The sequence below is a fragment of the Perca fluviatilis genome, chromosome 20 (genome assembly GCF_010015445.1).
Source record: "Perca fluviatilis chromosome 20, GENO_Pfluv_1.0, whole genome shotgun sequence".
NCBI lineage: Eukaryota > Metazoa > Chordata > Actinopteri > Perciformes > Percidae > Perca > Perca fluviatilis.
In genome coordinates, this window is record NC_053131.1 from 28,468,414 (window position 1) to 28,699,640 (window position 231,227).

General features: G+C 40.7%; 7 protein-coding genes across 12 annotated transcripts; 4 read left to right on the plus strand and 3 right to left on the minus strand.

Moving 5' to 3' along the window:
• Window positions 1–1,864: 1,864 nt before the first annotated feature.
• On the minus strand, window positions 1,865–13,727 carry supt7l (SPT7 like, STAGA complex subunit gamma). Of its 2 annotated transcripts, none has more exons than XM_039785478.1 (5): window positions 13,599–13,727; window positions 10,536–11,019; window positions 9,444–9,768; window positions 7,547–7,784; window positions 1,865–3,680 (listed from the first exon to the last, which is right to left on the minus strand). In XM_039785478.1, the coding sequence occupies exons 1-5, from the start codon at window positions 13,630–13,632 to the stop codon at window positions 3,385–3,387; spliced, it is 1,377 nt and encodes a 458-aa protein (XP_039641412.1). In that variant the 5' UTR covers window positions 13,633–13,727; the 3' UTR covers window positions 1,865–3,384. The 2 variants fall into 2 exon arrangements, with proteins under 2 accessions (XP_039641412.1, XP_039641413.1); XM_039785479.1 differs by lacking the exon at window positions 13,599–13,727 and adding an exon at window positions 12,678–12,886.
• LOC120548973 (solute carrier family 4 member 1 adaptor protein) lies at window positions 12,966–21,945 on the plus strand. 2 transcript variants are annotated; one of them, XM_039785475.1, is made up of 14 exons: window positions 12,966–13,840; window positions 15,453–15,663; window positions 15,846–15,974; window positions 16,073–16,133; window positions 16,263–16,402; window positions 16,530–16,690; window positions 17,987–18,056; window positions 18,167–18,356; window positions 18,576–18,672; window positions 18,763–19,012; window positions 19,219–19,323; window positions 19,443–19,528; window positions 19,650–19,719; window positions 20,954–21,945. In XM_039785475.1, exons 1-14 carry the CDS (start codon window positions 12,995–12,997, stop codon window positions 21,001–21,003), a joined length of 2,466 nt encoding a protein of 821 aa, XP_039641409.1. In that variant the 5' UTR covers window positions 12,966–12,994; the 3' UTR covers window positions 21,004–21,945. The 2 variants fall into 2 exon arrangements, with proteins under 2 accessions (XP_039641409.1, XP_039641411.1); XM_039785477.1 differs by having other exon boundaries at window positions 12,972–13,090.
• Window positions 21,946–22,640: 695 nt separating this feature from the next.
• On the minus strand, window positions 22,641–42,663 carry si:dkey-16j16.4. The gene is made up of 5 exons (XM_039785480.1): window positions 42,078–42,663; window positions 34,065–34,146; window positions 32,636–33,150; window positions 27,679–27,732; window positions 22,641–23,932 (listed from the first exon to the last, which is right to left on the minus strand). Exons 1-5 carry the CDS (start codon window positions 42,144–42,146, stop codon window positions 23,807–23,809), a joined length of 846 nt encoding a protein of 281 aa, XP_039641414.1. The 5' UTR covers window positions 42,147–42,663; the 3' UTR covers window positions 22,641–23,806.
• Window positions 42,664–64,256: 21,593 nt separating this feature from the next.
• On the plus strand, window positions 64,257–66,564 carry mrpl33 (mitochondrial ribosomal protein L33). Its single transcript, XM_039785272.1, has 4 exons — window positions 64,257–64,396; window positions 65,232–65,250; window positions 65,389–65,495; window positions 66,033–66,564. Exons 1-4 carry the CDS (start codon window positions 64,375–64,377, stop codon window positions 66,080–66,082), a joined length of 198 nt encoding a protein of 65 aa, XP_039641206.1. The 5' UTR covers window positions 64,257–64,374; the 3' UTR covers window positions 66,083–66,564.
• Window positions 66,149–110,955, minus strand: rbks (ribokinase). 3 transcript variants are annotated; one of them, XM_039785271.1, is made up of 9 exons: window positions 110,858–110,955; window positions 108,275–108,336; window positions 100,708–100,840; window positions 99,639–99,702; window positions 99,170–99,232; window positions 97,601–97,765; window positions 91,999–92,090; window positions 78,722–78,913; window positions 66,149–66,992 (listed from the first exon to the last, which is right to left on the minus strand). In XM_039785271.1, the coding sequence occupies exons 2-9, from the start codon at window positions 108,331–108,333 to the stop codon at window positions 66,819–66,821; spliced, it is 942 nt and encodes a 313-aa protein (XP_039641205.1). In that variant the 5' UTR covers window positions 108,334–108,336; window positions 110,858–110,955; the 3' UTR covers window positions 66,149–66,818. The 3 variants fall into 3 exon arrangements, with proteins under 3 accessions (XP_039641205.1, XP_039641204.1, XP_039641203.1); XM_039785270.1 differs by having other exon boundaries at window positions 110,818–110,879; XM_039785269.1 differs by lacking the exon at window positions 110,858–110,955 and adding an exon at window positions 108,415–108,681.
• A 128-nt stretch (window positions 110,956–111,083) lies between these two features.
• Window positions 111,084–198,336, plus strand: babam2 (BRISC and BRCA1 A complex member 2). 2 transcript variants are annotated; one of them, XM_039785267.1, is made up of 12 exons: window positions 111,084–111,200; window positions 111,900–112,055; window positions 113,286–113,362; window positions 116,912–117,006; window positions 134,471–134,665; window positions 136,000–136,074; window positions 169,086–169,195; window positions 185,248–185,347; window positions 194,430–194,500; window positions 194,616–194,698; window positions 194,850–195,003; window positions 197,159–198,336. In XM_039785267.1, exons 2-12 carry the CDS (start codon window positions 111,919–111,921, stop codon window positions 197,220–197,222), a joined length of 1,161 nt encoding a protein of 386 aa, XP_039641201.1. In that variant the 5' UTR covers window positions 111,084–111,200; window positions 111,900–111,918; the 3' UTR covers window positions 197,223–198,336. The 2 variants fall into 2 exon arrangements, with proteins under 2 accessions (XP_039641201.1, XP_039641202.1); XM_039785268.1 differs by lacking the exon at window positions 111,084–111,200 and adding an exon at window positions 111,269–111,286.
• A 20,085-nt stretch (window positions 198,337–218,421) lies between these two features.
• On the plus strand, window positions 218,422–227,317 carry fosl2 (FOS like 2, AP-1 transcription factor subunit). Its single transcript, XM_039785273.1, has 4 exons — window positions 218,422–219,354; window positions 222,185–222,439; window positions 222,854–222,961; window positions 224,500–227,317. The coding sequence occupies exons 1-4, from the start codon at window positions 219,226–219,228 to the stop codon at window positions 225,088–225,090; spliced, it is 1,083 nt and encodes a 360-aa protein (XP_039641207.1). The 5' UTR covers window positions 218,422–219,225; the 3' UTR covers window positions 225,091–227,317.
• Window positions 227,318–231,227: the final 3,910 nt, after the last annotated feature.

Consider the following 231,227-nt stretch of genomic DNA (forward strand, 5'->3'; position numbering starts at 1 on the left):
GCTATGACTTCATCAAGTTTTTTTTTCCAATTTACTATACTATGACTTTTTTATGACTTTTTTCGACATACTATACTATGACTTTTGATGACTTTTTCGACATACTACACTATGACTTTTCATGACTTTTTTTAGACATGATTTCTTTTTTAACTTGAATTATTTATTTGTTCCATTCTTTCATTTCAGAGTACAATAAGACATTGAACTGCATGAATTTCAATAAAAACTTGGAAAAATTGGGGTGTTATAAAACTTTTGACCAGTAGTGTACTTTGGCTTTTTATCACTTTTTCGACATTCTATACTATGAGTTTTAATTAGTTTTTGGACATACTATACTATTACTTTTTCATGACTTTTTTGATATACTATACTATGACTTTTTAATGGCTTTTTCAACATACTATACTCTGACTTTTATATCACTTTTTTTACATTTTATACTATGACTTTTCATGACTTTTTTTCGACATACTATACTTTTTCTTTTTCATTACTTTTTTCGACATACTATACTATGGTTTGTTTTTTCTTTACTATAATTTTCATTTCATTTACTTTTCTTTTTTTTTTTTTTTTTTCGACATACTATACTTTTTCTTTTTCATTACTTTTTTCGACATACTATACTATGACTTTTCATGACTTTTTTAGACATAATATACCATGAAAAGTTTCGACATACTATACTATGACTTTTTTATGATTTTTTTTTATACATACTATACTATGAAAATTTTCGACACACTATATTATGACTTTTTAATGACTTTTTTCGACATACTGCACTATGATTTTGTATCCCTTTTTTTCGACATACTATGGTTTGTTTTGCTATACTATACTATGAATTTCATAGACATGTACCATACTATTACTTTTTTCAACAATGACTTTTTTATCATACCATGCTATGCCTTTTTTATTACTTTTTTCGACATGCTATACTATGATTTCTAATCACTTATTTCAACATGCTATACTATGACTTTATAATTTTTTTTCCAACATACTATACTATAAATTTTTTCAACATACTATAGAATGACTTTTTAATGACTAGAAAACCAGCTCAACACTGCTTGCTGCTTTGACTTTGGCATCTGTTAAATGCTACTTGCTTCTTTGACTGTTTGATTGGGTTGCTTCCTTGGGGCAGCTGTTGCTCAGGTGGTAGAGCAGTCACCTACCAATCAAACGTTGCTGGTTCAATCCCGGCCAATGTCGAAGTGTCCTCGGGGCTCCAGATGCTGCTCCATTGGTGTGTGTATGTGTATGTTTATGTGATAAGCAAGTGGCACCTTATATGGCAGCCTAGGCCACAGTACGTGAATGATGCCTGTATTATGTAAAACGATTGGAATAGTTGTTAAGACTAGACACTACTAGAACTACAACCTTAAGTTAGCCGAGAAAGGGTTTGAACCCGCGAATTGCCGCTTGCGGCTATATTTTATGACTTTTAGATAGATATACTATACCACAACAATTGTCGACATACTAAATATACTATGACTTTTCTATCACTTTTATCGACAATTTTGGACTACGGTATCACTTTTTTTTAACATACTACAATATGACTTTTTAATTGCTTTTTTTTCACATACTATGCTTTGACTGTTTTTTTTACTTTATTTGATGGCACAGTGGCTCAGTTGTACAAGCAAATTGGCACTGCAGATTTTCTTTGAAATACTATATTGTGACTTTGTTATGACAATTTTCAACATACTATACTGACGTTTTCATGACTTTTTTTTTTACATATTATTTTTGTTATTGAATATATATTAATCCAAATTAAAGCCGGCAATTCAGTTTAGCATCAGCTTTTACAAAAACTTTCATCCAATATTGGTATTATTCAGCTTCTTTAATTAGAACCATTTCCACTTTCACCAGCTAGCAACTGCTTTTCCAAAAAAACTTAAAATATTCCACTTTTTTTTTGATACATTATTGGTATTATTCAACATTTCAATGAAATTCATACTAAAACCAAACCAAACCATTCCCACTTTTCCAACTATTCTCACTACTTCACCTTCTTCTTACGCAAATATGCCAGCAATCCAGTTTTGCTTTAGCAATTTAGCTTTTCAGAATTCACAAGTATTTTCTGCAGTACATGCATTTTGTTGTTGTTGATGCTGTCTTTCTATTGCAACTGTGGAGTTTGTGGCAGCTGTGGCAGAATGTCAGCATACAATAATTCCGGACTCCTAGAAGATCCAGGTGACATTGCTTACAGTTATTAGCATCGACAAAGGGAGCCTTTTTAATCAGAAAAGTGGAATACTGATTTTGTTTTCCAGCTGCTCCAAATTCCCACATGGGTCACACGGCACCACAAATATGGAAGTAAATCTGTTTCATCCATAAATCAACCATCAATGCAGCTAATTAAATATCAATGCGTGACCCAATCTGCACTACCCATATGCAGAGACTATTACCTGTCTAACTGTGAAAATGAAAGAGCCCCACACAAAAGAAAATCGAATTTGAAAAGTATTCAAACAGGCCTGCTGCAGAATTATGTGTGCCGTAATTAATTTGCCATTAAGACTGGATTGATGTTGCCTTCATGATGCAGAGAACCACGCCATAATTGCCTCTGGTGTTGCACTAACAGCTTTGCCTCATTACTGAAACAGATGCTAATTTAGCAGAGCGGCTTCAGGTTCACAGGTGTGTGTGTGTGTGTGTGTGTCTCCGAGTGGATCGTTCCGCAGTATTGGGCTACATGTAAAGTGTACTGCAAAAGGGAAATGAGGAGTTGAAAATACATCATAATATGCAACAGCATGTTCATGAGGGGGGGAAACAAACATATTTTCCTTTTTGGTGGAGCATCTTTTAATCGTAATGAATGGCACAGGCAGTAATTGGTACGTGAGGAGAAAGAGACTTAATAGCTTGGGAAAACAAACCTTTCTGCTGAATTATTAAGCTGTTTAGCTTAATTATTTGTTTTGGACAACTTGGCTTTCCTGTTCTTCTATTCATTAGGCTAATTGTAACCCTCCTATATTTTCTGAAACCCACTCAATAACTCAAACAAAACTGATACTTCAGAAGATGAAGATTTGACAATAAACCCCATTACAAATTCAATGGCAACATCTTCAACTATTTGGAGTGAAACTATACATGCATACTCATACAAATAAACAATTTTTTTTTTTTTTTTTTACATCTGTTCAGTTTGTTCATGACATTACTGTCTCAGTCAGTTTATGCAGTGCTATGCAGCTGCAGATGAGTCCTACGGCGTACAAGTGGTGTGTTTCACTTCATTTCGTTGCAGGATACCAAACGTGGAAGACTTGCTGGTGAGTCCACATCTCAGAGCTTATTGCATCCACAAATACTGCCTTACATCTTCTTCGCCCGTTTCTTAGGTCGTTGGTTGAAGACGGGCGAGGTGCTCATCAAGGAGTCGGGAGAATGTGAAGCGTAGCTGGCGTCTGACGCCGCGCCTCCGGGAGACGGCGCCATGGCTCCTCCTGACTCGCTCATGGTGGACATGGGCCCCCCCTCCTCGAACACATCTCCACCCAAGACACCGTGGTGATGGTGGTGGTGATGGCCGGCACCCTGGCCCTCCTCGCCATCCTGTGGCTCCATTTTCACCTGTGGCCACAGTGGGGAGTTGTTGGCTCCGCCCCCACCTTCAGAGAGAGGAGAACCAATTTAGCAAACGTGATCTTCCACCAGGAAACAAATACACTGCCAATACACTGCCTTAAAAGTCTTGGGGTTTTATTATTTCTATTTGTTTCTTCTCTTCCCTGTTGTGTGATGTGTTCCCCCTGTTCCCCCTTGGTGTTTCTATTGAATGTTAATATGGGGGGAAAAAGAAAAAAATGTAGTACGATAAAGAATGTAATGCTTTTTGCACTTTGACACTAAGAAAAGTACTACAATAAAGTAATAAAAACCAAAAAAAGACTAACCTGAATTTAAAGCACGTAGTTGCCCCCAGTGTGGGGGTAATGGTGCTACCTGTATCATTGTGTGGGTGGTGATGGCGCAGTGGATGCGACACGTGCCTTTGGTGTGGGAGATCTGGGTTCAGTTCCCACTGTCATACATCAACCAATGTGTCCCTGAGCAAGACACTTAACCCCTAGTTGCTCCAGAGGCGTGCAACCTCTGACATATGTAGCAACTGTAAGTCGCTTTGGATAAAAGCGTCAGCTAAATGACATGCTAAATGACATGCCATGTAATGTAAATTGTGTGATTCTTAAAATTACAGCCATATTCCCATAAACCCTGTTGCTTCTTTCTTCAAAGAATATACATATAATAATATTGGTATGTGTTTAGAAGATGGGGAAAGATAAACGCAAAGACGACTGGGATATCAACAACGGTGCGTTATGATCAAATGAGTCAGTCAAGGCGATGCAGTTACAAAAGTCAAAATGGAAGCTCTGTTTAACGCGCAAGGCAAAAAGAATTTCTCTCTTGAGGTATAAATCAATCCAGCAGATATCCCGGAAAAATCAGATCCAGTGTCAGACAGTGGCAGTTATACCTCAAAATGAATTTGGTGATAACTGTCTTAACTTTAAGGTGTCAATTCTTTGGAGGAGATCAAATGTCTCACATTTACAGTAAGAGATCTAATACACGCCACATAGACTAAGAGGAAGAACAAAACTGCTCCAACATCAAATAAATATAAGCATAAATCTCTGCTTCGAGAGGTTTAGCCAGAAACAAGCTTATGACTGTAAACAAAAACATGTATCTAGCATGTTTTAAAGTGCTCATATTATGCTCATTTTCAGGTTCATAATAGTATTTAGAGGTTATATCTGAATAGATTTACGTGGTGGTTTAATTTTCAAAAAACACTTTTTTGTTGTACTACACATTGCTGCAGCTCCTCTTTTCACCCTGTGTGTTGAGCTCTCCGTTTTAGCTACAGAGTGAGGCATCACACTTCTGTTCCATCTTTGTTGGGAGTCGCACATGCGCAGTAGCTAGGTAAGGACTACTAGCCAGTCAGAAGCAGAGTATGAGGGCGTGCCACGCTAGCAGCTAGGCGAGCATTATAACGTGTTACAAAGTGACGCACGTGTGTCGCTGAAGTAAAGGCTGGACTACAATAGAGCGGTTTGGAGCAGTTTGTGAACAGTGTTTTCTGTTGGAGATGGTAAGTCCCTTTGGGGTGGACTTTGGGCTTTTTTACTCTGTAAACCTATAACATGCACAAAAAAGATACCGTATATAACAATAAAGGAAAGGCAAAACAACAAAAAGCATAATATGAGCACTTTAAATGCCACTAAAGACTCATTTTCATACAGTAAGTAAGTTTTTTGTTACCAACTGTAGTGTCACACTACTACAGCAGAACCTGTTTAATGATTCATGGTTAATAAACCACCTGATCCAACATACTGATGGTGGCAGCAAGGGTTATGTCTGCTTGCATGTTCTGATTGAGTTTTTTTGATGGTGGGGACAGGCCCAGTCATCTTCTCCTTTTCAGTAACACCCATCTAGGAAACCATTTCCACTGCAAACCTTGGGCTCACTGCGACCACCGCTATCTATCGCAATGAATGGAACAACATAAATACGCCGAGCGCACAGGAGACACTCATATTCAGCGGTGAAACAAGGTCCACCTTCCCTCTGTCGCTCTATACGTCCTAATGACGTACAATAGAGTTGTTAAAAGAAATCCAACACGGAACAATTAAAACATGGTCCTTGTGTCAACTAGAAATCCAGCTTCAGACTCATGTTTACGGTTAGAAAAATAGCTAACTGCAGAGTATCTGCATCTATCAACATGATATAGGTAACGTTTAATAAGGACCTAGTCCTTATCATGTGATAGTTCCAGTGCCGCTGGAGATTCAGCTGGATGTGCCTCACCTTCTGCTTTCTTTGTGTTGGCATTCTTAACTCCGGGTAACATCCTCCGAGCTAGAACCCACAATCAAATTAGATGGATCTTTTTTTTTTTTTTTTTTTAAGTAAAATTCTCATCACACACTCGACAGCCATTTTAAATCCAGAGCTCGCCTCCCTACGTGCACATGCTCCACCAAAACAAGTTCGTTCCTGAGGCCATTTTGCAGTGGCACTGTTGCTGCGTCCGGCGCTTAGCGCCGCCCATGACGATTGTGATTGGTTTAAAGACTTGCCAATAAACCAGAGCACGTTTTTCTCCTATTCGGGAATGTTGTGGACTAGCCAGACCCTCCTCCACAGCGCTGTGGAGGAAGGTGTGGCAATGCAAAACTAATAAGGCCCAAATACATTCAACAAATAGTCATATTATTGTGATATAAGCAAGCTTATCACAAGCAGTTAGTGACGGCCAAATGAAGCCTCATGAAGCTTCGGTAACCATTTTCTTTATTTTCTGAGCCCACTAGATGGCGCTCTTGGTTTTAACCCTTGTGTTGTCTGCTGAAAATGAATGTTTTTATGCTTTTTGTCACGTTTTTAACGCCTTTTTTTATTAAGGGTCAATAAACCTAATTTATATGACATTATACCTAATTTGAGTTTTTTTTTTAAAGCAGAAATCATGAGGTTTTTTGACTACTAGTTAAGATCAGAGGATGTTGAATGAATCACAGACTGGTTCATGTCAAAGTTTAGTCAGGACACTGGTACGAAACCGTTTTAAACATTTCTTTCAAATGCTTTAAAATGGAATTAAACAGTGTGCTTTCAGCCCTTTGGTAAACGGAGAAAATAAAAGTTAACAATAATAAAAACAACAGAATAAAAGGCAAACAGAAGTAAAACACTCCAACAACAGAAACCATCCAGGAGGTACAGCACACATTAAAAAGGGCCAAGGTAGGTTCAATCCCCAGACCGGCAGGATAAACAATCTGGGTGGGGAAAGTGAAAGAGTAGCGCTTGCCCTCCCTCATTACCACCAGTGAGGTGCCCTTGAGCAAGGCCCTTAACCCCAACTGCACCAGTGGAGCAGCTCAGAATGTGGTTGTACTGGGCAGCTTGTACCTGTGTGAATGTGATCAGGTCGTTGTTGCAAATTAGAATTTGTTCTCAATCGACTTACCTGGATAAATAAAGGTTAAATAAAAAATGTCCTTTCGCGATATGTATATTGTGCCAGTTAATATTGCGAGGACGATAAAAAGAAAAAAACAATATATTGTGCAGTCGAGCCGCCACTGCGAAGGCGCGGCCACCGCGGTTTTGGTTTTGAGCCTAAATTTCGGCACAGCCAGAAGACCAGAAGATCTCAGTGATCTCACCAAGGGAGGGGGACACACAATTATTCAGAAATATAAAGTGGGGCCAGTCCTTGTAGTGCTTTGAAAGTGATTAAAAGAAATTGTAAATGAATTCTGAACTATAGGTTCCCAATGCTGATTGGCCAGCACTGGTGTATTGTGGGCCCTACATCTAGTATTATATCTAGTAAATCAAACAAGGAAGGTTTAATCTAGAGCCTGTACACTTCTATTCCCTCTGTAGAAAATGTATAGATGAATGCAGAGTAAACATTTGAACGGAATACTGGTCTCACCTGAGGTGTGGGGAGAATGGTCACCCTCCAGGCCTGAAGCCAGCCTCTCAGCGTGGGTCCCGAGGACCCCCATGGGCAGAGCTTGGTCCCCAGAGGCCAGGTCGGCCTCAGGCTCCTCGCTAACAGGGAAAGAGATGTCACTCATGGGCTCCTCCTTGATCCTCGGGGGCTTAGAGTCCTCCAGAGCCTTATCTGGGTTCACCAGTCGTTCATATTCCTCCGACAGATCTTTACTCACCTGGAGAGAAGAAATGTAGGATCTGAGCCTTGATGATCTAGTATTTTTGATTCAATTCATCAATATGAAATGCCCATAATCCAGCACAATGTGAAAACAATATTCAGTGATTTGCCAAAGCTAATCACAGACACAAAAGGATCTGCTCTACTTTCTGCTCTCTACAAAGCTCAGTTGTATTTCTTTAGAAGTCATGTTGGCACTGAAGACAGTGAATCTCTCAGTTTGCTTTCTGTTTCATTTCCAAGCAGCTTGCACACAAGGTGCCATACTGCCCATTGTTCTCACTCGTACCAAGTTCTTCATGCTTTCTGAGATGATTCAGCATTGTTGTGGTGAAGCCCTGGCAGCTTACACTGACATTTCCAAACATTCTTTTCAGCACTCTGCCAAATTGGATTATTTTCATTATCTTTTAAAAAGGTCCCATGGCATGAAAATTTCACTTTATGGAGGTTTTTTTAACATTAATATGCGTTCCCCCAGCCTGCCTATGCTCCCCCAGTGGTTAGAAATGGTGATAGGTGTAAACCGAGCCCTGGGTATCCTGCTCTGCCTTTGAGAAAATGAAAGCTCAGATGGGCCGATCTGGAATCTTCTCCTTATGAGGTCATAAGGGGAAAGGTTACCTCCCCTTTCTCTGCTTTGCCCGCCCAGAAAATTTGGCCCACCCATGAGAGAGAGACATCATGGCTTTCAAACGAGCAAAATGGCAGTTGGTCAAGGCCACACCCCCACCCTCCAACATGCCCCCCCTCTCTCCTCCTCAATAGCTACAGACACAGAAATTGCACATCCTAAGGAAAGCTCATTGTGGGACTGGTTCTAGTTGCTGTAATTCTGCACCAATTTCGGGAAAGAGACTTCAGATACAGTATTAGGAGACCACTAAGGTCTATATGAAAGCATCCAAAGAGCACCATGTCATGGGACCTTTAATTTGCACACTAGTTTTCCAATTTACTGCAAAATGTCAGAATATAGTGGGAAAATGCCCATAATCAAATCATTGTTTTCCAGAGTCTATGGTGACATCTTTTTTAGTGGAGGCTAAAAAGCAGAGATGGGGCATCCCCACTTTAAAATACTGTCGGAAACCCTGTCTTCAAATGTCTTGTTACGTGCAAGCTAAAGTCCAAAATCCAGAAACATTCAATTTACAATGATACAAAATAACTGAGAAAAGTAGCAAATCCTCATATTGGAGAAGCTGGAACTAGAGAATGTTTGATGTTTAGCTTGATAACAATTCATTTATTATTAAACTAAAAATAAAAAAATATACTTTACAAAAAATGATCAAGCAAGTGGGCAATATGGATAAAATCCTTTATCATGGTAGGGTCATTTTATGTCATGCTATCTATATTTACTGACATATGATACACAGCATTTTCTGCAAGATCAAATGAGAAACTGAATAACAAACAGGCAGGAATGACAGTAAATTAAAAACCACACATAAAGGTACTTAATCACATACATGCAAAAATCCTTTACAAAAAATCCATTGCTTTAAAACTAATTAATATAGATACCCTGGTATAAAAAAAATCTATGCCAAAATCATGGATGGTTGACAAATTTTGTATTGTCTTAGAGTGTAGATTGTCAAATAGCACAACCCTACAAACAGTTATGACCCATTCCCAAACTCACCTGCAGCATGTAGCTGTGATAGTCCTTGATCCGCACTTGCCAGAAGCGCTGCAGGGCCAGCACGCTGCCAATGCCCACCTCATGGAACACTTGCTCTACCACGTCTGGAAAGGGACTTGCTCCAAGCCGAGCCTCCCGGTCCACCGCCACCCGCAGCATGCGCGACAGGCGCAGGTAATGCTCATGGACCAGGTCGGTCAGGGTCTCCAGCACGCTCTCCTGGGCCGACTCAAAGCCAGCGTGGGCCAAGATGGTGGCCACTGACTGATAGAGGAGTGGCCTGCAGGAGGGCCAACTCAGCTCTGTGACAGGCTCGCCTTTACCCCTAAGAATGGAAAGAACCAGAAGAGATCAGAAGAGATGAAAGGAGACAAATGATGACTGGTTGATAAAATGTCTGAGATTATATCTGTGAAATGCTGAGTAATGCTGTATGTAAACAAGTTATAAGATCTAAACTTTGAGTGACTTTTGAGCCTACAATTTAGATGCTTTATGGAACATATTTAAAGGTCCCATGGCATGAAAATGTCACTTTATGAGGTTTTTTAATATTAATATGAGTTCCCCCAGCCTGCCTATGTTCCCCCAGTGGCTAGAAATGGCGATAGGTGTAAAACGAGCCCTGGGTATCCTGCTCTGCCTTTGAGAAAATGAAAGCTCAGATGGGCCGATCTGGAATCTTCTCCTTATGAGGTCATAAGGAGCAAGGTTACCTCCCCTTTCTCTGCTTTGCCCGCCCAGAGAATTTGGCCCACCCATGAGAGAGAGACATCATGGCTTTCAAACGAGCAAAGTGGCAGTTGGTCAAGGCCACACCCCCACCCTCCACCTTGCCCCCCCTCTCTCCTCCTCAGTAGCTACAGACACAGAAATGGCACATACTAAGGAAAGCTCATTGTGGGACTGTAGTGTCTAGTGGCTGTAATTCTGCACCAAGGCTGAATTTCAGGAAAGAGACTTCAGATACAGTATTAGGGGACCACTAAGGCCTATACAAAAGCATCCAAAGAGCACCATGTCATGGGACCTTTAAATCACAAAGACAGGAGTGCAGCATCTTGGCCCAGCCACATAGTCAGATTAACTTACTTATAGAAGTCACTTTCAGGGTCACTGTGGCGGAGCACGAAGGGCTGCCGCGGGGCTTTGCTGTCCACAGGTAGCAAGTCATCTGGCATGACAGGTGGGGTGGGAGGACGCAGGGGCAGGTTGGTATCCGCCTCCTCCAGCTTGCTGCCACCCTCCGAAGACGCTGAGCTCTGACCCTGAGCTTGGGCCGTTGACAAGAGGCCACGGAGGCGGCGGGCATGCTGACACAGCTGCACTGTGTGGATGGTGAGGCTGCAGGGCTCTGAGGGGATGTCCAACATTGTGGTGGGCCGCGGCCGCTGGGCCGAGGGCTGGTGCAGGGGAGGGTCCTGCATCTCTACCGAGCGAAACTCACGCTGGAGCAGGTCAAAGGAGCTGCGACTGGGAGGAGCCCCCGCAGGCCCGGGGATCTCACCCCAGTAACGCATCATGATGAGGGATGAAAGCCGGAAGGACACAAGCCGGATTGAAACTCTTATTGAATCTGAAAATTGGAAAAGGAGGGAGAGGAAAGTTGGAGAGACCGTCACAATTGAGGATGAAGTGGGTATACACCATCAGATAAAATAGATAGCATTGATTCAGATTTTTTGACACCACCTTGACAGTGGCGATTTTAGACCCTTTTTAGGGGGGCTCAAGACCCCCTAAATTTCAACTCAGCCCCCCTAAAAATTATAATAATTAAAAAAAATTATTTAATAAATTTTAGTGCTTCAAGTTAGAGTTTGTGAACTTGTCTGTTAGTGACAGAGGACAAACAATTACAGGTTCAAAGAAACAGGTTTAATATCCTGTGTCGCTGTCGCCAATGCTATGCACCTGTAACCCAGTCAAGGAGTTTTATTTTCCATTTATTTATTGTTTACACCTCATTATCATTTCATTTGATTCTAGTAGTCCATAAATGGACTTTCGTAGTTTTTTTCATGTTTAATATTTTGCATGTATCTTATACTGTTGTAATAATAAATACATATATTCATTGTTATCCAGTGAAATGACTTATTTAGCAGGGGGAGTTAACACTTTTGCAAAGCACTGTATCCGTGTCACATTCTCATTAGGGGCTGAGCCCCCCTAAAGGTCGGATCCTAGAATCTCCCCTGCACCTTGAATTAACCTAAATCAGTTTAGAACGGTTTGGCTTAGAGCCGGGCAATATATCGATATTATATCGATATCGTGACATGAGAGTAGATATCGTCTTAGATTTTGGATATCGTAATATGGCATAAGTGGTGTCTTTTCCTGGTTTTAAAGGCTGCATTACAGTAAAGTGATGTCATTTCCTCAACTTAGCAGACTGTTCTAGCTGTTCTATTATTTGCCTTTACCCACCCAATATCGTGATATTTGATTGTCTCCATATCGCCCAGCCCTAGTTTGGCTTCTCAAAATAGTTTAAAAGGTGACGTTTTTGCTGATACAGCTAAACTATAAGTGCCAAGGGAAGATATCGGCAAATATTAGTCAATAGTTGCGAAATGTATTGCGCAGTAGCCTAACGTCACTTGTCTAATGATTATTTCGGCATACATCTGACCAATCGCTAACACGTAAAAAAAAGAAGAAGAAAAAAGAGCAATTATTATGGGTTCGCGCTGGGGTATATGTGTAGTTTAGTGTCCCAAATTATTTTACAAAAACTGAGTGTCCCAAATGATGAGGGTCTTATTTGAGACCGGTTGCCCGAACCCTAACACCTGTTAAACAGGTGGTTTAGCAGGTTCATAATTAAGGACATTGTATGGGGAATTTGGGACACTAAACTGCACGTATAGCAAAAACATTTGGAATAACGCAGGTAAAGTTAATTAAATTTGAATGGTAAAAAAAAACTATTGCATTTAGCCGCGTAAACTAAAGTCTTTAAAGATTCAACAGGTATGACTGTTCGCCAAATAGCAAGTCAACACAGAATGCCAGGTGTCTGGCTGGAGTTTGGCTCAGCATCCAGCGCCGTGGAGATAGGTCTGGCAATGGGAGAGTTATTGGTACAGCATGGGGAGAGAACCAACAACTTATTCATGGGGAGCAAACGACTAAGCTAGTCAGCCAGCTACGTAGCACGCATGTTTAGCTAGTTAAATGATATATACGTTAAAATCAATAACAACAACAACAACAACAACAACTCACATTACACAGGGACGGATGAAACGTATGTTGGTTAATGGCCCTTTTATCTTTGAAGGAAGTTGCACAGGAACCAACGTTAAGCCTTTTCGTCCTTGTTGCAAAAGAAACTCGGGTGAACAACTGAACGGGATGTTTAGTTCCGCAACAAACCATTTATTTTGACTGGCGCAACCATGACACATTCCATTATAATGCCGTGCGGTCGTGTTTGAAATTATTTTCCAACCTCTTTTCTTTGGATCGTATCATTTATTAGCGAATTTATAGAGGCTTAGCTAGATAACCCGTGCGAAATTCACAGTTGCACCCAAATAAACATGGCTGCGCCCCCGCCGACGGACGCGAGTGTGAAAAATACGGAGGAGCAAATTACCTCTGCGATGGAAACGGACGAGTGCTCTGCCGCAGAACATGTAAGAGAGCCGGAAAAGAAAGCATTACACAAAACTGAACCAGAAACAAAGGACACTTTTAAAAAACCTGCTCTTTTCGCTGCGCCTTCCCTCGCCAGCAAACGCGGTAACGTCGCTGCTCCGTCCAAACCAACAACAGCAGCCGAGACAAAACATGTCAAAGAACATGACGAAGCTGAAGTTGTAGACACTGACGTTACTAGTGAGCATTCTTCTGGTCATGTAAACGGGAAAAACCCCACCGAAAAAGGCACAGAAGAGGACAAGAAAGGCGGTAAAGACAACAATGTGGCTCCTGTCAAAACCAAGCCAGAAGCTTTGGCTAAACCCAGGGTGCTTCCTGCTAAATGCCCCCCCGCTGGTAAATTCCCCCCTATCCCATATACAGAACCGCCCTGGGGTGGCGTGGCTTCAGACATCCCCTATGCTCTGGAAATCCTTAAAAACGGCACCATAGTGGACACTGTGCCTCTCACGCAGAAAAGTTACTTCGTGGTCGGACGTTTACCTGTGTGTGACGTCTCTTTGGAGCATCCCTCCATCTCCAGGTACCATGCGATAATTCAGTACCGCAGACAGGCTGGAGACGGGGAGTCCGTCGGAGAGGAGAGAGGCTTTTACGTCCACGATCTGGGCAGCACACACGGCACTGTGGTGAACAAGAACAAGATTCCGCCCAAGACCTACATCAGGCTCCGTGTGGGACACGTCTTAAAGTTTGGTGGGAGCACAAGGCTTTTTATCCTGCAGGTAAATCCTGAATGTGGACCCCCTTTATACCATCAGTTAAAGGTCCCATGGCATGAAAATTTCACTTTGAGTTTTTTTAACATTAATATGAGTTCCCCCAGCCTGCCTATGGTCCCCCAGTGGCTAGAAATGGCGATAGGTGTAAACCGAGCCCTGGGTATCCTGCTCTGCCTTTGAGAAAATGAAAGCTCAGATGGGCCAATCTGGAATCTTCTCCTTATGAGGTCATAAGGAGCAAGGTTACCTCCCCTCTCTCTGCTTTGCCCGCCCAGAGAATTTGGCCCACCCGTGTGAGAGAGAGACATCATGGCTTTCAAACGAGCAAAGTGGCAGTTGGTCAAGGTCACACCCCCCCCCCCCCCCCCCTCTCTCCTCCTCAATAGATACAGACACAGAAATGGCACATCCTAAGGAAAGCTCATTGTGGGACTGGTTCTAGTTGCTGTAATTCTGCACCAATTTCGGGAAAGAGACTTCCGAAATTGCCCAGACCATTGTTATCATTTATAACACTAATATTGCAATCTTCCCACTCTGCTTTAGCTTCTTACAAAACCTCAAACAGTCCGAAGAGGCAACTGTTCAAAGCCTTCAAAAACCATGTTAAATCTATTTTTCAAAACAGGAAGCTCACAGTCAAATCAGATGGATCCATACTGTATATTCTACTCATTAAAGGGACTCCCAAAACAAGATTTCTTCATCCGTGCCATACGTAGTGCTGAAAGATTAGGCTAGTTGAAAAACTGATGTCAATAAGATGACTCCAAAATTAATTTGTATTATTTATGAATCATTTGTCAAGTAAAAACGCTAAACATTTGTGTGTTCCAGCTTCGCAAAAATGAAGTGCTGCTTGGCTCTCATTTATATTTTAAATTGAATATCTTTTAAGATTTTGGCATCTGACATCACTCAGCCATTATGCACGTAAGTGAGAAGCCTCAGCAGGAAAGTTTCTCAAAACTAACGTTTTGTGTGCACTTGTGGTTAGCAGAAAAATAAACATAAAACAGCAATTTAGCAATTCTGATGAATTTCTGACGAGCACTATTTTGATAATAATTTAAGTCCTTTATCAAGCAATTTGGCATTGACAGTTTTGAAGTGCATTTTGTACTGTTGAGTGTTTTATAAACCAGTGTTGTGCTGTAATGCAGTCATCGTTGTAGACCACTCCTCATCTCGGCTAGAGGCTGCCATAGCCACTGCTAGCATAACGCTCAATGGTGTTTTAAGCCCCCAACGTCGACTTCCAAGGCAGCGCTGCCACCGTAGACTACAAGGCCCCTAACCCTAACCCTTGCCTAATCCTAGTGCCTTCCAGGCAGCGCTGCCTGGAAGATGACGTTGGGGGCTTAAAACACCAAAAACCTAGCATAACACACACAAATCTCTGACTGAACTCGTGGTGGTGAGTTGCATTGTGGGTAATGTAGGCGGCAGGTTTTGCCAAGGAAAAAGACTGGGTGAAATAAAATAGACAATATCTCTGGTTCTGCTGCATTTTTATTTTATTTTTTTTAAACTGCCCTTTCGTGAGTCTGACTGTGTTTAAAGAAGTGCAATGATAAATTGGTGGCGTACTCTTCCCCTTTCCTCCTTTGTACAGGGTCCAGAGTTTGATGAGGAAGAGGAGTCTGAGCTAACAGTGACAGAGCTGCGGGAGAAATCCCGAAAACACATGGCAGAGCTGGAGAGGAGGATGATGGGAGACGGTTCTGATGGTGATGATGATGAGGAGGAGGAGAAGGAGAAGAACAAAGACAACAAGGGCCAGAGCAAACTGTCAAATGAGGACTCAGGCTGTTCATGGGGAATGGGTGAGCTTTTCTGCTAGTTGTAGGATTATAGGATTATGCTCCAGTATGTTACGTGTCATCTGTGATGCCATCCTGAGTGAGTTGGTGTCAACTTTCTCTTTAAGTAAAGTAACTAAAGAAGCATGTTAACCCCTTTTGTTCTCTTCTTTCATTTCATCGGTCTCTATGAATCCACCCTGCAGCTGACGAGGCTGTCCCAGAGGAAGACGAGAATGAGGAGAACCCTTTTTCAACAGAGTTCCACGAGGACCAGGAAGCTGCCTACCTGAAAGACCCAAAGAAGGCCTTGCAGGGCTTCTACGACAGAGAAGGTGAAAATACTGTGTGTTAATTCGCACACGTCTGCTTCTTCTGTTTTTCTAGTTCTTGTATTTCTTGACTTCAACTTTTGGCATCCTTTTTATTTTAGGAGAGGAGCTGGAGTTTGAGTACGAAGCCCAAAGCCACGGCACCTGGCTTTGCAGAATAAAGTGAGTGACGTGAAACCCCCGATTCAGGATTTGTAAAACAATTTGTTTCAAAACAATGTTTCCTTGTCGTCGAGTGTGTGTGTGTGTGTGTGTGTAGAGTCACACAGTTCATGGTGCTGCTTCTGTCAGGCTTCCGGTGGACGATGCCCTGGGCCGGCAGCTGGTTGCCGAGGTGACCCACACAGGGAAGAAGAAAGACGCAGCGGTCCAGTGCTGCCTGGAGGCGTGTCGGATGCTGGAAGCCAGAGGGCTGCTCCGCCAGGAAGCAGGTGTGAACTCAGCTCCAGCGGGAATGTCTGAAAGTAGAATTGGGAACAAACCACACGGAGAGGTTATATGGCTTGTCGTCAGGAAGATTGCGGTAATAGTTTCCCCTGTTCAACATCTTATTTCTAGTGTCCCGCAAGCGCAAGAAGAAGAACTGGGAAGACGAGGACTTCTACGACAGCGATGACGACACCTTCCTGGATCGAACCGGCACTGTGGAGAAAAAGAGGCAGGAACGAATGAAAAAGGCGAAAAAGGTTGAGGAGCGGCCTGAGACCTATGAATCATTGGTAAAAATCTGCTGCTGTTTATACACGTGACACATGACACTGTACATCTTTAATCATCACCTTATAATATTCACTATTGCCTTATTTACTAGCTTTGAGCTAAATGCTCACATCAGCATGTTGCGAGCTCACATGGACAATGCTGACATGCTGGTGTGGTATAATATACAGTATATAATGTTGACCATTCTCACCATCTTAGTTTAGCACGTTAGCATGCTAACATTTGCATATTGGCACTAAAGTGGACAAGTTAAAATTTTCGACCTGGCGATGGAGTTAATGACAAATGTAAAAGGATCACCAAAGTTATTACAATTCATCCTTAGGGAGGACAAGAATGTCTGTACCAAATGTCATGACAATTCATTCAATGTCTATAATACACATTTCACTAAAAAAACCACATGGTGGCGCCAGAGGAGACATCAGGGGATCACCAAAGTCAGAAGAATTCATCCTGTGGGCACTTTGTTTCGTTTTTTTTTTTCTTTTCATTATTATTTATTTACATGTATAAAACAATTAATATATAGTTGATATATAATTTGCAAGGGAACGTGAAGGAGAATTGCCTAAAAACCCTCAAGGGCTTGAAAAGTGGCATTTTGCCGGCAGCATATTACAGTAAGTAATTGTGTCTGTCTATTATACAAAATTTGTATTCATCAGTAATTTTAAACGCATATAAAGAACACTGATTCATACAATACAATCACGTGTACACAAACACCATCATTAACAGACTAAGAGCCACATATATAAAAAAAAAATAGATATATTGAAACTGTGGATAGCTGTTGCAAATAGATATTTGTGGCAAAGTTTATAGTATTCCATCCAATAAATGTAGCCATGTTTCAGTCTAGACCGACATGGTGACTTACCGACAAACTGACATTGCCGTCTACAGAGCCACACCACTGGCACGGCTAAAAAGCCTGCTGCTAAAACTGCCATCTGCTAGTCGTTCACTTCAAGTAGCAAATACCAAAAAATACCACACTGCCCTCTGTTTTTTTTCTTGTTGCAGTATGTCTACCCTATAAGACCTCATACCTTATAAACCACACAAGGCGCATGAGTCTCCTCTTTATCAAAATCATGTTAATACATGTATAAATGCAGGTGCTCTCTGTAGGGTTAGGGGAGCTGCGCTTTTTACCATAAATAACAGAAAAATTGATTTCGCTTTGGAAACAACTCTATTCTCTAACGTGTAAACTGCACTTGTGCTGTAATGCTAAGTATACTGTGTGTTTCCGCAGTAACATTCATGTATTTGATGTCATGTAGGTGGCCAAACTGGCAGAGGTGGAGAAGGAGCTGGCAGAGACCCAGAAAAAGCTCAACGGTGGTAGGGGAGGTGAGTCAGGATTGTCTGCATGTTCACTGTTTTGTGTAGATGGATGCCACAATACCTCCTAGATGCCTGTTCTTCTTGCGTTATTCCATGTTTCATCCCCCCCCCGTTAGACTCCTCCGGCTCTTCCACCGAGGACCCCCTGGACGCCTTCATGACTGCAGTGCAAAGCGAGGCAGTGATGGACGCCGTGGAGCGCAGGAAGCTGCACGTGCACGTGGCCGACTTGCGCAAAGATGCTCAGAGGCTCCGCAAACTGGTCGAACTCACGCGGCCCGCCCAGATGCCCTCACTGCTGCCGAGGTTAGACGCAGTTACTACATTCGATGCGTCATACTGCTGAGAATTCTATTTTAAGCAAATACTCAAAACCCTGAAATATCGGCACATAAGTACATTAAGTACGGGAATGTGTTTTATAGCTTCTTTGAGACATTCTCTGGAGTTAACTGTGACGCAATTTATGGAACTGTCTTTTATTCCAATACATATTAGGTCTTTATATATTTGATGTGTGTGTAGTGGTAGCTCAGAGCCAGAGAAGCCTAAAAAGACATTACCTCTGTTTGGAGCCATGAAGGGAGGAAGCAAATTCAAACTGAAGACTGGTACTATTGGGGTAGGTGTTGTTTTAAGTCTAATCATCGGACTCTTTCACACTGCATTTTGTGTGTGTCTTTTGCTCAGCCTGTGTTCTTCTCTCCTGTAGAAGTTGCCTCTGAAGCGCCCCACCCTGCCCGCAGAGCTTTTCAACATGAAAGAACTTCCGCCCAGTGGAGAAGAGGAGGAGGAAGAGGAGGAAGACGGGGGAGAGAAAAATGAGGACCATGATGGTCAAGAGTCTGAGGCTACCGAGATTACAGATGTTGACTCTGAAGAGTCCAGTGCATCCACGTCTCAAGACAGGACCCCTTCAGGGCAGCCAAGACGGCAACAAGCACGGTCCCAAGAGCCTGAAGGTAAAAAGTCATGAGAACTGGAGGAAGTTTTTTTTTGAAGTAGACATTAACAAAGATGATAATTAACAAAGATGATGATGAAATATCTAGCAAAGCGGAATCTATGCAGCTTTATAAATGGAATGTTAATTTGTTCAAAACTTGTAGATCAGTGTGTATCCTAATTACCACACGTTATATTTTTTGATTGTCTGACTTGATATTAGAGCAAGGCCAGGAACAGAGGGGAGACGAGGAGTCTGCTGAAGCAGAGGAGCAGGGTCAGCAGCGCAGCAGCAGCAGCAGCAAGGCTGTGGCCCCATCGAGTACAGGTGGCTACTGTGTTGTATTGTTTCCATATTAGTCTGTGCTCTCTCTCTCTAACATTGGTCATTGTGTGTCAGCGGTATCGATGCACCATTGCTAATGTACTATACTTACATCTCCATAGAGTCCAAAGAAGCAGGCGACAGAGAGCCAGCAGCAGAGCCCAGCCCCAGAAAGAATGTGAAGAAGAAAGTGATGGGCCCCAGCAAAGTACACACACACACACACACACACACACACACACACGCACACGAATAAAACGAACACATTGAATTCTGTCACACAGAAAAGTGTGACGTAAATTGAATTTCCTCATGATTTGTCTCCACAGCCACCAAGGCAGCCCTCAGGACCGTATCCAGAGGACGACCCTGATTATTGTGTCTGGGTGCCTCCTACAGGTAAACCATCTGACTATTTGCACTAGACTCCAAGACTTATTGGACCAATTCACATGTCCTTAGGTCAAAGTCCATCTTATTTAGCAAGCAGCATTGCCAGACCTATCTCCGAAGCACTGTGTCAGCGCTGCAGTATGGTTTTGCTACAGCGCCTATCTATTCCAGGATATGGGGAAAAGCACTCTGGCTTGTTTGTATTATTTGTTTTTATTTTAAACCAATCACAGCCGTCCTGGGTGGCGCTAAGCTCCGATAGTGGAGATGGTGAAATGGGAGGGACATTGCGCGCACGATACGCTTCGGATGACAGGATTTATCCCAGCGACGTACATCTGTTGAGCCATACTAGTGTAACCATAACTCTATTGCTCTTTGTTCTGATAAGTAGATAGAAGTTCTTTGTCTAAATCTTTAGCCTTTTGGCCTGAATGAGTTTTCAAACCTGGTAAAAAGAAGCAATATCTGGATTTCAGATATGAAAAAAGTAGGCACCAAGGATAACTTGAAACAGCACCATTCTCATACTTTCACAATGGAGACACGGGCTTCTGTGTCGGAAAGTCGACAAACACAAGACACTGACAGCTTGTAAGTTCCTGGCCTACTGAGCACAGGAATGAAGGGGTGACATTTTTAAAGGTCCCATGGCATGAAAATTTCACTTTGAGTTTTTTAACATTAATATGCATTCCCCCAGCCTGCCTATGGTCCCCCAGTGGCTAGAAATGGCGATAGGTGTAAACCGAGCCCTGGGTATCCTGCTCTGCCTTTGAGAAAATGAAAGCTCAGATGGGCCGATCTGGAATCTTCTCCTTATGAGGTCATAAGGAGCAAGGTTACCTCCCCTTTCTCTACTTTGCCCGCCCAGAGAATGTGGCCCACCCACGAGAGGGAGACCTTAACATTTTCATCGTTTGTTAAGGAATGCAGATCAAAGTCACCTAAAAAATGATAAGATAAGTTTGAATCAGATAAAAATGGAAACAGCTGCCAAACTGAGCTTGGAATCGGGGTCAGAACTAATTGCGCTACGTCATTTTAGGATTGTGATTATTTGATGGTTTCATACAAGTCAGCAGTTAGGGAGCTGTACTTTACTGGTCCATTGGAGGAATTTGTTCTCAGGGGGCATCTCAAGCATTTTCTTTCTTTCTTTGAACATGTAATACAACAAGTATTGGTACGTAAATGTGAATCCTTTTGATGCTAAATCTAGCTTTTTCTCCACTCATAGGTCAGTCTGGAGATGGCCGTACGCACCTAAACGATAAGTACGGCTACTGAGGGAAGAGCACGCTCTTGTGTCTCCACTCCACCAGCTTTTATACTGCAGATAATACCTGCAACACAAAGCCTCCAGTCTCCTTAGCTCTGACCATTAACCCCCTCTACCCATCCCAGTCCCTGTGTGTGTGGTGCAGCTTAGAAAAGACAGAAACATGGCAGCCTGTAACAGACTGCCATGCTTGCAGAGGGACAATACTGCTGCACCTTTCATTATCTTTTGGGGATATTTGCACTCTGACTGCCATAAACAAAAAGCACGCCATTTCAATTCACATTAAACTGGCAAGCTTGGGGAGCAGACACTGGGCAGTCAGCCCGCTGGCACTTTTCACCCATGACAATAATAGGATGGGTAGCACTTGAATTGTGTCCTTTTTATTTGAATTCTATATCATCCAAGCAGAAAATGGAAAGGGACAGAGCAGGAGCAGTAACTGATCTGAATTCAGCTTTCTGCGCTTTGGCTGCTCCTCTTGCATTTAAATCCACCTGACATCCAATCTGTATCCCTCCCCTATTTGGCTTCAGTCGATCGCTGGCATAACCCAAAGTGTGTAGCAGGGAGGGAGAAAGAGGGAGAGCGTTGAAGCAGCTTTTCTGACCATCTGGACACTTGGATGGCTTACTGGATGAAACGCAAGATGATAATGACTCAAGCTAATGGGAGTGTGTGTCGGTGTCTACACACACACACACACACACACACACACACAGCCCAACCTTCTCAAAGTTCTCTTTTTAACAAGATTGTCTTTATGAGTGAGTCAGCTATTGGTGTGTTTGCCTAGAGCAGGATTCCTCGCTCTGTGAAATCCCACTCAGTGCTGTTCTGTTGGTTTACTGCCATACTCTCCACCCTCTTTTCTGTCATTTCTTCTCAAAACACAAAGTAAACTGTATTTTGTTATATAAATGTAAAATAAAATTGTCTGTACATAACCGGTGAGTTCTTTTTACACACTTCACATTCACCCTATTGTACCCACTCTCCTAAATTTTCCAGCCATCCGTCCTCTCCAGTCTACACTTCTGGGGCCTTCTTTGACGTCAGACTCTCTTTCTCTCTTTCAAGCTGCTTTACACACACAAAGAGAGTTTCTCAGGGTATGATCTGGCACAAAGAGGCCTGTGGTGTTGGCTGTAGATCTTTGCTGTGACCTACTAATCACGGATGGAAAGCCTTCTTCCCTGCCCTAAACTCATGAGAGGGGTCCTCTGTCGCTCCACCTGGCAGATCCTTCTCATACACACTGCAGATGATGTTCCAATGATAAAACGCAAGAAATTAATAATTGAATAATGTGCAGTGGTTCTACAGGCTGAATTCAGAGTATAGTGTTGAAAGGGCCTTACAGTATAGCCAGTCACTTCAGTAAAGGGCTAGTTACATGAATAAATGCATGGTATGTAAAAAAAAAAAAAAAAACTTAAAAGGTTGTAGGGGTAACCATGAGCCAACAATGGCTTCAGTGCTTCTTGGCAAAGAAAGGTATTTGGATGATTGGGGATGGAGAGTGCTGTCTAACACATCAGTCATATTATTTGTCGCTTTGTTGTTATTTGTCCACTCAGTAATTGAGGTTTTCCCTTTGTCACAATATGTATTGTATATTGATCCAAAAAAGGGTCCTAAACAAGAGGCCACAGGGCATTTATTGATTCATTTTGTGCAACAATGGACGAAAACATGTCACAATGTTACATTCACTTCGGCGGAATCTTAGTTACAGTGGTGACGTGTTAAATCAATTGATCAGCTCATTTCTGGAACTACCTCAAGTTTCATTCAATACAACAGGAATGTGATTTCAAGGCATTAAGAGATATTTAGAAAACACCGGGATGTCTTTGATGTACCAGTGGTCCTCTTCTACCTAGAAAGTAATGAGGTACAATATTGGATAAACATGGCACACTACAAGTAGGCTATGCATAACACAGCACCAATTACATTTGCCAAAATGTGCAGCAAACTATTCTCATACTTCCTTATTTCCACATACCTCTCTTTCTGCAACAACAGTGGAATCCATGCAAGGAAAGAGGATACAAGTACTTAACTCTGACCTGGACTAAAAGTGACAAATTCATGAAGAAACGTACATCGTCAACAGTTGACGATTATACTACATACATGTCGTACATGTTTGTTATAGCTTGTCACGACCTGCATATTCAAAAACACATCCAAAGAAGTAGTATTTTTAAGACGGACGAAGGTGACCACTGTCTATAATTATCTCAATAACAAGATATCAGGTGACTCACCTCGCCATGTTTACTATATAAAGTTACCAAGAACCTTACAAGATGTCCAGTCATCACATCAAAAGGAAGAAACCTTGGAATCATTCGATTGTCTTACATGCATTATTTCCCTTGAATATTGATCCAACCCAGAACTAAATTCAGGTTTCGAAACGGTTGGCCTTGTCCCTTTGTACCACCTCTGGTCCACAGTCCATGTTTGTTTCTTGATCGTTCTTCCTCCAATCACAGGATCTTTTCAGACAGCTTTACGTATGCAATACCTGAAATATCCTTAGAAATGTTGCGTTTAAGCCACTTTAATCCCAAAATGTTCCTGGGGATTTCATGTGGCGAACAACGACCAAAGTGACATGACGTGTTACAGGGCAGGATTACCTGAGTGTGCAATAGTTTGAGCGAACAAACGTCTTTCTAGTGGTCCGTTCCATGAACAGTCACTCCTTGGTCTCAATTCAGAAGCCACGAAAAAAGCAGCCGTCTGGGAATGAAGAGAGCGGGGGGAGGACTATCTGGCAGTGGATGGATTTCCTTATGAGCAGGGAGGATCCTCGGACGGTGTCAGGGGGCTGCAGGGGGGCACTGTACTCAAGGAGCGGAAGGCAAAGATGGAGGGATCGTAGGTGTACCTGGGTGGAGGACGGCTGCCTGTCAGATTCTGAGGACAGAGAGAGACGTCATGGTGAGAAACAGACCTGTCAGAAGAAGGTGTTTGGAAATGGCGTGGATTGCCTGCTGTACTTTAGTTATAGTATTGTCGGTCAGTTACAGTGTGTCATTTCATTTCAATAGTGATATTTGTGTTTCTTTTTGCAGCGTAAATGTGTGGCTGTGTCATAAGACTGTGAGAAAAGTGACTGAAAAAACCATGACTGCAGCTTATTAGAACATTTTCACACAGACTTTTTTTTTTTCATTCACCCTGCAGGTTCAGTGAAATGAATGCTTTTCCACTCACTGAGCCATCCCCACCCCCCCAAGCAGAACCTTGCTTTTTGTGGCTCTATAAGTCCTCTGTCTAAATTTAGCCCTGGTCTTTTTCCTCCCTACAGGAAACGACAGGAAATGACTTTGTTGGATTTGGCAGTGAGGCAGCACTTTCTCTAGAGCCTGCTGAAGAGGGGGGGGTGGGGGGGGGGGTGTGTGGACTGAGAAAGATTAGGACCTTGAGACAGATTCACTGTAATTAGGAGCTGTGGAAAGTCTATGGAAAGACTTGAGTGGGTTTGTGTTCATACAGATAGCTGTATATTCTTATTGTCAACCAAACACCTCTCTGATAGCTGGGACAGATGCATCCCTGTAACTGATTCCATTCAGATGCTGAGAAAGTGCCCACTGATACTGGAAAATACCCCGTGACAACAATGCGTGTGAAATTACCCCATTAACAGTGCATGTGAGGCTACAGGTGTTGCTATGACTTCAGCCAACATCTTAAGGGATTCAGTATTGACAACTGAGCCACAGTAACGCGGCAACAATTCCCAATGCCACTTAGAGCTGTTTTACCAACCAATGTTTATATAAACAGGCCAAAAGAGAGAGGTGGAAAAACAAATCGTAGCCCAAGAACAAGTTACAGTAAACTTGATAGATGTGAACTGTATTAAGATGTTCACCATATGGTAGAGTCCATCCAACTGTGTGTGTGTGTGTGTGTGTGTGTGTGTGTGTGTGTGTGTGTGTGTGTGTGTGTGTGTGTGTGTGTGTGTGTGTGTGGGTGTGGGTGTCAGGATGGCTCCCTTTCCACGTTAGCAATCCCCACAGAGTTGTCCTGTGGTCACATCTGCAGTATGACGGACATTTAGGGCCCAGCTGGGTCAAACATAGGCCCTAAATGTACAAGGCCCTCTTTTTGTGCGGACATCAAAAGCAGCAGCTTAAAAGCGGAGTTAAAACACCAGCAATATATCTCACTTGGCCCTGGAGCTGATCTTGTTTGACAAAAATGCCTTTCTTGAGTTTTTGTATTGTTAGAAGTTTGCCCTGTTGATCATTAATTTAGGCCCTGCTGCCCATTTGAGATGTTTCAACACTGTGTTACCAGCCCTCAGTTAAGTTCAGTTTATTACATGGAAGGGAGTACTGCATGGGCACTGACTCAGGGGCCCAAGGGGTCAAGGGGGGGGGGGCCTGAACTAGAGCCTTGTGTGAGGTGACGGTTATTAAAAAATGTTGTTAGAAAGTCAAAGGGCTAAAGAAGGGATGCCCTGATCATCCTGATCATGTTGCTCCTGATCCAAATAAGAGTCCTTTAAAATTATATATCTGATACAGAGTCTGATCCAATATGTATTTGTGTATAACAACAGAGGTTTGCTAGAATATTTCACAAGTGCCCTATGGTATTTTGGATATTTGAGGCGAGGAGGGTCAGTGTGAATAGGCTGTGCCAGAAAGCTTTGGTAAGGAGTTTGGCAGCCTCTCGTAATTTCCACCGTGAACAAAATATGTCTGCTCGGTGAATCTTTGGCTAAGCTAACCGACTACTGTAGCTTCATATTTAAGAGTTGTATTAATCTTCTCATCCAACTCTCTGCAAGAAAGCAAAACAGTGTATTTCCCAAAATGTCAGACTGTTCCTTAAACATCTGTTTGTCCTAACGCTAAGACCAAAAATTCCTTTACATCACATCCAAGCCATGTAGTTTACCTCAATCAAAAAAATCAAAGGGGGTATGCAGCCCATTTTCCTTCAGTTTAGTTTTCCCCTCCACTCTCTGCACCATTTCCCTCACCTCAATCAATCTTCGTCTTCCTCTCTGCCCATTTGTTACGGCGGCTGAAATCAGACGCCATCACTCTTGCCTGGCTGCAGCCTGGGAAGCTCTCATCACCCCACTCGCCTATTCACCTCCAACCCCTAGAGAGGGAAGGCCTCAGCAGCAGCAGCAGTGGCCGCCAAAGCTGTGTTTTCCTAATGCTTCCACATGAACCCCCCCCCCCTTAAAACACACACACAACCACGACCATCGACCTCCTCGACTCCTGTAACTACTCCCATGCTTGAATCCAGTCTCAAAGCCGGGGCCCCATCCAGATCCAGTGTCTCTTCTGGATCCTGGCCAGGAAACCCAGGGTTGACAGATAAAAGAGGGAACGAGAGGTAAACAGAGGTAGGTGAAAGAAAACAGCGTAGAGAAAAGATAGAGACGGGGTCGATCACTGTGCACAGTTGCACAAAGGGTAGAAAGCGTCAACGTAAGCCTCCAAATGGCTCATCAATCCAAAGACTCACTGTGTACTCGCGTCAAGAAAAATCTATGAACTGGAACGTACCCAAAGCCCACAGACGTCACTGACGGGGGAAACAACACTACCAACTACACCAGCGACAACGGAGGATAATGAGCAATATCTCTATGTATCGGTGGAGCTAAACAGATAGCAGCCGGCCAGGCTATAAATGGAAAATGACTTCATCCCTGGAAATACACCACAAAGGAACCGACAACACTCCACCTCCTCTTCCTCCTCCTCAGTTCCATCTCTCAACGACACGCATTTGTTCTTCCTTAAACGCTCTCAAAGATCAGTTTTAACATTTTGTACTGCTCATCCATACCTCAATATGGAGGATTAGAGCAACCCTAGATGATGTTACAGTTGGTGTATGTGTACATAAACAAGTGTGATAAGGTTCCTTCGACACTAGCCCACACAACGTGATAATAACGTCACTTTTCTCACCACACTGTGCATCCTTCTGGAGTACCCTGCTCTGTGCCAAGATGCCCAGGCTTGTTCCAGTCGACTCTCCGACATGCTTCCCTTAACCCACTACAAACAAAATCAACCCATACACAGTTGCAGTGCCTCAGTTGGGGGATGATTATTGGAGGCTGTGTTTTGGAAAACCACTTTACAGAAAGATCAGTCGGGACACAATCTTGGGAAAATACCTTTGTGTTTACGAAGCTATTTAGGCGAGTAAACGTGCACTTCTAAGACCACTAATGGGATAAGTGGAAAGCTCAGATATTAAAGGTTGTTGAGATCAAGAGATCAAACAAAAAAAGAGCAAATTTTTCTTGTTTGTGTCTTTGTCTTAGGTATCACTGCAGTAAACAGCTTTTTTAGCTGGGTGCTGTTTGCAAAAGGATCCTGACAGTGCTATCAGATTTTCAGACGTCTCAGGCGTTGCTCTGTTGCTAGCAGGGCATGGGAACAAACGCTGTTGCCAGATGCTGTCCCAGTATGCAGTTGGATGGACATCAAGGTGCTGGCGACAAGACAGGCCGGGCTGTTCACGGGGGCTGAGCAACCTCGCAACCTCATCACTGCTGTAATGGACACCTTGATCTGGATTGCCAATTATGGGTCTGCATAAAAGGAAAAGCTCTGTGTGTGTGCGTGTGCGTGTGTGTGTGTGGAAACTAAGTTGAATAAAAATGAACTCACCCGAATCTTTATAGTGCGTGTTTTCCCTCCACAGTTCTTTTTCAGCAGCATTTTCTGTGGAGGACAAGAATGCACAATGACAGCCATGGAAGAGCATACAGTTCTCAACAAAAAACAAACATTAGCAGCAGCTTTTATGTACACCCATGACAATCCCAAAACTTTGTAAAACCTGCACACTTTGTACAATTCAATAAACCTTTTTTTACTGTGAACCCAAAAATGTAACCTGTTGTAAAAGTACAACTGCCTGAATAAAGTTGCGCTAGGTTTAAGTGCATGTGAATGTTGATTTAATCAAGCACACTACTACATTATTTGAACAGTACTCTTTACAATAAAACAGCATGATTTGAACTGTGTATTGGCTGTCAGTTAACAATGAGCATGAGGATGATCAAGTAAAGGCCCAGACATACAGAAAAAGCAGTGGGGCTGATCAGTCTCCCCAAATTGGTCAAAAAAGTGCCTCGGAATACACCAAAGCGACAGCAGGCGGCGCTAATCTGTATTGTTGCCCAAAAATGAAAACCGGCAACTGATTGGACGAACAAGTCACGTGGGTCTTGTTTCTCTGGAAATTCAAAGACAGATTGTCATGGCGGCTTGTTCAGAATACGATCTCATATTGTACAAAAATAGTTCACCGAAATGTGTTTCAGAAAACATTGTAAGCGAGAAGTAGGCCGTGCAGTTGCTGAATCTGTCTTCATTTCAGATCAACAAAGGTCAGTTTAAAAGATTTTCGATAGATTTTGAGAGACTCTAGTCACGCTCATTCCGCTCCCCGTTTCCGGGTTAGCACTCTACCAATCAGATGGGTCATTTGAGTCCGACTGCCGGCAGTGCCCGCCCCGCCGATTATACATGTCAAATCGGCCAAAATGAAGGACGACGGCCCCTCGGACGGACGACGGCACGGAACGCACCGAACAGACTCGAGTCACTGACCTCGCCAGACTGTCCAACGGCCGATTATAGGCTCTGTGTGACTGGGCCTTGAGCGAGGCAAATCCAGCTGTCTCACTAAACTAAAGAGTGGGTCGATGACGCTTATGCAATATCCTGTCTCCCACTCCCCTCCATGTCCACGCAGCTCCACTATTCTCAAAAAAATTATCTGTGGGGGTGGAGGGACCACACAATCATCGAATTGTCTTGAGTAGGTGAGGTAGATTCTAAGGGGGAAGGGAGCACAGGAAAGAATGGAAACACAAGACTCCTGCTGTTGTGATGTAGGAGAGAGCTGGTGTGCACTTGCCCTCATGCTCACCTCCTGCCAGCTCTTTTACTTAACTTTTTTATCAATGGGATTACAGTCCATGTGGGTGCAAGCTGCTTGAACAATTATATTAATAATTTCCCATCCCTCTCAAATAGAGGTGCAAAGGATCACAAAACTCACGGATCGGATACATTTTCGGATCAGCACAAAAAAGGGGGGCATTTAAATGATTATTAAAAATGTAATAACAATAACTTTTAAATATAATTACTTCTTTCACCAGTAATTTGCTGTTAAAAGACAAAAACAGATGAGAAAGGGATATTTTACAATAACTTTGAATGCACCAGGAGGTTTACCAGTTTACGAGTAAACGCAACATTCAGTCCCGTCTGTTTTGTTTTTCAGCAGTGACCGGTGCTAGTTTGTGTCTTTTAGCTCACAGCATTAATGGCAGACTGTTGTACGTCCCGCTGTTGGAATCCTCTACAGTGAAATACAGTCACACTACACCGTTTAGCTGTCAGCATTTAACCGTGTTTAATCCAGTTACTACTGTAGCTAATGGTAGGCTAACGTTACCTGCTGCCAAGTGTAACGTGTTATTAGTGTTAACTAGCGTGACATGCAGCAATGCTTATGTTACCTTAACGTCTGTTTCGGAGCATCAGAGAGCGGGGCAGACATTTAGGTGGCACCGTAATGAGGCACCGAAGTCCGCGTTACTATTCCGTCCGGTAGATACCGGGCACCGGTGCCATATTAGCACCGGATTTTAACATGAACGTGAACAGAAAATTGCGTTGCCTGTATCTTTTAACGGCAAATGCGCGTGTGTGGAAAGCGGTCGCACAACAGCTAAAATGTTGCGCACGAACGTAGTGTTTAAACTTTAACCAAATAAAATATTGACTTCTAAATGAGATTTTCCAGTGTTGTAAGTTTTGATTTGGTTTTATAAAAAAACACAAATATTGAACAGCTGATTGCCAAAGGGGGCAACCAGAGGCCACGAAACAGTTGCCAATTGACTCAATATGGTCGCCAAGGGCAACCGTTACTGTCGAGCCCTGTGCCACACAAACTTGTTGTTTCATCAGGCTAACACACAGGCACTGCCCAACTGGACGTAAATTAGCATGCATGATGGATTAACAGAGACTAAAAGGAAACAAGCTGCTGACCCTTTAATGCTGCCTTTAAGGAAATTATTAGATAAATAAATGTATCATAAAGTCATTCATTTCCTATGGAGATTCGCAGACCGCATGCAAATGGGTCTGAACCAATGCGAATGAGCGCGGTGCAAAAAACAATCGTGTCCGTTGGTCATCCGGATGCGTCCACTGGGGGCGCATTGCGTATTACGGAGCTGATTTCAAGTGCCAGTGTGAAGGCGCCGTAAGGCTCAAGCTAATGTTGGTCACACCGGGGCCAGGTAGCCTTGCTTGCCAATCACTGGCCTTAGGTAGTCCTGGATATGTAGTGTCCAAAGAATTAGGGAACCACATTTGGACTTTGACATCGTTTCAACATTCTCCCAATAAAATAGCTAACAGTTAAATCTGAAAATGATTAATCTCCTTGTTAGTTAGCACATGGAGACATTATGTAACAAATACGATTCCCCCAATGTTTTCATCAATCCTCTTCACTAATTCATATACAGTATAACAAAACGCTCCTCATATGAGGTTCCAAAAGTAAATAATAAAACTAATAGAAGTCTGTGGTCTAAAATGTTATTTTATGTTTGACAATCCATCCTAGATAGCAGTTGGGTACTCCCCCTCTACCTTACAGACATATAACACATAATTCCCCTTTGTTTTGGCACCTTTAAATTGCTTTTTCCAAGGAACCAGCTCAGTCAGCTTTCTTTCTTAGGTTTAAACTCCAGAACAGCATATGTGAAAGAAATTACATGGTGACGGTGTAGAAGTTGAGGAAGACTTGACTGGAAGTTGTCCAGCTAAAGGGTTAATGGGAGACTGGAGCTGCTTCTGCTAGCTACCTCTGTAGGCCCCCTATTGTATTCCCTGCACCACCTCCCATTCCACTTGACTGAGTGTGCACACACTCTCACACATACAGACACACACTGATACAGCAACAAACCCAGACAGGAGGATGCACACATGCAGACAGGCAGAATGATAGACACGTACCCCAGACCCACAAACACACGCGTGCACATACACACACACACACACACACACACACACACACACACACTTCCTCTTCTTTTCTCTTCACCCGTCTTATTGCTGCCCGCTGTCTCTCATCATCTGTTCTTTCCCTCTAAAAACCCAGTGGACATATGGACCCCTGAAACCTGCAGTTTCTATCTCTGAAAACACACACACCCTTTCCCATCCACGGTGTGGGCCAACAAGTCTATTGGATTTTAATGATTAGTGGACCAGCTTCTCCATGACTCATTAGTGGCTGTCGTTTTTCTGTTGTGTATTTAATCCTCTCCTTCTGCCTCCACCCCTTCATCGTTTCCCCTCGCTTGCCAGCCTTTGTGAGAAACGAGGGCGGACATCTGCCATCCGTGCCTCCCTCTCCTTCATCCCTCTCCAGCCAGACCACCGTGGTGGCGCTCGTCCGGCTATGGAAAGGGAAGACTTTGTTTGCTCGTGCAAGCGTACACATTTGTGTGGCCATGTGTGTGTAGCGTAGTATTAGTGATACATCATTGTATTTTTGGACCAAATCCTCAGCCTGTTCTCAAATCACAGTTTGAGTTGTTCACAAGAGGGGGGGGTAGTGTAAGGCTCATCTGCTGTTTGGTACTTTTCACATTTTCAGTGGAATACACATATAGCTACAGTGGCAATTTAAATATCAAATTAGTGATGGGCAATATATTGATAAATGTATCAATATTGTGATATAAGACTAGATATCCTCTTAGATTTCCTTTTTTTTCCTTTATTACAAGTTTTGTCTTTTCCTGGTTAGAAACACAAAGTGCCGTAATTATCTGAACTTACCAGACTGTTCTAGGTCTTCTATTATTTGCTTTTACCCACTTACTAATTATATCCACATTACTAAGGATTATTTCTCAAAAATCTCATTTTGTAAGTATTTTGTAAAAGAACCAATGGTGAACACTACAATATTGGCGCAATATTGATAGAGGTAGTTGGTCAAAAACAATGTGTGTGAATTGTATTGCTAAGAAAGTGAAATGTATTTTTAGATATGAATAGCATCCTGTGAGTGCTTTGAAGTACAAGAAAATGAATCTGGCTAAACCATACCACCTTGTTGGGTAATGTATAATAATGTGTAACAGATGAAAATATATAGTGAGCATTGAGTACTTGAGTACTTGATTCTTTAAATATAATTTTGGTATAAATATGTAATTATTCAAATATCTATTTATATAGGAGTTTAACTTTTACAATTTAACTATTAATATGTTAACAATATATTATGTAATAATGTTTTAAGCCAAGCTACCAGCCCCAACCCACTGCATTGTTCATTATACCCCTGGTCTAAAGAGTTGGATGGAACAAACCACTTAGTGATGATTTTTGCTTGGACCCTTCGCAATAGTGCGGACTATAATAGTTTAAAAGTTCTCAGCATAGATCATGGAAATCTGCCAACTATGTTGTAAGATATCTTACAAAGTCAACATTTTGGGCAAAGGTTGGTGCTAGTAAAAAAAAAAAAGTCATGAAGTATCTGACTATAGCTTGGACTACTAACCTGTTGCATTTTCTCCAGATCCAGACTGGGCCTCCCCGGCTCCCCGCCATAACTGTGCCGATATTTTCTATAAGGTGCTGACTGGTCAAAGTGGGTCAAAATGATGGGCCGTGCCACTGGCTGCACCACCTGCAGCTGAAAGCGCAGGGGGGGTGGCTTGAGGCTACGTGGTGGACTGGAGCTGAAGAGTACAGGGCTGGGGGAGGCAGCCAGGCAAGCACTCGGCTCAACCAGGGGCCTGGCAGAAGCAGCCGGTGACCCGCAGCCACAGAGGTCCCGCACCTCCTCATCACTGGAGGCGCTGCTGTGGTGATCACTGTGGCGCTGGGGAAACGCAGACACCCACTTCCTGTTGTCGCCGCAGCTGATTCGCTCCAGCTCTTCCTCTGAAGAGTGGCGATCTAGATTAGCATCTAAAAGGAGGCGAAGGCGTCGTAACCGGGCTGGAGAGAGGGGACCCTGGTTGTGCTGCTGACTGGTCGCCAAGGGTGTGAGGGCACAATTTCTCCGCCTCTCTAGAGGAATAGATAAACAGGAAATGTCAAAGGAGAAGGTGGAGAGATGGTTGCAATAGAATGCAGATGCTCTATAATGCCATATTATCGGTTGACTTGGAACACCTTATTATGTGTGAATCAATAAGTGATCTCTTATCTCTTTTTACTAGTGCTGTCAAACGATTAAAATATTTAATCGTGATTAATCGCAATAATATCATAGTTAACTCGCACATTTTTATTTATTCTAAATGTCCCTCGATTTCTTTTTGTCCCATTATTTTTCTCATTTTAATGCTCTTATCAACAAGGAAACGTGGATCGGCTTGCTTTGTGCTTTTGTCGCCTGGCTTTGACGAGGGGGCGGAGAATTCGCATCAGCTGTGTTCTTGGCCATCAAGTGGTATTTCATGTGGTATTTCATATTTCATGATAGCTCAGTTCACAACGAAAAAACACACAGATCACTTTGGTCTTGTCAATGGAACCATTTGGCAACTTTTTAAAAGTAAACTTTCCATTCAGAATCTTATTGGCATCCATTTCGGCGTCTCGCGCTCGCCATTCAATCAAAACGTAACGTTAGCCTACTACTCTTTGGCCGGCTCGCAAGCTCAAACGAGTGTGTGCGGCGTGCCTGTTGTTTTGTTTCCGGTCTAGCCAGATCCGGTGTGGTGTTGTAGTTTTTCTAACGTTACTAGTTGTTGCAACAGCATGTGAAAAAACTACAAAGTTTGCTAGGCCAAAAAGAACGTTAATCTCGCGATAAAACAATGTATGCCGTTAAAATGGGTTTGCGTTAACACCATTAATAACGCATTTAACTGACAGCACTACTTTTTACCCTCTGTAACTATACTCTATCTTTATTGTTTTCCTTTTTTTAAAGTAAAAAAAAAAAAAAAAAGATTTGGTTGGCAGAGGGCACTTACCTCTGTCAATCTGAGCAAGTTCCTGGTTCTCCCCCTCTGAATCATCACTTTCCCCTCCCTCTCCACTGCCATGGTACGAAATCTGGAAAATAGGATTGAAGTTATACTGTAAGTCAAATATGCCATATGGTAACACCTCAAAAACCAAACCGTTACATTGGTAAAAGAACATTCCAAAAATGTCCATATTTTCCAATATGGACATATTTTCCAAAATAATTAAAGAGCAAAACCTTAAGCATTACAATGATAAGACGAACCAAATCCTAATTTGGAGTTCGACCTTTGGAGTCATTTTGCAATTTTTTGCAATCTTTGTTGGCCACAAAAACAGACCACTTACCAGCAACACAGACACAACATATACAGTAATGGGCTTCCAAAGAAAACAAAAACATGGTCTGCATTTTTGTCAGAAATTTTCTTAATCCAATTGTTGTGTGGTAATTTCTACAGTTGCACCACATACGGTATAAATGCTTTATATGTCACAAAAGTTGATTTACGGTCCAAGTTAAATTCAGGCTACTTTCTTTTTCACACAACCTGAACCAGTATGTCTCTTTAAAATCAATTCCATGTCTACACAAGAAGCAACAATACAGATACCCTGCAGACTGCAACTCTATGAGTTAAGTAATGCGCCTCACACTCAGTAATTACCACTCCGAGGCCTCGCTGAGCAGCTGCCATCTGCGCTTGTGCGCGTGTATGCTTACACACATACATCCACACAAACATACAGTGTCCTCCCTTCTACTCTCCACACACACACACACACACACACACACACACACACACACACACACACACACACACTCTCTTTCTTTCTTTCTGAAAGAGGGAAAACGGAGAAAGGAGCCAGGGCCTTAGAGCCCAATAAGGGAAGACAATATTCAATTCATGTTAAGTGTGTATAATGTCAGACTGTTCACTGTGTATTTTAGTGAAATCAAAATAAAAAAGGATAGCCTACATCACATAAGTGTTTCTTACTTCTTTACATTTAAATGCCACCTGTCACATTACTGTGTATTAAAAATGTAAAAAAAAAAAAAATTCCTATCATCACTAACTCTACTGTAGCTCAGATGTGTGGTTTCCTTAATTTACTACTTTTTTTACGATTTGGAACTAGACATGACATGGCATGATTTCTCACATCAAAATAGATACCAAAAAAACTAAACAAAAGAAATGGTAAAACATTGCAAATAGTCATCCCATACAGTCTGATGGCCCAGCATAATACTGAATACTAAATTTCAAGGTATCAAATAGCAGATTAAGGATATAAATGTAGCCCAATGTTTCATTGTAAGAGCACAGTGTTGTTAAATATATTTGGATCAGGCCTGAGTGTAGCCTTCTTGCTTTTTAAATGGTACACGAGCTGTGGGACAGATTCTAAGTGGACAGTTACAGCGCCAGTGTACAAGACAAAAAAAAACTTGGCTCTCGAGGAGTCTAGATGCTAGCATCACTTCATGAACTCTGTAGGAAAATTACACTGAGGAATAACTGTGGGAAGGAAATTTATTTTGGCTAAGTGGCTGGCTCAGGGTTTCAGCTACACAGTACACTCCAGTGAATTATTGTTGGGCAGCATCCATGAAACAGCTGAAATCCTATTAAAAGTTACTGCTGCAGGATACTAAGAATGAAGTGACGGTGGTGGTTCATAAACGTTTCGTCTTACATCATTTTATTCACAAGAGAAATGAGTTTGGTCTGAGACATTCAATTCAGTGTTTACACTCAGTGAGATCATCAAAATGAATTGAACTGATGATCAGAATGACTCATTTTCCCTACTTATTTTACCTTTTAAAGCTACAGAGTAAGTACCCTAAGGATTCTGACGTTTCTCCACAGAGCAATCATTGTCTGTGCAACTAGATGCAAACATAAGATGACAGTAACGATTTGGCCTTTCTTCCCCCTTAGTCTCAGAGGTTGTTGATGAATCAGATTACAACAAAAATGTAGCATTTGTGTAGCTCACCTGTACAAGACTTTTGAATGTGTTTCAGTCTCTGTCACAAAAGCACAGATACACTATTATCACTGTAACACTAATCACTGCTTAAAAAACTAGCGCAACCTGAGAAATCACTATTTTTTGCAAAGCAGGTCAGTGTCAAGTAACCATAAAACATTAAACTATGCAAATCTTGCCTGGGAGTGGAACGCAAAGTACAATACGTATAATAAGTATTTGAATGTTTCACTCCCAATACTGTTTTTGACCATCAGTAAAGCATGGGTTTCCTATGCAGGGGAAACTGGAGAGGTCATACATTTGATTTCTCACAGTTATCTGATATCAGAATGTAACTGTTCTTACAAATGGCAGGATCCGTGCAGAGTGAGTGTGTGAGAGAGAGAGCAAAAACTTGCATGTGTTTTTCAGTAAACCACATCTGATATGGTTATTGCGTTGGCATAGAGCTAGCTACAACAAATACTAGACTCGGCTTAACTGACGTTTAGTTTATGGTTGGACCGGATGACAGTGCTTTCCCAGAAGAAAAGGAATGTCACCATTAAACTCTACTGTAGCACTATCATCCCAGCTCCAAAATATGGTGTTTTTAAAATAACGCATTATGCGATTATTGAAAAGTAAATAAGCAGCTCCAATGATGCACAATAGTTGTAGTCAGCTAACGATTATTTTCATAGTCGATTAATCTGTTGATTATTTTCTCGATTATTCGATTAGTTGTTTGGTCTATAAAATGTCAGAAAATAGTGAAAATGTGGATCAGTGTTTCCCAAAAGCCCAAGATGACGTCCTCAAATGTCTTGTTTTGTCCACAACTCAAAGATATTCAGTTTACTGTCACAGAGGAGAGAAGAAACTAGAAAATATTCACATTTAAGAAGCTGGAATCAAAGAATTTTTACTTTTGTCTTAAAAAATTACTCAAACCGACTAATCGATTATCAAAATAGTTGGCTATTAATTTAAGAGTTGACAACTAATCGATTAATCTTTGCAGCTCTAGTCAGCATCTTATCATCACAAATGAAACAAGAGTAGTTTGGATTAGCATCTGGAGGTAAAAGTGCTTGATGCATTTGATGACAATGTCCTTTATAGGACAAACAAATGTGTTCTATTTCCGTTTCTTGTACTAGTACCTCTGTAATAGCTTTAAAAAAAACTTTAAACTGCGATTCGGCTACATCATTCAAATCTTATCTTCAAGTCAATCATTGGTGTTGTTTTTCATCATCTTGTCTAACTACTAAATGTAGCTCCACTGCTACTTGCAAGACAAGTGTTCAAATTGTGTTTGAGGTGAGGATTTGGACTGCTAGCAGCCATGAGAGCAACATGGGCCTGCATGACAAGCATCCTCAAGCTCTTTCCATCTTTTTCTCCACAAGGTTTGCAGTACGGAAGAAATCCATGTAGTCTGAGACCTGACCAAAGTTTTTATGATCTTTGAAGTTGATATGATTATCAATGATGCAATGCAATACACAGTTCAATCGTTAACATATTTGCATATCTCTGCCTGCATTAAAGCATATCAACTGTGGTATGATTTGCTGTGCACAGATTTCTCAAAATAACTCATAAATGTGTAGAAAGTGATGTCAGTTCTTATAATTTGGCAGGTTAATTTAATTTAAAAATTGCAAGAAGTGCAACATCAAGATTGCAAAAATACATAAATATTCAGTTCTGAGGAAAGAATGCACAGCCTCAAAATTTACAAACTGCAAAGTCAAATTTTGATGAAAATTTTTTTTTATCTCTATGAAAGTCTTACACCAGTGTCTATTACGGCAAGTAATTGCAGACTACTTGATCTGATTCAGAGCTTAGGCACATAAGCAAAGTGAGACTGCAAGAATGAAGCATAAAAAACTGCTTTTGTGCATACATGCAAAGACAGACAAAGAGTTGTGTGTTTGTGTGTCAAGAACAGTTGAATGAAATCCTTGTCAGTCCCTTGCATCGCTGAGCAGCTTGCTAAGCTGGATCAATGGCAATGTCACAGCGTACACACACCACCAAGTTCACACACACACACACATACACGCACACACGCACACACACGCTTTGTACTGTCCTTCCACAGTGACATGGACACTGTCACACTCCATTCCCCCTCTCATGAAAACACACTACAGAGGGTCAGACATGGTTGATTTTTTTCCCTCACACTCTAGTGGATCTTCCCCATTGTGTAGTATGAGTAGTCTTGATTAGTGGAAGCTGCTAGGATAGGTACTGTAACAAGGCCTAAGGGACAAAAACTGGCTAGCCTAATTTCCTGAAATGTTCAATCAGCCCTCGATCACCCAATAAGCACTGCAGCAGACTTCAAACTCAAACATGATCTGAGTAGGGGCTCAGACTTGAATGGCTATAACGGTTTGTGTATTTGTGCGGACCTTCACGGTCCGGGAGTCAAGGTCTCCAGAGCACGCAGCCACACGCAGAATAGTAACCTGTAGATTGATGCACGTAATGCGGAGGCAAATTTCACAAGTGCAAGCTCCACCTGGAAACTTTTAGCCGTTAGGGATGCACCGATCCGATACTGATATCGGGGCCATACTAAATCAAACAGCTGGATTGTGACAGTGGGGCCGGTCTATCGATGTGCTGCTCCGTTTCACAGTTGATCCACCGTTTACAATCCCATGTGTGCATCCAGGGGAATGCAAGTTGCAAAATGTTTATTTACCGGATACATTGTTTTATATCGTTATGATTCTGTTACAGTGAAAATGAATAGCGGTGGAAAATGCATCTTTTATCGCTGCAAATGGTACTGAACAATCTTGTTATATTTATAAATATATGTCGGACAGTTTCTTACTGTTTGTAACTTATGTATATTATGTTGCCAAAACTGCATGCAGTTTTCCTGAATGGTAATTCAAGTGTCTAGTGAATTCCTAGGTTATATTAGCCCACTGTGACTAGAATACTTTCACTTTCATGTTAGTTTGTAGCTTGTGTGTTGTAGCCAAGCTGTAGCCTAAGCTATCAGGAGATCTGCAGCTATTGAATGAATGCTTTTGCATGTATTAAGTGAGCTGTTGTAATAGCTACAATGTATTGTTTACCTTTCAGAACCACACAAACACTAAAATGCAGTAAATTGTTCAGCAGCTTCAGACTTAATTATTTACATCAAGTTTTGGAGGAACATAGGGTGTTCATTCTAACAGATGAACACTTCACGGTTGTAACTGAGAGCTGCCAACCTGTAATCATTGAGCCTCTGCAACAATATGTATATTTGTTCAATTTTGTTTAACAAAGTTAGGAAAGCAATGTTTCAGTCAAGCCCAATGTTGCCTTAAAGGAATGACCCCAGTCACTTCCACACAGTGAGGCATATAGTTTATTAATTAAACTCTGGTATAGGATTGGTACTCTGTATCACCCAATACCCAAAGCCCAGAAATCGATATAGGTATTGGGACTGAAAAAGTTGGATCGGTGCAAACCGATACGCCTTTAGCAACATTTGCTGAGGTTAGCACAACAAGCTGATTGGTGTGCGAGTCAGTCATACAAGCTACAACAGCAACGGAGAGAGAGAGTTGTGTATAAAATATAACGGTATGTGGCCGCTTCACGCAGATGTGCTGATCACCGGAAAAGGCAAACCGTATTTTCAATTTCATAGCATAGCAGACGCTTTTCAGTTTTATACCCTAATGTGACCTAGCTTTTTGGAGAAGTTTTTCTTCAGTGTGCATACAGTAGAATACAGAAATGTGCCTTATTTTTATAATGAAAATAGAATACCAAAGTTGCTAGTGGGCAAAATGTCCCCCCAGCAAGAGGATCTTTAACAATCTTTAACACTTGCACTACGGTCTATGAATTCTATGCAACTTCTGTGTACCGTTACACTCCCAGTAACTTGTTAAAAAGATGACAGTATTTAAAACAATAATGGTGCTACAACAAATCCTCAAACTAAATCCACCAGAATCCGAATTTCGCATTATTATAGTAATCTTTAAAATCTTCAAAACAATGGATGTCAATATTTATCCATAATGAAAACACAGACTTAAACAGGGTTTACACCTGCCCCATCAATGGCAGACTGTTTCCTCAGGGCAGACACTTAAAGTAGTATGCAACCCAACTTTGGTTTGCTAACATTCACAAGACCAGCGAACCTGCAAATAACCAAACAGATGAAAAACCTTACCTTTAATGATTTGTTTATTTGAGCCTTTTAACCACATGACAACACTGATGATTAAAAAGGGACGCACCCCAGATGCCTTTACTCGCCATGAGGAGTACTATTCCGCCAGTAAAAAGCTTAGATCTCCCAGCTTAGACTTTCTGAGTTAATTTTAGTGATGTTGCCGTGCTCTCAGATCTCAGTAATTCACTTGGTGAGTACACTATTATAGTTACAGATTAAAATGAAGGCCACAGTTACATAAATAAGACCCTAGTTGTGTTATGCGCCGTAATGATCCTTTAAATTTCCTTGTTCAAAGGTGATTTGCTGGTTGATGCTGGCTGACTCTTTTACAATCCATAAGGCCTAACCTGTGTGGATTCAGGTTTTGGAGCCTTCCTTTCTTACTAGTTTTAAAACTGGAACACTGGCTACATACAAAGAAAGTCAACTGGCAAAATAAAAAAATCATATACGTGTCATTTTTTTGTGTTTTTCTTTGATTTAACAATCGTTATTGTTTCCAGTTGGAATTCCTTGTAAATAGTCGGAGTATCAGTTTATAAGATACGAGGCTCAGCTTAAAGAAATCTTGTGCCTCGGGCTAGGATGTAAGCAAGCAACAGGCCTAGTCACTACTCACAATTCCCTTTTACCAGCACACTAACCATTTTTAGCAAAAAGAACCTTGTCACTGAGCAGAGCAACAAACACAAACAAGAGTAGACAACAGGGACGGCACACTTTCCCCTCTGTCCTCAGCCAACCCTTTGAACAGGGGCCACTTTGGCACAAAATGGCTGCCATGCGACTATACAGTCGGTTGACGCACAATATTGTTGTGGATGTAGCAAGTTAGTGACCCATGCAGGATACAATTCAACCCTCTACTCACCAAAAAGAGGCATTATGCAAACGGGGCAGTAACAATTGCTGAGCACTTACATGGATTCTGCTGTGGAAAATTGGAGGGTAAAGATGTAGATGTCGGGACAATTATAGCCCACAACGAAAAGGATTTTTTTTTTCTCAAATGTTTCTTTTTACTAGTCTTTGTATACATTTGAGTAGGCATCTGTTGCTATCCCCTTGTCCACCACACACACACACACAGCTATTTCCACCTGGAAACTATAGCCTCTCTATCTGTAGATGAAGAACCTGGACTAGTTTCACAGGTATTGAATGTGACACTTCAACAGATTATTCTCTTTTAAAGAAGTCTGTTAAATGGGTGATCTGGAGTGATTTACTTTCTCAAGTGTCAAACAGCCATACTACAATGTATATGAGTCAATGATCTGTGAGTGGGAGAGTTTGTTGACATGCCACATGTTTGCTTATGCGTTTGTGTAGCAGTGTGGATCTCCGGTTTCTTCTTGTAAACATCTGGCTTGGTCGTGTAAGCCGTGAAGAGTAAGTTACTTCTAACATTGTAATGAATAGGTTGAGGTGCTTAGAAGCAGAAAATACCTCCAAACAACACATGGGAACACACAGGGTGGCAATTTCCACAGAGAAGCTGTGTAGTCAGTTGTCTAGTCTCATGGTATGACTGTGTGTGTGTGTGTGTGTGTGTGTGTGTGTGTGAAAAAGAAAGAGAAAGGGAAAGACCTCAAGCAAGGTTGCTCGCTGAGCTCAATATGTCTAAATGAACAAGTCTCAAGACAAAAGTAAAGCCACGCTTTTCACAAATAAGCTTATTTCTTTCATTTTAGCTGCAACGTTACTGTACCGCGCGGTATGTACCGACAACTACAGCCTGTGAATAAAAAAAAAAAAAGTTACATTAACAGTATTCCCATAGTATTACGTTACTCTGTCAACTTACCTTCAGTTGGAAAGGATGTATCTCATTGAGTGAATGTCTTCTTAGCTTCTTCGTCAGCGTCTTTAGCATTTTTTCCCCGAGTAGCTTATGGCTTATTCCTCGTTATTACGTTTTATTACTGTTACTGTGACGGTTACTACAACTTCATTAACTCAAACATGAGCGACTGTACACATTTAAAAGAAGGCACACGGGACTACCACTTGACTGCAAACTGCCAACCACAAAAAAACAACAACAGCGTGAGCAGTTGCAGTACACACTAGCTTCAAGTTAGCTCGTGTCGAAAAAAAGAATACACCGAAATTCGTTAAACTGCGTAACGTTAGATGTGGCTTGTTTTCAAAGGCTGTACGTAGCAAACTTGTTATTTTCAGGTTCATTAGTGTCTCCCGTTGTTTTGGAAAGTATTTTTTCTTTTCCTCAGGCGGTTTTGAAAGATGCCTCACTCGCCGTAGCCCCGGCTTACTTCCGGAGCTTAATTCAAAGATGTTTGGAAAAATTAAAAATAATAACTTGTTGGCATTCAGACACGCACACACGCACACTCACTCACACACATACACACAACCAAATGCACACCAGCTGCACGAACACGGAGTACTCCTCCAGCTTGAGCGTATTGCCCTCTGATTGGCTGTACTGCTGAGTGATGTCATATTTTCTCTTGAGGAGGAGGGCTGAGAGTTAAAGCCACATTATCGTCTGTTTATTTTCTCCTTATTTCAGGATAATAATTTAAATGCAATAAATATAAGTCAGATTTCAGCAGACAAATATGTGTAATTTGATAAGCCAGCCAATTCTTTTGATCAATTATTATTAATAATAAATGTAGGCCTACTTAAAGTATCAAAAGTCTTCAATGCAGGGAAATGCCCGTGTATGTGTGTAAGTAGCGTTTTAATTTTTGATTTGGTTGAGGTGGAGCAAATGTTTTATTATATAAATGAAATATATGTATATACTAATGGTGCGTTTAATCAATGCATCCCATTTTATAAAGTTATCATAAGTTTTGTATGTAAAATCCTAATTCCTAACTGTAGCTGTCAAATCAACTGTGGAGACAAAATGACAATATGTCCCACTATCAGTTTGCATACTCAAGTAAAGTACAAGCACCTTATATTTGCTCATGGTTACTTCCCACCACTTCATTATGAGCGTGTGATATAAACTGAACATAAACAGTTAAGTCCAAATTACTGGACAGATCTTGCCTTTCAGAAGGACATTTCATTTTAAAAACAAATTGTGTAGATTTTCACAATTATCTTGCATCAAAGACCGCCTACATTATTCCAAAGACTAAACATAAAGATGACTGTTATCACCCAAGGTTTCATTCTTTTTTTTTAAATCTATAAAACTATAAAACATTGTGGGGGTCAGTGAGGAAATTTTTTATCATGTGTGTATATTGTGGGACCTGTGACATAACATCATGTGGTGTTCTGGCCATTCCAGTGGCTTCCAACAACCAGACCAGACCCCATCATGAAACCAGAGAGACAGAGTGAGATGTGAAGGGAGAGCATGTCAGGTATAATTGGTGTAAGTGGAGCATCCAGTTTCAATGATGTCATTCTTTGCAACCACTCTAAGATGTTGATGCACGTGTGCATGTGATGCTTGCATGTCCTTGCATGCATGTGCACTTTAGCTGCATTTGTTATCTCTGTTATTGTTGTTGTTGTTGTTGTTGTTTTTTGGTAAAAATGATGTTATGCTGAAACAAATTGGAAGCATTTTTTATAATTTAACATATTTGGCACATAACTGGAACTTTTTCTTTAGATGAAAGTGTTATTCATTGAATGACATTTTTGACACTCACTTCTGTAATGTTTCTACCGTACCTTGGCATTTTGATTTTCTGCAAGTGTCTCTTTTTTCGTTGTCTGTTCAACCATGGCTATCGCTGCTCATGCTACCATACCCAGCAATTATTGTGTCTATTCCAAAACTTGCAGTTGTAAATGTAAAATGAATCTGTTAGATTCATTATAGCAGTTTTGGGTATAGCTTGTTTTTCCAATGCTCATCTCCCTGCTGCTGTTAAACATACAGACCGAATGCTATGCCTTTAAAAGCTTCTGGCTCCCTTGTTTACGTGTGAGAGGCTTTCTCACTTAACGCCTCTGGTCAATGACCTGGTTAACTTTCCAAGGAACCTGTGGCTTGGCTCCAGGACAAGCTCAATGCAAATCCAATTTGCTGCTGAATATAGAAACAATGCCCAAGTCCTGTGTAACATGTGTAGGTGTTTCTAATAAAAAATAAACTATAGAAAATCATGACAAAAGAAAAAGTACATTATAGTTATGATCACATGTAGTCCTTGTCAAATTATTTAAGAGGCTGCTCGACTCATTTTATAGGTTCTTGTGTTGACTTTTTGGCCACACGAGGGCAGCATTTGTGTTCTTGTCGAGGCAAGGAGTAAATGGATTACGTCAAAGAAAAGATCCTAGATTGAGTCAGAAATCCTTTAAACGGCATTGTGTGGGTATGGTGGAGGTGGATGGTGTAGTTGAAGTTCCTGTTACTAATATTACCTCTGGACTTTGGATTATGGTCATCCAGAAGTAAACACTTATGGTTTGTTCTTTTGAAAATCACCTTTTCACCCTGCTGCCTTCTGGGAAGTGATACAGGTCCATGAAGGCCCGCACATCCAGACTTATGAACAGCTTTTACCCATGCATGTGACATAAAAGAACTGAACACTAATAAATAATGGTGCAATAGCAGTCTTTCTGCAAATACAAATGTGCAATGTCTGACTTTTTTATTACTATTATTGTATTTACTATATTTATTGTTTTTATTCTGTGTCTTTTGCCTTTATAAGGGTACTGTCATTTTATTTGTGTACCCCTGAGGGTGAGTTGTGGAAAAATTTCGTTGGACTGCTGCTGTCCAATGATAATAAAATGTATTCTATTCTATTCTAAAATACTCCATGATTTAAAAAAAAAAATAAACATAAACACACTGAGACACATCTTTTAAGCTTTTTGTGTTCTCAAAATCTCACTTTCACTCAAAATGCGTAATTCTTTCAATATCTCTCTGATTAATGGAGATCTTTTGAATTAAATTAAAGCCATATTGAAAAATGGCCAGTTTATGTCAGAGTCAGATTAAAACAAATTGCTGTGACTCCCCCCTTGGGAGCCCCAGATTTGACATGTTCCTCCTCGTGAATAAGCAGCCCCTATTTTACTGTCATTCATTTTATGGTTATTTGACTGAACGCATTTATTTCAAAATATGCAGCATATTAGTGTTAATCACCCATATCCAACACACCACTGTTGTATTGGGGGAGTTAGAATGTGTTGAGTGGCTGACTGCTCGTAAATGTTACTAGTTTGTTTTTATACAGTAATTATTTGTAGATTATTCACTGGAAATTGCATCATGTTTCCAGTGCCAGCCACAGCAAAGGCGGCTCCAGTGTAAGCAGCAGTCTTGTTTGCTCTCTGCTGGCAGCTCGCTGATACTGCACAGATCATGGGGATTTTAGGTTGAGCAGGTTCTACGTGTAAGTAAGACATGTTGGTAGAGAGTAGGGGTGTGAGAGGTGTTTCTTCATTCTTCTGTAACGGTTAAGACAAAAGTACACCATTTGTTAAATCCTAACATTGCATTACAGGGTGGTGCAATCATTTCCTGTCAAAGGTCAGAAGAAAAAGTCAGAAATGTTTCTCTCTTCCTCAATCGAGATTGAGTCATTTAACCGTACATTGCTGTCTCAGTAATTCCACTGTATGTAAGAGACAGTGTTGTAGTCGTGACCACCTGAACCGAGACCAAGTCATTTCCAAGACCAGAGTGTATCGAGACCGAGACAACACCAAGACCAAGGCAGGGCGGGACTGAGTCAGACCCAAGACCAGACCAAACAACTGAAACGCATAGTACACAACTAGCTAACATTTGTAGCTAGTATTCGCTAAATCACTTTGGGAAATTCCATTGATAACGTTTGCTGGCTAGCTTCGTCAGCATCACTTACACTTAGCTTACCGTTCTTTAAAGGTGCAGTAAGTAAGACTTATAAAACTAACTTTCTGTCATATTTGCTGAAACTGACCCTTTGTTCAAGTAGAGCTACATGAAGCAGGTAATAATAATAATTAAAAAAAACGGCTCCTCTGGCACCACCTACAGCCTGTAGTGCGATTTGCAAAAATCCACCGTTCCCTGTTCAGATGCACCAATCAGGGCCAGGGGGGGGTGTCTAACTGCGTGTCAATCTCTGCTCGTGCACATGCATTTCATAGCGCCCTCCCCTCCCCCGCTCTATCGTGCACAGCTCTCCCTTGTGGGGGGAGGGGCTTGGGAGACCGTTTGGGGCTTTAGCGGAAAGGGGGGAGGGACTGAGAAGTTGTCGATGTTCAAATTTTTTCTTATTATCTTCGCAATCCTACCTATGGCATCTTTAAGCTTCCCTACTAAGTGCAGATAAAAAATGTAGGTGGTCCCAGCTGTGTCGGTTAGCGTTACATTGCAGAATTTACCCACTGCCGTGTGTTTTCTTTTAGATGTTGTTTTGCAAATAAACTCTTTAAAAAATAGAATAAATAAAATGTAATGAATAAAATGTTATTACCAACGATTTGGCTGACATCTCCCAGACAGTCAGAGCTTCGTCTCCTGTCACCTGCATTCACTTTGGGTCAGTGCATGTTAAGGGAGGGGGGGGGGGGGTTAACAGTAACACATTTCAAACTAGAAAGTTATTGGTTGCATTTGAAGCAGTTTAAGTTTTACATCCAATCACAGAAATGATGTTAACACATAAATCAGATAATACACAAGCAATTTAGTGATATCCCTCAAGTTGTAGTCTTGAACGGTGTTGAAATAAAATCCAGAGTCCTCTTTATCCAAGAACGTGCCAAGACCGAGTAAAAATGTGGTCCATTCCGAGACGAGACCGAGACCTTCGAAAAGTGGTCTTGAGACCCGGTCTCGAGCACTACAACACTGGTGGGAGAGATTTATGCTGCGTTCCAGACACAATTTTTAGCCCGTAAGTTACGACTTCAAGTCATGACTCACGACTTGGTAGCATTCTAGCGTTAGCTAGCAGCTACCTAACGTTGACATTAGCTAGCGCTAGCTGATACTAGCGATTTCTAGTCGCCGACATATTTTGGGCTTCATTTAATAAACACAACCTGTAGTAGTACACAATCGTATGTGTATTATTTTGATTACAATGTGCGGAATTACATTACGTTGCCTATTTATGTCTATTTATTTATATTTCTCACAGTTAATCATCGGCGTCTGTAGAGCATCAACAGGGAACGCCATTGTTGTTTATGTGCGTGTGACGTCAAAAACTGTAACTGGGAGTACAACGATCTGGTACGAGTTCACGGGTAGTAAGTTACGGGTTTGACTGCCGTTTGACTGCAGCATTATTACAGTATTATTACAGTATAAGGTTTGAATGGATAGGAGAGGAGAGGAGAGGAGAGGAGAGGAGAGGAGAGGAGAGGAGAGGAGAGGAGAGGAGAGGAGGACTTGGGTGATACATTCTGACCAGAATCAGGACCAGAGGCCACCTATAGGTGATGCTGTGACACAAGTATTCAGCCACTTTGACTCGGTCTTGTCCTGGTTACCAAATATGGCACAACCCTAAGTCCAAAAAAACAGCGTTTGATTCCTCTGCATTGATGATTGCACAATCGGAAGAATGCGGGGGCAAGAAGCATTGTGAGCATGCACCAGTGATGTCAACATTTTTCCCTCTCCCTCGTCAGTTGTTTAACAATGCTGAAATAGCTCATGACAAATCAGCCGGCTGACCTCTGAGCGTCATCACGTCTTTTTTTAGCAGTGTATACTGCAAACCTCGGCCCACTTGGCCTTGGAAGTCCTTGTCTTTCTCTTTCCTGCTGCCCGCGTCGCCCACACTCTCCCCTGGATAGCGGCGCACGGCCATAGCCTCTCTTCTCGCCTCCACTTCCCTCCACTCTTCCCTCACCCACTGACCCACTGGCGGAAAGCGTGGGGGCCATCTGTGGTGGAAAGGTTACTTTTAGTCTCCCAGGCTGCTATTTTTCTATTCACTGTTTTTATAAAACACAAAGCGCAGGCTTACTTACGCAATGCTTGTCTCAATCCCTGGCTCCCTCTCCCTTTGCTTCACAGGTATTGTTTACACAACAGTGCACTTGGTCCGTGGCAACACTCCCTTCCAGGAAGAATGACGGTCACATTTAGACACAAGATACATTTTTTATCCCCCAGCTGAATGAAGCAATAAATGGTTTAAAATTGCAATCAGTCCACTTCGGATGCAGATTCACATTTGAAGTATGTGTGTGGACTCTAGCTGCTCATATCAAGAATGGAAGTCAATCAAATGAGCACCTTTTATCAATTTGGATATTTTTAACCACAATTCATGCAGATCACATGTAAACCAGTAATTTCCCTATCTTATCCCACAAAAAGTGACTGCATTTCTTACAGCATGACGATAAACGTTCAATAATTGTGCTGTATTGTTCATTGCATGTGCAACAATACTAGCGGATGTCAACTTTACTGTAATCTTTGGTTACACTTTAATTGAAGGTATCTACATAAGAGTGACATGACACTGTCATGAACGTGTCATAAACATTATAAACAAGTCATAAACGATTATGACGTAACGCTTCTTTTGGTAAGTGTCATTCGGTTTTTGTCACGACAAGTTATGGTTAGGTTTGGGTTCAAACGCAACGCCTGGGATGGGCGCGGCGAGGGGCACGGGCACAAGGGGACCACGGGTGTGAGTAAAACACTTAAAGACCTCATTAAAAAATAAAAAAAAGTTTGGTTATATAAAAGCTGTTTAAAAGAATGTCAGATATTAAAAGCAGGTTAAAAGAACCACTGGACAGTACGGACAGGAGGAGAATACAACTTTAAATATAAGGTCACCTCCACATCTGCTCAGGCCTTTCTCCTGGAGAGAGAACAAAATAAATTTTTTTTAAAAATATAAAATTATGAAAATAAATGCCCTGTCGTCACAATATAAAACAATCTCTCCCAATATTAACGGAATATTTTTAACATTAAAAAAAAATGACTAAAAACATTTAAAAGGTTTAAAAGAAAAGGGTTAGGGTTCATGTGTCATGACAGTGTCATGTGTTCATGACAGTGTCATGTCACTCTTATGTAGATACCTTCAAGTAAAGTGTTACCTAATCTTTAAAGGGCACATACGCCCATTTTCAGAATTCATGTTATTCCTATGGTCTAAGACAGTCCAAAAATATCAGTAAACATGAACATCTCTGTCCCGAATCCAACACCTAGAGTGTTAAAACTCAAATTTGGGGATGTCATCAAGTGTGTAACTGCTCTACGGACATTGAATTGGGAAAGATGAGAACACCCAGGGGAATTTTGTGAGTATATGGGTTCCTTTTCAGAACTGAGAACACCACAATAGAATAAAGCTCATCCAGGTATAAATATAAAACATGTAACAAGTATAATATTACAGTAATTGAATGTTCCTTGGCCACTGAAATAACATATTGGTATTCTTAATTTAGGTGGGGTTCACCTTTACAATAATATATAAAGGATATTCAGACTGGTGTAAAAAATCCATCTTAGCTACAATTGCCACCAAATCTATTGTTCCCTATTTAATACAGTTAGGGTAAGAGTTTACCTATTGGAGTTAAGTTTAGTTTAAATTGTTGACTTCCACTCTCCAGCTAGTTTTTTAATGAGTCAACATTGTTATCCCTAGAGACATTCTGCTTGCATGCCCAGTGAAAATGTTGATTATATCTGCTTTAAATAGCTTACATTTGGAGGATCTTCGTGGCAAAATATAGCAAAGGGTCCATCAAGTTCCATCAATATACACACAAAATACTATATAATCTGCCTGAGGAAATGCATATAAATATCCTTGAGATATTTGAAAGATGGCTACTCTGTCAAACAAATCTATGTTTCTGTTTTGGGATAACACAAAATTCTGATATTTGAAAACAACAACATATGATATTGACTACTTCTAATAATATGTTAACACATAGCATATGTCATATCAAGAAGCAGTACCATGTTGTGTGCTGACCCCAAACAGACTCACAGATGTCATAAATAATGATAAAGAAAGGCGACACGTGTGTTTCCACAGTGAAATATCCCTTTATACCACATGTGTCAAACTCAAGGCCCGCGGGTCAAATCCGGCCCCTCGCTGATTTTGATCCGCCCCGCATATCAATTTAGGTTCACAATAAATTTCGGCCCACCTGGTTTTTCTCACTTTTGCCCCCCGTTTTTTAAGTTGTGTTTGTTGCTTTTTTCAGCCTTTTTTCTATGATGGCTAAGGAACTTTTTTGCTGACATTTTTAGGGCTTTATGTCGACCAAACTGTAAGGGAGAAGACTTTATAAGACACGCAATAATACAGTCAAAGATATTTGACTTGTTCAAAATTAAAGCATGTCAATAAACTCTAAATGTCTGTCCCTTAACGTGATTCTTATTTCACAATGTGGCCCTTAGTGAAACTGAGTTTGACACTACTGCTTATGCAGTAACAAAGTGGGTTGCAGGAATGACAAAATGCATGGAGGTAGCATATGAAGACATGAGGTAATGATTTTTGACACATAATGACTGCCGATTTTTGATGACTATAGAGGGGGAAAAAAGAGAAATTATCTAAGTCGCAGGTTTAACATGTGACATACTCTGTTGCTAAAGATAGCTTATTTGACCACACTTTGGTCTTGTGCCCTAAACCATGTTGACCTTTACACATGACATCACAGAAGAAGAAAATATGTTTATTTGGCTTTAAATATACATGTGCAACCTTTTCCATAAGATGTGAGCCCCAACATGCTGGCCTTTACAGTAAAGTACACATTTTCCTATGCAGCATGTTTCTATTTGAGTATTGTTCCAGTCATGTTCATTCTTGTGGAACAAAGTGTGGCGTATCTTTGAATGGAACATGCAGCATTATATCTACAGGAACACGGCCTTGATTTATGTCCAGCAGTCGGTTTCACAATTATTGTGAAATTGCTGCCTGATTACATCAACACAGTGGATGATTGAGTGTGTGTGTGTGTGTGTGTGTGTGTGTGTGTGTGTGTGTGTGTGTGTGTGTGTGTGTGTGTGTGTGTGTGTGTGTGTGTGTGTGTGTGTGTGTGTGTGTGTGTGTTGATCTGTATCCACCACCAGGTCATGATGACCTGAAAGAGTGCAATTGATTTTTTTGATTGCTGGTAGAACTTATTTTGTGAAAAAGCTTGGTCACTTAAAGTACAATTGTAGAATATTATTTTCTCTATGATGAATTACGTATGTGCTGTAGATTTGCAATGACCAAAAGGGAAAATAACAAAGAAAAAAATGAAATGAATTAATTCAGTGCGAGATTTAAAAACACATGATTTAACTGAATTAAACTAAACCACCTTTTTATTTCATTCATTAGCAGTAAGGCTTTTAGAATGTAACTAAGTACATTTACTCAAGTATTTTACTTTGCTGATGCTTATTTCATTCTCAACTTTATACTACTCCACTACATTTCAGAGGGAAATGTTGTACCTTTTACTCCATTACATGTATCTGACAGCTGTAAGTTTGCAGATTGAGATTTTACATGAAAACACATGATTTATGAAATATGATGTACAGTAGGCCTGTATAAAGTTTTAACGTGTTTTTGCTCCTTCCTGACCAGCTACAACATTAAAATCCTGCTGACATTTTTATGCATCAATAGCAATATTATACTAATACAATATTATAACACTGGCAGGAGCCATTCTGTTGCATAATGATCATTCTACTTTTTACACAGGTACATTTTGCTGTTAATTCTTCTGGGAGTGCTTCTTCAACCACTGATACTTTAAGTAGCCTACATTTTGCTGATAATACTGCTGTACTTTTACTGAAGTCAGATTTCAAAAGGACCTTTTTTAACTTATAGTAAAATATATTTATACTGATTTTGCTTACTTGAGTAAAGAATCTGTATACTTTTTATTTATTTTTTTCACCACTGCTGACAGTATCATATTTGGCTCACTGAAGCATTATGCTGCAAAATATTTAAACCCAATACTTTTCTTATGGCTGCACCATTCCATCAAATGGAAATACTGTTGCACCAAAATTCAGTCATATTTGGTGTCTTGGGAAACTTTGGGATCTAAGAATCTGTTCTGGGTTTGTAAAACGTTTGGCTGCACAACATAAGCGATTGTAACCACTGGCCAACCAGTGGGCCACTTAAAGGGGTTAAAGCAAAGATGGAGGATTGTGTGTAGTAGATTCAGTTCTTAATCATTTTCTATATATACAGGGGCATCTGCAATAGTACTGTATAGCTTCTCACCTGAACTAAGAGTTGTGACCACAACAATCCTTACACTTTCTCTCAGTGTGCATTATGATTGATTTAAGGCTCTTATTGATTTAAAGGTGCTGTAGGTAGGATTGGGAAGATCCAGGACTTAGTCAAAGAATTTGAACATTGACAACTTCTCAGTCCCTGCCCCCCTTTCTGCTAAAGCCCAAATGTTCTCCTAAGCCCCTCCCCCCACAAGGGAGAATTAATGCGTGTGCTTGAGCAGTGATTGGCACGCAGTTAGACACCCCCCCTGGTCATTATTGGTGCATCTGAACAGGGAGTGGTGGATTTTTGGCAAATCGCACTACAGGCTGTAGGTGGAGCCAGAGAAGCTGGATTTTTTTTTAAATTGCCTGCTTCATGTAGTTCTACTGGAACATAGGGTCAGTTTCAGCAAATATGACAGAAAGTTAGTTTTATAAGTCTTACCTACTGCATCTTTAAGGCTCTTTGTGGCCTTGCTTCTTGCCATATTTCTGACCTTTTAATCCCACATTAGCCTGTTCCTATAGTTTATAATCCTCGGGCAAAGATCTTACAACTGGAGGGGACTGAGCCTTTGGCCTATGGCTCCCTGAGTCAAGTTTAAATTTCAACTTGAATTGTCTCTTTATTTCTTTCATATGAAATCACTGGAATTAATTCCCCCTATTTGACTGTGGTCCAGTTAATGTCTTTTGTCGCCTTTACGTCCTCCATTTGATTTTCTGATTATAATTGGATTAATTTACTGCCTTGTGTGAAGCACTATGTCATGGGGTTTTGAAGAGCCCTAAAGAAAAATAAAGAATATTTTTATTAAAACAATAATCCTTCAACAACCCAGTTATTAATGATTAAACTGTGAAGAACAACAGAGGGCAGCAGAGGGTCTTGGTGCAATCACTGAGTTCCTGATAGCAGTCCTTACCAGCCAAATGCATCTCTCTATAACACAGGAAAGAGAGCTGATTTAATGAGAGCAGTAGGAGACACAGCATGCTACAGCGGCCCTCGTCACTGGCTTGGTATGGAAGCACTGCACTTAGATGGAGGATGAAGCCTGACCGACCAAGGCCAAGATTAACAGAGGCAGGGGGCCTCTGGGTGCTACTTCCTCCCTTCCCTCTCTTGGCAGTGGCATAATTGCTGAGGTTGCCTAGCGACCGGAAGCATGGAAACAGAAGGTGTCACTTGTTACCTCAAAGCTGGATTTAGCCAAATTATAAAATAGCCACCGATGGACCACAAGGGGGATCGAGTTGCTAAAGATAGGCGGCAGAAGGCAGGAGGAGAGGGAGGAATCAGGGAATACATAGAGGTCACGATGAGGGCCATTATTGTTTCACTTGCCACTTTGAAATGACCATAAAAATGCAAATGTAAATTAGAAAATGACATTATTAAGAGATCACCTATATGTAAAACAATCTAATTTGATAGCAATAATTAACATAATGCCGCTGTACTAAGTGGTAGTCCTACTGTATCTTCACACCAAAATGATACAACTTGCATAAGGTAGCATGTTTTTTGATTAATTAGCTACATATATAAATATGTAAATAATATATGTATATATGTATATAATATACATTTTAAATAAAAATGATATGGCTTCAATTAATATATAGATATAACTTCACTCATTTTTAAAGACTCATTTGCACCCTATAGGCTACACTGCTTGCTATGACCAAGTGACCACTGTCATAAGACCCTTTCTAGAGTTACAAATGCCAGTGACAGAAGAGTTTTATTCAAAGTGTTTTGCATCACACTGCCTCTTCACCACACCTCTTGTGTTTCTGTTCCAGCTAGCTTGCTGGGATCAATTGCAGGTGGGAGTGAGGTGCTATAGTTACAATATGTAGGAAGAGATCAGCTCTATCAGTGTTGATGCCATTTGTACACACATAACGCAGTTCCCCTCGCTCTGCGGAGCATCTTTCAACTCATTGTTCAACTCATGGTTTTACAGCACGCCAACTTTACATATTTTTTTTCTTTTTCAAAACAAAAATTTTCCCCAGGAGACTTGTCTCCTTGTAGCCTGGTCCTACCATGCTCTGGTACATTTCATTTGTACAGAGAGTCTGGCCACTCTCCATTGACAAGTGTTAACTTCCTTGAAGGCAGGTACTGGTTGAAGTTTAAAACTACTGGATCTGCCCAGAGCCACTCTGGATGTGCCGTAACCAATCGCTACCGTTTGGTCGTGCTCGCCTTAGCCAACTCAAGTCCCTGTGCCGTTTATAAATTACAAGTAAACGGCGCGTCACGGAGCAAACAGAACTACGTCACGTTCTGTGTCGCGTACATAATTATATCTAAACTTAAAAACGTATCGTTGCCTAAACCTAACCAAACTGCGATCAATGCACACAGTTAACGACGTGTTCTGAACCACTGCCGTTACGTTTCGGTATGAGAATGGAAAACACTTCTGTGGGTCGTATTTCCTGTCATCGCTAGGGGCGCTACTTTCTGAAATGCTCCTATGGGTCGTATTAGAGGGCAGGAATAAACAACCTATGGTAACATTTGGTTTGGAGGACTTGTTGGTACTTTGTTACAGCTTAGCTTAACCTATGTTCATAGCCTTGAGGTTAGAAAAAAGGAAGGTCCACTTTATGAATTTTGTTTTTTCTTTTTAGCTTGAACTGATGAAAACCTTATGAAAAATTGTTATAGTAGCCTGAGGCTAGCAAGCACAAAGGTGAGACGGTATTTTTCTACATTTACCCAACGCTAACATGCTAACTAGCAACTGATCCTGTAAGCTCACTGCTCGGTGCAAAGTGAAGATAATCTTGATAATTAGCTTGAGTCACGTACGTTTTATTTTTATAGCCCAAAATGTATCTCAGAGTCTTTTACACCCTCAATCTTGTACTGTACAATCACAGTATGATAATATTAAGTTAATTGAGTACATAATATAATATAACATTAAAAAACATAATATAAATATCAAGTGTAATAACTGAGTCATATCATTTTCAGACAAAATATAAAAAAAAGGCTGGATGAGAGAAATGCTATAGTTTTTATTCAGCTCATCATTTAAATAACTGTTTTGAGTACTGGCGACATTTGCATTGCGTTATAATGTGCATGTTAATGATACCATTGGCTGGACACCCCAGCCGTGGCACCGATTAGATTCTTGATTGATTGATTTGAAAATCATTGGTTCTCAGAATCATTTCCCGGCAAGATGTCATTCAAGGCCTATCATTCTAATTCCTCATATTTTTCTTTTCGACCAATCCTTTCGTTTGTCGGCCTTCCGCTTGCTTCCGCTCTTCCTGTCGTTATCACACCATTATTAGCCTCTCAACTCCTCCTCCCCACCCCTTCTTCTTCTCTCTGCATTTTCTCGCTCATCCACATCTCCCTCCAATAAACCCATCCTACAATCTGTACCATCACTCACTCTCTCCTTTCTTGTTCCCCATTGATCCCCATTATTGACTTTTCTGTATCAATCACCTTCTCTCATGCCTCCACTCCCTGTTGTTCCAACGTCCCCCCTCCCTACCATTTACCTTCCTCTCTGCCTCCATCTCTGGTGTGCATAGAGCGGATGGCGGCGGCCCACTCAGTCCTCTCAGGGAGCAGAAGGTTTGTCCACTCCCACTCAGGCTTTGCGTCATGGAACACGGAGATAGAGACAGAGGAGAGAGAACAGATGGGAGGAGGACACACTGGCTGCCTGTTTTATAACATTACTCCTAACAACACTGTGGTCATCAGTATGACTATGTAAAGAAGCAGCCTATTGTAGACTCATCAAGCCTAAATATAGGAATGAGCTGAATATAGAAGAGCAGGAACTGACAGTTTTGGTTTGAAAAGGAAAATTTGTCCCACACTTTGGGAAAATGTTCAGAGTTTTATGCATTATTCTGAAAAGATTTGTATTCGGGGTGAAATGGTGCTTTATTAGAATTCTAGCCTTTTTAGAGAAAACACTAACAACACTTGAGCGTGTGGCTTATTTATTAAATATTATTATTAATATTATTATTAACAGTTACGTGAATTAAGTTATTTATTTCGTATAGACTGTATACAACTTCACAGACCATAAGCTCACCTTCACCCCGTTGCTTATGTGTAAATTCAATCTGAGCGCTTCACTATGACAAGATTGGTGTATCCATAGCGACCTGATGCACATCAGTGTGTGACATCATAACTGACACAATCACTCCCATTTACGCAAGTGGAAAGAAAATTAAAATGCAGACCATTCTGCTATTATTGTTTTGGCCTGTATCTCCTTTAAACAAGCATTGCATATGATTCTGGTTGCAAATGAGGATAACAAAAACACCCTATAAATGCCACAGAGAAAATCGTTAAGAAAGCGCGTTCAAATGCAAATGCCGTTTACTGGATTTACACAAGAACAAAACAAAAATTGTATTTGTGGCGCAGTGTTAACAAGAGATTAGATCTCCTCATTGTAAGCCGAACACAAACAGTAAAATCTGGGTCACGCTAAAAGACAGGATCCACCCTGGGAGAGAATTCCCAATGATCTTGGACAGCTGGATTAAGATATACAGACAGAGACAAGTTCCAGAGAGAGCAGAGACCAGTGTGTGATGTAATCAAGCAGCATTTTCTGGAACAGCATCACTGATAATGAATTAGAGACAGAATGTGAGGACACGCTGACAGTACCCAGGGTGGTTTTGTGGGTAAGTGAGAATGTATTTTGGTTCATTGTTGCAATGTAAGTAAGGCCGTGGGTGTAAAAGCATAATGACACGATCTAAAAGTCGACAAAATCAACCACCTACAACTGTTGCAGATCCACATCTTGATTTCAGCGTCATGAGAGCTGCTAAATTGACTGACTGAGATCCTGAGCATTAAATGTGTAATTATAATCAACTGTGGCTTTTACCCTCTATACAAATACAAGTGGACTTTCTGTTACAGGAAATACAATACAATCCATCCATGATGCATGCAATCTTGAAAATCTAACAACACCAGTTCGTACAGAAAGTTGAAAAAAAATTTTTTTTTAAAGCAGTTTATTCTTTTTATTCAGAAAGAAACAGAGAGGAAAGAGGAGCGAGACGGGAATACATGCAGCAAAAAGCCCAGAGCTGGACTTGAACCCCGGCCGTTGTGGTACGCACCCTACTATATGTTCTGTCCTGGTTTAAATCTGGAACCAATTTTTTTTTTTTTTTTTTAAACCTCAAAACCAGGCCTGTTAGTTCAGATGGTTAGAACCTGGTGCTAATAATGCCAAGGTCATGGGTTCAATTCCCCTAACTGGCCAGAGAAGTGAATTTAAACTGCTCATATTATGCTTTTTGGCTTTTTCTCTTACCTTTATTGTGTTATATATCTTTTTTGTGCATGTTATAGGTTTACAAAGTGAAAAAGCCCAAAGTCCACCCCAAAGGGACTTACCATCTCCAACAGAAAACACAAACACAAACTGCTCCAAACAGCTCTATTGTAGTCCAGCCTTTACTTCCGTGACAAACGTGCATCACTTTGTAACACACGTTATAATGCTCGCCTAGCTGCTAGCGTGGCACGCCCTCATACTCTGCTTCTGACTGGTTAGTAGTCCTTATCTAGCTACTGCGCATGTGCGACTCCCAACAAAGATGGAACAGAAGTGAGATGCCTCACTCTGTAGCTAAAACAGAGAGCTCAACACACAGGGTGAAAAGAGGAGCTGCAGCAATGTGCAGTACAACAAAAATACAGTGTTTTTTGAAAATTAAACCATGTAAACCTATTCAGGTACAACCTCTAAATACAATGATGAACCTGAAGATGAGCATAATATGAGCACTTTAACAAATGATTGTGTTTGCATCTGGAGTGTCAGATTCTGCAAAGTTTGACATAATAGAAAGTTATATTGCTCTGCAGACACAAATATAATGAAGAATGTCGGCCTTAATTCCACTAACTCTAACAAAGCGGAAAGCGGGGGGACCAGTGTCTACCATTTAAGCTAATTACCTTTCACAGCAGCTAACTGGCTCGCAAAACAGTCTGCCTTTTTGACAAAGGTTAGCTCTATTTAGCAACTATACCATGGCACTTCTAAATTGCAAAACAATCTTCTTCTTTCTTTATGACCACATGGCCTAATGGACAAGGCATCTGACTTCACATCAGATGACTGGATTCGAGTCCCTTAGTGGTTGAAGCTCATGCATGATTCTTAGGAAACATAATACATGCATGTTTAATGCCAAGTTGGGCACAATACTTAATGCTACAATGGTGTTTAAGCTTTAATACCAAACTTGAAACAATATGGAGTATTTTGCTCTGCAGAAAAAAATATTTTGGAGAAGGTGGGTATTAATTCCAATAACTTTCACATGTGATTTCTGCAGTCCACCATTTAAGCTAATTCCCCTCCACCAATGCCAAGCAAGGAGGTGGTCACACCTGATTGACCATCCAAAACTGGTCCTATTCTGTACGTTCTGTCCTGGGATAAAAATCATCAAAAGTAGGCCAGTTATCTCAGATGGTTTGGATGTGGCGCTAATAATGCGCCAAACATTACACCAAGGTCCAGGGTTCAATCCCCATACCGGCTAGAGATGCCAATTTAAAGACCTCATATTTTGCTGTTTGCTAATGTGTCAGCATCTGGAGTTCAAGTTTCAGGTAATGATGCAAAGTTGGAGATGGAAAAAAGGCATCTGACTTTATCAGGTCAGTAGCTTGAGGGATCAAGTCCCTTTGTGGTTGAAAGCTCCACCGTGATTCAAAGATACTTTGGAAGCTTTTTTGCTGCCAAGTTGAGCACAATAAAAAACAAGACTCACTGCTGCAATGTTGTAATTTTGAAGCATTAACATGTAATTTTTGGATGTTGGTACAAAGTTTGAGATAAAGTATTTTGCTCTGCAAGAAGAAACATTACGGAGAATGTAGGCATATAAATTCCACTAACTTTCAAATGAAAAACAAACAATATGTCTGCAGTTGCCTGCTGCTACTCAAATGTGGAGCGCATGCTCTATAATTTGAGCTATTTCCCCCTTCACCGTCTAACTGGGAGCTGGTCACACCTGACTGAGCATCCAAAATAGGTCCAGCGTGCATTCTGTCCCGCCTTAACTCTGTAAAAAAAAAACAATTGTTTCAGAAATTCTCCAAAGCAGGCCGGCATAGCTCAGCTTTTTAAGCGTGGAGCTAAGAACACCAAGGATGTGGCTTTTATTTCTGTGGCATGCAATGAATGCTGCTCTGTGAGGGTTGTTTAGTCTTTAAGCTTTGCTTAGATTGTTTTGGTTGCATTTTGTTAGTCTCAAAGCAAAAATAACCTTCTTAGATTTCATCATTACATGTATGTGCACCCACTGTGTATATAGCAAGGATAATGTCTGAACACCACTGTACGACAAGTGATCAGAATCAGAATCAGAAAGGGCTTTATTGCCAAGTACGTTTTTTGCACATACAAGGAATTTGTCATGGTGTTGTTGGTGCTCACAACATGTCACACATTCTCAAATATAAGAAGGATAAACGAATATAAACAATATAAGTATAAACATATACACACAGTATGTATTTATAACAATAAAAAAATTTTGTAGGTGGGGTATTCCTCCCTTACTTTATAGGTCTAACCAGATTTGTTACAGAAAGATACAGACTTGGTGAAGTGAAGGGATAAAAACACTATGAAATCACCTTTTGTTATTTTTTCCCATCATTTATATAATATTTAATAGGGCATCGTGCTGACGCAAGCTGGGGAGTTGTGAACCACTGTGTGGTGCCTCTGACTCTGTGTCTGTGAGTCATCGTGTCACCTACTGCGACGGGGCTGTTAGGTCAAAAGAAGAGCAAACCGTTGTTGTGACAACTAATAATATGCGAGTTGAGGCTTGTTTGGAGGAGGTTGTCTGTGTCTTTGTGTGTGCCTGTGTACATGCAGGTGTTTCGTGGAGCTGTGCGCACATACATGCTTAAAAATATCAATAATCAATAATAATCAGCCATGTAAATCCACATTAGGAAACATGATGCAGCCAGTGCTTTGGTTGTTGATTCAATTAGACTTCATTCAATTAAGCAAATGCATCAATGCCACATTGTACAGTGAAGAGTTTTAAAGTGCCCATATTATGAAAAAATCACTTTTTCTGGGATTTGGGGTGTTCTTTTGTGTCTCTGGTGCTTCCACACACATACAAAAAATCCATCCATGCTGTTTTGAGTGAGATACGGTTTCTGAATGTGTCCTGCCTTCAGTCTCCTAGTGAGCTGTTCAAAATCGGCTCGGACTGTGAGCTGGCTAACCACAACCGTTAGCTCGTAGCTAACGGTTAGCATGCTAACGCTAGCATGCTACATCATTCTCAATAGCAAAGCACTGCTACAACACACACAAGTTCACCATAATCTACAAAAGAACTACTTACATGTGCGCCCTCATTTAGAAGTCTCCCAGCTAATCCTGCCTTGTAACTGACCAAAGTTGGAGAAACAGGCTTTCTTTTACTGTCTCTAGAGTTAGCTAGCTGACATGCTCTACATCTGAGCTACTGTGCATGTGCGAGTGCAATCAAAGATAGTAGTGAAGAAGAAGATGAAAAGAGGTCTCACTCTGTAGCTAAAACAGAAACCAGGTGAAAAGAGGATCTACAGCAGTGAGAGAGAGCTGTGCAGTACAACAACAATATGGTGTTTTTAGAAAATTAAACCATGTAAACCTATTCTGGTACAACCTTAAAATACAGTTATGAACCTGAAAATGAGCATAATATGGGCGCTTTAAGATTTTGCCTTTTTTTCATGTTTTCATGTTTTTTCATGTAGTTACGTGGCTTAACACCCCAAAGTATTGATTATCTTAAAGGGGAATTTCTATATGTTCAACCTGGACCCTATTTTCCAATGTTTTTGTGTCTGAATAGTCTCGCATTGCCAGACCTATCTCCACAGCACTGCAGAGTCAGGTATGGCCACACCACACATACCAACATGGTCTCAAGGCAGTTCATGAAATGGTCACGCTTTTTTTAATTTATTGATTCGTGTACCGGACACGTGATCAATACATTTTCGGGAAATGGTCACGCTTTTACGCTTTTTTCAATTTATGTCCGGTACACGGGACATAACGGGGAAAGGACACGTCACACGCCGGGACACGACCCGCGGTCTCTGGGTGCTCAGCACGGAATGAGAAGCACGTATACGGAGGTTGGGTTTAGGAAAAGAAGAACAGGGGAAAGGACACGCCACAAGCTGACACGACACACGGTCTCTGTGGGACACGCAACAACAGCGGGACGGTTGTGTTTAGGGAAAGAAGAACGGGGAAAGGAAATGTCAACCGTCAACAACGGGAAAATAAAAAGTCCTGTATTGTTTGACCCATCCACCACCCCGACCAACCTGCCTACGCATATTTTCGGCTTTTCACACTACTCCCTACCGTAGTCGTGTTGTGATCACGAAATATGCTTTCCTTTTAAATACATTACATTAAAATGCTCACCACACAAAAAAACGACATTGTGTCCTGTTCAAGAATCAATAGATTAAATAACATGACCATTCATGAACTGCCGTGAGACTGGGTTGTGGATACCTGGTTAAATTGCTAAATTTGCTCTTACCGGTGTATGGCTGTGTGTATTTTGTCCATAGCAAGTCCCCGTCAATAACGTCCCCTACAACCAATCAGAGCAACGTAATGTCCCCTACAACCAATCAGAGCAACGTAACGCGACCTACAACCAATCAGAGAAATGAAACATGGCCTACAACCAATCAGAGCAGTGAGCAACACATGCAAGTTGGAGCAGTGCTTGGTTCGTTTAGAAGCATAAAAAAAATGTTAGCCAGGTAGCCAGGAACTATCACAAATTACAGCTAAACAGTACTACACAAACATGTGTTTACTTCAAAACATCTATTGCGCTCACAGTTCTGGCCTTGCTCACTCTCAAAACTCGTTCTGCACTTACACATCTGTCCTTGCAAGCTTTTTAATCTTAACTTATAAATTAGTTACCTCTGAAATTTGATTTTAATTTTCTACTTCAATTGTTTTCTTGACAATAAACTGCCACATCTCAAAACTGACTAGATACTGAACTATACCTGTTCACTCACTGTAAAACCGCTTTGAATTAGAACCTGAGCTCAAGTTTCTAAAATAGAATTGAGCACATAAGTGATACAGAAGCTGGAAAATAATAGGTTGTAAATAAATAGAAAGAGCATATGAGATTGAAGAGTATAAGTGCGATTAAGTGGGAGAAGGAAAGAGTAGCTAACGTCCGGAGTGGCTGTGGAGAGAGCTGAGTGGGTGGGGTGGTGGAGGAGGAGAGCTGAAGCTGGAGCTAGTGGTCTCAGCCTCCTTCTCAGAATTATCCCTTAGTGACGCAAGCTCCTCCACTCACATCCTGACAGCTGCTCCCTGCCTGGTTACAGCGCTTCTCGGCCTGTCCAATAACATCCATATCCACTTCCGCTTCAATGCATGGCTTTCCCCCACTGGGTTTACCAATGCAGCTCCATTTGGGCTCATTAGTACATGTTCACTTACCTTTGTTGTTATCTTTTAATCTATGCACTAGTGGGACCTCAGTGTCGCATACTCACTGGATCTCCTTTCTTTTCTTTTTTTTTTTTAAAGAGAGGCTGTGAAGGAAAATAAGCCATTATTCTTACTCCGATTGTCTCAGGAATTGTTCTTCCTGAGTGATGATGACATACAGACAGATGGGCTGTATGACCTACTCTAAAAGTATATAAATAAAAGACTGGTGGAAAATAACGATGACTCTGTAAAATCAGGTATGAAATTGGGCCTTACAATGATAATACTGACCAAAGAATATAACAACAACGAATTCAAATAGAGCTAGAATACAGACTGAAGCATGGCAGTACCACTGGAGACAATGAGGTCATGTTCTCGCAAATATTCCTGGGAAATTACCACAACTGTATTTGGTCATACTACATTACCAGATACTCATTTGCTCTCATGGCAACAGCCAATGTCTAACTGCAAAAGAACAAGAAACATACTGAAAGAACTCAGTGCTTCTTTGCTGTAAAGAGACAGATTGTTTGTTTAGACACTGGTAGGATAAAAATGGAGACACTCCAACTGGCTGTATACAAGACAGAAAAAAAAACCATCCTCCTCCACTCTCAAATCATCATAATAGTCTTTTTTTATTCTCTCAGCTCAGACCTTTAGTAGCAGTACCTTTAATGTTGAAACACACACATCCTGCAAATGACCAGAAGCAATGAGCAAGCAGACATTGAATATGTGCTGCACTCATTCTTTTGAGATAATCAGATTGCATAGACCTGTTCCAGTCCCCTTTAAATGCACGAATGTACAATATTCAATTCATCTTAAATCTACTGTGACTATGTTAAATGTACATCCAGATGAGTGTGAAACTCTGTTAGAAAGGCAGACGATACACAACTTTGCCTGTTTGGCTACAGTTTAACACATAATATTGTGATGTGGAAGACCTATTTCATGGACTTGGACAATCTTAAATCTCAGACTGATATTGCACTATTCCTTCCCTCTCTTCAATTTGATATTGTAGGCTATAGTTTTTCTAAATTTGTAAATTAAATTCTATTGTAGTGTTATGCTGTATACTTAACAGTATTTTACAGTAAAATAAATTATTAATAATAATTAAATAAATAATAATAATCCGTAGACCGGCTTTGGTTGTATTTCTATGGCTCTGCGTTACTCCTTTAAGGGGACCCGGAAGTGCTTGTTAAACCGGACGTATAGACTTCCCAATGTGACTTACCTTTGCAAATACTTATGCTGTAATTCTGTCTTCTTAGAGGTTTAAAGTCTACAAAATGTTTCTTACCACCGCAAATTGTGAGTATTTTAACATAGCTATGTATTTATTGTTATAGAGTCGCGTTCATATCTATGCCGGGCTGTCTCAAACGTAGCTAGCAAGTAACCAGTCAGTTTGCTAACGTTAGCTGTTAGCTCTCCGTGTTGTTGTCAACATTAGCTAGCTATCTAACGTGACATTAACTGTCTATAACTTTGCCTCTACTTGCTTGTGTTTAACTGTTTTGCGTGGCGCTGTCAACGTGAAGTGTTTTGAGTTTTAAACGTAGTCACGCTCCGCTTTTATTCTTATTCTTTTATAAAGAACAACACACATTAATTAACATTTCTGTAAATGTGCCAGTGTTAGCCAGCCGGCTAATTTTCAACTGTAGTCCTTTTACCAGATGATTTTAGACCAGAGCAACATATATCTTCAGTGTTGTTGAATGCAGACGATGAAACTGATTTTTTAAACTGGAAACAGCAAGACATTGGTACATGTTAAACTATACAGACAGAAGTCAACAAGACACCATACAGACTAGCTAGCTAGAGCAACAAATAAGCTTTCTCAATAAGCCATGCAGAGCTACAGGAAGCAACAAGTTACACATCAACAGTATCCCATGCAAGCGTCTGTGATTGTAACGTTAGCTATATAGCTAACGTTATATATTAACGGTTAACTTGATTTAGTGGCTAGCCAATTTACCCTTTCACGTAACGTTAGGTGAATGCATTCATACACAATATTTGTCTAGTTGTATGTGTGTTTGTATGTTGTTTGTAACTGCAAATGCTCTCAATAAATTAATTGAAAAAAATCTGCCTGATTTTAATACACCCTCTGCTCTTTTTTTCTCTCTCTCAGTGGCCAAGGCAAAATCAAAGTAAGTGTAAGAATTATTAACGCTGAGGTTTAGCTGTATCATTTGTCCCAGGATAGCCCCAGCAAGAAAATACCAAAATGCCCTGTACTTGCAGAAATGCAGTCACTGTGTAGTTCGCTGAAGTTGTTTTTCTGTCAGGACCATCTTGGTGCAGATGATGAGCGCTGCAGGGACAGGCTACTTCTTCAACACGAAGAGGAACCGTCTCCGAGACAAACTGGTGCTGCGCAAACATGATCCATTTGGTAAGATATGCATAACCGGTTGTTTACGCTCTGCATGTGTAACATACACACTGCAACCCTTTTATTAAGCATTAGCCCATGCTGGAAAAATAAAGGAACAAACAAAGGCTGCACATTAATCATATTTTATTGAAATAGCAATACGGACTAGTGCAATATACAAATTGCAAGGGGGGGGCGCAATACAGTATTTGTTGAAGGCAAAATATGTGCCCAACCATTCTGCATGAAGTATTGTGGTGCTGCAGAGACGTCCCAGTCTACAAATTGTGTCATACAGACTAAAGAATTATTTTTTTTTGTTACAGATCCTCACAAAAATCACACTAATCAATTTAATTTCAATATTTTTCAATGAAAATGAGAATAATGATAAAGGATCAATATCAGTCAAAAATAATCACAGTGAGATATTTTCCTCCTTTCGTGCAGCCCCAGCGGCTACCCATTCTCCATAATAATACGTAGTCTTAGCATTGTTTTTATGTCGTCCAGACCCTGACACTTTTATTCAAAATCTGCTTTCTGTCTTTGCAGTGAACAAGCATGTCCTATTCTTTGAGAAGAGGAAGATCAAATCAATTTAACAATACAGCACCGCACAAATATATGGACAACATTAAACCTGCTCGGTTTAAACTGACTATTTTTTTTTATTGTCATGGATTATACAAGGTTGTTTTCGTCAGTCAACATTTCCGTTTGGCTGGCTGACATGTTGTCAGAGGATTTCTTCTGGGATCTGTCAAAATGCCTCTACTCTCCCCACTGCACCAGTTCAGCAGGATGCAAACCCACGGCTGAGCATCAACAAAGTTTTGTATACTACCAACATTTTAAACAAGACACTACGACTGGTGTAAAAGAGATGTTATTCATTGGGCTGTACGGTATCATTGATTTGGACTCAGTCAAGTGTTTTGCAACTTTATAAATAAACCCGGTACATGTAATGAAACCATTTGTGAAAAAATTATCTATTTGGGCTAATTAAATGTAAGTCAATTATGTGCAGTACAAGCTAAGTGTTAAGATGTTTGTCAATTATTAAACTGGTTCAAGTGATTGAGATTGTCTGCAAGTAGATGTGTCATCACATAGGCACTGTTCAAATGAATGTTATATTGACGGTCAAATTGAAATCAGGAACAGCTTTATATTAAAAGAACATTGGTTAAATCGTTATCACTAGTTTCATAACATTGTTCGTTCTTGGATTTCTCAAAAGCTGCTCATTTCATGTGACAGCCGTGTCCACAGGTCTATAAGACTATTCCAGCCTCGGTCCGTTAATACTGGCGTCTACTTGTCGATTTGCTGCTCTCAGAACAATTCAGCTGGCAGGTCCTTTTTGAAGGGGTAAGACGTCTGCGTGCCAACAGCCTGCACACTCACTCCTGCTACCTGATTGGCTCTGCGGGCCATCTCCTCCAGAGGCATTGTGGGATAATGAGCCATGTAAAATGCCAGTGCTCCAATAAAGCTGTCTCCAGCACCCTGGGAATAAACAATATTACAAGAATGCTTTATTAAATTCCACCTGTGGCTCAAACCGTTCCACTGTGTAATTCTACAGCTGTGCTATGCTCAGCAGAATTATTCAATCTTGAGTAGGCTGCAATGTGAGGAGCAATACGACAAACAGTGAATCCATTTAAAAAATAAGATTCAAAAATATGAAGCTTTACCGTTTTAAAATGTCCCATACTGTATTGAAGAGTATAGAAACACTAGGTAAATATAGAAAGGTGGGAAGGTATATTTTTCAATTCATAAAACAGTCAACAGTAGGGGGTGCTATGGCATTTGTTAGCTGTTGTTTTTTTCAAGTCTTGTGTTGCTGCCTGAAGTTTCCACTACTTTTAAATGAGTTACTGAATCGTTACCTTATGTAAAAGTGTGTCTCAGTAGCTCTTTCAGAGAAACATCTGTATTATAGGCATTAGTCCTATCATATACTCACATACGCCTCGTAATGCCAGCAGACTGTCTGTTGATGTATAAATTTGTAAATAATGTCATGATGAATCTTAAATGCATAATGATTGTTGCAAGGCATCCTTAAATATTTAGAAAAGCACACCGTATTTTTCACCAAAGTACAAGGAAAGAACAAACGTTAAGTGCATTATCTTTTGGATTTATGATAAAAGGTACCTACGACATTCTGTATAATTCCCCAAATTGTTGCTAACAAGCCAATTAACCATTGCATTTTATTTTATTCTGAAACAACTTTATAATCTTTTAATCTTATACTATATTTATAAACTGAAACAAACTCAGCACAATCCCCACTGGGTTTACTGGTTGCTTTTCCAAATTCAGCTGAATTGCACATGGCTGCTTTAATCACGTGTCAGTGACTTCACCATAACTGCCAACAGCTCTGGTTTTGGCTATCTGTTTTAACACATAAACCATCCATTTTCCCTCATCTATTGATAGAGATGGAATGTGCCGTCCACGCCCTGGAGGGGGCTCGCTGATGGGAAAAAGCCCAGTGGAATGTGGCGACACGCTCATGTTTAACCGCAAATTCCCCCCCCCAACGCCGGTTCTCACAAGCCTGCCCCATTACTCATCACAGCAGCACTCAAAAGAGTTCATTGCACTCTCTCTTTGCGGCACCTCTGTAAACCTCCTCCCCCCCCCCCTCACCCTCACCCTCCAACCTCAAAGTAACTCTTTTGTCAGGGATAAGGTTGTCGGTTGTGCTGGGATGATTCAGTGACGTGGCACGAAACAAAGACCTTAGCACTGATCCCGGCCTGGCAGGGGGGTGCATGCCCTGTGATCAGGGCACAAGGAAACAAACGGGGTCCATAGCAGCCGGGGCAACTGGAGGGCACGGCCCAGACAAGTTTTTTTTTGTTTGTTTTTTTACAAGCACCTAAACTGGTTTCATTTAAGGCAGTCTTTGTTCAACCAGATGATAGATACGAGAAATGTAGGAAGAAAAAAAAAAAGTGTTCTGATTTGACATTTGAAGGCCATTAGCGCACCCCACCCCCCACCCCCCCACTGCACGCCACTGGTGTGACTCCTGGAGAGATGCTGGAAAGAGTGAGATCAGAGCTGAAACATTTCACAGGCCTGGTGGATTTCCATGTTTAAAGCCATGGTATGTTTATGTCTCCTGTCTGGTAGCTGGGCTGGGCCACAGTACAGGCCAGCATTTGGAAATAAGGCTTTGGTAAAGCAGTCCCACTGGTTTGCCTCTGGCCCGTCTCCCAGATCACACGCTGCGGTTGAAACGATGATACCACTTTTGAGTGCGGGTTGATGCTTGGGAACCGATGACCAACGGGAGCACAGTTTCAGTGAAGTGGCCACTTTTAACAAATAGATTACGTAATAGAAAATAAAACATTTCGGTCCTTGTATTTATGACCATACATCATTATTTTTGCCTTCATGCCTCTTCTGATATTTCTTTTAATCACCTGTTTTGAATCACCTGTTGCCACTCAAGTAATCCACAACCAAATCCCTGCCAGAACAACCACCTTTGTCTAGTCACACTTTCAGGGTGGGGCTGAAACAGGTTTCTGAAAGCTAATACTGCTATTAAGGGCTAAACTTGCTAATAGTCCATATTTGTTTTGCTGACAGTTGACAAATCTCATCTTAAAAAAAAGAATAAAATATTAAGCTCTTAATTGTATTCTCTTCAGGGTGGGACATTATTTATATTTAGACAATATTAGAATTTTATACAAATGACATTCCTTTTGGAGGAGATCACCAAAAGAAATCAGTGCCTGAATTGGGCCCGTACAACGGAGGCAAAATAAGTTCGTAAAGTTATACTGGATACCTAATGTTGAAATATAAATGCCACCGTGTTTGTAGCATTAAAATATTTTACTTTGAAAACCATCTATCTGAATGTATGTTGCCTGAATTTCCTGAAGCGTTTTCAAGTTGTGAAATTTCCAAAGCTCTTCATAAACTCAGATTTTTCAGAATATTTGAGCATCCAGTATAAAAAAAATTGTAAAAAAGAATTGGTCTGATGTAAAAATTCAAGTGAAAAGCAAGTTGCTTAAGTCGGATTGGTGAAAGTTGTAGCAAAATGTAAATGAAAAATTCTAACGTGTAAGATGTTGAAGTTGTCAAAAGTGAAATTACTTTCTGGAAATTTTTTAAGAGAGGAACTCAAATAACATTTAGGTAGATACAATATTTTAATATTTCACTGAATTTATATAATGAGGTATTTATTATATATTTTTACTTTTTATTACTAAGTGGGGCAGTGGTGGCCTAAAGGTTAGAGAAGCGAGCTTGTGACCGGGAGGTCGTCGGTTCAATCGCCAGACCGACAGGATAAAATCTGGGTGGGGAAAGTAAAAAAAAAAAAAAGAGTGCTTGTCCCTCTCTCATCACCACCACTGAGGTGCCGTAACCCCAACCACTCCAGTGGAGCTGCTCAGTGGCCAGCAAGATCAGACTGTGGTTGTACTGGGCAGCTTTCCAGGTATGAATGTGGAACTGTGTGAATGTGATCAGGGCGTTCCTGCAAAAGAGAGGCTTCCTGTCAGTGAACCTTCCCTGAATAAATAAAGGTTTAAAAAAAAAAAAGTACCGCCACTTTCAAATGAATGTATCATGTATGAATGATGCAATTATTCCGTCCATTTCCTGCTCAAAGAAGCTGCGAGAAGAGGCAATAAAAAGTGTAGCTGTCTAATATGTGGTCTGGTTCAGTTGAAAGGGGGCTGGAAAAGTGTCCTCAAAAAGAAAATTGTAATTTGTGCACATGAATTAGTGTTTTCCTATTACAAATTAAAAATATGTACTATTGAATGAATAATTATTGGGTATGACGCATACTCCAAAAAGTAGCATACGCTTTTAGTGTATAATGCCTCAAATTCTGGTTACTTGCTGGCCAACGCAACACTGACATTATCGTCTTCTACGTCGAGGTAAACTTGTTAATTAGTACGATTACTTTTATATACACATACAGATTTTTTTTTTACTTCTATATGACTTCCTGTGTCATTAAGTGAGCCAATCCACATCTAAAGAAGTACTTACGAAACAAGACTTCACTGTTCCAAATCTAAACTTGAGGTCACTTGACTGTTACTGGCCACCCTCCAACCTTTCACAGTCTTACTAATGTCTCCTCCGCTGAGACTGGCATGTGATGCTGCTGGATCTATTGAATGAAGCTCAACAAGGCTGACAAGTGCTACCCCCTTCAGCCCCGCCACCGCTGCCCTCGACACAGTTTGGTGAAGGTTAGATCTGGAGGCCTGTCAATCAAGTGACACAAGCACTCGCCGCGGATGAGCAGTGATGTTCTTACTGGTCGACTCTGTCCGCCGCGGCTTGACCTCTGTGCCGTTCCTCTGCCTGTTCTCCTCTGGTACTCAGACTGAAGTTAGAAATTAGGATGGCAGATTTGTCTGCGAGAAGCTCACCTAATTAAAGGTCCCATGACATGGTGCTCTTTGGATGCTTTTATATAGACCTTAGTGGTCCCCTAATACTGTATCTGAAGTCTCTTTCCCAAAATTCAGCTTTGGTGCAGAACTACAGCCACTAGAGACAGTCCCACAATGAGCTTTCCTTAGGATGTGCCATTTCTGTGTCTGAAGCTATTGAGGAGGAGAGTGGGAAGGGCAAGGTGGAGGGTGGGGGTGTGGCCCTGACCAACTGCCACTTTTCTCATTTGAAAGCCATGATGTCTCTCTCTCTCTCTCATGGGTGGGCCAAATTCTCTGGGCGGGCAAAGCAGAGAAAGGGGAGGTAGCCTTGCTTGTTATGACCTCATAACAAGCAAATTCCAAAACGGCTCATCTGAGCTTTCATTTTCTCAAAGGCAGAGCAGGATACCCAGGGCTCGGTTTACACCTATCACCATTTCTAGCCACTGGGGGACCATAGACAGGCTGGGGGAACTCAAATTAATGTTAAAAAACCTCATAAAGTGAAACTTTCATGCCATGGGACCTTTAAAGTATGATTTTTGGAAGTTCTCTGCAGTTCGATGTCTTTGTGTGTCACTGCAATAAAATCATGCCATCAACAGAGACCGTGAACTTTGTTGCTTTGTGTGAATTTAACTACTTCAGAAAATGTCTCTGGAACTTTTATAGTTTTGGTTTTTCTAAAGAGCCAAAAATAAACTCTAAATGGGCTATTTTATACCAGGCTGTAAACATGTCTAATTCTGCGGTAACGTTGGGCATTTTAACATGGGGGTCTATGGGGGTTAGTCTCGCATTGCCAGACCTTCCACAGTGCTGCGGAGGAGGGTCTGGCTAGTCCACACAGCATTTCTTTAAACCAATCACAATTGTCATGGGCGGCCCCAAGTGCCGGACGGAGCCCTGGTGCCACTGCAAAATAACCTCAGGAAGGAACTTGTTTGTTCACGTGTACATTTAAAAGTTGTTTAAGTCGTGCAACAGAAAACTCCGATTGGACAGATAGTCTAGCTAGCTGTCTGGATTTACCCTGCAGAGATCTGAGGAGCAGTTAACCATAGTCCTCAGAAATCCACCGGAGTTTAAAATGCCAACGCAAAGAAAGAGGAAGATAAAGGACATCTGGCGGAATTTCCGGCGGCACCGGAGCAATCCCGGAAATGGAACCTTCGTGGATATGGACTAATGGGGATTGACTCACTTTTGGAGCCAGCCTCAAATCACCATTCGAAGAACTGCAGTTGTTTGGCTCTTCGGCATTAGCTTAATTTTTGGTTGGCGCTTGGTTAGCATGAGCCAGTGACAAAACTATAGCCACTGAAAGCTTTCTATTTGCTGTTATCTGGCAGAGATGGGGACTCGAGTCTGAGACTCGGACTCGAGTCGCACTTAAGTCGACTTAACAGCTGACTTCAGACTTGACTTGCGACTCGACCCAAAAGACTTCAGACTTGACTCTGACTCAAGCTTCGAGACTCGTCATCAATCTGTTTTCATGCGATTTTTGCTTTTTAAATCTAAATTCATTCATGTATTTCTATTTTCTTTTATTGGTGCATATACGTTGGGGAAACGTATGACGAGCTGCATGTCCCCTGCCCTTTGCCATAATGTGCATCTTAACGCATGCGCTATGCCTTATGTGCGCGCAATCACATAAATGCATTGATGATGGCGACACCAAGTCCTCCTGGAGTTGTGCCTTTTGTCATTAGTTTTCCTTTCAATAACTTTGTAAACAGTGGCAGTAAGCCAACAGCTACATGCAAGGTGTGTGGCACCGGATCAACGTTGAACTTCATCAGGCATCTCAAAACGCACCCAGATAGGTCAGTCACTTGCTAATGTGAAAGAGACGTTACATTTAGCATATATCGTCACAGGTAACAAGCTAACCATCGCAAATCGTTGTGCTAATGCTGGGAACAGGCAAATTGTATCTTTATAGTTGTATCCATATGACGTGACAGACTTAGATTAATATTTCATCAGGTTGTTGTTGTTAAATAGCAATACGGAAAGTATCAGTTCTCACATGTTTGCACCATGGTTGGTGTATTAACTTTCAATAGAGATGTTTCCCTCACACTTCCAACACTGAAAAATGTAATGCATGATGAGGTTGGGCTTTACAGCCAGTTAGTAACACAGACAAACATCTATTCTTTGGTGCAGATACCAAAATGTTAAAAAAATACAGTTATGAAATTGAAACGGAGTTCTTAATTTGTGTTTCTTCAGATTGTATTGCAGTAGACCACATGAAGTTATCCTACAACTGATTATGATACTGTACTGTATGGATGGGAGCTACAGGACATGCTTTGAATTCATAAGATTTAGGGACAGATCAGATGGCCAGAGACTTGAGACTTGAGACTTGACTTGGACCCGTGGCAAAAGACTTGAGACTTGACTTAAACTTGCCCCTCAAAGACTTGAGACTTGACTTGGACTTTCAAAAAATGACTTGTGAAACATCTCTGTTATCTGGTAGGCTTTCACTAAAAAAAAAAAATAAAAAAAACATGGGAAGTGACCTTCTTGTTATGCTTCTGACAGCAGCTTTAGTGGTGTGGGCTTTGAATAAATAGAAGAAGAACTGAATAGCTAACACAAGCAGCATTAACCTCCATGGCTGTACAGACAAACAAAAGAGCGCATGCAGAAACTCAAAAGTCCGTCAACAGAACATTTCAGGGACAAAGGCAACAGTATCGCCCACACGCTTTGATTGACAAGTGATCTTTGTAAAGTGCAGTGCAGAAACACCACAGCAATGAGCGCTAAGCACCAAAGACAGACAAAAACAAAACAAAAGGCAGAACCCATCGAAAAATGCCGATCTCAGAATGGGCTCCGCAAGGAAATGTCTTTCATGTTATGAGTCTGCTGCGCCCGCTGAACCTTTCCAGCCTCCAGAACCTGTGAACTGTATTTCTCACCCAGAGGCCTCCTGCGATCTTGACTCCCATGTGCCATTAACTCCTGAAGCCTACAACCTTTGTCAATGAAAGGCACCCAGGGGAGAGCAAAAGACCAACTAAGGGGCAGCGATGACTCACAGCGGCTTCCACCTATGGAAGCTTCCAGTAAGACTTGCAAACAGACGACTGGTCTGAAGTACAGATTGAAGAAGATTCAGAGATCAAAAACACATTTAATTAGACCAATTAGGGCTCTTGCATCTTCGATCCATCCGCAGTGCTTTGTCCATGTCCTCTTTCACCCTTTTGTGTATAACAGTGATCAACATGACTGCACTGGCAGAGGACTGGGCCTAACAGCAGCTGCCGTAGCACGTGCGGACCATTACAACATGGTGATGTGGCAGTTTTTTTTCCATCGCGTCATGCTGACCTCCAATTTGCGGGGTCGAGGAATGCAATGCTCAGGAGGTATTCCCTTACCTTTGGCTTCCAGGAAGGAATCATGCAAATGGTCCTTACATGTCTCCAGTCATATGAGAAGACTGGGAATAATTTGACAGTCAAGACCCACCGTACAGCTGTAATGTCTGGTTTAGACAGCTCTGTCTACCTTTCGCCCTACACAGTGGACCTCCCGGAGCAGTGGAAACCAAGGCCACCCAAGTCCTGCTTGGGCTAAAATGTGCTAGCTGTGTGTGTGTGTGTGTGTGTGTGTGTGTGTGTGTGTGTGTGTGTGTGTGTGTGTGTGTGTGTGTGTGTGTGTGTGTGTGTGTGTGTGTGTGTGTGTTATAGCCTCATCTAACTGTCCACAAAAAAAAAAGCCAAAGCTCTGATCTCAGCAAGGGAAGCCTGTACTCAATTTAAGACAAAAGGGAGACAAATGGATAAAGGGGGAGGGATGGGGGGAGACCCACAGCAGATGAGTGGATTTACTTTGTTATTCATCTAGACTAATGACCCCGACTCTGCCCATAATTGCTCGTGCCATGTAAAATGTGTTATTCAGACAGCTGTGGGAGGAGCAGATGATGAAATAGTTAAAGTGGTTAATGATTTAGCAGCCATATTGGCACACCATTAACCAAGCTAGATCAGTCAAAGACACATTTTCCCATCTGGGAAACAAAGTGCCGAAATGCATCCAAATAAGAACGGTAGATGGCAGAAAGCTAGATTTGCGTTTGTTCCGATCAGCGGGGTCACGCCACCCGCGGCGCCCAGCTGAACAGTAGCCTAGCTAAAATAGTGAGAAACCGCGAGTGACTCACTGTGTTCATATTGAAGAATCGCAGCCTAGAATGCGGCCTCAGTTCACAGTCCGATACTAGTCAAACTGGAGAGCAAGAAAAAAAAAAAAAAATGCCCAGTGATGACAAGTCTGGAGCCAATCTTTCAAAAACATTGCTGTCACCACTGCTCGAGAAAACACAATCAAAGCAATAATAACAGGAGCAGTAATCATAACTGAAGAGGCCTGTGTTACCAGAACAGGCTCAAAGAAGTGAATAATGATCTTGATAATAACCTGGTTTTTTTTCTGTTTTTTTCTCTCCAGTAAAAAAAAAAAAGAAAAAAAGAAAGGGCTTTACTGGAAGAGGGATTATAATGTCCAAAAGAGTTAAACACCACAGAATTTATGGGCTCATCAAAGAACAGAAGAGGTGGGGTGAGAGAGTGTGTATGTGTGTGCGCGCGGGGGGACATGCAGCAGGCCCGACCACAGCTTTCTGCTGACTGATGCAAGCCCAAGAGGTGAGTCATGGGAGAGGAAGGGGGGAGGATAGGGGTGGTGGGTAAGTTCCTCCTGGGGGCTACTGGGAAGTGGGGAGATTGAAGATGGTGAATAAGGGTAGTTTATGGGTGTCTGCTTTGAAATGTGGGGGCACGGAGGAGGTCAAGCCCTTTATTCCTCGTGGTGTCTTCCCGTCGAACAAGAAGCAACTTTTTGGTTTTTCTAGGTCAACATTTAAAATAAAAACTTTTTGGTCAACGGTTTTGGTCATCTTTTTCGACACTTTTGTCGCTTTTCCCTCGATTTTTACCCCGTTTTTTTCCACCTTTATCCAAATTTTTTGGGCACTTTTTCTGATGTTTTTGACGATTTTTTTCAATGTTCTTTTAGCATTTTTTTTAAATGCCACAAAATTGAATACAACACCCACATTGAATTAAAGTAGTGAACTGATAATTTACCAGTTGTATGGAACCATCCACGTTGTAGTTTTTTTACTATTTTGGTTGAAAGAAACCCAAATTTGTGATATAGAAACTTTTTGAAAATGTGTCAAATTTGACCCGAGGACAACAGGAGGGTTATTCTTCAAATGCCAAAGTGACCTGGAATTTAAAAAAGGAAAAAAAGGAGATGCGGCTGTTTAGCTCAGCTGTAGTTCCTCTCGCATTAGGGCTGCAACTAACGGTTATTTTCATCATCAGTGAATCTGGCGATTATTCTCTCGATTAATCGATTAGTTGTCCGGTCTATAAAATGTCAGAAAATGGTGAACAATGTGGATCAGTGTGTCCGAAAGACCACGATGACATCCTCAAATGTCTTGTTTTGTACACAACTCAGAGATGGGGAGCAAAGAAATCAGCAAATATTCACATTTAGAAAGCTGGAATAAGAGAATTTTTACCCCCCCAGAAATAACTCGGACCGATTAATCCATTATTGAAATAGTTCGGCGATTCATTTTAAAGTTGACAACTAATTGATAATTTGATTATTCAGCTACACACACACACACTCACTTACTCACTTTTTTTCTGACTTTTACTATGTGATGTGGGTTTCATGTAAAATTGCATGCTTTGTAATTGTTATTGTTTTTTTCACAATGATTCATGATCAACAGCATTTGGAAATTATAGTAATATAAAAGTCCCTAGGGGAACTGTTCAGTAAAAGAATCCATTACACTAACAATTAAAAGGCTTTAACCAACCCTGGTAGGCACAAAAAGTTGATTAACACCTCTGTGCGATGACGTATTTGGTTGGTAGAGCACAGGCCCCACAGAAAACCTCAGAGACAGGAAACGCAAACATGTTGCCGAGGCTTCTGTGACGAAAACAAGCCACAGAGGCCGGTGTGAAATGAGTCACGCTACACTGGCCTCTTTTAAAAGACTAGAATTGTCCTTTAAGGAGGGGAAACTGCCGGTGGTCACCGTTCCACTTGAGCAACACACAGATCTCAGAGTACCAGGAGCTCATTTGACTATGATGAATGGGAAGATAAACGTTCTGCGTGACAATCTGCTTGTTATGGAGGTAATGGGGAATCTGCAGATTTTCTGTGAACAATAACATGTTCCTCTGTTATTGCTGAAAAGACCAATTTTAAAACATATTCCTTCCAGTGAGGAGTGGGCTGCTTTACATAACTTTCCATTAAAAACATATCTAGCTATCACCTTCTCCTCAGTCATAACCTACTCTGGAAATGATAAATACATGTGGACACTGTTTAAATAGTCAAACTTATTCTTTAAAATGATTATCACTTGAAGGAAATAATTTAGTAATTAACATTAATAATTACCTATTTAAAAATTATATATAATATATTTAAAAATAAATATTTAAAAAAAATATTTTTAACAGACGTTAAATAGTTTAAATAGTTTTTTAATAGTTTTAATAGTTTTTAATAGTTTAAGCTTCTGATATGATGACAATGATTTCTCTGGTTCATGTCTTCAGGCTTTGGGATGTTGGTGGGACAAAAACAAGCAAAAGACAAAGGCATCCCAGTGATGGGCATTTTCACTGGTTTCTGACATTTTATAGACTAAACAAATAATTGAAAACATAGTTAAGAAATGAACTGGTGATTAAAATAAGACTCAAGAGTCTACAGTCACAGCTCTGTGAGGCTGTACCATGGTGATTGGAGCTAAATGCTAACGTCAGCATGCTAACATGCTCCCAATGACAATGCTAGCATGCTGATTTGCTGATAAACATTGTCAGGCCTACAAAAAAAAAGTGTGAGGTTGCCTCTTTAGAGCCATGCTGCTAGTGGAGCGTTCTGTGGTTCAAGCTTCTCTGAAATGTGATTTGATATTTTCACTGTAATATATATGATTTTTTCACTTTTTTATATATATAATTTCACTATAAATTGAATATGTTGTGTGAGATTTTTCAATATATATATATATATATATATATATATATATATATTCAGTAAAGGCCAAAAGTTTGGACACACCTTCTCATTCAAATGCGTTTCCTTTTATTTTCATGACTATTTACATTGTAGATTCTCACTGAAGGCATCAACACTTTGAATGAACACATATGGAATTATGTACTTAACAAAAAAGTGTGAAATAACTGAAAACATGTCTTATATTTTAGATTCTTCAAAGTAGCCACCCTTTGCTTTTTTATTAATAAGGGAAAAAATTCCACTAATTAACCCTGAAAAGGCACACCTGTGAAGGTAAAACCATTTCAGGTGACTACCTCATGAAGCTCATTGAGAGAACACCAAGGGTTTGCAGAGTTATCAAAAAAGCAAAGGGTGGCTACTTTGAAGAATCTAAAATATAAGACATGTTTTCAGTTATTTCACACTTTTTTGTTAAGTACATAATTCCATATGTGTTCATTCATAGTTTTGATGCTTTTAGTGATAATCTACAATGTAAATAGTCATGAAAATAAAGGAAATGCATTGAATGAGAAGGTGTGTCCAAACTTTTGGCCTGTACTGTATATATATTTTCATTCTGGTAATTCTTTTTATAATTCAAGCCCAAAAAATGCCAAAAGATTGTGAAAAAAAAAGAAAAAAAGTGGAAAGAGAATCCTATATATATATATGCATCATGCTTACCGTAGTGTCCACTGTTGTGACTGCAGCAGTTTGAACATGTTTATGTGATGCGGGCTCCTGTGCCTTGAGAACCACACACCCTTGGGGTCCCAAAGTGATGATGACTGCCCCACAGCCTCTCTTCAGCAGCTCCTGACCGGCCCACTGTGCTTCCTCCACACCAGTCACTGAGGAACCAGTCAGCAGCTCGGCCTGTAAGGAGACCAGAGGGGCAGAGGTGACCCACTGCACACGTACTGTATAATCACATAAAGAACACACTCTTCATTTAAGCATTCATCTCACTTAGCATGATGATGATGGGACACAAATTTTTTTCTTTTCTTCTCTAGTTCAGGGAGCTACTGTACGTTAATGAGAGGTTAGGAATTAAAATGAAAGATAAGGCAAAACCAGCACTTGTGTGGGATACTGGGAGGATGCATTATGGAAATTCCCTAAGGCACCCTGTACCAACGAGTGTGTGTAACATGCTGAAGGCAAAGCAATGCCTTGAAATCTTCCCCTAAAAAAAATCAAAACTAAAAGCTTGTTTTGCCTCTTTAAAAGACACACCGAAAAACTGGAAGGGGTCTAGACCTCCTTGTCACGCTAGATGGCTGAGAGATTAAGACTTAAAATTGGTCAAAATAAAATACACTCTGCAGGGAAGAAAGTCCAAGTGTTATGATGTATGGGGGTCCTTTTTATGTTATTTTGATAACTTGAAGGATATAAAAGACTGGGATGACCAATCTTAAAAAATAGGTTACACCTCTGGTTTAGTACGGTCTTCTCTATCTGTGACAGGATGATGGCTTTAGGTGTAGCTCCTTTTTTATTTTAATTTAATTTTTTTTCCTTTTCTTTTTTGGATAATGTGTACTGTGTAATGTTTGTCGATTTGTTTAATGCTTTGTAACCACAAGAGGATGTTGTGGGTTGGGTGGGGATCTGTTTTTGTTGTGTAACGTCTGTTAAAAATACCAATAAAAAGAACCTAAAGAAATAAAAGAAAGACACACCGAAGTGCATCGCAACCATTTACTATGTCCAAGGATCCCTAATTAGTGTAACTGAGCGTTTCTTATATTGTCTAGACTCAGGTTTGACTCTAAAATAAAGACACGGGCTTCCAATGCCGGAACTGCACGTCTCACTTTATTTAACGCCAAAACAGTCAACCCCCAGGAAATACACCGCTTTTTCCACTTCCGTTTTTTCCCGTCAAAATAAAAGCTCTGCGTTTACTGTAACTTCCTCTTAAGCTTCAACTGAGAGGTTACACAATAAAATACCCTACTTGTATATTACAAGTCTTTTGCTTACTCGCTTTAGTGTACTGTTTTGTATTAACGGTTCTGTGATGAGTCAGCTCTTGATCTCACAATGACTGTGGTCAGACAGACTCATAAAAAAAAAAATAAAAACACATTCAGTCTGTTAAAAGATTTGCTAGATCCGTCAGCAGTCTGCGGGCCAAATATTTTCAAAGAGTCGAGTCTCTGACTATGCTGGCTCATCTGGCTCCGAAATGACTAAACAGTGACGAAGCAGGACTCTCCAGCTGATGTTTCTGCAGCTGATGTTTGAGGAACTTCAAGGAAACTCTGAACCACAGCAGTTCTCTCCAGAGTAAGTGGCACCCTTGATAAAGATGAGTCCCACATTATTACCTTTTTTTTCTTCTGGTGATTAAAGGCAATTGCACGGCAAGTTTATTTGCAAGCATAGCTGAGGCTTTGGAGAACATTCTGAGAGAAAGTTATGTGACGTACAATTTATGTGACACCGTTCCTTGTCAGATTATTCATGCCATTTTTTTTTTTTATAGACTGACTGAAATGACTGGCTCAGACCGGCTTGGCCTGCAATCCACCCCACCCTCAGCCTCAAATAAAGGTGTAGTTGTTTTTACTACTTAATGTATTCAGGCCTGTAGCCAGCCTAATGGAAAGGGGAGGGGGGGGGGGGGTGGACCTTTTTGCAGTTTTTCCCTTCATTTTGTATTTAATTATGGGGTTTAAATACTTCATTTTGGTGACGTTTTATGACCTAATTTGTGCAGGATTAGCTTGTCTGCTGGTATCTTAACGAGCACGATGCACCGAAAATATTTACTACAATGTTGTCAAATTACTTGCCAAGATCATGTACCACCTTTTTCAGTCCAAATGCACGCACGCATGCACGCACGCACGCACACACACCTCACAGATTTTGCTATGAGTACAAATACTTAGCTCCTGTACTTAAGTAGAATTTTCACGTATGTGTACTTGACTTCGTTATTTATATTTCCGGATACTTTTACTTTTACTCCACTACATTTCCCCTAAGCATCTTAGTTACTACAAAATAAAATCAGAAGAAATTTGTTACACTGGAAGAAAGCAGGTTTGGCGAATCATTGCTCCTAAAAATCTCTTAAAAGATAATGCACGCTCCATTCCAGTTGGTGACCTAACACCTGTTTGTCAAGTGGCAAAAAAACAAACCATAGGCCAAAACCACAGAAGAAGAGGAGGAAGCATAATGACTAATAGTGTCATGGAAACACCTGGCGCAGGCTCTGCCGCCATGGTAACAGACGATGACAACCCCGATGACAGTGGTGATTAGGGTTAGGTACCCGAAACACGGTGCCAATCGGGCACCGGTTCCGACGTAAACTGTAGTAACGAGACCGAGTAAGAATGAAAACTTTGGTGCCTGACTTTTTTTTTTTTCAGAAGCATCGCTGCACGGGACGCTACGTTACCGTTAGCTAGTAGCTGGATTAAACACAATGGTTAAAATGCTGACAGTTTACGTTCAACAGTGTAAAGTGTGACTGTATTTCCCTGTAGAGGATTCCAGCACCGGGACGTAACCGTCTGACTGCAGCTACCGTTGTATTTCGGTTCAGGCACCGTTTTAAAAGTATCGTTTTAGCACCGGTATCGGAAAAAGCCCAATTTACCCAACCCTAGTGGTGATGAAGATAACGTTACACACCTTTGGCCATAAAGTTCATAAACAAAGTTTTTATTAAGTACATTTATTTTCAGAAAATGACTTTTGATACTTAAGTACAGTAAATATCAGATACTTTAAGACTTTTACTCAAGTAATATTCTAAAAGGAGACTTTAACTTCCAAAGTCATTTTCTGGTAAGATACTTGTACTTTTACTCAAATATTGCTTTCAAGTACTTTATACAAGACTGGCTATGAGTGCATAAAGTTAGTTGCGTGGATTGTTGATACATTAGACGTTAGATTGTTACATGTTGCGTGCCAGTTAACACATTTACAGAAGTTTTCGAATTAGCCCGGCTCCGCCCTCCTGCGTACTTCCGCTCAATTTTCATTTTCCTTCAGTACTCCGTCTGGGTTTGTGGTATATTTTTGGTTTTTCGCCGGCCAAATATTTGGCGGTCCAATCAGCGAACAGAGGGAGTGGCTGAGAACGATGACGTTGAGGTCGTGCGCTAGAGTTGCGGCGGAGAAAGATGCGAGCGAAGCCATTCGGTCCATTATTGGCTGTCGTTATTTTAAATGACAATTGCAACATAATTGCTACTTTATGACCACTGCCATGCATTTCACATAGTGGGAAAAAAAGGAAAATTAAAAGCACTTTCTTTCCTTCTGATTACTGTCACAATGCTACAGTATATGAAGATGAGATGAATACAGTGAAATTACAAGTGATTTAAATATTTAAGGTTTTGGTGTCTTTAGTAGAAACCAACTTTGTGGTTTATACAGAACAAAAAAAAGTTTGATTGATTGATGCAGTGTAGTATGTTGGCTATCATCATTTTGTGTTGGGTGAATGCAGGGTTTACTGCAGTAGGACTCCGTCGTTTATATTTAAAATAATATTCAATTTAAAGATTGGAGATGTCATTCTTAGTCTACATCATTTTGCATGAATGCATTTTTTTTCTCATTATAATTTGTGTAATTATGAGGAAATTACCACTGCAGGATAATTTACTGTTTGACATAATTATCTGATAACAATTTTGTGAGGTATTGCTCAAATTGTTTAGATGTTTTATTCTGTGTGTGTGTGTGTGTGATGTGAGATTTTATGAGCAAAATTCCAGTATATCATTTTTGTGATAGGAGTCCGGCAAAATTGAATATCTTTTGTGAAATGTGAGCCAAAGAAATAGAAATATACTGTAATGTATTGCTTTTCCTATTTGCGTTTTCTCTCCCCTCTTATTTTTTTTTTCTTTTTAAGATTATTTTTTGGGAATTTTTAGGTAGCAAAGGGCCACAGGTCGAAATCGAACCTGGGCCCGCTGCGTCGAGGAGCATACCTCCACATATGGGTACCCGCTCCACCAACATAGCTATCCTGGTGCCCAGTTTTCTCTCCCCTCTTAACCCTACACACACACACTCAATCGAAGACAGAACAGCTAGTTTTTCTCCTGGTGAATTTTGTGTTTTTCTGTTCTTTTGTTTTGTCTCCAAAACGTGTTGTTGCAAACTTGCGTGGACATTGAATGCATCCTGATGTTTTCTTGTTGCTCACTTGTCTTCTCTGTTAAGTCTTTTGCATAAATTGTTTAGCACTGTATCACTAATAAAACAATTTAAAATAGATTATACTAACACATGATATCAATAGCTGTGCAGTTTTGATGAGGAAAACATATTTCTTCATACATTTGTCCGCAAAACCACGTGTGGGGGAATTTTTTTTTTAATTTGATTAGTGTTCCTCGTGAACTTGAAAAAGAATTAAACACGATGTGGAATACATTTCATGGTGGACTTCCCCTTTAATTTGCTGCAGCAATTACAGGTCTAAAATCCCTGTGCTCTATAAATACTAGCAGCATGAAAACATACAAGGACAACTAACAACAAAAATATCACAACAAGACATTTCTTGTTTTCTGTATGCTGCGATCATGCTTCTATGAAAGTGAGTGTGAGGTCTTTCAGGTCTGTGGATGCGGAACCATTGAGGCGCGTGAGGTCCTCCGGTGGACATCAAAGACTATCCCTCTCCCTATAAAGCACTTCTGCGTAGAATGTGGGCTGTGGATCAAAGAGGGCCTGCACTTTGTCATCCTTAAGCCCCACCACCCTTCAGCTTGAGCATAGTACAGTGAGACCACACACACACACACACACACACCTGTACAGAATGTGTGCCAGCTATAACCCTGCACGGTTCACACTAGCGTTGAATAAGGGTCTGAGGATCTGATCCCCCCTGCTTTTATGTTCTGTCAAAGTGAACAATGACCTTGGACAGTTCAAAAATAAACCACAGAGTGTATCGGTGCTTTTAGAGCCCGCAGCCACCCCGGTTTTGTCGGATGCCAGCAGAGAAAAAAGAGCCGTTTTGTTAGTCATCAGCTACCCACCAGGGCAGGGAATCAATCTACCTCCCTCTGTGTACAAGAATATGAGAAAGTTGAATTATGGCTCTCTCGCTGGCTCTGTATTTGTGTGTGTGTGTGTATGTGTGTGTGTGTGTGTGTGTGTGTGCGCTTATCTCTAAGAGACTAACACACATACACATACAAACACACACACACTGCACGAAGCATATGCTGTATGGAGCTCTTGACAAGAGTGTATATGTTTAGGCATATTACCAAAGGCCAGGTGGAATTATTGTGCTGTCATTACAGTCATTTTCTACTGTATATTTATAGTTGTGAGTTTTTTTCCCTTTTGCTTTCCACAGTGTTTAAATTTAAAACTGAAGTTTAAATAGAAAAACATTCTTACATTAAAGTATCTCTTACTGATGACAAATGTGTAATTCTCCTTCCTGTAAATGAGTAACTTCATTTTATAATGGTATATATATTATATTGGTATATTGTGTCTAATTAGTTGGCTCCTGCATCAGTTTGTCTTGACCAAAGCCTTTTACATTGCTATATTTTCTTTAAATACAGTGATTATACATTTTAATAATTAGATCTTTATAAGCCTTATACCATAAATTGTTTGAGTAGGAAAGGGGGCAGGGTAATACAGTTTTTCTTATGGTACATGAACGGCAGTTAAAACATTTACAGTCCTTGGAGGGACAGGACACTCTCCTGGCTGAATCATCAGTACAAAAACAATGTGAAATTCTATTTAAATATTAGTAGATTAAAAGGTCCAATGTGTAGGAATTTCTCCAATCTAGCATTGAGATCGTATAGTCGCAATCGTATAGTCAGTTAATGCAACACAGATTTTGATAATGAACAACTAAACACGTTACACACTGGAGCTTTCATAGGTGTGATTGGCATAGGAGAAAAAAGCAGGAAAATATACGGCGCACCCATGATGCAGCGACAGCACCCCCCCCCCCCAACCTATCCTTTTAGGAAGGCTATATACTGTTTGTTTTTCTTTGAGATGTTTTCATTTAACTTTGTGGTCATTTAGAAGGCTTACTGAATGAATCTGCCAGACTGTTAACCTGCATACTCAGCATGTGTTCTTTATGAGATGTGTAATAGTACTGTTCAGGCATGAAAATGGGTCAGGGGTGAAAAAGGTGAGAAGGATATTACCCTTCTGGGGGGGTCCGGGGGCATGCTCCCTCGGAAGAAAATTTTAAATATTCCAGATTTTAAAGCATCAATCTGATGCATTTTGAGATGCATTTTTTGCCAACCAAAAGTGTAATATTTCAATATGCACTCATTAAAGTTAATTTTAATAATATCATAATCCTACAATAAATTATTGTGAAAACTAAACTTTACTACTTTTGCCAGGTCATCGTCAAATAACTAATAGTGGCTAAGACCATACTATTTGAGAATATACAGATTTTTGTTGGTTTCTCCAAATACCTGAGGAAAAATGTCATTAGCACCACATAATAAAATTAACTGTTTTAGTTGAAAAGGAAGCTACAGAAATTGTGGCCAAGGTATTGTATATATACAATTTCACATGATCACATGTTTTACTGTAGTTTTTTTTTAACTATTTGTCTTAGTCATTGTCACGTTTAACCCTTGTGTTGTTTTGCCTTGTCCTTCTGGGTAAAAATTGAAAATTCACTTTTTTTTAGCTTTTTCTGGCCCGTTTGTCGCTTTTTGCAAAAACAAATTCTTAAGGTTTTTGTCAAAAAAGCTTTCAAAGCTTTCTTTATTCACCAAATTTATGACATTATACCTATTTTTTTAGGTAAAAAAGCAGAAATTATTAATTATTTTGACAGTTAAGATCAGAGGATGTTGAGTGGATCACAGACTGGTGTATGTTAAAGTTTAGTCAGGATACTGTTTTAAAACCATTTAATATTTTTTTTTCAAATGCTATAAAATTGAATAAAACAAACCAAAATTAAATGAAAGTTATCATTAATTTTACCTGCATATAACGTTGTATGGAACCCATAAAACATATCCATGATAATTTTCTGCAATTTGGTTGAAACCCATATGTTTTATATAAAAAACCTTTTCAAAAGGGTCAAATTTGACCCGAGGACAACACAAGGGTTAAAAGTCCATATACATTGAGGATGCTTGAACATGTAGCTATTTACCACTTCAAAAAAAATAATGTTGGAACGTGAGGACGCTGACGTGAATATCGCCGCTTCACAATCCGCGAAATTGATATTTTGTTGTGTTTTCTAGTAAATTAAGTACCGTAAGTTTTAGATTAGGTGTTGGTCATTCTCAACACCTTTCTATCCCCTGCTGTGACTTATCAATTCTGGACTCTGTGCTGCGGCCAGCCTGTGTAGCGTAGCTACGTTACTGACCGTCGATCAACTGTTAGCTTCAGCTGGCTAACGTTAGCTGTCAACCTCCCGACAAACTGTTCCTGCAAACTAGTGATCTAGCGAGGATTATCCCTTCAGACCACAGTGGACTTCAGTGGACTCTCCATCCAAACTCCCAACTGGACCTTCGTCAGCCACGACTGCCGGACTCTTTCAAGTACATGTACTCCCTGTCTCCGCCGATCACTTGGTAGCTTTGAGACACCTGGTCAGCTGTCAGTTTACACCAGCTAGCTTCTGTTAGCTTCCACCGACGGCTCGCCATAGACAGTATATGGCCATAGACAGTAATATGGCTCGCCCAGCACATCTGTGTTCGCTGCGTAGAGCTCTTTGAAATTACGATTCCTACGCAAAGACCCGCCCTTCAATCACTACTATTGGCCAGGCGTGTAACCTGATTTGTTCAGGTCTTTGCAGATTTGCATGATTTACGAGAGTCTCATTTTCAGGTCGGAAAAGCCGGATTTCCGGATTTATCCGGAAGAATCACACCCCTGAGCTTTAAAAAAGTTCCACAGCTCAACAGCTCAAAACTCAACACAACAACAAAACATCCAATAACATGGCATACTGTATAACCATAGTTAAAAAAATAATTATATATACAGTAATTAACTACATATACAGTAACTGCTTTGTTAAAGTACAAATGTGAAAATACTTTATAATACTATATCTTGGCTACATGATTAAAAACAAGACCAACAGTTATTCAACTCACTCGACCTCCTGAGACAAGCCAATACTTTCAGCAGCTGTTTCAATCATGCGTGTGATCATTTGTCCAGCAACATCCGGCTCTCCTGTTACACCTGTAACAACTCAATGGATGGACACAGAGTCAAATATCATAGTAACGGGTGCCTGGTAAGCTCACCTGGTAGAGCACGCGCCCATATATAGAGGTTTACTCCTCGACGCAGTAGCCGCAGGTTCAACTCCAACGTCTACCTGCTGCATGTCATTCCCCTTCTCTCTCCCCTTTCAAGTCTAAGCTGTCCTATCCAAATAGGGCCTAAAATGCCCCCCCCCCAAAAAAAAAAAAATGTATATATATGTTTTTTATATATATATATATATATATATATATATATATATATATATATATATATATATATCATAGTAACATATGTACAGTACTAGTCTAATAACATCAGGCTACTCCAGTACAGTAGCAATACTAATTGTAAGTAACTATTTACTGAGTTTTGGAGCTTTAAACTTTTAATCAATGATGAATGCTCCTTAAAAGAGTTGTTTAACATAAAAAGTACCATTGTCCTCTTTTCCTTTTTGCATCGCATTACATCTAAAAGTGCCTGTTGACTGTTAGTCAAGATACTGTATGCACATAAAAACAAATCTTAATTCAACTTTACCTGTCCCTGAGTGGGATCATTTAGTGCCCTTTCCACCCCTGCATACTGCCTCATATATAACATGACTGTACCTCCATGACCTGACCAAAAAAAAAAGATAAGACATGTTGCGCTTTCGTCAACTCTCCCTTTCATGTCCCCACACCTGGCTACAGCTTCTCTCCGCGCTGCATCACCACATCCAATAGAGACTTCAAGACAAACTCACATCCACTTTATCCCCGAGGGGGTGGCTGACTCAGCCAAAGAGCACATCTGCCTTGTTGTTTTTACTACGATTCCCATCTAACCCTGCCCCCCGACACTCATCTGTCATCACCTGACAGTCGAGACACGAGGTGCCATGACACTAGTTTCTACCGTAAAAGGATGGAGAGATACTGATTTCCCTCTTCATACCAGAGGGGTTTACATGTATTGCTGAAGGCTACAGTGGGGTTATTGATGTGTGCTGGCAGGGGTCATGACCCAGGAGACACAGTTGAATCACTGTGAAAAAGTGTGTGTGTGTGTGTGTGTGTGTGTGTGTGTGGGCGCTCACAACATCTCAAACCTCTGATCTTTTCCTTTCACAGAGAATATGAGAAGAAATATTTCAACCTACCTGACTCAGGTCTGCACTTCCAAAGTTACTGTTTAACCGGTTGGTTTAACAAGTGTTGACACATTCAAACAGCAGCTTGGGTTGATTTTACCAATCATAACTTAATCAGGGTTTCTGCAGATTTTACCAAGTCAAATTTAAGACCTTTTTAAGACCTTTATGACTGGAATTTAAGACCACAACATAAAAGTACAACGAAATAAAGAGTCACAAAAGTATATGCCAAGTAAATAAGTGTATTAAAATTGAATGAAAGCGACACAGAGTAATAATAATCCATACAACTACAACACCACAGAATAAAAAAAAAACTAAACAGTTCAATGTGCATTAGAAATAGCGTTACTTGGACGTAGGAAAATAAAGACCTTTTTATTTAATTATTTAAGACCTAAAACACAATACTTTACTGTGAATTTAAGACTTTTTAAGGCCTAAAATTTAGATTTAAGACCCTGTGGAAACCCTGTTAATTGACCATTCGCTAAGATGAAGGCTGTGTCTTTTTTTCTAACCAAAATTACCAGCGCAAAGTTCAAGGAGTGGAATAAACCAAGGGGGTAAGCCAGCCTCCACAAAGCGTTGTCACTGCGCGATGTGAGTTGCGCATGCTCAGATTTAAACGGTTTACTGCATAACGTGTCTTACTGAAATTTGTGAAATCCATAAAATAATAAACGTTTCTCTTTACATACAATAACAGAAGATGGTAATCATTTCAAAAACGTTTTAGCTATCTATGATTGTTTGATTGCTAACATTAGCTCAAAACGCCATTCAAGTGACAGCCTTTGTTGTGTTTGATTGCTAACTTGTAGCCAGCGGCAGCAGTCATTTCAAAAACGTTTTAGCTATGATTGTTTGATTGCTAACGTTAGCTCATAGACTGTGCGCAACTCACATCTGCACTCGTCGCAAAGTGACGCACGCGCGACTCAAATCTGCGTTTGACTCACATCGGGCAGTGACAACGTACCTCCTATGGCGCCATTTTGTTGCTAACAAGCCATCACCTGCCGTTACCATCATTGACTGCCATTCATTTTGGCGACACTTTGACAGTGAATAACTTTACATCTGAAGTGTTTAAAGACTCTATTTGTCCATTGTTTATTTCTAAAGAAACACGACAATGTATAAAAGGCTCCATTACCTTGTACCTCACATTATGGCTCCGTAGCAGACGGTTTTGTAAAAATAGGCTAACGATTGTGTCATAACCACACGACTTACTGTTGCATAGTAGAGGAATTACCGTATAGTACAGAAGAAGCTCGCAGGCAGTTTCGACTTACATTAGCTGTTTAAGTTTAATTACTAATGTTAACTAGCATTTTAGTTAGCAATAATTAGCCTGTGCCTATGTTATCTACTAACATATATCTACGCTCTCAGTCTGCAAGATTGGGAATGATTGAGATTTCTCTTGGCACAGCTACCAGAAGACTTACAGCTTTCAGACAGGTTGCTCAGGTCACATCTACGTCGTCAAGCTCAGTTGGAGCCTGCGCAGTAACGCTCAGCCCTCACCGGAAAAGTGCTTCTAATATCCTTCACTGGTCTCTGTGGAAATGTACGGCGTCACGTTGTCCATTTATTTAGCTGTCTATGGAATAAACAGTGTGTTCCGCTCTGTTGTAAGCTGCAAAAGTTAGAATGTCTGGCTAACTAGCTAACTACCTACAGTAGTAACCACGTTTTACTTCCAAGGCCAAGCAGGAGCTAAGTACATTAGTTTGTATACAGGTTATATAAAAGCCACCATGCATGACCAGCACATCCACTGTGTAGTATGAACACGCTCTATACGGAGCCCCACAGCGGGCTCCGGAAGTAAAAATATGCAATGTCTCCATTGACAATTGGAGTATAAGCCATAAAATCGTAACTGTCGATGGAAGACTTAAAACCAGCTACGACATGACTAAGCGTTTGTATATGCTCATATAGATGCCAAAAGTTCATGGGGCACCAACCTTGGCACCAAAATGTCTTTTATTCGCGATGTCTTGGATTGTTCAGGATTGTGGGTAATGAAGTTATTACCCACAATCCTGAACAATCCGACAATCCCATAGTAATGCCTCTGATTGGTGGAACTCATGGTGGTGAGGTGGGGGAGCGGTCGGTACCCGATCTGTGCTGCCTGCACGATCCGACATGCGCATGCGCAAGATGTTAATCCTGTTTTACAAGGATTTACGACACTGCACGAATCACGATCTGTTCCACGCTTCTGCCGTTAGCCTCCACTGGGAAGCTAACGCTAGTTTAGCTAACAGCTAATTCGGCTAACCGCTAGCTGACAGCTTGATTCAGTCTAAAATAACGTTAACTCAAACTAAACACTGGGAAAAGCAGGCTACAGTTGACGTAACAGCTGTTATATATTTTAACGGTTATTTTTAGCTTTTATTTTGAGAGTCTTTTAAAGTTATTACTTGCTGTCTCAGCTAGCGGTTAGCCGAATTAGCTGTTAGCTAAACAAACGTTAGCTTCCTTTATTCAGTGGTGCGCGGTGGTTTATGGGATGAGTAGTTCCTTCGCTCGATAATGAAAATATTTACACAGTCTTGTACCTTTGATTTTTGGGGGATTTTCGGTTCGTTTTTTCACTCGAAATGATATGTTGTATGCTTATGAGTCATGTCGTAGCTGGTTAGACTAAGGCATGGTCTAAAACTCTTTATATACGGATTCTTCCAGATGTCAATGGGAGAAATGAATGGGAAATTTACTTCAGGAACCCAGGGTCTCTCGGAGGAGGGGCTCTATTACCCCACTGGTTGAAAGCCACTCTTGAATGTTATCAAAGTTTAAACTAACATTAGCTGCTCTCTCCTGCTTTTTATTGGATTTGGGAAGTAAATCCAGCCCACCTAAGCCAAGATAGTGTTAAGTTTACCAAACACATCTCTTTCTTCATTTCCATGTTTTCTACATAAATTTGACTGACTTTTTGCCTGGGATATTCAGCTTAGCCTCAGTCTTTTAACATGATACATAGCCATTAATTACATATTCAAGACTCCCTTTTACAGAGATTTTGTTTTAAAAAAATTGGTCAGCTGGAATCATTAAAAGTCAGCCAGAGACGGAATTTTCAAGCAACTCACGGAGCTAATGTTAGCTTAATTACCTAGCTAGCTATACTTATTAAACCAGATAGTCACATTTCAGCTAGCTTAAAATGCAAAGCCTGCTTTTGTTTACCTCTGTGTGAAATTGGGAACCCATTTCCTTACAAAAATGACTATGAATTTTGAATTTTGATAGTAAATCTACCACAGATATCACTGTAAACTGCACGTGTGCGGTGCGAGAACAGAAAGCTGGTCAATTCAGTAACCACGATTTTGCTGTGTAGGACTGGTCTCAGTTTCCTCTCCACTTGTTATGTGAGTGTATGGATGTGTGAGAAGGCAGAGTTATTGTGTGAGGAAGCCTAAATGCTGCTGTGATAAATACCGTGAAGTGTGTGTGTGTGTGTGTGTGTGTGTGTGTGTGTGTGTGTGTGTGTGTGTGTGTGTGTGAGATTCATCACCTCAGACTCATTACAGCAAAACACATCTGAGGCTCTGTAGAAATCTTTATCCAAGTCAGGAATGGCAGGCGCTGGGTTGAATATTGTCTTCACTGTAACAAAAAAACAGGCATATTATTGACCACAGTGTTAAACGTTATAATCTATAGGTCACTCAGGATAGCATGCAATTATTTGACGGGTTAAAAAAAAACATTGTTCCCAGTTAAAGGGATACATGGACACATTTTACAATTGTGTGATGTTTCTTTTCCATTTGCTAAGCTTCACTGTCAAGGTCTGACATTACCTTAATTAAACTTTCAATGGGAACAAAGGCTAGCGGGCTACCAGCGGGAATTGCTCTCGCAGGCAAAGCTCAAGTGGATAAGCTTCTATAAAAAGGCACCTTTTGAACGATTAAATTAGCATTCCCTGGAAAAGAACACCGGAGAAAAAAAGAAAACGCTGGTGGAAACAGCCTCACATCCTGCAGCTTTTTGTGGGGCGCTGGAACCCCTGCAGTTATAGGATAGTGTGTGTGTGTGTGTGTGTGTGTGTGTGTCAACATGACGCTTATAACCCTTTATAGTATGTGTGTCTATGTGTGGGTGAGACGAGTTGTGACCCTTTCTCTATGTTCAGGAGCACAAGAGAGGGTGAGAGCCAGAGAGAGAGCAAGAGTGTTTGTCAGAAGTAATCCTCTGTACGTGTTGCACATCACTGTCTTATGCATATTCATGAGCACAGAGCATTAATGCATCTAATACCATGATTTCTGTGTATGTGTGAGGATAAGCCCAGCTTGACGAAGCGATTAATTCTGATATCTCTGTGTACAAAATAAAGCTTCATGCAAGTGTGTGTGCGTGTGTGTGTGTGTGTGTGTGTGTGTGTGTTTGTGAGTGAAATATATGTTCAGCGTTGGTGACATCAAAGTCTGTTGTGCAAAAGTGTGTGCCTAGTTGCTGAGTGTGTGTGTATGTGTGTGTTTGCGTGGGCACATAAGAGAGCAGCTGCGTGGGTTTGTGCAGGGCTTTGGCCACCTGGCGCTTTGAGGTGGATGCTGGGCTGCTCGCTAGAAAAAGTGGAAATAACGTCTCTCTCTCTCTCTCTCTTTCAACACACTCATACAGTATACTGTATGTATACCCACATGAGCCAAGGCCATGTCACCAAAACCTGATACAAGACTCTTTCTGAGTCCTCTTCTTCTCTCTCTCTCACTCTCTGTCAACCGAATTGCACCTCGGTTTCCATCACTTTGGTTTCCAAGACGAGTGCGAGATCTCTGAATTGTGATGCCTCAGTTTTGCATAAAAGGAGGGATCTCTGTCTCCCCCTTCGCCTGTTGTCAGCACTCTTTCACTACAAATGGATTCTTAAAGAATAAGGCTAGCGTTATTCTAGTTTTTTTTTGTTAACGGTTAACAAAAGCCATGACAAGAGCCAAGATGTTAGTCCGTCTCACAAAGTTTTCCAACTTCCCTACCCTGTCTGCGCCACTCAGTTCCACACCCATTGGTTCCTACTGAAGACGTAAATCTTTTAAGGAAATAATCACAAACCTTTTTGTGACCTTTTCTGAATTTGTATTCAGTATGTAAGCGATGCACAGTACAACTTTATAACAACACACATAAAACATCCTTGAGGTGCTCAGATTCATCAAATTTGGAACATTTAGAGTTCTGTGGCAATTGAGAAGACTCAATCTGCTGATGAGGACTGTGTGATACACTCCAGAACAGCTACAGAATAGACCCGGAAGTGAGATTTTTGAGGGTTTTGTCAATCTCAAATATAGAGTTTCATTTAATTTTAAGGTTCAACAAATTCCTCTACCAGCTAGGCACTGTTGTTTTTAGGAAGTTGCATTTATTTGGTACTATTTTCAGCTGCTTATTAACACATTTGGTGCTCAACTCTTCAGCAGCAAGGCGGTGTATGTGGGATTGACTCAAAATGAACTGCAGTGCGAGTGTTCATGGCAATGAAGGAACGAGTCACCCAGTGCAACAGTGTGGCTCCTTGATGTGTTTTTAATAGTTTTTGGACAACAATGGTGCTCTATGGCCCTTGTTAGTAGGTTTTGGTCTTTTCCTGGGATCTTTTGATATGAGAATGGATGATTAGCTCAGCTTCAGAGGCTATATCGTTTGGAAGTTCAATTTAGTGAAGACCCCTTTTAAGCTATCTTTTCTCCTTGGGCTGTCTAAGAGTGCCTAAAAGATGTTTCTTTTCTGTGATCATTTTGTTCTCCTTTGCACAGCTGTACTGTGGACTGAAAATGAAAAAAAATCCTGATTAATGCATCCATATATTTACACTATTATAAATATCTCGCCCTGCTTTTTACAACTCACTCCCTCTCTTCCTATCAGAAGAGGAATCTGCTGTTTTTCCAACATCCCCTCGTCACATTTTTCCAATTTTCTTCCAAATCTCGTGCACATCGAACATATGATACAAATTAAGCACAACAATGGGACGTGCCGACTATGGAAGCCTGACGGTGCTACTAATGGGAATAACTGTCATAGGAGTACTTTGGCTGCATTAACAGACAACCATCAGTCAGTTAGTGAAGCACGAACCACATACTGTATGCCATGTAAACAGGATAAATAAAGTAACAATCATGTAAAAGGCACACTCATGCTGTACTCAGACTATTGTTAATAATCATATTATTTGAAGCCGGGGACAGAACTGACAGAACAATGCTGTCTTCCACTATCTGCTCCCTTATTTGCCATCTGTGGCGCGATCGCAGTGTTTGCGTCAAGCGTGTCACTTCGATTCTGATGTCAAATGCATAGGCCTGATGCTCATGAAGTATACATACAATGAGACAGCTGAGGATGGAAGCCTATCAGTATGCACGCAGGAGCAGCTTGTGTGAAATCCCTAATACAGTAATGCATGAAGGGATTTGCCTCTCTGATGCAACGAGCTGCTACTGTGGACGTCACATTAACTGGTGTGTCCATCTCAGGTTGCTTTGTTTTGCTCTCCAGGTGTTAGTCCAACTACACAAACCACTCCAGCACACGCACACGCACACGCACACACACACACTCACACACACACACACACACACACACACACACACACACACACACACACACACACACACACACACACAGACACACACACACAGCTGCTGAGACAGATGTGGTAATCCTGGGATGTGTGCATACTGAGTCACGTCTGGCAGGAGAATGTGTGCGTGCGTGTGTGTGTGTGTGTGTCATGACTCTGGGCTTTTTTGCACAGAGGTTCAAAGTCTGGTTGCACATGTGCTGGAAGAGCAGCCAGAAGAGTTCAGAAAGTACAGAAATACAGCAGTTTGTTGCTGTGGTTGATTTAAGATGAAAGGTGGATGACAAACAAGGGCAGAGGGAAAACAGGGTAAGAAAGCGATCCCTCACACACTCTTACATGCATGCACACACACACACACACACACACACAAAACAAATGAGTCATCAGTGAGTATGTGAAAGGGCTTTAAGAGGCTCTAATTGCATCTGGTGTGAAATATAAAAGCGGCTTCTTGCTCGAACAAGGAAGAGGGGGAGGAAGACGGAAGAGTCAAACTATACAACTCCTACTATTTCCTCAGTTCTTAGGATTTCATTTTAATTCCATTACCTTCTCAATATTAAATGGTAGATGGCAATAAAGTATGCGTACACATATGTATAGCTCTTAAAGAATTACACACAAGCAGAACAAACTCTTCTTGTTAGGTTAAGTGTTTCTGAGAACTGGCATGCACAGTACGTGTGGCTCGATGGTGACATTTGCGTAATTTGAGCGCCGCTTCACCCCCGCGGTATTAAATCCTCGCCGCCAAACCCATTAACACCCATTCTCTCCAGAGAACTCCATTTGCGCAGAGCTCTGGTGCGGCGGCATCGAGGTAGCATCTTTGCCAAGCGTCTTCGTTCGCCTTGCCACATGCAGAGCCTAACCCCATGGTACGGCAGACACGGTGAGGAGGAGGGGAGGGCGGGGGAGGGGCTCTGGGTAAGAGGGTGGCGCTCGGCGAGGCCATCTGGGTGTCCCATCTGCAACACGGTTATGGCTGCGACTCTTTCGTTCTGGCAGCCTGCAGCGAGCGATTACCAGCGACAGGCCCTGATGACAGGGGCGAGAGGCTCCCCAGACGTCGCGAATGACGCGGAGGCCTGCTAATAATAGGACGCTGTTGAAGATGATGAGCTCAGTAACCTGGTTATCACCAATAAGGTGGAGGGAGGAAGGGGACAGAGGGAGGTGGCAGTCTAAAAAAAAAAAAAGGTTTTGTTTATGCAGGACAACATGTATCCTGTTGTGTGTACAGCTATAGAATGTGAGCAGCAGGCCTTCGTCAAACATAAATTACATTTATCCACTTCTTGCACTTCACTTGATACAGCGATACGAGTCCGCGGAAATGTGGAATACGAACAGAACATGCACATGACTGATTCAGACAGATCCTCTCGCGCTCTACTGTATTATTCTGTGGTTTGAGAAGTTTCAATGGACATTTTGATACTTTCTTGGACACAGTTTCTTCCTCTGTCACTACTAGGATCCATTCTAACACCATGCATACACATCGACCACAGCCCTCATTCTCATTTAGGAGCCAACATTTTATAGTCCCTATCAAGCCAACACGGGGTGAGTGTTTCGAAAGAAAGACTTGGTTGGCGTATTACTTTAAGGTAGAATGTGATCTAAATGTAAACAAAAACTAAATTTAATGATGCTCTTTAGGGTTTGTTTAAAAGATAAAGAAGAAGCAATTATGATCAGTTGAAAAAAAAAATTTAAATCTAAAAATTACCTGTAACTTCTATGGTCAAACAAAGGAGTAAGTGAGCCTTGAGAGACCATGGTTATCACAGTTGGTGAAAAATAAACACAGTTAACCCTTGTGTTGTCCTCGGGTCAAATTTGACCCATTTTCAAAGATTTTGAGAACAGAAATATGGGTTTCTTTCAACCAAATTGCCCAAATATAACAACGGTGGTGTGGATGTACCAACATTTTAACAAATTAATAATTACTTCCATTGAATTTTGGGTGTGTTGGTGTTATTACATTTTTATAGCATTTGAAAAAATGATTTAAATGGTTTCAAAACAGTATCCTGAAACTAAACTTTGAAATTCTGTGAGCCCCTCAACATCCTCAGATCTTTACTATTAGTCCAAATAATTCATAATTTCTGCTTTTTTTTTTAAACTAAAACATTTTGGTATAATGTCATATAAATTAGGTTTATTGACCATGAATTTTTAAAAAGTGTCGGAAAAAGCGACAACTTTTTAAAAAGTGACAACTTTTTAAAAAGCGTCAGAAGCATCGAAAAAGGGTGTTACAATTTTTTTTGACCCAGAAGGACAAGTTCTTGGTCGACAGGAAGACAACACAAGGGTTAATATAATGCAAAAGTAACCCCTGTTCTGTATTATATAAGAGTGACATTATTATACTTTTTCAAACTCATACATCTATACTTTTTAAGAATACATAATTTTCTCTCTGACTTCAGAGGAACCTGCACATGTGCTGTGGACACACCATCATCACATACTGTACAGTACTCTAACACTGACTGACCTTTGTTCTCCTGAGCCATGCGTAGTGCCTGCAAGGATGTCTGCGGGCTGACCTCCAGCTGGCACACCAGAACTTTTGCATGACTGATGGCTGGAAGAGCTTTCTGCAGCTCCTCACTGCCCAGCAGCATGTTGGCACCAGCCACGATCACGATGGCATTCTCACCTGGACACCAAAAGAGACGTGTAAGGATACAACAGCCACTGTATGATGACTTTGAGAATCCATGAAACCTCTCTAGTCCATGAATAGGGATGCATTGGGGATATGTGATGTAAGAAACTGTGGTGACTCACTGTACATTATATGTTTTCCCATTTTTTACATGTATACACTATGTCAGAAGGGCAATCTACCAAATGGCATTTGGCGTGAAAATGTACAGTGTCAAACAGGGCGTCAATAGTGTAGTTCCATCAAAATTGTCATGCCTTATTAACCCTTTAATAGGGGTGGGGGGAAAAATCGATACAGCATAGTATCGTGATATTTTTCATGGCAATACTGTATCGATACACAGACGCCAAGTATCGATCTTTTATGATATATGTCTTGGTCAGTTTGTCTGCTTGACAATCACATTTTGCACCAATACAATTGAAGTGAGATGAACAAACAAAGAAATTTATCTTTTTAGATAAAACAGATGTTGACAAAATTGTCCTTTCGGGACATCATTTGAAACTGGGAAAAATCTGAAGTTGGAAAAAAGGTAATACATTGCAATATATTGCAGAATATTGCAATATGTTTAAAATCGCAATAATATCGTATCGTGACATAAGTATCGGGATGATATCGTATCATGAGGCCTCTGGTGATTCCCACCCCTACCCTTTAAGCATATACTCAATTTGTCATCACATTGTAACCTTCAAAATACTTTAAATAAGCCCAAGTTTAAACACAGAAACCCTAATGTTTTGATATGCATTGGTCTGTTTTTTTCATCTTGAGCATTTCTTTTCATCACTTTAGGAAATAGCTGAACACATTTGAATGAATTGACCTTTTCACACTGATGCAAAATGACATGTGCACATTGTTTTATGGGTGACACTTTCTGAATTGCAATCTCGCAATTAACCCCTTTCAGTCAGACCTCTTTCTTCTTCCAAAAACACTTCACTGTAAATGACGTCTGCGGATGTACTTCTTGACTATGTTAAATGGTAAAAAAAGGGATTCAAATCCAAGAGGGCATCCACATATCATGGGAGTTCACCTGACTGTTTTTGCTACACGACAGTAATTGTTCTCCATGTGGATTCTCAGCATGGCGTGTGTGTGTTTGTGTGTGTGTGTGTGTGTGTGTGTGTATCCGGTGACTATGGTCACTTGAACAGTGGTGAGTCGATGGCTGAACTAAATGCATGGGCATACAGTGTGTGTGTGTGTGTGTGTGTGTGTGTGTGTGTGTGTGTGTGTGTGTGTGTGCTTGTGTGTAGAAGTGAGAAAGAGTGTGCCGATAGCACACATGCAATTTTGGTTGTGCATGTATGAGGCCATTTCTACAACTCAAAGCTTGTTGAACAGAGCAGGGTGCTGGCTTGTGGCAAAAGCGTTTACCTGCATCGTTGACAATGATGGAGGCAGCTCCTGTGGCTGCGTCAGAGGTCTGCCCTACAAAGTCTGAGACAGAGGGGAATGCGAAAGGTGCAAAACACAAGGTTGAAAGCATTTCTTTCATCAAACACTTCTCTGAAAAACCCAAAATGTCACCATAGTAACCACTACTAATTGCTTACAACGCATTTGGCCCAATTTTATGGCTAAAAAGAGACAGCCCACAAACATCTGGAGTCTGATATGCGCACTGAGCCCATCTTTTAAAAAGCAACTTGTATCCAAGTGGTTTAACAACCATTGGCCATACCAATAGAGAAACCTTCCAGTATATCAAAAAGCCTTGAGTAACTAAAAATAAATGACAAGAAGGATTGCTCTAAATGTGAACTTTTTGACATGCAACATGAAAATGGCAACCAATATGGCATGTACAGTAATGCAAAAAAATTTAATGCAAAAAAAACGGTACCTGTGTGTACACCGTGGTCCTTGAAATTCCGAATGTAATTGTCTCCAAAGAAGTCTTTACCAACCTAGAAAAGATTGAAGGCAAAACGATTACAACAAAGAGAGTGTCAGCGGGGTCAGACTTGGTTAGCGGCAACTTTTGAAAAGTGGTATACTCAAACCTCAGTTGGGTTGGATTTTCGTGTGCCCTGCCAGCATACTGGCATGGTGCCGCCGCCGAAAATGTGCAAAAACGAACACACAAAGTCAACAAACGCACACGCGCAAACACACGGCCAGCTGCGCCAAGCCTTGAAGACACGTTAACCCCGCCTTCACGCCTCTTCATGCCCACCTCGCTTTCGTTTTCTTTCCCTCCTTCCCCTCTTTCCCTGAACCGCATAGGGATGTCCACATCTGTAGCTACTTTGGGTTGTAGAAGGGGTCCCCACCTTGCCCCGAGGCGCCTACTTCGAACCCACGCTTTCCAAAAAAACGTGCCAAAACTCGGGCACTTCTAGCTGCCTTGGATAATGGGTTGGGCTGGTATTGGCTGCTTGGCCCCATTCTCTGTGAAGAGCGGCCTTTCGTCTTGGATGTTTTTGACAAGCCCGGATGTCTATTTTTGGGTTCTCCCCATGCCCGGAGAGCTCCTCCCGCACTGGGTTGTTATCGATCGGGCCTCTTTGTTCTGACAGAGGTGGCGCTTCGGTGCTTTAGTGCTCAGGTTGAAAGGCCACGCTGAGCTTACTGATTGGAGACTCTGGGTTGTATGGTATGGGAATAGGCTTGTTTGAAGCCACGCAAGCGTGGGTGGGCGTATGCATGCGGCATAGTATTGATCAAGAGAAAATGAGGCATGGAGAGTTGATGCGGTGAAATGACTTAACTGTGAACGAAGCTATAAGGTTTTTTCGGAGTTGTTAACTAGTTGGTGGATTATGGTAGCTGATTATTTGTCCTGAGTAAGACGTAGATGAGCCAAACATTGGACAAGCAAAAGAACTTGATCATGCTAGGATCAAAACTGACACTGTGAACAGACTCTACAGCGCAGCAGCGTATGCAAACGGGTTTTTTGAGTGTCATACCTTGCAGACCATAGCGGTTTTGGCCCCCAGTCTTGCAGCCTGTATGCACTGGTTGGCCCCTTTCCCTCCAAAGCCAATGAAGAACTTGTGACCATGGATGGTTTCCCCGGCTTTGGGTAGCCTTGGCGCCTGGCTGAGAGAAAAAATAAGGAAATGAGCACAATTTTATGGAGTACACATTCAAAATAACCTCACTGGATTTGGAGGATGAAAAGTTAGGAATCAGAAATGGTTTATTGCAAAGTATGTTTGTACATACAATGAATATACAAGGAATTTGAATTGGTAATGATTTGGTGCATAACAATGAACACAGTGCAAAAGAATAAAGACATAATATAAAATAAAAAATATGAAAATTTACAAAGGAGTCCCCTCCTTAACAAAATGTTCTGCTTTGCTTCTTCCACCTCAAAAGTTTTTAAATGCTCCATCAAACTTTGAAAAAAACTCAGTTTTATTTGGCACTGTGAGTTCTTCTGTGAGTTGAAACCAAGGAGTAAGGGAAGATGTCAAAATGTGAAGATAACCCTACAGGGCTGAATCTTTTCCTGGTAAAGCTATGTATTTATCACTGGAAAATATGCAAAAACACACAAAAAATTGGTTTCTGGGTAGTCTTGCGGTTATATCTTTTGGTCTTGCAATCATTACACACACACACACACAAACACACACACACACACACATGCACACACACACACACACACACCAGTTTCCATACTTAAACACAACAGCAGTAATAAAACACAGACAGAACATGGAGTTTGCAATTGCCTCATCGCTCTAAAAAGCACTATTTAACCAAGACATTTAGTCAGATATGCCTATGCAAGTGCCTTCACATTTATAAATGATGCAACCAGTAAAACCCATAGATGTCTCAACTTGACACTGTCCGCACCAGTAATGCCTGACTCACCAGGGTTGGGTAAAGTCCTGCCCATCCCCTCAAGTTTGATATGCCACAGGTGGGTGCCCTCAGGAGGAGCTGTCTGTTCCCTGATTCCTCCAATCACGGGAGTCAGAGTGGGTGGTGAGTAACATGGGGGAGAGACAACAGACAGCTCCATACTGTACGTCAGGATGCTGTGGTCTGGCCCCGGGCCCGCACTGCCCAGGGCCAAAGGGTTTGCGGATGGCAAAATGTTGTCATAAACTTGTTTTTCACCCTGTTGTTGCTCTTTTTTTATGTGTGTGTGTGTGTGTGTTTGTGGCAGGTGTGCTATTACAGTAAGCTCACTCAATCCCAGGATTTCCAGTAACTGAGACGCTGGTGGCAAACACTGGAGGTTGCTATAAATGCTGCTGTTTTTGCACCGGCGTGTGAAAACACTAAAATGCCCAAAGCTATAACAGGATGTAGGGTCAGTGAGACTAAAATGTGGTGAGAAGGATATGGAACAAAGGTTGAACACATGTAAATACACACACACACACACACACACACACACACACACACACACACACACACACACACACACACACACACACACACACACACACACACACACACACACACAATTCTACTTTTAATATTCATAATACGCTGGAATATGCTACTGATGCAAGTTTAATACATTTTATTACTTTCCTTTGTTATTATCTTTGTTACAGCTCTGTGACTCTTGGTGAAAAAAGTAGTGCCTTCACATGGACTCCAATCTACACATTTGGGAGAGAATCTTTTATAATGGTAACGAACTACTTCCATGTAATTAATAAAGTGATCTTGCTCAATGCATGTCTATCATAAAGAAAAAAAAAAGAGTTTGATCCCACTGTCATATCTTTATGGTAAATATGACTACCGCCAGTAGCCGGTTAGCTTAGCACAAAGACTGGAAACTGCTAGCCTGGCCCTGTCCAAAAGTAACAAAGCCATGCAGCACATCTTAAAGCTCACTGATTAACACATTATATATTTGATCAAACTCCAGGAAGAGTGGACAAGAAATGGTTTGACAAATAACCATATTTGTGCTAAGCTAAGCTAACTGGCTGCTGGCGGTGGTTTCTACTTTAGCGTACACATATGAGAGTGGTATTGATCTTCTCAACAAACTCTTGGAAGGAAAGCAAATGAACAAATTTCCTAGAATGTACCATTGGGCTCTGTACCATTTGATTAGTTGGTGTTTGGCCTCCCTGAAATCACTGGGCTATGTTGGTCATTGTTACATATACAACTTCTATGTCTCCTATCTTACATTTGAGGGACGACTTTTGGTGGACATTTAAACAAATGTTTGAGTATAGGGTCAGATCTGAAATATGCCAGTGTTGCTTGGAATATTTCTGTACGCTAAAAATGAAGCTAGAGCCCAGAGACAGTTAAGCCTGAGCTGAGCTAAGACTGGAAACAACAGCTAGCCTGGCCTACCAACACCTCTTAGCAATTACCAAAATACATCCTGTTCGTTTAATGCATAAACAAACAGAAATGTGAAAAAACTATGCTATAATCTAATTGTGGCTGTAGTTTAACACTAGACAATGCATACATCTTCTCATACAACGATCAGCAAGACAGCAACTAAGCGTATTACCTAAAATGTCAAACAATTTCTTTTTATGACGTTTTTTTAGAATTTAAACCTACAGTAGTAGCCTACTGAATACTTCACGGAGCACATGCGAATATTTTCTGTTAGGATTGTCCTCTTAATGACAAACTTCTTAAGTTGTTTGGCTGAAGAAGATGATGACAACCATTTGTGGTGGATAGTTCTACTTAATGTAGTAGTTTATTCTAGTTCCCCTGCTTGTCTTTACTTCTTTCTTTGGTGGAGTGCATGATGCTGGTAAACTGACTGACAGGAAGGTCTTTTCGTCAGGTGTAGATGCTGAAAGGAGAAGCATCTGTGTCCATCATACCCAGGTCACTAACACGTTTTTATGGATCCCACGCAACTTCTAGGCAAGTCCCGCGCTACGAAGCAGCCCGGTTGGTTGGGGTTAGGCATTGACCTTGAGTAGTTTAAGGTTAGGATAGTCGACTGGTCAGGGGATAGGACCTGAACAAATCGGGTTACGTTACCTTGCGTAAGCATGGACACCTGGCCAATAGTGGCGTGTGAATGGTATTGAGGGGCTGGTCTCGCCTAGAAGTTGCGTGGGTTCCATAATAACGCATCACTACGCAATGTTCTGCCTTCCTATTTTATAAAAGTTCCCAGGAAACTGATATGTTATGTTTCATATTTGATCTTTACATTGTGATAAATAATAAACACAATCTTTGTAGAAAAAAACATAGCATTTGGCTGACAGCCACCTAAAGCCGGATTACTGACAGGTAAGATAAACAGATTTCCAAATTCTTAAATAAACCCACCCACGCCTCTCCATGCCCAGAGATACACTTGGCTATTGTTGTCTGTGGTGAGTGCACCAAACAAACAGGGCAGTTATGTGCTAAAGTGCAACCTCAGTGCGTTTTCTCCCATGGAACCAAAAGGCCAAAGCAGGTGTTCAGTGACGTGAAGTGTTTGCTTTGAGGCTGGCGCTCATTTCCCTCTCCTCTGTCTCTATTAAACAATTCCTCAGCTGTTGGTGAGCAACAGGGGGAAGTAGACTTGGACAAAAACAAATTGAAATGCTGTTTTCCAAAGTTTGAGAGCTTGTATTTCCAGTTCCAAACCCAACCTCCACAGTGAACTTACCACTTGCAAAATAAGATACACGGAGCTCAAGCTTTTGCTTGTATTAATCAAAATGTCAAGTAATTACTGAATGATGAGTACTACTATATGGTTGTACTAAACATAGAAGCCATTTTAAATGAAGCGTGGTAACCTTCAGCTTATGTTGTGTCTCAGAAAAGAAGCTTTTCAAGCCTATGAGAGGAGACATTTTGGTTCTCATCTTGTTTAATTTCCCTTGTCCACAAAGGTCCCTTTAGTGGAAGTTTCAGTACATCAGGACAAGGTGAAGGGACTTAACAATAAACTGGTTGGGAAAAGACAGCATACTTTACATGGACACGGTAAGCTGCTTTGCTAACAAGAGGTGCAGTGTTGAAGTAGGACGTGGGCGTTTATTTTTGTGTGGTCAGACCATTTGTTTTTATTCAGTCCGTGGTCAGAAACGGCCTATAACTGTGGATATAATAAGCCACTTATCAACCTATTCTGTGTCTGAAATGGTTGTTGCATTTTTTTCACATTTACATAAAAGGTCAGCAGGCAGATATTTAACACAGCGTATGGTATATAGAACAATTCTACTGCATAATAAATATAAAGCAATGGAGAAAATTTGAAAAATGAGTTAAAACTTTGAGTAACTTTTTTCAAACACATGTTAACAGTGTGTGTCCACGGAGTTAAAAACAAAATGCACAAGGAAGGGGTGAAGTGGGTGAGAATTACGAATCAGTAGATTTTTGCTTTAAAATTATTAAACGATTAGTCAGTTATCAAAATTGTCGATTTTCTGCCAATCGACTTACCGACTAATTCCCTAATTGTCAGTAATCACAATAAAAACATTAGATCAAGGTGTGTTTACTATGCTTTGGGAGAAACAATCCTGTGGCATATCGTGGATCTGCTCTATAATTTAGGGAAACTCATATTTCACTGAGCAGGTGATAAGTGTGTCCACTCAGTAAACTGAGGCAGTAGGGGGCACTGTATGGCTTTGACAATGGGTTAAAAGCCTGAGAGGCTCTGCTGCTCCTCCTCTTTGTGCACCGCAGACAGTAGACATCCAACATAACCTTTTACTACCAAACAAAAATCTGTAAAAAAAGGAGCATAGTATATCTACAGCCTGACTTATACATTTATAACAAAACACCATCGAGTTCTGTGTTACACTTGTGTTTGTATGGCAAGCAGAAGCGGAGAGAAACAGTACACTCAGAGTGTAATGCGTGTGTGTGTGTGTGTGTGTGTGTGTGTACGTGCGTGCGTGTGCCTCCTCTGTCTGTCAGTCAATTGTACTGCCACCCAAACACTGGCTGTTCAAGACAACTGGATTTCTAACTTCAAAGCCATGCATATCACTTTGAAGGGCTGCAAGTATTCCAACTACCCTCCCCTATCCACATTCTGACCCCCATCCAAAAAGCCCCAACTCCACACCCACACACGCACACACACCCACACACATACATACACTCACTTAAAAAACAGGCCATTTCCCGTTAGCTTATTAGGGTCTTAATTGACAACGCCTGCCCTTCAAAGCACAAAGTCACTAGTTGAATTGCTAATGAGCAACAAAATAAATACTTGCCCCCAAAAAAAGCAGTAGGAGAAGGCATATGTTTTTGATAAGTTGGAACTTTTGAGTGACAATGAAAATGTGACAACTTGAATTGGAGTGTGCAACTCGCTAGAATGCCATGAAACTTTTCTCCCAAAGGCACATATTGTGGTTGTTTATTTACAGTAGATCTCCACTCGCTGGCAGCCAGGTGACAGTTACTTTCCCTGGGTTTCACATAAAAATATATTTATGTATAATACATGCTGTATGATAAAACTGTCCCGTAAGCACAAACTACACGCTTCTTTGCGCTGACAAGAAGACATTTCGGTGGCTGGAGCCCATGAAGACTTGACATTATACTGTGTTTACTTTATGCCATCTTTTGGGATTGTGTCATTCCTCACAAAAGGTTATGGTAAATGAGAGTGACAAATTGTTTTCAACTAACCCATTGTGCTGGAGTTGATGACTAATGATTTGTGGGAATGGATCCTACTTGGCTCAACCAATCTCACCACGTATGAGGATGATGCAACACTTGACGTTTTAGTAAGCAGTAATTATACCAGATCATCTGCACTCTTTGATTCTTTTGAACCAGAATCTGATTTACCTTGGGATAGTTACACCTGCATCAACTGCCAATGAGTTGATTAACCTTTGTGTTGTCTTCCTGTCGACCATGCACCCCCGCTCTGTTTTGTCTGTTTATGTAGTAAAATTATCACCCAATTCTGTGTTACGGCTACTTCATTCCAACTTATTACCTCTAGTTTTACACTTGTTTTTTGGAATTCATGGTCAATAAACTTCATTTGTATGAAATCTTACCTTATTTCTGAGTTAAAAAAGCTGAAATTTTGAATAGTTACCATAAGAGGAATGTATGTTGATGGGTTATCACAGACTGTCAAAGTTTTGTTTATACTGTTTTGAAAGAATTTTATTATTTTTTAAATGTTATTTTTGGGCAATGTGGTTGAACGAATCCCATATTTCTGAAATAGAAACTTTGAAAACGGGTCAAGTTTGACCTGAGGACAACTTGAGGGTTAATGATCTGGTGTTTGTACAGTATTAACCTGGTAGAACAGTGCATCATTTTTAATATCTTAAACAGCAGCTGATGTGTTTGAAAAAATCTGAAGAATGTTCGATTCTTCTGGCAGAAAATGTTTTAGAAGAAAGATGGCCAGATGCCTCCCTATTGAACCAGAAGTCTGCTCACTATTTGGCCTAAAAGCTGTTGGACCCCGCACTCTTAGACCACATTGTGGCCGATGAAAAGGCAGCCAGCGGCATTATCTAAGTTTAGACCACTTCCTCTATTCTTATGTAGACAGGACTGTGCAGTCCATTTCAAGCCATGGTGGAAAATACCCTTCAGCCCTTATGCCATATTTCCCACATGCTTTCATGTCAAAATAAAATCCCTGAAGGAAAATGGTGGTCGTGGTGGTTAATAATAATAAAGGGAAACGTGTTGAGCAAAGACTATTCACCAGTTGCTAAGCTAAGTTACTGTTGCTATGCCTGTCGAGTTTTCGAGCGAGACATAATGCAGTTTCCATTCATTAGCAGCAGATTTACCTTTTGAAATTCGTCCTAATTTTTTTTAAACAATGGGTCCTAGATTGCAGCCAGAGGTACACAAAGGTAGGCTGCTCATTTCTAGCCACAAGTGTCAATTTTGCCGTCTGAAATGACAACTGTCGCCGGCAGACCTTCTCAGCTGACGCTAGATAGCTACTTAAGCTAACATTAGCTCCATGAGTTGGTTACAAATTATTAGAGTCAGAATTGTGTAAGACTGTGTCATATTCATCTTAGGACCCCTTTGGAGGAGTCCTGAACCCCCAAATTAAGAAACACTGGGTTAAAAGGCAGATGAACAACCATACATGTTTTTGATATACTGGTCCCAATGCTATAACATAAGTGTTTCAACTTTTTTAGAGATTGGTATATAAGCAGATAATTAGACATTTCAAACTTATGTGATCATGTATCTTAAATGTATATGTATGTCATGTATATTAAAAAGTAACATTTTCAAAAAGTATATGAATCAAATCAGTGCTGGGACCCCTATCTAGCAAAGCCACATGGGTTCTGACCCTGAAATAAATGTCCTAATATGATCATGAAAATGTGCCCAATGTCCTGCTTCCTGTTGGGCCCACCTGAGGAAGCAGAGGAGTTTCCTGAACCCATATTTAGCTCGAGATTTTGTACATAGTCTTCTCATGAAATATAAGATGGACTTACAGTCATCTGAGGAAGCAAAAATACTTGTTTCACCAACTAACAGCGATTTAGTAGACAAATAAGGGCTAAATGGACTCACCTCACCAAGTCAGTCATACAGGAGCCAACCACCATCACATCAAAAGCCTCTTCAGTCATGATCTGATTAAGACACACATTTGTGTTATTTCTACAACACTCATTTCTGGACATGATATTTCTTAAAGCTTCTTCATTTACATTTACGTGTTGATGATTTTGGAGATTCATAAATTTCTCGACATTCGTCCAGGCTTTCCGTCAAAACAAGGACACAATCTGAAGCACGGCGGACTCCTTGGGGGCATATCAGGCAAAATATGTAAACTAGTTTCCCACCAGCCTCCAAACAAAAATCACTTGATATTATTTATCTCCCGCATTAGCATAAACTCGACTGAAACGAGAAAGAAGGTAAAAATAGAGCATTCATCTCTGGCAGAGTTGGACAGGTTCCAATCTTATTGGGGGTGGAGGGGGTGGGGGTATTTCAATGCTACGCCACGTGAATGCACCGCAGCCCAGCAAAGTCTATAATTAATTCAATCCTTGGCTTGTATCAGAGCTAATGCTAGTGTGCTAATCTCTTCAAATCTCTGCCTAGGCAGTGGAAGACTTGGAAAGCCTGGCCGCTGGCTGCAGGATGGCTCAATTCTCTCTCCCACATCTCGCAGCATATTGTCTTCCCTCGACATGCATAAAAAGCTAGCATAGAACCACGTCTCCACTGCAGGAGAATATTATGAGCTCTGCATTGTCTAACCATTTGAAACAGCAAGGAACCCTCTGAAAATGATCCCCCTGTTGTTGAATCTGAGGCCAAATTATCAGAGAGTAGCTGACCAACCTGAATAAGTGTTAGACACATCTTAATGCATATGAATGGACGAATTAAGAGACGATTTAAGAGCTGACACTCACATTTTTGGACATCAACTGATCAAAGCATGCTCCCAAAAGACTACAGTCATGTGTTTGAAACAATTTAGTCTGAATGCCAATCAAAGCTGCACACGGTGGGTTAAACAATTTAGACTGAGCAATAAGAAAAATCCCAAAGTAGGCTTACTGTTGTTGTAAGATTGCATATTTTGCCTGTCTGGTTGGAGAGTCAATACTTAACTGGATAATGATTGTTATAACAATGATACGACCATTTATGTTTAAAAAATTGTTTTTCTTAGAAGTTTAAATAATGGATATAATCACAAAAATACTTGTTTTTATCTCACTCCACCCCCGTCTTAGCACCGTTAGTAAAGTTGTGGTTTTTATTCACAGTATCATATTTTCCTAACCATTTAAGAATACTCGAAAAACAACTGTAGCAGGACGCTGGACAACCCCTCATGCCATTGAATGAATTACTGTAGCCTACATCAGGAAAGGTTGGATGATAACCAACTATATATTTTACTGTTGCTGTTTCCGATACTTATTTTGTCTTAAGTATTGTCATTTATTCTAAATCATCCCCATGAAGGTGGAATTTCCCATATGGGAATCAGCCCTAATGCCCTTATTGGGAAACAACACTGATCTGGCTGCACGTACTGATATAATTCCTATGCATTTACTCATTTTTCATTGTTATTTTCTAAGTTAGATTTGTTCTATTTGTACACAACCAACACGTTCCAGTTGTCATTTCACATGACACCTTGAATGATTCAGCAGTCTGTGAGTTTTTTATTGATTTTTATGTGCTATGATAAATACAAGAACATATGTTTTATCATTTTGCAGGATTAAGGTAGTCATACACATACAATTCAATGGGATGTGAATGCAAAAAGATTTATTTTGGATAAATCAATAAACATTTCTGTATAAATACAAGGAAAAAAAAAAAAAAAAAAAAAAAAAATTTGATGATCTTATGTAATAAAAGTACACTAAAAAAAAGTAGTATTTCCTCACAATATGTACTTAAGTTTTAAAGTGTGTGCGTACTAAAATAAAAAAAGAATTCATATGAATAAATTGCATGGATTTACCTGTAGCCTATTCCAATTTTAGTCGTACTGCATAAACTAATGATGTGTAAGCAGCGACCATAGTATTGGCTTACTACTGTACCGTCCCCACTAACACAGAACGTTTAGGGAACGTTGGGGAACGTTAGTTTCTGGTTCCCTAAAGGTTAGTTCGAACCAAACCAAAAACCAACGTTTAGGGATACGTTCCCTAAACGTTAAGGGAACCAACCAACTGAAACGTTCTCCTGTGGTTGCACTGTAGCTACCTCCACACAACGTTCCCGTTTGGTTGTTTTTGGTTGTTCTGAGTGCGATTTTGAAAATGTTTATTTATAACAGCTCCATTTATAAATGTATATTTATATGCAAAGCATACGTATGCTTTGCATATAAATCCTGCAAGTAACGTATAGCTGTCAATAAACGTCACACTATCACTAAATGGGAACTTTAACTTTAAAGCAAGAATGGGTGTAGCCAAATCTTTCCAACTCTGGGAAAAAAAGCAAAACCGTGGAATAAATCGCCAAAAAGAGAATATTTCCCAGTTTAATTAGACGAACGCTTATGCCAAACAAAGTGTGTTGAGCCAAACTGTTGTTGATAAATGCAACACAATAATTACCTTGCATTCAAATAATGTTCTTGCAGAGTGGACAACTCACCCACAACAGACGAAGTGACGGCCAAAGTACATAATGACAGCTGCCTAACGCTATAGCTATTGCCAGACCTATGTTGTCACTAAATCAGCGCATATGTTTACTTTTGCATTTAAAATTGTTAAGGTATAATTATGTCAAATGAAAAGTCCTTCGCAAGTTATATATATAACAACAGAATGTGGCTCAGGGAGTGAAAACTCTAATTGTGTCAACAGGCATTATTATAGACGGCTAGTATGTGCGGAGCTATCAAACGGACCCAAAATAACATACCGGAAATCTGGAGAGCACGAAATAAACATTGGCGTTAATGCTTAAATTATCTGACTTCCAGCTATTTCAGGTACTCTAACCCACACCGCATGCTGTATTTAAAATGGACAATAATGAACAGAGTATTTTTCGACTGGACTAGTTGTTCAAATTGCGGTAATGTGACGCTCCATTCTGTGTTAAGCTAACATTGGCTAACGATACCAAGTTTACGAGCATTTAACGTTACAGTACAGTCTGACATAAAATGTGGCGTACAGACTAATTCCCCACGAACTACCGAATGTAACAGTTAACGCCAACCAAAGTGTACGACACCAGCGTAGTACTACATTGTGTATTTCCAATGCAATGTGGCCAGCGTACAGTTTATAGTGATGGAGAGGGGAGGGACAGGGCCAAGTAACGTTAGTGTTATCGCTAACGTTACATTTGTATCCCCCACCTCATGGCCCTATAGCTAAATGGTTCAATCATAACCTTAAACTTTCAGGAATATTGAGGTGGATAAACATACGTTGTCAGCCTGCGTATTCTTCTAGTTTAAACATATTTTCACCGAATAACTTGCGCACAGAAAGCTAACACTTTAGAACAGAAAATTCAAACGTTCATACAAACGCACCAGGAAATGAAAGCTAAAAAAAAATGTCCTTTGAGTCTTGAGTACAAATCATAGGGACAAATAAATATATATATTTTTTTGTAAAATGCTGTTTTGATTAATGACGTTAAATAAGTTAAGTGAATTGTTGCTGTATCTCCACAGAGTCCTCCGAGTGGATAAAATGAACAACATGTCCCCCGAGGTTGCACTGCATCGGATCTCCCCCGAGTTGCGGCCGATGCTGTGCAGCGTTGTGCGGGACGGCCGTGTAGGACTGGACTCCACCAACTGTCTCCGTGTCACAGACCTCAAAACGGGGTAAGGAGCAGTACAACCACACCTTTCTAAAAAACTAAACTAAAACTAGCGAACACACTAAACTAAAATGAAATTGGAAAGTAAAATTTAAAACAAATGCAGTCTATGCATCATTTACATATATTTTTTTTTTATACCACCACTGCTTGGTGCTAAAGGTGGACATTTTTTCAAATTCACCCACATGGTGGCTTTAATGGCAAGTTACCATTAATTGCATTTGTACAGTTGGATTTATAAAATTTTTAACATTTAATCCCAAAAAAATATGTTCTCACTGTAACTGCCAAACACCTCAGCAGTACACCTTCATTTATGTATTCATGATTTCACAATTCCCCCCCAAAAACACACTAATGTAACCCTCACAAGGTGCATGAATGTTAAGTGAGAGAAAAAATGGGCATAACCTAAATCCTTTTAAAATGTCAGTCAAGATCTTGCTCTCGGGTTTGTACAACAGTGACCTGTTTTATGTCTTATTGGATAAGACAAAGTCATGCCAATTAAAGCGGAAATCTGGCAGTCTGATGCAGGGACGTTGAAATTAATCATTGTATCGATGCATCGCGATGCGGTCCTCAACGGTTCTGCAGTGACAGACCATAATCGATTGTTTTCTAATGATGTCATTTGTTGATTTTTCTGGTCGCTGCTTTTTTTGTTTTTGCCTTTTGTCTGCTGTGTTCAGATCCGCTACATCCGGGAAGTGTCTTTTTTTTTTAAGAGCAGATACAATTAAAAGGGGAGTTCATATATATCTGACTGCTGGAATTTGTTGATGAAAAATCATGTATAGCAATATGACGCATCGTGTTGCATCGGGATATCGATTCCAATCGTTGACAGGACAATCATAATCGAATCGTGAGACCAGGGAAGATTCACGCCTCCAGTCTGATGTCAACCATGTCAAAACGCTCATTAAATCATTTAAAAACGTATTGGACAAAGTACAGAATACAGGGTTAGGTCTGTGCTAAAATGACTGAAATCTTATTATGTTAGTCAACAGGCCTTCAAGGGACAGAAGTGTAGAAAGGATCTGACATAAAAAGAAAGTAGTGTGATTTGGCGCTGCAAAGAACACAATGTTACGTTTGCGACATTACAGTCAGAAATATGATGTGGTGTAATTAATGGTAAACCTTGCTGATGCTTACTGTTACGTGTTCTCAGACTCTTAGATTGATTATGTCTTTTGTTGTTTTCATTAACTCCCATGTTCAGATGTACATCGCTGACCCCTGGTCCCTGCTGTGATCGCTTCAAACTTCACATCCCCTATGCTGGAGAAACCCTGAAATGTAAGTAAATCAGTCCTTCTCCTATTTGCCTTTTTTAAACTAATGCAAACAGTGTAGTCTCTGATGTTGGTTGAATAGCCACATATATTTGTTGAGTCTTGCGTTGACAAGTTGTTGTTATTGTTGGCTTTGGAAAGAATAATTTTGGGAGAGAAACTGTTAGCAAACATTGCCTTATTAGCTCACAAAGTAGTAGAAGTAGAACTAGGGGTCAGTTAAAGCATGATTTATGCTTCTGCTTTAAATCTACAGCATGGCTACGTACGTACGTAGGTACGTGGAGACACGGACTCTACAACGTAGCCTGACGTGCACCTCTCGAACAATTTACGCGGCGTACGCCGCTCAGCCGTGGCTTGGTAGCGTTGCTCATTTCCTGGGTCTGCTTCTCCGTAAACAACATGAAATCAAGGAGAGGGTTAACTTTTCCTGCTACAGCTTTCCGACCGTGGTCAGAAAGCACAGGGGAGACACTTTGTTTCTCCCACTATGACTCTGGAGTCGGTACTTGCGCCGAAGCTAATCACGTCACTCTCTCACTCGCTCTACCACACACTACCCACACGCACACACACACATGCCGGCCCTGCTGAGATCGACGCAAACAGCAACGCACACGTATAAACTTCAGGCCACTTATGTATGCTATGGCGAAAGCTCTACGTGGTGCTCAGCAGCACCATAAATCAGTTCAAGGCTCTTCACTGTCTTAAAATCAGGCTTGTTAGTCTTTATCAATACATTCCTAGATTGCTTTACATTAAACAAATTAAGGAACATTCATTTTGATTCATTTTTTTCGTCCATTTGTTTGTTGTTTGTACTGACAAATGTAAGGGCTGACAGCATTTCAATTAGCAGGTTTTTCACTGTGCTCTGTTTTTAATTGATTCAATGGGCCTGCACTTTAAAAAAAGAAACAGCAGTGCTGAATTAATTTGATTACGGATAACAACATTTCAATCCAACCTTGATTAGTTTTGAGAGATCCACTTCTGTCTCAGAGTAGGCTGGTTTATAGATGACAGGCGGTTTCAGGTTAACACCAGCTGAAGTCACCAACACCAGTGGCTGAATGAAATCAACCTATTCAAAACCTGTATTCAGGACACTTTTACATTTAAAAGTCTTTTTAAATAACCAGAACTATGCACAGAGTCTAAATGAAGACTGGGAATATTCTGACAAGAGTTTTTGAGACTAGAAAGACGGATGCCAATAAGAACACCACGTCAACATTCTGTATCACTTTAATAAAATGCACAATTAACCTGGAGTGCCTGGAGTGTCCGTGTGTTTACATCGCATGCCACATTTGGCAACGTCCCAGGTTGGACTCCAGCCTTAAAAAGAAAGCATCGTTAACTAAGTGGCACCATAGCAAGGTTTTGTAATTGCAGACCAAAAGCACCCACAGGAATCCTTCAAGTACAACAATAATATGAATGTTTTTGTGATTCTGGTGATGCACCGGTAAACACGCTGTTGTTGGTGCTGCTGAACTTTTACTGGAAGGGTCTCTCGCTTACGAATCAAATCCCCACATCACAGACTATCCCTTATCAGCATGCGTCCTAAAGTGCCCAATGGGCAACATCACTAAATGTTTTTACGTGATTATAATCATCAATAACCATGTCATTATGAAAAGCCAAATTCATCGAGTATGTGTGTGAAGTTTCATTTGACTGTTTATAACGTTTGCTGCAAATATGGCACTGCTTGGGGGAAAACCCCATGTCTGTCAAGGGGAAGTATGCTTTGCTTATTTTGCAAAAATTGCTAAAAATCTGTCCAGACAGAAATGATTGTGACCTATGTCAAGATGTTGTAGCTAGACTCGAGGAATGTGTAGGTGTGAGGCTTAAGAATATGCAACAAAAAGTACTTCCATGTTGAATTGGGGTTTTATATTGTGATAGAGCCATGTCATCTAATTGTCTTTTCCCTTAAAGTGATATAATCTACGGTATAGCTGTCATAATTTAGGAAGAAGTCTTGAAACCTGACAAAAACAGGTCTCTGGCATGGCATGCAACACCTCTGCAGCTGTTGTGCTAGTTGTTCTAATTTCCTGTGCTTTGGCCTCAGCAATGATCTTTGTTAAATCAAGATCTACTGATAGCGTGCAAACACATGGCAAACTCTGGCCCAGAGCTAAGCACTATTAATGCAAGACCAGCCTCCTTCCACTTGTGGCTGGTACTGCTAAACAACAATCTGTGGCCTTTTGTAGTTGTAGAACATTACGCCCTTATGACCTCAATAAAATGTCTGGCTGAAATAGAAGACTTTGAGAAGGCACGTTATGCAGCGACTAGACTACACTTTTCATTGCTGTCTCCGGCTGTATGAAGAAAGCGATATATAAAGGCCTATGTGACCTGTAAAGGTTGCTTTTCCAAGACCTCCATTTCCCTCTGGAACCATGCCAGTGCATCTCTGACAGACTGCCAGTGGTTTGTAACAGATTTACAGCACATCCTCTCCTCTCCTTGTTTGACTCTCCTCCACTGGAAAAATATTTCCACATGTGTACTTTTGTCTCCTCTTGCTGTCGCTGGAACGGCATAAAAAAAAGCAGAACAGAACAGTCTTGCAGCACACAAATAGAATTGTGTAACATGATATCCGAACATTGTGAACCAGCACAAGCAAAGTGATCATGTGATCATATTATCTTATTTTTTTACTCTAAATGCATTATGCATCTCTTAATTATAGTATTAATATTATAGGATTTTAGCACCGCTTAATGTAGTGCTATATTAAAAGTACCGATTTGCAATTTTCTTTACAAGAACGAGGTGTTTGGCATGATTTGAATGGCTTTAATAGTAAATGTTAAGTTTGCTTATTACTGTAGCTACTTAACCCTTGTGTTGACCCGTTTTCAATTTTTGTTTTATATCAGAAAATATGGGACGTAGAAATAAGCGCTGAAAATGTAAAGAAGAAAAATTTTACAATTTAAAACGTTGGAAAAAGCAAAAACAAACTGTGAAAAAAAGGCTTCAAAAACGTCTAAAAAAAAGGTTTCAAGGTTGACGGGAAGACCGCACAAGGGTTAAATAAAAGACCCCAGAGCTCTAATGCACCTTATGCGGATGATAAGGCTGCTACTGAAAAAAAAACAACTGCTGCCTTAACAAGCTATTACATGTCAGAGTCAGATTCAAGACTGGCCAGGATAAGATCATGTCAAAATGTTCCCACTGCAGTTTTACCTTGTTTCAGCAGTGTTCAAAAATCTGCTCTCCACATTTTGAATAAAGCAGAATAAGGCAGATTTTCACAATAATATTAAGAAAATTACACATCTTTCACTTATTAAAAGAAAGGAACATTGCAGCGCTCAGTTAGAAACAGCACAACATGGTAAGATGGAGTTTCTTTTTGCAGAGAGAGTGCAAATATGCTCATATGACATGAAAGTTAGGTTGATCCCTTGATACGTTGGTTATAATAGTACACGTAGAAATGCAAGCAAGTGAATTCACGTTGTCACAATTGGTAATCAGGTAATCCGTTTTGCTTATTCTCTCCCAGGGGATATCATATTCAATGCACAGTATCCAGAATTGCCACCAGATTTTATTTTTGGAGAAGATGCCGAATTTCTCCCTGAACCCTCAGAACTACCAGTGAGTATCTGCACTTGTGTGACAATCGTTACTTGCAAGTTTTTCTGGAAGACTTTTAAAATGCTAATTTGTTTTGCATTCAAAATGTGGTTTACTTTGTAGTGAATATATAATTTATTTTATTACTCTGTTTCACGAGAAAACAAATGTACCACATGCTTTTATTCTTTTCCACTTGTTAAAGCCAGATCTTTTCGTTCATTCGCCGCATGGGTCTCCTATGTGTTCCTAAGTGTCGGACAGATGCATCACTTTGCTGGTCACAACTTCACTGATCCCAGTAGCCAGAGGAAGTTAAAGCAGGGAGTTGTAAAAGCGAACTAGCCACCGTGGGTGTACAGATAGCTTGAAATGTTGCAATAATTGGCAGATGTTTCATTATGCCCTAAACTCTGTTTTGACTTACTTGTTATCTGCAAATCAGATTGTCTCTGTCAAGCCATGATTCACGAGCATGCTAGCCTAAACATGTTAATGGGCTGTAGTAGTTTGTGCAGAACATGTATGTTGAACTACCCTGTCATAAAGACAGTATAGATTAACCAGCATGATTGACTTTAACAAAAGTTGATTAAACAGATTATGAGGTTCATGATAATGCTAGGCTTTCATGAAGTGTACCTGCAGGGGAAATTCATGGCATTTGTTTCATCTTAGTTTGTATAATTATAAATTTTAAACATTAACATCTTTCCCTTAAAGTTTGTTTTCAAAGAACTTGTTTGCAATGTGGTGTTGGGATTAAAGCATACCGTCTATAGATAAAAGTATCAAGACTTTGTAAGTAATTGTATATATGAGAACTGGTTTTCAAGGACTGATTGCATCAGCACTGTCTAGTTTCAAATAGGGTGTGGTTGTAATGTTTGAAGAGTAATGCAAGCAGCTGCACCACCAAAAGTGGTTACAACATGACCATCAATTCCAGATAATCTGTATGAATGTTTTAAGCACACTTAATAGTCAGTCCCAAACAATCATTTTAATGGTCAGATCCTGCAATTTCTTTTTCAGAGGTAGAAAGGAATACTCTGGAAATATGTTCTGGTCATTAGACGAATTGGTTACTTTACATAGTGCGCAACTTTTTGATATTAACGAACGTCCGTTCCATTCAAGCCATTGCCAAATGAGTTGCTTCAAAGCTAATTAAAACAATCAGCTCCACACAACTCTCTCTGGATTTCCCAGTGTGGCTATGCTCAGAAGATTGTGGCGTCCGGCGACTTTCCTGCGCAGAAGATCGAGTGACGATAATGACCTCTTCTGAAGAGTCCATGTTTTTTTAATCCTCCGTGTCCTCCTTGGCTACTAGCAACTGCATGTCGCACTGTCGTGTCGTGTGCAATCACGGAAGGCTGTATCATGTCGACGCGCCGACAGTGTTGTTGTCATTACTTAGAATTCCTCATGGGGATGACAGAAACTACGCACTATAGCTTTAAATTATCACAGTGGATTTTAACTGGTTTTTGGTCTGTGTGAAACGCTTTTTAGGCCAATAAGTAACATCAACACACCAGGAAGGAATAACATACTTCCAGCACAGTCAAAGAAAATATTGGTCTTGGCACAAAACCTCTCATTTATTTTTGTATGCCCTTCCTTGTTAGTCACTGGGGTTCTTCTCAAGACTTTATACTCATTTTTTTTTTAAGATTTTTTTTTTTTGCCATTTTAGGCCTTTATTTGCATAGGACAGCTTCGACTTGAAAGGGGAGAGAGAGGGGGAAAGACATGCAGCAAAGGGCCGCAGCTTGGAGTTGAACCCACAGTCGCTGCCCGAGTAAACCTCTATATATGGGCTCTACCAGTTGAGCTAACCAGGCGCCCGACTTTATACTTTTTTAAGGTAAAGTAGGAACAACAAAATATACATTTCTGTCTCCCAGACATGGAAATCTGTCTCAGAAGCTGAAATGCTGAGTGATTAAAAAAAAAAAAAAACGGTTTAATGCTCCATGCACGGAAAGTCAGATGTGGTACACATCCACCACCCTAACGTCCACACCCCTACTTTCTGCTTCATCACATATAGGGCACCCAACTACCTGTATTGGTACTGTATGTTGGCATTTAACGTGAATCATGGGGTGCAGAATCGTTCAATATGGACTTAATTTCTAGGGATGATCTAGACCTTTCGTGTAGGACCAGTATCAGGCCATTCAGATTTTTTCTAAAGAAAATTTACATTATTTTAATTCTAAATCAGTTAAAAAATGTACGTTGTACAACGTTAACTTGGGAATGAATGTTTATTGGCTGTCATCGTCTCAGTACAGTGTTGACTAGTGAGATTATTAGGCCTTGATGGCGATCTGCAGTCTACTGAGTACTTCCTCTTGTTGGTAAGTGACTACCATGCAGTCATCCAGTGCTGTTTTAGAAGCGGCCTAGCACGGAGAAGCTAAATTTCCCTGCTTGTGTCAGAGTCTGGGAGAAGAGAGGGGAGTATTGCTCACCGTCTCACAATTCCAGCTGTGCACATAAGGGGAAGTACCTCTGCTGAGCCAGTGCTTGGCAGCCCAGTGCATGTTTATTTTCCTCACTTATATTCTTGCTGTGTTTTGCTTTCATAATCCTCCTTCATCTGTCTCTCTGCCTGAGATCCCCCTCTCCTACTCACTCCTTTTTCTTGTACATTTTCAGTAAGTACAACCCTTAATTTCCCCCCATTTTATGACAAATGGACCAGGTGTATTTATGATGACTTGTACAACATGTAAACATCTGACCTATATAGTTAAATAAAATGGCCACATACTGCTGATTAATGACAAGTAAAATATTATTGTGTGCTACAGTTAATAATTTACTGTAAAGAGATCAAATCCATTGGAAGTCCACTTCACTTTTGGCACTCACAAGCAATATGTTTCTAGCCGTAACCAGTGGAGGTAAACATTAGGCTAATTTTAGGTCCTCTGTCAATGGCTGGTTGAATTCTTGATGTCTCAGCAACCCAGTGCTCTTGTTTACAGCCGGCCAAGGGTATCATTAGCTTCTCTGTTTAGCCTTGTGTTTTCCCCTGTTGTCAACCTGTCTTGTATGGGTTAGTTATCCATGTTTTTGTTTAGACAGAGAAATGCATTGCAGTTGAAAAAAAATGCAGGACTAAAACATGCTCATGATACATCCACGATCAACCCCGCATATGTGAAATCTTGTTCCTGAAAAAGTTTTGACTTTCAGCTAATTAGACTCCCACTGAACCAGGGGTTTGAGCCAGAACGTGCCATTGCAACAATGTCCCCCTTAAAACATAAAATATCCCGTCACCACAACCTCCCTCAGCCCAACTGTCCAGCATCAAATCAAGGGCAGACTCAAGCTGTTTGCAGCTTCTCATATTTAGATTTGTATAAGCTGCATCAACATTTTTTTTTTTTTTTTGTGAGTTAGCCAAGCTACAAAATTAAACCGTTTGTTACCTGGTAAACACGAATAGCAAGGCAGTGTCAGTCTGAGGATGTAATCAAGAGGAATTGCTACTATGAGGAGGTCTCTGACTCATAGGAAAATGTCACAGTCTTACTGTCATGTCCATCCACCATTTAACACTTTGTTTATTTTGTTTTCTCAGTTTAGCTAAATGTATGTATGTATGCCATATTTTATATTGCCAATAGGAAAGAATCATAAATGTGCAATAGGTGTGTGTGTGTGTGTGTGTGTGTGTGTGTGTGTGTGTGTGTGTGTGTGTGTGTGTGTGTGTGTGTGTGTGTGTGTGTGTGTGTTGCCACTCTTTATACTGTTGATACTTTAGTGAATAATGACGGCATGTTTTCTGCTGTTCCAAAGATTAACAGAGTGATGAGTCTGTTTGTCAGTAAACAGTCTTGCGTTAGCTGCCTCGGGGTGGGGGGAGCAATGACCCCTAGTCAAGCACTAACGGGCCTTTTTTACCTCCTCACAAAACTTCTACCTTAAACACTGCTGAACCACCTGCAGGCCACCTTTCAAAAAGGTGTAGTCACTCAAACATGAAATACTACAGCAACAATAATGAATTATCCTCAAACCTTAATGATTATTAAGAAAAGTCCTTTCAACACTTAAACCACAATGCATGAGGGATGAAAGAGACTTGAATACCCGAGCTGGATGATGAGAGGCCCTCAAATAAACCTTTTATAGCAGAACAGTTCCACGAGCCATGGAATATGAGCAAAGTCTGCCACAAATGTATTGAGGTTCACCTCATTGTTGCTAGGGCGCAAGGGTTCACTGGCAAGTGCAAATGTAGGCTAAATGGCATCCAGATTGTGGCTAATTGGCCACCAGGGCAGTTCCCCACCTCAGAGTGCTTTGATACACATACTGTAAGTTTTTTTTTTTTTTTTTAACTGGTCAGTCATGTTAACTCTCACACTAGCTTTATTAATCTTATGCTGTAAGGGCTGTGGAAAGTCATCTGCTGGTCTAATTGGTTTATTTTGGGCAGAGAGGAGCCATTGTTCCTTTTAACATGGAAATAAATTTTAAATTGAGTAGTGACTGCCTTCCTAACTGTAATCATTACTTAACCACTCTGACACATTTATAGCTGTCTAACCTAAAGGTTTAATTGATTCCAGTCGGTAGTTAAAAGGTGGCCTATAAGAGATTACTTAACTGTGGTGAAAATGTAGATACTGTAAAGTTTTAAATAGTATAGAACATGCAATGTTGATTTTACCATGGGAATGAAATGAATGTTGTTGGACTGGCCTAGTCAAGCCTTAGTACAGGGTAGTGTGGAATACAGTACATGTACTGTAAATGTAAAACTCAGTTGCCTGTTGAAACACACTGCTAAAACTATTGCAGTCTAACAGCCCTTTAAGGCTGGTTTAAGCCTCAAACTATCAACCTCATCTAAATGTAAAAGTGTTTGAATGGCCACACTTAAAAGTGCGTCAAAAAACCTGTACATGAAGATGTCATGTAATTTCCCCTACGCGTAGGTTGCGATGTAGGATGTAATGTCATGGCTTTGACATGGTTGTAGATAGAAGAGAGGGATCATAGTATGATGTTTGGTCTAATGTAGGACTTAACATGGTAATAAAACATGTCAGAATAATTAACTTCTCCATCTACAAACACTGTGCATCCGTGTTTCTGTTGGCTGACTTTGTTCTGTACATCGGCACCATGGAGATCCCACTGGAACAGAAAACGTATACCCCAGTTACATCCTCGAAAGATATTGGGAGGGGGTTTCAGATGCTGTTTGGCAATTTGACAAGCACTTTATTTAAAGCATACTGTTTATAGCTCATCGAATATAGGATCCATTAGTCTGATATTGGTATATGCAATTATTGTCTCCAATTTAGAGACCCGCAACCACATGGACACTCCACCTCTACATGTCCCTGTGGGATATATGTAGTCTGCTAATGTGTGCCTTAAAATATATTCACATTTTAGAGAATGTAATTCATATTTTCCTTAGGAATGTTAATTTGTCTGTTTTAATCTCATTCTTTGAATCCTATAAGGTTTGTTTTGTTTTATTTGGATCCCCATTAGCTTCAGCATAAGCTAAAAGCTATTCTTCCTGGGGTCCTACAATCTATCATGTGACAATACAATTTATGACTTCACATTACACACCATACGCACAAAGACATTACTTCACATTACACAACATTTGAAAATACAAATCATATTTTACAGTTAACGCAATTAATCACACACAAAAAATAAAATAAATAAATAATATAAAAAAATAAAATTAAAAGAAATGATGCTACTCCAAATAGATCTATTTTAAAAATAAGATTTAACGAAAAGCCCTATAACAGAATCTCTCTAAATTGATATTAAATATTGAAATATCTTGGAAAGTAATATTTCTTAAGTGATTTTTTTTAAAACCATACTGAGTGTTTTGTTTTTTGATAGTATTTGGGAGAGAGTTACATTCACACATTACTCTGTACCTAACTGAACGTTGAATTGATTTGGTTTTCACTTTAGATCAAATAAAACTACCTCCTACTGCATGCCTTGTTGGATAATGATGTGTATCAGTACTAAAAGATAGTTTTGTATATAAAGTAAAAGGTGTTTTGTTTGTTGTAACCTTATGTAAAAAAAAAAATGTTAGTGAATACACAAATCTATTTTTAACTTTAAACCATGAGAGGCTTTCATGCATTTCATCAACATTTGATATAAATCCACATGAGAGAGCCACACGTGCCGCTTCTTCTGAATCACTTGTGTTTTTTTTATATTAATTGTTGAAGTGCTGGACCAAACCACAGAGCAGTAATCAAGGTGATAAAAAAACAAAACATGAAGTACTTGTTTAACGGTCTGTGGTGTAAAGTTACAGACAAAGTGTTGCCCATTTTAGTTACCAGTTTCTGAACATGTCTATCCCAACACAATCTATTATCATTCATCACTCCCAAAAGTTTAGCCTCTTCTCTTTGCTCTACAGAATTTTGCTCTATGCTGAGTTCAAGTTTCGGTTTGGAACATAAAGAAAAATGAGTTCCAATCGCTAAACAGGTAGTTTGAGATACATTGAAAATCAATTTGTTACTCCTTATCCAGTCCACCACTGACTGTAGCTCTCTCTGTAGTTTTGTATTTAAATCACCAATATCAGTTCATGCTAAATATATAGTGGAATCATCAGCAAACATTGAAATGCTTGCTTTATCTAAAACAGATGGAAGATCATTGGTAAAGATTGTGTAGATGAGCGGCCCAAGACAACTTCCTTGAGGCACGCCATGTAAACTAATTGTCTTCTGTCTGTCAAATAACTTTTCATCCATAATAATGCGCTTTGTGAAAAACCATAATATTCCAGTTTTTTTAACAGTAAGTTGTGGTCAATTATATCAAATGCTGCAGTGAAATCAAGCATTACAACACCTATTATTTTCCTCTCCTCCATATCCTTGAACCAATCATCAACCATCTGAGTCAGGGCAGTGGCTGTTGAGTTTTCCTCTATATGCATGCTGAAAATTTGTAATTAAATCATTATTTAAGGTCTTAACCATTTCATTGTTTAAATAATGAGTAATTGCTTTACTTAACCAAACTATCTGGGGAAATAAAATAAAAAATCCATTTCAAGACTGTTTCCATTGTGGCTTATCAGTGACAACACACCCTATTCCAGTAAGTGTTACAGGCTAATTGTGATCAAGGCTTTATGATACTGGGTGGAGAGGAGTTTGGAAAGACATGTGTTCACCAAACTGACAGGAATACAACAGAGTAGGTCTACCCACGAGTTGCTGGGAAAAATAACCAGAGAAGAGGAAATGACAGAGGCAGGAAAGGAGGGAGGGAAGGTGGAGAGCAATACTATTTAAGTCTCTTACGTAGAAGATGCACTGTTGCATAACATTTTCCCCCCCAATTCAGTAAATGATGACTTTTAAAGTTAGTATTAGTATTTTTTATATGCAATATTAAATGCATTAACACTTGTCTGGCCACTATTCAACGCCGTAACTAATAAGGAGTAGAAGGGGAGACATTTGGTATTAATACTTAATACATACTTAATTGGTGACACTAACCTTGAAGCAGTGGTGATTGTATAGATCTTCCCGGGTGCGGAGTTGAAGATGTGTGTGAAGTAGAGCTGTCAGTCTTCCTCTATAATACCATTCGAATTTCATTTGTTATTTTTTATATTCAAATAATATTTGAATATTTAATGCTCATATGGAGCCTGTTATAAATATGTACTACACTATTCAGGCTTATGCATTGTCAATGCCACTACAAGCATGTGGTTGTTGTTACACTTTCTGTCCAATAGAGGGACTACCAACATCAGCCTGGCCTTGAAGGGGATCTACGTCATGGCGCATTGCATTTCTAGCACGCCGCTCTCTGTTTACGTTATTTTCCACCACGAGCACACAGCGACAAACACAAATCAACAGAGAACTCTGTAATAAAACATTATCTAACACGTGTATTGGAGCGGCTCTGTTGTAAAGGCTAACTGTGCTCGGTTAGGACAATGACATAATGTTAGAAAGCACAGCCAAAATGATTTGTCATAAACTAAGTAACAGTAGTGTTAGCCACGATGCTAACCGCATTGATAACTAAGCCAAACGGTGCTGCCACTACTATTTTAGTGAGATAAAAAGCAACACGTTTCTTGCAGATTGTCACGTTACTGAGAATACAGCTATTATATGGTAATGTATAAAGTCGAAGCTAACTCTTGACAGCTGTAGGGCAGCTAACATAAACGTTAGCTGTCTCCATGAAGCTCCCAGCTACGCTCTTATAACTCCTCACGCAGTTAGGAAACCAGAACGAGCTAACTATTGATAACATAAGCATTTTGGCTCGGTGGATGTCGATTTTAAAGTCATGTTAAAACTATTTCCCATCCTTCTTCCGATTTCCCCTGTACTAACCTTACTCGGTAAGTAACGTTAGCTCAAAATGCCATGTGTTTCTCACTATTGTAACTTATTGTTCATCAGACGTGACATGAGAAGAGGGAGATTAGCTAACGTTAGCCAACCTGTTTACAAAAACACATTTGAATAGTAATTTCAGCATTCGAACAGTATTGATTTTTTTACTATTCGAATTCTATTCGACTTTCGGAATTTGTTCCAACAGCCCTAGTGTGAAGCATCCATGTTTCAACATAAAATACACTTAGTACATTTTTATTAAATTCCTTTTAAAGTCTTCCTTACTTAGATTATATGAGTCTGGACGGACATGGATGTAAACTGCAAATTGCATTTTTTGTGCATGCATTGTTTTGGTCCGGTGCAACACCGGCAGCGCCGCCGCTAGTTAGCTTAGCATAGTGAATGGAATCCTATGTTGCCAGTTAGCATGTTGTGAGTAAAAGCGAGCCAACAAAAAAACAACCTAATCACTTGCACTGAGACAAAAAATGCGTTGGCCCACCTATCTACAGCCAGGGGAGACCGTGATAAGCCCTATTTCAACAAACGGTGGCGTATTCCTTTAAAGTGAAACTCTAGATTTCAGTTAACAGACTCTGTACTTCTCACTTCTTCTGCACTATGTAGCCTTTTACAGATGCAGCCATCTAAATGTTCCCCTCCAAGCCAGAAGCCAGCCGGCTGTCAGCCGGTTGCCTCGCAATCTCTGTACAGTACATTATTGCTTATCATACTTCATCGATACAGACTTCTATGTAACATATAGGCCAAAGAGCATGAAATACATGTTCTACTGTGAGATAGGAGTAAGTATGTGGCACATAAGAACAGTTATCACTAGTTGCACCTTTGTTTTTACTCACCTAATACTACTATTTGTCTGCCCCTCTGGCCCCTTCTTTGTGTGCAGTGTATCATTTGTCTGGTCTAGACTTGTCCAGTGATGCGTGCAGGCACTAAACATTTGGGGAGTTCCCCAGTGTTTTGCATCTTTCTAAGTCTGCGTGTGCATGCGCCCAAGACCTGGGGTTAGCCTCGATGGCCTCTCTAGATACAACATCATGTTTCCACTTATCCTTCTTGCAGTACTTTGCTGTGTGGTACAGATGCAGGCTCTGTCTAGTTAAACTGGAAATTCCAGGTTTTTGGTCTCTTTTGCATTGTGTGGATTTATTGTTATTTGGCTCTGTTCCCCCAACCGGGCTTGTTGCATTTGGGTAAATTAACTGAGCAAGTTGTAGGTTTAGCTTCACAGGCAAATATGAACACATTTCCAGTAATGGAAAGAAATAGCTTCTGCTGGTTGGTTCAGCATATCTGTCCACTTTACCCAGGCTTGAATAGTAATGATACATGTTGCTGTTTATAGTCTTAATGACAATCCAGTGGTCCCTCAATTTATTAAACCACATCCACTTTGACAATTAGGCTATTCTAGTGTACACATGCATATTTACTAAATATGTGCAAACATGTATTTTAGTGTGTTATACTTCTGCAGGGCAGAAGGAACACAAGACATATTGTCTGAAAAGCCCATACTAATTTACAGTATGTTAGTCTTGGTTGGTAAAAGAGGTGATTTTGAATGTGATCAACTCAACAAGTGTACCACTGTTATTTCCCCCCTTTAATTTAGTGGAGACTTTTTACAGTACACACAATTTCCACAGTATTGACTGGATGTCTTGTAAAATCTGGTATGTAGAAGTTAACTGTAATGTAATTGTCAATAAATACCATGAACCGACCAAAATCAACAATAATTTGATCCCACTAACGAGTACTAAAACTATTAAAAGCACATCAATGAGTTACTGTCGAATTGGGTGACATGCTCCTTTATAAGCATTGCCACTTTTTACAACTATAAATGTGTATTAATCCGCCACTGAAAATAGTCCCCAACAAATGCTCTATTTAATCCTGTTTGAGTAACTTTTGCTAAAAGCTGCAGTGCTTAGCTGTCTAAGGAAATGATTTAGCCTTTTTGAAAAAAATGTAACTATATATGTGATCCATTTTTAAATATGTATATCTTAAGAAGGAGCCAATGAGCTGAGGGCTGAGTGCCATAGATAGGGTAGGGAAGTTGGAAAGTATTGTGAGAAGGAAAACACATTGTTGGTTTTGGTCTTTTGATTTGATTTGTTTATGATTATAAAATAAAGAATAACCAGCCTTATTAAGTTAGTCAGTCTAATTGGCCTGTCATTGGTCCTGCTCTCTTAGATGAAATGTTGTTGTATGTAGTCACAGTAACAATTATTTATTTTTCCACCTTTTAAAAAAAACAATTAGACTCCTTAGAGAAGTTATGACAATGATTTCAGACAATGAGACATTGTTTGTAATTTAGATATCAGGACAACTCCCACTAGAAAAATGGAGTGTAAAGCCAATCTAAGCACGAGTCTGTCTAGAAAAAGGAAACATTTCCAACTTCACTTTATCCCTTGGTAATCCTGAATGCCAAGCATTGGTGCACGCTTCCTATCTGCTGCTCCAGCTCGTCCCCTGTTACTGTTCTAACAATGGACCTCAGACGGCACATAAAGCAGGATTATATCAACCTGGGCATAGTGTACCAACTGTTGCTCCTGCTTCCTTCCCGCTTTAGAGAATAATGCATTCCAGCTTTTATTAGAGTTTATTATTGGCATGGCTCACTGACAGGTCTGGGAATGCTTTTAGTAGGCAGGCTATTGTTTGCTTACCAGAGATGGCTGGTGGAAAAGAGTTTGGCAATTCCTAAACACCAGCTGATGGATGGGAAAACAAGAGGCATATGTGTAGGGCTGGGTACCGAATTCAATACTTTTTAGGCACCGACCGAATTGCCTTTAAAGTATCGAGTATCAAAAAGTGCCTCGTCATTCATAACCCAATTTCAATACCTAAGGAGTAAATCTCATCACCGTCAGTGAGCCAATGAGCATGCAGCATGCTTCTACAAAGATCTAATAATGCTGGTGATTGGCTGTCAAACGTTACATGTTTGTAGAGGCAGGAAGGAAAAACTCTGTTACGCACAGAGACGGGGCTCTTATAGTAGAAGCTGAAAAATAAATAAAAAGATTTGTGCCATAATGTGTAATGTTGTAATTTTTTTTTTTTTATAAAATTGGTATCGGGAAAAGTATCGTTTAGGAGCCGGTATCGAAGTCATGGTATTGATATCACTACCGGTATCGAAACTTTTGGAACGATACCCAGTCCTATATATGTGCCAAGACAAAGATGGGACCATAGTATCAGCCCTCAGAGGGGATTGGTACTGGCCTAAAGCAGTTACTGAATCACAATAAAAGTAGTCAGAAAAGTACTATTTCTGTCATCAAGTTGTACTGTGTTGGACATAAACTGCACAGATCACAGTAAAAAAAAATGAAAAAAATATAAACACTGGGCTGAGATTGCCAAGTGTCTTAAACACATGACAAGAGCAATTTAGCATGATCTTAGACTTGGCACTCTCCGGGGGCGAAACAGGGTGTGAGCCCACACTTGAATTAAAGACTAACAGAGATTAATTTAATACTTGGGAGTTTTTTAATGCCTCACACTTTCAAGTCTACAGCGATTTATTGGATCAGGTTGCCAGCATCTATAAAAATCACATTTAAGACGTAAAAACAAATATCTTCTCTTGGCCTATATAATTATCTTGCATTTTCAGATGCCAGTCCCTCTCTCATTGGCCTAAGATAAATATTGGATCGGAGATGGTACAGACGGATGGCACAGGAAGACATAATTCTGTCAACTTGGGTCTATTCAGTGTGAAGATGCCCAATTTAGGTGTACATTTTGTTCTTAAAGGAAAACACTGTTTCTGTTAAGTTCTCCCCTTATCCTCAACATATTTACAATACTTTAGACTCACTTGAATTGTAGCTTAATGGAATTGCTGCTTTGAGACATATGTTGAAATGTCTATTTGTTTGATGCACTAAGTCACACATTTAAATAGAGCAGTTTTATTTGTATTCAAACAATACTACATGGTTTGTTGCTTTTAGCCATACTAGTGGCATGGCTCTAGGGCTGCTAGTCAGTCAGTCGCTCCACTACATTGTTTCCAACTGAAATAAATCCCAAAAAGGATATGTTCTCATTTTTGTGGTGATCCACTGACTTTACTCCCGGGCCACCGGCAGGTCGACATTTTTGGTTCAGAGTGAATTGTTCTGTCAGCTATTGGATGGATTGCCATGCAATGTGTATTCCATTGATGCTCCCCACAGAATGAATGTTGTTGTAAGTGAAACTGTGAAATTTGCTACAGATATTCAAGTTCCCTTAAGGATACATTCTAATGAATTTGGTGATCCTCTGGCTTTTAATCTAGTGTCATCATAAGCTCAAAATTTTCATTTGTCCAATTCTTTTTGAGCCAATTCGGAAGTGCCTTAAACCTTCATTCTTTTTAATGGCCAGCAGGGTGCGACTCTACTGAGTCTACTACTGAGCAAAAAAAGTTGAATTGTATAGAAGAGTGAGACACCCTATCATTTTAATAATGAGTTTATGGTCTCCATTTCAAATTTCAAGTTTTGATCAATACAGAATGATGTTCATTTTGTAAATCATGGTCCCATTTTAAGTAAAATAGACGATAAAGCAGCTTTTGCTTTAGGCTACCTTTTGATTGACAAGTCGCTACCATGGAGGAATAAGAATTTTAGCATGCTGATGTTAGCATTTAGCTCAAAGCATCGCTGTGACTAAGTGCAGCCTCACAGACCCCTATCATGGCTGTAGACTCTTAGTCCTAATTTGAAGTTCTTTGAAACTCATTAGGCCTAGTAAGCTGATTTTCCATTCTTTGCATTATTTAAAAACTGTTAAAAATATTATTATAGTATCACTTGCCCATTCAATTGACTACACATTGTATGCTTCTTTGTGAGCTACTTTCATTTTCTTAATTTTGCTTCAACTTTAATGTTTTCAAGCTCAAAACAGTGAACTGCCAATGCTGCTGTCTAATTAGAAAAGGTGTAATTTGAGAAAATTAATCAATAGGCAGAAAGAACATGTATTTTCTATTGAAAGGCATAGTGATCTATAATATTTTTGTCTACCAACTGTGCTATTTGACTGTGTTTTTAACATTGGCTTGGACACGCTGTGTCATGAATACCCAAAATGCTAAATGATAATGGTAATCCAATATATTTTTAATATGCAGTTTTTAACATTGATATTGAATCAAATCCTTATATCTTAAGGTAATACGATTATACGTTGCTTCCCTTACAGATATGTGCTCTTTTCAAAAAAGGAAAGTATCAGTGATTTATGTATTAGAGGTGACAGGTTTTTATCATAAGCCAAGTTTAGGCTTAATCATTTGACACAGGTTTAACCAGTGTGTTGTGTCAAAATAATTGGATTATATGGTCCAGATTGAACCAGTGGCTATTGTTGACGGCCCCCTGCGGATAAAGCCCTAAGAAAGATGTTCCTTCCATACAGAGCGTTCTAGAAGGCATGCAGATGATTTATTTATTTTTTTTCAGTTCATTTCATCAAATGATAAATCTCAGTTCTCAAATAGCCTAGAATGCGACTATTGCATCTTTTGTTTTTATGTCTCAGATCTGTACATTTTCCGCAGGGCTTATCCTATTCATGAAAAATAACACATAGATTTGTAATGGCACACACAGCCTTCAGCAGAGCGTATAAAATCAATTCTGCGGAGAGTCTGTACAGACTTACATGTCTACATACAAACACACACACATTGCAACACAAGGACATTGCTTTTTGGCTCAGTGCTTTTCACTCTCTCTCTCCATCTATGTTCGACCGATGCTTTGCAGCAACATTCAAGTGCTACCTTGTTAACCCAAAGTCAGAACATTCAGTACAATACAAGTCGAACCAGTGCAGTGTCCTATTATCGGCCATAATTGATAGGGATGGCAACCTTGACTGAGGTTTGTCCGTCATTTCATCAGTCCACCACTTTGGTCCAGGCTGAAATATACTTAATGACAACTATTGGGTGGAATGCCATTACATTTTTGCATTACAGTAAGGTTACAAGAGGTTGACTCCTACTGGAATTGCTATAGAATTCTGTACACTTATTCAAAGTCCCCAGCAGCAGCTAGCATGGCTGTCTTAGACTTATAAATACTATATATATTAACAGGGAATAATAGTCTTTATTTATACTGAGAGAAGTCAACCTAGCTCTCGTTCAGCAACACCCTGCTTCACCCTGTAGTCGCCCGATACAAGCTCATCTCCTCTGTCATTGGCCAGTGAATAGCTCTGGAGCAGCTGAGGTTAACTACTGAGCGTGACGAAACCTTAACTGTAATTTCTGAGGGAGTGATTCTCCTACATTTTTGTCTAAACACAAGGCAACATTTCTTGTTCCTGCTTTTTCTGAACAAAAATTGTCTTTGGAAAAACAAATCTCTGTCTCAGGTATGTGCATCACACACAACTGTATCATTTAAACAGTAATAAAGTTGCAGCTTTCCTCACATATTTAGTTACAAAAGGTAGTTTTTGTTTACTGTGTCATTATTACCTACCAGTGAAACTCTTAGTTTCTAGCCTGTTAGCATTGGCCTTGGCCTACTTGCCTGAGCTCAACAGCTTCTTTTTTTTTTTTTTCCTTCCTCCTCTCCCACTTCTGATCTCTCCTCCCTGCCTCTCCTCCTCCTCAGTGGAGTTTCACTGATATTCTGTGTCACAATCCTGACACAGCACTTCCTCAGTTTCAGCTCGCTCCTGCCCCGGAGCGCTGACTGCCTCTTTTGGACAATGCCCATCCTTGTTTGCATCGCCCCCTCGTTTCGGGAATCCCGGCATTGCTGGTAACCACTGGTGGATCAGGACGATGAGGTCACTGTCTTTGTTTAGCCCCCTCACTACCACTACCACCACCACCACCACCACCACCACCGCTATTGGTGAATTGAGTCTGGGTTGCTCTAAAACAATGGAAGCTTTCTCTATTGGGTTGATATGGGCTGCCAGACAGACTGGCAGACAGGCAGGGAAACAAGCTAATGCAAGTCAAAGACATCCCACTTTTGACTTGACACCTTCATTTAATGGATATTAATGGTTACAGTATTTCCAGCGTCTATTAATCCTCCCTCCCACACAGTACATGGCTCTTAATTCCGATTTGCTCATCATTTAGCTTGACCTGTATTTAATTGGCTTGAGTGCTGAAGCAAGGCAGGTAAAAAAAGATGAACTGTAGTTAAACATTTACTTTGGCATTACAGTTATGTCATCAGGTTGCACAGTTTAAATCTGCAAGCAGTATTTCACTTTCAGAATGAGTTGGGAAAGGTATCACTTTCACTTTTCAGAACTCAAGGGCTCCAGAGATCTACGTCATGCCTCATGACCTACTACTTACTACCTTTTTTTTAAATCTCAAATATTGCCGCCATCATCTTCATCCTCTTCACAATAAATTTACCAGGGGAGAAAACATTCAATCTTACCTTTCTCTTAAATGACGCTTATCAAATCATGTCAATGTGAAAAGGTAGCGATTGTTTAAAAACTAGATTTGACAAGTGCCCTTGCCTTTAGGCAGCATAAATCTCTTTAAATTAACAAGCACGGTCAGTCCAAACAGTGCAGTGAGCTCATTTAGCCAGTTAGGTTGTTTTGTTTGCTTTGGTTTTGATTTGCGTGCTGTACTTCTCCATTATAAAGCTTTCACAGCATTCATTCCCAAGAGCACACAGCCATTTGTTTTTATTAGACCTGACATGTTTCCTGCAATTTATTTTTGCACAGTGATGTTAGCAATAATTATACGCATTTTATTCTTCACGCATCAATGGACAGGTTCCCCTGAAGAGGGGAGAAACTTCTGTTTGGTACAATTAGCCTGGTAGAGAGTCATGTTTGGTTGATTCTACTTACTCATTTGTGACAGGTGGTTACATATGGTTGTAGTTTTGTTCTGTAAATCTGCGTATTGCTTTCTGGCCTCAGTCGGTCGGTCGAGTGCTGTTGGTGAGTGTTGAAATGGAGATTGGTGGGAGGGAATGTCTGTGCGCACCCTGGACCATTTAGACATTCAAGATACACTAAATAATGAGCTCAAACATTTGGAGCTTTGCTATTTGCTTATCATTGCACCATATTCAAATTATGTGAATAAATTGTCTGAGTGTGATATCCTCGTGCAAAAAAAACTGCACCCTTATCAAAGATCTATAGCTATCAATCAATATGGCAACAGAGGTGAGACAAGTTGCTGATGGAAGAACGTGCTCGGTGGGTTTACATATCAATGTGAATCTCTGTGGAAACAGGACATCCTTTAGCACAACCCTTTCCTTCTGATATGGTAATGGGAAGTACCGCTTGTCAGGATCAGACTATTACTGTGACTTGTGTTCTTCCAGGCACAATCCTTTTTCCTCTACCATGGTCTTCCCAGCTATCCCTACTGCTGCTATAGCACATGTTCTACCCACTATACTACTGCTAATGATTAATTCCCAACCGTTCCCAATGTTGTCTCAAGTGTCATTCAGAATCTTAATGAGTTGTTCAAATGGATCAGCTCTTTAGAAGTTGTCATCTAGCCCAATGTATGCATTGAATTCAGACTGCTTGTTTGAGCGCCGTGTACCTTTCTTGAATACTGGAAACAAATTAGTCCATGGCCAATACAATTGTTAGCCATCCACAACATCACAAATGTTCACTTCGACTAGAGTGTTTTATCAGGATGTTACTATTAGATGACATTGAAATCTTAAAATCTTTGCTCCGTTTGTGCTCAAAGAAAAGCGTCCTGTTTGTTGTTGATGCCATATTGCAATCTCTATGTGTGCCTAAATTCAGTTTAGAGGGTTTCTTACCAAATCTACCACAACATTAAAAGGAGTATATGCCAAATAAGGCTGCTAATTTCATTAATTCCATTCGCTTATCGTTGTTATAATAATGGTGTATTGATTTGACATTCTAACATGTTGTTAACATGTTAAAAAAAAAGAAAAAGATGTATATCTGTCCTTATGCCTCTTCTCTTGTGTATTTTTCAGCACTTGGTCCAGTGGGATGCTGGGGACCCAGAATGTTTGCTCCAGCTGGTGAAGGAGCTTATCCAGCAGTACCATCGCTACCAATGCCAGCGGCTGCGTGAAAGCTCCAGGCTGCTCTTTGAGTACGACAGTCTGCTGGAGGATCCCAACTACGGCCGCAACATGGAGATTTACGCCGGACGCAAGAACAGCTGGGTAGGCCACTGATGACGTTTTGTTTTTGCGATGTCCTACATTTTACAAAACCAAAGGACAGTTTTACTGTGCAAACACTGTTCACATGTCATTCATATAGCTTGGTCAAGAACATAAATACTTGTGATTGTTAAAGGTTGAGATAATGGAATGCAATTTTGAGCGAGGTTTTACTTTTCCATATTCCCCTATGCCACTATTAAATAAAATAAACACTAATTTGAACACAAATATGTTGACATAAAATGCACTTTGCTAATAAACCGTGAACCTAATGAGAGCGATTATTAACCAAGGAAATGGCCTGGCTAACGTTAATTCTTTTCTGCTTAATGTCACAGTTGGGTCAGGTAAAATGTTTTAATTAATTAGGAGCTTTAAAAAAAAAAAAACACCATTACGACAGTGTCTCATATTTTAGAAAGTTCACTAAGAGGTGATTCAATAGTGGAATGCACATGGCACATGCCATATAACTGCATTTTCATTTCCTGTCTCCCTCCACACGGTCAATTGTCCAATTTAAGGCAAAAATGGCACACACAAAAACTCCTGAAAAATAAAGTTTGCAGAGTGAAGCTGCCCATTTCAGCCACATCATGGCTTGTACTAAACAGATAAGGGGCAAAGTTTTGCAAACTGTAGCTGATTAGGTTGGTGCTAACCGATGACCCAAAAGTGTGGTGTTTTGAGGCAGTAACCAGAAGGTGGTCTGAGAAGGTGGAAGTTTTTCTGCAGTCAGTAATCATATCTTTGGTTTTAGAAATGTTTATCCCAGAAAGTGATCCATCACACCACTGTACAAGATCACTGACCACAGGCCTATGTGATAACTTCCATGAAGCAGACTGAAGAATTCCCCTGTCCTGGTACTGTCTTCTACAGTCGTTGGTGTAGACGATATACAGTAGTAGGGACAGGACGCAACCCTGTAGGGGACTGTCCCAAGAAGTCTACAAGTAAAGAGTAGGCATTGTGTATCGAAAAGTGTGCAAGTAGTTGTAACTTTTCTAACTTTTGACTATAATTTAGTCAATAATTATATTTAATATATATAATGTATTAAGCCATAGTTTTTTAACATTTTCAATTTAGAAGTTTGGTTAAATTCAAAAAGGCCAAATAACATCCCCAAAATAACCTAAAGTATCAAGCTATTAATACCCAACATTATGTTTTTTTGGTAATGATTCTATCTGCAGACTGTACATTTTTATGTTTCAGATGTTTAAATGCTTCATTTTGTTTACACCAAAACTCATAATTTATTTTAGTGTATGATCTGTCTTATGTACAGTTTGTAAAGTTCTGTACCTCTGTTTATGGTTCTCCAGACGGGGGAGTTTTCAGCCCGTTTCCTCCTCAAACTCCCTGTGGACTTCAGCAACATCCCCATCTATCTCCTTAAGGTAATTAACTACCGTACCCCTTACACATTTGGACTTGCAATCAAGGTACACACCTACTTTACATCACTGTATGTGCACGCGTACACTTTGCAGACCTGCCGACAGTGCTGCAGACTTATTAGCCTCAGTGTAGATTTTGTCGACATGAGCTTCCTTTAGGTGTAATATCGGCGTTCTTTTGTTTACATTCTGTGCTTATGCATTTCATTTGTTTACATTGTATGTGTGTCCATATGTATGTTTTATGTGGGCAACAATAATAGCAGGGTTTATTTAAATGAACTGCAATGTAAGTGTGTGTGTATATGTGTGTATGTGTATGTGTTTGTGTGTGTGTGTGTGTGTGTGTGTGTGTGTGTGTGTGTGTGTGCCTGCCTGCGTGCGTGCGTGCGTGCGTGTGCGTTCATGTGTGTGAGTGTGTGCATGTGTTTAAGTGTGTGTATGCGTGTATGCAGACTCCGGTCTTGGGGGCTGTGAGTTGACTAATCAGCAAGCCGTCACTCTCGATCTGCTCTGAGCCGCGTGGTGTCTGGAGGCAGCTTAGCCCAAACACACTTTCTCTCTCTCTCTCTTTCTCTCTCTCTCTCTCTCTCTCTCTCATCAGTGATTGCCTTTACCCCTCTCTCACTCTCTCTAGTTCTCTTTTCACTCTCTGTCGCTCCCCCAATCTACGACTGCCTGCATGCTGGAGGCTCTGGCTCTCTGGCCTTTTCCAGCCTGGCCTCTGTTTGTGAAGGGAAATGATGGTAAACATAAGGGAAACAGCAACCATCATCAGCCTCACATCAGCCTCTGTCCCCATGTTTCTCAGACTTGGAGCACCGAGGCTCGTCTCTCTCTGCAGGCTTTGAGTGGACTCATCCAGTGTCCAAGTTATATTTCACAACCGCCTTGCTGATCATGATAGCATTTTCTTTATTTATTTTTTTACCTGTGTCTTGAGGCAGGGAAGTTTCTAAACTCAGCCCTGGGGGGGGGAAGCTCTATTGGTGTCATTTTTCAAACAAGCATGCTGTCACTTGCTGGACGTTTCAATGCAAAGGCTTTCAAAAACCCGGCAGACACACTGACACCCCTAACCAGTGGGTGGTGGTAGCAGTGTAGCCATTGACACAATGTTGTTAAAGAAGAACTCTGTAGTATTTAGTGATTTTATTAGAAACAAAGTCTTGGCTATGGATGTATATTTCTGTCACCCTAATCACATCATACACGCACACGCACACACACAAACTCACAGTATTATGCTGTATTTGGCAGCTTGGGTATACATAGTATCACCATGGGAGACTTGAAGACTAAGTATCGACTCACAGAGAGAAGTAATGAACATCAGCCCACACCTTGTCCTCCTACGCATTACAGAGGAATGGGATTATGCGGCTTATAGGCTGGACTCTAAGAACACAAATGTACTGTACGGCAAACCGATGACCTGAATTTAAGTTTGACAGTTGTCATGCCATTAGTCAGTGAGAATGCCGTCTGAAGTCAATTCTTTATGTGCATTGCGCATTTATGCACTGCATGTAATTCCATACTGTTGTAGAACAGTTGAAGTGCAATTAATCCATTCCTACAGTACTTTCTGACTGAGCAGACAGCTATACCCTATATATTCACTGTAAAGGACCATTTCAAGCACAAGTGTATTAAATTACACATGGAATCTTGTGTATAAATGCTGCGCATGTGCCTTGCCTTCACAGTTATCCTCGGCCTCTGGAGTCAATGTTGCAACCGACCAAGGACGAATCTATCTGAGTGGATTTACTTGATCGTCTTTGGGCTCTTTGCTGAAGTTGAAGTAGCGTCATTCTTATTCATTTTAAGGGACCACTGTGACGCAGTGCGGGTGCCGATGCAAAGAAACACAGGGTCGTACGGCAAGAAAGTTTAACCTGGCTCAATTTTTACTTTTATACTTTTGCTTTAATCCGCTCCATGGACTGGGTGTGTAACGTTATGCCGGCTACACGCTGGCTGCATGGCGTGAGCGTGTCAGCTGCGTGGCGTGTCCGTTCATATTTCGGCTCCCATGTTAACAGGTTAGAGCTTACACACTGCCTGTGTGACACGCACGTCTCAGGCCCAGCTCGAGCCGCGCCGAAAACGCGTGCCTGCTAGAAATGGAACCGACGCCTATTTTTCACATGACACGCGAGCATGTTGGAAGCGTTTCCAGGCAAAATAGAATAGGAAAAGATGTTTATATGTCATTTTGACATGAATACATATTAATAAATGACATGTTGATGTTTGAAAGTCTCTAGGTTTTGATATAAATGCAGATATAAATGTGATTTAAAAAAAAAAAAAGAAAATCGATTTTCACACAAAATATTGTGTAGTCAATACTGCCGACGTTGTCTTTGCTGTTATCAAATCAGTATATATGTATGTTTAACATTTCATTTTATCAATGGGAAACATACATGTGTCCAGACAAGGCACGTTTCTGGTGTGTAAAGACATAGAAAACTCCACGCAGCTGACACGCAACAGAAACGCCACGCTCACGCCACGCTCACGCCACGCTCACGCCACGCTCACGCCACGCAGGCAGTGTGTAGCCGGCCTTAGACTGGATGCTTTCTGCTGAGATGATGAAGCATTGAAGTTGTGCTACTGTGCTAAGCTAGTTCAGTTTTAAAACAGAGTTTTCAGTTTGTTTCAACTTGAAATGATCCCCAACTTTGTACATTTTCTGCCATTTTCTCTGACCTTTCTCTACTCTTCGCCCTATGCGTCCACGCACATGTCTGACAGTAATTATCAACCTTGCGAAACACATTAGGCTGTATATAGTTCATATGGATTGAAGGAAGTCATCGATGATGTTTAGTGATCGGACGTTTCCGCCCCAAACCACTGTGCGGTGGTTTGATGTCTTATAAGCGTTCAGTCATAGATCTGTTAACTTCCTTGATCATATTTTATCATCCCATGCTAGCAGCCCTGTGCATTATTTTAACACTGGGCTGTTTTCGTTCTGAATGCCCACTAAGTCCTCAAAATGAGTTATAACCTATTCAATAGCAGGCATTTCTTGACAAAAGAGTCAACACACAAAATCAGAAAGGTGATGCTTTTCAGACACAATATGAGCCATCAGCCAGGTACTGTAGGTAGAGTTCAGACTGTTGACCCTGATTTGAATTAACCTCCTCATCAAATCCGTGGATGTCCTTGCTTGAGGAGGGAAGGTTTGGCACTGAAGCAGAAATTTGTTCAGACATAGGCTACTCTGCACTGCTAGTGAATGCCGAGATGTCGCTGGTGGGCGCAGAGCTGTGGAGGACGACTGTTACCTGGAGCAAAGCATCCGCGTGGTCTGAGCTCACCACAGTGGACATGTTTACCTTCCTGCATTCACTGCCCAGCCTCGGGGAGAGGGGAGGAATGCAAGTTTTTTTTTTATTTTTTTTTTAAAAGGGGGCAGCCCGTCATAGTCAAAATGAAAGAGTGGGAAGGACACTGAGAGCGGAGACGAAAGGAAGATAGTGAAATGCGCACAGATGGATGTCGGCAGTTTTCTTCCCATTTAAAGGGCATGTGGTCCTCTTGGGCAGTTTTAGTGTCTCATCTTTTGATTGTACCTTGACCTCTGGGTTGTCACCCGTTTGAAATTGATTTTACTCATACCTTCTCATTCAGCATTGGCCTCTGACCTCCCACTGAAAAGGATATTTGTTCACATTGCTCGGGTCTTTTAACATAGTTGGTAGTTGCAGTACGACGTGTCTCATTTGTTATGGTCTACTTATGCTATTGACATGTTATGTGTCTACATTCTGGAAGGTTATAAGAGGTAAAGGAAACCTATTCAAATTTCCGACCTAGATTTTCCATGGCAGAAAAGTTGCTACACACCACGAATTCTACCATACATTTGTATCTTGCTTAATGCTACTCCAGGATTTACCTTTTTTGGTGGAGAACAGCAACAAAATATTCTAATTAGAGATGTGACCTTTTCGTTAGAAGATGTCCCTTTTGCATGTCACCAGGCCGTCTGTCTGTCTGTCCTTGCTCGGTAGAGTACGTATACAGTACGCTGCCTCTAAATGTCCACACCGATCAGCATGAAGTGATGCCACATTCGTGACTGAGCCCTCTGCTCTCGCTTCACTTGAGCTTTGTTTCCCCCACAAGCACTGGCCCATGTCACCAGCTCCAAAGCAACTGCTGTGTGTGTGTGTGTGTGTGTGTGTGTGGGTGTGTTGGGGTGTGTGTGTGTGTGGGCGGGGAGGGTGGGTTGCTCGCTCAAGCAGCTGTCATTGATCCAATAGGATGTTTCAAGTGACCCGAGTCTTTGCGAACTCACTGATAACTGCTATGGCATGTAGCATTGTGTGAGATAATGATATATAAAACTATTTGTGTAAAGATTCCCAAATAGTAGATTCAAAACCTGAAAAATGAACAAAATTGTATGACCTGCAAACAGAGCATCTAACTAACTAAATAAATTATACAATATTAGACAGAAATCTTCTGTCTTGTCAATATACAGTGCCTTGCAAAGTATTCGCCTTTTTGAACTTTTCGACCTTTTGCCACATTTCAGGCCTCAAACATAAAGATATAAAACTGTAATTTTTGTGAAGAATCAACAACAAGTGGGACACAATCATGAAGTGGAACGAAATTTATTGGATATTTCAAACCTTTTAAACAAATAAAAACTGAAATATTGGGCCAAAATTATTCAGCCCCCTAAGTTAATACTTTGTAGCGCCACCTTTTGCTGCGATTACAGCTGTAAGTCGCTTGGGGGTATGTCTCTATCAGTTTTGCACATCAGACTGACATTTTGCCCATTCCTCCTTGCAAAACGCTCGAGCTCAGTGAGGTTGGATGGAGAGCGTTTGTAACAGCAGTTTTCAGTTTTCACAGATTCTCGATTGGATTCAGGCTGATTTGACTTGGCCATTCTAACACCTGGATATGTTTATTTGTGAACCATCATTGTAGATTTTGCTTTATGTTTTGGATATTGTCTTGTTGGAAGACAAATCTCGTCCCAGTCTCAGGTCTTTTGCAGACTCCATCAGGTTTTCTTCCAGAATGGTCTGTATTTGGCTCCATCCATCTTCCCATCAATTTTAACCATCTTCCCTGTCCCTGCTGAAGAAAGCAGGCCCAAACCATGATGCTGCCACCACCATGTTTGACAGTGGGGATGGTGTGTTCAGGTGATGAGCTGTGTTGCTTTACGCCAAACATAACGTTTTGCATTGTTGCCAAAAGTTCGATTTTGGTTTCATCTGACCACACACCTTCTTCCACATGTTTGGTGTGTCTCCCAGGTGGCTTTTGGCAAACTTTAAACTACATTTTATGGATATCTTTAAGAAATGGCTTTCTTCTTGCCACTCTTCCATAAAGGCCAGATTTGTGCAGTATACGACTGATTGTTGTCCTATGGACAGAGTCTCCCAGCTCAGCTGTAGATCTCTGCAGTTCATCCAGAGGTGATCATGGGCCTCTTGGCTGATCTCTGATCAGTCTTCTCATTGTATGAGCTGAAAGTTTAGAGGGATGGCGGGTCTTAGATTTGTAGTGGTCTGATACTCCTTCCATTTCAATATTATCGCTTGCACAGTGCTCCTTGGGATGTTTAAAGCTTGGGAAATCTTTTTGTATCCAAATCCAGCTTTAAACTTCTCCAACAGTATCTCGGACCTGCCTGGTGTGTTCCTTGTTCTTCATGATGCTCTCTGGCTTTACACGGACCTCTGAGACTATCACAGAGCAGGTGCATTTATCACGGAGACTTGATTACACACAGCTGGATTGTATTTATCATCATTAGTCATTTAGGTCAACATTGGATCATTCAGAGATCTCACTGAACTTCTGGAGAGAGTTTGCTGCACTGAAAGTAAAGGGGCTGAAAAATTTTGCAGCCCCACTTTTTCAGTTTTTATTTGTTAAAAAGTTTGAAATAGCCAATGAATTTCGTTCCACTTCATAATGGGACCCACTTGTTGTTGATTCTTCACAAAAATTACAGTTTTATATCTTTATGTTTGAGGCCTGAAATGTGGCAAAGGTCAGAACGTTCAAGGGCGAATACTTTCAGGCGTATATCCTTATAAATGTACAGTTTTTTGTGATTTTTATTTATTATTAACGGCTCCTGATGGCCCCGCTGTTCCTCCCAGCCGCCGGGTCTAATTGCTGTTGTTTTAGAATTTAGACTGTAAGCACTTGCATTTTTTAACCTTTTCTTTTTTATTTTTATACCAAGCCTCTCCAGTGCCCAGCAACAAGTATCCCACTGCCCCAGGTCAATTTTGCTTCCTTCAAAACTGACCTGAGGGAGGTTTGCATTGAGCCCTGGACATTCCTGTATCCTGGTTTTGTCTGTACAAGCTGTGCATGCTTCAACAAGAGCCCTTACATCTAATTATTTGTACTCTAATTATTTTTGGGCCTGCATCCTCGCCCCATCCCCCCCCTCCACACACACAAACACACACACTTTAACCTTCGGAGCTCTACAGGCAGCAGCTGACAAGGGAGGGTCAGAGTGAAGCAGAGCCTTGGGCTCTCGTTCTGTCTTTTCATTTGGGGTGCCAGCGTCACTGACTCGATTCATTTCTATGTTTCCTTTTTATTACCTGTCTTGTTTTTTTATTATTTCGTCCAAATATCAACTCTTGAATTAAGCTGAGATATTGCATTCCCAAACACATGTTTTGATGAATAACACATTTTAAATAAAAACTCCACTCTCAAATCATGGTTAAATTGTAAAAAATGAACATCCACATACTGTCACTTCCATTTTGGGTTGTCTTTGCAAGTAAAGATTGTGATTATATTAGATTTTATTCAAAGTAAAGTGTTGGCCATGTGGGTCCTGATTTTTCTCATTTCAGTAATATTTCCTGCTCCTACTACATACACAGCTACAATTGAGCTTCGGTAAACACTTCACAGCTTCGGTAAACACTTCACAGAGGGGGAGAAAACATGAAAATGTCCTCCTAATGATTAAAGCATGTTCCTCTGGGCTGTGTTTAACAACGGCACTGTCTTCCACCCCCACCCCCGTGGGCACAGAGGAGGAGCTGAGGACAGATTGAGGGTACTACTCAGGGTTGGCAAAGCGCAGGGCAAGCACATCGCAATCTCACAGTATATCTATATGCAGAGGACTCTTGGCATAAGAGTCCTCACCATTGTCAAGGCGCATGACGACAAGCGGACTGTTTTCTTGTGCGTAATAATTCAACCCTGCTTACTCGCTGGACTTTTATCAGAGTGCTTCATTTTAAAATGCCTAAATGTGAATGTGAGGAGGTTTTAGTGACGATACCACTGCTGTACCTTACCTAGAGCTGAGCGATTTGAGGAAAAAAATGTATTAGCAATTTCTTTGATCAATATTACAATTGCAATTTAATTTGTATTTGTATTTTCTATAAATGTAACTAAAGTCCTGCATTCATGTTATATTGTGTTCTATTTGTGTTTGCTAAACAAAACCAGTTTTTACCAAGCATTATTACAAAATGATCTTGTTTTTGCAAGAATTGAATCAGATGAAGTAATGCAGTTGCTTGTTGTTGAGGTCCTCCCAGGGTTCTTTCAAAAAAAAAAAATAAGTCAGGGATATGTCAACTTCTTTGTACACATCAATCAATAATATTCAAGTATTATTATGACATTCAGATAGATTACCAATAACAGCTACATAGTTAGTGAATCATGGTAATAATGACTGCTGGTAAGTCACGTCTGACCATGTTTGATATCCGACTGTTGACCTGAAGATGGTGTGGACGGCTCTGCTAACGTTAACTTCAATGACTGACGGGATGAACTGCATCACAGTCCCCAAAATTGCAGCTCTTGAGATTTAGAAACTGCACTGAAATAGCAAATTTGATATAGAAACAGCACCCATGTTGTTGACATTACTAAATTGCTCGAGGGCATGCAGCAATACTCAAACCTCTTCTCTTTACTCTGTGTTTTTCTCTGCATAATTTTGTCTGCAGGCTATATGGTTTTCTCTGCAAAACCCTGTAGTTTAAGAGTTTTTTTCTTTTCTTTTAGCGTTAAATGGTTTATGAGGGTATCAAACAGTAAGCATCACCACAGCATGAGGTCAGCTTTTGATTAATTCAGGGGGCTGATTAAGTAGGCGTTGTTTATTCTAATCAATAGATTGTACCCTCCCACTCTTCACCTCTATGTATTCCTTTATTTGCCGATATGTGTCTCAAAGTGCAGTTTTAAAATAGATCAAGAATGTTAACAGCAGTCAGTCATGGCCAAGTAATCTGATTGAGTAAAGCTGATTTACAGCAAATGATAGAAACCGTTATTTGAGCAGTAATCCCCGGTTTTTGCAGTTGAACTGTGATGTTGATGTTTGTCATCCAGCTCTAACTGGGTTTATAGAAACACTATTAGTTTATTACACGGCTGGGATAAAGGCTGACCCCTTCCGCTATCTCCGCTATCTTTTCTGCAAGGGCACCATCACTGCATCCAAGTCTCTGTGCCACACAGGACATTGTCACTATTTTGAAGAAATAAAAAAATACAAACAAGCCAGAGAGTTTTTTCCCCTTGTCCCAGAATAGATAAGCGTCGAAGCCAGACCATACTCCAGTGGTGACACAGAAATTACAAGTTACCTTCCAATAACATAACTTGATTGATTTTCTGCCAAAATAAATACTGCAGGTTAAGTATTTTCATGAAAATAAAGTTACTGTAATAGTATCAATTGTAGATGAAACATAGCTGGCAATGCATTACGTCCAATTTAGTGGGCCGATTATAAAATCATAATTTCCTCCCAGCAGACAATCAATACTATACTATGAATTTCACAACTGTATTACTCTTTAGTTGTTACTTGATGTTAAAACATATTTTTTTTTTACTTGCAAGGGTCTCTTACTATAGAAGGATTGGCAGGATTTCCCTGAGCTGCTCAGCATGTGTCTGTCTGTCGGCCATCTTGGATTTGTGAAATTTGTGTGGCACTTACAGCACCTGGCCAGTGGGTAGCAGTGTTTGGAATGATGAGCATTCTGATGTGGAATTAAACCATCAAAACCCATGCATATGCACGGAAATGATGTTTGAATAGCTGTCCACTGCAGTGACCATTATGTGTGAAATGGTTAAAAACACTTTCACACTAAACAAAGTGGCCTACACCACTGAATTACCACTGATCACGGAGCACCTTTTTGGGTATTCCAGGCTGGCATTGTTTGTGTGTTTGTCCCATTTTTCATTTTTTTTCTTCTATTTTCTTGAGGACATGGTGGCTACCACAGCTTTTCAAGCGCTAAACCAAAAACCTGGTAAGGTAACCTTTGCAGCAGCTGCGGTTACCTTACCTTTCCGGTTGCCACATAATTGTCACTCCTTTCTCAACCGCTCATGAGGCTTTTGTTGTTGTGGTTTTCTGTCCAGCTTACGTCCTCCACTTCGTGGCAGTTGAGCTTTTGGAGAAGTCGTGGCTGAAGATAGCCCACTGCGTCACATGATGAGTCTTTCACAATTCTCTGCACAGACCTGGAAAACAATCCTGTGGTCACTACACACACACACACACACACACACACACACACGCAGACACACACATTAACACACAGCAGTGCCAATCAATAAAGATTCATTAAGGCTATGATTAAAATGGCCCTTAGTCGCTAATACAGCTGGCCACGCTGTCCGAACTATCCATTGTGTCATTTGCTGTGTCATGACCAGAATAGGGAATTCAATGGCACTTGTGTCTGCTGTCTTATTCTTCTGTGGGACTGACCTGCTGGTTGTGGGTTTTACCACATAGCTTCACATCAGGTTAAAAGAGTTGTTGTCACCCAGTTGAGTGAATTAAATAGAATTAGCTGTTGCTGGATTATGCAGTCTAAAAAGACTGTTACCAACTTGGAAACACATGACCAAAGAAAAAAAAAAAAGAAATCTAACGGTCACCTTCCATCCATTACCTTTTTGTCTTTCTAGTCTCGGCATGTCTGGTAGTTTGAGAGAAAGCTCGGGCCTGTGCGTGACTGTTGCGCATTTTGTGCCAAAGCAAGTGGTTGTAATTTGTGGCCTTGCCGTGCCCTTGCACGGTAAACACTGACTAAGAGCTCAGGAATCTTAAGAGCTATAAAATAATTGCAGGTTACTCCCATAATGCCTAGAGTGTTCTGCTCGTTGCCACAGCTCTGCCTCTTCTGTCTCATCCTTTTCTTTTTGCATAGCCTCTACTGGTGCTATGCAAAAAAAGAGTAGTGATTTCCTGCTGTATCTGTACTTGTTCATTATACAGGTAGTAGTTAATTAATGACGCAAAGAATTAACCTATTCTATTAATCTATTAAATGTAGTCCCTGAGGTGTGATTAAGGTTTAACAAATGTTTACTGTTCTGCTATAGCAGTTTGGGATGCTAAAAAAGAGTTTCGTTTTTGATTTTTTTTTGTGCAAAAAGTTAAACTCATAATTATATGGTTAACTGCAGTAATTGAGAATTTACGTTTTTTAATTGTAATATGACAATATAAATGTCTACATAAATCCATTTTTGATAGTTATGATACAGTAAAGCTTGTCAGTCTTCCTTGAGTCCTCTAACTTGTGGTGTGGTGTGAAACCAAGACCACTTTTGCCAGAGAAAGTATGCTCCCTGCACAAGGGAAAAACTCTCTTTGAAATGTACATACTGTCTGTTTTAATAGCTAATTACAAATTAGCATTTACTATTTCCAGTGCTGAAAATGCAAAGCTAATATTCAGCTATGTTTTGAATAAATTCCGGGTAAACCAAAGCATATCAAGATGTATTCATTTTGGTTTTATAGTGCTATTTGAAAGTCATGTTGCTGAGTGATGGCATATCTGTATAGCACTGAGACATGGCATTTAGTAGGAAAGCAAGTTGCCCAAAAGACATCGTCAAGTAATTGCCAGTTTGGGCTTCACTAATGCAGTGTACCACTGAAATCTGAAAAGGCCAGCCAATGCTTCCACGCAGATAAACAATTATGTGGCTTTTAAATGGTGGATGTATTATAGCTTGGTATGCTCTTGAATATGAATTTAAATGTCAGGCGTAACAGCTCTCAAATAGAAAAGGGAAAGAGTAAAAGTGTTAAAATATAGATTTTTCTACTCAAGATAATAATTTATCTTTGTATCTTTATGTTATAACTACATAACAATATTGAGATTATTGATCATGTTTAGTTCATGTATATTTCCAATGGCTTGTTTCCAATCAGTAACATTATCAAATGATACCAAATATGGGTAATATCTGCTCTTTGATGGCTTTAAGTCCAAACTGATGGCAGGAAATGGACACCCCTCTCCTGAGTTTGCTGGCGCAGCAAACTGAAACTCCTCTGTTGCAAGAGGTTGAATGCGGTTGCAAAAGAGGATACAGTGGGTTGTGGGTTATTATCTAACGTAAGCATTACATTAGTTCTTGCATTGATTTCACAGTGAGAAGACATGGTCCTCTCTTATTTAGGCTAATTTGTAAAAAAAAAAAAAAAAACACTATCCATTGGGAATTCATAGTTAAAGTTATGTCTTCATGAATTAAAACCCTGTTTTTGATATGGCAATGTAATAAATCCATTCAACTCGCATGGAGTGGCTTTAACTGTAAAGCAGTGCCAGGAAATGTAATTTATTTGTTGCTGAGGTTCGAACAGTGACCAGATGCACAAGTTGCTCCTCTGTTGTATTTATATTATATATTAACATTAAACCACACTCTCAACCAGGACTCAAATCTTAAGGGCTCTAACTTTAAAGTTTAATGTAAATTCTTTCAAAATGTATGTGGGTCTCGGTTTGTTTATGTAAAAGGGACAGTGCATATTAATTATCATTGACATTTGAAAAACATAATTGTAACCGGGTTAGCCAAGCAGCTAATGGTTAACAATAGTCCATACAAAATTAAGAAGAGTAACTTTTAACACAGTCTTGCGTCATTAGGTAAGTACATAATTTAGGCATCTTACCAATTCCCCATTCAGTAGTTTAACACAATTTATGAGCTAAAAATTATGCTCCATTGACACCAAGGTGAGTTCAAAAATTCCAACAAAATGTGTCTTTATGAGCAAGGTCTTAGCTGATTTGTTCCATCTTATAAAAGTGGACAAGAACAAGTTCACCTTGAAGTACCCACAATCTTAAGTGGGCCAGCCATGATTAGATATTGAGACTGAATGTACCTGCGGTTTATTGATTGAAGTCTGTAATTGTTAGTAATTGGGCCTCCTTGTAGAAGGTCCAGAACTTTCTATTTGATTTGGCTTGTTCACAAGCTTTATGGATTTGAGAACCCTGCTGTGATTACTGCCAGGTGGTTTAACATCTGGTACTCCACAGCTTTTAGTCTTCTGAGAAAATGTCGCACAAAGTTAAAGGGAGTCTGGATGAAGTTGCTCCTGTTAACAGTAATATGCTTTCATCTCACTCATGGTTCAGACTGTCACGAAGAAGTACAGCACAGTCATATGGAGCCATAACACTGAAATCAAAGAACACCTGTGTACTAGCGTGTAAGCGCATAATGTGTTTAATCATTGGTGCATGTGACTGATCTCTGAGGCATCCCTCAAAAGCACCTGTTGTAGTGAAAGCATTTGATTCAAATTGCAGCTGCGAATGTAAGGCTTCCTCTACAACGGCAAACTCGGAAAAGTATTTATATTAGTGAGTGAGTTAGGGAATAAAATATTTCAGTGCGTGATTGTATAATATTTGTATTTCTTTACAGTTTGGGACTGAGCTTTCCATCCTCAAAGCAAAATCCATCGTTTTTCATGTTCCTCTGTACTCTTAAGATTCCAGGGACCCCACTTAAAGTGATGGTTCGGAGTAATTTCACCCTAGGGTCCTTTGCACCATGACCTCGAGCCAAACACCCCCCCCAGAAGCTTTTTTCACCTGGGTCGAACATTGGGAGAGTTAGGGTAAGAGTGTTTATCAGCTGAATAGCTTAGCTGACAAGGACCACGTTTGTATCTCGGTAATTACCCCTAATTAACGATGCCCGAATGATGCCCCAAATGTCTACAAGTAGTACAAATAGTTTATGCTCTCATAAAACGATGGATTGGAAAGTTTGTAAGTACACCAGAAGTTTATGTAAATAACACTTGCCTGCTGGCTTCTGCTCTCTGCTGTTGTTGCTGCTGTAAGACGAGTGCTTAGGGACGTCTACAAATTACAACACCGAAAAGAGATGCAACAAAAATAGTTATTAATTTAACTTTTTTTTTAAAGTAAGTGCTGTAGTATAACTAGCAGGAGACAAGTAATAATTGAGGTAAGTTTGGAGACATTACCTTATTTAATCATTGAATTAATAAATATTTTTGTTGTAACTCTTTTCGGTGTAGTAATTTGTAGACGGCCCTAAGCACTCCTCTGCAGGTAGCAGCAGCAGCAACAGAGAGCTGAAGAGAGCAGGCAAGTGTTCATAAACTTCTGGTGTACTTACAAACTTTCCAATCCATCGTTTTATGAGAGCATAACCTATTTGTAATACTTGTAGACATTTGGTATCATTTCGGGCATTATTAGTGGGGTCATTTACAAGATACAAACGTGGGTCCATTAGCCCCTGCGCTAAGCTATTCAGCTGATAACGCTACTCTACGCTGACTCTCCCAGTGTTAGACCCAGGTGAAAAAAGCTTCTGGGGGGGTGTTTGGCTCGAGGTCATGGTGCAAAGGACCCTAGGGTGAATTACTCCGAACCATCACTTTAATTGTGTCACCCAAAAGCAGATCCCTGTCTCAACTGACATTTATGATGTGCAAGAGGGATATGTGACCTTCAAAACTGCATGCACAACTGTCGTTATTAGACAAATTGAAATGCCCTAAAATGGTGTGTTTTTTTTTCCCTCCTTCCACCACCTCTCCTTTCTGATATTTCATGCCATGCTGACAACATTTTTATTAACTAGTCAGATTAATTCATTGAGATTAAGGCCCCGTTTACACGAAGGGAAGACGCAGATATTTTCCTGCGGTTTGGCCTCTCATTTACACAAAAACCCTGTTTTTATCACAGAAAATGATTATTTCTAAAAACTCCGGCCAAAGTGGAGATTTTGGAAAACTTCGTTTGCACGTTTGCATGTAAACTGAGACAAACGGAGGTTTAGGCAGCCGAGAGAGAGAAAGAGTACGTGATTAGTTGCTGTTGTTGCTATTGTCGGGATTCTGATTGGCTAACGTGGGCTTGAGCTTCTTGTTACACTGCCACCTACAGGTCTGGCATGCTCTTGACAGCATTGACGGCATATATACACGGGTACATATAAACGAACACTTTTCTGAAAACTGAGAGGTTGAAATGTCCGTTTATGAAAATAGCCGCCCACGTGTAAACGTAGCATAAAAGTCAATGAATTAATCAGTCTTTGGGAATGCACCTGATGCAGGAGCAGGAGATTTGCAGCCGCAGGTGCCTGTCAGGAAGCACTGCTTCTGGTTCTTTATTCTATGAGGAATGAAGGCATCATTTTGATGATTTGGTGTCATCCATTTGACCAAACACTGCCAGTGCTATAAAGAGTTATATTCAGAAAATGAGTAAGAAACACTAGGTTGTATTAAACCATATATGAAATATGAGCCTAGCATTTTATGGGGCCAAGGTAACGTGATTTAACAATGCGGCCCCATTTCCCAGACAGTAATTCCAACGCTAGTTAGCTGGTTACAGCGGGCTGTGGTTCAGCCAGCGCGGGGTCTACAGTCCCTCTGCCTCATTCCCCACCAGGATGAGAGTGGGTACCGGAAGATAACAAGCTGAGCCAAGCTGATGAGAAGCTCCCGGCGAAGAGCTCTTCCTGGCTGGATCTCACTTCCCTTATTTGATAGCTCCTCGGTCCTCAGCTTTGAAGTTGTTCTGGCCCTCCTTCGTGATGGCCATCCTAAAGCTCTTATTCCTGCCCCGAGGAGCAAGGACCAAGCATAGAGGATGGATCTCCGAGGAGCCGTGACCGAGGATACACGAGAGCAGACTTCCCGGAAGCCGTGCAGCTGAAAGCGGTTGCTAACTCCGCCCATACAGCTGACGAATTCACGTGACGCTTCAGAGGAAGGGACATCCCATCCCTCTAAAAACACATTTCCACGTTTCCCTATCCTCGCATGATTTCCTCGCGTCTCCCCTGTGCTTCCTCAGTGGGACGGACTAAGACACAAGACAGGGAGGCAAGTGGAGGAGCCGGGGATGCAATTTAAGAACCTGGGATGCTCCCCCCTGTGACCAAGAGGAGTGACCAAGAGGCCACTTTAACAAGCTAACTAGTAGCTAGCTGGCTGGCTGGCTAATTCCACTGTGCTTCCATGCTACACTGGTTACAGAAAATTAGCTGAAAAAAGTTGTCACTCATCTGGTGATTTGCTTTCCTACACTGTGACGAGAGTGTGTAAATGACATTTTACTCACTTAGCTAGTTAGTTAGTTAGCTAGCTAGCTTGTCAGGGGGCTCAGTTCTCAGCACCAACCACGGTGCGGAGGACATTATTTGTTTATTTTGTAATGTGTAGGTATGTAGATCTTTTCAAAGACATGTTTATGTTGAAATAAATATACCTACACAAGTAGGTATGTATCCCCTTGTATGTTTGCCCTTTTATGGACATAATGTGCAAAAATAGATATTCCAATAGTTCGAACCTCTGTAATTTTTTTTTTAGAAGGAATATTCAAAATCCATTTTTGGCTGGTTTTGATAGCACTATGTGTATTGGAATGATGAGATGAAGATGAAAAATGAGACGAGCCTTCTTTGTTTGCCCTCTTGACTTTAGCCATTTGCTTACTTTCCTCACTTCAGTTTTTCTTCTTGTTCACTGAATCGCTTAAGCCGAACAGCCAATCAGACCGATTCCTTTCATTGACGGGCTCAACTGCCTCTAGACCGTTAGCTCCAGCCGTGCGGGGGGACATAGCAAAAACTAGTCCGACAGACGCTCAATGGCGGCCCGACATCGGCCTGGTGTGTCAGGGCCTTTAAATGATATGGGAGTTCAGTGTGTAGGGTTTGCCTTGGAACTGGGCCTAACAAAACATTAAAAAGATTAAAAAAAGTGGATTGTAGTAAATGTCAGACAAAAGTCGAAATAAGGAGTTGTTTCAGCCCTGCTCTTGTGTTACTGTTCTCTAATGGCATGCAGTAAACCACACTGTACTAGTTAAGTTAACCATATTGATCTTACCGGAGTTATGTACAAACATGAAAGCTGAGAGTGTGATGTAATTATAAATTACAGCACAGTATGATTCCAGCAACTACACCTGGAATAGGTATGACTGTACATGTAGACAGCTGGAGATAACCTTCGTCTAAATCCTAAAAATAGAAAACCCATGGAAATCAGAAAGTACTTCATCCTTGCTCTAGTAAATATCAATTTGTGGTTAGTGATGCCCACACCCTGAACCACCCAGAGAGCCAAATGGGAATATTTGAACTCGACCTTTGGGTTATGACATAACCATTACTGTTAAACTCAACTGAGAAGGTGCCTACGTCAATATTTAAAGGCAATACAACTATGTTACGATGTATATGGTTTGCCATCTATTTATTTTAAATTGTAAAGGACATCATACAATAGTAAACATAAATGTTACCATTTCACGTATTGAACCAGAGTTAACTTGAAGCTATTTTACAAGCGCCACCTTGGTAGGTCATATTGAAAACATATACACAATGAGTTCGAACACTAAACAGGACAGGATACATAATGCTGAAATGCAGCAGTATATCATTTATGCAATATCAATAAGAAGTGTGAAGACTGTGTGGGCATGAGCAGGCTGTGCTTGATACACATCTCCCTCACGCTCCTGTTGCACCTACCAGGGCAGGGCAGCTCATGCCGGGTTTTTTTTATGAGTAAGTACTCCTTTTGTTTGTCCTCAAACATGCATGCAAGGATGCAGCACATGTAAACAAAACCAACAGCAGCATGTTTCAGCCTTTACTGGAACGCCCTGATAGCACACGCAGACGGAAAAGAGCCATATTTGACACTGCTCCTTATTTTTTTTTTTTTTAAACCTTTGGCCTTCAAATCTACTTGAGCAGTCCGGAGCTCACACTAATACCAAACGCACATTCATGAACGTGTCAGTCCTGTATGCTTCAGTGGAGGTGAATGATCGGTAGACGTGACTTTCAGGGTTCATACGTTTTGAAAAAAACTGTAAAAGTTATGGAATTTGAAAAATGCAAATTCCAGGCCTGAAAAGGTTTTGAAAACATAAAAAGACCCAGAAAGTTTTGGAAAAGTCATGAAATTTTTTTTAACACAGCATAATAATATGTCATTAATGTATTTTCACGTCATCTTAACCACAACGTGCGATATGAATCCCACTACGAACCACATAAATTCTCATTCATTTTATAGTTACTGAGGGTAAACTTTAACACAGATTTTTATTCTTTTAGCACAGTACGTAGTGTCTGCGGATGTCACATCATTTTCAGCACCGCTGCACCCACATTTCAACCTGAGCAGAAGTCTAATAAAGATGAATCGCTGAAAGCCCTTCTGTATTTGTACAGATAGATCATGTGTCACGTGGAGTTTATTAATGCTATAGAAGATTGCATTGTTTGCATTCAGGACCACACGGAGTGAAAAAGGTCAGACGGGTTTGGTTCTTTGTCTGGATACAGATGGAAATTGCTTCGCGTGTCGTACTTCCTCACCTCCGTCAGTGCACTCCTATCCACTGACCCATCACTTGCGGCAACAACTCTGGCGCTGCATTGACAGACGGGTTGTCAGAAAGGTCGTGGCCCCGAGGTGGAAGAGTCAGGCATTCTCCTCGCATTACTTGTTGTGACACATGACTAGTGGCACCAGAACCCTTGCCGCGCGATGAGGTGGTTTGCAACAACCGAAAACGCGAGCTCCTTGACCTTTTGTTGCTCTCACTTTTCTCCTTGCTTTATGACAGCTCCTATCTTCGCACCTTCTCCTTCATGTTTTTATTTTTTCCCCTTTTCCCATTTTAATTTGCTTTGGTACAGCGCTGCCATACTGGGCTAGTAATCCTCATCAGAGGTGAGAATTTATCAGAGACGACTTGCGTGCACTCACATCCCATTGATGATGACACACATTCGGCCCATTCATCATATCATAACTAGGTGTGGGACCGTACGCAGTGACTAATGCCGCAGAATGCCTCTGACGCTGGTGAATTAATAATTGTTTGCATACGATAAACATATTTCTCACTGTAACTGAGTCATCTCTTGCCTCATGATGTCATGGCAAACATGCAATCAGGGAACATATTTACTCAGTGTTTCTCATGTGAATGGTGATGACACTGTTTGACAGTGTTTTTATTTTTTAATTAGTTGTTTTGTTCATTTAGTGCATAATGGTAAACACATGCATTTTATTCAGGAAGTGTTGCATTTTTTGCTCCTTAATTTCGACCAGTACAGACTTTTATTTACGAAGCTGTTCCATTTCTGCCTGCCTATGAAAAAAGCCCACCCCCCCTTTTTGCTGATGTTCTTTACATCCCCATGAGTACTTTTATATCAGGAAATGATGAAATGTCACGTGCTTTTTTTTAGAAGACATGTAACATGTAATGTTTCTGTCACCTCCTTTTTGAAGTGTGGAGGTAAATGGCAAAAGATTATTAAAATAGATAGATAGAAAGATAGCACCTCCGAGGGAGGGGGGGGGGAGGGCAATGAGCTCTAATCCACTCCCAAATGCTCCAATGACCCCAGTATGACTCCCTGATACCAAAGGTCACGCCCGCCTCCTGTCTCCCTCGGCAAATCTGCGATCCACAAACACCCACCGCAACCCCCTTTACCCACCCACACTGCGTCTCCAAACGAAGATTCCCACCCACCTGCTTGTACCCCCAGCTGAGCATCAGAGGTTTCCAGCATTACAGTCTCAGGAGAACATTCCCCCCCCTCCCCTCCTCCTTCTCTTCTTCCTCCGTCCCCCCCACACTTCTCCATGCCTCCATGGAATTACTTCTATCTGGCCTACTTTCCGCCCTCGCTCTAAATTAAGTTGTACACTATCTATATGTTTTTTTTTATTTCTTTCTGCAACACCTCCAAATGTTCTTCTTCCTAATCCTTTGTTTATTTTTCTGACTTCAACCCTGATCGTATTCAGCTTTCATATAACTCTCAATTCCTCGTCCTTCTGTACGCCTTATACTGCCTTCTGTAGGCTTTTTATTAACACGTTGGTGGCTTCAGGGTGAAATTGGGTCCTTATACGTTGCCTGTCTGTGCTCATTCGTCTTGGCCTTTGCTTACCCTTGGCATCCCAGTGACTTGAAAAAGCCCCACAATAACGAAGAATCTGACGTTTTCTGCCCAAGTTTTTCTTCTCCGTCTTCTTTTTTTATTTCTCCAAAGCAATGTACAAAAAGCTTAAATGAAAGTGTCATAGCTAATGTTCTCAAAGTAGCAGAATCTGAAAAAAACAAGCTAACCAGATTAATTATATTCTCAAATAGATGGAGTAAAACATTGCATTTTTCATCCATCCCAGCGCTCTACAGTGCGGTCCTTTTGCTGAAATGCGAGTGACAAGTACAGTGTGTGAATGTGACTTTTTTTTTTTTGGATGCACATGTCTGACACCAAGGTTGGAATAATATTAGCAGCTAAGCTCTGAAGCTAACAAATCTGTTGTTGAAACTTTTGCTCTTTCTTATGAGCAAAGGTCAATGTGCAAAATATTCAGTTTGCAGCTTCTCATTTTTAGCCAGTGCTGACCGTTGCTTTTGCAGGATAAAACTAATTAACGCTAATTTCGTGCAAAACTTGATGACAGGCCAAAACAAAAGTTTGCTGCTGTTGGGTTTATGTGCTGCAAGCTAGTGTCTGTTCTCAACCAAAGATTTTTATAAAGTTAAAGTCTCACTCTGTTCCACCACTGTAATCGCAGGTGGAGCAGTGTTTTTTTTGTAGTTCCCACAACACCAACAGAGTGAACGTCTTCAAGAGTCAGTCAGGAGTCCTAGGAATGCTCAACCAACTTTTGGCACACTGCTAATTTGATAAATATCTTTTTCTGTGTATACTGAGCATCTTTGGCACACTTTTTTTTTTTTTTCAGGATAAATTAAGTTCTCTCATTTTCCGATTTTAGCTGCATGTTGTGTATGTGAATAAGGCTGCCACTCAAACTGTCTTCTCAGCAATCCCTTTCGAAAGCTGAACACTAAACATAAATACATTCAATAAGGGATTTCAATTGATTCAGATTAAATGAGCAGATTCAGTACAGGGTTAAGATTGGATACAATGCTATCAGACCCCAACTCCTAATTTCAAAGCCTCAAATGAATTAGCAGGCTACATGCTGTTTGAAAAGGGATTGGGAAAGCACACTGTCTATCTGTCCCTTTTTACATCCTAAATACATTCCATATTTCAAAAATATTTAGTTATCTCTTTGTTAAATCAGTTTGCCCCTTTTTCATGTGCATACCGTATTATTAACGTTAAAAAGAGATGCATTAATATTATTTCTTAAAATAAATAAGTAAAATAAATGTAAGAGCCTTGCAATATTATATTAAAAATATGTTGTATGCTGTTCCAAAGGTTGGAACTGAACTGGGGAAAAAGGTGTTTAAGTTTGCTGCTCCCTCTGCCTGGAACAAGTTCCAGAAATCCATGAAACTTATTGAGCTGGTGTCATTGGTCGCTTTTAAGAGGATGTTGATTGACTTGGAGGCAGCCACGTCTGGCTGTAGATGCTTTGCTGGTTGTGTTTAAGATTGTATTTGACTTTGAGGGATTTGCTGTTTCAGTTGTTTTATGTTTTTAGTGTTTTAGTGTATTTTGTGTTTGTACGTATGTGTTGTTGTACTGCTGCCTGTCTTGGCCAGGACACTCTTGGAAAAAGAGATTTTTAACCTCAATGAGTCGTTTCCTGGTTAAATAAAGGTAAAAAAAAAAGAACGTTTCCAAGCTAAACAAAAACAATATCCTTCTCTTCTCACATAGCGTGGACCGATTGCAGAGTGTGTGCTTGAAATGCATGTCAAATATAGTATTTCTTTATATTGTGTGGTTTGCGCTGAGACAGATCCTCATGCTAAATCTTTTTTGTCATAAGCAAAATCATTTCTAATTTCACTAAATGTCTTAATTTCATGGTTATTTAGGCCCAACGTCCCATTGGTCCCAAATAGGGGTAAGGGGCTGCAGTGGTTCAAATGACCGAATTAGTCTCATTAACAGTGCAGTGGGACAAAAACACCCTGCAACACTGTCAGTGAAGCAAGATTAATGCAATTACAATTGTCAGCCCCAGAAAATGCCACAATAACCGAACCAGTGTTAGGCCCTCTGCTAAAAGTCTAGTCTCTTCAGCTTAAAGTTTGCACTGAGTGGTAGCATTGTTTTTATATCACATCTCCAAAGTCCGATTCACTGTGCAATTGAGCCCCTTTCTAAATTTGAGATTTAAGATGTTACACATAATGCTGTCACCAAAAGGTCAAGAAGTCAGAGGGTGCTTGACTTATCGGTCACCCTGTATTGTGTCATAAGTATGAACATACTACATGCATTTATTCATTTCTTGCACTTATCCACATGCATCCAAACACACATACTTGAGTCATCCTTGTGGCTTGCAGCCCTAGCATCACACACATGATATTTGCACAGACAGTACAGCAAAGACCAGATCATTGCAGTGACATGCTCTTAGTGACACCATCAGTGACACTTGGCCACAGTCACACATATGACTCGTGTTTCAGTGAAATAATGATCAGCTTGCTTAAGTGTCTCAGTGTGGAACATCTATTGGTCATCTGCCAGTTATTGTCACAAAAAAGGCTCCTGAAAAGGTGGAATATTTGAAAATGGCATTTGTAGATCACCTTTAGTGTTTTCAAACATATAGAGTATGTGGCATTATTGCATTAGGTTGTTGAATGGATGTCCCATTTGATTCTAAGCATTTTCTGTCACCACAGATTACTCATATTAACTGTACTGTTGGCCCAGCTGGTTGTAATAACCTATATCTCACCCCTGGTTATGACTCAGTAATACGTGCCTCGTTCAATCTCATTTCCAAGCAGTGGATGCTAAGTGTGTGTGGGTTTTTGGGGTGGAGACGCCACTGGTTAAGTATATTGCAACACACTGCACTTGTGACTTGTTTTCAGTTGTTACAGCTTCTTTTATTACTGGATTAGAGTGTTTCTTTTTTTAAATGCCATGGTAAAGTGTGATCTTTCAATAAAGTCAGTAACTTAGAAAGCGTCATTAGTGTTGGGAAGTTGCAGCCACTCTTTTTGCATCAAAGTTAGTGTTTTACATCATAAACTATTATTTTCTTAATTACCATTACTAACTAAAATTATTGTTAATTTGGAGGAACCTCTGCATTATTTCCACTTGTGTTTTGGGTTTCCACTTCAATATGCTTTAATGTTTAAAAACCACATTTTTCTCATACTTTCTGTCAAAATATACCTGTAGGCACCCTCTGTCTGAAACAGTTGAGCACCTGTCTGTTTAAGCCCCCATCCCCAAAAACCTTTCTGCTCCGATTGGTCAGCGTTTATGGGGTCTCCTGCATCCGCGTCTTCGGCATCTTTGCACCATCAGTGCAGCCGAGGAATGACTGTAACGGCACTGTAGCTGCCCTTTCTACCTACCTATGGTATAGTTGTAACATCACAACTGTACAGAAGTCCTGGCGGCTCATTTGAAGGAACAGTTTCTGAATACGGGCTGTGTGCATTTCTCTCTGGATTAAGCGTTTTGAGATTTTCACAGTATTTATATAGCACCTCGACCTGCTTTACAACCATGACCATGGCAATGTCACTATTTACAATATGGGACCTTAAAGAGTGAAAACTAAATTTTATAAATATGAACCACTCACCACTTTATTGTCCATGGCCTAAATCGGAATTAAGAAGATTACATTATAGAACTAAGTTTTATTCTATGATGTGTTTAACACTACAGACAGTTATGGCTGCATTCACTAACCAATTAACTTGGGAACATTTTGGATAGATTATCATTTATTGCCACACCCGTCATTCTAAAAGACTTTAGAAAGAGGTGTGCTCTTGTGTTTGCAAGCACACCCCATGCACAAAGCTTTTGTGAATGTGGCAACAGGCCAGTGTTTAGGTGTGTTTGGGTCTACTACTCTACCAACATGGTTCCAGGTGAAGCACGTGTGCTTTGTTATCTTTCGCTTATTGTCCTCATGACAAAATAAAGCCCTTGCACGAGATACAACTATTTGGTGACACAAAGTTGCCTGGTTAATCATCTAAACATTTACGCCCGCCAAACCCAACTCGGAAAACATAAGCTAAGAGTTTTTTGGAATGGAGAGTTCGAGAAAAAGAGGGAGAGATGCAATAGGTCAGATATTTCAGAAGAGGACATTAGGTCCTCTTGGACATGCATGCCGATTGGTTTGTGGTGACTTGTGCTTGTGCTTGCATGTTCTGTATTTTGAGGTGGAGGGAGCATGGTCGTCATGGCCCCTGGAGTACGTCACATCTCTGCTCATCCCCTCCCCACTAACAGCAGCACCACCACATCATTAGGGACAATATCCTCAACTCTCTTTCTCAATCAGAACATTTCATGTCATGCAATGAGACGTTTTGGCAGATGCCACCTTGACCCTGTGCTTTCCCGCCCTCAGGGTGTGATGGCGTAAGTCTGTCAAACTTATGAAAAGGCTGGCACAAACGCATAATTCAGTATATCAGACATTCATTCACTATATTCTGTTGTAGGACTTAATATTTAACATGCTGTACTAGTCAATGTTTTGTTTTTTTTCTGCTCTGTTCAAGGCTGTTGACATTGAACATAGAAGATACGTTCTGTGCTGCTATGTGATGATTGTCACATAGCAGAATGTCTTACAGGGCATTGAAATGTATTTTTTGGGCGAATTGTAGCAATGTCATGCAAAGTGAAACGTTTAAGACAAAGTCTCTACTGTACAAGCGTACCACAATTTGAACAGATTTTGACAGTTTGATTAATCAGGGTAAAAAAAAAAAAAAAAACATGGTTACAAAACCATGGTTACAAAACTATTTGCACAAATATATGCATCGCTTATACAGATCGCTTCCTAAACAGTTCACAATCAGCAGATAGATTTTTTTTTTAATCATAATTCCTGTGGATGGGCCTTTTGCTTTCAAACCACACCAGAGCCCACTTGGAAGTGGACCCAGACCCTTATTTTCAATCAGTCTCTGTCCGGCTGTTTAATTGACAACTTTCACACCAGCCTAAATGAACTGTATTAACTTAGACAAACGCACCAGGGTTTGTTTTAACAGAACCAAACAGATTGAGTGTGAAAGCACCCTTAGTTAGACTTGATCAACAAGTACAGAACCAGAGTTGCTCAAAATGCCCTACCTAAATTGAAGCCGCTGCCTAGTACTTATTGTGTGTCCAGCATATGTACAGGGGCACTCAGAGCGTCTCGCCTGCAAGCTGGACATGTCTTTGCACAACAACCGTGCTGTCAGTCAAGTCGCCCCATTACGTTGGGCATGACATTTAAAGTTGGGCGAAGAAGGCGGACAAAGTGCCCTTACCTCCTCCGTACTAGCCCTGCAGTAGAGCCCCTGTGTAGGGTTTGCAGATGAGTGTGTTTGTGTATGGTTGTGACTTTGGCCAGACTTGGTATGGCTAAGGACAGCTGTCACATCTCCAACCTGTCACATGCGACACAGAGGAGATGCCAGAGGCCGGGGCATCAGGAGACCAAGGGACGGACACAAGGAAAGGGGTCTGTGCGTTTGTTTGTGTGTGCGTGCATGCTCATGTACCAATGTGTCTGAATAAGTAAGGAGGATGGAAGACGTGGTGGCCACGTGAAAGGGTTTGACTCGGAGGCACCCGAGTGACCTTGATGTCCATGCACACTTGTGCACACTCTTCACCCGCTTTCCTAAATTCAGTCCTTAAGCAGTTGAGTCACATTCCCCAGGGGCATGTAGTAAATAGTGCTTCAATGTCCAACCACCACCCCTGCAGGACCCCTCCTTGTCTTGGAGTCCTCTGACCAAGGCCCTTTCAGTGCTCATTACTTACCAATGAAGAAGTCTCTTCATTAAGGTCCTGCGTGTAGCCTGTGGAGCCAAACTTTTTTAATGTTCTTTTTCTACTAACTCTTTACATAAGCTAGCAGCAGTTGCCCTCAAGTGTATTTGTTTAAAAGGGCTTAAGATGTGTGTATGTGTGCACAGAAACATTAAGGGCTTATATTTTATTACAGAGGGAAGCTCTTCTGTTTCAATTTAAATAATGGTTTCAAGGCACGCGGTAAAAGGTCACCGTTTGTTCTCATTAGGCTATCTTTTCACAATTTCCTGTATAGATCTGCAAAGCTTTGGGAGAAGGACAACATGAGAGAGTTTTTTTAAATGCCTCTAAATTACAACCGCACTGCAAGGACACCACTTCAGCACACTGTGTATTCCATAACCCAAACCAGCTGTCAAGTAAAGCATTTGTATTGCCCCTCTACACTTACGTTTACTTTTAACATGCCACTTAAGAAGCATGACAACTTTTCTTCTCCAGATTGGCATCATGACATTTGAGCAGTTCAAGAGCTTCAGGGACAAACATCTTTGTTTCGCTCTCAGTGAAAAAAGCTACAATATTTAGAAATGTATTTAAAAGAAAAAGAAAATGTCTCTCTATTTCTTTAGACTCTATTGAAACACTGAACTGTTTTATCACCACAGTTTAGTCAGTTATCTCACTGACTCACATTTCCATAATTGTAATGACTGCATTTGTCAGTTGGTCGGTCCACAGCTTCCATTGGATGGATTGCCGTGAAATATTGTGCGGGTATTCATGGTCCGCAGAGGAAGAAGCTTGGTGATCCCCTGACTTTTCCTCTTGCACCACCATCAGGTTGACTTTTCTGCTTTTGAATGAAATTTAACTATTTAATGGTTTTTCATGAAATTTGGTTCACACATTCATGCCCACTCAGGATGAATTTTAATAACTTCGGTGATCACTTTGGTGATGTTACCTCTTGAGCATTCATCAGGTAAAAATTTGAAGGTGTCCAGTATTTTGATTTATGAAATACCTGAAAAACTAATACCCATCAGCTGCACTTTGTGTTTAGTTTGTAATTAGCCATTGTTAGCATACTAACACGTTACATTAAGATGGTGAACATGATAAACATTTAAGATGGTGAACTAGGGATGCTAATTCAGATTTTTTTCAATTCAGATAGCAGACCCTTGTTAACCAATAGTTAACCGTGATACACCAAGCAGTCTGCAGTCCGGGAGGCTCGGACATTTCCCCGTTCAGCGTCTGCGGACAGCTGTTGACTCGTACCTGTCATGCAGCCACGATGTCGCATGCATTGTCGTGGACACATGGAGACACGAATAAATCCAGAGGTATTAAACTAGGCACGATGAACATGCATAAAGAACGGCGTGTAGACCAGCGGGATTATACTCCCATATTACCCCTGCACTGTGCATGCTCATATTTTCTCCCGAGTTCCTGTAGCTGTAATAATGGTTATGGCTAATGGTTGTAATTCACCATGTGTTCTATTAATAATTCAATTTCAATTCAATTTTATTTATAGTATCAAATCATAACACGAGTATCTCGAGACACTTTACAGATAGAGTAGGTCTAGACCACACTCTATAATTTACAAAGCCCCAACAATTACAGTAATTCCCTCAAGAGCAAGCAGTGCGACAGTGGTGAGGAAAAACTCCCTCTTGGGAAGAAACCTCGGACAAACCCAGGCTCTTGGTAACCGGTGTCTGACGGTGCCGGTTGGGGATGCAATACAGCCATGGTATTATCTTATGATAGATGATGGTATTATCTTATGATAGATCTGAGGGATGTATGGATGTATGTATGCTGTAAAGCCTGTTACGTGGATGTAACGTCATTAGCGTTTCCCAAACTGCCGGGGCTATCTGCTAGCATGGATGTATTAAGAGAACGGTTACACTATACATAGCTATATGCCTAGATAACGTTACTACAGACATAGTGATTACATCCCCTTGGTTCTCTGTTCACGAAACTGCAGGCTAACCTTAGTAGCTAGCACTAGCTAGTGGCTAGCTAGTAGCACAATATAATGATTACATCTCCTTGGTTCTCTAAATACATCCATCATTTATTTAGATAAGCATGTAAACGATCAGGAACAACGATAACACAATGTTTAACGTTGGTGTATATTTTAGAAAATGAAATGGCGAGTTCATAAGTTCGCCACGTATACCATGGATGTATAGAGAGCCAAAGTCACGCCCTTCTATTTCCGGTCCATGGGACCTATCTTTCGAAAAAATACGAACAGGAGTCAATGGAGAGAAAATAATTAATTTTTGGTCCGGTTTGAATTGAGCCACGGATTACAAATATGATGTTCGTCAATTTAAAAGATTTTTTCAGCCGGAGAAAGTCTCAGTTAGGCGTAGGTTTTTCAAAGTACCACTTAGTTTAGTGTGAAACCGCTCAGTGAACTACAGTACAGGCCAAAAGTTTGGACACACCTTCTCATTCAAATGCGTTTCCTTTTATTTTCATGACTATTTACATTGTAGATTCTCACTCAAGGCATCAAAACTATGAATGAACACATATGGAATTATGTACTTAACAAAAAAGTGTGAAATAACTGAAAACATGTCTTATACTTTAGATTCTTCAAAGTAGCCACTCTTTGCTTTTTTATTAATAAGGGAAGAAATTCCACTAATTAACCCTGCCAAAGCAGGGAGCAGAGGAATCTAAAATATAAGACATGTTTTCAGTTATTTCACACTTTTTTGTTAAGTACATAATTCCATATGTGTTCATTCATAGTTTTGATGCCTTCAGTGAGAATCTACAATGTAAATAGTCATGAAAATAAAGAAACGCATTGAATGAGGTGTGTCCAAACTTTTGGCCTGTACTGTACATCTGCACTACACCTCTGCTCATTTGAGTAACGTTACGAGACATCATCCATGCGACTTTGAAGTGTGTAGTCTTTCTAATTACGTATTTGTCTTATACTTCAACAGTTTAACAATAAACTGAGACCTTCTTGACTTGCAAAAATATCTATTAAACTGTAATTCATGGCTCAATTCAAACGGGATAAAAAAATAATTTGTCTTTCCCCATTTTCTACCGTTCATATTTTTTCCGAGTTAGGGTCCCAATGGCGGTCCGCCGGAAGGGGAGGGACTCCGCCTCTCTATTAAGAGAACGAACTATACTTGTAAGAGACACGAGAGAGAAGCTCATGAACAAGCATGTTGCTACCGGTTGCTACGACAACACAAACTAACTGTTGCTGGTGCGCATGTCCATCGTGACGTCATGGGCCAGTCAACGCGGAAGATCTGAGCTCCATGATTGCTTTATGCGCTTTTGAGCACTCTCATTGGAATGAACGGGGCTTCCTGCCGAACGCTGTATCCAGTTCTCTTAATACATCCATGCACATAGCTGGCTGTTGTGAGCGCCATTCATTCACGCCTTCATCTCCTCCCGACTGGACTACTGCAACTCACTTCTCCCTCGGCATCAGCTCTACCAACATCAACCGACTCCAACTGGTCCAGAACTCAGCTGCCCGCCTCATTACCTGCTCCAAATCCTGGCACCACATCACTCCAGTCCTAAAACACTCCACTGGCTTCCCATTTCCCACCAATCACCCAAAATCCTGGCCTCACCTATAAAGCCCTCCACCATCTGGCCCCTCATACCTCACTGCCTCCCCTCACCAACCCTCACGGTCCCTCAGATCCACCTCAGCCGTCTCCTCTCCATCCAAAGTCACCTCGGCTGTTTTGGGGACAGAGCCTTCTCCAGAGCAGCTCCCAGGCCTGGACCCCTCCCAAGAGATCCCACCTCGAGTCCCTCACCATCTTCCAGTCCCCCTCAAGACCCATCTCTTCACCCAGCCTACCCATTCCACCTGCCCATCTCCCTTTTCTCTGTTCTTGTTTTGTTCTACTTGTTTTGTTTTGCTTTGTTTGTTGTTTTTTTCTACCCGCCCTGTAACGACTTTGAGTATGAGCTATAACAATTATTTATATTAATTCAGCCAGTCGTGAGAGCCACAGACTTCTTAGAAAAAAGAGCTTACTTTTGCTCTAGCACGTTTACTAGCATATATCCTATCTTTTATCATGCAACAAACCTTTCCTAATTACTTTTTACATTTAGTAATACTGTTTTTAACTATTTAACTGATAACTGCATTATTTGATCATTGTCGGTTAATGGTTAAATGCAAACATTTTAACATCCTTATAGTAAACATTGTTATCTTAGTATGCTGATGTAAGGATTTAGCTCAAAGCAGTATAGCTGTATTATGTCTACTGTAAGTACAGCCTCAAGGGGGGGAGTGTGGCTGAAGACTTCTGTTTACGTGATATTTCATTTTAGGCTCATACACTGGAAGAAATGACTTGTGGTCAAACCTGGCTGACAGCCATGTATGTCACGAGTGTTACTTCCCAGTTTTACATAAAAGTGAGGTTGTGAAATAATCCTGTAAAGTTTCATGTATAGTTGTACTTAACTTAAAAAAATAATTAAAAAAAGTTTGTATCTACATAGCTTCAGGTTCATTGCGCAGCACATTCATTTAGAATGGCAATAGCTAAAAGTTAAAGGGTCTGCCTTTTAATTTTTGTTTGTTTGTTTGTTTCACTGATGCAATATGACTTGTGACAGCTCTTCGCTGTCTGCTGGGACGAGATGAGTCTGAATCATTCAACAAAAAAAAGGCTCTCCCTACAACGGCGCCCTTAGTCCGACCGAATCGAGGGATGGTCCGCTGCAGCTCACACAGAGCTGCCCTATGTTCTTCTTCTGGCCTCTCGTCTTCCTGTTGGTTCTCATCTGTCTGTTTACTCTGTCCCAGTCCAAAGGAAGCATCCTTTAAATCACCTTTAAAGATGAGAACGGGACTTGACAGCTACAAACTGGAGCAAAACAATCTTTTCCCAAACCCCACGCCCACCCCGGCCCCACATCTCCATGCCTGTTCCTATGTGTCCTGTATCGTCAGCGGCAGAAGCCGCGAGCGCTGCTCTGAGACAGAGAGCAGTTCTTGTTTACTGATGCACACTATATTGATGTGAGCTGATTCCATCAGGCAACACTTTTGGTTGCCACACACCCCGCTGTCTTTCACCGCCTCCCTTCTACTCTTTATGTCTTACCCCCTAATGTATCTGCCACGACAAGGCAGCCTTTGCTGTGACTGTTGATATCTGCGTGTGCTACAGTAGAAATGTACTGTGGATTCAAGATCTGCTCATTAATGACCCTTATATTTGTATTCCATGTTACAGTACATTGATTTTACGTTGATTTGTATTGTTTTGTTTTAATAATTAGTTTTTTCTTTCATTAAATTAAGTGGTTCAAAATCATTAGATTACGTGCAGAGAAATTAATTCCACTCTACTTGGAGGGAAAATGTTCAGTGAAGGAATATATTTTTCCGCCCACTCAGCCATGTTTTTCTCCAACCGATGGTCAGTTTGGTTTTGTGATCAGCAGAGTGTGTGTAATTAGTTAATAAGCCTGATCACATTTGAGGCTGCCATGCTGCAAACTGGTTGCACTGTGCCTCTGTCCATCATGTATGGTGGTTAGATTTCCTCTCACTACGGCGGGCAGCGATTATAACAAATGGATGAGTTCAAACCATCTGTAAGACATTTGATTAACGCTGCCGATCCTCTGTCTGGAGAGAGAGCCCAGAATGGTACTTGATGTGGAATTGCACTAATGACATTGCCTGAGAAGTAGCCATGCTCTAGGAAAAACATCACACAATGAGAAATTAGAACCTTGGAGAGACAGACGAGGTTTGTAGCGAGCAGCTCCGGGTGGCCTCTGCATCTATCTCACACATGATTTGATTGGTGCTCCCAGTCATCAGCTCAGCCGCAGCTGTTGAAGCTAATGTGGCGAGAAACAAAACAGATGTTTCTTCTGGTGTCTTTCCTCTTACCCTCTTCATCTCCTTCAATATTTTGGGACTCGCACACTTGTTGTGTACACAGAAGTATATGATCCCCGGTTGTGGTTTAAATCAAGATTTTTTGGGGGGGGAGGCATTTCCGCCTTTAAAGGTGCCCTGCCACACGTATTTCATTACTTTGTGGTAATGTCTGAAGTTCTACCATGGACTCTGTAACATTTCTTGTGGGAAAAAAATGCCTTGGTTACCTTGTTTCAAGCCATTCTATCGTGGTATAGAAAGCCTGCAGGAAGACTCAGCTCGATTTCTGCCAGTTCTCATTAATATTCAACGAGCTAAGCTGCTTGACTCTGATTGGCTAACAGCTAGCCAATGAGAGCCTGGCTATCAGCATCCTTTACCCAGTGCAACTGGTCGAGCTCATGAATAGTAATGAGCTCAGGCAACACCACGTCAGACTGACCAGCTTTTGTAATTGGCCTGATTTCTCCACTTATTTCTGTTCAGTGGCTAGAGCTGACAGAGGAGGGAGCAGTTCATTTTCACATTCACGACACAACACAAACACATATGGACCTAACATATTTAAAAAAATGCAAGTAATAACGGTTTTGTGTGGCAGGGCACCTTTTAATGGATAGGACAGCTAGACATGAAAGGGGAAGAGAGAGCGGAAAGACTGGAGCTACCCCAGATGGAAATTGTCACAGGTCGGACTCGAACCCTGGACCTTCTGCGTCGAGGCATACACCTCTATATATGTGCGCCTGCTCCACCAACTGAGCTAACCTGGCCACATACATAACTTTTTAAGAACTCATATTGATTCTCCAACTGCTACAGCAAAACAAAAAAGTACTGCAATATAGATAGCTTATTTTATGGACAAGTGGCTGCCTGGAAACTTGGAACCAAATCTAGAAATCTAAAAGAATCCGTATGCTTCAAACAATGTGCTCCCCCAAAGTTGTCCCCCCACACCAATTATGGAAATGGGCCAGCTAACTCCAACAATTTTTGTACCTTTTCAAAAGTTGACAATCATGTCATTAACCAGATGTAGGAAGTTGAAAAAGTACGCAGGAAATCCTCTCTTTTTAGGATTTTTTTTTTTGTGTATACAAACGAGTGCCAACACTATAAATGCTTTCAAGGAGATACTGTCCATAAGTAAGGACCATGAGTTCCCAATTAAATTATTCCATCTCATCTTTCTCTATGATGTCAGGCTTTGTTAGTCCGCCTTAGTGTTGCTTTTTTGAACGGGTACATCTTGGCCAAAAGCGAGAAGCGAGTGGTGCACGACTGAAGCATTCTGTCCGTTCAATCCACATCGTCTCTGACTTTTGTTCGACCGTCTATGTCCTCAGAACCAGCTGTCTGTCAGCTGCAGGGCCTGAGGAGGTAAGGGGACAGTGATCGCTAAACTTCAACAGGCTCATATCAGGCTCTTTAGGCTCCACAGGAAGAAATCAGCATTGTTTATTTATTGATTCAGTGATTGATTCCCCCCATTATAGCGATCGGGGGAATCTGCCTATAGTGAAACCAGAAAGCGTATAGGGGGCTTGATCAATGACTACAAATGGTTAATGATTTGACAACATGTAAACAGCTGTCTGTTGAGATTATGCTGTACTTAGCACCAGAGAAAGATAAAAAAAAAAGACTTCATTCTTCATGGAAAAAAAACGTGTGAGACAGAGGAGTGACCGATGTCAAAAACTTTCCAAAAAAAACGCTTTCTATGCCGATTGACCTTTAAACATGTCGACATCCTACAAACTGGTTCTTTTCATGGATACAACAGCCATGTCTACGTGAATGAGTCCCAGCTTCAGTTCAATGGTGTTTTTCCTATGGATAGTGGTTTAACTGAATAAGATTACTGACCTGGCTTTGTCTTTCTCAGGACACAGCGTTGGACCCTGGAGAGGATGTTGCCCTTCTCTCAGTGAGTTTTGAGGATGCTGAGGCTACCCAAGTCTTCCCAAAACTCTTCTTATCCCCCAGCATTGAACAGTAAGCACATCACATAAATAGATATGTTTTATGTTGTTCCTTTATGAGTTAATTCAGTAAAATGTATGTTTTGATGGAGATAGTGATTTGTGTATGCAATCTGTGACACCACAACAGCAGGACGGCAAATTGAAACAAATTGGTGCCCAAAGATCCTTAAAGTTAAACAATGAGTGTGAATCAACTGAAAATTTACCCTCATGTAAACAGAGATTATTAACATTTATTCAATATAAATAATAAATGAAATGATGTTTGATGTTGTAGGGCCCTATCTTGCACCCAGCGCAGCGCAGCGCAGCGCAAAGCCCGACGCAAGTGTCTTTGCTAGTTTACGACCGACGCAGTTGTCAATTTCCCGTCCAGCGCCCACATCGTCTAAATAGCAAATGCACCTGCGCCCATCTTTGCGCCCGTGGGCGTGCTGGTCTTACAGGAAGGTGTGTTCAGGTGCATTCTTGGCGTATTGCTATCTTGAGGCAGCGGGAAGTGGTCGCGCCATTGACCAACAAAAACCTGGTCTAAAGTCAATAATGCAGCATTTCATTGTTATTTTAACAGCAAATTAGTTTAGTTAGTTACTTCTATTAGCCCCAGGGAGGGGCATAGAAGGTCAGCAAAAGGAGATGTGGTCCCACTCGCTCTGCTTCCGATTTCGAGGATGCAAGAAGTAGTTGACGGATAAGTGTGAGTGTGCTGTGAATGTAGCGACATATTATGTCATTGTGAATAATCCCACATCCCATTGTCCGGACTCATCAGTCGGTTCCTCAAAAACAACAAGGGAACAAAAAACGAGATGGATGACACACAGTGTCTGAGCTAGGTTTGACTGGATGTCTGCAGACATCTGGGGTGTTAACAGTACAGAGTGTGTGTGTGTGTGTGTGTGTGTGTGTGTGTGTGTGTGTGTGTGTGTGTGTGTGTGTGTGTGTGTGTGTACACATGCTTGTGTGGAATCCTTAATGTGAGTCTGGGCACTGCTGTGTGAGTGGGCACTTCAGCAGTGTGCATATTCTCTTTGTTCAAATTCATTTTTTTTCTTGCTGATTTTGTGTGTGTGTGTGTGTGCATTTGTCAGTTTACATTTGGGTGTGTTTTTTTTAATGCATGCATGCTTGTGGGTTTTTATATCCCAAATGTGTGTGTCTTCTTTTTATGTGTTTGTGCGTACACACCAGTATTTGAATATGCTTTGCTCTCAACACAAAGTCTCTGTAGGTGTGGATTCAAATAAGTGTGTGTGTGTGTGTGTGTGTGTGTGTGTGTGTGTGTGTGTGTGTGTGTGTGTGTGTGTGTGTGTGTGTGTGTGTGTGTGTGTGAGAGAGAGCCAGGTATGGGCCCACTCTGACCTCAGGGCCCCACGGTCTGGGCTTTCGTGCTCGGAATAATCTCAGGCTGATGTTTATTTACAAGCACACGCCCCGTCGCACCAGGTTAGGAGACCTCTGCTCCACCCCCCACCACCACCACCACTTCTCCACCTCTCTCTCTCTCTCTCTCTCTCTCGTCCTCCTGTCTCACCATGTTTCTATTTCATCCTCATCTTCCATGCTCCTCTGTGGCTCCTCTGTTTTGTCCTTCTCTCCGGTTGTTTTTATTTTTACAATAATCAAATCCTTCCTCCCCTCTTCTGTCTCCTGCCATTTGTGCGCATTATCTCTCTCTCATTTACCGTGTATATCCACTTATCTCTCAGTCTCCAGCATAATCGCTAAAGCAGCTACATGCACACACACACACACAGACACTTCTCCTTTTCAGTATGTAAAAATTAAATGTGACAGGACCTTATCCCCATGCAGCAACTGCAACAAAATACCATAATTACACCACATAAAACAAAGGTCACCTGCGTGTCCTACATAATCCTAATTGTTTCCTGTGTTGTGTATGTGTAAAACCATACCTAAGCAATATATGAGATGGGCTGCTATATCGGCTTTAAAGGTGCACTTCTACTAACCTTGGTTGTAGCACAACCTCCAAGATGTTTCATCTATGTTTTTACTGTAGTATTAGGCAAAGATCAAAGCTTTCGGTATGAATATAATATTCATATATTTGCTCTCTTTGGCTAACATGTACTGGGCATTGTTGGTCCTATTTATTGGCCGTGTTTTAACAAGGAATGGGCTGTTTCGATGGACACCTTTCTGCATAGAAAAACCACTTGGTTGAAGATGCTTTCTCCAAGAGCCCTGTTATGGCATTGAAATTGCAAAATACTTCAGGGTTTAGATACGTGTGTTCATTCCATATATCTGCATGTTTTATGATGGAGCTGTGTGTGTGTGTGTGTGTGTTTGTGAGGGAGACTGACCTTATCACAGTTCCAGACCAGACTGAAGCTGTTGCAGTGGTGTTACAGTAGAGGCTCTCCTCGTCTGCCAGTTGCGTGAGGAGAACAGACAGAAGGAGGCTAAAGGCAGTAGAGTGGAGAGCAGGAAGTGGGGAAGCTGCAGCGCAGGGGATGGAGAGGGGCGGTTGCTGGGGGGGGTGGGGGGTGCCTAGATGGAGAAGAGGCTATAAAACAAACCCTCTAAGAAACAGCTCAAAATGCAGGCAGAGCCAAGTTCTCATTTACAACCCCTCTTCTCCTGCTTAATGTTGCCTCTTTGTCTTTTGATTTTTGCACATATGCATATCAAGGCAGTGTATGAATATGCTCTGCTACATGCTTTTGTGCACCTTTTTGCCAGCTGTGTGGGAGTGCGTTAATTCATGACCCAAGGCGAAAATGTATGTCTCCTTCACTGTTGTTTGAAGACAAATGATTGCATGTGTGTGCGAGTTTGTGCATGCGCGCATTGGTATTGTATTCGTTGTGGATGCTACTTAATTTAGCATGCAGATGTGTGCGAGCCAGCCTTTTGCTGTACGTGTGTCCGTGTCCTTACTGACCCTTGTTAGTGTTTGGTTTGTGTTTGGCTGCCCATTGTCTCTGCATCGGCTGCAGTGAAGAGAAAAACTCATTTGTTGCAGTGTTCTCTGTTTTCCTAGCAAGCATTTGATAGACAGCGACATTCAGGAGCTTCCGCATTAACCCATCTACCGCAAATGTTCACAATATCATATATATGCCAGAATGAAATTCACATCAAAACAGCTTCGGAAATTGTTTAAATCAGTTCTCAGTTCATGAAATTTTGAATGTAGCAGCTGCCTGACAGCTACAGAAATTGGCTCAGCTTTGGTTTTGGCACCCCTGGATTTCAGTGTTGGTACAGGCTGTCATATCAGCTACATCTATTCAGTGTCAAAATGTTCTGAGGTTCTTTACTGTATGTCTGCAATTTTTCTGTCAATCCCGCTTTTTATCAATCATCCTGTCATTCCTTTGTCTATGCATTCATCCTCCTGCGTCCACACATCTATTGTTCCTTTCCTCGCTCCCTTATCCCCTATACTGCTGTTTTGTCTATGTACAGTTCGTTTTTAACCCTTCACTCCTTAATGTTAGAATTTCTGTCCTGGTTGATTTGGTGGCAACCATGGTTACCGACCGTGGTAACAGCAAGTGCAGATTAATACTATAGCAAACACTTGTTGAGCAGCTACTTTGTCAGAAATGCAGCTGTTATATACGTTTACAGTGCCAAACAAAAGCTTTTATTTTAACCAGCAGTGCTGTCTACAGGCCACGCAAAGGCTCACTTTTCCCTCGCATTATAACTGCGACCCGGAAGCATATTTTTTGGCTTCAGGTCTTAATTTTATTAGTCTTTTGTGCGTAACTACGGTCGTTGTGTAGTGACCTACACCTAAAAATGGGCCTGAATGCATCCTATGTAGACATACACAGAAGACTAAGTCCACAATCAGAGAGTGTTTGCAAAATGCTAGGCACACCGCACTGCCTTTCTTGTTAAAAACGCCCCGTTTAGACTAGTTGCGTTTTTTTTTTTATTGTTGCTAGGCAATAATGCCCAGCCAACCATTATTTTGCTGTGGAGTTAAGTGACGTTGGGTGTTTTTTACGCTCTTAAGTTGAAGTTTTTTTCTTTTAGTTACCTTGCATAGCAGGATTCTCGCAATAGATCACATATCGTACTAAAATCCATCTAGTCAGGCTTCAAGTAAATGCGTTTGTGTCCGAACCACCCATCAGCGTCCTGTGAGGAGCTACTGGCAGCTACAGGCGTGGTTTAGGTGGGTGTGACGGTCTGACTGTTTATTCCAAGGGGGTAAGCCAGCCTCCACAACGCGTACCTCCTATGGAGCCATTTTGTTGCTAACAAGCCATCACCCCCCTGTTAGCATCCCATTGACTGCCATTCATTTTGACGTCACTTTGACAGCGAATGACTTTACATCTGAAGCGTTTAAAGACTATATTTGTCCATTGTTTATTTCAAAGAAACACGACAATGTATAAAAGGCTCCATTACCTTGTATCTCACGTTATGGCTCCTTAGCGACTTTCTGTCGCATAGTAGAGGAATTACCGTGTAGTACAGGAGAAGCTCGCAGGCAGTTTCGACTTACATTAGCTGTTTAAGTTTAATTACTAATGTTAACTAGCATTTTAGTAAGCACTAATTAGCCTGTGCCCATGTTATCTCCTTACATATACCTACACTCTCCGTCTCTGTAAGATTGGGAATGATGAAGTGTCTGCCCGTTCCCGAACAGTTTTGCTCCGGCAAGAAAAAGCAAGGCGCAAAACGCTTCACTCTCGAACCACTTCTGGACAAAACGTTTTGTCAATAATAACTCTGGAATAGCTTGCCCCTCCCAATAAGAGAGTGTCCTACATTCAACACCTTTAAAACTCCCTTAAAACAGTGGCTCCTAGAAAACTAGAGATGCACTCACTTTTAACTGTCACACATTTCATCACCCATACACTTTCACCGTTAAATTGAATGCAGTATAGAGGTGGACGAATAATGTCTTTGTCATCATGTATTTTTGTTTTGTCAATGTATATGTCACCATTATGTGTACTTTTTAATTTATAGTGAATGAGCGCTGTATGACTGCTGGCTGTCTCTATGTTAGTCCTCTGTCACCTGCCTAGGGACTGCTAGTTATTTTTACTAATTCTGGCATATTTAGATGGTGTTTTTATACAACAATGTTCATAAATATGCATGGTCCCTATCAAATAATCCAATGAAATACATTTTTTTTTAAATAAACGCAAAAGCAGCGAGCAAAACGCTTCACTCTCATTGAAAACAATTGCAAAAAGCTGCCCCAGGCTGCTAAAACTCGCTCTCTCTGATCAGGGCCTAAATATGCCGCTTTTCCTACACCTCCTGTGTAGATATAGTGTTAAATGACCATTGTTTTGTTTTGTAGACGCATTTTTGATGAAGGACCGCAGTCGGCGGTAACCACGGTGACAAACACATTATGTTTCCTTGTTTAAATCACTTGTCATTATATGAAATGGTGAATCCAGCTGTGAACAACCACAGACATCATTTCAGCTTTGTTTGGGCACCGCTGTATGTCGGTGTCGGTACAGGCCGTGATATCAATCTATTCAGTGACAAAATGTCCCGGGGTTCTTTCTGTCTGCAATTTCTCCGTGCACCTGTCTTTCCATCATCATATCATTTTATCAATTGTTCTTTTGTTTGTTTATTCAGCCTCCATTCTTCCATCCCTTGCTCCCTCATCCTTCGCCGCTGTCCTGTCTATCTCATTTATTTTTTTTAAATTCACTTCACTTCTAGTTTTTAACTCTTGTCTCCTCGGTCGTATTTCTTCCCCCTCAACACACACACACACACTCCGATGTTTCTCATGTCTGCCGCCTGTCTCTTTTCTCTCCATCTTTCTCCATTTTTCTATCACTCTCTCTCCTCTGCTGATCCCTCTGGCTGATCCTCAAAGGGAACCGAGAGAGTGAGTGGGACTTAAAAGAGAGAGAAGAGCTGTGCTCTACCCAGCGAGGTCGTCCCTCGCTCGACTGAAACGCAGCGAGGAAGAAAAAGAAAACAACACACGGGAGAAGAGAGCTTTTCCCTCACTCTCCTTTTCTCTTTTTCCTCCACCTCTCTACTCTTCTCTTTCATCACTCCTGAGTTGTTTGATATCTCACTGTTACTCTCCGTCAGCAGGGGCTCGGATCTAAGGGCTCTGAACGCAAACTCGTAAGCCCCCTGAGCTACAGTGTTATACCTCTATTTCTATTCCCTCTTCCTCTCTCTTTCTTGCTCTCTCTGTTACTTCTTCTTTCCTTGTCTTCAACAGACCATCGCTGTAATGTTTCCTGCCTTACAGAGCGTCAGTGAGGGGAAAAAAAGATGTTGAAATACCCCGACAGACACCCACATTTTTACCAATAATGAACCATGTACGTAGTCTGTTGCATTGGTTCTCCCCCTCTTTGACTGTATCAAAATCTTTTTATGTATAAATTATTCATTATGAGAAGTCAAATCTTATCTCAGTTATTCTGTAGGATTACAGATTCACCTGCTTAAGATTCAGTGTTCATTTGTTATATAATGTTATATGGGCCGCTTGGAAGAAAATATACTGTGATAGGCATGGCGTTACGCTGTGTAGCTCCTATGGTTTTCCCTCCCTACTCGTTGAAACTAGCTGTTAAGTGTTAAATAGATTTCGACATTTAGAGAATGTAAAAATGTTAGCTTTGGAGGAGGTAGAATTTGTTGTCAAGCCAAATTATTTCTTGAACAACTAGTGTTGCAGTAGAGGTTGTGCTGATCAGACCACACAAATAAGGGATTCTAGTATGCCAGCGAAACAGAACAGTTATGAGACAGGGCAGTAGTAAGGTCACTAGAATCAAGTGGGTTGGGAGTGTGTTGGCTTGGATTTATATACCAAAGAGACAAGTTCAATTAGTCATATGAATAGCTAGCTATCGGGTTGGGCAGAGATTTTCAGAAGATGCAGATCAAACGTATCCATCAATCTCACACAAGGCATCAAACTATTTCTGCAGAACTAACTATATATTATCCTTCTGTGGCTTTGGGCAACACTTGTTTTTCTTCCTTTTTCATCATTTCACTGAACTGTACAGTACATGGAAGCAGCATTCTCCAAATGGCATGATAATTGGTGACTGTCTGTCTTAAAACCTTTTTTTTTATTGGCAGGGGGGGGTTATGAGGAAACAAGCTGTGATCACCACAATGACATTATGACCTTTTAGGTTAATATGGCGAACATACAGTAGTTGCTTATTTTAACATCCAGCACGTACGGAGCCACATTAGCATTCATTTAGAGTTGTGTTTGCATCTACCCGATGAATGCAAGTCCAATATTCACTCTACTGTTTTTTTTCGTTCACCTAATATCTGTCTCTCTAGCTGCTTCACTATGTTCACCAGCTACTCTCAGTGCATTCTGTTTGGTGCTGGGCAGGTAGCGTACATTGATTTTTGTAAGCTCTTTTTTGCTGTAAAGGGCTGCCTGCTATGGCTGAACCAAAACCGCAACAAAAACGGCCGGAAAAAACGCGTAAGTAGCGCAAGGAAGAACTCCACATATTCTGTAGGTTTGTCACCACTAGTGACCCCTTTCACATACAAGCAGTCATGTCATCTTTTTTGTAAGATAAAAACTGTTTTATTTGTCGGGACTACTCTGAGTTATACATTGGCGTTACAGAGTGACACGTCTTTCACCTCATAAACAATCTTTGTTTGAGTACAGCCATCGGCTCGCAGAGAGCACACAAACCCCACAACAGACGGGTTTTGTTTTGGCCTGCCATCAACTTACGTTTGTCATTTTAACCGCTAAAATCAACCGTCTGCACTGGCTGAAAATGAGAACCTGCTAGCTGAACGTTTTGTACACTGATCTTTGTTAATGAGAAAGAGAGAGGACAGATGACGGATTCGTTTTCTGTCGGAGTTTAGCAAATTTTGCCAACCCGGGTGTCCGAACAGAGTCCGTCACTGATGCAATCAAATAACCTTTCACATTCAGACCCTATATTTTCACTCTAATATGCAGTGAAATGCTGGCAGTGGACAGAAGTGCAGAATACAGTAAAGAAAGGATTGGATTTTGATCAGCTTTCTTTTTGCTGACTTCAGTCCATTGTGATATGCCCAGAACGCCCCCAATAATGATTCTTTTCTTTCTTTAAGATTATTTTTTGGGGCATTTTTAGGCCTTTATTTTCACAGGACAGATGAAGACATGAAAGGGGAGAGAGTTTGGGAAGTGACACGCAGCAAAGGGCCGCAGGTCGGAGTCGAAACCGCGGCCGCTGCGTCAAGGAGTAAACCTCTATATATGTGCGCCCGCTCTACCAACTGAGCTAACCCGGCCACCCAATAATGATTCTTAGGGTCGGCTTGGGACATCTCTACTTTTCTTTCCTTTTTTTAAAATCTGTTGTTGTCGTTGGTAGCGCTGCAGAAATAAAATGCTCATTAGCATGGCTTACTGAATTCTTATCTGTGATAGTGAACAATTTGAATGAGTAATGAGATTCATTGCATTCAGATGTCATTGCGGCTTGCATCAGAGAATTTCAGTAATTCACAATAAATGTGGCTCCAACCATTATCAATAACCACACACCCTTTAACCTTTGCCACTTTTTAAATGGTCTCCTCCAACCATTTTGTTAACAGACTCGTCGCTCTTTTCATCCTCACTTTTACTTCTCGTTTCCCTGATTGTACTGTGCCCATGAGATGAGTTGGATACATCTCTCCTTCCCCCAGAAAACCTGCTGCATGGCATAAAAGAATCGAGTGGGCACCGTCTCTGCCCCCAAACCAGATTTAGGAGCCCAGAAAAATCAACACAGAGAGACAGTTTTAGGCTGCAGTGCACTAATGTTTGTGTATCTGCATTTGCCTGTAGGTGCCTGTAGGTGCGTGTGTGTGTGTGTGTGTGTGTGTGTGTGTGTGTGTGTGTGTGTGTGTGTGTGTGTGTGTGTGTGTGTGTGTGTGTGTGTGTGTGTGTGTGTGTGTGGTAATGCGGCTGCTGCTTGCCTGCCGCCTGCTGGGTGTGTGCGTGCCGTGCGTGCTTGCCTGTGTGGGTGTACGGTTTGTGTGTGTCCCTTCTCCAGGGTCTGTAGAGGTGTTTTAGAGCCTTTGAAATTCTTTGCATTTCGATCAGATATTTTTCAAGGTTTTGTGAACGTCTTGTCACAGTCTGAAACTGTCAGTCTCATAAAATAAATTATCCACTTACCCAGCAAACCCACTCAACAGTCTAAGATATCAGGGCAGACTCAGTCTCCTTCTCAGCAGCTCAAAGCCACACTTCGTCATTGTGTTTTTCTGTAGGTTTGTGTAAAAGTGACACTGCTGTTATTTGAAGTATGTTCTCCTCAATATGTAGACCATCTTAAATCCCCAGTGGTTAGTATACAGTATGTGTTTATGCTAAATATCTTCACTGAAGTCAAAACATTAGATCTGACCAGTTTTCTCCATTTACAAGCTTATGAAAATGGACTTTCGATGGAAAGTTTACAAATTGGTTTGATAATTAAGTGACTGTTAATGATAAATGTGTTATACTAGACATCTAAAGGCTGACATACAGTAGATATTAAAGAGAAAGGAAAGAAGGAAAGCAAATGGTGAAAAGTCATGTAAACATATCCATTAGTATGCAATACAGAAATAATACAGACTTTATAGCACATTTTCTGTTTCATTTCATTAGATTTAGATTAGTTTCATTAGAATAGTCTGTTTGTGAGAAACCCCTTAAAAACAGGTTTTGAAATAGTACCTTTTTCTTAGTAACAAAGAAATATTCATGACAGTTTTCAGGGTATTCTTTATTAAGAGTTAATCACTGTCTAAAATGCCTTAATTGACAGTTTCACACCTGTCATCAGGTTCTTATTCAGATGTTGCAAGATTGGGGTTAGTGCATGCACGTTAAGGACATTACCTTTTCCCAATTTAGCCCTGCCTACTTCCAAACAGTGAGAAAAAACAAAGAGAAAAACACAAATGAAATGAAATGTCAAAGCATTTTGGTGGTGACTGCAGTGACTGTGTAGGAACTACAGTTTGGAGTCCCCCTGATAACAATATATTTTGATCATTTACATTTCTGCTTCACCAGAAGTCAAGACGTCAGATGTGATGAAAAATTAACCTCTAACAATTTGCAGTAGATGTGGCACGATGAGCTTAATTCGCTGATGGCCTTTCCTGTAGCCGGCACAGTCTCTCAAACTGCATAAACCACCTGACCTCACTTGTAGCTAGAGCTGGGCAATATATCGATATTATATCGATATCGTGATATGAGACTAGATATTGTCTTAGATTTTGGATATCGTAATATGGAATAAGTATTATCTTTTCCTGGTTTTAAAGGCTGCATTACAGTAAAGTTGTCATTTTCTGAACTTACCAGACTGTTCTAGCTGTTCTATTATTGGCCTTTACCCACTTAGTCATTATATCCACATTACTGATGATTATGTATCTAAAATCTCATTGTGTAAATATTTTGTGAAAGCACCAATAGTCAACACTACAATATCGTTGCGGTATCGATATCGAGGTATTTGGTTAAAAATATCGTGATATTTGATTTTCTCCATATCGCCCAGCCCTACTTGTAGCTTTTCAAATACATCCAATAAATATGTTTTGGTAGGGCTAGTAATCCGGTGATATACAATGGACCTTTTTCACAGCAGACGTGTTGACTTGTCATAGTAGGAAAAGCACAGCTGAAATTGATAACCTTAACGATGGCTCAGTTCCATCAAGTGTCCCAGTAAGCTATTTCAGTGAGTCAGCATGCACAATACCAGAGCCTCTCCTAAGTGGAATGCAGCCATCATTAATGGGTTTGAATACACCTGTGCGTTTCCTACTATGACATGTCAACATGTCTGCCGTGAAAAAGGTCTATAGTAGTAGTATAGTCACAACCTGCAGAGGGTCATGTGGAGCACCCCTCTGCCAAATGGATCAACTACCGCCAGTTGAAGGGGTGATAGTGGGCAGTAAGAACATTTTGCCCTGTTGCCCTGCCCAACCTTATCGTATACTAGTGAGAGTGTGTAAAGGTTGCAGCCTGGGGCTCGTATTAATCTGATTTCATCCAAATGGATGATGGATAGAGAATCTGAGAAAAAGTCAGCACTGTTATGCCAGGATGCTCACCTCATAACAGAAAGGTTACTGACTCCTGTTGCCACAGGCCAAGGGTGCCTTGTCCAGCCACAGAGGAAGAACAGAACGTTATTTAGTCCAAACAGTCAACAAGCAGAGTCATATGTTGGCCTCTGAGGACCCTCCAGGCTTTAGGAAATGAAGAAGGCAATCAAAATGGAAATGTTGCTCCTTTGAAACTACATTTGAATCTCCAAACAGTTCTTGTTGGCTTTATCTTTCACTTTGGTAATGAATCATGTCTGCCCTCTTTCCAGTTGAGCCTTTAACTGCTCTCACGCTGTCACTGCACTGTCATACACACCCTCGCAAACACACACAAACACACACACACAAAAACACACATAAATAAACAAACTGAGCTTCGTCACCATCCACCTGAGTCACGGAGGATAATCTCTTTGGTTGATGAAGTCACAGGAAGCCCTGTCACTATGTGTGTGTGTGTGTGTGTGTGTGTGTGTGTGTGTGTGTGTGTGTGTGTGTGTGTGTGTGTGTGTGTGTGTGTGTGTGTGTTTACATGTGTACCACTGTCTACTGTAAATATGTCATACAGTTGATACAGTTGGTTGCATTGCTCAGAAGGGTTGTGTTAGGCAGCATGTCTGCAAGATGACTCCAGTGTGTGTGGGTAGTGTTGAGAGCGATGTCACCAGGGGAGACAGAAGCGGGGTCTCTTCAGGGTGACTCTTGGAAAGTAAAACACCATTATGTCTAGATTCTGAGCCCACCCACAGGAAGCTCACTTTAAGGCAATACAAAGCTCATACACAAAGTCTGATAACATTGGAATAATAATATAGATAACATACCCTTTTAGGAACATGTTTACCTATTGTTATCTTAAGATATGAATATACAGTATATTTGCATTTATATGTATGTAAACATGACCCAGACTCAAAATGTGCCCACAGATTCCCATTTTTAACTTTCAAACCTTTTCGTAACATGATCACCTACACTGTGGTCAGTGTTCTCTCTGCCCACTGCCTGGTTAAAGGGCAACTACGCTCTACGTTTTATGATGTTTTCTTTTCAACATTTAGAAAATAACCCAGATGATGTTTTCAAGGTAACACAAGGTTTCTCTTCCTTGGGTTGAATACTACAAAAAACCTGCGTCACAAACCGGGTGGTTTGGGTTTCAAAGACGTGGGCATTTACAAAGCAGGGAGTGTCTAAGATGCCATCGGTTGCATTATGGGAAATGTAGGATTTAGCATTTCCTTTGAGCTTGACTCATATTAGGGATTAAACGTTAGAATATCCTCGTCCCCCAACTTTGTTGAAGTAAAATAACATTATATTGATCATCATATCACTGGGGCATGCCCACACATGTACTCTTCAGTCAGCATTTTTCAGTTGAAGTTGTTGTGTCTGTTGAAGGTGGAGGCTGAAAGCTTTACTTTCAAACATGTTTTAGAATAGGGATTTCCAACTGGTGGGTTGGATCCATCCAGAGTGGGTCCTGACTCACAAGTGCGAAAGATAAACTTTACTTCAAAGTACAGAAAACTTCCAGGAATTTTATTGCGAAGTACCATTTCCCACTTCCTGTGCTACAACATGCAACTTTACCACACAAGTAGCCTATTGCTAACTGCCCTGACGCTCATGTGACCCTCGCCCGTCTGTTGACGGTATCGAGTCTTTGCTGCTTGTAGCAGCTTGATCTGCTTGGGAAGAAACTAGCTGCTTCACAACAGGCTGACAATGATGAAACAGAATGTATCCAACTTTGTTTTAATTAAATTGAACACACAAAAAGTGGAATGCAGCGAAGTACTGACCAGGGACAAAAGCAACTTTTTTTCCAGCTCTGCAGCTGTTTTATTGCTCTGTTCTTTTTTTATCAGACCTGTTTACGTGTTCTGCTGTAGCAATGTTTTTAGCAGCCTGAATTAGCCTGAAATAGTTGTAACTGCCATTGCAATGCTTTTTGTGTTTGTTTGTTTTTTTAAATATTGATTTTAAGCCCTAATTGCACTCTCTTCCGACACTGTTTCTTTAGGTCCCAGTTGTAGCTTACTTGAGTACTTACGTAAGTTACTTAAAATATTTGAGTAACTTATTTATGTATTTAAGTCTTCATTGTGTATACAATAAAAGCATGGTCTTTTTTTGCAGTTGAATCCACCAACAGGTAAATGGATGGATAGAAATGGGTGTTAAGTTGGTCTATATGTGGAACATGGCCCGATGTCTAAGGGAAATGTATTTGGACCTTAAGATTAGACCAGTAAGGAACAACTGTTCAAATAGTCAAGTTTTGGATTTTGGAAGAGCTTTTGTTTGATACTAGCACAAGAGGTTGGTGGTCTAGTCCGCCTCAATTCAGAGTGTTCAAGAGGCAAAACCACTGAAATTCAAAATGCATCACATTTGTTCCCATGCCTGCCATTGACACATATGAGTGACGAACACATCTATTTTGTGCCTCTGTCCGCATTTCCATCTGAATGATATGGAGCTATTCTTAGATCTGTGGGAGGATAGATGGGCATCATTTAGCTTTTCATTTTCAAAGGCTTCTCTCCTCGTTGCTGTAAGCCATTTTAAATCGATTTGTTGGTGCACGACAATATGCACAGGCTAATGTTAATTATGTGCACAAAGCCTACTGTAAATGGTGGCTTTGGAGTTCTGTAGAAAAGGATTTTGACAATGAAAATGGATTCTTGAGAGTTTGCATGGCTTCTCTGTGAATAAGACCTTATTAATATTCAGTTGAGGATCATTTTGCAAAAAGACAAAACTTAGACCAGTGATCTAAAGTAAAAGATTTATAACATATTGGAATCTTTGTGGATGGGTGTGATTTTTATCTTTAGCTATCAGTAAAAACTGTATGTGAGGAATGAGCAGCTGATTAGAAACCAGCTATTTTCCACACAGAGCACGAGAACGCCTTCATCATTTATCCTAAATACACTTCTTATGCCAGTCAAGACTATGACTTCAGTCGTTGTGGACCTTTTCAGACATCATTTTCCCATAAACATTTGTGGTTTTTGGTTATGACAGGTGGAGCGCATGATGCTGTGCTCCACCTTACCTCACTACTCCCACAACCTTTCTATCCAGTTTTCAACATTGTGCAATTCTCAGAACTTTGGTGTTAGTCGCTGCGTTTGACCTTGTAACAATAAAAGAAAAAAATTTGGAAATCATTTTCATACACCATGACTGTTGAAAAATTCTCAAGTGAATGTAGTGTTTTTTGGGGCTCTACCAAACTGTCATGAATCATTTATAACCAGGAGTCACCCAATGTCTCCATAACCTAATGCACACCTTCAGTTGCAGCTGCTGGCACCAGAATTAAATGGAGAAAACTCTAAATTCATATTAAAGAAATGATCCTTAACTCACAAAATGTAATGTTCCGTACACATAAATGAGCAGCTGAGTAGCTGAATAGTTTCCAGCATACCGCCTGTTTTCCTCCCTGCGGCCGTGAAAATGATTCTAACTCACAAATTATTTAAATATGTCCTGGTTCCTGCTTTTAGTTTTTTAAAGAGCTCCTTTTCATTTTTGTTTATTATGATGTTTTTGTATTTGACAACAATACTAATTATTAGAAATAATAGTAACATCATTTTTGCCACCTCCCCTGTTTTAAATAAGACATCAGAGAGGAGTTTGAATATCTAAAAGGGTTTTGTATGAATGCTCCTTAAGCTTAATGATCTTATCTTTGGTCATAGTCTGATCTTACTTCCTAGCCTTCTATAAATCTATGTCTCCTTCTGACATTTCAAATAAATAAGCGCTTAGCACCGCTATCATCACGGAACATTACACTGTAAACTACTTATACACTGTAACAAATATATAAGGTTGTTTCAACATAAAAAAAAATTGTGACCACTGCCTTAACATTTTAAGTTAACCGAACTGGCTCTGAATAGTATTAATACTGATTATTGATCATTACTTGCAGCTGGACATTAAATGCCCTGTTTCTATTTACAAAAAAGAAGTGTTGGGTGTTTTCATACCAAGCATTGATAAACCAGATAAACTAGTTTTTTTTGGCTTGGAAGTCACATCTCAAAGACTTAAGGCGTGGCTTGGACTTGGCTCTGGGATGATGTGATGGAATCGGTGGGATCATGGTCTTGGTCTGTGATTCACTCTAGTGGTGTTTTAACCTGAGATACATTATTACCATTTTTTACATCATAGCCTTTCTGATCAACTAATGAACAAGCCCTAGGGGCCGCATCTCAACATATGTGATTTTTGACATTTGACATAATGTAGCATGATGTAGGCTATTTACATGCATCATACATGCTTAACCTGGTAAACTTCAGGCATCCGCTACCGCATTGCTTTTAAATTAACATAACAGCATTTCTAAATGCCCTCCGAATGTCCTGCAATAATAAAGCAGCGGAAGACATCCTCCTTTATGTGTCTTTAAATGAGCATTAAAAGTCAATAAGCGGTTCCTTAAGACCTTTAACCTGTCCTGAGGGTATTCCCTCTGTTTTTGCCCCAGATGAGGGAGTGACTATTTCGGTTGGTTAGTCATTAGGGAGCTGCAGCAGCAGATTTCCTGATTAAATAAGCATGCACTAATCACTAATGGAGCTGTGCTGCAGGATTGAATCAGGAGGATGTCAAAAGAATAACTGAACGAGTCAAGAAGAATAAGGAGGATGCCACAGGCATGAGTCACTCCTTTTTATTTTTTAATTCCACAACTTCAGTATATGGCAGCCAACTAATGTGCTCAGTGTTTGTTTTGTTTTACATACATTTCCATAAAGGCAGGTTGTCACACAAATTCTTGAATTGTCCTAAAGATTGTTGTGGTGGCACAGAGAAAATGGTAATAACTTTATGTTGAGTGTAACCTAAATATGTATACGTATGTATATGTGCATACATTTAGCGACTAACTGTTGTCTTTTTTTATTCAATCAGTGCTCTGGGAGATTCCTTAGCCCTTCAAATCCCAGCATTCCCCAGTGGCGGATGCCTAATTGACTACGTCCCTCAAGTGTGCCAGATACTCAACAACAAGGTAACAGCGTTTGGTTAAACTCATTTTACTTTTATACAGCATGGTTAGATGTGCTTTGCGTGTTGTGTGTATGTCGGTGTGTGTGTGTGTGTGTGTGTGTGTGTGTGTGTGTGTGTGTGTGTGTGTGTTAATGTGTGTGTTAATGTGTGTGTTAATGTGTGTATGGGCATTCATGCACGTGTGTCTGGCATCTGCCAACGACGTGGGCGTACTGGCCAACCTCCACAGGATGTCTGAGCACTCCTTGGCCTCCGCAGGTTGACAGGTAGATGCAGTGTAGACATGATGTGATGTCATTTCCCTCAGGAGAAATGCCCATCCCCCACTACAACAAAACACACACACACACACACACCCCCCCCCCCCCCCCCCCCCCCCCACACACACACCCCCCACCACACACAACACACACACACCCCTCCCATCTTTGTACTGTTCACCCTGTGCTTCCATCTCTACCTGTTCACCTAGTCTCTGAAAAACATGCTCCCCAGGGTGACTGGAACTTCATCGTTGGTTTTGTTAAAATGGACAACATGTGAAAGGCATGTTGAAAAGCCACTTTATAACAACTTTTATAATAGCAGATAAAGACAGTGTTTCACAAGGAAGGAGGAGTCTTGCTCATAATATCACCAGTACTACTTGAAAGAGCAAGTACACATTTCTACTAAAGTATACTGCCTCTAACACACATCCTTCTTATTGATTTCATTCAGGGCCATTGATTTATTGCAGTATGCAAAGTTTAACCAGCACTATGTGCTGCATGCTGGCCAATTGCTGTTGTTAAAATGTACAATACATAGACTAATCAGCCTAAGTGTGTTAGCCTTAGCAGTGATCTGTCCAAATTCTAAATTTTCATGGTGTAGTCACAGCTGGCTTTGCACTCCAGAGGGGGAGATTTGTAAAATGCTATGACTCTGATCAATTTCATGCCCATTCACATGCAAGCTGTGAATGAATTATCATGACACAAAACCATCTGAAAGTGAGAAGTAATGTGTGGAAGCTTTTTGTATTCAACAGTGTAGGTGGAAAATGTGTGAGGAAAGACACGGTTGTTTGTAGCTTTTTAAAATGAAACGTTCTAGCAGTAACGTTACCACAACAACAGATCTGGATTCCCCTGTTCATAGCCTGGTAACTAGACTGAACTGTTTCCCAGAGGTCTTACTGAGCCACTCGGAATGGGCAAGACAACATCAATTCTACAACGTAGTTTCTCATTAGGCTCCTTAGGTTTGACAGCTTTCTGATCATCCTAATCAGTTTAATAGGGCTTCAACAGTATCTACATAGATACATCTAATAGACAGTGACAGGTGTAGTGTTGACCTTAGAGCATGATTGATTAAATATTACTACTATTACCATTAAAACAGACTTTTAAACTCTTATCTGAGACTAGCAATCCTCTTGGTCCATATTGTTCAGGCTGTTATTGGTCATCATAAAACAAATGTTATTCTTGGATCTCAAAATTGTATTTATCATTTGTTGTGGCCTTTTGGTGTTCAGGCATACAGGGACTAAAAGAAAAATGGATCCTTTGACAGCATGAAGTAGCGATTAGCAATGCCTCATGTTCAATTGTGGAAATGTGGCTCAGTTGTGTGGCGGAAGTGGCATTGGTCGTTCTTTGGAGTCCCTTCCAGTCAAAAGAAGTAACCTAAATTTTGTCAGAGTAAGCAGATATTATAAGTAGATTCATCAGAGGAAGACAGATGCTGAAAGTGTAAGGAGAAACCCAAAGCGGTATCTGTATCTGTTATTGTTTGTAAGCTTTATCGACTGAGGCCCGAGAATGGCAAATAAAAGAGACATCATTCTTTTTCTTTTTCATTTTGTTCTTGTAAAACCATCAGTCATTTACTCCCACGTATTCCAGATGCTGTGTTTGTATTGACACAACTTTATTGCCACATACTGTGCAAACAGCTGGGACTGGGACTAGGGTTGTGGCAGCACCTGGCATCGCATCATTAAAAAAAGATTACTCATGAAAATCAGCTCCAGAAGCTAATAGGCCCTGAGGGGTTTTCAGTCACCACCTATGTACATACAGATGTGATCAACTCACAAGACAAGGAATTAGTTGCTTTCAATCAATTAAATCATCCTTAGCCGGCAGTGTTTTTTGACCTGGTAGTGATAGTCAGGTAGAAGCGGAGAGGAATTAATGATGAACGCAGTATAATTAAATGTGCCAAGTGTCTGCTCCAGCTACTTTTACAAAGGTTCAGGTTTCCTTTTATTGTGTGTGTTCTAGGTTATTGCTATTCTCTTATGTGTTTTTTCAAGGGACCAGTTCACACCTTATGTCTGTATCCAGATGTGTTATCAAGATAACGATCAATCCAATCCCTACATTTACATTTACATTTATAGCTGGTACATACAGTATGTGTTCCCATTGCTGGCATTCTCATTCCATTACATTTTTACACATGCAAAGTAGACAGTAGGAGGAGAAGCACAGTCAGCCAAAACAATCGTAGTCATTGTCTGGCCGTTGGACCCTTTAGTTTACAGCAACAACTCAAGAGTAAACAACAGGTTGTTTCTGCCAATGTGATCACTAAGTAAACAGGCCCCATATACTGTGGTGGGATCTCACTTGTATAGCAGATAATAACACTGCAATTAAGTAAGTACGCTTATTTAGTGTCACAGCACACTTTACAAGTGCATAGTACACCTTACAAAAAATAGATTGTAACACATTAAAACAAAATAAAAAAGAAGCAATACTTAGGAAAGTGCGGGTGTTACATTCAGGGTTGAATGATTCAACTGTAAGCAAGTGAAAAAAGATTTGTTAGATTTAAAGGTCTCAGTGGTGTTTGCCTCTGATCGAGTGTGGTAAATGGATGTTTTTAGTCTTCAACTGCTTTTGCGATCAAATAAGTCCACAAGATCTTGTAGAACCTGTGATATGTTGAAATTCGGGGTGTGGCGATATACCGGCATGGACGATAACCGTGATATTAAAAAATGTAATACTGATATCATGTTAACACATATGATATTACTGTGTGAATAATCCAACGCCTCTGTAAATCATTTCCGTTTCTTTCCGTTCTCGCTTTGTCACCCTTCCTTAAACGCCCCACACATTGGATGTTTTGTGTATCAGTTTATCTGGTTGCCTTTAACTATCGGTGAGGCCATGAATGACATCAAAGTACTCTATTTGCTATTTTTGGAATATATCCGGAATGCTGCGGTTTAGAGACTTACTTTATATTGCCTTGCTTCGTTTCTGTTATAGTTTCCCAATGAGCTCCACTGTGATCGTATCCCTTTGAGAAGCATTCTAATTCAGCATGGAAGCAATAGAACGCTGTTGCGGCTGGTAATAAACAGCTGGAGGTCTGATATGTGCAGTGTACTGTAGACAGTGGTAGTAGTGTTCCATGTGACATTTCTGGGGGGTTTTTTTTTTTTTTTTTTTTTTTTTTTTTTTTTTTTTTTTATAAAACTGCATTTTATTATTCATAAATGTCAAGTAGTTAGCAAGGTCTGAGATCTGTTTTTCCCAAATCCCAAAGATTTTCTTTTAGTAATTATTTTTCCTGTAAGATTTTTCTATCGTATTTGAATTTTTGATGCCCACATGGATTTGATCAGATAACCAAAAGACCTCAATGTTTAAAATGTATTTATAGTCAGTTATCAGTTCAGTCACTCTTTATAACATAAAAGCTGGGGGTGGCGTAAATGTTTATGTGACAGAGAGAGAAGAGATTTCTTAATCACACAGCAGGAAGCACTTCCGGCGCAATTGCGTCACACTCCCCACAGACAAATGCATAAACACAACAACTGGATGAGCGGGCGAGGGAGTCATGGGTGCAGGCAGGTTTGAATACCTGCAGAGCAAAATCACCTGTCTTGCATCACTCAAACCTCGAGGCAGCCAATAGAAAGACTTGGCTGCAAGTCACCGTGACAGTGGGGGCAGGAAATCCTTTCTCAGTATGGGTGTGAAAGTTCAGTGATCCACAGTTCCCTTGAAAAACACCCACACACACTCTCACCTACACACACCCACACACACACGCGCACACACACACACACACACACACACACACACAGTGCAACTAGACACACAGCTTATTGAGTATGTGGCCTTGCAGCTTTTAAGAAAGCTCAATTTCCGCCTCCACTGTCCCATGTAAACATAATTGAACAGGAGGCTGAGTCACAATGGCAGTCTGTGTTTAAGAGCTCTTGCAGATATGAGACCCGTCACACACACAACTGTGTATGAGAGATTACTACTTTCCCCTTTCACAAAATGCCGTCATTCATACACTACATTGATGAGTAATCACAACCATGCAGCGGGTAAGGCAATACTGTCTCTAGCTTTATTTATGATGTATCCTGTCCTCAAATGAACCTCACAATTTCACTACATGTTTTAGACTGCTTAGGGCTGGGACAAATAATCAGGAACAGCAATATATTGCAAAACAGACTTTTATTATGCATTGTAGATGCACTGGCACTACTATCTACTACTACCTTACCTTATCACATTATTCTTGCACTGCTGGAGCCAGTGTTGTAGTCGAGTCACCAGCTGTCGAGTCTCGAGTCCTCAGTGTTCGAGTCCAAGTCCAAGAGGGCGCATCCCTCTGCATCTTTTAAATGTGAACATGTAGTAGGGGGAGGCGCGCATTATGAACCACAGTTGCAGGTGGAGGACTCACGCCCTGCCCCTGCATGAAACTGTTACTGTAAATTTTACTGATCTATTACACATAATAGTAGTCATAAACATCAACCAAATTCTGAGTCCTATTTCATGAATGCTCAAGTCCGATTTCATAAATCCTCGAGTCCAAGTCATCAGTGCGCGAGTCAAAGTCGAGTCACGAGGCCAGAGAATAGCGACTCGAGTCGAAGTTTCTTCTTCTTGCAGATATGTGAACTCTGAAACTGCTCTTCTTTCCAGAAGTTCATTATTCCTCTGGTAGTATATGGTACACTATGGAAAACCCTAGCTCATATATCGCACACACTCAAGATAGAATCTATCATGGGAATCATCATAATATTGTATTGTGAGTTTACCTGTGAGTCTCACCCCTAATTCTGATGCAAACCGTTCAATCCAGTTGAAGTCGAATACAGTGCAAATTCATGTTTACCTTAGGGTGGGGGCTTGATAAAGTTTTAGTTAATCCAAAATCAGTGCAGAAACCTGCTTATCAAATCCAAACCCTTTTGAATCCCTTACTGAATTTATATAGGTTCATTGTTCAACATTTGCAAGTAGCTAAAGTTATTAGTGGCAACCAAAAATATGTTTGGAGATCCTGATTTATGAATTTTAAGTTGATAATCCTCAAATGTTGTCATTTTCATAAGAGTGTAGATGAAAATTCTCCTGAAATTGATGTGAGTTGATCAGCACAAAACTTTCTCCAGAGAAGACTCGCCACGCTAGATCTTCTTAAACTACAAAAACATTATCTAATGCCGATCGTACAGTGTTGTGACAGAGTGATGTTTCTTTCCCCTTCCAAAAGTCTTTGGGGTAATGCAGACACCATCTTGCAGGGCGCATTAACCAAAAGACAGCCAAAAGTATCATATAGCTGTTTACTGATTTAACGTTTATTAGCCTCCGCTAATACAGTATAATCTGACACTGATGATGTCTGTCATTTTAACGTGCCATAGTAAGGGGTCAGTGCAGGCCTGCTACCTGAATGTATTGTACATTACTCTTTGCTACTAAGAATGTCGAGGGAATTTTTTTGATAGGAGACTTGTTAGCCTCGGAGCTCAGCGAATCTGGATATTTCACCAACAGGGAACTGGATTCAAAATGTAATCGGCTATCGGAACATAACTCTATGTATAACTTAACAATATTCCCACTGGTGTGGTGAAATGGATTTAACATTGCTGATTTTCTTCATGCCCCTTTGATGAAATAGTGTGCATGTCTAAATTATAGACTGAGGGAATTCTGCAGCAGTTTTTCGTCGTTCAGTAATCTGAGCTTCGCCGGCATTGCCCAGGTGCATTGATGTATAACCTTAGTCTTGCTAGGTGAACGGAGCAGGTCACCTTCATGGCTGGCTGCTGACTGCAGGCTTTCTCACTCAAGCAAGCCCTGAGCTGTTCCTCTTTGGACTTAAAGATAAAACCTAATCACACCTGCCGACACACGCTAAAGACATGTTGGTTATGTGCTCACAAGAAGAGAACCTGTTATGTTCATGTGTTGGATAAATCATGTGATTGATTGTATTTTGGTTCAAATTCCAACTCACTCATTCACTGGTGGTTTTTGGGATTTGGGAAAACCTGTCGCCTCTCAGCAAGAAGGCCAGCTGTAGCCTTTCTGTGTTGAGTATGTTTAAAATACCATTGCTGATAAGTAATTTATTTCAGGGTCCAAAATTAACTGTTTTGGTCCACCAGCCAAATGGCTAGTGAATGTTCAAATTTTCAATGTTCAAATTTCAGCCACTCAATATATTACCATAGTTTTTCGGCTGGTGAGTAAAGCAGCATATTTTACCAGCCTTTGACAGGTAGGTGGTGCTGATTTTGGACCCTGTTGCTTGACACTCGGTGCACTACACAGACAACCTACCTTAAAACGAGCACTGCAGCGTTTTTCTCATTTTCTAATATAATGCACAAGTTTGCTTAACATGCATGTAGCTCATGAGATGAAGACAAAATTGAATGGTTGGGCTTCAGGAGGCCAACCACTGGCATATATTTTGGGAGTGCCCAGTCATAAGACCCTACAACATTGAAAAGCATACTTAACATTGATTTACCCCTGCAGGTTCCCACATTATTTTTTAGGAAATGCTGAAATGCCTTGCGAGACGGTCTGATGAGTGTTTGTTTGGTATTTTGACATCCGCTGGTAAAAAAGCACTGACGAGGCATTGTGCTTCCTGAAGCCCCCACAATACAGGAGTGGATAGATATAGTAAATGACATCTAATGTTATGGAGTGCATAACCTTCTCTCTTCGTCTTCAGAAAAAAATGTTTTCATTAAACTCTAGACTAGGTGGGTCACATATGTAAAGCACTTAGACATCGTTGAGATATCGAATATATGAGTAATGTTAAAATTTTGAAAGGACCCTGAAAAAATTACTGTAATGTTTGAAAATGTCCCTTTAGTTTTATAACTTTAGTTTAGTTCAGTGTAGTCAATAATATGATTTGTAAGTTTTAAGTTTCTTTGAAGTCCTCCCCGGTCTTACCAACCTTTGTTTTATGTAAACACCCTGCAGTGTACACCTTACCTCTCCCAAACTGTATTAAGTTCCTGTTATCTTTATGTTTGAAAAAGGAAAAATGGACAGCAGAGAAAATGAAACTGATATTGTTCTGAATAATGTCTTGTAATCTACCCTGCTGTGCTAAAATAAAAAAAATTAAAATAAGTTAATGGTTACAGAATGGTTACTCTATTTGATCAAAAAAAAAAAAATTAAAACTGAATATAGCTCCATGTAAAAATGTTGCCTTGAATAGAATTTTTTTTTTATTAAAATGAACACAGTACCTTGAGGAGACAGTCTTTTCTTGTTACATTTGACAAACTCTATGGTAGAGCTTTTAACACCAGCTTATTTGGCTGTCAAGTGGTAAGCTAAAGACGTTGTACTTTGTACTGTGACATTTAAATTCGCCTGCACAAAGATTGCATGTAATGCCACTTTTGTGCTCCGAGCCGTCTGGTTTTAAAGTGAAAGCAACCATTAAAAAGTCCACCTCTCTTAATCTCTCTACAGGCCAAGGCATTGTTTACATTCTGGGTAAGTCCGCTGTACACAGACTGAGAGGTATTTCGGCCTGTAAAGCTTCAATTCAGGGCCAGACGCACCCTAAAACCATGTGTACACGACATGTGCTGAGGGGAAAAAAGGGGGAATGCACTTGAAATTCAAAACAATATACTGTTCATTGCACAGGGCATGCATACATTCTGTTGCTGCAAGGTTATTCTTCTAGGCCAGAGGTCTAAGACCTATAATCATGTAATAATAACGTCCGCAGTTCAAGTGATCTCACCTTCTGTTGATGTTTACCAGCTGTGTGTGTGTGTGTGTGTGTGTGTGTGTGTGTGTGTGTGTGTGTGTGTGTGTGTGTGTGTGTGTGTGTGTGTGTGTGTGTGTGTGTGTGTGTGTGTGTGTATTGTAGCGGGAACTCCTACAGAGGCAGTTTTGAGTGATTTGCCTGGTGTTTCACTGTCTGTCTGTCTGCGGACAAATTTTGCCCCTGCAATATGTCACAACTGTGCAAGATGCAGTCACAAAACTGAACAGGTGTAATGAAGGCCAAGTGTGAAGATGGGTGTGGTCTGAGAAAGAGCGTCAGAAGTAGGGGGGTAGATTATTAGAACTTTATACAAACTCATATGATATGGAATTCTGCAGGTTTTGTTTGTAATGAGGTGTGGTACAAATTATATCTGTTACCCTTTCACCTACACGCTACAATGCTTGTCCTATTTAATGTTATGTATATTATATAGGGCAATATAATAGCCTGTCCTGTAACCAGCAAAATAAACATTGGCCTGTATCCAGGCACCACTGCAGTCAACTTGGTGAACTCACAGCACAGACCTTTGTCACATATTGATATATGTTTTGCAATCTCAGTTCTGGGTGTGCCACGCTTTAGATTTGAATTCACAATAGTATCATAATTCTGGTGTCTTTTTACAATTATTTGGCTTGTGGCACCACTGGAACAACCTATTTGGAAGTCACAACCTTAAACAACTACTTTGCTTTATATTATGCAGCTCATTTACAGCCTATTTCCCCCTGCGTCTCTGCGGTCCAACAGATATTTTGGTCTTTACATATCTTATATGTAAAATGTAAATATAAATGTTCTGTATGCAGCAGATACCCTTTTCCTGTTGAGTCAGATCAATGCCACAAATACACATACCATTTAGATTTTGTTTCTTTGTTGTGGGTTTTTTCGGGAGGGTTATCTATATTGATTGATTCAAATGCTGTTTTGCTAATTCCATTGTGTGTACTTAACCTTTTACTTGCTCTCTGTAGGTGCAGTATGTCATCCAAGGCTATCACAAGAGGAGAGAGTACATCGCTGCCTTCCTCAGCCACTTTGGAATGTGAGTCAACTAGAGAGGACCACATCCTCCACTGATGTCAGCGGCCATTCATTTGTCACTGTTTTGTCTTTTTTTTAAAAGACCGTTGGTGTGAATGAGCATGTGTGTATTGCAGGGGTGTAGTGGAGTATGATGCTGAGGGATTCACAAAACTCACTCTCCTGCTAATGTGGAAGGACTTTTGCTTTCTAGTACACGGTAGGAGCATCACAAAACACACACACACACATTTAGACTGGGGTCTGTTTCTGATCCGCCTGGATCACATCTGATGCAGTTACCTTATGATCCCTATTTTTCTTGTTCTACTTAACACATTCCTCTCTCTGTGTCCCTCGGCTCCTCGTAGTGGATCTTCCACTGTACTTCCCGAGGGACCAGCCCACCCTCACCTTCCAGTCTGTGTACCACTTCACCAACAGCGGCCAGCTCTATTCTCAGGTGCAGGTGTCGTACCCCTACAGCCCTCGCTGGGATGGCAATGAGATGGCAAAGAGAGCGAAGTGAGTAGATCCTGCCTCATTAGATCCATTAGAAAGCCCTACAAGTCATACAAAGTCATTTATCATGATGGAAGTCATTAGATATATGATACAATAAGACCATATTGTCTAGATTGCACGACACACAGGACATTTCTTGATATTCACAGTTTTGTTTCCGCCTTCAATAAACATAAACTGGTATGACCCTGTAAGAGTAAATCTACAGGCACCAGCTGCAGCCTGAGAAGTGTTTGCTTTTTGCATGTCAAAAGTTAGTAATTGCTGTAAATATTTGAAAGATCTGAGTGACTACAGAAGGTCTGCACCTTCTATATAATAATACAATATTTTGTTTATTGTTTATCTGAAGACATCTTAATGTCTCCACACAAAAAGATCTGCAAACCTATTTGGATTCCTAACTGTTAGCTTCTGGATTCAATCACGAGAGCTTTGGCTCAGCAAATATTGTTTAAAAGAAAATTACAGTATTTTTCAACCTGGGCCTTATTCTCATATTTGTTGGCATTCTGACTATGGGCCATGCTAACTTTGCACACACCAACAACGCTGGAGAGATTCAGGAAACGTGTTTTCAGCAAAACAGTGTGTATCGAGGCAAGCAGCGCAAGCTTTCTCAAGCTTTCCCAATAAACTAAAGTAACCCTTTCAAAACGCTTGTCTCTGTGTCAGAACTCAAAATAATTTCAAACACTTGTCTCTGAACAGAGAAATTAGCCCCCCTGGATTAGCTAATTTTTCTAACTTTACAGGAATTTGTTTACAGGGCAATCAGACAGTTAGCCAAGCTAGCTGTTTGGTTACCCAGCTAGCAAACAATCTATTCCTCTACAGTTATAAGATATAACATATATTACTCATCGTTTTATACATAGCATAGTCTTTATCCACGACCCTCACTTCCGGGATTGCTCCAGTGCCGCCAGAAATTGCGCCGGATGTTACTCTTTTCGGCCGGATGTCCGTTAGCTTCCGCTTTCTTTGTGTTGGCATTTTAAACTCCAGTGGATTTCTGAGGACTATGATTAACTGCTCCTCAGATCTCTGCAGGGTAAATCCAGACAGCTAGCTAGACTATCTGTCCAATCTGAGTTTTCTGTTGCACGACTAAAACAACTTTTGAACGTACACATGTTCCACCAAAACAAGTTCCTTCCCGAAGCTATTTTGCAGCGGCACCGGGGCTTTGTCCGGCGCTCAGCACCGCCCAAGACAATTGTGATTGGTTTAAAGAAATGCCAATTAACCAGAGCACGTTTTTCTGCCATCCCGGAATGCTGTGTGGACTAGCCAGACCCTCCTCCGCAGCGCTGTGGAGGAAGGTCTGGCAACGCAAGACGATATATAGCATGATCCTATTTCAAAAGAGGTAAACAGTTATTATATAAGGCTTGAAAAGCCTTTGATAGCTTTTTGGGGCTTGATATTGCTGTTGCTGAACTAAAGAGAGCTGACCATTTGGTCCAGTCGGCCTCAGTTTTCTACCAATTGATTTTGGAGGCAGACCACTAGCTTGAGCTTTTTCAGGATCTCATTGGCCTGGCCAAGAAATAGTCATACATAATTCCTCGTAAAACCACAACTGATCCACATCTGAGGCAGATTTTGTAACCTTTGGACAGAACAGGCTAGCTGATTCCCACTACATCCAGTCTTGATGCTTAGCTAACCAACCTATTGAGCCAACAGATATAAGAGTGATCTAACTCTCTGCAAGAAAGCGACTAAGCTCATTTCCGAAAGTGTTGAGCTATTTGCTTGAATTCTAACCTGAACGCACCACCTGTGGCTAAATACCTTGTGGACTGCTGGGGTTTTATTTTACGCCGTTTGATTTTTTTGTGTCTCCTGTGTTTCCCTCAAGCACATTAACACATAGAGAGTAGATATCTCATGCACAGTTGTAATTTAACAAGAAAACACATTCTGCCTTTCATCTGCACCGTGTTCCATGCTGGCGCTGGGACTGACCCAATGAATTTGTTAGATGCTTTGAAGCAGTTGAAACACAATCATTGTCATATTTTGATGTTTTATAAGCTGTACTCTTTCTCTCTCTCGCTCTCTCTCTCCCCTCCTCCCCCCACCCTCTCTCTCTCTCTCTTCTCTCTCTCTCTCTCTCTCCCCCATCCTCCCTCTCTTTCTCACCCAGGGCGTACTTCAAGAGCTTCATCCCTCAGTTCCAAGAGGGAGCCTTTGCCAACGGGAAACTCTAGTACTCTCTAGCTTAATGACATGCCTGGAGAGTTGCCTGTGGGAGTGTGTGTGTGTGTGTGTGTGTGTGTGTGTGTGTGTGTGTGTGTGTGTGTGTGTGTGTGTGTGTGTGTGTGTGTGTGTGTGTGTGTGTGTGTGTGTGTGTGTGTGTGTGTGTGTGTGTGTGTGTGTGTGTGTGTGTGCGTGTGTGTGCGTGCGTTTTTGTGTCTGCCATTGTGTACCTGTATATGAGTATGCACAGACTTACATTCGTGAAATGTGCTGTACTGTACAGTGAGAATCACAGTGGGCTTATTGCACACAGGCTCTGTAAATTCCACGTTTTTTGATTTTGAAATGGTTGCCTCTCAGTCCGTTCACTTCTTTATTTTAGTTTTAGTGAGAAGCCACTTTTTTTGTAGAAGTTTAGAAGAAGATGTCCAGACACCACAACATGCTATGAACAAAAAACCTTATACAACAAAACTCCCACGCAATTTCTGAAAAGAGCACAGACTTTAAAACCCAGAATGTATGGTGTAGATACAAGCAAGGGATGTGACGATTAAGTGAAAATAGCAGACACATGAACATTGTGCTCATGTCACACACTTTTGTGGGATCAGACTAAAAAGATGATTGTTTGTCTTGCTGCCAGCTCACAGTAAAGGGCCTTTATTTTCAAGAGAAACTCCAAACTTTGACAGAAACCGTACAATCTGCCTGCCCAACCTAACAATACCTAGGATTGTTAATGTTATTAAGCCAATGACTCCTGGCTTTAAGCAGTCAAACCACAGAGGGTTGGGTTCACAACACTCCACCCAGAGCTGCCGTGCTGTGAGAGATATTTGTTGATATGTAAACAATATGTAAACTATTAATGTACATGTAAATCACAAAGAGCTGTGGGGACGATGCAAAAGACCTTTGTTTACTGTTTGTCTTTTGTCGCTCACGATCGTCAATTTTGGCTCATCGGTCGATGTTAAAATGATCTGCAACTAGTTTTGCCTTTTAAAGGTCCCATGACATGGTGCTCTTTGGATGCTTTTATATAGACCTTAGTGGTCCCCTAATACTTTATCTGAAGTCTCTTTCCCGAAATTCAGCCTTGGTGCAGAATTACAGCCACTAGAGCCAATCCCACAATGAGCTTTCCTTAGGATGTGCCATTTCTGTGTCTGTAGCTATTGAGGAGGAGAGGGGGGAGGGCGGGGGTGTGGCCTTGACCAACTGCCACTTTGCTTGTTTTCAAGCCATGATGTCTCTCTCTCATGGGTGGGCCAAATTCTCTGGGTGGGCAAAGCAGAGAAAGGGGAGGTAACCTTGCTCCTTATGACCTCATAAGGAGAAGATTCCAGATCGGCCCATCTGAGCTTTCATTTTCTCAAAGACAGAGCAGGATACCCAGGGCTCGGTTTACACCTATCGCCATTTCTAGCCACTGGGGGAACATAGGCAGGCTGGGGGAACGCATATTAATGTAAAAAAAAACTCATAAAGTGAAATTGTCATGCCATGGGACCTTTAATTGTCTGTATGATCCATTTGCCCATAAAAGCCCTGTCAAGTCTTTTACTGGCAGGTTGACAGTACTGTAAATTAGTGAATGTCAAAATTTCTATCCAGTAAAGAAGTCTGTTTCCACCTTACAGCGTGTCATTGTTTTGTACTTGGTCTGCACTGTTTTTCTGGAAAATTATTGAAAACATCTTTGCTAGCGGCCCTTGTTTTGATCTCATCTCAAACCACAAGTGTGATCTCTGTTTGTCATCGCATCACATGGGATGGATTTTAAAGATTCCCATGTTAACGACTTGCACAACATCGATGCAAACATCAATGTCTGCTTCAAATTAAGCTTCATTCTCTGGGGACATCCCAAAAACAGAAACTGAAAATATTTTTGAATTAAAGGCAAAGACGCTGAAGTGTGAAATACATTTTTAAGGCAACACATTATCTTCATATTTTTGTGCTGCCTTATTCGTAAAATTTACAATGACTCACTGCCCTTCAAATGTGTAACGGTGTACTTATGTGTACACCTTAGTATCTGTAATGCAAGTGTAAACCCTAGAGATGCTGTTTTACAGGCCTCTAATGTGCTTGTGTAATAAGGAGCTCAGAGGGGGTGTGTGTGTGGCGCACATGCATGGATGTGCACATGCATGTGCTTGAGCGAGGCAGAGTGTGCGCTTGCTTGTTTTCATCATTAAATATGAGGGTCATAGTTAGGGGTCCTTCCTTGCCTAAGGCGAAGCCCATTGCTATATTTATTGTTGGTAATGCAGCAACTGTCAAGTCTAATTGAGAAATATAGGGTGAATGTATCTGGGGCATTTAATAGCATCAAGGCTCCTAATAAAATAATTAAAAAGCAAGATTCTTTTTGTCTTTTTCACTGCCCCACTCCATGTTTCTTGCTCTAACCTTTCCCGACCTGCTTTCAAAACATCTCTGTTGTCAGCCGCGGGACGAGCTGCTCTCATTTTGGACTCAAGAGGGAGGGAGTTCAAAGGAGGGGTAGCTGGCTGATGGGTAGCATCTTTAACGAGCATGAGCAAAGAATAGTTTAACTTGACAGTCAACTCGAAAACGTCACGATGCGTGCAATCAAAATGTAGCAATTGATTTTCAATAGTGGTAAACTTCAGTTTGGATTTAGCCAAGTGTGTGAACCTTAGCCTGCCAAATCTGAATCAAAGGTGTACATTAGTTGAAATAACAAAGAGTGATTTAAATCATTAGTAGTGCTGTCAAACGATTCAAATATTTAATTGCATTAATGTCATAGTTAACTCGCAATTAATCGCAATCGATCGCACATTTTTATCTATTCTAAATGTCCCCTGATTTCTTTTTGTCCCATTATTGTTTCTCATTTTAATGCTCTTATCAACATGGAGAAGTGGATCGGCTTGCTTTGTGCTTTTGTCGCCTGGCTTTGACGAGGGGGCGGAGAATTGGCCATCAGCTGTGTGCTTGGCCATCAAGTGGTATTTCAGACTGGACGTGCTGCGACGATAGCTCATTTCACAACGACAAAACACACACATCACTTTGGTCTTGTCAATGGAACCATTTGGCAACTTTTTAAAAGTAAACTTTCCATTCAGAATCTTATTGGCATCCATTTCGGCGTCTCGCGCTCGCCATCCACTCAAAACGTAACGTTAGCCTACTACTCTTTGGCCGGCTCGCAAGCCCAAACGAGTGTGTGCGGCGTGCCTGTTGTTTAGTTTCCGGTCTAGCTAGATCCGGTGTGTTGTTGTAGTTTTTCTAACTTTACTAGTTGATGAAACAGCATGTGGAAAAAAAACTACAAAGTTTGCTAGGCCAAAAAGAACGTTAATCCCGCGATAAAAAAAATTGACGTCGTTAAAATGGGTTTGCGTTAACGCCGTTAATAACGCGTTTAACTGACAGCACTAATCATTAGATTAAAAAAAAAGTGTGTCTAAAATGATTCCTTTGAATACAGACCATGACGTAGCAGTGTGTAAAGTGTGCTTATTTAGATTGTCAATCTGGTAAAAAAAAAGTATTCACTCCTGAAGTTTTCCTCAGGCCTTGATGTTGACCCTAGTTGACATAATCCCTTTAAGTACCTTGTAAACAATTCCTTCCAAAGTGGCTTAAACTGTGTCACTGTTTCAATGGCGAAGTCACATTTAGTTAGCCTCCTCCCTCAAATGTGTCTGCGCCTAAACATGGCTCACCTTTACACGCTTTTAAGCAACTTAACAAGGATTTATCCAGTGTAATGATCCTGTGAAGGTGCTGCTCAAGGTACCTTTTGAAGATGTGTTTCTCAGCCCCCTGAATCACGGTGCAGAGGTCTGCCAACCCTCCAAGCTAATACTCCAAATCCCCTAATCCAGCCGTCTTTAAGAGATCTCAACGGCAGTCGGATGGAATAATTAAAGGCTGGAATAATTAGCTTGGAATCTGTGGACGGGGGATGATTAAATTGATGAGTGTTTTTTTTTTATGCGGTCTGGCTGAGTTCACGCTTTGCAGGACTGGGACTCGATTTCAGGAATGATTGCAAACCGTCATTCTCCCTTGGAAGATTTTTTTTACTCCACCGTGTAGCTTGAGGTGGGAAGAACTTCATCTCCACCCTAGCCTTGCTGATGGCAGGACAGCTAACCTGACCCAAGCTCACAAAGTAATGAGTATACAATGGATTCTAACAGCCTTGATGCTAACAGAGGCCTGTCGGCTCCAGAAAGCAGGTGTCCTTAGCTCAAGGAAGCTGGCAAATATGAATATTAGCACTAGATTAACATTAACTGCTCTGGTGACAACCCTATAAGCAGCTAGCTCGGAGGCAGCGAGGACCTGCCAGCCTGGAGAACTGACAAGTGTGTGAAACAGGATCACTTAAAGCTCAGAAACGAGCACCTTCCTGGGCAATAACCCGGAGTTAGCACTTGGCATCACTCACCCCACTTCACCTCAGAAGTCGGGCTACTCGGCGAAAACTTTTGCAGAGTAGGAAAGAACTTGAAAGAGCGACATAATTGCCGCGGCACAGCACTGGCACAGACGGTGAATATGGAAAGATGACAACCGAAAAGTGTGTGAAAGTGATTGAAAATCCTGAATCATCACCTTGTGAACCGAGATGGTAAACAGCCACGGCAGCAGCGAGGATGAGCTAATCGGAAGGAAACGAGGAGCGACCAAAAGGCCTGAATATGTCATAGAGAGATGAAGGCGGACGGCCGCCTTATTCCAGATTGTTTACTTTCCTCTCCTGTCACCGTGTCCGAATCACCCAATCTGTCAGCCTCGCCTGATTATTTTATTTTTATAATTTTTTTCATCTTTTGTATAGCAGCCTTTTGGCTTAACATATCCCCCTGGAAAAGACAAAAGACAAGCAGTTGGCCAAGTGAAAGAGGAAGGTGGGGGTGAAATCACAAACTCTAGTGACTGTGGGGTACTTTGTGTTTTGTCTGTAAGTACAAATTCAGAGTGACATATGAGGAATTTTCACCCCCACCCCCCCTCCCCCCTCATCTTCAGCGTGTTTGGAGGGAGGTTTTTTTTTGAAGAGGAGTGTGTGAGGGGTGGATTTCAGAGGCTGTGCAGCGTAGGGTTGTTGATGCAAGCCATGTTGAGGATGATGGAGCTGAGAGGCTTAACTAATTTTGGAAAGAGAGAGCAGGAGGAGGAGAGCGGAGGGGGGATTTGGGGCCTTTTGTTATAGCCTGTTTGATCTGGGAATTTAAAAAAAAAAAAAAAATGGCCCAAAGATGTCGTGAAAATGAGAGAATTACTGCTTTGGTCCCTTACTCTTCTTTTTTTTTTTATCAAACTCGCGTAGCACGGGAATTTTAATGCACTCCCAAGTCAAAACGGCAGATATTTTTCTCCCCCCCCTTGCTTACAGATAATAACTGGATCTAGTTAAACCCTGATTGTTAATTGCTAATTACTCCTCGTACATGGGAAGCCAGGAGAGCATAGCTAAGCTGATCAAATGAGTCTTCGCTCTGGATCTCGTAGGGTTTTTTTTTTTTCCTGTTTTGTCTCCTCTTCGTGTTGTTGAGGCGTTCTGGATGGGCTTGTTTTCGATGGCTTTTGACAAGCTAAAGACTTAAGGTTTTTTTTTTGTCAAAGAAGGGAAAGAGCGGAGGGGGACTCCCTCCTCATTTCCCCCCCTAGGTCTGATCATAGACACTCGATTTAAACCTTTCATGGGTTAAACTAAAGCACATCCCGCAGGTGTTTTTTCTCTGGAATACAGCTCTTGGTTCCACTGCGTTAAGCGAGCAGTTTGGCCTCGGTTCAATGTGCTTGATTGTCGTAGAATATGAGACTCAATTTGCTTAAAAATACTCAAACTGGCACCCTGTGTTTCTCCATGAGAAAGAGGATTCTGGGCTTTAATGGAGGTTTTAAAGGTAATGTCTGGCAACAATCGTTGAGTTACAAAGCGTTATCTCAGAATCACTTCATTATCAGATGGTTTCATGAAATTCAGGAAAGCGGCATTAAGATCAGTCACGCTGGGTGGATTATTTCAGGGTGTTTACTGACTTTAATTTACTCCCCTTTTTGTTGTGTGTGTGTGTCCTTTACTCTTCAGAAGCCTTTGTCTTGCCTCTCGCCCCCAGATTCCTTCCTCTTTTCCTCCCTCCCATCCTTCCCTCCACCAGCTACCTGAGGAGCTGTCAGTCTGGATTGCCGCGCTGTCGGTTCAGCCTGTCAGGCTGAGGGACGCGTCCTGATCAGCCGTGGACACTGATAGACCTGTCAGGTGAGATGACAGCTGCAAGTGAAGACGCGCACAGACAGGTACATGTAATGTGACAAGACTCCTTCATCTCTCTCCCCCCACCCCTGCCCCCCCCTTCTGAAAAAATAAATATCCATGCATTGGAAGTTGACGAGTTGCGGGAAACTTTTCTTTTTGAGCCTGAGCGGATGTGAATCAGCCATGTGATGAAGAACTGCTCGGGCATCAGTTTAGTATGTTATCATGGTAACTTCCAGTTTGAACGTTATTTCTGCACATGGTCTGCATCAAATGAAAGGTAAAAGTGTTGTGTTCTCCTTAGAAGCTAATTCTAATTACATTTTGACAAAGGGACACTTTCTGTGCTGCTAAAAATAATCTTCTTCCACAGCTGCAGTGAGACTTCACACTGCAGCTGAAAGTGTCTGCAGTCAAATTGAAATACCAGATCTTGTGTTTTTGAATTTGCGGGACTGGAAACAGCAGCAAATGTTCCATTCAGATTACCTCATTGACATGAACTACAATATGTATATGTGAGCTGGGTCCAACTTGCTTTTAATTAAATACTTAATTCCAATCAAACTTTAAAGGTCCCATGACATGGTGTTCTTTGGATGCTTTTATATATACCTTAGTGGTCCCCTAATACTGTATCTGAAGTCTCTTTTATATAGACCTTAGTGGTCCCCTAATACTGTATCTGAAGTCTCTTTTATATAGACCTTAGTGGTCCCCTAATACTGTATCTGAAGTCTCTTTTATATAGACCTTAGTGGTCCCCTAATACTGTATCTGAAGTCTCTTTCCCGAAATTCAGCCTTGGTGCAGAATTACAGCCACTAGAGCCAGTCCCACAATGAGCTTTCCTTAGGATGTGCCATTTCTGTGTCTGTAGCTATTGAGGAGGAGAGAGGGGGGGGGCCTTGACCAACTGCCACTTTGCTCGTTTGAAAGCCATGGTGTCTCTCTCTCATGGGTGGGCCAAATTCTCTGGGCGGGCAAAGCAGAGAAAGGGGAGGTAACCTTGCTCCTTATGACCTCATAAGGAGAAGATTCCAGATCGGCCCATCTGAGCTTTCATTTTTTCTCAAAGGCAGAGCAGGATACCCAGGGCTCGGGTTACACCTATCACCATTTCTAGCCACTGGGGGACCATAGGCAGGCTGGGGGAACTCATATTAATGTTAAAAAACCTCATAAAGTGACATTTTCATTCCATGGGACCTTTAAAGTGCTCATATTATGTTTTTTGGCTTTTCCCTTTCCTTTATTGTGTAATATATATTTTTTGTGCACGTTATAGGTTTACAAAGTGAAAAAGCCCAAAGTCCACCCCAAAGGGACTTACTATCTCCAACAGAAAACACTGTTCACAAACCGCTCCAAACAGCTCTATTGTAGTCCAGCCTTTACTTCAGAGACAAACATGCGTCACTTTGTAACACACGTTATAATGCTCGCCTAGCTGCTAGCGTGACACGCCCTCATACTCTGCTTCTGACTGGCTAGTAGTCCTTACCTAGCTATTGCGTATGTGCGACTCCCAACAAAGATTGAACAGAAGTGTGATTCTCACTCTGTAGCTAAAACAGAGAGCTCAACACACAGGGTGAAAAGAGGAGCTGCAGCAATGTTCAGTTCAACAAATATATGGTGTTTTTTTGTTGTTGATTAAACTATGTAAACCTATTCTGGTTCAACCTCTAAATACAATTATGAACCTGAAAATGAGCATAATATGAGCTCTTTAATGTTTGCCAACTTTACAGCTACCTGGAGCAGTTGCACAGAGTTTCTTACGTACAGATGGGTTGTTCACTGCGTTTTAATTTGGTAATTTGGTTATGTGCTAATATTTTAGGGACTTTGCACCATAAAAGCACATTATCACTAAGAGGGGTCCTGCATTATTGGCTTATCTTTTTTGTAAAAAGTTTTATACAGTATGTATTATGCTTACATGCATGATAAAGTTGTGTTCAAATTAAAGGAAAACTAATGACTGTAAAACACTGGGGTCAGGTAGTATTATTCCATTTTAGGAGCACTGCTGTGTGCATTGTACTTAATGTAAATTTGAAATTGACAGTGTACACACAGTGCACAGAGACTGGTAGGTGCAGATGGGAAACAAATGTTTGCCTGTGGGCCTTCTAACAGGTAAATCTGGCCATCTCTTAGATAATTGTTATAATTATGGTCTTCAGCATCTTTACTGAGCCAGCAAACAAGGCACAATAAAAAAAGAGAATAAAGCCAAATGTCCATCTTTGGAATTTAGGGAGATGAGCCTTGAGCTACACACAAATGTGCTTGAAACAAGTAATAGAATAGCAGATACAAAACCACATCTTGTCCTCCTGTAACTATGTGCTCACATCTTTTCCGCACTGATGTCACATCATGTCAGTTTCAGCTGTGGGTTTACCACTGTGATCAGATATAAACAGTTATTTAAAAGCCTACATGTGAGCAACAATCTAAAAGAGTGTGTCAGGAGCCTTGTGTTATTATGTCACACAAGCAGCAAGACAAAAATGGCAATCGGTCTGTTTGTCCCTCTCTCCACGCAACAGTGCTCAGTGGCAGCTCCAAGTCTCACCCGCTTCACAACCTCTGTGCAGCTGTAAACTGTTGACCTCTCTCTACTCCTTTAAACCAGTGGGTCATGTCCCGAAGGACCATGGTTAAAAATATAAAATAAAAGAGGCACAAATGCTGGGGTTGTTGCAGCAAATGAGATGAGAGCAAAGGGTTAGTGAGAGTAGAAGAGGGGAAAGAGGGGGCTGACGGTGGTAGTGGGTGGGGGTGGAACGGTGTGGGATGGCTCATGCCAAGTGACACAAACCCCCCTTGGCAGCCTAATTAAATTTTCCACTTTTCCACACGCACATTAAGCCTCCATCGAGCCGGAAGGAATGGACGCACCAGAGTAGTCGACCCCAGGAAGAAGATCAACCGCAAGACCCCCCACACCCACCCACCCCCGCCCCTCCTACATTCCTCCCTGCAACTCCACATTTCAAGTTTAATCAATGACACGTCAGAGTCTCAATTGATACCTTTTATTTGTTTTAGTATATATTTGTGCCATTTTGTTTCATTACGAAGATAATAAGGCTTAAGGAGAGGTACGTTTCAATGTGTTGTTCTTGATTGACAGGTGTCTCCATGTATCACAGTCGGTTAGGGGTGATTGCCGCTTAATTACTCGTCCATCTTCAGCTCCACTCCGCCCTGCCACGCAAATTTGTCTTTTTTGGCTCGAAACGTCTGACAACATGGCAGCAAGCTTAAAAGCTACGTTCACACCGCAAGTCTTAATGCCTAATTCTGATTTATTTATTTTTTGCTCAGATCCGATTATTTTTTTTTTGTTTGTTTCTGTTCACATAACCTTTTAAAATGTGGCCTATATCAGATTCCAGTGTGAACTGTTTGTGGTTTCGAACTGACCCACATGCGCAAAAGAACAATATCAACATCAGACGCAGAACACTGTTGCACTAAAGTTCGGGAGGTTATGGAGGAAGTAAGCATTTTCGCTTTTATTTCAAAATGTTTGTGTAATGGCAGCCGTAACATTAATGAGCAGGTGCTGAGGAGGAGAAGAATGAAGAAAAAGAGAGACAAATTGGCTATTTTGGCCTTTTGGGGGGTTATGGCTGCAAATTGACTACAGAGGTCTGTGTGACCGGTTGACAGCCGCACCGGGAGCAGGGGGCCCCGCCCCTCCCCGCGGAGAGAGAGGGCGCAGCGAGGGTTATTGAGGTAAAAGTCGCATCAAATCCGCCTTGGTTGTTCACACTGCGGCCGCATTGAAAAAAATCAGATGTGGGTCTGATTCAGGACCACATATGGAAGTGGCCTGAATCTGATTTGAAAAAAATCTGATCTGGGCTAGATTTGAGTGTTCACACTACTTCTGAAGAAGGATTTGGGCCACTTTTAACTGCAGTCTGAACGTAGCAAAAAAGAACTTCAGAAACCCTTTGGTAATGTCACAGACATGTTTCTCTACTCCATACAGTGTCCAAAAAAAGCAAAGAAACGATTGATTCTGCTGCAGCCTAGCGTGTAAGAGAAGCCTGGGGTAAAACAATTTTAGATGTCGTGTCCAAGAGCATTCCTGAATAATCTTGTTCAGTAAACACCAGGCACAGGTTAATGCAGTTTAAAATTACCTTGTTTCATAAGTCATGTTTCACAATATCTTTCTCTCAGTTTCATCAAAGAAGAATGTTACGTTTATTTTGAAAGTGTCCAATGTCTTTGACCAATTATAATATATTATAATATTTGAATTATACTTCCCCACATGTTATTTTTAGATCCTCTGAGGAAGCTTTATCATTTTCTTTTCCGCTTTGATGATGTGTGCCGTATTAGCCCAAATACTGATTCACAAAGACTGAAGATACCAATTCCACCTTGTTTCCAAACATGGTTACACACATTGATTTCTGTCATACATTTATAAAAATGTAGTTTTAATAACTTGAAAGGTGAGTCTACATGGGAAAAATCTTGGACCACCTCTTATGCAATATCTTGAGACATCATGAATGTGTGTTGGTCGACACACAAGCAGCGTGGCTATTAGGTATGTTGAATGGATTGCCACCAAAAATCTCTACAGACATTCATGGTCCCCAGAGGATGGATTGTAATAATTTTGCTTATCCTTTAGCTTTTCTACGAATGTCGTTATCAGGTATGATTATCAAATGGCCTGTTGTGATGTCAGCTACATGTAGGGACTAGTATTCTCTTCAGTCACCAATGCCCATGTCTATTACAGACCACAGCCTGTAATTTTACCATGGTTAAAATTCCAATGAGTTAAATTACCAAGGAGCACAGTGGGTATTTCATTCCCCACCTCCCCCCTGTAATGTTAGTTTACACCTATGTGTTCAGTAGTGTTTAGTAGTAGATTACCTTGTTTTGAATAAAGGCAGGATAAGGCATGTTAAGTCATGTAAATTAAAATGCGTCATAAGAAAAATATTTTTCTTTTAAAAGAAGGCAAAAAAGTAAGCTGCAAGAATGGATAAACTTGATGGAAGATAATGGTTGAAATTGTATTAAAAGTTGCCATATTTCTATCCGTCTACATAGCTCAAATTGTAGTTAAGGTATCAGACCGATGACAGTAGTAAGACATCACAGAGGCAGCAGTGGGACCAATCTCAAAGCTCATCGGTTACAACACTGATATCCTCTCATCTGATTCCACAATATATTTTCCACTGAGGACCCAGATAATCGAGCTAAACTGTGTATTATTCTACAGTGGCGATAAGCCTCAGAGTGGCATAGGAGGAACTGAGTGAGAAATTGGCACACATAAAGCAGAACACAAAGACGTCTGTATGTTAACACAAGCAAAAAAATGCAAGATTGCATGTAAAGACGAGCCAACAGTGCTAATCTTCCCTAAGCTTTAACATGGCGTGAAGTGAAGTTTTCCAATACAGCACTGCTTGATTAAAGCTGGTGTAGGCAGTTTATTTTTGCCGTCGTTGGGCAAAACTTTCATAATAATCTTTCAGCATATTGTAATTCAAATGGTCTGAGAGAAAACTAGACTTCTGCACCTCCTCTAGGCTCTGTTTTTAGGCTTTAGAAAAATCTAGCCGTCACAAGAGATTTTGGTCAATCACAGGTAATTTCAGAAGATAGATCATTCCTATTGGCTGTTCTGCACATGCATTGAAGAGAGGAGACCTGCAGGAAGAGGTCTCGCTCGTCTTCAAATTCTGGCTCTCTGACTTTTTTTGTTTCTACCCACTGCAGCTTTAAGAGACTCAGTAGCAATATGAATAAAACTGTATATTAAATCAACGTCTTTTTCCCAAAAAGGTGACTTTCTTTCTGCCTTTACAGTAATATATTGCGTTCAATTTGCCTCGGAACTCGGAAACCGGACCTGGGAAGGACATCACACCGGATGTCGGATTTTCATCGTGGTGTTAGCTCTAGCCAGGTTAGCCATTGTTAGCAATACCAGTTGATAACAACCCGTTACCCTGTTTTTTGTGCATACAAACAGCGTAACAACATGTCCACATATAGAAGTTGGACAGGACTGTGTGTACGACTGATTTAGTGAGACACAAATAAGGCAGAAGTGCTAATAAACTGTGTGTTATACAGCTTGTACTACTGTTGATACATAGGGCAGCCATGTTGGTACTGTAAGGTTGTTTGACTTCCCAACTCGGAAATCCGAGTTCAGGGGCCGTGTTTCCGACTTTGACCTCTGAAAATCGGACTTCCGAGTACAAATTCCGGTGCTGCTCGTCTGAGGTCCAGCAAACAATACTAGTAAAGGTTTTGTTTCTCTCACATCTCATTTGTCTCAGAAAAACGAAATGGCTGAAATGCATTTATTTACTGTGAAAAGAGATTCAGTTCCACATTCATGTGTAGGCAGGTTTCATGTTGCACCTAAACCACACCTCAGCCCTGTAGGAAAGTAAGAAGTTCTTACAACTCACAAATTTTTTTTAAACATACTGACTGATATTTATAAAATTGGAACCTCTTAACATATGTAATAGTCAAGCAAAATAACATAAATCCCTTAGGTTGATATCTGGAAAATCAATCAATCAGCCTCCTGTAGAAGAAGAAGAAGAGTGTAACATGTTTACACTCTTTTAGTGCACATGAAGTGATGCGATTGAGTTTCCAGACTTCCAGTATAAATGGCTGGTTGGTTAGTTAGTTGAGCAGATCAAAAGCCTTGAAACTCAAACGTACCGCCCACACTTTCAGGGGAGTTTTTGGGAAGGGTAGTGCTGAAAACACAACGGCAATGAAGCACCAAGGATGCTCAAAGACTAAAAAAAACAGCAACATCACATAATACATCTTTCTACATCAGCTGTAGAAAGGTAGATGGCAGTTTTTCAGCTGAGGTCAAACAAAAGCCGGACAACTCAGTTCCTCAACCAAAACCCATTAACATTCCAAGCAGCCCTAGCCCTCAGCCTGCACTCAGACCAGCATACTCATAAATTACACTGACAACCTTGTTGACGGAGAGAGATAAACTTGCCCATTGTGCGTGCACTGTGGCTGCACTGAGGTGCGTCACTCAGAAACTCTATTCGATTTGGCTGTTTTGCGCCAACGACCAGGAAAACAACACGCAGAAGGACCAAAACAAAATAATACGCAGATATGAAGCCTTTTTTTGTCAGGCGGCCAACATTTTCATTTCCTTGGTTTTCGAGTATCATGTGGGGAGGAGGAGGAGGAGGGGGCTACTTTTGTTTTCTTCCGCTGAAAATAAGCAGTCCAGTAAAAGTGGAAGGAATGCCGTGGTCCTGTTTGTTTGAAAGCTGCAGGTGGCTGCATTGACAGGACTCAGAAGTCCCCCGACCACTCTTCTCTCAGACCCTGTTATTTGTTCACTTCTTCCACCACATGCTCCAACATTTCCCCTTCTCTCTCTCTCTCTGCTGTTTTTGCCTGAGCAGTGTTCCATTCTTCTTTGTCTCGAGGTACCGCGTCTGTGACGCACTTCCTTCCATTGTATCAGGAACTGATACCTTAATGCTTGTGAAGTTACTGTCAAGAGTGTGTTCGGGTGTGTTGATTGGAAGGTAATGTATGCTCAGTACAGGTAATTATGTGTGCCTCCACTTGGCTATTTTCCTGTGGTCACTTGATTAAACAGAGCTACCTGGTAAATAACAGAATAAAGCACCTTGTATCACTGCAATCTCCAGTAACAAGTATTTTAGGTTTGCCAGCTAGTACCTGCACAATGACATGAAAACAAGTTGTATCCGAAGTCAGATGAGGTCACTTGGTTTATTTCCCGACCACAGCGGCAAACAAGCATGAAAATATTTGGTTGCTACGTGATGGCATTTAATAAGATGCTCCCACCCCCTAATTCCCACCTCACCGCGATTCCGGCGCTGCTCGTCTGAGGTCCAGCAAACAGTACTAGTAAAGGATTTGTTTCTCTCACATCTATTTTGTCTGAAATGGCTGAAATGCTTTTATTTACTGTGAAAAGAGATTCAGTTCCACATCCATGTGTAGGCAGGTTTCATGTTGCACCTAAACCACACCTCAGCCCTGTAGGAAAGTAAGAAGTTCTCACAACTCACACCTTTTCTTTTAAACATACTGACTGATATTTATAAAAGTGGAACCTCTTAACAGACGTAATAGTCAAGCAAAATAGCATAAATTCCTTAGGTTGATATCTGGAAAATCAATCAATCAGCCTCCTGTAGAAGAAGAAGAAGGCATACTTTATTAATCCCGCAAGAGGAAATTACATTTTTACACTTTCACTGTTAGTGTTACACATTACACACAGGCCCGAAATACACACACATGCACAAATAGGACCTTATACATGCACAAATGGAGAGATGTCAGAGTGAGGGGGCTGCCCATTAAAGGTACTTCAATGATTATAGGAGCAGTTCTGCATTTTTATAGGAGCAGTTCTGCATTGTTCAATATTTCAGTTCAAATACGCATATTCACTATTGTGCCTAGAGGACTATCAGAAGATTGATAACACTCTCATATCTGTCCAGTAAATCTAAGGCTTCAGCCAGAAGCTGGTTAGCTTAGCTTAGCATAAAGACTGGAAGCAGTGGGATGATCATTGTTTAGCTGTCCAGCCCAAAACTTTACTGTTTTGGTTCACTCTCCCTGCTCTCATAGCGTCTTTTTGGGCAGCAAGCTGCTGTTTTCAGTGAAAATGCTCTAATAACCCACTGTACACTACCTGCTCAGTGCCAAACAGCAGACACACACAGTTAGTGAATAACTGGTGAACATAGTGGAGCATTATCAGTAGAGGTAGAGACCAAAACAGAGCTAAAAGTGAGTGAATACTGGACTGACATTCATCAGTTAACAATAGCTGTTTCCAGTATTTATTTATGCCATGTTTCTGCGTAATATGACATTAACTCAGCAAGTCGTGGACCAAAATATTTGGCGACTTTCCGACTTTTCCCGGTCGGAAAGTCATTTTTACAATTATTCCGACACCACAGAATGCAGTACAGACCAATACCTTGAATAAGATTACAGATTTCTCTGGGTTTTAACATTCTTGGAAACATTTGGGATAATGTAAGTTTTCAGACATTTTAATGCGGAAACGTTGCATATCGTCACATTCCTAAAATAATGGCCTATGTCATTTTTTGACAAAAATGATTCTTTTTTTGCCTAAATCATCTCCTCATGTTGCTGGCCACCTCTGGTAAAATTGCCTACATCCTCAGTTGAACAGGTCATGTGATTCTACACCTTTAGTATAATGGTGTCAAGCGTGTGACTTAGGCCATTTAGTTTTTTGTGTTTTCTGAAAAAAATGACTTAGGCCATTATTTTAGGAAGGTGACGATATTATACCTTTAAAAGGTGATATGTTCAATAAAAATTCCCATAATGCAGTAGTGGTTTTTGTTTGACCATCACTGCATGGCAAGCACCCACATCTTTTACACTCCACAAACCCAGTTAGAAATGCAAGGTTCCAGTTATAAATTCCACTCCAAGCTCAAGCTAAGATAACCCTAACGACACCATCAGGGTTCTTTTTTCTTTAGAATCTCCCTCCAGAGCCAAAGAAGACATTTTCAACTGTTTTCATAGGCTGAGTAGTACTTTCCATGACAAGTAAATTGTTCTCTATGCCTAAAATTGGTGGAGTTCCTCTTTAATTACTGTCATTAAATGCCAACAATATACAGAATGTTGGACATGTTATTAGTCTGCTAACATGTTTAATGTTCATCCATTCCCAGTTGAAATTGTCACTGAATGCTAGCATATTTAATGAATTGCTTTTGCATATGGGATCTGGCATTCAAGCTGAAACCACACCAGAGGATGTAGACTTGACATAAATGTGTGTGCTTGTCCAGATATGTACAAGAGGAAGATGCTGTCGAGCAGCTGCAGCGCTTCTTGCATGCCTGAATGTGATTGGCCTTATTGGAGGATACACAGCCAATGAATTCATATTCTTCTCTCCACAATCCCACACTCGACAGGTCAAGAGCGACCAAATTGTCCCTCCGTGTTGTTGTGTTTGACTGCTTTACATGTGTCACCAAGGCAACCAGTAAATGAAATCACTGAAGGATTGTTACTTTAATTCACAGGAGCTGTCCACCAGTCTGGCATCCAGGTTTTTTTTCTTTTGTAAAGCCATTTTCTTGCACAGTGGGCATCCTGATGAAACTACTGATTAGATTTCTATTTAAAGAGTTCAACTTGGGCAAGACACTGACAGAAGAGAGCATGTTTGCCACTGGATTGTCAGAGCAAACCAAGTCATATGGGATCGTTGGGAGATTTGATTTCATTGTCAACAGTGTGGGAAATAGAACAGGTCAAGTGTTGCTCACTGGCAGATCTGTATCAAGTCGTCAATTTACGCATTGCTGCTTCTTTGCAACGTTGCGTCATAATACAGTATATTAACTGTGTTAGCAGGCCACAAGCACCACAATGAATCCCACTGTCAGTCACACTGATTGTTCATTAACCCACTCTCTATGCCCCTAGTCAGCACTTTGGTGCCTGTGTGTGTCCTGTATAGCAGCACCTGAGCTGTGAGATTAGCCATGTTAATCATGTTGAGCTATTATCCAGGTTAAGGTATTAACAGCATGACAGGTGAGTGACGCTAAAGGGAAGAAAACAAAGGGAAAAAGACTTACAAAGGCACGCACGTCCAGATGATAAGTACTAGGTGTATTACAGAAGAACATGTAAAAGATGGGAAAATAGTCTGCATACTAGATAAAGCTTCCATGAACATCTAATTAACAACCAACTGACATTTTGATGAGCAAGATCTTCTTTAGAGCAAAGGCAAGGTCAAAAAAGATAAAAGCCAGAGAAAGTGTAACACCAAACACAATTATTGTGAATTCTGAATTTGCTGACTAAGAAAGTGAGCTGAGCTGTTTCCCTGCTAATTATTTAGCAATACATTCAATAATACTCTAAATGCTATGAAGGCACTTGTGAGTAGGTTTACAGTTCATTTGAATCTATTTCATCCTTCACAAAAACTAAAGTGGTGAATGGCTGTTCTCACTATCAGAGAATGTACCTGAATCATGCCTAAATTTAATCGGAAGGAACTAAAAACAAACGACTATGTGAGAGGTGTTTGAAACTCTGCCTGTCACCGACTTACACACACAAAATCTTAATGATGATAATGCAGTATGTAAAGTAAAGCAATGCCTCAATATAAAAATGATCCATTACAGGTAAAAGCCCTGTATTGTGAATGCTATTTCAGTGTATCATCAGCAAAATGTACTTTAACTAAAGTAAACATGAAAGTTCTCATGCAGCACAATGGCTACATTGTATTATTTAATGTATATTATTCAATGCTGATGCCTAAATGTGTATTTTAACAGTGTGGCTGGTGGATTTGGTGTAGATTTGGACTTTTTATTGACCATGGTTACACAACATAAAAAGCAATGGCAACCTGCAGGAGTAAAGTGCAACATAAATTACTTAAACAGCCTTTAGCTTACTCCATCGCAATAACAGAATTAATTTAAACATAGATTGAAATTTTGAATTAGTTATTTGCCAAGTACTTCTCTCCATTATTTATTATGCTTGCAGACCCACTAGAAATATATTCAGTGATCTTTTATCTGCAAAGTAACTAGCAGGCAACTATAGTTGTAGTGGAGTAAAAGGTATGGTAATTACTTTAGAAATGTAGTGGAGTAAAAGTATAACGTAGCGTAAAATGGAAATACTCAAGTAGCCTACAGTACAAGTGACTCAAAATTGTACTTAAGTAGTTTCAAGGTTCTGTAGGTAGGATTGTGAAGATCCAGGACTTCGCCAAAAGATTTGAACATCGACAACTTCTCAGTCCCTCCCCCCCTTTCTGCTAAAACCCCAAACTCCTAAGCTCCTCCTGCCACAAGGGAGAATGAATGCATGTGCATGAGCAGTGATTGACACCCCCCCCCCTGGCCCTGATTGGTGCATCTGAACAGGGACTGGTGGATTTTTGCAAATCACACTACAGGCTGTAGGTGGTGCCAGAGGAGTCAGATTTTTTTTTATTACCTACTTCATGTAGTTCTACTGGAACATAGGGTCAGTTTCAGCAAATATGACAGAAAGTTAGTTTTATATGTCTTACCTAATGCACCTTTATGATTTCCCACCACTATATGTAGGAGAAGGAGAATATGTGATATGTAGGCCTATAAAAATAAATTGCATAGAGCAGGTAAAGCTATTAAACTATAGGTATAGTCCAACTCCTCTCTCTGAGTTTACAAAGGGTAAAGCGAGGTATAACAGACGTTTAGCAGCGGCAACAACTGAAAAAGGGCCCTTTCTCATGATATAATGGGTTTGGTATTTTGAATAGCATGATTATTATTTTAATTTTAATTAGTATTTTTTAAATGTCAAGAACATTGTGTGCATGTGTTGCATTTTTTTTTAATAAGTATGTAAGCATCTTGCTTATAGTCTGTTAGTGGACATAATTCCCAGTGGTGGAAGAAGTATTCAGATCCTTTAGGCCTACATAGTAAAAGTACTAATAATACCACACTGTAAAAAATACTCTGTTACAAGTAAAAGTCCTGCATTGAAAATGTAACTAAGTATCACCAGGAAAATGTACTTAAAGTATTCAAAGTAAATGCAGTGCAGAAAAATCCTCACATTTTAGAAACTGCAAACAGTTGTGTGTTTGATTAGCTAGTCATTTCAGCTGTACCTGTTGGTCTTGTTGGGTAGTGTAATTTATAATAAACATCTTATTTTATTAATTATGAATTATTTTATGTGTTTTGTGTGCAAAAATCTTAATTTGTAAAGTAACTAAAGCTTTCAGATGAATGTAGTGGAGTAAAAAGTACATGTCTCTCTGAAATGTAGTAGAGTAAGGTAAAGTAGACCTCAAATTTGTACTTAAGTTGGCTACAGTACTTGAGTAAATGTAGCCTACTTAGTTACATTTTACCACTGATAATTCCTGTGTGGACTGCATGCTGGATGAGATGTTCTATATAGGGAGCGGATTCCTTATGATGTGTGATGCAGGGACACCGACGCGTCAGTGGCGCAAGACCTGCGGATCAGCCGAGCTCAGTGCGCACACGGACCGACGAGCCCACCTGACTCTGCACTGCATTGCTTACTTAGCCACTCGGGTTTTTAATAAGTCCCTAAATCTGTCATTTAGCATCAACATCCGTAAAACTAATGACAAATTGGAGCAATAACGTCTGACTGACAGGCATCACATAACGCTGTTTGTTCCAATTTCTGCGTGATATCTCATTATGTAGGCTCTACTTAAAGATCAAAATTGGACTCATATAAGAACAGAACCTGTCACAGTGCCATACCTTGCTTTGCCCAAATGAACGCCGATGGGTGCATCTCAAATTATATTACAGCATTAATTATAGGGAAATGTGGCAGATTAGATTCCCCCCCAGGCAATTTCGCAGAAAACTCTGTCGCTTAGCAACACCGTTACAGTTCAAAAGCTGTGTCCCTGGCAGATGATAAACATTCATCATTAATTCATATCATTCAAATAAAGATTTATTGAACATCTGCGTGCTTTCTTGTCGCCGTTTCAGGAAACCAAAAGCTCGGGGCGCAGCAGAGCTCTGGTGACTTCAGAGAAGCCTCTCCACACAGGGAGTTACAGATCACCGCACAGGTCAACAAGTAATGCAGCGAAAATGACACCCACTTACTTTGGAAAGGCTGACATATTGGAGGACTGGAGTACCAGTAGGCTATAATTGACGTGTTCACGTTATGAGCAAGTACGTAAACCAAGTCCCTCCGCTGCGACTGGTCCCCTCAGAAAACCCCCCTGCAGATTAGTTTCCCTCTACACAACTTCCCCGAGTGAACACTGCGTCTGGAACTTTTTTTTTGATGGGAGCGACTTTTCTGGCAAAGATACGCGCGGCAAACAGCTTTAAGAGAGCTCAGCATAACCAGTTATGGTGATACAGATTAAAATAGGAACCGTGGCAGATTGGATTATACTTAATACGCCATTTCAGATCTTGTAGCGTGTCATATTCTAGGCGCTGTGCCCTTGTTTATGAGGTGCGTCCGAGTTACAATTAGCCCACATTTCACTGAGATTCCTTTGAAGCAGCCGTGCTGCGCTGTTGTGTAGACCTAACCAGTGGGCCACATTCATTTGACCAACTGCATGGGATCATGCTGTGTGTTTGTGCCATCCCCTTTGCCAATTTACGCTCTCCAAATCGCGCACAATTGCGTCTCGCCGCCGCCAAATAAGACAAAGGCTCATTTGTGCGGAAACACTGCATGTCCAATCATTTCTTAGTGGTCTTTATTAACAGGAACAGAAGCAGATGAGAGCCGGTGAATGTTGATCTCGCGTGTCTTCAAACAGTAGAAATAACGGGCCTTGAATACACACTCGGGGCCTTCTCAGATGTCAATATACGTTAGGCATGCTAGGCTGATCACAGATGCAGATATCGAATTAATGTCGGCACAGGAAACTTCCAAGTGCTGCTTTTGATGCTCTAAACTCCACGCTCTACTATGTGAGCGCACGTGTGTCGCGCGAGTTTCAACCAGCGTGCGTCCATACGCTCCTAATCTATAGCCTACGATGCGTTTTAAGCCTCAATATCTTCGTTTTTTTTCCTGCGCTGATAACTAACCGGACCGGGACCCGCGCGCTGAGAGCTCCGAGTCCGGAGTGCAGCGCGCGAGGGGAGGGAATCCCTCCAGTGTCTGACGCTTCCTTTACCAAGGAAACCCACACGCGCTCTCTGACGCAACTGTCCATTTTAGGAAACATGCGTCAATGGACCGAAGCAAGTCAGACAAACAGTGAACTCCACAGCAGCCACTGCCGCTCGTATCAAAGAATAAATCCCTCCAGGTGCATGCTAGCTACTTTTATTGTATCCCTGCTTGTCTGTTAATGTGTCCACTGTCCGCTGGGCGAAGGATAGACACGGCGGATCTTTTCCTTTTCACGGCCTTATCCAGACACGACCCCTCCCTGGACGCAGTCGCAACGCCCAGGCTGTGACGTGGGCTGTTTCGTTGGTGTTGAAAAGCCGTTGCAGTTCTTCATAGTGCCATTGAAGTGAGTCATCTCTAGGAAGTGTGGCGAAAAGGAAAAGAAAAAAAAAAGTTCGAACTGTTCCGTGAACAGCAGAGAGCGCCGATAGAGCGTGTAGTAGGCAAGGCAAGGCGACGGAAAATATTCACAAGATTAGCCAGGCAATAGGCTCGAAAGCGAATGTTAACCTGCGTGAGTCACTCTGTATCTACAGGTTAACTTGTCTCAACTGGATGTGACTGCTGAGGTTGCGCTACTGACTTTAGGTTGAAGTTTGCGCACCTGAGAGGATCTACAGTAGTGTAGTATAGGTCTACCTGCGGCTCAAGAATAATACAATCACAGTAGGAAATAGCCTTTACAAGCAGGAAGCACACAAGAACATATTTATTCTACCTGGCAATATCTGTAAGATGTTTTAGGTTAGTTTTAGGTTAGTTTAGAGGAGCGTACTTGCACTTAGTCTGTGCCAACTCTTCTCTGGATATCCCAAATTAACAACGTCTCGAGTCAGAGGAGGATTTTTTTTTTCTGTTGGTGCCTTTTTACTGCGAGGATTAAAAAAAAAGGGGGGGGGGGTTCAGACCTCAAACAGTCTACTGAAATCTTCCCTGTTTCCTGGACCATGTACCAGGACTACTCCGGGAACTACGACACCTCGTCCCGCGGCAGCAGCACCTCTCCGGCCCAGCCAGAGTCCTTCACAAGCGGCAGCAGCACGATCGGAAGTCCGATCTCTACCTCAAGCTACCAGGTAACACAAGAGAACACCGGGCTTCCGCGACATTGCCTATAAGTAATAGCTTTAATTCGATGTCAAGTGTGCAACACCTGATTACAGGTTGTATGTCATATATATTTCCTTTTTTTTGTCACTGGAACGCGCTTCCACCCGTTAATAGATTTTAAAATACATTCTGCAGGTCGCTTGAGAAAAAAAAAAACGGTTGAACCCGATGACACAGATTGCATCGGTGACTCAACAGATTTAATAGTCTCTCTATCTAGTCACAAGTATTTTGGACTCATTCCATTTGAATTCGGTCCTCAGATATATAAACACCATCGGAGGATGTAGACTACTTTTGATGTCAAATATCAAAGTTGCGCACTGGCTGGTGCGCAAATTAAATGGCAAATAGAGCTACGTGGTGATTTTGCACATGTATACATAAAGAATAAATTGGGCTCTTTTTTTTTTTCTTCTTCAGTTGGTCCTCATGGTAAAACAAAACTTCTCAACGTACAGGTTATACAGACAGATTCGCAGGGGATATGTGAGACTTTGGATTGAATTAGAATTTGCCTGTGATTTCCAGATGTCAATTTCAGATCCACTTCTCTCTTTCTGTAGCGGTCTCATCTCTCCTATCCGTGCATAAAACTGTATTATTTGTGGGTTCCTTGTGTATGAGCACCCCAGTAGAGACTGCATTTTACGCGCATTATAAGGACGGCATTCCCTTTAGAACACATACTGTACATGCCATAGACACTGAGCTATTTACCCATTGCGCTAAACTGGGTAGAGATAAAGCGTATAATGCAACAGGCGTACTGCTTAGGCATTAACACAAGGGCTATATATGCCATGGCCGTCAGTTAAGGAATTTTGAAGTGCACAAAAGACGTGCTGTTGCGAAATGTGTTTTTAAGTTCAGTCAAAGTTGGTGTTTTGTGGCAGACATTTCGCTATGAGAAATGACATAATCATGGATCAGATTTTCTTTGGATGGTATCGCACTGCACATGGCAGATTCCTTCCAGCGAGAAGCGCGCACTGACCCAAAATGAAAACCCTGCATTCTGAGAGACTGTTTAAAAAGGCCAATCCCTGTAATCCATCTTCCCGATTTCATCAGATCTTATGATTTCATTCCTTCTCAGTGAGATATGCTCTGTAGATGTGCCAGTGGAACGTTATGAGGACGACGTGCCCATATATTCGCAAATAATAGGATATAAATCCGGGAAGAGGCATGTTGTTTACTCGAGAGCCAAGTCTTGCGTATAGTGCACTTCTGTGGAAAAGCTTCGTCAGGCTCACGCAACATTACGGTAAACGACTTCTGGCCCGTATGTATCATTGCTTCTGTTCCCTGTAATCACACACACACACACACACACACACACACACACACACAGAACACACACACACACACACACACACACACACACACACACACACACACACACACACACACACACACACACACACACACACACACACACACTGGCTGTTTCCCATTACAGCGGGCAGGAACATTACCTCTTTGTTCGGTTTATAGAGGCATATCAAAAAAAGGATTTTCTGTTCTGTTTTTATTAGACCAACATTCTTATTAGACCAGAAGTTCAGTTAAGCTTGGGCTTTTCTGCATTAAGTGTAATACCTCTACTGAATAATTTTAATTTTTTTATGGGAATTGTTATGCTCTTATTTTGAAGCCCATTTCGCCAATAGAAATCCGCTCACATTCTGGTTAACTGTCTGGCTTGTTACAGCTGGCTGCTTCCCCCCTTACTGGAACTGACTGCGTTTCTCATGTGCTTAACAAATCCCATACACAATGACTCACCAGATAAACAAAGTTCCAGTAGACTGCCGGGATATCCGACGGAAAGTCGGGAATAACGGGGATATGTGGACGTGCGTAATTTACGCACACAGGCAGGCAGCCCGTTTGTGGAGTCTAAAGACATAAAGTAATAGTGATCTGACACAGGTTCTCATACGGGTGATGATTATGACAGTCAGTTCACACATACATGTAGATTCTCGATAGTTCTACATTTTAAAATCGTATAGGAGGACTTGATCTTTAATTGGAGGGGTTAGTGCCAAATGTTGAGTAGCTTGAAGTCATACTCTTTCTTTAGATCGGAAACATAGTATCCTGCATCCCAGTATGGCCTTAGACATACCCACAACTACGGGCAAATTCATCATTTTGCTTTAAATTATATATTTTTTTTGTTGAAGTAAAGGATGATTGCATCATTTAAATAATTCAATTGTTGTCACATCAGATTTCAGAAAGAAAAAAAAAAAATCCTTCTGGAACAGTTCCTCTTCTGGACGGTAGAAGAAGGCCTATGCCACCATATGACCCATTAAATTATGTATCTATCCAGTCAAAAGTAATATGTATATTTACCCTCCTGCCAGTCCATGTGTAACATTCCCCCAGTGCAGTGTTTTGTCTCATGGTTATTGTAGTTAAGTGAGAAGCACTGGACACCTTGGGCTTTCCCACATGATTCACAGCATGTGTCACTGTTCCACTCCAGGGGTTACATACACAGTGTTTTGTGTGGATTGAATCATTACTATACGCTTGTAATGTGGAAATTGTGTGAATTTGATAAATGTGGGTGGTGGTGTGTGTTTCTGCGATTGCAGCGAAATGAGGCAGGGCTCATAGATAGAAACTAACATGCTTATGGGATTAAGTTGCATACATTGAACCCGTACCAGTATGCTCCTCTATAAGTAGATGCCACCCCACTTGTCTGGAAATATTTCTTTAGATGTGATCATGCATCCCCTCTTATCATATCCCTGTCATTCCTTCTCTTTCCAGAAGTACAGGGTCGACATGCCCGGCTCCAACAGTGCCTTCATCCCCACCATCAATGCAATCACGACCAGCCAAGACCTACAGTGGATGGTGCAGCCCACCGTCATCACCTCCATGTCCAACCCTTACTCGCGTTCCCATCCGTACGGCCATCACCTGCCCAACGGCTCTGGGATGCTGGGGCACAACACGCTGGCTCGGCCCGGGGTCATCCGCTCCATCGGGGACGCAAGGGGCCGACGCAAGAGAGATGAACAGGTGAGGGAAATGGAATGATGGTAACAGAGAGACTGCAAAAAGGCTACTGGGGGATTTCTTTTGTGTCAATAGATACACTCAGATTTGTTTGTTTTTTATAAAGCTGGATTTTGCTTGAGAAGGTCTTTTTACAAAGCAATTTTAATGTGTGTTCGTTCTGAAAAAAAAGCAAAACACCTTAATATGTTCATTAGAAATTATTAAATAAACATGTTTGAAAAAGAAAATTAAGTTTATTTTCTCAGGCCAGTAAATTATACGTGGTTGCATCATTATTCTCCTCACAGCCAGACAGTAGTACTTAGCTCTTGTTTTTACTCTTGCTCTTCGCTTCATATTGATTGTGTGTGTGTGTGTGTGTGCCTGTCAAACAGCATATTTTACCTGCCGTGTTCCTTCTTTACTTGCTCTTAGCTCACCCCGGAGGAAGAAGAGAAAAGGAGGGTGAGGCGTGAGAGAAATAAGTTAGCCGCCGCCAAATGCCGCAACCGCAGGCGAGAGCTCACCGACATGCTGCAAGGGGTGAGTAGAAACCTGAAAACTGGAGCCACCAGATCAGAATCTGTTAACGGGTTCCACTTTATCCACACAAAGCAACCCCAAATTAGTGTTAAGTGTTGGAGCATCTTGTTCCTCTTATGTGGCCACCACCTCTAGCTAATAAACAACCATGCTTACTGTTTGGGGAAAACATTTGCCATGCTTCTAGGTGATGCAAAAATGATAAAATGGCAAAAAAAAAGCAAAAGAATAAATGATTTTCACACAGAGAATACATGTACGGGGGAAAAAAATAAGTCCCACTTGTTCAGAAGTCGGGCAGGAGTCCAGATTTTTGATGAGTGATTGAACTCCACACCTAAATTTACAACCTTGTATTACTGGTTTGACTCTCGCTGCGTCTCTGAGTGCAAGGTCTGCGTGAAGAGATGACAGGCGATGAAAAGCTTTTTGTCTCGGGCAGCTGTAGACAGAGGTAGGGCTGTCTCACAGCCCTGCCTGGCAGACAGTAACGGCATCTAAATGGACTAATTAGCTGAATTACAGTGAGGTTGAGCTTGTCAGCCCTTAAAAAAAAGGAATGGAATTTGCTGTAGGCAGCTGTCTCCATGAATGAAGGACATTTTGTAAAAGGGGCCAATTGCTTGTCTCACAAACCCACATGGAGACATGCTGCGTTCACACACACATATGCAGACACACACCCACCACAGCCATTGCTTGTAGGGGGGAAAATAAAAAAACGCCTTTCCGCCTTTACACGGCTGTTTTAAAAAATTCCAAATAAGGAAGTGCCGCTTTCCAGTGAAAATAATCAACATTTACAGTCTTTGATGAACTGATATCATTTATTTAAGTGTCTCGCTGGGCAACTCCCCTGGCTCCTTGTGTACAACTTCCTCATACCTTTTGCCCATGAGTCAAAGTTCTCAGACAGCGTATCAGCTTATCTTTATCTGCCTGAAGTTTAGAACTGACGGGTGGCTTTTATGGAACCTTTGTCTTTTATGTGACACATTATGACACACTTTTGATGCAGATCTCATATCTCCAAGACACAAACAATGCACACATTATTGGAAAGTCAAGCAGAAGGCCTCGAGATTACAAGTTGTTAGTCTAAATGGCTCATGAGAAATTCTTGCTTGTAAATTCTTGCAGTAAAACTGTAGCAAACTAACAGTGCCCTCCATTGGCGCTTTGGAGGAATATCATACAGTCTGAGTACTTGATTGTTGCAGAAACTTGAAATGATGCCATTACAACGTCACATTTTTTTGAAGCAATGTTCTCAATTTCTTGGCATTTTGTCAGTGAATAGTCATGAAAAGGCTGTTGTAGTATTTGTTTTTATCAAGTTCAAACTATCCTGCTTAGGGCCTAAGGGTTATGATGCTCACCAGGATCTATAACGTCGCTGGTTCACGTCTGGCTGTTGCATGTTGTTCCCCATCTCCCTGTCCCCTCTTTCAAAAAAAAAAAAAAAAAAACATAATAGAAACAAACCTGCTCGTATTTTAGCTGAAGTGCTCAACCGTATGTCCTGTCTCTCTTACCAGGAGACTGAAAAGCTGGAGGAGGAGAAAGCAGACTTGCAGAAGGAGATCGAGAGCCTGCAGAAGGAGAAAGACAAGCTGGAATTCATGCTGGTTGCCCACAATCCTGTGTGCAAGCTCCCCATCGACGAGCGCCACCAGTCATCAGGGCACCAGCAGCACCACCACCAGCAGCAGCAGCAGCAGCAGCAGCAGCAGCAGCAGCAGTGCGCCCCTCTCTCCCTGACCATACGCTCCAACATGGGCACCCGGGCTCAGATGAACCACGTGGTAGTGAAGCAAGAGCCGGAGGACAACGAGGATGTGGTCAAGCCCCAGCGCTCCGTCATCAAGCCCATCTGCCTGGGTGGCGGCGTTGTCAGTGGGGGGATGTACTGCACAGATGGAGACAGCCTGAACACACCGGTGGTGGGGGCATCCACCCCGGCCGCCACGCCCAACGCGCCAAGCCTCATATTCAACTACCCGAGCATGCTGGAGCCCGAGAGCCCCTCGCCCTCATCCGAGTCCTGTTCCAAGGCCCACCGGCGCAGCAGCAGCAGCGGGGACCAGTCCTCAGACTCCCTCAACTCGCCCACCCTCCTGGCCCTCTGAGCGAGGGATCTGCTCGGTACAGCTGAGAAACAAACACTGTGGCTGACGGCGAGCATGAGGATCAACTGCGCGGCCCCCCCATCCAGTGTCTTTGAAAGACCCCAAGAGCACATTCAAAAGTCCAGACCAAGCTGACCATGTGAGCCGTTTCCCCCCCCTTTCGCAGGGGAGACCCACAAGGGCTACGCCGTGTTTTTCTTCTTGTTCTGCTTCAGTGTAAAAAAAAAAATAATTATCTGTAAGAGTGTGTGCGCACCAGTCCTAAAAAATGTCATCCCTTCACCATTTCAACTCCCGTGTCAACTTGTTTACTGGGAAGACAATTCTGAAGAAAAATATGCCAAAATCTGGCAGTTGTGAGTTGATGTGACTACAACTAGAGAGCGTGTTCTTAATATATTTTTTTGAAAATGTTTAAAAAGCCATGTGGCCGACACTTGCACTCCGCCAAGACGAATCAATAAATCACTAAACGAGGTCAGCTTTCTACTGGATTTTCTGAGGAGAGAAAGAGACTATAAGCAAAGACTTCCTCTCATCTCTTTTTTCCATTTAGATTTGTCCTTTCCTAACTTGGACCTTGATTCAGGAATCGCTAATAAGAGTGTGTACACATTTCTGATGCTGTTTCCATCTCTTTAATTGCATTCATGGCCTGTGCTGATTAAATTTTACAGTCTTTCGTTGAGACGTTGTCCTCTCCTTAATCTGCCTGTAGAAAAGCAAAACGGTCCTCCACATGGTGACCAAAGCACTGCTCAGTGTTGCAAAGGATACGAGCCAACTTTCAATCAATGACTAGTTCCTCAATACTCTATACCTTCTATTTTGCCATAGTGGCTTGACTTTACAGTAGTATTGATGTGCTTTTCCTCAGTGATTCTGTACCTGAACTTAAAACCTGTTTATGACAGTGTATGTGATTTACATTGATGTCAGGGATATCTCTCATGTGTAGTAGAACCCCATCGTGAAGAGCGTTGCACGACTGCAGGCTGTTGTATAGTCTAGAATATGTGGAGGGATAATAAACTTCATCGCTTTTTTATTGTGTCACATCAAAAAAGGTTTATGTTTTCGCTCGGGCGACATAAAAGTTTGAACAAAGCCCTCCTCCACTCGATTCTGACCTTCTTTCTGGCGCTTGTTACATTCTCTAAATAAAGGTCTTACCTTTTTCAACACTGCAGGTCAGGTTTCAAAAGGCCAAAAAGGTTTGTTTGACACATGCAATCCTGTAATTCGTCCGTCTTTTGTCTAAAAGGAGGGATTTTGCTCAAATTTGAAAAGAGCCACTGTGGTCTAGACTGTCGCCAGCTGCCAATGATGTCAACCCTGTTTATACTGTGTTTGTAAATCTGTCACTTTTAGTAAAGAAATGATGTTTAAATTCAAGTCAGATGTGCTGATTTACGGGTGTATCAACATATGCCAACATCGAGGTACTCTGTAGAAACTTAGTGGAAGCCGTGCTGGCTTTAAACGAGGGCCAGACTCAGTTCACTTTTTGACAATAAGGAAGGGATAAGAAGATTTTTTTTTTTTTTTTTTTACAGCTGGCCTGAGATGAAAGAGGGAGCACCTTGAGAAGATGTAATATTTCTAAAGTTCTATGAAGCACTTCTTTTTAATTATTTTTACATGTGTGTATCTTAAAGGGATAAGGGTTTTCAATACCGTGCACTGAGAAGGACAACCGCGATATTTGGGAGTTTTTTTTTAGTTTACTTCAAACATTCCTAATGAATATAATGTCAGGGGTCAAAGGGGGTGTCATCTTTGCTCGAACCCTTTTTTGTTATCAGGGGAATAAAAGTTGTGGTTGGAAGACTTTTGATGTGCTGGATGCAGAAAACGGACTTTGCAATTCAATACAAGCTGCTACTACTTTGGAAAGAACATGTCGGCTATTTATCTTTTAATGATGTTGGGTTTAACATCACTGGCTGTGATAACGTGTGGATGCAGCGGGACATCTTTAATCCTGTCTGACAACACAAAGAGGTGAAATGATAACCAAAAACATTACTGTGGGCGAGTCTGATATGTCTGTATGTTGAAATATTTGGAAGCCCCTCGACACACATAGGAAAGCCATTGACTGTAGATCTTCTGCTGTACATGTCATCTACTGTCTGTCGCCTGTTTTCAACTATTACTTCTTTTCCAAATGCTTTAACTGTTTAAAATGAATCAAAATTAATTAAAAAAAACAGCAATATGTAAATAATATAGCAGTGTTTGTTAATTTAAATGAATAATAATAAAACCTAATAATAATTTTCAACCTACAATTGTCCTTTTTCTTTCATGGGAATGCACTTACAGTAATTCAGTTACACATTTTCCAAAAGGCTGTAATTCAGTCTACGGTTCAAAATGGCACCAGCCTGTTTATCAATCATTCGGCTCGTTCCAAAATAAGAAAGACAGACACTAAGTTTTTGACTTACTTGATGAAATTGAAAGACAAAAAAGAGCTAAGACAAAACAACAACTTTTATTTCAGAATTCAAGAACCAAATTGCTTCTTTGAAACGTCTCGAAGCAATGACAGAACATGGTAAATGTTTGTCTACTACGAGGAGTATTTATATGTTCCGTATAGGCTTCATTCAACTATCTGAAAGGTGGAATAGACAGCGTCTATATAGCCTACACCCAACACACACATTATCTATATATATATATTTATTTTTTCATATATATATATATATATATATATACATATATTACATGGTAATATTTCAAGGAAAGTGCCCATGGTCAGATTTCAGCTATTGATGTGTGAAGGCCACTGGTCCACAAACACAATGTTACACTCTTCTGACATATTCAAATTATTAAACACAGTCCCTTTTTGCTGGGTGTGGGCTACTGAGTACAGCTACACTGTGGTGTCTCAGAGGTATAGTTTTAAGAAGTGATTTACCACTGTCGCACTAAATGCTTGCTCTTGGGGGAATTACTGAAATTCTTGGGTCTTTGTAAATTATAGAGTGTGGTCTATACCTACTCTATCTGTAAAGTGTCCTGAGATAGCTCTTGTAATGATTTGATACTATAAATAAAATTGAATTGAATTGAAATTGAATTGAATTTAAAAAGTTACATGATTTATTAATTTACAGCAAGACAGGAACTAAACAAGTTGAAGGAGAAAAAGAAGGTTGGGTGCATAGTTCACAGTAATGAAGTAGAGGTGTCTGTTATTTGACCCTCATTAATATATTTATTTATTGATTTATTGAGTCATATTCGGCTGCATTCGTTTTAGCTAAGTGTACCTAATACACTGGGTGCATATTCATTGTTTTAAATTATAGTCACATGGTATTTTATCCAGTTAAATGCAGTATTTTTACCATTTAAATATACACCAATGGTGAAACCTAGCTCTGGGGAGCTTATTCCCCGGAGTCCTTATGTTTTTTCCGCCCAGCAGTTTTCCTTGGATTAGGGTGGCACCTAAATCATGGTCCTGCTTGGTGCCCTGCTATACTCTGCTACACCCTGCTATGCTCTGCAGTGCCCTGCTACGCCATGCTACGTACTGCTGCACCCTGTAACGCCCTGCAGTGCCCTGTTACACCATGAACTACTACAACTACTATTTGTAGTCATAGTTCCATTATCTTTATTATGACTATTATTGCCACTGTTCATCACACTCCCAACTGGCACCGTCAGACACCGCCTACCAAGAGCCTGGGTCTGTCCCAGGTTTCTCCCTGAAAGGAAGTTTTCCTCACCACCCGAGGTTTCTCTCTAAAAGGTTTGAGTTTTTCCTCGCCACTGTCGCACTAAATGCTTGCTCTTGGGGGAATTACTGGAATTGTTGGGTCTTTGTAAATTATAGAGTGTGGTCTAGACCTACTGTATCTGTAAAGTGTCTTGAGATAACTCTTGTTATAATTTGATACTATAGATACAATTCAATTTAATTAAATTGAATTGGAATTAAAGCTGGAAATTAAATGACATTTGCAGATTTCATTCACAAATAAAGTGTGTAGTTTATATTAAATTATCCAGGCGTATGTCCCCTAATTGAAAAATTGAACTACTCTAAGTCTGTCAAAACACTTGGATGCACTGCACATTTATCAATAGAGGAAAGTTAGTCTACTGTCCTTCCACAGGCTATAAAGGTGTAGCAGCTGCAATAAAGCCACTCAACTGGAAAATCCTCCTTTTATGGAGAGCAAACTGACAGCAAATTGATTTGAATAAAACATCTCTGTGCTATCATGGTGAATGATTTATGCATCCTCAGCTGAAGTGGACAAAGAATGAGAATCACCGCTGTATATTTTAACTGTTTTTACTTTGAAAGAAAGTATTTTCTTCTATTGTTGATCTGAATGTGGTGGTGTTTGCTGCCCTCAAGTGGTCAAAGATGAGAAATACAACAATAGGTTTTAAAGTGCTCATATTATGGTCATCTTCAGGTTCATAATTGTATTTAGAGGTTGTACCTGAAAAGGTTTACATGGTAAAATTTAAAAAACACCATATTTTTGTTGTACTGCACAATGCTGCAGCTCCTCTTTTCACCCTGCGTGTTGAGCTCTCTGTTTTGGCTACAGAGTGAGGCATCGCACTTCTGTTCCATCTTTGTTGGGCATACAGGAAACAAAAAAAACTACAATTGATGGAATTTAAAGTAGCAGAAAAAATGCTTTTCCTGCACAAAATTTGTCGAAAAAAAGTGATTAAAAAAGCCATAGTATAGTATGTCAAAAAAAGTGATAAAAAAGCCATATTATAGTATGTCAAAAAAGCCATAGAATAGTATGTCAAAAAATGGAGTAAAAAGCCATATTATAGTGTGTCAAAAAAAAGGGATTAAAAAAGCCACAGTAGTATGCTGAAAAAAGTGATAAAAAAATCATAGTATAGTATGTCGAAAAAAGTGATTAAAAGCCATAGTATAGTATGCCGAAAAAAGTGATAAAATAGCCATAGTATAGTATGTCGAAAACAATTATTAAAAGCCATAGTATAGTATGCCGAAAAAAGTGATAAAAAAGTCATAGTATAGTACGTGAAAAAAGTGATAAAAAAGCCATAGTATAGTATGTCGAAAAAAGTGATTAAAAAAGCCATAGTATAGTATGTTGAAAAAAGTCATTGTATACTATGCCGAAAAAAGTGATAAAAAAGTCATAGTATAGTATGTTGAAAAAAGTCATAGTATAGTATGCCGAAAAAAGTGATAAAAAAGTCATAGTATAGTATGTTGAAAAAAGTCATTGTATAGTATGCCGAAAAAAGTGATAAAAAAGTCATAGTATAGTATGTCGAAGAAAGCCACAGTATAGCATGTCATAAAAATTTGTAGAAAAGCCATATTAGAGTATGTCAAAAAAGTGATAAAAAGCCATAGTATAGTATGTGAAAAAAGTGATAAAAAAAGCCATAGTAGTGGCCGGGTTGGCTCGGTTGGTATAGCGGGCGCACATGTGTAGAGATTTACTATGAAGGCCCAAAATGCCCAAAAAAATAATCTTAAAAAAATGCTGTAGTACAGTATGTCAAAAAAAGTGATAAAAAAGCCATAGTATAGTATGTGAAAAAGTGATAAAAAGGCCATAGTATAGTATGTCGAAAAAAGCCATAGTATATCGAAAAAGGTGCTAAAAAAATCCATATTATAGTATGTCGAAAAAAGTGATAAAATAGCCATATTATAGTATGTTGAAAAAGTGATAAAAAGCCATAGTATACTAATAGAAAAAAGCAATAAAATAGCCATAGTATATTATGTTGAAAAAATGTCTAGTATAGTATGTTGAATAAAGTGATTAAAAAGTCATAGTATAGTATGTTGAAAAAAGCCATAGTATGTCAAAAAAGGATAAAAAAGCCATATTATAGTATGTCAAAAAAGCCATAGAATAGTATGTCAAAAAATGGAGTAAAAAGCCATATTATAGTGTGTCAAAAAAAAGGGATTAAAAAAGCCACAGTAGTATGCTGAAAAAAGTGATAAAAAAATCATAGTATAGTATGTCGAAAAAAGTGATTAAAAGCCATAGTATAGTATGCCGAAAAAAGTGATAAAATAGCCATAGTATAGTATGTCGAAAACAATTATTAAAAGCCATAGTATAGTATGCCGAAAAAAGTGATAA

What these genes read in the sequence shown, in the direction of transcription:
- LOC120548973 (XM_039785475.1), top strand. Translation starts at nt 12,995, where the DNA reads ATGGCTGCGCCCCCGCCGACGGACGCGAGTGTGAAAAATACGGAGGAG. An exon ending in GCTGCTCCGCCAGGAAGCAG is followed by an intron (nt 16,403 to 16,529) that starts GTGTGAACTCAG and finishes TCTTATTTCTAG; the next exon opens with TGTCCCGCAAGCGCAAGAAG. An exon ending in GCTCAACGGTGGTAGGGGAG is followed by an intron (nt 18,057 to 18,166) that starts GTGAGTCAGGAT and finishes CCCCCCCGTTAG; the next exon opens with ACTCCTCCGGCTCTTCCACC.
- fosl2 (XM_039785273.1), top strand. Translation starts at nt 219,226, where the DNA reads ATGTACCAGGACTACTCCGGGAACTACGACACCTCGTCCCGCGGCAGC. An exon ending in TCTCTACCTCAAGCTACCAG is followed by an intron (nt 219,355 to 222,184) that starts GTAACACAAGAG and finishes TTCTCTTTCCAG; the next exon opens with AAGTACAGGGTCGACATGCC. An exon ending in GACGCAAGAGAGATGAACAG is followed by an intron (nt 222,440 to 222,853) that starts GTGAGGGAAATG and finishes ACTTGCTCTTAG; the next exon opens with CTCACCCCGGAGGAAGAAGA.
- mrpl33 (XM_039785272.1), top strand. Translation starts at nt 64,375, where the DNA reads ATGTTTCTTACCACCGCAAATT. An exon ending in GCGCAAACATGATCCATTTG is followed by an intron (nt 65,496 to 66,032) that starts GTAAGATATGCA and finishes CTGTCTTTGCAG; the next exon opens with TGAACAAGCATGTCCTATTC.
- rbks (XM_039785269.1), bottom strand. Translation starts at nt 108,444, where the DNA reads ATGAATCTCCAAAATCATCAACACGTAAAT. An exon ending in CATCATTGTCAACGATGCAG is followed by an intron (nt 97,766 to 99,169) that starts GTAAACGCTTTT and finishes TTTGGTGTCCAG; the next exon opens with GTGAGAATGCCATCGTGATC. An exon ending in TTTGCTGTAATGAGTCTGAG is followed by an intron (nt 78,914 to 91,998) that starts GTGATGAATCTC and finishes GTCTCCTTACAG; the next exon opens with GCCGAGCTGCTGACTGGTTC.
- si:dkey-16j16.4 (XM_039785480.1), bottom strand. Translation starts at nt 42,146, where the DNA reads ATGCTAAAGACGCTGACGAAGAAGCTAAGAAGACATTCACTCAATGAG. An exon ending in ACTTGCTCAGATTGACAGAG is followed by an intron (nt 33,151 to 34,064) that starts GTAAGTGCCCTC and finishes CTATTCCTCTAG; the next exon opens with AGAGGCGGAGAAATTGTGCC. An exon ending in CACGCACTATAAAGATTCGG is followed by an intron (nt 23,933 to 27,678) that starts GTGAGTTCATTT and finishes CTCTGTCCTCAG; the next exon opens with AATCTGACAGGCAGCCGTCC.
- supt7l (XM_039785478.1), bottom strand. Translation starts at nt 13,632, where the DNA reads ATGGAGGGATGCTCCAAAGAGACGTCACACACAG. An exon ending in CAAAGAGACGTCACACACAG is followed by an intron (nt 11,020 to 13,598) that starts GTAAACGTCCGA and finishes TCCAATTTTCAG; the next exon opens with ATTCAATAAGAGTTTCAATC. An exon ending in CCTGAAAGTGACTTCTATAA is followed by an intron (nt 9,769 to 10,535) that starts GTAAGTTAATCT and finishes TTCCATTCTTAG; the next exon opens with GGGTAAAGGCGAGCCTGTCA.
- babam2 (XM_039785267.1), top strand. Translation starts at nt 111,919, where the DNA reads ATGAACAACATGTCCCCCGAGGTTGCACTGCATCGGATCTCCCCCGAG. An exon ending in CCGGACGCAAGAACAGCTGG is followed by an intron (nt 134,666 to 135,999) that starts GTAGGCCACTGA and finishes ATGGTTCTCCAG; the next exon opens with ACGGGGGAGTTTTCAGCCCG. An exon ending in CTTTTGCTTTCTAGTACACG is followed by an intron (nt 194,699 to 194,849) that starts GTAGGAGCATCA and finishes GGCTCCTCGTAG; the next exon opens with TGGATCTTCCACTGTACTTC.